General features: G+C 44.9%; 2 protein-coding genes across 4 annotated transcripts; one reads left to right on the forward strand and one right to left on the reverse strand.

Moving 5' to 3' along the window:
• The first annotated feature begins 56,557 nt into the window (after positions 1-56,557).
• Positions 56,558-192,725, forward strand: slc4a10 (solute carrier family 4 member 10). Of its 3 annotated transcripts, XM_033024154.1 has the most exons (27): positions 56,558-56,676; positions 82,505-82,586; positions 110,538-110,681; positions 111,161-111,299; positions 113,186-113,346; positions 114,517-114,702; positions 119,971-120,021; positions 121,459-121,547; positions 131,800-131,957; positions 138,745-138,832; positions 141,423-141,569; positions 142,142-142,242; positions 142,948-143,122; positions 148,702-148,835; positions 153,778-154,023; positions 159,776-159,881; positions 160,628-160,789; positions 163,650-163,763; positions 165,908-166,069; positions 167,683-167,934; positions 175,524-175,592; positions 177,214-177,387; positions 178,177-178,299; positions 184,597-184,664; positions 189,355-189,471; positions 190,561-190,601; positions 191,759-192,725. In XM_033024154.1, the coding sequence occupies exons 1-26, from the start codon at positions 56,629-56,631 to the stop codon at positions 190,580-190,582; spliced, it is 3,318 nt and encodes a 1,105-aa protein (XP_032880045.1). In that variant the 5' UTR covers positions 56,558-56,628; the 3' UTR covers positions 190,583-190,601; positions 191,759-192,725. The 3 variants fall into 3 exon arrangements, with proteins under 3 accessions (XP_032880045.1, XP_032880043.1, XP_032880044.1); XM_033024152.1 differs by lacking the exon at positions 190,561-190,601; XM_033024153.1 differs by lacking the exons at positions 119,971-120,021; positions 190,561-190,601.
• A 10,130-nt stretch (positions 192,726-202,855) lies between these two features.
• Positions 202,856-281,390, reverse strand: adcy10 (adenylate cyclase 10). Its single transcript, XM_033023491.1, has 29 exons — positions 281,183-281,390; positions 280,508-280,612; positions 275,262-275,300; positions 274,331-274,474; positions 273,307-273,512; positions 271,970-272,066; positions 271,781-271,869; positions 270,272-270,463; positions 269,596-269,714; positions 267,094-267,170; positions 266,213-266,402; positions 264,693-264,748; positions 262,822-262,993; positions 260,163-260,355; positions 257,254-257,340; positions 255,335-255,615; positions 253,477-253,695; positions 251,433-251,437; positions 250,962-251,126; positions 246,563-246,886; positions 231,063-231,377; positions 226,108-226,144; positions 224,337-224,553; positions 222,962-223,102; positions 221,261-221,436; positions 215,116-215,294; positions 209,596-209,692; positions 205,222-205,337; positions 202,856-202,977 (listed from the first exon to the last, which is right to left on the reverse strand). Exons 1-29 carry the CDS (start codon positions 281,388-281,390, stop codon positions 202,856-202,858), a joined length of 4,368 nt encoding a protein of 1,455 aa, XP_032879382.1.
• Between the last annotated feature and the right edge of the window lie 6,968 nt (positions 281,391-288,358).

Below are 288,358 nucleotides of genomic sequence, written 5' to 3' on the forward strand. Positions count from 1 at the left end.
ACCTGTCCATTCCCTCCACAGATGCTGTCTGACCCGTCGAGTTCCTCCAGCACTTTGTGTTTTCCTCATGATTCCAGCATCTGCAGTTCCTTGTATCCACTCAATGCTTATCGCCGATTCAACTCGACATATCCCTTCATGTCTGACCCTATGTGACCTTTGGCTCCCACTACCAAGCGAATAATACTTAAATTAGAGGCTATAAATATACTTAGGATGTAATGTGAAAATACTATACTATATAGTCCACATTACTATATAGTCCATTGGACACAAAGTGCCGGAGTTGTAACTGAGCGAGTCAGGCAGCATCTTTGGGGAACGTGTGTATATATATATATATATATATATATGCGCAAAAGTTATTTTTGAGTTTGGGTTTTTTACCCCTGCGCGCAAAAAAATCAAATCTATTACCGAAATTCTGAGTTCCTCGAACTGTTTCATCTAAAGGAAGGCCCCCACCTGAAACATCTATATATATATGTAAAAGAGGAATCGTTTGACATGTGATGTCTCACAAAAATAATGCTTAGTCCAATTTCTGACCGTTCCAACAGACCATGGTTTTAATTTATGTGTGGGAAGGAACTACAGATGCTGGTTTAAACCGAAGATAGACACAAAGTGCTGGAGTAACAGCGGGTCAGGAAGCATCTCTGGGGGGAAGGAAAGGGTGGCGTTTCGGGGCGAGTCGTCTGAAGAAGGATTTCGATCCGAAACGTTACCTATTCCTTTTCTCCAGAGATGCTGCCTGACCCGCTGAGTTACTCCGGCTTTTTGTGTCTATCTAAGGTTTTAACAGATCTTTACGCGTAGCTAAATATTTTGAGGTCTTTGTAGGACTAAAAACAAGTTCACATGCATACAATGCTCTGATATGTGATCCATATTAGTTGCTTGTTATATGTGTGCTGTCGTGGTGGTATATAAACAGGGAGCTTGAATCGCGTATCCATATTTGAATCGGGAGATCTGCAAAACAAGACCAGCGATTTCGCCCATTCCCCAATAACTGCAGGTGAATTCAACACTCAATTAGGAACAATCGGCTCATTAGGAGTCTGGAGATCGGTCCCGACCTAAAACGTCACCTATGCATGTTCTCCAGAGATGCTGCCTGGCCCGCTGAGTTACTCCAGCACTTGATCGCTGGTAACGAAGTTGTTGATTATGCTGAGAGTTTGTCGACAGAAGCAGGGGATTTCATCAAGGGAGACGCAAGAAATTGCAGATGCTGGAATCTTGAGGGAAAACACAAAATGCTGGAGGAACTCAGCGGGTCAGGCATCTAGGAAGGGAATGGACAGGTGACGTTTTTTGGTCGGGACCTTTCTTCAGATCGTCAGAGAATGTATTCCATTGGAAAAAAAAGCATACAGAAAGACCATTAACTGCAACATTTTTACTGAAACCGTTTACTCCATCTGAGACTATTCCCCACCAGATGAAGAAATCGAGCTGCCAAGAGTAGCAACACTTCCCAAAAATCTTTACAAATCTAAATTATATTTGTACGCCAGTACTGCTCGTGGAAATATTACATTTATTTTTGGGTCGGGGTATTTAAGAGGCTTTTGGATAGGCACATGGATATGTAGGAAATGGAAGAATATGGCTCACGTGCAGGCAGAGGTGATTAGTTTAACACGGCGTCATGTTTGGCACAAACATTGTGGGCTGAAGGGCCTGCTCCTGTGCTGTACTGTTCTCAGTTCTAATCCTCAGGAATAGCTCAATGGACATCACTGCCCATCAGATCTTCATATAGAACATAAGACCAACTCTACTTCAACAAATGGCGTAAAACAGCTTAGCTTAGGCATAAAAACAGTTTTTTTTTCCACGAACAGCAACAAAAATTTTCCCAACTCTACTCAATAACCGAAAATCTTTAGCCTCCTTTTGCTCTGGTATTTTAGTTAATTCACATGTTTAATTGATAATGTTTTATTATGAATGTTTAATGTTTTATGTGTCATTCCTAACTGTCACTATGTCATGTTGTCACCTGCAGGTGGAGCACCAAGGCAAATTCCTTGTATGTGAATACTTGGCCAATAAACTTATTCATTCATTCAAACCGTAGAGCCACATACTTGCATCCCTGCCTGTATGTATACACTTGAATTCTAGATATTGTTCACTGGGTGATGTTAGAGTCGTGCAGCGTGGAAACCGGCCCTTTGGTCCAACTTGCCCACGCTGACCAACATGTCCCATCTACACCAGTCTTACCTGCCTGCATTTGGCCCATATCCCTCTAAACCTATCCTATCCATGTCCCTGTGCAAATATTTCTTAAATGTTGTGATAGACCCTGTCTCAACTACCTCCTCTGGCAGCTCATTCCATTCTCCCACCACCCTTTGTATAAAAAGATTACCTCTCAATTTCCTATTAAATCTCCCCTCCCCCCACCCCCCCTCCCCCCACCTTAAACTTATGTCCTCTGGTTCTCACTTCCCCAGCCTTGAGCAAAATACTCTGTGCATTCACCCTATCTATTCCTCTCATGATATACACCTCTATAAGAACACCCCTCATCTTGCTGCGCTCCAAGGAACAAAGTCAAAGCCTGTTCAATCTCTCCCTATAGCTGAGACACTCAAGTCCTGGTAACATATTTGTAAATCTTCTCTGCACCCTTTTGCAACTTGACAACATCTTTCCTATAACATGGAGACCAAAACTGAATACAATACTCTTAATTGGTGCCTCACCAATGCTTTATATAACTGCAACATGATCTCCCAACATCTATACGCAATACCATAGATAGACACAAAAAACTGGAGCATCTCAACGGGACAGGCAGCATCGCTGGAGAGAAAGAATAGGAGACGTTTTGGGTTGAGACTCTTCCTCTTGAACCAAAACGTCATCCATTCCTTCTCTCCTGAGATGCTGCCTGTCCCGCTGAGTTTCTCCAGCTTTTTGTGTCTATCTTCGGTTTAAACTAGCATCTGCAGTTTCTCCCTACACTATACGCAATACCATGACTGATGAGGGCCAATGTGCCGAAAGCCTTCTTGACCACCCTATCTACCTGTGAGGCCACTTTCCAGGAAAGTGGACCTGCACTCCAAGGTCACTCCGCTCCACAACATTCCCCAGCCTTACCCAACCCTCAATTTGTTTTTCATTTGCAATTGTCAACTTCCCTCAGAGACCCCTAGATTAATATATTAAGAGTATAATTTTGCAATCAGCCTGAGGAAAGGGCCCAACCTGAAATGTCACCTATCCATCTACTCCAGAGATGCTGCCTGATCCGGTGAGATACCTAACCATTGTAGACTTTAGAGATACAGGGTGGAAACAGGGTCTTCACTGAGCCCACATCAACTAGTGATCACCCCATACACTAATGCTATCCTACTCGCTACGGACAATTTTACCTAAGCCAATTAACCTACAAACCTGTACGTCTTTGTAGTGTGGGAGGAAACCAGAGGAAACTAAACTAAACTAATCAAGTGTTTAATTGTTATATGTACCAACAATGGAACAATGAAATTCTTATTTGCTGCAGCTTTACAAGCTGCAGCTTTACATGCAATAACAGGCAAATAAATATATAATAAATCAATAATATATTAAATGAATAACAGTGCCACTGGGTAACCATAATAGTGTAAAACCAAATTCTGTAGTGCAACCAGTAAAAGATCATAGTTACTAAGGTGTTTAGATAAACTAAACTTCAGAGATACAGCATGAAAACAGGCCCTTCAACCCACCGAGTCCATGCCAACCATTGATCACCCGTTCACACTAATTCTATGTTATCTCACTTTCTCATCCACTCCCCACACAATTTGCAGATTAACCTACAAACCCAATTAACCTACAAACCCGCACGGTCACAGGGAGAACGTGCAAACTCCATACAGACAGCACTCGAGGTCAGGATCGAGCCCGGGTCTCTGGCGCTGTGAGGCAGCAGCTCTACCCGCCCTTAGTGCTGTGCAGTGTTCAAAGAGCCCGATGGTTGTTGGGAAGAAGCTGTTCTTGAACCTGGTGGTCACAGCTTTCAGACTTCTGTCCCTTCTTCCCAATGGCAGGAATGAAAATAGAGTGTGGCCAGGATGGTGTGGGTCTCTGATGATGCTGGATGCCTTTTTGAGGCGGCGATTTTCAGCGATTATCCCATTTAAAATGTCAGTCAGTGCATCACTTGTTTCCTCACATTCAGCAATGATGTCTTCTTGCACACTTTCAATCCCACAACTCTGTTCACTAGATTGGTTCAATGCTTCAATGTCATGTGTGCGAAGTGCTAACACAGTGAAGTATTTTTCCTTACAATCAGTCCAGTAGAGTATTGCCATATCCCTGACTCTCGGTTTTCATCCCAACCATAAGCAATTGAACTATCCTGCCAACAACTAGAGAGCAGTCCTGAGCTACCATCTACCTCATTGGAGATTTTGGAATATCTTTCATTGGGCTTTACTAGACTTTATCTTGCACTAGACGTTATTCATGTTATCCCCTTTATCCTGTATCCGTACACTGTGGATGGCTCGATTGTAATCATGTATAGTCTTTATCGCTGACTGGATAGAACTCAACAAAACACTTTTCACTGTTTTCACGTGAAAAAACTAAACCAACTAACTGGCTAACATCTGCAGTCTATTGTGTGACTTTGTATGCCTCTGCCTAGAAGAGAGCAATTTGCAGCCATTTGTCTGCTCATTTCACCATCATTGCTGTCCTGATATCACAGCTTGTTATTCTTCCTGTAGCATTTATGCCATTTAAAAGCGCTTTCTTTTTTACCATCATTCACTTCAAGTCTATGCCAAGTACCTCTTTGAGACGGCGATTAGATTCACTCCCTTGTTGCACTATCTGCAAACATTATGCTTTGTTGGGATTTGCATGCTGACAATGGGGGCCTTCTCTTCTGGCAGTAACACAGGCAAAGTTGAGATAAAACTAAAAGTGCTGGAGGAACTCAACGCGTCAGGCAGCACCTGCGGAAGGACTGGAAAGGCACCATTTTCAGTCAAGACCCTTCTTTAGAGTCAGTTCTGACCCAAAACATTGTCTGTCCATTCCCCTCCACAGATGCTGCCTGACCCGCTGAGTTACTCCAGCACTTTGTGTTTTGCCCAGGATTCCAGCATCGGATTTCACATTATACCCATTATCCTGTATCTGTACACTGTGTACGGCTCGATTGTAATCAGGTATAGTCTTTAGAATAGAATAGAATAGAATAGAATACGTTTATTTTCATTGCACAAACATCTGTGCAACGAAATTCCATTGCAACTCCATTAGTGTGTACATAAAAGACACAGGAGATTTAAAAAGAACAAAACACAACAGCCATTGACTCACATATACACAAGATCAGTAAAGAAAATAATAAATAGGTATTAAAAACATTTAAAAAGAATATTGCGCATTATCTTGCACCCCAAATTATATTGTGCTTCCCCCAGTGTTCTCTGTTAGAGTTAAGTTCTTTTATCGCACATTTTCCACTGACTCGATAGCATGCTCAAGATTCCAGCATCTGCAGCTTCTTGTGTCTCCAATCATCCACATGCCCATTTTAAGAAATCTTTTCATACCTTATTACAAAACTATTTCAGATATCATACCTTCCACTGACATATGGGATCATTCTTAGACCGGGCACAGGAAGGATTTGTATGGGGAAAAAAGTCACAAACTGCTGGAGTAACTCAGTGGGTCAGGCAGCATCTCTGGATGTTAGATGCGGTTCAGGTCGGGACGATACTTTAATCTGGTTTATATTCACTGGAATTTAGAAGGATAAGAGGGGATCTTATAGAAACATATACAATTCTTAAGGGATTGGACATGCTAGATGTAGGAAAAATGTTCCCGATGTTGGAGGTGTCCAGAACCAGGGGTCGCCGTTTAAGAATAAGGGGTAGGCCATTTTGGACTGAGATAAGGAAAAACCTTTTCACCCAGAAAGTTGTGAATCTGTCGAATTCTCTGCCACAGAAGGCAGTGGAGGCCAATTCACTGGATGTTTTCAAAAGAGAGTTAGATATAGCTCTTAGGGCTAACGGAATCAAGGGGTATGGGGAGAAAGCAGAACGGGGTACTGATTTTGGATGATCAGCCATAATCATATTGAATGGCGGTACTGGCTCGAAGGGCCAAATGGTCTACTCCTGCACCTATTTTCTATGTTTTTAATGTTTCTGTTTCTATATTTCTAAAATAGTCCCTGCCAATCCAACCTCTCCCTATAACTCAAGCCTGCAATCCCTGGTAACATCATGGTGAATCTCTTCTGCAACCTCTGCAATGCAATGATTTCCTTCCTGTAGCTGGGTGACCAGAACTGCACACAGTACTCCAAGTGTGGACTCACCAACAACTTGTACAGCTGCATCATGATGTCCCATCCAATATGTACCATGAAGATAAAATGATTAGGGAACATGGGACAATATCATAATGATCAAAGTCGAGTGAAAAGGAAGTCGTCAAGATTGTTTCATCTACTGCTGCACCACTGTGCTGCCCTAGATATTGATCCTTAACATCTAGACTCAGCACGGAGCCAATCACACCACTTGTGCAGCAGCAATAATTTAACACGCTCTTTCAATGGTGAGGTCCCATGTGTCAAAGAGTTTTATCTGAATGTGTTCACTTTCATTCCCATCCACAAAATAATCTTGGAGATTCAAGGAACTGCAGGTGCTGTGTTTTTTTACAAAGACACAAAGTACTGGAGTAACTAACTCAGCAGGTCAGGCAGCAATCCAGCTACCCTCCAGTCCACATGAACTGACCCAGAGTCTATAGAACATGAGAAAATGATCACCAATGCATTCATGGTTTCTCGGGCCACCTCCTTCTTGGGATGCAGATCATCAGGCCCTAGGGAATCACCTGAGGACATAGCTTCATTCATCTTCAGGCTGAGAGTCAGGACAGAGGGAAACTAGGTGTATGAAAGGGTACAGAACTAATTGGAGCCGGCACCAATAGCTAAGGAGCCCACAATGGTCCATTGTTGGCTGTGGAGGAGGTGATAACGGAGGGATACAATTAGTAAAGCAGTAAATGTTTGGCAACTGGGAGATTACCTTTTTTTTATTAGCGATCAGTGTTTACAATGGCAATTGTAATGCTGCCCTAGACATGTGAATAGGAAGGATATATTGAATATATTGGCGAGACCAAGCTCAGATTGGGTGATCATTTTGCTGAACACCTACGCTCAGTCCACCTTGGCCGACACAATCTCCCGGTTGTCAAACTCTGACGATGCTGGCTGCCTTTTTGATGCAGCGACTCTTGTCGATCCCTTCGATGGTGGGGAGATCAGTACCCGTGATGGACTGGGCAGTGTCCACCACTCTCTGTGATCTCCCATACCAGCCGTGATGCAACCAGTGAATATGCTCTCTACCGTACACCTGTAGAAGCTCAAGAGAGTATTCGGCGACATGCCATTGAAGCAGGAAAGGAAGTGGAAGCCCTGGAGCAGATGGTAACTCCCACACCTTAACCCAGAACCCAGAACATTTCCAACTACTAGCGACTAGCATCTGCAATGCAGGTAGTTCTCCGGCCAAGAACACCCGCTTGGACTGCTCAGCCTGTGAAAGTGATGATGAGTTTTGTTTTTTGAGAAGATTGAAGGATCTGTGCAAAATCGCCCAAACATGTATTTATCAGGTAATTCACACTGTTGGTGCAGGTGAGGACTTCATCCCATTTGGCATAACAGTGAGACAACAACTATGCATTCGGTTCGTCCCATGTTATGGCGTCTCAGAGGCAAGTTGAACTGACGGTAAACACACAATATTGCAATCTCCGACCTGCCACCTTTAATTGTCCTGATGGGAAGGGATAATGTGGTTGTAGATAGACACAAAATACTGGAGTAACTCAGTGGGTCAGGCAGATTCTCTGGAGAAAAGGAATAGATGACATTTCAGGTTGTGACCCATCTTCAGACTGAAGGGTCTGAAGAAGGGTCTTAACCCAAAACGTCGCCTTTTCCTTTTCTCCAGAGATGCTGCCTGACCCGCTGTGTTACTCCAATATTTTGTTTCTACAAGGAACAGCAGATGCCAGTTTAAAGCAAAAAAAAGACACAAAGTACTGGAGTAACTCAATGGGTCAGACAACATCTTTGGAGGACATGAACAGCTGACGATTGAGACGGGCCCTTCTTCAGACTCCAAACCCTTCAAGCCACTGCTGGAAGTTGTGGGAATGTAGACAATTACAGAGATTCCTACCACCAGGAACTTTCTCCAAGATTGGGAGACCTGATGGAAGTCTATAAAATTATGAAGTCGCAGGGTTGAAATATCAAATACTAGGGGACGTAGCTTTAAGGTGCGAGAGGCAAAATTGAAATAAGATGTGCGGGCCAAGTTTTCTTACAGAGGGTGGTGGGTGCCTGGAACGTGCTGCCAGGGGTGGTGGTGTTGGCAGATACGATAGGGGTGTTTAAGAGGCTTGTGGAAAGGTACATGGATATGCAGGGAATGGAGTGATATGGATCATGTGCAGGTGGAACAGTGGCGCAGCGGTAGAGCCGCTGCCTTACAGCATAGCGACCTGGGTTTGATTCTGGCTACGTGTGCTGTCTGTACGGAGTTTGCACGATCTCATACCAGGTGCTCGATTTCCTCCCACACTTGGCTTAGGTAAAAATAATAAATTCCATCTAGCCTATTGGATAATGGTAGTGCATGAGGTGATTGCTGGTCGGTGTGGACTCGGAGGGCCGAAGGGCCTATTTCCACAATCTGTCTGGAAGTAAAGTTAAGAGTTGGTCTTGGCATCATGTTCGGCACAGATATTGTGGGCCGGATGGTGTGTTCTTGTGCTGTACTGTTCTATGCTGTATGTTATGTAGTGAAGTCAGCGGATGGCTGTGGGTAACAAGGCATGTTACTCATTGACATGTAACTATCGTTAACATGACCAACATTCACAACTGTGGTACGTCAGACGCCGGTAAATGAATGGCGGGAGTATATATTGGAAAGTTGCAGATGGCTAGACATTTTCTTTTGTTGTACAGACAGGAAAACAATGCAAACTTTAGTGAGTCGTGTCTTGCTTCAAGGGAAATACATGAAGATGATCACTTGTGCAATTTATATTTATTTGGTATTTATTTCTTGATTTGGAATTGGGTAAACTCTTACCTTTACTTTACCTTGCAAGCAGGTTTCAAGCACAGACTCGTTGGAAGAGTCATACAGCACAGCTTGCCCCTGTCATCCAAGATGCCCCTAATTAGTGGGCAAAATTAGGGCACATGGTATTGGGGGTAGAGTGCTGACATGAATAGAAAATTGGTTGGCAGACAGGAAACAAAGAGTAGGGATTAACGTGTCCCTTTCAGAATGGCAGGTAGTGAGTGACTAGTGGGGTACCGCAAGGCTCGGTGCTGGGACCACTGCTATTTACAATATACATCAGTGATTTAGATGAAGGGATTCAAAGGGATTCCACTTTGGTAGCAAAAGCAGGAAGGCAGATTATGATCTAAATGGTGTCAAGTTGGGAAAACGGGAATGTACAACGGGATCTGGTGGTCCTTGTTCATCAGTCAATGAAAGTAAGCATGCAGGTACAGCAGGCTGTGAAGAAAGCGAATGGCATTTTGGCCTTCATAACAAGAGGAGTATAGGAGCAAAGAGGACCTTCTGCAGTTGTATAGGGTCCTAGTGAGACCACACCTGGAGTATTGTGTGCAGTTTTGGTCCCCTAATTTGAGGATGGACATTCTTGCTATTGAGGGAGTGCAGCGTAGGTTCACTAGGTTAATTCTTGGGATGGCGGGACTGTCACATGCTGACAGGATGGAGTGACTGGGCTTGTACACTCTGGAATTTAGAAGGATGAGAGGGCATCCTATTGAAACATATAAGATTATTAAGGATTTGGACACGCTAGAGGCGGGAAACATGTTTCCTGGGGGAGTCCAGAACCAGGGGCAACAGTTTAAGAATAAGGGGTAGACCATTTAGAATGGAGATGTGGAAACCTTTTTCACACAGAGAGTTGGGAGTCTGTGGAATTCTCTGCCTCAGAGGGTGGTGGAGGCCGGTTCTCTGGATACTTTCAAGAGAGAGCTTGATAGGGCTTTTAAAGATAGCGGAGTCAGGGGATATGGGGAGAAGGCAGGAATGGGGTACTGATTGTGGATGATCAGCCATGAACCCATTGACTGGCGGTGCTGGCTCGATGGGCCGAATGGCCTACTCCTGCACCTATTGTCTATTGGCATCTATGCTTGTCCCATTTGCCCACATTTGTCCCATATTCCTCTGAATATTTCTTGTCCATGTACTGTCCAAATATCTTTTAAATGTTGTTTCGACTTTAAACTTTAGTTTAGAGATACAGTGTGGAAACAGGCCGTTCGGCCCACCAAGACCACGGCGATCAGTGGTCACCCAGTGCATTAGCACTATCCTACACAACAGGGACAAGTTACAATTTTACCAAAGCCAATTAACCTACAAACCTGAGATAGACACAAAAAGCTGGAGAAGTGACCAGTCTGAAGAAGGGTCTCGACCCGAAATGTCACACATTCCTTCTCTCTGGAGATGCTGCCTGTCCTGCTGAGTTAATCCAGCTTTTTGTGTCTATCTCCTGTTTAAACCAGCACCTGCAGTTCCTTCCTATACATTTAACTGACCAACCTATACGTCTTTGGAATGTGGGAGGAAACCGGAGCACCCGGTGAAAACCCACGTGGTCACAGGGAGAATGTAAAACAGTGATAGAGTTGCTGCTTTACAGATCTGGGATCGATCCTGACTACGGGCGTTGTCTGTACAAAGTTTATACGTTCTTCCCCTTACCTGTGTGGGTTTTCTCTGGGAGCTCTGGTTTCCTCCCACACTCCAAAGACGTGCAGGTTTGTAGGTTAGTTGGCTTTGGTGGAAAAATCGGAAATTGGCCCTAGTGTATAGAAAGTGTTAGTGTACGGGGAGATCGCTGGTCGGTGTGGACTCGATGGGCGATGGACCTGTTTCCTCGCTGTATCTCTAAAGTCTAAAGTCTGAAATCTCCAGATGCTAAAAAATGTTACGTTAAAAAATGTATCTGCCCAAAGATTCAAAGTGTGGGAGTTAACCAAATTCATAGTCATGGAAACAGACCCTACGGCCCAACTTGCCTACACCGACCAACATGCTCCATTTACACTAGTCCCACCTGCGATGCTTGGTCCATATCCCTCTAAACTTGTCCTATCCATGTACCTGTCTAAATGTTTCTTAAATGCTGTGATAGTACCTGCATCAACTACCTCCTCTGGTAGCTCGTTCCATACACCCACTACCTTTTGTATAAAAAAGTCACATCTCAGGTTCCCATTAAATCTTTCCCCCCTCATCTTAAACCTACAGCCTCTGGTTCTCGATTCCCCTACTATGGGCAAAAGACTGTGCCATATTAACCTGATCTATTCCTCTCATGATTTATACACCTCTATAAGATCACTCTTCGTCCTCCTGCGCTCCAAGGAATAGAGACCCAGCCTGCCCAACCTCCGAGATGTTGCCTGTCCCACTGAGTTATTGCAGCATTTTATGTCGATATCTCCCTATAGCTCAGGCCGCCGAGTCCACAGAAAGTAATGTGAACGGGGATGCGTGAGTGTCTGAAAGACTCTACTTGTTGGCCAGCCCCACAGTGACATGGAGGAAGATCAGAGCTGGTTGCTTCCCTTCATCTGAGCCAGCGACAGGGTACAGTCTAGGGAGACCAAAGAGAAGGAATAGGAAAATTATGCATGCATGCAGCAGCAGCGCTCGAGTGCGATAATTAGTACCAGCTTCCAAAAGAGAAAAGAGAAATTTCACACAATAAAACTCAAGTAGTATAATAGCAATCATAGACTGACAGACCTGCTGAGTGTACTTTGCAAAAGTGGCTCCCACACACTAACAAATGACTTGGCATATGGTCTCATTGTTTATTCAGTGCACAGGAGCTACAGTATTTATTGCTTTGTAAACTTGGCTGCATGAACACATATCACTTAAGTCTAGATAGACACACAATGCTGGAGTAACTCAGCGGGTCAGGCAGCATCCCTGGAGAAAAAGAATGGGTGACATTTCGGGTCGAGACCCTTCAGACTGAGTCAGGGGGAGGGAAACTAGTGGGCGGCAACAGTGGCGCAGCGGTAGAGTTGCTGCCTTACAGCGCCAGAGACCCAGGTTCAATCCTGACTACAGGTGCTGTCTGTATGGAGCTTGTACGTTCTTTCTGTGACCTGCGTGGGTTTTCTCTGGGTGCTATGGTTTCCTCCCATAATCCAAAGACGTTCAGGTTGGTGGGTTATTCGGCTTGGTAAAATTGTAAATTGTCCCTAGTGTGTGTAGGATAATGTTAATGTGAGGGGATCTCTAGTCGGTACGGACCCGGTGGGCCAAACGGCCTGTTTCCGTGCTGTATCTCTAAACTAAACTACAAGATACAGAACAACTGGGAGATGACCTTTTTTACTTGCAATCAGTGTTTACAATGGCAATTGTAATGATGTCCTAGACTTAAGTGAGTAGGAATGATATATTGAATATATTGGCTTTCACAATCTCCTAGTTATTGAACATTTTAACTCCCCTTCCCATTCCCATTCCCATATTGACCTTTTTGCCCTGGGCCTCCTGCATTATCCGAGTGAGGCCACGTGCAAATTGGAGGAACAGCACCTCATATTTCTCTGGGGCAACTTACAACCCAGTGGTATGAATGGTGATTTCTCTCATTTCAAGTAACCCCTGCATGCCCCCTCTCTCCGTCCCTCCCCCATCTTAGTCGTACCACTAGTGTCACTGTTCATATCCCTTTGTTATCACCGCTTCCACAGCCAACAATGGACCATGGTGAGCCCCACTTGTCCTTGGTCATCAGTGCCGGCTCTGATTTGTTCTGAACCTTTTCATATCACTAGTTTCCCTCCCCCCGACTCTCAGTCTGAAGAAGGGTCTCGACCCGAAACGTCACCTATTCCTTTTCTCCAGAGATGCTGCCTGACCCACTGAGCTATTCCAGCATTTTGTGTCAAACTAGCATGTGCAGTTCCTTCCTACACAACTTTTTAAAAATGATGTTTATTAATTTAATTTTGTTTTCAGTAAGTGTGAAGACTTTAGCCTAGAAATTTATATTGGTGTTAGTTGCAGACAATCCCTTAACACATTCCTTTGCTATTTTACCACAGGTGTTGATCTATTTAATTGAAATGGGTTAATGTTTGCTTTAAAACATTGGACAACAGAATATTTTACAAGTGCATTCATCATTTGTTTGTTGATATCACTAATAGTGGTGTTTTAAGACTTGCATAGGGAACGATTCTATGTAGAAACAAGGAACTGCAGATACTGGTTTACACAAAAGGACACAAAGTGCTGGAGTATCTCAGCGGGCCAGGCAGCAACTCTGGAGGACACGGATAGGTAAGTATTTGGGTTGGGATCCTTCATCAGAAATATTCTCCTGCTTGGTAAAGTAATGATAATTCTAAGGACAATTTGGGAGGAATCCGGAGCACTTGGAGAAAACTCACGGGTCACAGGGAGAATATACAAACTCCATAAAGACAGCACCCAGATTCAGATTCAATCTTTATTGTCATTGTGCAGTGTACAGTACAGAGACAACAAAATGCAGTTAGCATCTCCCCAGAAGAGCGAACATAGAATAATGAGCAATAAATATATATACGGGGGGGGGGGGGTTATTGGCAATCACCGAGGTACATTGTTGAGTAGTGTAGCTGCCGCCGGGAAGAAGCTGTTCGTGGACCTGCTGGTCCGGCAACGGAGAGACCTGTAGCGCCTCCCGAATGGGAGGAGGGTAAACAGTGTGGCTGGGGTGAGAGCAGTCCTTGATAATGCTGCGCGCCCTTCGCAGACATCGCTTGCTTTGGACAGACTCAATGGAGGGGAGTGAGGAACCGATGATGCGTTGGGCAGTTTTCACCACCCTCTGCAGTGCTTTCCGGTCGGAGACAGAGCAGTTGCCATACCATACTGTGATACAGTAGGTAAGGATGCTCTCGATGGTGCAGCGGTAGAGGTTCACCAGGATCTGAGGAGACAGATGGACCTTCTTCAGTCTCCTCAGGAAGAAGAGACGCTGGTGAGCCTTCTTGCCCAGAGTTGAGGTATTGTGGGTCCAAGAGAGGTCATCGGAGATGTTGACCCCCAGAAACCTGAAGCTCCACCTCCGTCCCGTTAATATGGATGGGACCATAGATTAAATGAGGGCGTTTTGGGCAAGGATAGGTTGTGATTATGGATAACTGAGCTTCAAACATCATCGGTATATCCTGAAAGAGTATCACACCATTTATTTATATTGTTCTTGTCTTAATCATCAGTGAAAAAAGCCTCTTATCATTGCCATTTTAATCATAATTTCAATGGCTGCAATTAACCATGTTTTTTTAAAGCTACAGCACGGAAACAGGCCCTTCGGCATGCCGAGTTATGCCGACCATCGATCACCTGCTCACACCGGCTCTATGTTACCCCACTATCTCATCTACTCCCTACACACTAGAGCTAATTTACTGGGTCAATCAACCTGCAAACCTGCACGTGTTTGGGATGTTGGAGGAAACTGGAGCACCCGGAATAAGTCCACATGGTCAGAGGGAGAACGTGCAAACTCCACACAGACAGAACCCAAGGTCAGGATCGAACCCGGGTCTCTGACACTGTGAGGCAGTGGCTCCACCCGCTGCACCACTGTGCCGCATATTGGGATCTATTATGCCCAGAAAACCTTTGTCACATTTCAGATCTGAATGCTGAAGAATCTTCACTGGCAGAATGTTATTTTGCCTGCAAGTGAGGGGCCATTCTAATGTGACATAACAGAGGTCTGGGAGCTATATACGTTCTATTCTACTTTTTTTTAGTATGTCTAAATGTATGTGTAAATGTGTCTCGGTATGTTTTTATGTGGGGGTGATGGGGGGGCGGGGGGGGGGGGGGGGGGGGGGGAGGGGAAACCGTTTCCAGTCACTTACCTCGGTGGAATGTGACTTTTCTCCTCGTCACATTTTCGCCCTCCCTCGCGACCTAACAACTTGGATTGGAGCGGCCTTTCCCGGAGACCGGCCCAGAGCTTCAGCTGCTGGCGCGGTGCGGTGCGGACTTCCATCGTGGAGCCAGAAGAAAGACTCCGACCGCCGGCCTGCTGACTTTAACATCGTGAAGCTGCAGTCTGCGGAGCTTCTAGGCGTGGAGCGGACTTAACCATTCCCGAGCCAGGGATCCCTTGCCGGGGATCGCCGGAGAAGAGCTCCGACCGCTGGCCTGCCTGCGGCCTATAACATCGAGGAGTCGCCGTCTCCGGTAAGAAAGTGACCAATTCGGGCACTCCAAGCCGCGAAGTGTGTTTCATCCGTCCCGACGTCGGAGGTTCGATCATCCCGATGAGAGGGCTTGTACATCGGTCCGTAGCGGCGACTGCGGAGGGTCAAGGCCCCAAACACGGGTGAACAAAAGGAGGAAGACTGACTGAACTTTATTGCCTTCCATCACGGTGATCACTGTGCTGGATGTTTATGTTAAGGTTTATCGTTCTTTTTAATTGTGTTGTGTTCTTTTAATTGTATGGCTGCATGGTAACTCAAATATCACTTAATTGGTGCATGTGACAATAAATGTGAATGTGAATCTGAATCTGGGCAGGGTCAGTCTACATGTTATGGTTCGATGATTCAATGATTCAAAGATCAAAGATTCAATGGTGCTTGATTTGTCCCATGTGTAACTGCACAGTGAAATTATTTTTGATTAATTACACATGTAGGCGTCACCATGTTGTGGCATCATTTTCCAAAGTCCAAAGTCCAGTCCGCCCACACGCGCTCCGTCTGCTGGAATGGTTCCCGATCCAGGTAAGCAAGGGCCTTCCACTGGAACAGCCTGTGAACCAATGTCCCTCTCCTTGCCCAGTCATCTTTGTGTCTCGGGGTCGCTTCCTGCAGCCAACCTCGGTGCTGGAGCCAATACCCCGGTTCACCCTCTTATGGGCCCTTCCCCTCGTGTCTGACATCTCCAGCGGCTCCCTCCCGGTACCGCCTTCCACAGGGCCTTTGGGTCCACAGGGTGGGCCTGTTCCTCTGCTGTACTGTTCTATGTTCTATGTTAGTTCTGTTCAACGCATTGCTGGTTGCTCTTCCAAATACTAATTGCCTCATTGCAATCCAATGAATTTAAGAAAACATCGAGTTGTGATCCTGCCTTAATCCTTGATTTGATTTTTAGTTTGAACTGACTTTTCAGAGAAAGAAATAAACCATCAGAAAAAAATCCTACTCACAGAAGTAGCATCGACTGCAATTTCTATTTATTCCAAGAAAATAATGAACATAACGCGTCTGTAGCTTTCTTTTCCTAAATACGCTGTCCCTTGTATAAGATTTGAATTATCTTTTTCTAGACTACTGAAGGTGCTAAGAATACTCTTGGAAGTGGTATGTTTTTGACAAGTTTTGAACTGTTGTTTATTGGGGTCGTGATCTGAATGCTGGTCTGAATCCAACAGAGACCGTATTTTTGGTTGCGATTCCATCGTTTACATTGCCACATCACGCAGCAACCCCCAACCAATATGTCATGTAGGTAATCTACTCTCATGTCCTTGCCAAATCTGTCTTGTGGTAATTAGATATAAAAAGTATTCATCAACACAATCAACGATTCAATGATTCAATGATACTTCATTGTCACGTGTACCTAGGTACAGTGAAATGCTTTGATTTGCATACAACCCGCTAATATCATACAGCAGACCTCAGCTAGGCAGTACAGGATAGTTGCCACGTCTCTCATTCCGCCTTGAAGAATACCTTTGGTGTTCTCTTCCTCCCTTGCATTTTAAATTCAGTCTAAAGCATTCTAAGATGCCAAATTCTCATCAGTGGTCAACCATTGAGTGAGTTTTCGGAATACTTTTCCACTTTTCTTGCATAGTGCAATTCTTGCCTATGTAGAAAGATCTATCTTGAGGTTAGGATTTCTATAGGCAGAACATTGGCAGTAAAATTAATTGCCCAAACCACTATAATGCCACATAGGGATTCAGGTCCATTCTTCTACAAAGTGCAGGAGAATGCTCTCCCGGTCATATTACCAGCGCTCTGTCTGCCAAGGCCGTTTGCTAATCACTTTAACTCCCCTTCTCATTCCCACACTGACCTTTCCATCCAGGGCCTCCTCCAGTGCCAGAGTGAGGCCACACACAAACTGGCGGAACAGCAACTCATATACCACTTGGGTAGCTTACAACCCAAAGTTATGAACATTGACCTTCAATTTTAGGGAACTAACCTACAAATCCCTCCCACCCCCTTCCTCTCCTAAACTAAACTAACCCTCTTCCAGCTTTCTTCCCCTCCCCGACCGCACCACAATCTGTTTGAAGAAGGGTCCCAACCCGAAATGTCTCCTATCCATGTTCTCCAGACATGTGCTTGATCCACGGAATTGCTCCAGTATTTTGTGTCTTATTATAGTTTTTTGAAGAACGAAACGGGAAAAAATTGGAAATGTATCCTGGTTTAGTAAATTATTTAGGCAAAACAGACTATCATTAAAATAACTGATACAAGAATGCATGTAGACACTGCCTGGCCCATCATATGTACTGACCTCCCCACCATCGAAGGGATCTACAGGAATTGCTACCTCAAAAAAGCAGCCAGCATAATCACCCTGGCCAAGCTTTGATCTCACTCCTGCCCTCGGGAAGAAGGTACAGCAGCCTGAAAACTGTAATGTCCAGGTTCAGGAGCAGCTTCTTCCCAACAGGCAGCAGGAACGGAATACTGATTTTAGATGATCAGTCATGAACGTATTGAACGGCGATGCTGGCTCATAGGGCTGAATGGCCTACTCCTGCATCTGTCTGTCTATCTATCTATCCATCTATCCATCTATCCATCTATCCGTAAAGCTCGTCTTGTTTGGACATCTGTCTGTCAGCGTGCGTGCGTGTGAGTGAGCTCAAGGAATTACGCCAAAGTGGTGCACAATAGCGCAAAGATTTTTGCACCACCTTACTCTCCTTTGTCCCATGGTAATTTGTATAAAGTTTACTTCAGATTGATGTTATATTTTACAAGTTATTGACATTTAAATGTTTTAAAAAAGCCCACTTTGAGAGGAATAACTGTGACTGTGCTGTGAGAGTTTTCTGGCAGTTAGTGTGGGGGTTAGTGTGTAGGGGAGTTAGTGTGTGTGTGGGGGGGGTTAATGTGTGTGTGTGTGGGGGGGGGGGGGGGGGGATAGAATAGGGCAGAGGTTTCATTTCTAGAATTTTTCTTGTGGGGGGGGGTGGGGGGGGCGGTAGGATGGGAATCCAGTTTGAGAAAGATTCAGCAGTGTGGCAGTTAGAGATATGTCTTCACAATGGGACCTGCCCGTTAACAGTCTGCCAGCCGACATGCTGGCAGTTGCAGCTATGCCGTCACAATGGGATCTCACAGTCCTCCACCTGACCAGAATTTTCCTTGTGAGGGGGTGATGGGGATGATTGGCTCCGGGGCGTGCCTGCCTCCAGTTTTCATTGTGGGGGGGGTGGAAATGGGGAACATTATTGACATTTTTAAGTAAGTAAGTAAGTAAGTAAGTAAGTAAGTAAGTGTGTGTGTGTGTGTGTGTGTGTGTGTGTGTGTGTGTGTGTGTGTGTGTGTGTGTGTGTGTGTGTGTGTGTGTGTGTGTGTGTGTGTGTGTGTGTGTGTGTGTGTGTGTGTGTGTGTGTGTGTGTGTGTGTGTGTGTGTGTGTGTGTGTGTGTGTGTGTGTCTGTGTCTGTCTTGCCTCCGTGTTTCATTGTGGGGGGCTGGAATAGGGGGAAATTATTGACATTTTTAACTGTGGGCTCGTGTGGGTATATGTTGGGGGGGGATGGGAGGGGGTTAATGTGTGTGTGGGAGGGGTTAATGTGTGTGTGGGTTAGTGTTTGTGTGGGGGTGGAGTGCGAGGGTGGTTAATGTGTGTGGGAGGGGTTAATGTGTGTGGGGGGGGTTAGTGTGTGTGGGGGGTAATGTGTGTGGGGGGGGGGGTTAGTGTGTGTGTGGGGGGGGTGTGTGTGTGGGGGGGATTAGTGTGTGTGTGTGGGGGGGATAGTGTTTGTGTGGGGGGTTAGTGTGTGTGTGGGGGGTTAGTGTGTGTGTGGGGGGTTAGTGTATTGGGCGGGGGGGGCTAATGTGTGTGGGGTGGTTAGTGTGTGTGGGGTGGTTAGTGTGTGTGGGGTGGTTAGTGTGTGTGGGGGGGGTTAATGTGCATGGCGGGGGTTAGTGTGTGCGGGGGAGGTGGGTTAGAGGGGGGAGGGGGTGAGGGGAGGAAGCAGAGGAGGGTTGGTGGGTGAGTGGTGGATTATTGCGTTGGGGGAACGGAACCCAAAGGGTCCTACTTGGGCTGGTATATTACTAAAACTCATTTTGTTTGGATGTCTGCATGCGTGCGTGAGTGATCCTGAAATTACGCCAAAACGGTACACGATAGTACTAAAACCTTTGCAAATTGTCCTGTCGTGTGTTTTCAACGTGTTTCATTCAGATTGATGTTATATTTTACAAGTTATCACATTTTTAAGTTTATAAAATCCAGTTTGAGAAAGAATCACTTCAATACTTCAGTGCCAGTTGCTGGCAGTTACAGCTATGACGTCACAATGGGATCTCATTTACAACAATGTTGCAATCAGAGAACACTTAGTCCTGGCAGAGTGAGGCTGAACAGGAGGGGGATGGGGCAGGTGAGGCTAAACGGGAGGGAGAGGGAATGCTGGGGAAGGCAGGGGAAGTGGAATTGGATTTTTTTTAAAGTCCTGGCAGCAAGTGCTTGCATTTTTATTTAAGTTTAAAAAGAGGGAGGGTGAGGGGCTATGGGTGAGCGGTGAAATATTGCATAGGGGGAGTGGGTTACTTTGGGGGAACGGGTGAGTGGTGGAATCTTACATTGGGGAATGGGTTGTGTTGGGGGACCAGGCCTCCCATGGGGGCTATGTGTGAATGGTCTAATATTGCGTTGGGGTAATGGGTTGTGTTGTGCTATTGCATTATTTTTTTAAGTCCATCTATCTATCTATATATTACTAAAACTCTCATCTTGTTTGTTTTTACGTATATATGCGCGTGTGCGTGTGTTCCCGAAACCCCGCCAAAATGGTACACGATAGTGCTACAATATTTAGCCCAGCTTACTCGCCATTGTCCTGTGCTGTAAATGAAACAAGTTTTGTTCAGATTGATGGTATATTTTATAAGTTATAAATGTTTTTAAAAACCAAACCTAAAACAGTGCCCCCACCCGCGAATTGCGCAGTTGGGGGAGTGTTCTCATGCTCGTCTTAACTGGCGTCGCAAAGGGCACCCAATGGGTCCTCAGCCGCGCCTGCGCAGTTGTGGCCTTTCCAGAATTCAGATCGCCATCTTTTTTTCACAACGGTGACATGGGTAAGATTACTTCCATTTTTATTTCTGCCATCCCTGGCCCGCGGGGATCCGCCACCTTGGTGCCGAAACTGGGGTTGTGTGTGCGGGCGGCGGCAGCCGGCTCCGGTGGTGGGGTGAGGCCGTGCCGACGATCTGGGGCCTGGGCGCTGAGGCTGGCTCTGAGGCCACCGGCTGCTGCTGCTGCTCCAGGCCCGCGCAGCGGGCTCCAGGGGAGGGGAGAAGCTGCGTCAATCTGAAGCCTGGGCCCTATGCCTGGCTCTGAGTGTGGTGGCGCTGCTGCTCCAGGCGTGCAAGAAGGGAAAGGAGTGGCCCCTCAAGACCCTGGGGAGGTGAGGAGGGAGAGTGGGGGAATTGAGGGAGAGGAGGGGGGGAGTGGGGGAGGTAGGGAGTGGGGAATAGAGGGAGAGGAGGGCAGTGGGGGAGGTGAGGAGGGATAGTGGGGGGGGATAGGGGGAGTTGAGGAGTGGGGGAGGTGGGGGATAGAAGGATAGGAGGGTGTGGGGGGGGAGAGGAGTTATGGCAGGAGGGAGGGAGGGAATACAGTATTTACAGACCTGTTATGTTGCAGTAAGTACAAATTTATCGTTCCATTTCAGTACACATGACAATTAAACATTCTTGATTCTTGACTCTTGACTCTTGAATACCCCCTTGTGCTTCTGGTAATGAGCATTTTAAAATTTAGTCTTTAATATATACTTAATAAGATGCTCCATCATAGTTCAAAAGGCATTTCGCTGTACCTGCACGTGACAATAGTAAACCTAAACCTAAACCTGAAGCCTGAATGTGTAGGAAGGAACTGCAGATGCTGGTTTTACGAGAATGTTGCCAGGACTCGAGGGTCCATACAATACAATACAATACAATACAATACAATACCGTTTATTGTCATTTGACCCTCAAATGAAGTTCAAATGAAATTTGGTTTCTGCAGTCATACAACAAGAAAAAAAAAAACCAAGACAGACAATTAACACAATTTACACAAACATGCATCACAGTGAATCTCCTCCTCACTGTGATGGAAGGCAAAGTCATTGTCTCTCCCCTGTTTCCCATTCTTCTCCCGATGTTAAAGCCCCCCTTCGGGCGATGGCAAGTCCCGTTACGGCCGTGTCAGGCGATGTAAGGCCCTGCTCCGGGTCTTGATGTTGGAGCCCCCGGCGGGCGATGGCAAGTCCCGCAGCCGTTAAAGCCGCGCCGGGCGATGTAAGGCCCCGCTCCGGGTCGTTTTCAACCCCGCAATTCGGGCGGGAGAAGTTGTCGTTGCGGGAGCTCCGAAAAGCGGTCTCCCACCAGGGACCCGCGAGCTCCCGATGTCATCGTCCACCGGGCCTGTGGCTGGAACCTCCGAAGCCGGGTCGCAGCAGCGCGCCTCAACAGCTCTCCACACTCTGAAGACGGCCAGCTCCACGATAGTGAGTCCGCAGGCTCTGCGACGGGAGCCCCCAGGTCGTTCAGGTTGGAGGCCGCTCCACGGTGCTAGGCCCCAATGACAACGGAGACCCGACAGGGAAAAGGTCGGGTCCCCGTGCAGGGAAGAGATTTAAAAGTTTCCCCGCCCCCCACATATATACAGCCAAAAACAATATATAAACTACAACCAAACTATACACTCAACAGGACAAAAATTTAAAAAAAGACAGACGGACTGCAGAGGCCGCTGCCGTGAGGCGCCGCCATCTTTGAATAAGCTAGGCTACAGGAAGAGGAAGAGCAGGCTGGGACACTATTCCCTGGTGCACAGGAGATGAGGGGTGATCTTATAGAGGTGTATAAAAAACATGAGAGGATTAGATCGGGTAGATGTACTTGCCCAGTCTCTTGCCCAGAGTAGGGAAATCGAGAAGGGGGAAAGATTTTATAGGAATCTGAGGGGTAACGTTTTCACGCAAAGGATGTATGAAACAAGCTGCCAGAAGAGGTAATTGAGGCAGGGACTATCGCAATGTTTAAGAAGCAATTAGACAGGTACATGGATAGGACAGGTTAGGAGGGATATGGGCCAAACACAGGCAGTTGGGACTCGTATAAATGGGACATGTTGGTTGGTGTGGGTAAATTGGATCGAAGGGCCTGTTTCCACACTGTACGACTCTATTATAATAATAATAATAATAATAATAATAAATTTTATTTTCAGGCGCCTTTCAAATCTCAAGGTCACCTTACAAAGATTAAACAGAAGAGAAAAAAAAACATATAGTCGGAGAAAAATAAATAACAAGGACATCATCAATACACAAATTAAAGATAGAAATCGCTCCAAAGACACAAAATCAAAAAATAAAAAAAAACACAATGTGAAGAGAGAGCAGCGGCAGCTAAAGCGCGCTAGCGTCCACTCTCCCTTCACAGCAGCCATTTTGGACACAGAATAACAAAGTACCTTGCACACAGAAAAATCATCCCCCCACAGTGGTTACCACTGTGGGGGAAGGCACAAAAGTCCAGTCCCCAACCCCAGTTCTCGCAAAAGTCAGGCCTATTAAGGCCACCGCTGTTGCCTTAACGGAGGCCCAATGTTCCTGGCCGTTCTAGCCGGGTGGTCTTGCCCCGGCGTCGGGAGAGTCCTCACAGCGGCTGGGCCACCTGGAACGGCCGCTTCCTAGCAGGGGATTGTCGGCTTCCGAAGCCGACAAGGACGCACCGAGTTGGAGCTCCCAGGCTCCCGATGTTAATGTCGGCGCCGCCCGCTCCGCTCCGCAGACCCGCAGCCCGGAGGTGTTGCTCTCGGCGGTCCAGCTCACCGGAGCTCCAGCGCGTCGATCCAGCGCGGCGACCCAGGCAAGGCATCACCCGCTCCGCTCCGCGATGGCGCTCCAGCGCTGTGCCGCCACCAAAGCCGAGGTGCTGGGCGGTCCCCACCAGGAAACAGCGCTCCACGCCCGCTGGTAGGCCACGAGGACGGGTCGACGGGCAGCCCAGAGAAAAAGCTGCCTCACCGACCAGGTAGGGACCTAGAAGTAAGGTTACCTCCTTCCCCCCACAATAAGAAGTCCATTTCTCCGAAAAAACGACGAACAAAACTAACTAAAAACTTTTTAAAAAATGAATTAAACGGACGGCTGCTGGTTAGCAGCCGTTCCCCAAGATGGCTACTCCTCCTTTTCAATAGACACAAAGTATTGGAGTAACTCAACGCGTCAGGCCTGAAACCTGAATGTCTGGGATGATTCCTCTGATATCTATGAACTGGATTTGGCATCAGTAATCCAGGCTAAGATTTCTACTGTCCAAAGTAGCAAAGTTCACATCTCTTAACCACATCTTTGACATCCTGGTTCTTTCGTTTGAGTGGATTATCTGCTGTATCGGAAGTGCTGAATCTCACATGTCGACATGAGGTGTCTCAAGAACATCCTTTAATGAATTTACAAAGTTGAAACAGTAGCTGTGATCAGCCATCTGATGTGACAGTCGCTAATTGTTTTTGCTCTGTTTCAAAGACAAACTAATTTAGTAAAGCAATCTCATTCCAGTTACTCAGGCATCAAGTGCAGTATGGTGACGTTTATAAATAAATACCTCCTTTCCTAGTTATTTATACAGTCAAATATCTTGTAGTACAGCACAGCACAGCAAAACAGGAACTCAATGACCTAGTTATATCACCAATGTTCACTCCAGGATTTCAGAGGATAGAATTTAAATAGTTATCCTAAAAAGATAAATGGGCAAAGCACCATATTTTGGATGAAGCAAGATTCATCTGCTGTGATTTTGAAAAATATTAAGGATACTTTTACACTATAATGAATGATACTTTATTATCACATGTGAAATGACACAGTGAAATTCTTTGTTTTGCATTCCATACACAAAGTATGCAAAGGGTTGCCACATATAGGGCGTTGACAAAGTACCAATGTTTTACTCTTCCCCCCCCCATTGTCCATTGTTCTTCCCCTCTCCCCACCTGGTGTGGGGGGACCACCGTGAGGGGAGAGGGGAAGAACAATGGACAATAGGGGGGGAACAATGGACAATGGGGACCCGGTGTGGGGGAACTGTTGTGGTGGGGGGGAGGGGGGGGAAAGGGTGAGCCGGCATGCTTTGTAACTTTGTCAGCGCCGTAGGTGGTTGATATTTGTATACATTGCCTATGCATGCAAAGAATCTCACTGTGTGACAATAAGGTATTCCTATTCATTGTTGTCCCAATGGTCCATCTTTGTTTTCTTGGTGACCTCCACTGTCCCCCCCCCCCCCCCCCACACCGCACCCATCCTTAAACAGCAGCCCCTTGCCACTCACGTGGCCGCCCAAGGTGATATCCCTTCCATTGTTTGGTGTCAAAGACTGTGGTCCTCCCCCACTGTGCCTTGGCATTGGCTGCACCGAGCTTCAGTGCGTCCCTCAGCACGTACTCATGCAGTCTAATAATAATAATGGATGGGATTTATATAGTGCCTTTCTAATACTCAAGGCGCTTTACATCGCATTATTCATTCACTCCTCAGTCACACTCGGTGGTGGTAAGCTACTTCTGTAGCCACAGCTGCCCTGGGGCAGACTGACGGAAGCGTGGCTGCCAATCTGCGCCTACGGCCCCTCCGACCACCACCAATCACTCACACACATTCACACACATTCACACACATTCACACACAGGCAAAGGTGGGTGAAGTGTCTTGCCCAAGGATACAACGACAGTATGCACTCCAAGCGGGATTCGAACCGGCTACCTTCCGGTTGCCAGCCGAACACTTAGCCCATTGTGCCATCTGTCGTCCCAGTCTGGAGCGGGCCTGTCAGCAACATTCCCCAATGGACATCTCACTCTGCCGGGAGACACATTATACAGTTTACAGAGCACTATGTTTACACATATGTTGTGCTGCTGCAAGTAAGAATTTCAAGTTCAAGTTCAAGTGAGTTTATTGTCATGTGTCCCTGTATAGGACAATGAAATTCTTGCTTTGCTTCAGCACACAGAACATAGTAGGCATTTACTACAAAACAGATAAGTGTGTCCATATACCATGATATAAATATATACACACATGAATAAATAAACTGATAAAGTGCAAATAACAGAAAATGGGTTATTAATAATCATAGAGTTTTGTCCGAGCCAGGTTTAATAGCCTGATGGCTGTGGGGAAGTAGCTATTCCTGAACCTGGTTGTTGCAGTCTTCAGGCTCCATTGTTCTGTTTGGGACATATGTTGATAAAACACTCTTGATTCTAGATGTTCTGTCTGGTATGTCAGGTCAATATCTCATATCATTGTTCTGGTAATGAGGCGATTTATCCCGCTGCTCAAGTATCGTACAAGTCATATGTCTGGGTCATTATCGCATCATAGTTTGCGTTTGCAGTGTGAAAATAAGCTGGCCTGTTTAATACATTTACAGCAAGGCCTACACTTCCAAACAAATATTGTTACAAAGGGCTTATCAATATCTCAAGTCATGAAGCATGAAGGAAGATACTGCAGTTGCTGGTTTACACTGAAGATAGACACAAAAAAGGCAGGAGTAACACAGCGAGTCAGGCAGCATCTCTGGAGAGAAGGAATGGGTGACGTTTTGGGTCGAGACCCTTCTTCATGCAACGTGTTCTATTTAATTCTGAAGAAGGATCTGGGACAGAAACGCCACCTATCTATGTTCTCCAGAGATCTTCCCTGGACCCTTCCCCTTCCCTCCAGATGATTTCCTCCCTTTGGCCTTACAGACAGCATCAAACAATCCATTACACAAACCAACCTCCCTTCCATTGACTCCAAGTTTCTTCACAGCTGTTATCAGGCAACTGAACCGTCCTCTCACCATCTAGAGAGCGGTCCTGACCTCCTCATTGGACAACCTCGGACTATCTCTAATCGGACCTTTCTTGACTTTATCTTGCACTAAATGTTATTTGGCCCTATGGAAATTGGCTCTACTGTGTAGAAAGTGGATGAGCAAGTGGGATAACATAGAACTAGTGTGAATAGGTGATCGATGGTCAGTGCGGACCCAGGGGCTGAGGGGGCTATTTCCATGCAGTATCTACAAACTAAACTAAGTTATGTGAGGACTAGAAAAACTAGGTGAAAAACCCACGTTTGGTTTAGTTTATTGCCATGTTTTGTCAGGTACAGTGAAATGCTTTTTGTAGTGTGCTATCCATTCAATGGAAAGACTAAACATGTGTACAATTGAACTGTCCACAGTGTAAGATACAGGATGAAGAGAATAATGTTTAGTCCAGTAAAGTGCAATTAAACATATCTCCATAGGATCTCCAATGAAGTAAATGGTAGCTCAGTACCGCTCTCTAGTTGGTGAGAGGACAGTCCAGTTGCCTGATAAGAGCTGGGAAGAAACTGTCCCTGAATCTGGAGGTGTGCGTTTTCGCACTTCTGTACCTCTTGCCTGATGGGAAATGGGAGTGACTGGGTTGAGACTGGTCCTTGATTACGCTGGCGGCCTTGCCGAGGCAACATGAAGTGTAGATGGGGTCAATGGAAGGGAAGGTACACAAAAAAGCTGGAGAAACTCAGCGGGTGCAGCAGCATCTATGGAGCGAAGGAAAAAGGCAACGTTTCGGGCCGAAACCCTTCTTCAGAGGAAGGGAGGTTGGTTTGTGTGATGGTCTGGGCTGAGTCCACAATTCTCTGCAATTTCTTGCAGTCTTGGATGGAGTAAAGACTCCCTGTTCTATACACACAATAAAATAAAGCTTTTCATGTGACAATAATAAACCTAAACCTTTTTGTTTTAGTTTCAGAGATACAGGCCCTTCGGCCCACAGAATCCATGCCGACTGGTGATCTCCGCACACTAACACCATTCAACACAATAGAGACAATTTAAGGGCCTGTCCCACTTGGCGATTTCTTTCGGCGACTGCCAGCGTCATATCAGTGTCGCCAGAAGATTTTGAACATTTCAAAATCCAGCGGCGACACAAAAATGTTGCGACACTTGAAAAAACACCACGTGTCAATGGGTCGCATCACCGCCTGGTCATGCCACGTCACGCCGCGTCATGCTGCATCACGCCGTCAATTTTTCGGTGACCTGAAACGTCAGTCAATGATGCCGGCAGTCGCCGAAAAAATTGCCAAGTGGGAGAGGCCCTTCATAATCTTTATCAAAGCCAATTATCCTACAAACCTGTACATCTTTGGAGTGTGGGAGAAAACCCCGGGGAAAAACTAAGCGGTCACGGTGAGAACGTGCAAACTCCATACAGACAGCACACGTAGGCAGGATCGAACCCAGGTCTCTGGCGCTGTAAGGCAGCAACACTACCACTGCACCACCTAAACCTAAACTGTTCTTCCTGATCAAGGACCAGGACATTTAATCAGGTAAACTTTATGTAAGATTTCCAAAATGAAGTTCTGTATTGATTTGGACGAGGGAATTGAATGCAACATCTCCACGTTTGCGGATGACACGAAGCTGGGGGGCAGTGTTAGCTGTGAGGAGGATGCTAGGAGGCTGCAAGGTGACTTGGATAGGCTGGGTGAGTGGGAAAATGCATGGCAGATGCAGTATAATGTGGATAAATGTGAGGTTATCCACTTTGGTGGCAAAAACAGGTAAGTAGACTATTATCTAAATGGTGCCTGAGTAGGAAAAGGGGAGATGCAACGAGACCTGGGTGTCATGGTACACCAGTCATTGAAAGTAGGCATGCAGGTGCAGCAGGCAGTGAAGAAAGCGAATGTTATGTTAGCATTCATAGCAAAAGGATTTGAGTATAGGAGCAGGGAGGTTCTACTGCAGTTGTACAGGGTCTTGGTGAGACCACACCTGGAGTATTGCGTTCAGTTTTGGTCTGCAAATCTGAGGAAAGACATTCTTGCCATAGAGGGAGTGCAGAGAAGGTTAACCAGACTGATTCCTGGGATGTCACGACTTTCATATGAAGAAAGACTGGATGGACTCGGCTTGTACACGCTAGAATTTAGAAGATTGCGGGGGGATCTTATAGAAACTTACAAAATTCTTAAGGGGTTGGACGGGCTAGGTGCAGGAAGATTGTTCCCGATGTTGGGGAAGTGCAGGACAAGGGGTCACAGTTTAAGGATAAAGGGGAAATCCTTTAGGACCGAGGTGAGAAAAAAAAATTCACACAGAGAGTGGTGGATCTCTGGAACTCTCTGCCACAGAAGGTAGTTGAGGCCAGTTCATTGACTATATTTAAGAGGGAGTTAGATGTGGCCCTTGTGGCTAAAGGGATCAGGGGGTATGGAGAGAAGGCAGGTACAGGATTCTGAGTTGGATGATCAGCCATGATCATATTGAATGGCGGTGCAGGCTCGAAGGGCCAAATGGCCTACTCCTGCACCTATTTTCTATGTTTCTATGTACTTTTTTTAGCTGTAACTATTTTTGTTTCACTTCTGCCTTACCTTCTGTTCACTGTAATGCTTCAAGGCAGCATTAATTAAAACAACTCAATTTGCTAGATGGCCGGATAGCTTAAATTAACTCAGGCAATTTTATTCAAATCTCTTGGAAATTCTCTCATAGATTTATAAATGTCCTCACTGATGTGAAGGCAATTGATTAATTCTGCGTGTTTCAGTGTTGCAGCTAGACATGGTGACCCAGATTGAAGTAGATGCTGTTCTTGTCTCAAGTTTAAAATGGAAGACCAGATGGAATCTGTCTGAGAGATTGGTGGGTCACGTGTTAAGATAAAGGCTTCTTTGATTTGGGAAGCGATTGAAATGGTGGAGATCACAAGATATCAGCACCTGTGGTGACATCTTGTGATCTTCATAACTTCAACTGTAAATTACACCTCAGCACACAATAGCAGATGCTTAACACCATTATATATCGAAAAGGATCACCTCGTTCATTATCTCCCAAAACTGTGCCTCATCATTTTATATTAAGGACATTATAGCCTGTGATTTTCTGATGTATATTTGATACCGTGATTGACCGAACTTGCTTATAATCCAGTCATTTTTGGCATCTGAAGTGTATTTCAAGAAATTAATTGTCATAGTCATGCCGCGTGGAAAAAGGCCCCTACGCCCCAACTTGCCCAGGTCGACCAACATGCCCCATCTATACTAGTCCTACCTGCCTGCGTTTGGCCCATATCCCTCTAAACCTATCCTATCCATGTACCAGTCACAATATCTTTTAAACATTGTGATAGTACCTGCCTCAGCCACCACCTCTGGCAGCTCGTTCTATACACCCACCACCCTTTGTTACCCCTCGGGTTCCTATTAAATCTTTCCTCCCTCACCTTAAACCTTTGTCCTCTGGTTCTCAATTCCCCTACTCTGGGTAAAAGACTCTGTGCATTTACCCTATCTATTCCTCTGATGATCTTATACACCTCTATAAGATCACCCCTCATCCTCCTGCGCTCCAAGGAATAATTTCCTAGCCTGCTCAACCTCTAGCTGTACCTCAGGCCCTTGAGTCCTGACAACATCTTTGTAAATCCTTTCTGCACCCCATCACAGATTTAATGTGGCGTACCATATGCCAGGAATAATATTTAACCATCCTCACTCCAGCCTGGAGAACTATTACATAGATGCTTCATTTCAAATATAAGCCCAGACCATCACACAAACCAACCACCTTTCCATTGACTCCATCTACACTTCACGCTGGCTGCCACCAGCATAATCCAGGTCCAGTCTCACCCCAGTCACTCCCTCTTCTCCTCTCTCCCATCAGGTAAGTGGTACAGAAGAGTGAAATGCACACTTCCAGATTCAGAGACAGTTTCTTCCCAACTGCTATCAGGCAATTGAACCATTCTATCAACAATTAGAGAGCAGTCCTGATCATTGGAGATCCTCAGACCAACATTTTTCATTGGACTTCATCTTGCACTAAACATTATACCCATTATCCTGTATCTGTAGACTGTGGATGGCTTGATTATAACTGTGTATAGTCTTTTCGCTGACTGGATAGCACCAAACAAAAAAGCTTTTCACTGTACCTCGGTACACAGGACAATAATAATAATAAACTAAACTAAACTTTAAAAGAATCTCGGTACATCAGTAGTTCTCATAGAGTCATAAAGTCATAGAACGTGAAAAAAGGGCCTTTGGCCCAACATGCCCACAACGACCAACATGTACCATCTACACTAGTCCCGCTTGCCTGCGTTTGGCCCATATCCCTCTAAACCTATCCTATCCATGTACCTATCCACTGTAAGAATATTATAAACAATGCAATGTTTAAAAATATTACAAATTAATGAATGCCTTTGTCTGAGTCTGTAGTTTTATTGCTTGTTTAATCACCTATTAACCACAGGAAGATGTTTGATTCTGGAAACACATTGCTTGCAATTTTCATCTAAAACAGTAGAGAGCAGTCTTGCACTCTGACTGACTCCATGGCTGAAAGCAGATAGAGTCATGGAGTCATACAGTAAGGATACAGGCCCTTCGGCCCAACTTGCCCATGCCCACCAATGTGCCCCATCTACACTAGCCCTACCTGCCTATGTTTGGCCCATATCCCTCTAAACCTATCCTATCCATGTACCTGTCTAAATGTTTCTTAAACGGTGTAATAGTACACGATTGTTCATTTATTTTAAATAGGAACCTCAGGGCATGACTTTAAGGTGAGGGGGGAAAAGTTTAAAGGAGATGTATGAGGCAAGGGTTTTACACAGAGTCCATGTTGACCATTGATCGCCCATTCATACTAGTTCTACGTTATCTCACTTTCACATCCACTCCCTATACATTGGGGGAAACGCTCAGAGTGCCAAATAACCGACAAATCCGCACATCTTTGGGATGTGGAAGGAAACTGTAGGGGACTATAGAGTCAAGAGGGAGGAGCTGGCCAATATTGACTGAAAGGCGATCCTAGCAGGGATGATGGTGGAACAGCAATAGCAGGAATTTCTGGGATTAATTGGGAAGAGGCAGGAACTTTTCATTCCAAAGAGGAAGAAAGATTCTAGGGGGAGAAGGAGGCGACCGTGGCTGACAAGAAAAGTCAAGGACTTTAAAACTAAGAGAGAAGTAATATAACATTGCGAAGATTAGTGGGAAGCCAGAGGATTGGGAAGTTTTTAAAGAATAACAGAAAGTAACTAAAAAGGGTATACGGATAAAAAAGATGAAATACGAAGGTAAGCTAGCTAATAATATTAAAAAGGATAGCAGGAGTTTCTTCAGTTATATAAAGAGTAAGAAAGAGGCAAGAGTGGACATTGGAACGCTGGAAAATAATGCAGGAGATGTGATAATGGGGAATAAAGAAATGGCAGAAGAGTTGAATAACTTTTTTACATCAGTTTTCACAGTGGAAGACACCAGCAACGTGCCTGAAATTTAAGAGAGTCAGTGGGTGAAGTTAGTGGAGTGGCTATTACCAGGGAGAAGGTGCTTGGGAAGCTGAAAGGGCTGAAGGTGGATAAATCACCTGGACCAGATGGACTGCATTCTAGGGTTGTGAAAGAGGTGGCTTTAGAGATTGTGGAGGCATTGATAGTGTTACAGTATTTCTTTTTTAATATATTTTTTTATTAAAGGTAATCAATTACAATGCTTCAAACAACTTTATATCAAATTAATTCAATTTGCATTAAGTAAAACACTAGTAATACTTATCTACTATTTTTTTAGAAATAATGATAGAGAAAGAATAGAACAGTTATAAATCATTAAGAGAGTGATTAAATAATAATTTGATTATATATAAGAAAGAAAAGAGAAACGAAAAAAAAAAAAAAAAAAAAAAAAAATATTTGAGTAACCACAATATGTATTATTAATAACACTACTACAAGTGATAGTATCAATAAAGACATATATGTTAATTCCAATATAAAAATGAATTATTCTCACCAAATCCCGCAGGGTGCACGCCGAGCTGTGTTGCCAAGAACAGCTACTTCTCTAAATACTGTATATATGGAGACCATATCTGTTCAAAAGAATTATACTTGTCCAATAGGACAAATCTAATTCTTTCCAGATGTAACGTCTCCATCATCTCTGTTGCCCAGTGTTACAGTATTTCAAGAATCGCTAGAGTCAGGAGTGGTTCCAGATGATTGTAAAATTGCCAATATTACCCCGCTGCACATGAAGGGAGCAAGGCAGAATAGTGGGAACTATAGGCCGGCTAGTCTAAATTCAGTGGTTGGTAAGATTTTAAAGTCCATTATTAAGCATGACGTCACAGAGTATTTAAAAGTTCACGATAAAATAGGCCGGTCAGCATGGCTTTGTGAAGGGGACGTCTTGCCTGACAAAGTTGCTGGAATTCTTTGAAGAAGTAAATAGCAGGACAGATGAAGGAGATTCAGTAGATGTTGTTTACCTACATATTCAGAAAGCCTTTGATAAGGTGCCGTGGTATTAACTACCGGATGGCGCCGCAGTGGCTGCCTCGCCAACAATCTGTCTCGTCCTTTTCTTCTTTGTTGTTTTTTAGTATGTGTTAAATGTATGTTTTAGTGTACTTTAACTTTGTTTTATGTGAGGGGGTGGGGTTGGGGGTAACTTTTTAAAATCTCTTACCTCGACGGAGATGCTTTTTTTTTCTGTATCGTATCTAACATCGAGGAGCTGGCGGCCTCTTGCTGGGGATCGACATTTGAAGCTCCAACCATGGGAGCCTGCAGACTTAACATCGTGGAGCTGGCGGTCCCTGTCAGGGGATCAACTTCGGAGCTCCAACCGCGGGAGCCTGCAGACCTAAACATCGTGGAGCTCACATTCCCTGGTTAGGGACCGACTTCGGGAGCTCCAAGCCGCAGGAGCTTCGACCGCCCCAATCGGGGGAGCTTTGATCGCCCCGACGCGGGGGTTTCGATCGCCGGCTGCAGGAACTTCGATTGTCCCGACTGCAGATGGTTCGACTGCCCCATCCGTGGGAGAATTAAGAGAATAAAGATTAGACTTTATTGCATTCCATCACAGTGGGGAATGTGGGGAATCCACTGTGGTGGATGTTTATGTTAACTTTTATTTAGTTGTGTGTCTTGTTGATTTTTATAATATGACTGTGTGGTAAATCACGTTTCACTGTACCTTAATTGGTACACGCGACAATAAAATACCCTTTGAACATTGAACCTTTGACCATGGGAGACTGCTAAGGAAGATTAGCCTGTTAATATTGACCAAATTAAAGACACAATAAAATGGAGAATCCCTGCATTTGTCAGAATTGCTTAACCTTTGTCAGTGGAAAATTACAGGTTGCGGATGGCGCCGGCCAGTCTGAGCCTCAGATTGATATGCAGGATGGTGAAAGATCCAGGTGTTTTCCTCATTTCTTCCTAATTGATAATATGTATTAAATCTCTGCAAATAAACTTAAATGCATTACTATGATTGGATTGCTGCAAAGGAATTGTAAATAATGTCAATAATGTTGCAAGACAGTTACCCTGCTGTTTATTGATTGGCCAGAGTGTTAAGCCCTGGCAGTTTTGTGTTCCAGTGTAAATGTTGCATTATTCAGTTAACCTGACTTCCTTCCAGAAGCTTCTGTAAGAAACATTGTTTAAGACTCACTGTTATTGGGTTGGGGAACTGTCAATAATGTGTTTAAGAAGGAACTGCAGATGCTGGAAAATCGAAGGTAGACAAAAGTGCTGGAGAAACTCAACGGGTGCAGCAGCACCTATGGAGCGAAGGAAATAGGCAATGTTTCGGCCCAAAACATTGCCTATTTCCTTCGCTCCATAGATGCTGCTGCACCCGCTGAGTTTCTCCAGCACTTTTGTCTACCAACTGTCAATAATGTATTGATGTAATTGATATGTATGATTGGATTGTAAGGGGAACCACCTCTTTGTAGTTCGGCCCCTCAAGGTTCATGGACCTATAAAAGGTAGCCCCCATTTAGATCGGTGTCGATCTTCTGGAAGGGCGCTTGGGACTGTGTGACCTTTTGGGCAGTGTCTGCTTGCACGAGGCTGAAGGGCTTGGCCAGGCAGAGACAAGGATCGAACCTGCGGTGGTTTAGGTATCGTATAGGGGAATTTGTGTTTGTTCTAAAAATAAAGATTAGTTGGTCCAGTGCTTGAGTCAGTGTTTTTACTGAACTAGACTAGGGGGGTAAGCTTTAGGAATGTATTTACAAGCCCATAGTATCAAAGGGCAGATACTAGCCTCATCATTTTATATACTTTTATCAGGTCTTCCCACAACCTCCAGTGTTCCATAGAAGATAATCAAAGTCTGTCCAACCTCTCCCTGTAGCTAATACCCTCGAAGCCTGGCATAATTCTGGTAAATCTTCTCTGCACCCTTTCCAAAGCTTCCACATCCTTCCTGTAATGGGGTGACCAGAACTGAACGCAATACTCCAAATGTGGCCTAGATTTTGGTGGTGGTGAGCTGGCTCCTGGAAATCCCATAGTTCTTGCACTGAAGATAACAACTGGTTCTATTTGCTAGATTTCAAAACGGTGGACCTCCTTTAACATAAAATGTTTTGTTTTTTAAAATGTGACAATGGTATTATCTTAATGTCTTCATGTTCAACTTGGATATTGTGGGCCGAGGGGCTTATTCCTGTGCTGTACTGTTCTACGTATAACAAGGAACTGCAGATGCTGGTTTATATCGACGACAGACACAAATTGCTGGAGTAATTCAGCGGGTCAAGCAACATCTCTGGAGAAAAAGGATAGGTGACGTTTCGGGTCGGAACTCCTCTTCAGACCGAAAGTAGATGGATGCGGGGAACTGGAGGTAGGAAAAGGCCAGAACAAATCAGGAGTGGCAATAGATGACCAAGGATGGGTGGAGCCCTTAATGGCCCATTGTTGGCTGGGGAAGAGGTGATAATGAGAAGGACATACAGGGATGTGAACAGTGGAACTAGCAAGACAGACGGCTAAGGTGGGAGGGGAGAGGAGAGGGAATGCAGGGGTTACTTGAAATGAGAGAAATCAACGTTCATACCGCTGGGTTGTAAGTTGCCCAAACGAAATATGTGGTGCTGTTCCTCCAATTTGCATGTGGCCTCACTCTGTTCTAGATTGTAGTATCGAGGCTTACTTAGTTTTGTTGGCTGTAGTTATTGTATATGTGTGGTCACTAGGTGGAGGTGTTGCATGATCATTCATCACCGTGGGGCTGCTTTCTGAACAAATTGTTTGACCCAAATTTTGACTCAAGTTACTGCTGAACAAGTGGCATTTATTTGTCGATATTACCATGAAGCATTATAAGGTTCAAGTTAGGATAGCACAGTGGCACAGCAGCAGGGTTGCTGCCTTATAGCGCCAGAGACCCGGGTTCAATCTGTAGTACTGAGTCTACGTCGACCAGCGATCACCCTGCACACTGGCACGATCCTACACACCAGGGACAATTTATAATTTATTCCAGAAGCAAATTAATCTACAAACCTGCATCTCTTTGGGACGTGATATGAAACTGGAGCACCTGGCGGAAACCCATGTGGTCACAGGGAGGATGCAAACTCTGCACAGACGCCCGTAGTCAGGTCCAACACAGGTTTCTGGCGCTGTAAGGTAGCAACTCTACCGCTGCACCGCTGTGCCGCCCACATTCTGAATTTGTACTCTGTGGACAGCTTGATTGTAATCATGTACAATCTTTCCGCTGACTGGATAGCACACAACAAAGAAGCTTTTCACTGTACCTTGGTAGAGAGAAAAGTACCGACGGGCCACGCGGCCAGAAGGCTTCCCGACAGGGAACACGGCCGGAGGCCTTTATCGAGGCGCCGCGGTCTCGATGCGTAGAAGCCCGGGTCGGGGCCCGGTCGGGGCTCACAGGTAGAAGCCTGAATTAGGCCAAGCAGCCGATGGAGCTCAGTTCGGCACCCCGGAGACATGAAGTGGGGCGTCGACAGGGGTGTGGCGTCAGCGGTGGTGAAGCCTCGCGACGATGGGGCCTCGGTCGTGTTGAAACTTGCGGCGGCGGCGATGCCTCGCGGGTCAAACCGCGGTCGACGGTCGATGAGAGAGTGGAGAACCACTGTGAGGGGGGAGGGGAAGAACAATGGAGGACACGGCGTAGGGGAACCGCTGTGGTGGTGGGGGGATGGTATAAAAGGGGGAGCTGGCGTGCTTTGTGACTTTGTCAGTGCTGTAGGTGGCTGCTATTTGTATACGTTGTTTATGCAAGCAAAGAATCTCACTGTGCCCAGTCACATGTGAAAATAAAGTATTCCTATTACTATTCCAACACGTGACAATAATAGACAAAACTAAACTAAACTAATATGACTGGGGAGATAGCAAGCAGTGTTCAACCCAAGTAATATCTTCACAAAATATTGTCTGGCCATCATTGTAAGTGTTGTAAATAAGTTAAAGTCTTTCATTTCATTTGCAGTATTTTTTTGGTAATGTTCCTTGCACAAATGGCGATGAAACACTTGTTTAATTCTGATGAAAAACATGGCCTAAAATGACAAGGGACTTGTGCAAACGTATTTCATTGTCTGTAGTACGTGCAATCTCGCTGTTCAATAATTTGTGTGTTTAGATAGCACCACATTGAGACTCTTGCATCAGTGCATAATATTAGAGTGATATTTCAAGAATTCCCACTGCTGGCTGTCAACCAAGGCTGACAATAGTCACAGTCGTACCTCTCAAAGGGGGAGTCTGCCCTGTTTACAACCACCGCGGGATGTTAGTTCTCACTGAGCGGAATATTTGTACAATTTGTACTGCTATGGGCTAGAAAGCGGACCAACACCTCTGCCTCTTTAGAAGACCGAGGAGGTTTGGCATGTATCCAAGGACTCTTACTGACTTCTTCAGAAGCACCTCACCAGGTTTCCCATTGGGATGCATAAGATGACACAAAGTGTCCTCAACCGGTCAGGCAACATCTCTGGAGAGCATGGATGGGGTAGTTTCAGGTTGGGACCCTTCTTTAGACTTTTGACTTTAGAGATACAATGCGAAAACAGGTCATTCGGCCCAACGAGTCCACGCCGACCATCGATCACCCCGTATACTAGCACTATCCTACACCCTAGGGACAATTTACAATTTTTACAAAAGCCAATTAACGTACAAACCTGTACGCCTTTGGAATGTGGGAGGAAACCGGAGCACCCGGTGAAAATCCAGGTGGCCTTGGGGAGAATGTACAGAGAGCACTGTAGTGAGGATTGAACATGGATCTCTGGCACTAAGGCAGTAACTCTACTGCTGCACCACCTTTGGACTGATTGTAGGAGTTGGGAGAAAGCTGGAAAAGAGGACAAAGCTGGGAGCCGGACACAGCCTGACAAGTGATAGGTGGATACCGATGGGGAAGGGGGGGAGGTTGTTTGACAGAATGATATGCATCACAGCTTGGTTTTGGAACAGTTCTGTTGAAGACTGCAAGAAATTGCAGAAAATATTGTTAAAAACTTATTGAGCTTTTAATTTATTTATTGTGTGAGCTATGAATACTGTGTTTACAGGCCTGTTGTGCTGCTGCAAGTAAGAATATCATTGTTTGGTTTTTGGTGCATATGACAATAAAACACTCTTGATTCTTGAGAGCTGTACATGTAGCCCAGTCCGTCACAAAGACCAGACTCCCCACCACTGACTCCATCTACACTTCACGTTGCCTCGGGACAACAGGGAGAAATGCAGGTCATGCAAAGAGAAAAATATCAGAGTGCAGAATATAGTGTTACAGCAGTGTAGTGTTATAGTGCGAGAGAAAAAGTCCAAGGTCTGCAATAGACAATAGACAATAGGTGCAGGATATGACAGTCCCGCCATTTGGCCCTTCGAGCCTGCACCGCCATTCAATGTGATCATGGCTGATCATCCCCAATCAGTACCCCATTCCTGCCTTCTCCCCATATCCCCTGACTCAGCTATTTTTACGAGCCCTATCTAGCTCTCTCTTGAAAGCATCCTGAGAACCTGCCTCCACCGCCCTCTGAGGCAGAGAATTCCACAGACTCACCACTCTCTGTAAGAAAAAGTGTTTCCTCGTCTCTGTTCTAAATGGCTTACTCCTTATCCTTAAACTGTGGCCCCTGGTTCTGGACTCCCCCAACATCATGAACATGTTTCCTGCCTCTAGCGTGTCCAAGCCCTTAACAATCTTATATGTTTCAATGAGATCCCCTCTCATCATTCTAAACTCCAGAGTGTACAAGCCCAGCTGCTCCATTCTCTCAGGATATGACAGTCCCACCATCCCAGGAATTAACCTTGTAAACCTACGCTGCACTCCCTCAACAGCAAGAATGTCCTTCCTCAAATTAGGGGACCAAAACTGCACACAATACTCCAGGTGTGGTCTCACTAGGGCTCTGTACAACTGCAGAAGGACCTCTTTGCTCCTATATTCGATTCCTCTTGTTATAAAGGCCAACATGCCATTCACTTTCTTCACTGCCTGCTGTACCTGCATGCTTACTTTCATAGACTGATGTACAAGGACCCCCAGATCCCGTTGTACTTCCCCTTTTCCCAACTTGACGCCATTTAGATAGTAATCTGCCTTCCTGTTTTTGCTACCAAAGTGGATAACCTCACATTTATCTGCATTAAACTTCATCTGCCATGCATCTGCCCACTCCCCCAACCTGTCCAAGTCACCCTGCATTCTCATAGCATCCTCCTCACAGTTCACACTGCCACCCAGCTTTGTGTCATCTGCAAATTTGCTAATGTTACTTTGAATCCCTTCATCCAAATCATTGATGTATATTGTAAATAGCTGCGGTCCCAGCACCGAGCCTTGCGGTACCCCACTAGTCACTGCCTGCCATTCTGAAAGGGACCCGTTAATCCCTACTCTTTGTTTCCTGTCTGCCAACCACTTCTCTATCCATGTCAGCACTCTACCCCCAATACCATGTGCCCTAATTTTGCCCACTAATCTCCTATGTGGGACCTTATCAAATGCTTTCTGAAAGTCCAGGTACACTACATCCACTGGCTCTCCCTTGTCCATTTTCCTAGTTACATCTTCAAAAAATTCCAGAAGATTAGTCAAGCATGATTTCCCCTTCGTAAATCCATGCTGACTCGGACCGATCCTGTTACTGCTATCCAAATGTGCGGCTATCTCATCTTTTATAATTGACTCCAGCATCTTCCCCACCACCGATGTCAGGCTAACTGGTCTATAATTCCCTGTTTTCTCTCTCCCGCCTTTCTTAAAAAGTGGGATAACATTAGCTACCCTCCAATCCACAGGAACTGATCCTGAGTCTATAGAACATTGGAAAATTATCACCAATGCATCCACGATTTCTAGAGCCACTTCCTTAAGTACCCTGGGATGCAGACCATCAGGCCCTGGGGATTTATCAGCCTTCAGTCCCATCAGTCTATCCAACACCATTTCCTGCCTAATGTGGATTTCCTTCAGTTCCTCCGTCACCCCAGATCCTCTGGCCACTACTATATCAGGAAGATTGTTTGTGTCCTCCTTAGTGAAGACAGATCCAAAGTACCTGTTCAACTCATCTGCCATTTCCTTGTTCCCCATAATAAATTCACCTTTTTCGGTCTTCAAGGGTTCAACTTTGGTCTTAACTAATTTTTTCCTCTTCACATACCTAAAGAAGCTTTTCCTATCCTGCTTTATATTCTTGGCTAGCTTACCTTCGTACCTCATCTTTTCTCCCCATATTGTCTTTTTGGTTATCTTCTGTTGTTCTTTAAACATTACCCAATCCTCTTGCTTCCTGCTCATCTTTGCTACGTTGTACTTCTTCGCTTTAATTTTTATACGGTCCCTGACGTCCCTTTCTCCCCTTGGAATCTTTCTTCTTCCTAGGAATGAACTGATCCTGCACCTTCTGTATTATTCCTAGAAACACCTGCCATTGTTGTTCCACTGTCATCCCTGCTAGTGTATATTTCCAGTCAACTTTGGCCAGCTCCTCCCTCATGGCCCCATAGTTCCCTTTGTTCAACTGAAGATGTAGGTTGGATCCACGCTGAGGTAGGTTGGAAGATCGACTACACCCTAGTTTATGGGAGGATCATTCTGCAGACTGATAACTGATAACAGACATCAGTCCACAATGTCTACACTGCCCACGATGCCAGGGTGAATTAATCTCCTCTGTCTGCACATGATCCATATCCTTCCATTCCCTGCATAACCATATGCCTATCTAAAAGCCTCTTGCATGCAACTATTGTATCTGCACATGACTATGCAGGGAATGGAGGGATATGGATCACGTGCAGGTAGAGGAGATTAGTTTATCTTGGCATCATGTTCAGCATGGACATAGTGGGCCAACAGGACTGTTCATGGGTTGCACCACTCTACCTTCTACGAACTATGTTTCAATGGAAGTTGAGGGGCAACGTTTTCACTCAGAGGGTGGCGAGTATATGGAACGAACTGTCAGAGGAGGTAGTTGAGGCAGTTACTATAACAACCTTTCAAACTGATTTGGACAGGTACACGGATAGGAAAGGTTTAGAGGGCAGGTGGGACGAGGATAGAACGTGGCATCTTGTTCGCCAAGGACAAGTTGGGCTGAAGGGCTTGTTTCTGTGCCGTATGACTGTATGACTATGTGGACAATTAAACAACAATGATGTAACATTGTTATAGGTCTGAGGGTCTGAAGAAGGGTTTCGGCCCGAAACGTTGCCTATTTCCTTCCCTCCATAGATGCTGCTGCACCCGCTGAGTTTCTCCAGCATTTTTGTCTACCTAATGATATAACATTCATTCTATCCCTGTTGCTCTTTTATTGCACAATTTGATTTTAAAAGGTTTTTGTAGAAGGCGTTCAAATGCTATAATCTTAGTTTAGTTTAGTTTGATTTAGTTTAGAGATACAGTGTGGAAACAGGCCCTTCGGTCTGCCGAGCCCGCACCAACCAACAATCACCACTGACACCAGTTCTATCCTAAACACACCAGGTACAATAACAAAAACATTTAACCTACTTTGGAATATGGGAGGAAACCAGAGCTCCCGGAGAAAACCCACACGCTCACAGGAAGATCATACAAATTCCATGCAGACAGCACCCGTAGTCAGGTTCGAACCTGGGTCTCTGATGCTGTAATGCAGCAGCTGTACCACTGCACCACTGTCCCGCCCGCAATCTACATAAAAATTGTTTGCAAGCAGGAAATAAAAGGTTTATCAATTTATCACGGTTAACAAATCCAGAGATACTGCCTGTGTCGCTGAGTTACTCCAGCATTTTGTGTCTATCTTTGGTGTAAACCAGCATCTGCAGTTCCTTCTGACACAAATGCAATGTCATTTGTGTCGAAATTTATCTTGGTCAGAGTAACACATGATTCTTAATCCTGCTCTTGCCCCAAATACAAAAGTAATCATTTAAGCAGCAGTGAGAGATAAATATTACTGTACTGCTGGGAATGCGAGTACGTTGTGATAACACCTGGCGTTGGGTTATTTGATACGTACCGTGTGATATGTCATGTGATTGTAGCATTGAAACAAAAACCCAAATGGAGTAGTGTAAAGAGAGATCTAGGGGAATAATTTATACAGCACTGAAGAGCATAAATAACTTCTTCAATCCATCGAGTCTGTTTTTATCATTTAACGACATTATTCCTGAAAAGTATTCTAATTTTAAAATGATACTTTTGGTTCATTTAGTTTTGTTTTTTAACACCTAGCATTAAAAAAAAATCTATCAATTTGAGATTTGAATTATTAATTCAGCTAACATCTGCTGTTCTTATTTGATGATGATTCCACACTTCTATCAGCCTTTGTGTGAAGGGTTTCTGAACCCACTCCAGAAAGGCCTGGCTGGGATCTAAAGATTCTATTCAATTGTCAGCAGATAGAACATAGAACAGTACGGCACATGAACAGGCCCTTCAGCCCACGATGTCCATTCTGAACATGATGCCAAATTAAACTAATCTCCTCTGTCTGCACATGATCCATACTGATCCAATCCCTCCGTATCCATGTGTCTTTCCAAAACCTTCTATCGTATCTGCGTCCACCATCACTCCTGGCAGTGCGTCTCAGGCACCCGCTACCCTCTATGTAAGAAAATGTGCCCCTGTAGCGGCACCATACGTGGTGAATAAAGGTGAGACGTCAGGCCGGTTCAAAGAGTCGTTTATTCAATGGTGACACGTTAGGTTGGTGCGCTAACTATAATACAATGTTGCTGTAGCTGAGCGAGGTTGTTATCTCGGGAGCTACCTGTCGACTTCTCAAGGTCTCGAGGTGAGAGACCTTTAGTACCAGGACACTCCCTCTAGCCCATGACGTCACGTGCCCGCCCCCGTATCTCCTGACGAGGGTTCGAGCATGAGTGGCCTGTGTTTAGGCTGATGCCACACCCCGCACATCTCCTTTAAACTTTGCCCCTCTCACCTGAAAGCTATGCGCTTTAGTCCTTGACAGTATATAACCTTCAAGAAAAATTTATTCCTATGAAGAGAAAAAGGGGTAAGGGTAAGAACAGTCAGCCATGGCTCAGTAAAACTATAAAGGATAGTATTCGGCTGAAGGCAAGGGCATATAAGGTAGCCAGAGATAGTGGGAGGGTAGAGGATTGGGAAGCATTTAAAGGTCAGCAAAGAATAACTAAGAGATTAATTAAGACGGGGAAAATAGACTATGAAAGGAATTTAGCGAACAACATAAAAACTAATAGTAAGAGTTTTTATAGCTATATAAGAAGAAAAAGGGTGGCTAAGGTGAACGTTGGTCCATTGGAGGGTGAGACTGGAGAGTTGTTGGTGGGGAACATGGAAATGGCAAAGGCATTAAACGAGTATTTTGTATCAGTCTTCACTATAGAAGACACAAAAAATATTCCAACGCTGGACAAACAGGGGGCGGTAGGAATGGAGGAGCTAAATACTATTAAGATCACCAAGGAGGTGGTATTAGGGAAATTAATGAGACTGAAGGAGGATAAATCCCCTGGGCCTGATGGATTACATCCAAGGGTCTTGAGGGAGATAGCGGTGGGGATTGTGGATGCATTGGTGATAATTTTCCAAAACTCCCTGGAGGCAGGAACGGTCCCAGTGGATTGGAAAATGGCCAATGTAACACCTATATTTAAAAAAGGAAGTAGACAGAAGGCGGGTAACTATAGACCGGTTAGTCTAACATCGGTGGTGGGTAAAATGTTAGAGACAATTATTAAAGAAACACTAACGGGGCACTTGGATAAACATGACTTCATCGGACAGAACCAGCATGGTTTTGTGAAGGGGAAATCCTGTTTAGCGAATCTGCTCGAATTCTTTGAGGAAGTAACAACCCGGGTGGATAAAGGGGAACCGGTGGATGTGGTATACTTGGACTTCCAAAAGGCTTTTGACAAGGTGCCACATAAGAGACTATTGCTAAAAATAAAAAATTATGGGATTGGGGGTAATATATTAGCATGGGTAGAGGATTGGCTGACAAATAGGAAGCAGAGAGTGGGGATAAATGGTTCATACTCGGGATGGCAACCGGTAACTAGCGGGGTTCCGCAAGGGTCGGTGCTGGGACCCCAGTTGTTCACAATTTATATAAATGATTTGGAGGAGGGAACCAAGTGTAATATATCAAAATTTGCGGACGATACAAAAATGGGAGGAAAAGTTGGGGATGAGGAGGATAGGAAGAGTCTGCAAATGGATATAGATAAGCTAGGTGAGTGGGCAACAACTTGGCAGATGAAATTTAATACTAATAAATGTGAAGTCATTCACTTTGGGAAAAAAAATGATAGGGCAAGTTATTTTCTAAATGAGGAGGAGCTGCGTTGTAATGCAACGCAAAGGGATCTAGGGGTATTAGTACATGAATCACTAAAGGTCAGTATGCAGGTGCAGCAAGCAATCAGGAAGGCCAATGGAGTTTTGGCCTTTATTGCTAGGGGGATTGAGTATAAAAACACGGAGGTCTTGCTGCAGCTGTACACAGTATTAGTGAGACCACATTTGGAATACTGTGTACAGTTCTGGGGTCCATACTTAAGGAAGGATGTACTAGCCCTGGAGGCAGTGCAGCGAAGGTTTACAAGATTAATTCCTGCAATGAGGGGATTGACATATGAGGAAAGGTTAAGTAAGCTGGGGCTCTACTCTTTGGAGTTTAGGAGAATGAGAGGCGATCTCATTGAAACATATAAGATCGTGAGGGGCCTTGATCGGGTGGATGCACCGAAGATGTTCCCAATGATCGGGGAGACTAGAACTAGGGGACATAGTTGCAGAATAAGGGGGGGCTCTTTTAGAACTGAGATGAGGAAGAACTTCTTCACCAAGAGGGTGGTTAATTTATGGAATTCACTGCCCCAGGGAGCAGTGGAAGCAGAAACGTTAAATATATTTAAGTCTAGAATAGATGGTTTTTTAGCTGCCGAGGGGATAAGGGGCTACGGGGAGAGGGTAGGGATATGGACCTAGGTATGGTTAGTATAGTAAGACCTGAGTGATCTCCTGGACAAGTGTCGATCGCCTGGATTGGGGTCGGAGAGGAATTTCCCGGATTTTTTTTCCCGAATTGGACCTGGGTTTTTATCCGGTTTTTTGCCTCCCCCAGGAGATCACGCGGTTCTTGGGGTGGAGAGGGGTGATAGCGGTATGAAGGGGAGGGTAGTGTCTTGTGTTCTGTGTCTTGTGTCTACTGTTTGTGGGTAAGTGTGTCTGTTTAGTGTTCAGCCATGAGCGAATGGCGGTGCGGGCTCGATGGACCTGGTGGTCTACTCTCGCACCTACTTTCTATGTTTCTATGTTTTTCCACCTTGGGAAACTCATTAAAGTCTGTTCAAACTAAAAGTCTGAATCAAAGCAGATTTATTTATCTTAATTAAATAAATCAACGTATAAATCTAAAATAAATCAGGAAGTAATAAAAACACTCGGCAGGTCAGGCAGCATTTGTGGAGAGAGAAACCGAGTTAACGCTTCAGATAGAAGGTTCTTTATCAGAACTGGGAAAGAGAGGGAGTCTTATATTGCAGAGAAGGTGGGGTAAAGGGGTAGTGAATATAGTGTAACTACTGTAGTTTACTTTTAGTTTTAGAGATACAGTGTGGAAACAGGCCCTTCGGCCCACCGAGTTCACGCCGACCAGCGATCACCCTTACACTAGTTCTATCTGCACACTAGGGACAATTTATAGACACCATTTAACCTACAAACCCATATATCTTTTTATTTTAAAATGTTTTAAATTATACAAATACTTTTATTTAAAAATAAAAATAAACATACAGAGTATTAACACAATCAGAGACTGCCTATGTTGACAGTTTACAAGCAAACGATCATCAAATTAATATAACCAACTTTATCAACAAAACACTCGACCTCCCGCAGCGATCAGCGTTCACGGAAAGCCTCCAAAGTCCCCGTGGACACCGCGTCTTCCCTCTCCAGGGACACGTGGGCACGGATGTAGGCCCGGAATAGGGGCAGGCAGTCAACCCTAGTGCGACCGTCAAAACCCATATATCTTAGGAGTGTGAGAGGAAACTGGAGCATCCAGAGGAAACCCAGGCAGTCACAGGCAGAACGTGCAAACTCCGTACAGACAGCACACGTGGCCAGGATCAAACCTGGGTGTATGATGCTGTGAGGCAGCGGCTCTACCCGCTGCGCCACTGGGCTGCACTGAAGTCTCAAAGATACTGAAGAAAATATAAAGTCAGCTAAAACAAGCATTTGTAAAACATACATTATAATAGTTATTATATAGAAACTGTATTGCGATCACATATAGAAACATAGAAAATAGGTGCAGGAATAGGCCATTCGGCCCTTCGAGCCTGCACCGCCATTCAATATGATCATGGCTGATCATCCAACTCAGTATCCTGTACCTGCTTTCTCTCCAAACCCCCTGATCCCTTTAGCCACAAGGGCCACATCTAACTCACTCTTAAATATAGCCAATGAACTGGCCTCAACTACCTTCTGTGGCAGAGAATTCCACAGATTCACCACTCTCTGTGTGAAAAATGTTTTTCTCATCTCGGTCCAAAAAGACTTCCCCCTTATCCTTAAACTGTGACCCCTTGTTCTGGACTTCCCCAACATCGGGAACAATCTTCCTGCATCTAGCCTGTCCAACCCCTTAAGAATTTTGTAAGTGTCTATAAGATCCCCCCTCAATCTTCTAAATTCTAGCGAGTACAAGCCGAGTCTATCCAGTCTTTCTTCATATGAAAGTCCTGCCATCCCAGGAATCAGTCTGGTGAACCTTCTCTGTACTCCCTCTATGGCAAGAATGTCTTTCCTCAGATTAGGAGACAAAAACTGGACACAATACTCCAGGCGTAGTCTCACCAAGGCCCTGTACAACTGCAGTAGAACCTCCCTGCTCCTATACTCAAATCCTTTTGCTATGAATGCTAACATACCATTCACTTTCTTCACTGCCTGTTGCACCTGCATGCCTACATTCAATGACTGGTGAACCATGACACCCAGGTCTCGTTGCATCTCCCTTTTTTATTATCGGCCACCATTTAGATAATAGTCTGCTTTCCTATTCTTGCCACCAAAGTGGCAAACCTCACATTTATCCACATTATACTGCATCTGCCATGAATTTGCCCACTCACCCAACCTATCCAAGTCAGCTTGCAGCCTCCTAGCATCCTCCTCACAGTTAACACTGCCTCCCAGCTTCGTGTCATCCGCAAACTTGGAGATGTTGCATTTAATTCCCTTGTCCAAATCATTAATATATATTGTAAATAGCTGGGGTCCCAGCACTGAGCCTTGCGGTACCCCACTAGTCACTGCCTGCCATTCTGAAAAGGACCCGTTAACTCCTACTCTTTGCTTCCTGTCTGCCAGCCACTTCTCTATCCACATCAATACTGAACCCTCAATACCGTGTGCTTTAAGTTTGCATACTAATCTCTTATGTTGGACCTTGTCGAAAGCCTTCTGAAAGTCCAGATATAACACATCCACTGGTTCTCCCTTATCCACTCTACTAGTTACATCCTCGAAAAATTCTATAAGATTTGTCAGACATGATTTATCTTTCATAAATCCATGCTGACTTTGTCCAATGATTTCACCACTTTCCAAATGTGCTGCTATCCCATCTTTAATAACTGACTTTTTAAAAAGTGGGGTTACATTAGCTACCCTCCAATCCTCAGGAACTACTCCAGAATCTAAAGAGTTTTGAAAAATTATCACTAATGCATCCACTATTTCTGGGGCTACTTCCTTAAGTACTCTGGGTTGCAGCCCATCTGGCCCTGGGGATTTATCGGCCTTTAATCCATTCAATTTACCTAACACCACTTCCCGACTAACCTGGATTTCACTCAGTTCCTCCATCTCATTTGACCCCCGGTCCCCTATCATGGAGAATGATTGCTATTATATAATACAATAGTTACACTATATGCACTATCTCTAGAAATCGAGGCAGTACAGTGACATAGCGGTAGAGCTACTGCCTTACAACGCCAGAGACCTAAGTTCGATTTTGACTACGGGTGCTGTCTGTATGGAGTTTGCATGTTCTCCCTGTGACCGTGTGGGTTTCCGCCGGTTTCCTCCCATACTCCAAAGACGTGTAGGGTTGTAGGTTAATTGGCTTCTATAAAATTGTAAATTGTCCCTAGTGTGTACGATCGAGCTTGTGTGCGGGGATTGTTGGTCGGTGCGGACTCGGCAGGCCAAAGGGCCTGTTTCCACGCCGTATCTCTAAAGTCTAAAAGTCTAGTGAAAGCTAATAGATACATTTGCTATCATTATGGTTTCTCGAGGTAGTGAATATAGTGTAACTATTGTCTTGGAGATGAAGACAATATACATTTTACATTTTACATTTTAATGACTGTTTTCACTGTAGTTTAATGTTGCTGTTTTACCTGCTTTGAACTATTTATACTGTTTCATCAGGGACTGGATTGTTTTTACTGTTATTATGTGTGATATGTTTAAGTTTCATGTGCGATGCTCCAGTATTCCCTGGGAAACGTCTTCTCATTTTGCACTGTACAATTGTTGCTTTGCAAATGGATATTTGATTTGATCAGATTAAAAGATATAAGCAATGGTTGAACTCATAAAATCTCATGCTGGAAATCTCCCAGTGGGGTGAACATTACACTTAATATAAAATGGATTTCAGTTTGAGCTTGTTAAATCCCAGGTCTATAATTGTCACCAACAAGTTGCAATCTTTGATATCTGTAGAAATGTTTTCATCTGATTCAAAACTATTTCCCCCTGAAACATAGGAGAATCATCTGCAATCATGCATTGAGTTATCATACACAGTCAAGCGGTATATCTCACATTAATAAATGGTATGCGTGTGTGATTGCGAGGGCATGTTTATCCCTAAGATAAAATGGATATGATCAAGTATTTCTGAGCAGTGGAACACAGAGTCATCCAGCATGGGAACAGGCCCTTCGGCCCAACTCGTCCATGCCAACTAAGATGGCCCGTTAAAGCTAGTCCCATTTGCCCATGTTTGGCCCATAACCATCTAAACCTTTGCAATCCAAGTACCTGTTCAAATGGCTTTTAAATGTTGTTATGGTACCTGCCTCAACTACCTCCTCTGGAAGCTCGTTCCACACACACATCACCTTCTGTGTGGAAAAGTTGACCCTCAGGTTCCTATTAATTCTTTCTCCTCTCGCCTTAAACCTATGTCCTCTGGTTCTCGATTCACCCACTCTGGGTAGAAGACTGTACATTTACCTTATCTATTCCCTCTCATGATTTAATACACTCCTCTAAGATCACCCCTCAGCTTTCTGAGCTCCAAGGAATAAAGTCCTAGTCTGCTCAACCTCTCCCTAAAGCTCAGCCTCTAGAGTCCTGGCAACATCCTCGTAAATCTTCAGTGCACTCTTTCCCGTTTAATGACATTTGTATTTTATGAAACACAAAATAGCAAGTGTATCCTATTGATTGTAGGCAGCGTGGATCATTGCATAATGTTGTTGATTGGGTTGTGATTATTATGGGAGATTAATAATGATAAGTGTGGCTTTATTTAACCAATTTGGTTCACACATGATGTGCTGTGATATATTTATCTGTGACCTTAAAACTACTTCATATTTCTCTTCTTCATCATTCGATAAGGGGCGGCACAGTGGAGCGGCGGGTAGAGTTGCTGCCTTACAGCGCCAGAGACCCGGGTTCGATCCTGACTACCAGTGCTGCCTGTACAGACTTTGTACATTCTCCCGGTGACCATGTGGGTCTTCTCCAGATGCTCCGGTTTTCTTCCAAACTCCAAAGACATGCAGGTTAATTGGCCTCTGTAAATCATAAATTATCCCTAATGAGTAGGATAGTGCTAGTGTACGGGGTGATCGCGGGTCGGCGCGGACTCAGTGGGGGAGAAAGGCCTGTTTCCGCGCTGTATCTCAAATAAAGTTTATAAGAAGTTAAAAAGATACACAAGCATTGAAACCACACTAGAGAATGCAGCATAGAAAGCCTGCTTGGTGCATCTGAGATTCTTAATTAATTTACTTGTTAGCTCAGTTTAATTTCAGTGTAAAAATTTAAATTTTAGCTCCAACTGCGCATCTAATTTTTGAAGATTACATTGAGCAGGGAGCTCTCAAGACTGCGCTTTCCACAATAACATATCTTGAAGAGCAGACAGGGAGGCACAGTGGTGCAGCTGGTAGAGTTGCTGCCTCACAGCGCCAGTGATCCGGGTTCGATCCTGACCTTGGGTGCTCTCTGTGCAGAGTTTGCACATTCACCCTGTGACCGCGTGGGTTTCCTCTGGGTGTTACGGGTTTCACCCAAATCCTAAAGATGCACTGGTCTGTAGATTATTGGCCCTCTGTAAATTGCTTCTAATGTCTAGGAAGTGAATGGACAAAGTGGCGTAACATAGAACTAGTGTGAACGGGTGATCGAAGATCGGCGTAGACTTGGTGGGCCGATGGGCCTGTTTCCATGCTGTATCTTTTAATCAATCAATCAATCAATCAATTAATCAATCTTTATGTGCACATTTTTTAATTATTATGTTTTAACAATGGATAATTTCTAGAGTTTAGCATTATTATTTGCCCAATAAGTTTATGAATCAAAGACCATCCTACCTGACCAACACCTAATCACGTTTTGGAATGTTGCTTGTTTTTGAACAAAAATTTTTACTTGACTTTATGAAGAAATTGGAGCAGATTGGATGCTTGTAGAATCAAGGAACTGCAGATGATGGTTTACAAAAGAGGTTACAAAGTGCTGAAGTAACTCAGCAGGTCTAAGCCTCACCTATCCATGTTCTCCAGAGATGCTGTCTGACCCGTTGTGTTACTCCAGCAGTTTGCGAATAAGTTTCGGGTCGGGACTCAATGTTTAGGTATTCACCATCAATATAATCTTCTAAATTGTCAAATTATAAATTAAACACAGCTGGATTTGGAACATGAAACTGGATATTCATTAAAGGTCACCCATTCATAACAGAACTAAGCACATCTAATATAAAATGGATTGAAAATTTCATTCCTTACAAATTCCATTCCCCAACAGTAAGATGGATTAGCTGCCCGACATAATAAGTGAAATTATTTGTAAAGTGAAAGTATTTGGTGTAATTGTAAAGTTCTAATGTTAGACAGAACAGCACTGGGTCAACAAGCATTACAGGCCCTGATTTTGTTGAAAGACGGATTGCCATACAGCAGCAGATTTGATTCTGAACCTGGGTGCTGTATGTGTGGAGTTTGCATGTTATCCTTGTGAGCACGTAGGTTTCATAAATTTTAGGAGCAGAATGAGGACATTTCGCCCATCAAGTCTACTCCGTCATGCAATCATGGCTGATCTATCTTTTCCTCTCAACCAAATTCTCCTGAATTCTCCCCATAATTCCTGACACCCTTGCTAATCAAGAATATATCAATCTCCTCCTTAAAAATATCCATTGATTTGGCCTCCACAGTCTCTGACTAAAGAAATTCCTCCTCAACTCCTTTCTAAAGGTATGTCCTATTCTGAGGCTATGACCTCTGGTCCTAGGCTCTCCCACTAGTGGAAACATCCTCTCCATATTCACTCTATCTAGGCCTTTCACTATTCCCTATGCTCCGGTTTCTACCACATCCCACAGCTGTGCAGGTTTGTAGGTTAATTGGCCACTGTTAATTGTGAATGAGAAAGTTGGATTACTTTGAACTAGTGTGAACGGGTAATCGATGGTGGTTGTGGACTCGGTGGGCTGAAGGCCCTGTTTCTACACTGTGTCTCTATATTAAAAAAATGATTTAAAAAAAAGGATTAATATAACAGATCTCCAGCATGATTCAAGATTTACATTGGGATAAGTTCCTTTGTTAACTAAATTTTGCAGCTTTCTCCAGAGCCACAAGAAGCTGCAGATGGTGGAAACTTGAGTGAAACTCAAAGTACTGAAGGAATTCAGCGGGTCAGGTAGCATCTGTGGAGGGGAATGGACCGATGACGATACGTGTCAGGACTCTTCTTCTTAAATACATTTAATGAAACAGAAAGTAGTGTGCCGACATCTTATAGAGGTGAGGGGAATAGATAGGGTGAATGTACAGCATCGTTTCCTCAGGTTAGGGGGATCAAGAACCTGAGGACATAGGTATAAGATAAGATAGACACAAAAAGCTGGAGTAACTCAGCGAGGCAGGCAGCATCACTGGAGAGAATGAATGGGTGACGTTTCGGGTCCACACCCTTCTTCAGACTGAAGATAGTTGAGTCTGAAGAAGGATCTCAACCCGAAACGTTACCCATTCCTTCTCTCCAAAGATGCTGCCTGCCTGACCCGCTGAGTTAACAGGAACCTGAGGAGCAATTTTCTCACACAGAGGATGGTGGGTGTATGGGATGAGATAGTTGAGACAGGTAGTATCACAGCATTTAAGAGACATTTGGACACGTGCATGGATAGGAAAGTTTAGTTTAGTTTAGAGATACAGCATGGAAACAGGCCCTTTGGCCCACTGAGTCCTTGTCAAACAACAATTACCCATATACTAGTTCTATCCTACTCACTAGGGACAATTTACAGAACCCAATTTAACTACAAGTCTGCATGTCTTTGGAATGTGAGGGGAAACTGGTGCACCCGGATGAAACCCACGTGGTCACGGGGAGTACGTACAAACTCCGTACAGATAGCACTCATAACCAGGATTGAATCCGGGTCTCTGGCGCTGCAAGCTAGCAACTCTATCACTGCGCCATTGTGCCGTCCCAAAGGTTTGGAGGAATATGGACCAAACATGGGCAGGTAGGACTAGCTTCGATGAAGCATCTTGGTTGGCATGGATGAGTTGGGCCAAAGGGCCTGTTTCTATGCTGTACAACTCTATGACTCTAACATCAAGGAGAGTGTGTAGATTAAGTTTAAAAAATCATCAGAAGTTGGTCTTTGTTTCCTCTTGCACCTAAAATACTAGGTGTAATCTTTTTGTATTAACATAATTACAGGACATTTGTGTATTACCATTTGTAACCATGGTGATGGGAACATTATATTGAAAAATACACATTTATATAGCGCTTTCTAGAGCACTTAGCAGCAAATTAAGTCATTATTGCAATGTTGGAAATCAGGCATTTAATGTGCTAATGACCAGATAACATTTGCTCGTGACATCAACTGAGGGTTAAATATTGGTCAAGACATTGTATTCTTTATGTGTGTGGCACTGTGGCACAGCCACAGAGTTGCTGACTCACCATGCCAGAGACCTGAGTCTGATCCTCACCTTGGGCACTGTCTGTGTGTGGAGTTTGCATGTTCTTCTCGTGACCACGTGGATTTCTTCCGGGTGCTCCGGTTTCCTCCCACATCCCAAAGACGTGTGGGTTTGCAGGTTAATTGGCACTCTGTAAATTGCCCCCTATTGTGTAGGGAGTGGATGAGAAAGCGGGATAACAAAGAACATGTGATCGATGGTCAGTGTGGACTTGGTGGGCTGAAGAGCCTGTTTCCATGCTGTTTCCATTAGAAATAAGTATTGTGTTCAATGTTTCATGCAGAGCATCATAGGCACTGAAATATTAGTTTACATTTTGTGATAAACTCCCAGCCACAGATGGTGTGGAGAGTGTTACGAAATGTGGAAAGAGTAGGACACGAGGAATTGCTGATGCTAGTTTACAAAAGAAGTCCCAAAGTGCTGGAGTCGCTCAGCAGGTCAGCTAGCATCTGTGGAGAACATGGATAGGTGACGTTTTGGGTCAGGAACCTTCTTCAGACAGGTAGGAGTAAGGGAGAGAAAGCTGGAAAAGAGAGGAGGGTTGGTGGGGCGTGGGGGGGGGAAATGGGACAAAGCCTGGCAAGTGAATCTGAAATGAGGCTGAAGAAGGAATTCGACTCGAAACGTCACGTATTCCTTTTCTCCAGAGAAGCCGCCTGACCCGCTGAGTTACTCCAGCACTTTGTGTCTATCCTGGAAAGTGATAGGTGGATACAGGTGAGAGGGTGAATGGGTGATTGGCAGATGGTCACCATGTTATAGAAAATATGTTGTTAAGCTGAAAAGATGCAGAGATGATTTACAAGGAATATATCGGGTAAACGCGTAGAGTCCGTGGTTCAGATTTGGGGAACCGAGAACCATAGGACATAGGTGCTGTATGACCTTATGACTCCAACATCACAAAGGGTGGTGGGTGTGTGGAATGAGCTGCCAGCGGAGGTAGTTGAGGCAGGCACTATCACAATGTTTAAGAAACCTTTAAATACATGGATAGGACAGGTTTAGAGGGATATGGACCGAACACATAGGGCGGCATTAGTGTAGATGGGACATGTTGGTCAAAGTGGGCAAGTTGGGCCAAAGGGCTTGCTGCCATGCTGTATGACTATGGGATGGGTGGAGTAAGTGACAAAGGTGAATTTGTCTTTGAATCATCAATGAGCAAAATGCAAAGTGTTGGAGGGACAGGCAGCATCTGTGGGGGGAATGGATTGATGGTTTTGGGTCGGGACCCTTCTTCAGACTGCAGTTTGTGTTTTGCTGAACATCCCAGCATCCGCAGTTCCTTGTGTCTTCAAATCATGTCTAGTATGGCCCTTCCTCTCAGCCAGCCGTGCAACCCTTTGAGATTTCTTCAGTATTTTTTTTCTGGGCTCTGATTTATCTCAGAATGATATTATGCTGGGATTTGGCACCCGCTACATTCAGCTGCCAGTTTTGGAAGTAATTAACTAATGGAACATAGAAGAGTCCAGCAGAGGAAAAGACCCTTCGGCCCATGGGCGGAAATCGCTTTTAAAACATGGGGGAGACACAATGAAGCCTGACATTTAGGACAGGGGTCGGCAACCTACGGCCTACGGGCCGGATTCGGCCCTTAACCCGAAATCATCTGGATTGGAGGCAAATTTATTTCAATTCGTTTTCGCGACCTGGGAACTGCAGCCAGTCCCAGGGCACGCAGGCGACGTGGGAACTGCAGCCATTTCCAGGGCACGCAGGTGACCTGGGCGCTACAGCCAGACCTGCAGACCGAGCTGGGCGCTACAGCCAGTCCCGGGGCAGACGAGCCAACCTGGGCGCGCAGACGACCAGGGAACTGCAGATCCTTTGGCTCACCGTGTCCGCACCGACCAGCAATCACCCCGTACACTAGCACCATCCGACACACTAGGGACAATTTACAATTTACCAAAGCACTTACATAGAAAACATAGAAAATAGCACCGCCATTCAATATGATCATGGCTGATCATCTTAATCTACAAACCTGCACGTCTTTGGAGTGTGGGGCAAGCGAGCTGTACCTGGGCGCTACAGCCAGTCCCGGGTGGTTTTGCTGCAACATGTTTCACAAAACATGGGGGGGGGGGATTGTCCCCACCTCTCAAAGCATGGGGGACACACAATGTCTGTGATGAACTTGATGCCAGGTTAAACTACTCCTCTGCCTGCACATGATCCATATCCCTCCATTCCCTGCATATCCACGTGTCTATCCAAAAGCTTCTTAAATGCCATTATCATATCTGCCTCCACCACCACCCCTGGCAGTGCGATCCAGGCACCCACTGCCCTATGTGAAAAAAGTATTGCCCTGCACAACTCCTTTAAAATTTGCCCCTCTCATCTTAAAGCTATGCCCTCTAATCCTTGATATTTCCACTCTGGAGATAAAATGTTCTGACTGTCTACCCTATCTATGCCTTTCATAATTTTATACCGATTCTTCTCGTTCTCGGGCATTCCAGTTTTTGACTAAATTATGTTACCTACCTTAATGCCCCAACGAGTAACTGAATAAGCATTTTATTTAACTGAACACGTACCATGGAACGTTGTTTGCTACGTTAAGAGCACTAACTAAATGTAGGTGATCATTGTTAGATTATTGCCTCTGCGGAGTTCCGTTGCGTAGCTGGGGAGATTATGTTTACGACGCTATGTGCTATATTAAGGATGGTGCCGTGAGTTACCAACTGTGCTGGAGTAAGCACAGCGTTATTACAATGCAGCAGCGTTTTCCCGGAGGCAATATTTTAATTGCTCTTTCCATTCTTCGATTTATAGCAGAAACAATTCGGATATTTTTCCTTCTTCTTGATTAATTTGTGAACTAAACCACCAATTGCATCTTGCTGCATTTTTAAATGAGATGGCTGATGGAAACGCTCAGAGGTGTACAGGATAGGCAGAGGCGCAATTTTATTCCTCCGGAATACGACGTGTTCTGTCTGACCACATTAGGAAAACACTCACATATACAATAGTTGCTGCTTGGTGCATTTCTCGTATTTATTCCAACGCTCATTTAAAAGGAAGTGCAAGCTGTGCAAACGTGCTGTGAATCTTCCTGCAGACCCTTATCCTGACGATGGCTGTTTTGAGTCAGTATCCCCCCATACACTTCCCTTTCTCTGTTTTATTCTTATTATCATCATGACCTCTAAATAGCAATTCAGACGATTAAAACATTGTAGTTTAACATTGCATACGTTTGCTTTGCATTCAATCCAATCCGCAATTCCAGTTTGGGGTTAGGATAGCAGCTAAAAATAAAATGCTTGTATATGAAAAATTACATGTGCATCAGAAATGAGGACAGGTCTGTACAGTGCAGTCGTGCCATTGAGTTGGAGAGGACCAAGTTGGCTAAAGACTACAAGTCCCACCATCCCCCGCGCACGCCGACGGCACGCCGTTGGTGTGTGATTGGGCGCCCGCGCCCGTGTTACCTGATACGAATAGTAAGCAGCGAGGCTGTGGCTGAGTTTGGAGTCAGGTGCAGACGGCAGGCAGGAGGCAGGGATGGACATCAAGGAGCAGGGGGTACAGATGGAGCCATTGTTACCAACGGTAATTCTTCTTTGCACTTAAAAATACACGTACATGTTTTTATCTGCAGGAAAACGAATAATGTTTTGCAATAATTCAATAGCTTTAGAGATGAATGTGGTAAAGAGTGGCCAGTGGATTATTAATGCCGTAAATGCTGCAAGTAAATGTGTTTTTAATCTGCTTTTTGTCTCAAATTGTGTTTTTTTTTCCAACGAAAGCCATTGATTTAGATTTGACCAGGCATTTGACCAGACCATTGATTTGACCAGGCAGAATCCCGTCACTGGCAGAGTCCAGGCATTGATAGAACGTCAAATACGTTGTGTTTTTAAATTAAATATGTTGCGAGCACATATATATTGTCAGCAGTTAACATACAAAGCATTTTTCTGTGAGCCTTAGGCAAATTATGGATATACATTAAAGTTCACCTCAGCAAGGCTGTGAGTCATGAATGCGGAATATAAACTGGATGAATTGCAATGGTCAGTGGCTTCTTTTTGTGTTTGTATGAATTGGAAATAAAATCCAAGGGTCGAGCTGTGAACAGACTGTGGTGGCGAGAAGGCAAGTCTTGTAACATCGACCTGATACAGGGATAGACCCGAGGATTTATTTCTCTTGTTTCATTTGTCCTGACAACTGACACGCAGAATGACATTTTCACCAGTAATACCAGGAAATGTTGAATCTGGTAATTAAAATTATCCTCAAATATCCCAATACTGTCCGTTCAAAAGCTTATTTTTAAAGCTGAAAACGGTTTTCTTGACGTTATTTTGTTCCCTTTCTCATGTAGTTTTAGTGATCCCAATCTTTTTTTAACCTGAAATTAAGACTGAATCACTTCTGAAGTATATTTTGAATTAATAAATTATTAAGAATACATTCTGAATTCTATTTTAAGAATTAATTACTTCTGAACTATATTTTGGATGAATGCATTATTAAGAAAGACTAACTTCTGAATTACATTTGGATTAATGTATTAATGAGATATTTTAGCAGTTTTTCTTTATGAGGTTAAATTTTGCCAGCTGTTTATTAAACTGTGTGTCACATGGCACACTTTCTTCTGACTCGATGTGCCCAACATCCACTTGAGTCTTGTGTACAATAACCTAGATTTGCCTCTTCAGTGCAGTATTGACAGAGTGCAATATTGTTGAAGTGTCTGCTTTATAAATGGCTTATCAAAAAATACAATCGCTTAGTTCACCTGGCCCTTGACATTATTTCATAGACAACATTATAGACAATGCTTGCCTCTCCATCAGTATCACAAAAAAAGATTCCTGTTTGTGATTGCTTTGTGAGCTTGCTACGTAGACAGTTGCTGCGCTTTCCTTTATTATGCGTATCTCGCTTCAGAAAGTATAGTTCTATTACTGTCACGAGTACCAAGGCACAGCAAAATACATCCTTTGCATTCTTCCCTACAACCATCAGGCTATTAAACAATACAACCTCTGAACTACATAGACTTTTGTCTTTTTGCACTATTATTGGTTATTTGTTTTTGTGTATATTTGCGTGTGCATGTATAGGTGCATATATATATATGTGTGTGTGTGTGTGTGTGTATATATGTGCGTGTGTGTATATATATGTATATACACAGTGAAACTCTTTTCTCATTTATTATATTGTTACAGAGTACAATGTTTTGCATATACTGTTGTGCTGCTGCAAATAAGAATCTCATTGTTCTGAATGGGACATATGACAATAAAACATGACTTTAGACTCTGGACTCGAGATCAATGTGATTATTGCCATACATAAAGACAATCCTCGACTAAGTACCTCTTGCAGATAAACAGCCCACAGAGTCCATATGCAATAGTTGCCAGATTTTGGCGCCATTTTACACTGTCCAAGCTATAGTTGGACAGAAAGGCCTGTTGCAGCCATCGCCACATTCAGATCGCCAGTGAGCTGTCCTCCTCTCTTTGCCGGCTCTTGATCTTTCGTGCTACGGGAGGAGGGCGCCTCCCACAGCCAACCCTGAAGGCGCAGAAGGTTTGACCCCCCCGGTTCTCTGACCGGCCGTTTGTCCAGCGTCTGCTGGTGTCACCAACTCGATCACACTCAAAATATTTGATATGACCCAAGTTATGAAAAGTGCAATATTAGTGCGAGCTTTTCTCTCAATCTTGATCGATTTACGAAAGCTGACCAGTAAAGGTTTTTTGTAACAACTTTGCTTGTTTTTAAAATAAATCAAATGTCTATTTAATTTTTTTAAATTGTCCTGACCTACAAATAAGCTGCTAAATTTAATTTTCTATAAAATTAGCAATGTACATGGGGATTTGAATTAATCATTATGACCTTTAAATGGGTAAATCTGGAACATTGGATTGATAAAGTGATTTGGCAAATGTTTTAATTTTTTGGTCTCAAAAATGTAACAATCCCAAAAAACTGAGATTAATATGCTGCCGTTGATAAGCTTTTAATGATGGACGTGGATTTGGGTAACTTTATCAGAAAGATTACCTTTGTGAGTTAATGTTCAAATTATTTTTCGAGTCGTGTTTATTTTGTATTAATTTTAAATGTGGCAACATTTTAAATGTAGAATCGTAAAACTTTCCAAACAAGAAGGCCATGTTTCAGGTTTCCTCCCACATCCCAAAGACGTGTGGGTTTGTATGTTAATTGACCCTCTGTAAATTGTCCCTAGTGTGTAGGGAGTGGTTGAGAACGTGGGATAACATAGAACTAGTGTGAATGGATGGTCGATAGTTGGTGTGGACTCGTGGATTGAAGTACCTGCTTCCATGCTGTTTTTCTAAACTAAAAGCTACGTTTTTTTCTTATTATCAGATTTGTTTGCTAATGAATATGTTGTTTCTTCAACCTTCACTTACAATGGAAACGACATGCCCTCAATGTTTCTTTTCTACCTAACTTGTGTCCTTGACATCATTCCTTCGCAAAATAGGAAGTACAAAATAAGACTCACTGCTCTAATTGTAGTGACATTATTACTTGTATATATTTAGTATTATCCATTTGGTTTTGCATCTAACAACACAGCCAAAAACTAGTATTTGTTGTTATCCCAGGTTTTTCAACTTAGACTAGAGGACATGGCTTCAAGCTGAACAAGACAAGTTTAAAGAAGATGTGTAGGGCAAGTATTTTATACACAGAAGATGGTGGTGCCTGGAATGTGCTGCCAGGGGTGGTGGTTGAGGCAGATATGATATTGGTGTTTAGAGATATAACACGGAAACAGGCCCTATGGCCTACCGAGTCCATACTAACCAGTGATCCCCGCGCATTAACACTATGTTAAACATACTAGGGACAATTTATCCCTTCCCCCCCCCCCCCCCCCCTACTTTAAACCTATGTCCTCTTGTTCTCAATTCCCCAACTCTGGGTAAAAGACTGTGTATTTACCCTATCTATTCCTCATGTTCATTAGTTATCGGAGCAGAATTGGGCCATTCAGCCCATTGAGTCTATTCCGCCATTCAATCGTGGCTGATCTATCTTTTCCTCTCACCCCATTCTCCTGCCTTCTCCCCCTGACACCCCTACTAATCAAATATCTGTCAGTCTCTGCCTAAAAAAAATATATTCCCCTCATGATCTTGTTTCCTGATGGCTTTTGGAGTTGAACAAAGGTAGCAGAATGAATGGGTTTCCTGATGGAATCCCAGAGTGTGGGGGCCCCATGGGCTGTGGGCTTGAGTACTGCAATCCGAAAGGAAGACGGGTGGGAGAGATGGATTTAAGGCCACAATGCACAGGATGGGACAGGGATTGGGGAATAGGAGGCAGGTTTTTTACGGAGATTCCCATTGTTGTTTAATTCTTGCTAATAAATTGAATCACACAAGGGTATTTTAACTGAATCTTGATTTCAGCAGAACATTATGCATGCTCTATAAAACACAAAGATGAGTAACATGTCCCTCAGCATTCTCAATGGAACAGTTCTTTGCACAGTGCTAAATATCAGAGGAGAGAATACTTTAAACAAGATTTGGCTTATACCATTTTAGTTTAGAGTTCTTCTGGGTCCGTTAATCTTTTGGTTGTAGACCAAGGGGACAATGCTTTCTATGGCTTTATTATTGTTAATAGTTCAGATACAATGATAAAAGGTTTAAGGGTAATTCAAGTCGTACAAGACGTTGGTGAGGCCATATTTAGAGTATTACGCTCTGTTTTAGTCACCCTGTTATAGGCAAGATGTTGTCAAGCTGGAAACGGCTCAATGAAGATTTACGAGGATATTGCCAGGACTTGAGGGCCTGAGCTATAGGGAGTGGTTGGGCAGGTGTGGACTATTCCTTGGAGTGCAGGAGGATGAGAGGTGATCTTGTAGAGGTGAATAATATCATGAGAGGAATAGATAGGATAAATGTGCTCAGTCTTTTAAGAGTAGGGGAATTGAAAACCAGGGGACATAGGTTTGAGGGGGGGAAAGATTTAATAGGAACCTGAGGAGCAACGTCTTTGCATAACGGGTGGTTGGTGTATGGAATGAGCTGTCAGAGGAGGTAGTTGAGGCAGGCGCTATCACAACATTTAAAAGACATTTGGATAGGTGTATGAATAGAAAAGGTTTAGAGGGATATGGGCCGAACCCTGGCAGGTGGGGCTAGTGGATGGGTGACGTTTTGGATTGGAACTCTTCAAATTGAGTGTAATGGGGGGGGAGAAAGTTTAGTTTAGAGATACAGCTTGAAAGTGGGCCCTTCGGCCCAATGACTCCGCACCGGCCAGCAATCACCCCATACACTAGTTCTATCCTACACACTAGGACCAATTTGCAGGTCAATTAACCCACAAACAATAAACAATAGGTGCAGGAGTAGGCCCTTCGAGCCAGCGCCTGTACGTCTTTGGAGGAAACCAGAGCACCCGGGGAAAACCCACGCGGTCACAGGGAGAATGTGCAAACTCCAAACAGAGAGTACTTGTAGGTACACAAAATTGCTGGGGAAACTCAGCGGGTGCAGCAGCATCTATGGAGCGAAGGAAATAGGCGACGTTTCGGGCCGAAACCCTTCTTCAGACTGATGGGGGGTGGGGAAAGAAAGAAGGAAAAAGGGAGGAGGAGGAGGAGCCCGAGGGCGGGCGGATGGGAGGGTGGGAGGAGACAGCTAGAGGGTGAAGGAAGGGGAGGAGACAGCACGGGCTAGCCAAATTGGGAGAATTCAATGTTGATGCCATAAGGACGCAAGGACCCCAGACGGAATATGAGGTGCTGTTCCTCCAATTTCCGCTGTTGCTCACTCTGGCAATGGAGGAGACCCAGGACAGAGAGGTCGGATTGGGAATGGGAGGGGGAGTTGAAGTGCTGAGCCACCGGGAGGTCAGGTAGGTTATTGCGGACTGAGCGGAGGTGTTCGGCGAAACGGTCGCCCAACCTACGCTTGGTCTCACGTACTCACAGAGAGTACTTGTAGTCAGGATCGAACCCGGGTCTCTGGCTGTGTAAGGCAGCAACTCTATCCGTGCGTCACAGTTCCGCCCTGGAAGAGAGGTGCAAGAGAGGTGGGGGTGGGACACGGCTTGGCAGATGAGGAGAGTGGGGTGGGGGGTGGGGTTGGCAGATGGGTGGACAAAGGCCAGAGATAAGCGGATAACTAAAGACTGAGATAAAGAGAGAAGTGTGAAAGGTGAGGAGAAATAGGTGGAAGGGGATGGAGTGGGGGTTGGAGGGTCAAATGGGTCCACATCCAGGTGGTGAAAAAGGCAGAGAGGGGGAAGAATAAAAGCACGGTTTCCACTGATTTTAAAGGGGGAGGGGGAAGAGGAATTAAAGCTTGAGGAGAGGCAGGACAAAGCTTGACAAGTAATAGGTTCATACAGCTGGGCCGCACAGTGGAGCAACGGTAGAGTTGCTGCCTTAAGGGCCTGTCCCACTTGCCGATTATTTTTCGGCGACGGCCAGCGTCAATGACTGACGTATCAGGGTCGCCAAAATCTTTTGAACATTTCAAAATCCAGCAGCGACGAAAAAAATGTTGCGACACTTGAGGAAACATCGCGCGTCAATACGTTGTCACGCCGTATTCTCAACGTCAATACGTTGTCACGCCGCATCACACCACAACTTTTTTGTTGGCCTGATACGTCAGTCAATGATGCCGGCAGTCGCCGAAAAAAATCCCTAAGTGGGACAGGCCCTTTACAGCGCTAGAGACCCGGGTTCAATCCTGACTACGGGTGCTGTCTGTATAGAGTTTGCACGTTCTCCTTGCGACAGCAGGGTGCCCCGGTTTCCTCCCACACTCCAAAGACGTGCAGGATTGCAGGTTAATTGACTTCAGTAAATTGTGAATTGCCCCTAGTGTGTGGGATTGTGTTAGTGTACGGCTGATCACTAGTCGGTGTAGACTCAGTGGGCCGAAGGGCCTGTCTCCACACTGTATCTCTAAAGTCTAAAGATGAGGATGATTTTATGATAGGTAATGGTTGGACAAAGGCCAGAGATGGAAAAACAGAAGGTGTGATACAAAGGGTTGAAGAGATGCTGATTGTGAAGCTGGAGGAAGGAATGTGGGTGGAGGGGGGGAGAGTAGCAACGGATGCGAGTCCAGGTGGGGCACAGGGGAAGGTGTGGAGAGGGATAAAACCCTGGTTCGCCTCCTGATCGTGCTCTATTTCTGGTGACTGGAAAGCGTACATATCCACAATATTCCGCAAGGACATGAACAGACATGCCCATACTCCCTTGGCAGTCAGGCATCCTGCAAGTGTTCAACGTCAAAGTGTACGTCAGGCATAATCACTCCATTATGGAGCCTTTCAGTGCTTCTCAAATAGTATTTCCTGGACTCGAGGGCTTTAAGATTTGACACGACATTTGAGGAAAAAATACTCTCAATGATAATCCCCGGTTAAAAGAAATACACTGTTTACAACCCAGCGGTACATAATCGGTTGATTACAAATTGGTTTTATAATTTAGGGTCAATAAGAGTGTTCATTATTCTGACATTTTTTGAATGAGTATATCAATAAATGTGTTTAATAAAAGCAAAGATTCTTTTAAATTACATAAAATGTGTAAATTTCTGACCATAGGAATAGCACCTGCAAAAGATTGATTTGGCATCTATTTTAAGTCTGTTTTATTTTTTCAAAAAGTAGATGTTATTGTTTTATACATTAGAGATACAGTGTGGATGTAATGTTTAGTGACATTTTGGGTTGGGACCCTGCTGTAAAGTGATTATAGTAGGAGGAGAACATTTGTTTGGAGATACAGAGGGTATCAGAGGGTATGGAGAGAAGGCAGGTACGGGATACTGAGTTGGATGATCAGCCATGATCATATTGAATGGCGGTGCAGGCTCGAAGGGCCGAATGGCCTACTCCTGCACCTAATTTCTATGTTTCTATGTTTCTATACAGCGGGGAAACAGACCATTCGGCCCAGCCAGTCCGTACTGACCAGCAATTGACTCGTACGCTAGTTCTATCCTGCACACCAGGGACAATTTTGTTTTTATGGAAGCCTATTAACCTATAAAATCGGCGACTTAGGAAAGTGGGAGGGAACTGGAGCACCTGGAGAAAAGCCATGTGGTCGCGGGGAGAAGGTACAAACTCCATACAGATAGAACCCGTTGTCAGGATTGAACCCGGGTCTCTGGTGTTGTAAGGCAGCAATTCTACCGGTGCGCACTTTGTCGCCCCTTACTTCACATTGGAGAATACAATGTTCATACTGTTGGCTTGTAGGTTGCCCAAATGGAATATGGGGTGATGTTCTTCCAGTTTGTGTGTGGCCTCACTCTGACAGTGGAGGAGGCCCATGACAGAAAGGTCAGTGTGGGAATGGGAAGGGGAGTTAAAATGGTTAGCAAACGGGGGATCCAGAAGGCCTTGGTGGACCGAGTGCATATTTTTGGTGAAACGATGGCCTGGTCTACGCTTGGTCTTGCCGATGTACAGGAGGAAATATCGGGAACACCGGTTGCAGTTGATGAGGATGTGTAACCAAAGGTTAGTGTGCTTTGACCTTTGACTTTGAGAGGGTGAACAGTTTGCAGTTTAGACCTTAAATTACCCCTCAATGTGTGTGTGTGTGTGTGTGTGTGTTCTAATGGGAGGGTGACGTGCCTCTAGGTGACCCTGCCCTAGTAAATCAAAGGTATCAATGGTATTTTATTAGTCACATACACACTAGGTGTAGTGAAATGCTTATTGCCATTTTGCTGCACATAAAGAAAGAACAGACATAACATTAATAAGAGTTTTAGAACATAAAAAACATCCCCCCACAATGGTTTCCATTATGAGGGAAGGCACTAAGTCCAGTCCCCAACCCCAGTTCACCCATAGTCGGGCCTATTGAGGCCTCCACAGTTGCCTCTACGGAGGCCCGATGTTCCAGGCCGTTCTCGCCGGGTGATGGTGCTCCGGCGTCGGGAGAATCCTCACAGCGGCTTGCGATACCTGGAACGGCCGCTTCCGTACTTGAGGCCGCGGCTTCCGAAGACGACAAGGCAGCGCCGGTTGGAGCTCCACTACTGGCGATCTCGTCGCGAGATCCCAGGCTCCCGGTGTAAAGTACAGCGCCGCTGCCCGCGGCCGGGCGCTCCACAGACCCGCAGCTCCGCGATGTTGTTCCCGGCGGTTCTTCAGCTCACCGGCGCTCCAGCGTGGCGACCCAGGCAAGGCATCGCCCACTCCACGATAGCGCTCCAGCGCTGTGCCGCCGCCGAAGCCGAGGTTCTGGGCCGTCCCCGACAGGAAACGCCGCTCCAGGCCCGCTGGTAGGCCGCGAGGACGGGTCGAAGCTGCAGCCCGGAGAAAAGCTGCCTCTCCGACCAGGTAGGGACCCTGAAAAGTAGTTTCCCCCTTCCCCTCCCCCCACCCCCCACATAAAAAAGTCTAGACCTCCAAACAAAACACTTTAACTAACTAAAAATAAAAATAAAACGATGAAAAGACAGACAGCTGCTGGCTGGGCAGCCATACACAGGACAGCGCCCCCTCTAGATAATCATACTGCACTGCTGCTTGGTCCTCTCTGCTGTAATTCTGGGGTGATAAAGATTGCACGATATGTATTTACACACTGAATGGTAGGGATTTAGGAGTGCAGGTACATAGTTCCTTGAAAGTGGCATTACAAGAAGATATGCTGGTGATTGAATGAATACTTTATTGTCATATATGACAAGTCACAGTGAAATTATTTTTCACAATGTCTGTGCTGAACACGATGCCAACTCATTTCCTCTGCCTCTCGTAACCCATATCCCTCCATTTCCTGCATGTCCATGTGCCTATCTACAAGTCTCTTAAATGGAATCAATTCAAACTCGAGTACAATGGATAGAGCCAAGGGGGAAGAACTAAACTGGGGCTTGGAGGCATTGTGGACATTAAGAACATGTATCAATACAGTACAGCACAGAAACAGACCCTTAAGCCCATAATGTCAGTGCGGAATATGATGCCAAGATAAACTAATCCCCACTACCTGCACATGATCCATATCCCGCCATTCCCTGCCTATCCATGTGCCTATCTAAAGGCCACTTAAATGTCACGATCGTATCTGCCCACTCCACCACCCTAGTACAGCACAGGAACAGACACTTTGCCCAAGTTAATTGAAAGCAAGCACTGACTTCTGTAAATTAAATTGTTGGTATCTTGTAAACATTAAATGGAATAAACTGGAAAGTTCATGACAAGGTTGAATTATTTATGGCTAGTAGACATGAATAATATCAATAGAGCAAGAAAGGGCGTTAATGCCCATTTAACTTGATCTGTTCAAGGGCGATCTTGGCTGATTTTAATATTGGCTTCAGTTCCACATCACAGTCCAAATGTTATATCCTAGAAAATCCTAGCATCCAAAAAAAAAATTCAGTGGAAATTACAGTCAGTGTTTACCACCATTATCTGAAGAAGGGTCCCAACCCGAAATGTCACCCATCCACGATCTCCAGAGATGCTGCCTGACGTACTGAGCTACGCTAGCACTTTGTGTCTATCTTTACCACCATCAGCTTTCCACAACTGAGCTTGCTATTTCATACTAGCCAAATACCACCAATTTAATTTCTAGAGGTTCAGACTTTGCTTTCTACTGCCAACAAGTGCTGAAAGAATTATTTTGTGAGAAACAAAACAATTGTAGGGTTGACAGTCAGAACCTTATTACTGGTGTGGCTACAAGAGTTTGAAACAAACAACTGTAGATGCTGGTCAACACGCAAAAGGACAACCATTTCTGGAGTAATTCCGCGGGTCAGGCAGCATCTCTGGAGAACATGGATAGGTGACATTTTGGGTTGGGAGTCTTGTTCAGACTGATCTGAAATGTAACCTATCCATGTTCTCCAGAGATGCTGTGTGACCCGCTGAGTTACAGATACGGGCTACCTTCTAAGTGAAATAGTTGCCCCTGAGATCCTTGTTAAATCCCCCCCCTCTCTCCTTAAACCTGTGCCCTCAGCGGTGGCGGCGGGAAGGACTGAATCGTATACAAATGGTCTAAGGGCCCAAATACATCATTTATAGTTTCTATTGTCTGTATGAACTTTAGTTAAACTGTTTAACTTTAGTTTAATTTGGATTCTAGCTGTTTACTACCACCACTAATAAAACTATTATAATGAATAAAACAAACTTTGCGACTACGGCCACGGTGGCACATAGAAACATAGAAAATAGGTGCAGGAGTCGGCCATTTGGCCCTTCGAGCCTGCACCACCATTCAATATGATCATGGCTGATCATATTGCACAGCAGTAGAGATGCTGCCTTGCAGCGCTGGGCACACAGTTCGATCCCGACTATGGGTACTTGTCTTCCCGAGAATGCATGGGTTTTCTCCGAGATCTTTGGTTTCCTCCCGCACTCCAAAGACGTACAGTTTGTAGGTTAATTGGCTTGTTGTATGTGTAAATTGTCCCTAGTGTGTGTGGGATAGTGTTAATAGAACATAGAAACATCGAAAAATAGGTTCAGGAGTAGGCCATTCGGCCCTTCAAGCCAGCACCGCCATGATCTTGGCTGATCATCTAAAATCAGTACATGGCTCCTGCTTTTCCCCCCATATCCCTTGATTCCTTTAGCCCAAAGAGCTAAATCAAGCTCCTTCTTGGAAAAAAATCCAGTGAATTGGCCTCCACTGCCTTCTGTGGCAGAGAATTCCACAGATTCACAACTCTCTGGGTGAAAACGTTTTTCCTCATCTCAGTCCTAAATGGCCTACACCTTATTCTTAAAAAGTGACCCCTGGTTGTGGACTCTCCCAACATTGGGAAAAGCAATAATGTGCTTCCGCAAATTAGGACACCAAAACTCCAATTGCGATCTCACCAGGGCCCTGTACAACTGCAGTAGGACCTCCTTGCTCCTAAACTCAAATATTCTCGCATTGAAGACCAACATGCCAGTAGCTTTCTTCACTACCTGCTGTACCTGCATGTTACTTTCAGTGACTGATGTACAAGCACCCCCAAGCCTCATTGCACCTCCCCTTTTCCTAATCTGACACCATTCAGATAATAATCTGCCTTCCTGGTTTTTCCATCAATGTGGATAACCTCATTTATCCACCTTATACTGCATCTGCCATGCACCCAACCTATCCAAGTCACCCTGCAGCCTCATAGCATCCTCCTCGCAGCTCGCACTGCCACGCAGCTTTGTGGCATCCACAAACTTGGAGATGTCACATTTAATTTCCTCATCTAAATCGTTAATATATATTGTAAATAACTGGGGCCCCGGCACCGAGCCTTGAGGCACTCCATCAGTCACTGCCTGCCATTCTGAAAAGGACCTGTTAACTCCTACTCTTTGTTTCCCCTCTGCCAACCAGTTCTCTATCCATGTCAATACCCTACCGCTAATACTACGTGCTCTCATTTTGAACAGTAATCTCTTGTGTGGGACCTTGTCAAAGGCTTTTTGAAAGTCCAGATACACCACATCCACTGGTTCTCCCTTATAGACATAGAAACATAGAAAATAGGTGCAGGAGTAGGCCATTCGGCCCTTCGAGCCTGCACCGCCATTCAATATGATCATGGCTGATCATCCAACTCGGTATCCTGTACCTGCCTTCTCTCCATACCCCCTGATCCCTTTAGCCACAAGGGCCACATTCCTTCCATTCTACTTGTTACATCCTCAAAATTCCAGAAGATTAGTGAAGCATGATTTCCCCTTAATGTGTGGGAATCGCTGGTCGGTGCGCACTTGGTGGGCCGAAGGGCACGTTTCCACCCTGTATCTCTAAACCAAACTATTTCAGACCAGCTGTGTAAATGCATGAGTTCACAAAGCGTAGAGAGTATGTGAATTTTAATCAAACAGTGTGGACAAACCATATAATAACCATATAACCATATAACAATTACAGCACGGAAACAGACCATCTCGACCCTTCTAGTCCATGCCGAACACGTATTCTCCCCTAGTCCCATATACCTGCGCTCAGACCATAACCCTCCATTCCTTTCCCGTCCATATAACTATCCAATTTATTTTTAAATGATAAAAACGAACCTGCCTCCACCACCTTCACTGGAAGCTCATTCCACACAGCCACCACTCTCTGAGTAAAGAAGTTCCCCCTCATGTTACCCCTAAACTTCTGTCCCTTAATTCTCAAGTCATGTCCCCTTGTTTGAATCTTCCCTACTCTCAGTGGGAAAAGCTTATCCACGTCAACTCTGTCTATCCCTCTCATCATTTTAAAAACCTCTATCGTCCCCCCTTAACCTTCTGCGCTCCAAAGAATAAAGCCCTATCTTGTTCAACCTTTCTCTGTGATTTAGTTGCTGAAACCCAGGCAACATTCTAGTAAATCTCCTCTGTACTCTCTCTATTTTGTTGACATCCTTCCTATAATTAGGCGACCAAAATTGTACCCCATACTCCAGAATTGGCCTCACCAATGCCTTGTACAATTTTAACATTACATCCCAACTTCTATACTCAATGCTCTGATTTATAAAGGCCAGCACACCAAAAGCTTTCTTTACCACCCTATCTACATGAGATTCCACTTTCAGGGAACTGTGCACAGTTATTCCCCGATCCCTCTGTTCACCTGCATTCTTCAATTCCCTACCATTTACCATGTACGTCCTATTTTGATTTGTGCTGCCAAGATGTAGCACCTCACACTTATCAGCATTAAACTCCATCTGCCATCTTTCAGTCCACTCTTCCAACTGGCATAAATCTCTCTGTAGACTTTGAAAATCTACTTCATTATCCACAACCCCACCTATCTTAGTATCATCTGCATACTTACTAATCCAATTTACCACACCATCGTCCAGATCATTGATGTACATGACAAACAACAGTGGACCCAACACAGATCCCTAGTCAACCAGATGATGATGATCAAATAAAAATTGATATTTGAGCTAATGGCATCCATGGCTAAACTAGGGTTGAGATAGTTCTTCGATCAGTGAGTCAACCATTCGTCTGTTCAAGCTGAACCACTATGGAAGACTGTACATTAATTTGGTTATATGTTTAATTTTAGCAATTTAAATTATTTTGACATTTTAGCTAATGTATTCATCTGGCATGAACGTAAGTGAAATAAATTTGCTTCAAATACTGCATTAAAGATCACTGTTTAGTAACACCTATTCGATATTTTCAGCTTGACGTACTAATTTTCTGCACTTTGGCATTGAGGCTGAATTTCCAGGCTGAACATGGAACATAGAACAGGACAGTACAGCATAGAACATTCCCTTCAGCCCACAATGTCTGTGCCGAACATGATGCCAAGTTAAACTTGTCTCCTCTGCCTGCACGTGATCCATATCCCTCCTTTTCCTGCATATCCATGTGCCTGTCTAAAAGCCTCTGTAATGCGATTCTCATATCTGCCTCCATCACCACCCCTGACAATGCATTCCAGGCACCCACTACACTCTGTGTTTATTATTTTTTTAAACACAGCCCCTCTCCCCTTTAAAGGTATGCCCTCTGGTCTTTGATATTCACAGGTACACAAAAATGCTGGAGAAACTCAGCGGGTGCAGCAGCATCTATGGAGCGAAGGAAATGGGCAATATTTCGGGCCGAAACCCTTCTTCAGACTGATAGGGGGTGGCGGGGAGAAGGAAGGAAAAAGGAGGAGCCTGGTATTCACACCCTGGGGAAAAGGGTTCTGATTGCCTCCTCTATTGATGCCCCTCATATTTTTATGTACTTTCGATCAGTAAAACAACCCTCTCATAATTTTATATTCATCTAACAGGGCTCCCTCAATCTCCGGCATTCCAGAGAAAACAAACCAACATCTCCTTGTAGCTAATGCCTGCTCATCCTGCTCATTCTGGTAAACCTTCTCTGCACCTTCTCCATAGCCACAGCATCCTTCCTGTAATGGGGTGACCAGAACTGCAAGCAATATTCCAAACATGGCCTATGCAAAGTTGACTTGTGGCTCTAAAACAGATTAGGTTTATTTCTTATTGTCCTGTGTACAGAGATACAGTGAAAAGCTTTGTTTTGCATGCAATCCAAACAGATCAGATATGCCATACATAAATACAATGGCAAACTCTAGTACAATAGGTAGGGCAAAGGGGAAGATACAGTGTAGAATATGGTTATATTCTATCCCGTCAGCGGAAAGACTATACACGAGTACAATCAAGCCATCTGCAGTGTCCAGATGCATGATAAAGGGAATAATGTTTAGTGCAAGATAAAGTCCACGAGAGTCCGATTAGAGATTGTCCCAAGGGTCTCCAGGGAGTTAGATGGGAGATCAAGACAGCTCTCTAGTTGTTGGTAAGATGGATCAAATAGAATATAGTTCAACAATATAGCACATTAGTTCAATCGACAAAGTCCGGTGTCCGCAGTGGGGTGGAGGTTAATTGGACAGTACCCTAACTTATGGAGGTACCGTTCAGAAGCCTGATAACAGAGGGGAAGAAACTGTTCCTGAGTCTGGTGGTGCGTGGTTTCAGGCTTCTGTACCTTCTGCTGGATGGGAGCTGGGAGAAGAAGGAATGCACGGGGTGGGATGAACCGCCACTTGAGAGCAACCTTCTCTCTGCTGCTTTAGGTTGATTGATATGTAGGAAGGTTGTTGCTGCATCCTACGCAGGGAAGGATTCTCTCGGCTTGGAGTTCCTGCCAGTCCCTTGTTTAACTGGAACCCTGTGGCTTCACAATGCAGTGACATCTCGCTGACCAAGTGGAGTAGTTCTCCATGTTGGCGCTGCAGGATCAAGACGCAAAACTTCTCCTTTAGTTTAGTTTATTGTCATGTGTACCGAGGAACAGTGAAAAGCTTTTTTATTGCGTGCTATCCTGTCAGCAGAAAGACTATACATGATTACAATCAAGCCATTTACAGTGTACAGAAGCATGATAAAAAGAATAATGTTTAGTGCAAGATAAAGTCCAGTAAAGTCTGATTAGAGATAGTCCCAAGGGTCTCCAAATGAGTTAGATGGGAGATCAGGACAGTTCTCTAGTTGTCGGTAAGACAATTCAGTTGCCTGCTAACAGTTGGGAAGAAACTGTCCCTAAATCTGGAGGTGTGCGTTTTCACACTTCTGTACCTTTTGCCTGATGGGAGAGGGGAGAAAAGGGAGTAACTGAGTTGAGACTGCTCCTTGATTATGCTGGTGGCATTGATTAAAATGGTCTGTCCATTGCCTCCATGGATGCTGCCTGACCTGCTGTGTTCCGCCAGCACATTGGATTGTTTTGTGCTCAAGATGCCAACATCTGCAGTGTCTTGTGTCTTCAGTACTGTATTGGGTGAACCACAGGTCCTTAGTCTGTTGTTCCTCCACGCAAACATTCAAAATGAGGAAGGGATGCTGGATTTTTCCAGAACTAAAAAACCTATTTGAAGCCACTTGCAATTGTTATACATGAAGCGCACACTTTTTAGCGTCATACAGCATGGAAACAGGCCCTTTGGCCCATCCTGCCACCACTGGCCAACATGTCCAGCTACACTCATCCCACCTGCCTGCATTTGGCCCTTATCCCTCTAAACTGGTCCTATCCATGTACCTGTCTAAATGTTTCTTAAACATTAACCTTTTCTCAGGCAAGGCTTCATACATTAAACAACACCACATGCTCACAGACCAAGTTTTGCTTTTGGCCGACGCAACCTGAGTATTTCCAGAATTTTCTGTTATTTTAGATTTCCAGCATCTGCACTTTTGTGCAGAGGCCATGATTTTTTTTAAAACACGCTCTTGATTTTATTTATTTTTTGTGAAAAGCTTTGATGTTTTGGGTCGGAATCCTGTAGCATTAACATCAACATTGCATCAGATTGAAAATCTTCATCAAGATCCGTAAACCAGGCTGTCTTTGCTCATGCCCTACACATCCACAGAGCTTGTCATCAACTCATTAAAGCTAACCGCAGTTGACATTTGTAACGTCATTGTACATCCAAATCAATTGTGTTCTGTGAATGCTTTTTTTCATTGTTTGCAGAGTAGCCTGAAGATGTACATTTACTGCCCTACTTACAGCCATCTGACACTAGACTATTGGAGGATTGTTGCCTAGAGATTAGATTGCCAACATTGATATTTGTCCATGGGGCAAATTAATGTTGCTGATTTGAATTGATCATGAACACAGAACTAATGCTCGAGAATAGTGAGTGTCACATGAACAGGCCCTTTGGCCCAACTCACCCATGAAACCAAGATGCTCCATCTAACATGGTCCCTGCATTTGGCCCTTATCTGGCCCTAGTCTATCATCACATGTACCGAGGTACAGTGAAAAGCTCTTTTTTGTTGCATGCTATCCAGTCAGTGGAAAGACTATACATGATTACAGTCAAGGTGTCCTTCATGCACAGATTGAGGATAAAGGGAATAATAATAATAATAATAATGATAATAAACTTTATTACGGACATGAGGTCCAGACATAATAGCATATAGCATCCAGAATAACATATAGTGCAAGGTAAGTCCAATTAAAGATAGTCCAAGGTTCTCCAATGAGGTAGATGGGAGGTCAGGACCACTCTCTAGTTGTTGGTAGGATGGCTCAGTTGCCTGATAACAGCTGGGAAGAAACTATCCCTGAATCAAAAGGTGTGTGTTTTCACACATCTGTACCTCTTACCTGATGGGAGACAGGAGAAGAGGGAGAGGGTTAGACTGGTCCGACCGAGGCAGCATGAAGTCAATGGAAAGGAGGTTGGTTTGTGTGATGGTCTGGGCTGCGTTCACAATTTCCTATCAACCTTTCCTATCCATGCAGTTTTAGAAATTTGATCCACTCTTTCATTTGAGGTGCACAATTATCTAATGCCTGAGTCTGAAGAAGGGTCCCGACCTGAAACGTCACCTATCCATGTTCTCCAAAGATGCTGCCTGACCCGCTGAGTTAATCCTGCACTTTGTGCCCATTTGTGAATTAATCAGCATCCACAGTTTAAAAAAAATATATGATTATCGTGTATTGGTCATAAGTGATAGGAGTAGACTTAGGCCATTCGGCCCAGCAAGTCTACTCTGCCATCAATCATGGCTGATCTATCTCTCCCTCCTAACCCCATTCTCCTGCCTTCTCTCCATAGCCTCTGACTACTAATCAAAAATCTATCTATCTCTGCCTTAAAAAAATATCCACTGACTTGGCCTCTGCATCCTTCTTTGGCAAATAATTCCACAGATTCACCACCCTCTGACTAAAGACATTTATCCTCATCTCCTTCCTAAAAGAATGTCCTTCGATTCTAAGGCTATGATTTCTAGTCCAAGACTCTCCAACTAGTGGAAGCATCCTCTATTGGGCCTATAGGAAGAGCATGTAGTGAAGTCTTCTAACCTGTAATCACACTCTCAATCTCCATCAAAGTGATGGTCAGAGTGTTGTCCAATGGGTTTACTGGCAACTCACCTGCTCACTTTTCTGTTGTGTGATTTTATTTTTTTCACCACTGCCGCTTTGTCAGGTACCATCTATCGTGGACAAAAGAGCTGAACGTAGTCTTTCCGCTGACTGGATAGCGCACAATAAAAAAAACCTCGGTACCGTGACAATAACAAACCTAAACCTAGAGGTTGCACAGGCTGCAACTTTATTCCTTGCAGTGCAGGAGGCTGAGAGGTGAGCTTATAGATGTGTATAACGTCATGAGGGGAATAGACGGGGTGAATGCACAGTCTTTTTCCTAGAGTAGTGGAATCAAGAACCAGAGGGCTTAAGTTAATGATGAGAGGGGAAATTTTGATAGGAACTTGAGGGGCAACTGTCACATAGTGGGTCGTGGGGATAAGGAATGATCTGCCAGAGGAGGTGGTTGAAGCTGGTGCAGTAACACCATTTAAAGGAAATATGGAGGGATATGGGCCAAACAAATCTGAAGATGGTTCCTGACCTGAAACGTCACCTATCCATGTTCTCCAGAGATGCTGCCTGACCTGCTGAGTTACTGTACTCCAGCATTTGGTGTCTATCACGGGTAAACAAGCCTAACTTAGATTAGGCTTCATGGTCGGCATGGACACATTGGGCTGAAGGGCCTGTGAATCTAAAGGGAAAGATGAAGTGCTCTCAATAGCAGGCCATAGCTTTTGTTGTGTGTGAAGGAAGGACTTCTCCCAGCTGGACAACGGTTCATTAAGAATGTTTTCACTAAAAATTGCTGAATGTTGCAGCCGCTAGTGCAACGTTTGAATGGGGTGAAAACCACTTTGCTAGTGTCTGTTAAGGTAACCATGGCCACAGATGTTTGTGTCTGGCTCCTTTCATACCAGAGCTGGAGATATTTGTCGTCCACAGTTGCGTAAATGGATCATTCACATTCTGCATTCAACAAAAGCTGCTTAAATTTAATTCCTGTTTTTGCCAGGGCCCTGAAATCAGCAAGCAAAAATCTCTCTGTGACGACTGTAAGTTCAAGTTTCTTGACGTCTGCACAAGTACGACGAAGTCCAGAAGCAATGGAAATCTTGCAGCAGCATCGCAGGCACAAAGACTCAGACAACACATCAAAACATCAATTATACATAGACATAAATCGCACAAAATTCTAAAAGAGCAAAGACTGCAGGAAAAAACCCAAGGTTAAGCTGCAACGTTCATGAGCAGGCACAGCTTCATTACAGCCATCAGGCTATTAAACTCTACAACCTCCATGTTTTATGTGTGTGTGTGTGTATATATGTATGTGTTTTTGTGTGTGGGTGTGTACATATGTGTGTGTGTGCATATATGTGTATACATTGTTGCATTCTGTTGTGCTGCCACAAGTAAGAATTTAATTATTCAGTCATCAGGCAACTGAACCATCCTTTGGGACATATGGCATTTCTTTCTTTCTTGACTTTCTTGACATTAGCATTTGGTATTTAGTTTAGTTACTTGTCAAACGTACTGAGGTACAGTGAAAAATGTTCCTTATGTGCTATCCAAATGGCGGAAAGACTGTACATGATTACAATCAAGCTGTCCGCAGTGTACAGATAGAGGACGGGATAACGTTTAGTGCAAGATAAAGTCCGAGTAAAGATCGTCTGGGGATTTCCAGTGGGGTAGATGGTAGCTCAGGATTGCTCTCTAGTTGTTGATAGGATACTTCAGTTTCATGATAACAACTGGGAAGAAACTGTCCCTGAATTTGGAGGTATGTGTTTTCACACTTCTGTACCTCTTGCCTGATGGGGAGGGGAGAAGGAGTGTACAGGGTGAGACTCGTCCTTGATTATGCTGGTGGCCTTGCCAAAGCAGTGTGAAGTGTGGGTGCAATAAATGGAAGGGAGGTCGGTTTGTGTGATAGTTTGGGCTGCGTCCACAATTCTCTGCAATTCCTTGCGGTCTTGGATAGAACTATTCCCAAACTATGCTGTGATGCATCCTGATGAAATGCTTTCTGTGGCGCAAACACATACCTAAAAACAAGTTCTTAGTTTTACAAGAGATCTGTATTGTTTTTTGTTGAGGTAGGATTAGGGTTGTGCAGGTTGTTCAAGAACCTGAGGGTTGTAGGAAAGTGGCTGTTCCTGAACCTGGTGGTGTGGCACTTGACGCTTCTGTACCTCCCGTCTGACAGTAGCAGAGAGATGAAGGTGTGACCCAGATGGTAGGAATCCTAGATGATGGATGCTGCCTTCTTGAGGCAGACTTGGATTGTTTTCTGTGGAACGCCGGAGGTTGAGGAGAGACCTACTTGAAGTAGATACAATTATGAGAGGTCAGAACCTTTTTCTCAGGATGGAAATATCAGAAACTAGAGGGCATAGCTTTAAGGTTAGATGGACAAAGTTTAAAGATGTGCGGGGCAAGTTTTATTTTACACACAGAGGGTGGTGGATGCATGGAACATGCTGTCGGGGGTGGTGGAAGCAGATATAATTGTTGTAATTAAGGGGCTTTTGGATAGGCACATGGATATGGATCACATGCAGGCAGATAAGGGTTGGTTTTGGCATCATGTTCGTTACAGACATTGTGGGCAGAAGGGGCTGTACCTGTGCTGTACTGTTCTAAGCGCAGCAATCCATTGCCTTTACTTCCTGAGAAGATTGAGATTTGCTATCTTGACTAATACTCTTGTGAATTTCATGACTGACTTTAACCACATTGTTGCTTATTTTAGTCTTTTGAGATACTGTGTGGAAACAGGCCCTTCGGCCCCCTTAGACCATGCTGACCAGCGTTCACCCTGTACACTAGTACTACCCAACATACTGGGGACAATTTACAATTTACAGAAGCCGTCACCTACAAACTTGTATGTGTGGGAGGAAACCGGAGCAGCCGGAGTAAACCCACGCAGTCACAGGAAGAACGTCCAAACTCCGTACAGACAGCATCAGAGGTCACAATGGAACCCATGTCCCTGGTGCTGTAAGGCAGTAAATCTACCGCTGCGCCACTGTGCCGTCCAGGGAACTGAACATAACGTTGATAGATAGTTGGTAACTTGTTATTGGGATGTTGCCTGGCTTGAGTTTGGTTAAATTCTTCTGTGTCTCTGCACAGCAGTCAAATTTGGGCCTTAAGAATTTATTTTCTCTGAAGCTTTGCTCATTATTTCACGCTGAACGCTTATTTTTAGTAAACTTATGGAAGTAATTTACTTTAGAGATACAGCACGATAACCTACAGCCTACCAGCGAACACCCTGCACACTAGCACTATCCTGCACACTGGGGATAATTTTACAACTAAAGCCAATGAACCTAGAAACCAATTTATTATTTTGATCTTTGTATTCCTCCTTTAGTGATCCTGGACAACTTTAGAAAAGCCATATTATTATGGTACAAAGCCTATTTGTGGATATGCTGCGGAGTGCTAAAAATAATTACCTGTTGTGACAAAGATAGAGAAATGAGCCAGAAAGAGAAGCAAAATGCTGGAGTAACACAGTGAAACAGGCAGCATCTCTGGAGAGAAAGAATGGGTGATGTTTCGGATGGAGACCCTTGTTCAGATTGAAGAAGGGTTTCATTCCAAATCGTCACCCATTCCTTCTATCCAGAGATGCTGCCTGTCCTGCTGAGTTACTCCAGCATTTTGTGTCTATCTTCGGTTTAAACCAGCATCTGCAGTTCCTTCCTATAACAGAAAAGGAAGCATGTGGATGGGACAAGTTTTTCAAGGCCATTTCAGGATTTGTCACATGGGATTTGAATTTTGATCATCTTGGTTTTTAAATCAGTATAGAAACAGTAAGCTACAAAGCCCAGTGACATCTATGCTCTTTTCATCATTTTTCCATCAGATATTCAAGCAGGAACCTCGTGGGTCAGGCAGCATCTTAGTTTTTCAGTCTGAAGAAGGGTTTCACAGAAACATAGAAAATAGGTGCAGGAGTAGGCCATTCGGCCCTTCGAGCCTGCACCGCCATTCGATATGATCATGGCTGATCATCCAACTCGGTATCCCATCCCTGCCTTCTCTCCATACCCCCTTATCTCTTTAGCCACAAGGGCCACATCTAACTCCCTCTTAAATATAGCCAATGAACTGGCCTCAACTACCTTCTGTGTCAGAGAATTCCACAGATTCGCCACTCTCTGTATAAAAAAATGATTTTCTCATCTCGGTCCTAAAAGACTTCCCTCTTATCCTTAAACTGTGACCCCTAGTTCTGGACTTCCCCAACATCGGGAATAATCTTCCTGCATCTAGCCTGTCCAACCCCTTAAGAATTTTGTAAGTTTCTATAAGATCTATAAGTTTTTTAAGTTTTGTAAGTTTGTAAGAATTTTCGACCTGAAATGTAACCTATTCCTTTTCTCCAGCGGTGCTGCCTGACCTGCTGAGTTACTCCAGCACTCCGCTCAGTCCGCCTAAGCCTACTTGATTTCCCAGTTGCTCAACACTTTAACTCCTCCTTCCATTCCCACACGGACCTTTCTGTCCTGGGCCTCCTTCATTGTCAGAGTGAGGCCCAGCGCAAATTGGAGGAACAGCTCCTCATATTTCGCTTGGGTAGCTTAAACCCCAGCGGTATGAACATTGACTTATCTAACTTCAAGTAGCCCTTGCTTTCCCTCTCTCTCCATCCCTCTCCCTTCCCAGTTCTCCGACTTGTCTTACTATCTCCGATTGCATTTTATCTCTATACCGCCCACTCCCCTGACATCAGTCTGAAGAAGGGTCTCGACCCGAAATGTCAGCCATTCCTTCTCTCCAGTGATGCTGCCTGTCCCGCTGAGTTACTCCAGCATTTTGTGTCTATCTTTAATGTTTGTTCAAATGCAGGAACATATTTCTATCACCTCACTTGGCAGATTACAATGGTGTAAAGATTAGCATGTTGGGCTGGAAACTGAAATTCTCAGAGTTTAAACATGTCACGACAAGTCATGGCATTAAAAAAACAAAACAATTCTGGTAAATATTTGGCTTTGATTATGAAAGTTATTATCGGCACCTAAATTTGTCAGGAATGGGTTGGCACGATTGGCTTTTAAACCAAAAATCCTGCCTCAATATCAGTCAGAACCATGAAGAAAGCGTTTTGCTGGTCCTTGTAGCTTTGTACCTCCAGATTCAGGGACAGTTTCTTCCCAGCAGTTATCAGGCAACTGAACCATCCTATCACCAACTAGAGTGTGGTGCTGACTTACTATCTACCTCATTGGAGACCCTTGGATTATCTTTGATCAGACTTTACTGCATTTATCTTGCACTAAATCTTATTCCCTTTATCCTCTATCTGTACACTGTGGATGGCTCGATTGTAATCGTGCATAGTCTTTCCATTCTGGATAGATAGAATACAACAAAAGCATTTATCTGTACCTCAGCACATGTGACAACAAACTATCCATGCGCTTATCTAATAGCTGCTTAAACACCACTATCATATCTGCCTCCACTACCACCCCTGGCGGTGCATTCCAGGCCCCCACCACCCTCTGTGTATTAAAACATGCCCTGCACATCTTCTTTTCAACATTGCCCCTCACACCTTAAAGCTATGTCCTCAAGTTCCAACCTGCGGGAAAGAAGTGCTACTGCTGGAGTGGTTTCTGCACTTTGTTTTTATTTTGGATTCCCAGTATCAGCTGATTTGTTTTTAAAGTTTTCACTATGTAGAGAAAAGCTATTTCTTCATATGAGTGGCCAACCCCTAAAGGTAATAGACTTTTAGGCACTAGCGAAATGTGTCGAGGGAAGAACAATATTACTTTTCCCTCAGCAATGTATCAAGGTCAGAGGACATTAGACTTTGTCTCTGGAACTGATGCACTACAATGCTGAGAACAACTGGGGTAGGACATAGGTTTAAGGCGAGAGGGGAGAGATTTAATAGGAACCTGAGGGGGAACTTTTTTTATACAGAGCTGCCAGAGGAGTTAGTTGAGGCAGGTATTATAACAGCATTTAAAATATATTTGGTCAGGTACAAGAATAGGAAAGGTTTATGGGGCCAAACGCAGGCAGATATAGATGGGGCATCTTGGTTGGCATGGGCAAGTTAGACTGAATGGCCTTTTTCATGCTGCTTAACTATAACTCAATCTGCTCTCTATATTTTCCCCTTTGCTCTACCTATTGTACTTGAGTTTGGCTTGATTGTATTTATATGTGGTTTATCTGATCTGGCTGGATCGCATGCAAAACAAAGCTTTTCACTATACCTTGGTACACATGACCATAATAAACATAAACTTTAACTACATTTTCATGTTAAAAAATAACCGTGATTTCTCTCATGATTTTGTACACCTCTACATGATCACCCTTCATCTTCCTGCGCTCCAAGGAATAAAGTCCTAGCCTGCTCGACCTCTCCCTATAGCTCAGGCCCTTTAGTCCTGGCAACATCCACGTAAACATCCTTATAGATTGGTAGCCTGTAGTGCGACCAAAAGCACAGCCCCCATAGAAGATCTGTGGTGAATGTGTGCAGTGTTCAACATCCTGATAGTTACTGGGAAGAGGCTGTTCTTGAAACTTGGATTTCTGGCTCTTGTACCTTCTTCCCAAAGGTAGGAGCAAGAGGAGTATGTGGCCAGTGTGGTGTGGATCTTTGATATTGGCTGCCTTTGTGAGACAGCACCTCCTATAGGTCGCTTCAATGGTGGGAGGTCAGTACATTGGAGATCCTCGGACTATCTTTAATTGGACTTTATCTTGCACTATACATTATTCCCTTTATCCTGTATCTGTACGCCGTGGACGGCTTGATTGTAATCATGTATAGGTTTTCTGCTGACTGGATAACACGCAACAAAAGCTTTTCATTGTACCCCGGTATACGTGCAGTAAACTAAACTATCGCGAACAATATGTCTTGGTCCAAACGTATTGATGCTACAGCCCAGGAAGTTCACCAATGTCTCTACTTCAGAAGGCCAAGACAATTCATCTCATCTTCAATGACTCTCATCAATTTATACTCGGGCATCATAGCAAGCATTCTATCGTGATGTATCAGAGCTATTTTTGGTATAGAAGATAGACACAAAGCTGGAGCAACTCAGCGGGACAGACAGCATCTCTGGAGAGAAGGAATGGGTGATGTTTCGGGTCAAGACCCTTCAGAAGAAGACCCAGAAGAAGCGTCTCGACCCGAAACGTCACCCAGTCCTTCTCTCCAGAGATGCTGCCTGTCCTGCTGACTGTGTCTATCTTCTTGTGTAAGAAGCATCTGCAGTTCCTTCTTACATGTTTGGTTTGGTATAGTCTTTCCGCTGGATTTCATGCAGCAAAAATGTTCTGCTGTACATGTGACAATAGTAAACTAAACTAAATTAGCTGTGATGCACTTGGAGTTAGTGTCTGCCACTCTCTATTTTGTAAGATTAACCAAGGATCCCTGCATTCAGTTAATCTTTGGACCAATTAGTGCACCTTACGATGTGTGTTTGACAGCACTGGGCCTATATTGGCTTGAGCTTAGTAGAATGGGGGGGGGGGCTTCATTGAAACGTACAGAATAGTGAAAGGCTTAGAGTGGATGTGGAGATGATGTTTCCACTAGTGGGAGAGTCTAGGACTGTAGGTCATAGCCTCAGACGTTCTTTTAGGAAGAAGATGAGGAGGAATTTCTTTAATCAGAGGTGAATCTGTGGAATTCTTTGCCACAAGAATGTGGAGGCAAAGTTAGTGGATATATTTAAGGCAGAGATAGATAGATTCTTGATTAGTACAAGTGTCGGAGGTCATGGGGAGAAGGCAGGAGAGTGGGGTTAGGAGGGAGATATAGATCAGCCAAGACTGAATGGCGGAGTAAACTTGATGGGCCGAATGGCACAATTCTACTCCTATCACATGATCTTATGAGCTATTAATTGTTTTAAATATTGTTATTTCAGAAGAAGGTCCTGATCGATAAATTATAGTTCTCTGGATAATTAACAAAGTATTTGCTCTATTTTTGCAGAGAACTGATGAAGAAGCAGTGGTGGACAGAGGAGGGTCGTGTGGTATTCAGAAAACACATATTGAAAAAGAAGACCTGGAAGGTAATGCAACATCACTGGGTATAAGAGGGGTGATTATAATGCCCCCTCTAATCTCCCATCACATGCTGTTCATTCTAACACCTGAGAAGCCACAAAGTGCTGGAGTAACTCAGTGAACCAGGCAGCATCTCTTGAGAACATGGATAGGTGGCGTTTCAGGTCGGGATCTTTCAACAGACTGAAGTAGGTTCCAACACGAAACTGCGTACAGGTTTGTTGGTAAATTGGCCTCAGTAAAAATTGGAAATTGTTCCCAATGTGTAGCATAATGTTAGTGTATGGGGATTGCCGGTCGGCGCGGACTTGGTGGCCAAACGGCCTGTTTCCGTGCTGTATGTCTAAAAGTCTAAAGTCCCGAGATACTGCTGAGTTACTCCAGCATTTTGTGTCTTTCCTTGGTAAGCCAGCATCTGCAGTTCTTGGTTTCTACATGGTAATACCTGACCTTGTTTTAGCTTGGTAATGAGAACTTTTCATGTGGACATCTTAAACATGACATGTTATACATTGTAAAAGTTGACCCTCCGTACTGTAATTATAAATACAGGTTCATCACCGATTTTCCGAAAACTGGTTGTCGGGCACCTCCTTTAATCCAGACTAAATTGCGAGCGCAGTTGAAGTCCTGGAAGTCCCCCTGAAAATATGGCGCCTATTTCGGGTGAGCCGGCCGATTTCTACCTCATCAGGACTTCCGTAGCCGATTGGCGGGTCGAATTTGTCCCCTGCTGCTGGGGCTCTGGAACTCCGGCCCAGTCGGAGCCCACAGATCTGTTCCCATAGGCGGACCGTTCTGGTACCGTTCGACTCCTCTCGGAGACCGAAACCTCTGGTCTGGCAAATTGGATAATCTAGAAAGGCTCTGGAACTAAGTTTGCCGGAAAATCAGTGGTGGGCCTGTCGAACAAAGTAATTAGGCCATATTTCACTCAGTTTCATGGTTATGTATAAAAAATGCTCATTCAATATTTCTAGTTAATTGTATCTGCAATGATGTGTAGAAATTCACAACTTATTAATGGTTCTGCATTGAATTCTGAATGACTGTAACAATGAGTTTAGTTTAGAGAAGCAGTTTGCAAACAAGCCCTTCGGCTAAAATATCTACTACCAAAGTGACAAAATTAAGATGCAGTTAAGAAAATGTCGGCTCTTTTAAAATACAACACCATACTCAAAGTTTAAAAGCTAATCACAATTCAGACACAAAGTGCTGGAATAACTCAGCGGGTCAGGTAGCATCTCTGGAGAACATGAATTGGTGCCATTTTGGGTCGGGACCCTTTTTGTTAGTTTAAACCGAAGATAGACACAAAGCTGAGTTACTCCAACTTTTTGTGTCTATCTTCTGTTTAAACCAGCATCTGCAGATCTTTCCTATGCATTTCGCCTGCTACACTGCGAAATCTCCTCAGGGTATGTCTACTAGAAGAAATTCTTCTCTCTCCGACGAGAGTTCTGCAACACCCTCTCGCTGCTCCCTCTCTGTGATTCCTCCTGCTCTCCAACTACTTTTTTGCATATCTTTCATTCATTGTTCTTTATCTCGCTACATCATCGTCTATATCTCTTGTTTCTCTTATCCCTAACCAGTCTGAAGAAGGGTCTCGGCCCAAAATGTCACTCATTCCTTCCTCCAGAGATGGTGCCTGTCCCGCTGAGTTAATCCAGTTTTTTTTTTTTGTGTTTCTATCTTCAGTGAATTTTGTCAGGTATTGTTAACTGGAAAATGTATTTTAAACCTTTGCGCAAACTATATTGGCTTTGGGTTAAAGTAATTTTTCGACTAATTCAATGTCCTTGGATATTTTTAATAAAAAGGAATTCCGTAGGTTCAATTCAATTCAATTCAATTCAATTCAATTTATTGTCATTTGGACCCCTTGAGGTCCAAACGAAATGCCGTTTCTGCAGCCATACATTACAAACAAATAGACCCAAGACACAGCATAATTTACATAAACATCCATCACATTGCTGTGATGGAAGGCCAAAAAAACTTTTCTCTCCACTGCACCCCCCCCCCCCCCCCGATGTCAGAGTCAAAGTCAAAGCCCCCGGCGGGCGATGGCGAATTGTCCCGTGGCCATTACAGCCACGCCGGGTGATGCAAGGTCGCGCACCGGGTCTTGTTGTTAGAGCCCCCGGCGTGCGCTCGCAGAGACCCGCAGCCATTCCAAGCCGCGCGGGGCGGTGCTGTAAGGCCCCGCTCCAGGAGCTCTTCAACCCCGCAACTCGGGCGGGAGAAGTCGCCGTTGCGTGAGCCCTGAAAAGCGGTCTCCCTCCAGGGACCCGCGGGCTCCCGGTGTCACTGTCCGCCAAACCCGCAGTTGCAGCCACCGAATCTCCGGGGGTCGGGTCGCAGCAGCGTCCACCACAGCTCCACCCGCTCTGGACTCGGCCAGCTCCGCGACGGTGAGGTGAGTAGTCGGCACCACAGCCCCCGGTCTTCCTGTTGGAGGCCGCTCCTCGTTGCAGCCCCAACGACAACGGAGACCCGACAAAGAAAAGGTCTGGTCTCCCGTGCAGGGAGAGATTTAAAAGTTACCCCCTCCCCCCCACACCACCCCCACCCCCCCACACACATACCCCAACAAAAAATAACAAAAACTACATAAAAACATAGACATAAAATAATAAAAACGCAGACGGACTGCAGAGGCCGCTGCTGACAAGAGTCGCGCCGCCTACCGAACTAGCTTCTGATTAACTAATCTCGAGTGCTGGATGAACTCAGTAGGTCAGGCAGCATCTGTGGAGGGAATGGACAGACAATATTTCGTGTCAGGTCCTGAAGAAGGGTCCTGATGCAAAACGTTATCTGTCCATTTTCTTCCACAGATGCTGCCTGTCCCACTGAGTTCCTCAAGCAATTTGTGTTTTGCTCATGTTTCCAACATCTGCAGTTCCGTGTGTCTCTGGGTTTCTCATTAAACCGTAGAGAGGAACTGCTGCCACTTTAATTAGGACTGATTTACACTTTAGATATACAGCGAGGAAACAGACCTTTTGGCCCACCGAGTCCACGCCAACCAGCGATCACCCCATACACAAGCACTATCCTACACACCAGGGACAATTTACAATTCACACAAGCCAATGAACCTACAAACCTATACATCTTTGGAGTGTGGAAGGAAACCGGAGCACCCGGAAAAAACACACGCGGTTACAGGGAGAACATACAAGCTCCGTACAGACAGTACCCGTAGTCAGGATCGAGCCATGGTCTCTGGCAGCATCTTTACCACTACGCCAGTAGACTGATCTCTATTTATTTTCCTCATTGATGTTTTCAGAAAGAAATTGTGAGTGTATTACAATATCTCTCCCCGATCTGTGCTGGGGAATCGAATGCTTCACTTGAGTCTCTTTCATTTCCTTCCCCTTATCTATATATACACTATTAAAAGTCGTTTGTTTGTTTGTTTGTCTGTCTGTATGTGAGATCAAGGAACTACGCCAAAACAGTACACAATAGCACAAACATTTTTGCAGAATCTTACTCAGCTTTTTCCCCGTGGTTGTTAGTATCAAGGTTCTTCACATTTGATGTTATATTTCACAAGTTATTGATATTTGAAGTTTAAAAAAAGCCAACTTTGAAAATAATAACTGCCTGTGAGTGGAAGACTTTTCTAGCAGCTTCCAGTGATGATGTCACAATGGCATCTCACAGTTGTCCAATCACAATGGGCTCATTTACACAAGCTGCCGTGAAGATTCCGAAAACCGACAATGACACCACAATGTGATCTCTGCTGCCAATACACAAGCTATGAGAGTTGACGGAGTGGGGGATGGGAGTAGAAGAAATGTTATTGTGAGAAAGGAGAGAGGTGAGGGAGTGAGTGACTGAGGGTAGGGAAAAGGAGAGGGCGGGAGAGGTGACAGAGATAATGGGATCAGTAGCTTCAAGGAGAGTAAGGAGAGTGAGATTTTTGCCCCACCTCCACATGGGAAGGATTGATTGGATCAAGGGAGTGCCGACGCCGCCCCAAAAGTCGAGTCCATTCTTTGGCCTGTGAAGCGCCGACTGCCCCCACCCCCCCTCCCCCAATGTGGGAAGGATTTATTGCCTCCAGGGGATGCCGACCCAAAAGTCGAGTCCATTCATTGGCTCAACGGGTCCCACTTGCTCGAGTTATAAATAAAAATGAAGTTGATTGCTGTTTGACTCTTCTCTCTCCACAGAGGATTTTTTACATGGGGAAAATATTGCTTTTGTCCAATCTAACTCGGGACACATTTTTTCCTGCAGCTAAAATGTTGTTTCCTGACAAATAAAAATGATGTAAATTGATTTTCATAGTTTCTGGAAATGTATTTATTTTCTTTCAGGTTCCATTCTACTGAGCTCACGGCTGCAAGCATGGTCTGATTAAAGGTTTTCCTAAAACTACCTCACCAGGGTCGTTAATCTGTGGAATTCATTGCCGCAGAGGGCTGTGGAGGCCAAGTCAGTGGATATTCCTAAGGCAGCGATAGACAAATTCTTGATTAGAACGGTTATCAAGGGTTATGGGGAGAAGGCATGAAAATGGGATTAGGAGGCAGAGATCAGCCATGATTGAATGGCAGAGTAGACTAAAGGACGGAATGGCCTCATCCCACTCCTATAACTTGTGAGCCTGTCTCCACCTATCGCTTACTTGACATTTTTAGTTGGGGCCTTTCTTTAGACCAGAAATGTCACCTATCCATGTTCTCCAGCGATGTTGCCTGACCTGCTGAGTTCGTCCGCAATTTGTGTCTTACCTTGTAAACCAGCGTCTGCAGTTCCTTGTATATCCACCTATTATTGCCTGGCTTTGTCCCATCCTTGGTTCTCTTTTCCAGCATTATTCCTCCAACTACAATCTGTCTGAAGAAGGGTCCCAAACTAAAATGGTGTCAGGCAAGGAATAAAACCATAATGCAAGCTAAGCCCCTGTTTCCAGTTGGTTTGGAGTACAACTATATTTTTCCTTGCTTTTGATGTCTATGGCAAATCGCCATCCAATAAGTTGCCTAAGCTGTTTAAGGATGAGTCTCAACCCAGTCACTCCCTCCTCTCCCCTCTCCCATCAGGCAAGATCTACAGAAATGTGAACACGCACACCTCCAGATTCAGGAACAGTTTCTTCCCAGTTGTTATCAGGCAACTGAACCATCCTATCACCAACTAGAGAGCAGTCCTGACATCCCATCTACCCGATTGGAGACCCTTGGACTATCTTTAATCGAACATTACTGGACTTTATCTTGCGCTAAACGTTATTCCCTTTATCTGTACACAATGTTTCATGATTGTAATCACGTATTGTCCTTTCACTGTATCTCTGACAACGTGATAATAATAAACTAACTCAGCTGAACTCCATGATCTCGGATCTCGGAGAAAACCCATACGGTCATGGGGAGAGCGTACAAACTCCGTACAGACAGCCCCCCCGAGTTGGGGTCGAACTCGGGTCTCCGGCGCTGCAAGCACTGTAAGGCAGCAATTCTACCACTGCGCAACTGTGCTTCCCAGCGTTCTTAAACATTATGATAGTACCTGGCTCAACAACCTCCCCTGGCAGTTAGTTCCATACACACTCCACACTTTGGGGTTGGACAGGCTAGATGCAGGAAGATTGCTCCCGATGTTGGGGAAGTCCAGGACAAGGGGTCACAGCTTAAGGATAAGGGGGAAATCCTTTAAAACCGAGATGAGAAGAACTTTTTTCACACAGAGAGTGGTGAATCTCTGGAACTCCCTGCCACAGAGGGTAGTCGAGGCCAGTTCATTGGCTATATTTAAGAGGGAGTTAGATGTGGCCCTTGTGGCTAAGGGGATCAGAGGGTATGGAGAGAAGGCAGGTACGGGATACTGAGTTGGATGATCAGCCATGATCATATTGAATGGCGGTGCAGGCTCGAAGGGCCGAATGGCCTACTCCTGCACCTAATTTCTATGTTTCTATGTTTGTGTAAAAAAAAAAAAAAAGCAAAAAATAAAGCTGCCCCTCAAGTCCCTATTAAATCTCCCCCCCCCCCCCCCCCCCCCACCCATCACCTTAAAACCATGTCCTCTGGTTCTCAATTTCTCCTACTCTGAGCAAGAGATGCTGTGTCCTCACCAATGTCTTATATGACTGCAACATGACCTGCCAACTTCTGTACTCAATACTCTGACTGATGAAGGTCACTGTGCCTAAAGCCCTTTTGACCACCCTATCTACATGAGATGTCACTTCCATGGTACTTTTGATTCCCAGTTTTGTGTTTAAGAGAATGCAGATCATTGCCAGAGGTTTGTCAGCGGAGATGGTGACGTGAGATCTGTACCCACTGGTGATTCAGATATCTGTTTATTTGTAATTACTAGTCCGGGTCATGCAATGCTGCGATGTAATGATCACTGTTCTCTCACTAAACATGCTGAGGAGTTCCTTCCTGAGAGTTTGTGGCGAACTAACTCCCACGGGGTTATTTAGCGGTCGTTCTAAAATTTAGCAATCACACACGGTAGTCATAGAACTTAGAACACAGCACAGGACAGGAACAGGAACAGGAACAGGCCATTTGGCCTGAATCTGATGCCAAGTTAAACTGATCTCATCATTCCTGCCCGTGATCCATATTCCTCTATTCTATTCGCATTTCTTTGTGTCTATCTAAAAGCCTCTTGCACACCACTATCGTATCTGCCTCCATCACCACCCCTGGCAATGCTTTCCAGGCCCCCGCCACTGTGTATTTAAAAATAATAACGCCTGCACATCTCCCTTAAAATGTTCCCCTCTCATCTTGTAGCTATGCCCTCCAGTGCTGGATTCCAGTTTATCCTTCTAAATTCCAATAGGTCTCCCTCCCTCCCTTTGATCATTGGAACATCCCCTTGTCCCAGGAATCAATCTACTCAATTCATGTTGCACTGATTCTGAGATAATTTGCTCGTCAAAGCCGCCAACATAATCATGGATTTGTCCCACTCCGATCATTCCTTCTTCTCCCTGCTCCCGTCCAGCAGAAGGTACAGAAGCTTGAAGCGTGCACCACCAGACTCAGGAGCAGCTTCTTCCCCTCTATTATCAGGCTTCTGAATGGTCACGAAGAGACACAAAAAGATGGTCATGAACATAGACACATCTTATCCTCTGACTCGCTCTAAATGTCAAAATGAAACTGTGAACAAAGGAGTCTTTTATGGTTAACAGTATAATTTGTGGGCAATAGAGAGATATTTTTTCTATTTACTGCACTGAATTACATAGGTGAAAATAGATTGTGACGTTTACCAGGATGAGATGAGTTTCAGTGTAGTTTGAGATCTATATAATTAAGTAAAAGGCAGCAATATATCCTCAGGATTGGAAATCGTTGCTCCCAAAATAACACTTGTTTATTTGTGTTATTATAAGAGTTGTTTTCCCGACTATCTTGGGATTCTTCACACATTCGGCGAATTATTTTTTTTGTAACTTAAAAGTAAGGTTATTTTGGAGATATACAAGAGACTGCAAATATTGGAATCTTGAAGGCAGTATGGTGGCGTAGTGGTAGTGTTGCTGCCTCATGGTACCAGATACCCAGGTTCGATCCTGACTACGGGTGCTGTCTGTATAGAGTTTGCACGATCTCTCTGTGACCTGCATGGATTTCCTCTGCTCCGGCTTCCTCCCACATCCCAAAGATGTACAGGTTTTGAGGCTAATTGGCTTGGTTGAATTGTTAATTGTTATGTGTGTGTGTGTGTGTGTGTGTGTGTGCGCGTGCGTGCGTGCGCGTGTGTGTGTGTGTGTGTGTGTGTGTGTTGGCGTGGACTCGGTGGGCCAAAGGGCCTGCATCAGTGCTGTATCTCTACACTAAACAAAGCACAAAAGTGCTGGAGGAACACGGTGGGTCAAGATTCTCTGGAAGGAATGGACAGGTGACGTTTTGGCTCGACACCTTTCTCCACACTCTGAAGGGTCTGATGAAAGGTGCTGACCTGAAATGTCATCTATCCATTCCCTCTACAGATGGTTCTTGACCAGCTGAGTTCCTCCAGCACTTTTTCTGTGCAAAAGGAAAATTAGGCAACCATTATCCATATCAAAAGTAATTGTGGGTCCCCAACATAGGCTAATAACTGGCCCTAATACATTGTGTAGGAAGGAACTGCAGATGCTGGAAGGAATGGGTGATGTATTGGGTCGAGACCCTTCTTCAGTCTGAGGGTCAGGGGAGAGGGTTTTACAGAGATAAGGATGCATAAGAGATCAAAGAGATGCAGATCTAGGAAAATGTAGAATAGACCATTGTTAGCTAGGAGAAGGTGACAAAGCAAACAGAGATACAATGCAGGTACACAAAATTGCTGGGGAAACTCAGCGGGTGCAGCAGCATCTATGGAGCGAAGGAAATAGGCGACGTTTCGGGCCGAAACCCCTCTTCAGAGATACAATGCAATAGGGGACGGTCAGACTGATCGGAGAAATATGAAGAGGGAGGGATGGGGAGAGAGAGGGAAAGCAAGTTAGAGAAGTCAATATTCATACCGCTGGTGTGTAAGCTGCCCAAGCGAAATATGAGGTACATTGTGTTAGGTTCAAGATGGTTGCTTTCGGAAGCTTGAACCAAATTTAGTTCAGTTTGGAGATACAACATGAAAACAGGCTCTTCGGCCCACTGCGTCCGTGCCAACCAACGATCACCCATACACTAGTTCTGTTATCTCAGTTACGCATCCTAAACACCAGGGGCAATTTACCAATGCATTTAACCTATAAGCCTGTACATTTTTGGAGGGTGGGAGGAAACCCACATAGTCACAGGGAGAACGTGCAAGCTCCACATAGACAGCAGCCGAGGGCAGGATTGAACCTGGGTCTCTGGCGCTGTGAGGCAGTGGCTTTACCAGCTGTGCCACTGTATCAAGAATCTAAAGATCAGGGATTATTAGTGACCTCCACGTTAGTTTATTTAATCACATTTAATGTGAAGCCAAAGAGTTTTAGTTTTAATTTAGAGACACAGCCCTTTGACCATCGATCATCCTGTACACTAGTTCTATGTTATCCCAGTTGGGATGCCCTTAGGAAGTGGGAGGAAACCGGAGCAGCCGGAGGTAACCTGCATGGTCGCAGGAAGAACGTGCCAATTTAATACAGACAGCACCCAAGGCCATGATCGAACCCAGATCCCTGCGCCACTGAAACAAGGATCTAAAAATTAAGTATTACTAGTGACCACCTAGATAATTTATTTAATCACATTTAATATGAAACCAAAGAGAGAGCCATTGTTTCTTCTGAACCAATATTTAAGACCTTTCCTGATTCAATGCTCTCCTCCTGACTCCGAACTCCACTATTATCACCGCTCCCACATTGTAATCCTGGACTCTGACAATTATAAGGCAAGTCATCTCAATCTCTCCTTGTTGTGGAATGGCGACGAGGGTAGGGTGTAATTAAATGGTATTGCTTTAAAGAGATGGTTTAATAAATACTGGATCTGGCCCCGGTCACAAAAGAACAAGAGAGACATTGAATCACTCGAGGCAACGTGGCACAGAAGATAAGTGCCAAATCCTCGTGGCAATGTTTTGAGCAAAGCCTTGCGAGCAGGCGGGTGCTAGGTGACCAAGGTGAAAATGGAAAGGATTGTGAAAGATTTCAGACAGAACTCTGACCAGAATGGTTTCAATTGATTTCCGAGACACGTTCAAACTATAAAGGGGCAATTGTCGGAAAAAAGGTTAGGAAATTCTCCTCCACGCATTTCTGGATGGAGAGGAACACAATTGCTGTATAAAATCATGAGGGGAATAGAGGAGTTGAATGCATCATCTCTTACCCAGGGAACACAGTAATATCAAGTCACCCCTGCATTCCCTTTTTTTGCCGCCTCCACCAACTAGTTCCACTGTTCGCATCCTTCATTGTCCCCTCTTCCCCGGCCAAGGACCATTATGGGTTTCTTGGTCATCTGTTGCCGGCCCAGCTTTGTTCAGGGCTTTTCCTTTCACCAGTTCCCTCCCCTCTACTTTCAGTCTGAAGAAGGGTCCACGCCACCCTTTTTGTATATGTGGTGGCACACAGTGGTGAAGTGGGTAGAGCCACTGCCTCACAGCAGCAGAAACCACAGTTCGATCCTGACCTTGGGTGCTGTCTTTGTGAGGAGTTTGCAAGTTCTCGCCGTGACCATGCGGGTTTCCTCCGGTTGCTCCGCTTTCCTCCCACATCCCAAATATGTGTGGGTTTGTAGGTTAATTGGCCCTCTGTAAATTGCCTCTCGTGTGTAGGGAGTGCATGGGTAAGTGGGATAACATAGAACTAGTGTGAACGGATTATTGCTGGTCAATGAGGACTTGTTCCCATGCAGGATCTCTAAACTAATGTGGAGACGTTAGTGCACTTTTCCCTGTTTGGAAACAGCTCCATTCAAGAACTTGCAGAAAATTGCGGACGCAGCACAAGCCAACCTCCTCTCCATTGGACTCATCTACACTTCACGCTGCCTCAGCAAGGCCGCTAGCATAATCAAGGACCAGTCTCAACCTGGTCACTCCATTTTATCCTCTCCCATCAGGCAAGAGGTACATAGATGTGAAAAAACACACCTCCAGATTCGGGGTCAGTTTCTTTCCAGCTGTTAACAGGCAACTGAACCATCCTATCACCAACTAGAGTGTAGTTCTGGCCTCCCATCTCCCTCATTGGAAACCCTTGGGCTATCTTTGATCTGTCTTTAATCAGACTTTATCTTGCATTAAACGTTTTACCTTTTATCCTGTGTCTATACACTGTGGATGGCTCAATTGTAAGGATGTATAGTCTTTCCGCTGACTGGTTAGCACGCAACAATAAGCTTTTCACTGTACCTCAGACCTCAGAGCACGTGACAATAAATTAACGAGTTGGATGATGGGGTGAACGAGAGAAGTGGGCAGAAGAGATCAAGGTGCTAAAAGATGCAAGTGTACGGAGGGTTATGGAGCTCTGACCTAGATGTGAGCAATTCGCTCCAAGCTCTGTGAATACTGTTATGTTTTTTTTTTGCCACTGAATTAGTTCAGCGTATTGCAGGCTGAACAAGGTGCGAATTGCTTTGCCTGTGGATGTCAAGTTGACCTTAGCTATTGCACCTTGGCTCCTTCGAGCTTGCAACTGGAGATATTTGTAAGAAGTTTTATTTTAATTTGTTGTTATCTAAGGAAAGTAATTGAAGCTCTTTATTTAAACCCTTTTTCCTCTTTACCAGAGAGCAGTAGATAGAGAGGATAAAAGGTGGACACTAAGTTCTAGAGTAATTCCATTACTTTGTACTATTATTCTTGCACACTGAACTATTTGTTGTTGTTTAATACGGGTTTTACAGAGCACTATGTTTACATATCTGTTGTGCTGCTGCAAGTAAGAATTTCATTCTTCCATTTTGCGACATATGACAATTAAACACTCTTGACTCTTGAAAGTGCTTATTCACACTTAAGAACGCAACAGTAAACAAATTGGTATCGCAAAACGGGCACCAATAAATCCTACCTGAATAATAAATAATTTTACACTGCGAGTCAATTTTACACAAACTATAAAAATAGAGCAACAAGGAACTGCAGATGGTGGTTTACCAAAAACGACACTAAGTGCTGGAGTAACTTAGCCGGTCAGGCAGCATCTTTGGAGGACACGGATGGGTGACATTTCGGATCGGGACCTTTCTTAAGACTGATTGTGGTTGGACGGGGGGGGGGGGGGCGTGGGTTTGGTGGCAGAGGGATCGGGAGAGAGGCGGGGTGGGCCAAAGCCTGGCGAGTGATAGGAGGGGGTTTATAGGCAAATGTTTGTCACTGAGGAAACTCACTTGACTGTGGTTACACCATCTAATGTTCTTCAGTTTCATGAGCGCATTCAACTCTGAAATTCTTTGTGGGAGTTTATATGGAAGTCCATGATTATAATTTGCATGAACAATCAGTCATCACCTCAACGATTAATCAGATTTGTCAGTCGTGAGCTACTTTAACAAATCTGGACCAGCTGCCTCTGATCAGCTGAAAATATTCACAGTATTTAGTCACTCTTTCACTAATTATGGATCAGTACATTTCAGACAGCAAATGCAAGGATTATAGTTTCTAAGATGTATGCTTTTGCTGATTTCTGAATAGTAAGGGTGTTGCTGCCTGACAGCTCCAGAGACCCAGGTTCCAACCCATGGCTGTCCGAAGGAGGGGTGCGTTGGGTGCGACCGCACCCCCCTTTTTTTCTCATAAGAAAAAAGGCACAAAAAAAAATAAAAATAAATTAAAAAATAAAAAATAAAAAATATAAATAAAAAAATCAACGTTTCCACTTTGGAAACGGCCAGTTCTCTGTTCTCTCGTCCCCGGGCAGGAGTGGCTGAATCTGAACCCAACGTCTGTGACCTCAACACCAGTCGCCGCTGCGGCGGAGCCCGCTCCCGTCGCCTCCCCCCGCCGTCGGGGCCCAAGCCATCTTCCCCCCACACCACGCCCGCTGACCCCCGCTGGGCCCACGTCACCCCCGCTGGGCTCATGCCACCCCTGCTGAGCCCACACCACCCCCGCTGGGCTCATGCCACCCCCGCTGAGCCCACACCACCCCCGCTGAGCCCACACCACCCCCGCTGGGCCCACGCCACCCCTGCTGACCCCTGCTGTGTCCACGCCACCCTCGCTGACCCCTGCTGGGCCCACGCCACACCTGCTGGGTCCACGCCACCCCCGCTGACCCCCGCTGGGTCTACGCCATCCCCGCTGGGCTCACTCCACCCCCTGCTGGGCCCACGCCACCCCCGCTGACCCCCGCTGGGTCCACGCCACCCTCGCTGACCCTTGCTGGGCCCACGCCACCCCCGCTGGGTCCACGCCACCCCCGCTGACCCCCGCTGGGTCTACGCCATCCCCACTGGGCTCACGCCACCCCTGCTGGGCCCACGCCACCCCCACTGACACCTGCTGGGTCACCGCCACCTCCACGGGGCCCACGCCACCTTCATCCCCCCCGCCCGCTGGGCCCCCGCTGGGCCCACTCCACCTTCATCTTCGCCCCCACGTAAGAAAGAGGGGGGATGTGAGAGGGGGGAGGGGGAGAGAGAGAGGGGAAGGGAGAGGAGAGAGTCATGGGGAGGGGAGAGGGAAAGGGGGATTATCTTGAGTGAGATTGCAAAATTAAGGTAGGTTTGAGAGCTATTATATTTTCTCCTCCATATGAATAATATTAAACAATACCAAATAATATCAAACAATTGGAACTGCTTTCTTTTCGATAACAATACTGAAAAATATGAATTCCATAGTTTGTGACATAAATACACATTTTAATGGGATCATTATATACAGATGTAACATTTCCATTTTGAGATCGGGGTGAGGGGGGGGGGGTGTTGGGGGCAAATATGCGTCAAGCCGATAGCCTAATCGTTAAAGAGTTAAAAGATAGCCTAATCGATAAAGCGCTGAGAAGAGGAATCGGAGCTGCCAAGGAAAGATACTCTGAGAAGTTGAGGAGCAAGTTCTCAGCTAGTGACTCTTCTTAAGTTTGGAAGGGCATGCAAGAAATCACCAGCTACAAGAGGAAAGCCTCCCGCTCTTTGGACAATCGTCAGCTGACGAACAACCTGAATGAGTATTATTGCAGGCTTGAAAATCAGAAACGTAACCCTGAAACCCCCTCCCCAACAAACACAGCCAGACCCCAGTCTGCAAAGAATGGACCCTGCACCCTCTCCTCCCCATTCACCAGTTCACCACCTACTTGTGGACCAGTCTGAAGAAGGGTTTCGGCCCGAAACGTTGCCTATTTCCTTCGCTCCATAGATGCTGCTGCACCCGCTGAGTTTCTCCAGTCTTTTTGTGTACCTTCGATTTTCCAGCATCTGCAGTTCTTTCTTGAATACTTAAGGCAAGACTCCAGTATGAAAAGAGTGGAACCTTTCCCACCACACCCAACCACTTCACACCCGCTCACAGCCTGACCTCAGTCTGCAAAGACTGGGCCCTTCTACACCCACCACATTCCAATCACCACTTCACACCCAATGACTGCACCTCCACAGACACCTCTGTCAAGCTTCTCAAGTTTGTGGATGACAAATCCCTGATTGGACTGATCCAGGATGGGGATCTCTGTACTCTTTTCAGTTTGACATCTTTCCTATAACATGGTGCCCCGAACTGAACACAATATTCTAAATGCGGTCTCACCAACGTCTTATACAACTGCAACATGACCTCCCAACTTCTATGCTCAATACTCTGACTGATGAGGACCAAAGTGCCAAAATACTTTTTGACCACCTGATATACCTGCGACACGACCTTCAAGGAACCATGCAACCATCAACCATTCCTCTGCCCATCTGACTAATTGATCCAGATCCTGCTGCAATCTTTCACAACCATCTTCACTATCTGCAAAACCACTCGCTTCTGTATCATCAGCAAACTTGCTAATCTTGCCCTGTTCTGTGACGTTTCAGAGTGCTGGAGTAACTCAGCGGGTCGGGTGAGTTTAGAAGTTGGGAGGTCATGTTGCAGTTGCATATGAAGTTGGTGAGGCCGCATTCAGAGTATTGTGTTCAGTACTGGGCACCATGTTATAGGAAATATGTCATCAAACTGGAAAGAGTACAGTGAAGATTTATGAGGAAGTTGCCAGGAATAGAGGGCCAGAGCTATAGGGAGAGGTTGAGTAGGCTGGGACTCTATTTCATGGAGCCCAGGAGGCTGAGGGATGATGTAATAGAGGTGTATAAAATCATGATTTGAATAGATATGGTTGAGTCTTTTGCCCAGAGTAAGTGAATCGAGGAGCAGAGGACATAAATTTAAGGTGAAGGGCAAAAGATTTAATAGGAATCTGAGGGGTATTTTTCACACAAAGGGTGGTAGGTGTATGGAACAAGCTGCCAGAGGAGGTAGTTGTGGCAGGGACTATCGCAACATTTAAGAAACAGTTAGACAGGTACATGGATAGGACAGGTTCGGAGGGATATGGATCAAACGTGGGCAGGTGGGACTAGTGCAGATGGGACATGCTGGGCCGAAGGGCCTGTTTCCACATTGTATCACCCTATGACTCTATCTTTCCATCTCAAACCCATTCTCCTGCCTTCTCCCCATTACCTCTGACACCCCTATCAATCAAGAATCTATCAAATTCCTCCTGAAAAATGTCCAGTGACTTGACCTCCACAGCTGTCTGTGGCAATGAATTCCACAGTTCACCACCCTCTGACTTAAGAAATTCCTGCTCATCTCCTTCCTAAAGGAATATCTTTTAATTCTGAGGCTGTGGCCACTGGTCCTAGACTCTCCCACTAGTGGAAACATCCTCTCCAAATCCACTCCATCCAGGTTTTTACCAGGCTGGGACAGACAGCAACAGCTTCACACCATGTCCCAAAGCTTGTGTCCTGTCCTGCATCAGCCAAGGCAGCAGAGATGTTATAGGAGAGGGCAAGCACCGTAACAAAGTAGCTCACGATGGTTTGGGTAACATTCAGGAATGGCTATGCATTGCACATCATGAATATTACTGAAGAACGGTCTTGACCCGAACTATAATCTATATCTTTTCTCCAGAGATGCACCCTGACCCACTGAGTTACTCCAGCACTCTGTGACATGTCACCTATCCACGTTCTCGACAGATGCTGCCTGACTCACTGAGTTACTCCAGCACTCTGTGATATGTCACCTATCCATGTTCTCCACAGATGCTGCCTGACTCGCTGAGTTACTCCAGCATTCTGTGAAACGTCGCCTATTCATATTCTCCGCAGATGCTGCCTGACCCGCTGAGTTACTCCAGCACTTTGTGACTATTTTCCCTTCACCCATCTGCCCAAGCCCACTCTCCCCCCTCCTTTCCTATGTTTCTTTCCACCCATAAACCTCTCTCTGCCTTTACATTTCACTCCTCTTTCAAATCTGCTCTACTTATCTACATGCATTTTTCTTCTTCACTTTTTAGTCATAGAATGATGCAGTGTGGAAACAGGCCCTTCAGCCCAACATGCCCACACCGACCGACATGTCCCATTAAACTAGTCCCACTCACACGCGTCTGGCCCATATAGATCTAAATCTGTCCTACCCATGTACGTGTCCAAATGTCTCTTAAACAGTAGGATAGTCCCAGTCTTAACTACCTCCTCTGGTAGCTCGTTACATACACCCAGCACCCTTTGTGTGAAAAAGCTACCTCAGATTCCTGTTAATTTCTGAAATATTGATCATAAATTTGGTGCAAAAATGCTCCAAAACAAGGCTCAGAATGGATCAGAGAGCATCTAAAACCCCTGAGCTTCCAGTGCTCTTAAGCGGGCCCTGGACCGCGGCATCGAGGGACTTCACGCTCGTGATGTGTGCAGCGCGCACACAATTTCACATTAAGTTTTTTGTAATCCTGTCATGCTACCCCCTTTTTGAAAAGCTTCGTACAGGCCTGCAACCTGACTACAGGTGCTGTCTGTATGAAGGATGTACATTCTCCCTGTCTCCGGGTGCTTGGTTTCCACCCACACTCCAGACGTACAGGTTTGTAGGTTAATTGGCTTTGGTAAGCATTGTAAAATTGTCCATCGTCTGTAGAATAGTGCTGATGACTGATTGGCGCGGACTCGGTGAGCCAAGTCCGTTTCAGCGTTGTATCTCTAAAGTCTAACGTAAGGTGCCGTGCAACTTCCCAGCCTAAGAGAATGGGTTCTCGAATCAAGAGAACTTCATGTGAGCACTTCTGACATGCTCTCGCCAAATATCTTTCCTTGGGATCTGTCTCTTATGTGCCATTATTTCCCCTTCTACCATCTTGTTTTGTTCAGAGGCACAGCATAGAAACAGGGCCTTCGCCCCACCAAGTCTACACCTACCATCGATCACCTGTTCACACTAGTTCTATGTTATCCCACTTTCTCATTCACTCCCACAATGTCACATTAGAGGCAAATTTAGAGGCCAATTAATCTACAAACTCCCGCACGTCTTTGGGACGTGGGATGAAACCGGATTTTGTGTATAAAATCATGAGGAGAATAATAAAGTGAGTGCATGGTGTTTTATCCGGAGTTGGATGTGGGAGGAAACCGGAGCTACCGGAGGAAACCCACGTGGTCACAGGGAGAACGTTCCAACTCCACGCAGACAGCACCCAAGGTCATGATCGAACCCGGGTCTCTGGCACTGTAGGGCAGCAGCTCTACCTGCCTCAACACTGTGCTGCCACAAGGGTCAGGATGAGCTCCTTTGTGCCTTCCAGCACCTGCAAGATCCTCAGTCCTCCTATCTCAATGGTACGGGCTGCCTTCAAGTTTATGTGCGACCTTAATAATTCTGGATTTCAGCTCCCTAATGTGGGGTCGGGCACTGTGAAGTGCTGCCTGCCTGAATCAATCATGTATATAAGCAGGCAGCCCAGAGTTAGCCGTCTACATTAGGAACTACGTGCGTGACCTAATTATACATTGTGATCTCTATCTGTTTCTCTCAGAGGATGTCTGTGTCTCAGCCCCCTTGTGTGTAAGACTTGTATAAATCATTAATATTGTTCCCAGTGTGTAGGATAGCGCTGGTGTATGGATGTGTTTTCTCTGGGTGCTCTGCTTTCCTCCCACATTGTAAAGGTTTGAAGGTTAATTGGTTTCTGTAAATTCTCCCTATCATTGGTCAGCGCAGACTAGGTGGGCCGAAGGGCCTGTTTCTGCACTGTATCTCTAAACTAAACTAAACTCTCTTCTTTCATTACTCCGTTTTGTCACCATTCATTGTTCTGATGCTGAATTTGTGTTCATGGCTTAATTTTAAAATTCTTTACCATTTTCCCAGGATGGAAATTGATCTGCCAACTGTCATAAAACCACAAAATACATGAAACATGAAATTAAAGTGACGAGTTGAATGGATTGGGGATATGCAAAGATTTGTGGGGGGGAATGGAAGAGTCAGTCTCAGTCTACCCCATGACAGAAGGGGGAGGAGTTGTGCAGTTTGATAGCCACAGGGAAGAAGGATCTCCTGTGGTGTCCTGTACTGCAGCTCGGTGGAACCAGTCTGTTGCTGAAGGAACTCCTCAGGTTGACCAGTGTGTCATGGAGGGGGCGAGCTGTATTGTCCAGGATGCTCCGCAGTTTGAGGATCATCTTCCCCTCCAGACAACCTCCCATGAATCCAACTCCGTCCCCAGGACGGAGCCAGCCTTCCTGATGAGCTTGTTGATCCAATTGGCATCTGTAGCATTCACCCTACTGCCCCAGCACATGGCAGCGAAGGAGATGGCACTGGCTACCACCGATTGGTAGAACATCTGCAGCATCTTACTGCAGACGTTGAAGGAGCGGAGCCAGAGTTTACTGTCCAGGTACACTCCAAGGTATTTGTACTCCCTGGTAAACTGCGCATCCACAACATTGATGGAGACGGGGGACAGGGGTGTTCCTCTCCACCTAAAGTCCACCACTAACTCCTTGGTCTTGTCAATGTTGAGCTGCAGGTGATTTAGCCCACACCACACAACAGTCATTGACTACACCTCTGTATTCAGCTTCCCTCCCCTCATTGATGCAGTCCACAATTGCAGATTCATCTGAAACCTTCTGCAGGTGGCAGGAAGTTGTACCGAGTTGTATCTGAGGTTCGAGGTGTAGATGGTGCACAGGAAGGAAGTGAGGACCGTCCTCTTGTGGGTCCCTGTGTGGCTCACTACCATGTCCGAGACACAGTTCTGTAGCCTGACACATTGTGGTCGTCCAGTCAGGTAGTTGGTGATCCAGGGCACCAATGGAGCATCCACCCGCATCTTCGTCAGTTTGCTCCCTAGCAGTTCAGGCTGGATGGTGTTAAAAGCACTGGAGAAGTAAAAAAACATGACTTTCTCACAGTGCTTCCCGGTGAGCATAGGAACGATGGAGCAGGTGGATGATGGCGTCCTCAACCTCCATCTTTGTTTGGTAAGCGAACTGCCGGGGGTCCAGGTAAGGTTTAACCAGGGGTCGCAGGTGAATGAGCACCAGCCCCTCCAGGGACTTCATAATGTGTGAAGTCGACAACACCGGCCTGTAGTCATTGGAGGAGCTGGGGGGGTGGGGGGGGGGGGGGGTGTCCTCTTTGGTAAAGGCACCAGGCAGGATGTCTCCCACATGACAGGAACCCTCTCCAGGCTCAGGTTGAAGATATGCTGTAGTACTCCGCACAACTGGCTGGCACATGCCTTGAGTCACCTGGGGCTGACACCACCGGGACCTGTAGTTTTGCCTGGGTGGTGTCTGCTCAGCTCCTTCCACACCTGCTCGGCCTTGATGGTCTGGCTCGGCAAAGGAAGGGCAGAGGAAGTGGACCAGGGGGATTGTAGGGGAGAGTCTGACGGGGAGCAGGGGGGAAGGGTAGGCAGGGGCCCCACCATCAAATCTATTTAAAAAAAATAGGTTTAGCTCGTTGGCCCAGCCCTGATTATTTTCCTTCCCAGGCCACTGGCTATCTTGTAGCCTGTAATGCACTTATACCACTTCACACATCCCTCATGTTGTTCTGCTGAAGTTTCAGCTCCAGCTTCCTCCTGTAGTCATCCTTGCCCTGTCTCAGTCTCGCCTTCAGGGCTTTCTGTACCCGTTTCACCTCCTCCCTGTCACCATTCCTGCAGGTCCTCTTCTTCTGGTTGAGATGGGCCTTTATTTCACTGGTGACCCTGGGCTTGTTGTTGGGGAAACAGTGTACAGTCTCCTCAGGGGCAACGTTATCCACACAGAACTTTATGTAGCTGGTAACACAGTCTGTAAGTCCATCAATGTCCTCTCCATGGGGACTATAGAATGCGACCCAGTCTGTGACCTCTAAACAGCCCTGTAGAGCATCACAGGCCTCCTCCTCACTAACCTTGTGGTCATAGGCAGCCTCTGGATCATTGGAATATACCTGGGTAGGAGGTGAACCAGGTTGTGGTCAGATCTTCCAAGTTGCGGAAGGACTTTGGAGCTGTATGCCTCTTTAACATGGGCATACTGCAGGTCCAATGTTTTCATATCCCTGGTGGGACAGTCAACAAGCTGAGTGAAAGTGGGTGGGGTAGTGTCTAAAGTCACATGGTTGAAATCCCCAGATAGTGAATGAAAGCACTCGGGTGCTGTGTCTGGAGTCTCACGGTGACTGTGTGGATGACATCACTTGCACGCAGCGAGTTGGCAGACGGAAGAATGTGAACAGCCATCACAATGGCGTGTGAGAATTCCCTGGGCAGATAGTATGGATGGAGACCCACAGCCATCAGTTCAATGTCCGGGCTACACACACGCTCCTTAACCGTGATGTGACCAGGTGCCCAACCTTTACTCTTGCCACTCTCTCTGCAGTCCTCGTCTGCCCGAACAGTCTGAACGTTCAACTCAGGGATGTCCTTGTGGAGCCTTGTCTCTGTGAAATGCATCACACTGCTCTCATTATAATCCCTCTGGGCCCTCACTAGTGCAGCTAGCTCGTCCATCTTGTTAGCTAATGCTCACATTCCCCATTATGATGGAAGGCAAGTATGGCTTGTACCTCCTTTTCTCCGCACGACGTTTTATTCCCGACCGGCATCCCCTGTATTTCCTCCTCAGTTTCTTGGGGATTTCTGATGTAACCTTGGCAAAGCTAGCCGGTCGGGGTGGTTGAAGCTCCAACAGTTGATCCTTGGTGAAGACAACAGAGAGACCAGCTCCTCGCTGTTGCAGCCGCAGTCCAGAGACAGAGAGACTGTGAAAAGGCATCTCCCCAACGAGGAAAGTGATAAAAGGTTTCTCCCACTACAATATGGTGCAATAAACTAACTAACTAACCAAAAATATACAAAATAAATAGGAATTAAATAAGTAAAAATAAAGGAAAAGATGACCGACTGTTGGCTGGCTACCGTGTGCGCAGCGCTGGAGCTCATTCCAAAGACATGCGGGTTTGTAGGTTAATTGGCTTCTGTAAATTGCCCCTAGTGTGCAGGGAGTGGATGAGAAAGTGGGATAACATAGAACTAGTGTGAATCGGTGTGGACTCGGTGGGCCGAAGGGCTTGTTTCCTTGTTGTATCTGTAAACTAAACTAGGATACTCTTAGGATCTTTGTTGGGCATGTTCCGCTGGAAGCAGCTTGGCCGTAAGACTGAAATATGTTATGATTTATGTTCATTTTGAGTAAATTCCAAAGTGCTGTATTAATTTTAATGATTCAATCAAATGGCCATCATTAGATCAGTAAATTTCAATTACTTGAATTTCCCATGAGAGAGAATAATCTACTGTTTGCTCCGAAGGAAGCAGTGAATCTAAATATTAGGAATAAGATTGTAAATAAATATGGAAGGTATTTTTTTTTTAATTTGATTTTTTTTGTATCACTGTGAGTAATGTTGGATTACAACACGAGGTCACGATTCTACTTAAGTCCAGGATGCACAAGGCACTGCAGGTGCAGGTTTACAAAAGAAGACTTGGAGTATTGTGTGCAGTTTTGGTCCCCTAATTTGAGGAAGGACATTCTTGCTATTGAGGGAGTGCAGCGTAGGTTTACAAGGTTAATTCCCGGGATGGTGGGACTGTCATATGCTAAGAGAATGGAGCAGCTGGGCTTGTGCACTCTGGAGTTTAGAAGGATGAGAGGGCATCTCATTGAAACATATAAGATTGTTAAGGGCTTGGACACGCTAGAGGCAGGAAACATGCTCCCGATGTTGGGGGAGTCCAGAACCAGGGGCCACAGTTTAAGAATAAGGAGTAAGCCATTTAGAACGGAGACAAGGAAACACTTTTTCTCACAGAGAGTGGTGAGTCTGTGGAATTCTCTGCCTCAGAGGGTGGTGGAGGCCGGTTCTGTGGATGCTTTCAAGAGAGAGCTAGATAGGGCTCTTAAAAATAGCAGCGTCGGGGAATATGGGGAGAAGGCAGGAACGGGGTACTGATTGGGGATGATCAGCCATGATCACATTGAATGGCGGTGCTGGCTCAAAGGGCCAAATGGCCCACTAGTGCACCTATTGTCTATTGTCTATTGTCGAAGACACAATGTGCTGGAGTAACTCAGCATCTCTAGAGAAGACAAAATGTGCAGTGATGAACGGCAGATGCTGGTTTACACCGAAGATGGACACCAAATGCTGAAGAAGGGTTTCAACCCAAAACATCACCTATTCCTTTTCTCCAGAGATGCCGTCTGACCTGCTGGGTTACTCCAGCACTTTGCCTATCTTCAGCATCTCTGGAGAACACGGACAGATGACGTTTTTGATCGGGATCCTTCTTAAGACTGATTGTGGTGGGGAGGGAGAAAGCTGGAAGAGAGAAGGGGGGTGGGAGACTGGCAGGAGCCTGGCGAGTGATAGGTGGATACAGGTAAGCGGGGTGAGGTTGATAGACTGATGGATGGACAAAGGTCAGAGATGAAAAGGCACCAAGTCTGTGATAAGAAGATAGGGACAGAAAATGCCTGAGTGATTTGAATAGAAAGGCACAAAGTGCTGGAGTAACTCAGCCGGGACAGGCAGCATCTGTGGAGAACATGGATAGATGATGTTTCATGTCGGGATCCTTCTTCGGGCTCCGGAGAAACTCAGTGGAAATGCTGGATCTATGACGTGCACAGTGTCGTGTTATTTTCTGTTAGCATGACTAAGTTCTGTAGCGAGTCTAAGAAGCACGTTTGATTAGCTTGCTACACGTTTCAATTTGCGTGCAGGCATTGTAATCCGTTATTGAAACTTTACAATGCTCAATACAGGTTCAAGAAGTGCACATTTGTAATTGGATTTCATCCTGTTGAATTTCAATGTCTTTGTATTTCTCAGCAAAACCTATTGTCTTGAAAGAGATCAATTTTCAGCATTCCATTTAATAGAAAGGTTCTGAGTTTAATAACAAATTTGGTTCACAGCTTGAATGTTGATGAGTGGCGGCACGGTGGTGTAGCTGCCTCACACCGCCAGAGACCTGGGTTTGATCCTGACTACGGGTGCTGTCTGTACGGAGTTTGTGCATTCTCCCTGTGAACACATGGAGTTCTTCCGGATGCTGTGGTTTCCTCCCACTCTCAAGACGTGCGGGTTTGGAGGGCAATTGGCCTCTGTATATTATCCGTAGTGTGCAGGAAGTACTCGTGTACAAGTGATCGTTGGTTGGTGCGGACTCGGTGGGCCGAAGGGCCGGTTTCCACGCTGTATCTCTAAACTAAACAAAAAGACTAAACAAAACACACATGCAATGTAAATATAGTTCTGAGATATGTAATTCTTTGATAGACACAAAGCTGGAGTAGCTGGGTCAGGCTGCATCTGTGGAGAAAAGGAATAGGTGATATTTCGGGTCGAGACCCTTCTTCAGACTGAGTCAGGGGAAAGGGAAACGAGAGATATAGACGGTAATAGGACAAATGAATGAAAGATATACAAAAAGCAACGATGATCGAGGAAAGGTGGAGCCCACAATGGTCCATTGTTGGTTGTGGGATGGATAACGAGTTATACAGACAATGTAACTCAATAGGACGCCAGTAAAATTAGTGCAACGACTGGGGTGGGGGCAGGGACGGAGACAGAGGGGATGCAAGGTTTACTTGACGTTGGTGAAATCAATATGCATACTGTTGGGTTGTAAGCTGCCCAAGCAAAATATGAGGTGTTTCTTCAATTTGCATTTGGCCTCAATCTGACAACGGAGGAGGCCCAGGGCAGAAAGGAAAGTATGGGAATGGGCAAGGGAGATAAAGTGTTTGGCAACCGGGAGGCCAAGGCAGACTGAGTGAAGGTGTTCAGCAAATCGGTCACCCAGTCTGTGCTTGGTCTTGCTAATATATAGGAGTCCACACCTGGAACAGCGGATACTGTAGAGGTTGGAGGAGAAGGTGCAAGTAAACCTCTGCCTCACCTGAAAGGATGGCATGGGCAAGCTGGGCCAATGAACCTGTTTCTGCACTATGACTGTATGACTCGCTGGCAGTTACCCTTTTTATCCTGTGTGAGACTTGTTGCAAGCCAGAAGAGATTGACAACCATGTTAGGGCCAGATCTTGTGACTTTAGTGCTGATTTTGGGGGAAAAACTTGCAGGCACTAGTTGGTGGTGTAACACTGCACATCTTCATTTCTAGCAAGCTGGCTTCTATCCCAACTTTAGGGTGCAGAATTTGCAAGAGTTCCCAGGGTCCTCTCTTTTCTGCTCCCACATCCTGAAGTTTAGTTTAGAGATACAACGCGGAAACAGGCCCTTCGGCCCACCGGGTCCGCGCTGACCAGCGATCCCCGCACATTAACACTATCCTACACCCACTAAGGACAATTTTTTACATTTACCAAGCCAATTAACCTACAAACCTGTACGTCTTTGGAGTGTGGAAGGAAGCCAAAGATCTCTGAGAAAACCCACGCAGATCACGGGGAGAACGTACAAACTCCGTACAGACAGCACCCATAGACTGGATCAAACCCGCATCTCCGGCGCTGCATTCGCTGTAAGGCAACTCTACAGCTGCGCCACCGTGTCCGGTGTGGGGGTTTGTTGGTGCATGGCAGGAGAATTGGTCGAAACGATGGGGGTGTTTGATCGAAGAGAACAGATCGCAAGAGTCAAGAGTGTTTTATTGTCATATCCCAGATAGAGCTATGAAATTCTTGCAGAAGTAGAAAACAGCCTCAAGGGCCAGTATTGAGATGATAGGCTGAATAGCCACCCGCTATGTTGTAAGAATAAATTTGAGAAATAACAATTTGAAGCCATCAAAGATCAGGACTTGTCGTAGGTTGTCGTAGTATTGAGTATTCATTCAACTCTAGAATAGACACAAGGAACTGCAGATGCTGATTTGCAACAAAAGATGCAGAGAACTGGTGTAACTCAGCAGGCCAGGCAGCATCTCTGGGGAAGGGTCTCGACCCGAAATGTCGATTATTATATTTCTCCAGAGATGCTGCCTACCCCACTGAGTTACTATCTTACAGATTGATGACGTTTTGGGTCGTGAATGAGGAAGGGACTCCATTTTCATGTTCTCCGGAGATGCTGCCTCACCTGCTGAGTTAGTTCTGCATTTAATATATTTTAGTTTAATTTAGAGATACACTGCGGAAACAGGCCCTTCGACCCATTGACGTTGTGCCGACCAGTGATCCCCGTACACTAGCACCAGCCTGGAAACTAGGGCCAATTTATTATCTTTACTGAAGCCATTTAAGTTAACCTGTACGTCTTTGGAGTGTGTGAGGAAACTGGAGCTTTCGGAGAAAACCAATACAGTCACAGGGGGAACGTGCAAACTCTGTACAGACAGCAACTGTAGTCAGGATCGAACTGTCAGGCAGCAACTGTATTGTTCCACCACTGTGCCACCAATTTTATTGAATTATCTCTTGGGGCTCTGCATTAAGCCATATGACCATGTCCATCGTGTGACCCTACACAAAGCCACATGACAATGATCATGTTCAACTTTAAGATTTGTTCTCTAGCCACCCTTTTACTCTGATTAAAACTGTAGATGTTGTTGGGATGTTCCTTTACCTTGCCTTCCAGCTCCATTTCCACGAACTTGCTGGCATTTCCCCATTATAGTGCACGTATATTTCACAGCGCTATAAGCCAGCTTTGCAGCATTTATAACGATAAAGTATTCTCATTAGTACTTGACAAGTGTTAAGGCATTATTACCAGCGAACCATGTATTTTAGTTCTTATTAATGATGTTGTGTTCTTGGGCATTGCACATCTTTAATTGTGGCTTCCTGCGTTTTAATGAAACAAAAAAGAGGAAACGTTTTATTCTACTTTTCATGCCTGAAGCTGTTATCATTAGCCAGGACATTTCAGAATATAGTCCACGCTCATTTTTCGGACGACCAATTATACGATTCCAAACTGGTTCAGATCTGCGCGGCTAATGCCCCTGTCCAACAGGCGATTTTTATTTAGGTGACCACAGGCGACTAGGCTGTTGCCAGAGTGGGTGTCGCCTGCATGGTCTCCTCAGTCGTCCAAAGAGTCATACCTTTTTCCTGGTTGTCGCTGGATTTTGAAATGTTCAAAACTTTTCGGCAACAGTCGGTGCCCGTGGGCTTGATGCCAACGATCGTCGCCTGACGTAGGTTGTCGCCAGGATGACGTGGGTTGTCACCGGTGCTAACTTCAGTGAATTCCATTGGCGACCACCTACGTCAACCGGCGACTGGTACCGGTGACTGAATTGTCATAGCTTGGTGGACGTGGGTTGTCGTAGGTGTGGTCGTGGGTGGACGTCCTAATGGTCGCTGGTTGTCAGTAGCTTGCCATCAACTAGGAGGTAGGGTGCTGTAGACATTGTCGGAGGGGGAGTCCAGTCGCCGTTTTTTTGGCAACCTGCTATGTCTATGACAGTTGCCGGCAGTCGCCGAAAACAATCACCTAAGTGGGGACAGACCCTGCCTCCATTGGTGAGACCATGTGTGATCATAGGGTTTATGGCCACAGTGATACAGCACAGAAACAGGCCTTTAGGCCCATGCTGACCAACCTGCTCCATCTACACTAGTCCCACCTGCCTGCATTTTGCCCATATCCCTCTAAATATTTCCTATCCATGTACCTGTCCAAATATCTTTAAATGTTATGATTATAACCTGCCGCAACTATCTCCTCCGACAGCTCGTTCCATGCACCATCCACACACTGTGTGGACAAAGTTGCCGCTCATGTTCCTATTAAATCTTTCCCCCCCTCACTTTAAACCTATGTCCCCTGGTTCTTGATTCCTCTACGCTGGGTAAAATACTCTTGATCTTGTACACCTCTATAAGATCACCCCTCAGCTTCCTGCCCTCCAAGGAATAAAGTCCTGGCCTGCTCAAACCCTTTTGCTCAGGCCCTCGAGGCCTAGCTACATCCTCAAATCTTCTCCGCTCTCTTTCTGTATTGAATATGTGCTCATGTATAGTAATACTTGTACTGAACTGTGTGCAAAAATGAATTTCACTGTACCACGGTACATGTGACATATAAAGTATCTATTGCCTCTTGTGTTCTTGTTTGTGCTCTGTTTTTGTTTTGTTTTGTTTTTGTTTTTGTTTTTGTTTTTGTTTTTGTTTTTTGTTTGCCTTGCCTTGTAAAGCGACTTTAAGTCCTTGAAAAGCGCTATATAAATTCAATTTATTATTATTATTATTGAACCATCCAGAGATGCTGCCTGTCTGGCTGAGTTACTTCAGCACCTTGTGTTCTGTTGACAGTGGAGAACTTGGCTGTATCTATTTGCAAGTCATTGTTATCAAGTGGCAGGTCAGGTGGAGAAGGGTTGATCAAAACATACACTATTCTGAGCTTTATCAACAGAAGCAGAGATTATAAAAGAGGAACCTATGGTACAACTTTGCAAAAGTTTTGGCCTGTCCTCCGCTTGGGGGGTGGGGGGGGGGGGGGGGGGGTTCGATCCTGACTAAGGGTGTTGTCTGTACGGAGTTTGTACGTTCTCGCTGTGACAGTGTGGGTTTTCTCCGGGTGCTCTGGTTTTCTCCCACGTTCCAAAGACATACAGGTTTGTAGGTTAATTGGGTTCTGTAAGTTGCCTCAACTGTGTAGGATGCAAATTTGAGATGACGTGGAACAAGTGTAGGGGTGATCGTTGGTCGGCACGGACACATTGGGCCAAAAGGGTTTAGAGATACAGCGTTTCCACGCTGTATCTCTAAAACTCAAACTTGGTGTTCTGTCCAATTCTTTTTACAATGTTATGGGAAGGATGTAAGGGTATGAGTGAGGGCCCCAGAAGAGAATTGCAAGAATGATTCATGGCATTAGAGACGATGGGACAGTTTTCAGTGAAGAGAAGGAGATTGAAGTATTGAGGAAGATCTGATGAGGATATGAAGGGTGGGCGTAACTCAGTGGTTTAGGGAATGTACTGATAGAAGGTCAGATTGAAGTTCATGAAAGTGAGGAATCTGGATGGATCCATTTGGCACCTGACTTTCCTTCGTACGCACATTTATTTTCCTTGTCTGCAGGCCATCGGACTTTGTACATCGGAGTTCATGTTCCGCGGGAGAGGCGAAGCCACCGAAGGCACCGACATCGCGGGCACAAGCATCGCAAGCGTGACCGAGAGAGAGACTCCAGCAACGAGGATGGGAGAGAGTCTCCAACTTACGGTACAGCATTTTGCTTTCACATTAAAGATCCACAGTGCTTCTCTAATCCTGGCCTCTTGTGCATTTCTGGATGCATTGGCTGAAAGAAACAAAAACAGTGCCCACCGAACCCATTCCGACCACTGATTACACTAGTTCTCTGTTATTCCACTTGTTTCCCCTCGCTCCCCCACAACTTCCTATTAAATAGGTTCCTACTAAATTTTTCCCCTCTCTGCTTAAGCCTATGTCCTCTGGTTCTTGATTCCCTCACTCTGGGTAAAAGACTCTGTGCATTCACCCTATCTAATTCCCTCATGATCTTATACACCTCTCTAAGATCACCCCTCAGCCTCCTGCACTCCAAGGAATAAAGTATAGCCAACCTCTCCCTATAGCTCAGGCCCTTCATTCCTGGCAACATCCTCGTAAATCTTCTCTGCACTCTCAATCTACATCAGGATCCATTCATAAAACGTGTCTACTCCACTGTGTTTCAGATACTCCATCCCAGCGTGTGCAGTTTATCCTTGGGATTGAAGATGATGATGAAGAACATATCCCCCATGACCTCTTCACTGAACTCGATGAGATCTGCATGCATGATGGTGAAGATACAGAGTGGAAGGAGACAGCGAGGTGTGTTGTGTGTCTGAATACTGATCAGTGGCACAGCGCTCGAGATGCTGCCTCATAGTGGCAGAGACTCGATTAGATCCTGACCACTGGTGCTTTCTGTATGGAGTTTGTACATTCTCCCTGTGATCGCATGGGTTTTCTCCAGGTGCACACACGCCAAAGACATACAGGTTTGAAGGTTAATTGGCTTTGGTAAAATTGTAAATTGTCCCTAGTGTGTGGGATGGTGCTCGTGTATGGGGCGATCGCTGGTCAGCGTGTACTCAGTGGACCGAAGGGACTGTTTCCATGCTGTATCACTAAACAAATGAAGTGTGAAACTCGGCTTCTGATCTTTAAATGTTGTTCTGGGTTTAGCTGATTAAATCACAGATTTAATCACAGATTTAATCAGCTAAATCACCAACTGAATCGCCAACAGTGTCCGTTTTTTCGTCTTTTTGTTGTTATTTTTAGTGTGTTTTAAAATTTTGTTTTAATGTTCTCTGGTTTGTTTTATGTGGTGGGTGGGGGAGGGGGTCGGGGAAACTTATTTTCAATCTCTTACCTTGCCGGAGATGTGATTGTTTTCCGGGTCCTATCTTCGGTCGCTCTGTGGCCTAACATGGTGGAGCTGGATCGTAAGCATGCATGCATCGTAAGCATGCAGGTATAGGAGGCAATGAAGAAAGCGAATGGCATGTTGGCCTTTATAACAAGAGGAGTTGAGTATAGGAGCAAAGAGTTTCTGCAGTTGTATAGGGCCCCCGTGAGACCACACCTGGATTATTGTGTGCAGTTTTGGTCCCCTAATTTGAGGAAGGACATTCTTGCTATTGAGGGAGTGCAGCGTAGGTTTACAAGGTTAATTCCCGGGATGGCGGGACTGTCATATGCTGAGAGAATGGAGCGGCTGGGCTTGTATACTCTGGCGTTTAGAAGGATGAGAGGGAATCTTATTGAAACCTATAAGATTATTAAGGGTTTGGACACGCTAGAGGCCGGAAACATGTTCACGATGTTGGGGGGTGTCCAGAACCAGGGGCCACAGTTTAAGAATTAGGGGTAAGCCATTTAGAACGGAGACGAGGAAACACTTTTTCTCACAGAGATTTGTGAGTCTGTGGAATTCTCTGCCTCAGAGGGCGGAGGAGGCAGGTTCTCTGGATACTTTCAAGAGAGCTAGATAGGGCTCTTAAAGATAGCGGAGTCAGGGGTTGATGGGGAAAAGACAGAAGCGGGGTACTGATTGGGGATGATTAGCCATGATCACATTGAATGGCAGTGCTGGCTCGTAGGGCCGAATGGCCTACTCCTGCACCTATTGTTTATTGTCTATTGTCGCTCGGGACTGACTTTGATCGTCCCGCCAACGGAAGACTCGAGGCCCCCGACCGCGGGATGACGAAGACGGGAAGAGATTGAACTTTTTTTCGCCGTCCATCACAGTGAGGAATGTGGAGGAGTCACTGTGGTGGATGTTTATGTTAAAATGTATTTAGTATGTTCTGTTCCTTTTTATTGGAATGACTGTTTAATATGGCAAATAAAATTCCTCGTATGATGCAAAACATACTGGGCTAATAAAGTCTTATTGCTATTGTGATTGTGATAAGATTACAATGGTGCAGCTGGTAGAGTTGCTTAGTTTAGTTTAGAGACGCAGCATGGAAACACATGGTCAGAATGGGACCTGGGTCTACGGTGCTGTGAGGCAGCAGTTCTACCAGCTGCGCCATTATGCCGCTCCAAATATAGAATAGTCACGTCTTTGGGATGTGGGAGGAACTGGTAGGAATGTTGCCGCAAACCTGTGTACTACATATGGCCCAGGAACTTTATTTAACACCTGATATGCTGACGATTTAAAATGTTGATGTATTTAAACTTCTGTTCTGTGAGATTAGATGGCTGAAGTTTGAGGAGGATGTGGAGGACGGTGGAGATCGGTGGAGCAAACCGTATGTCGCCACTCTGTCGTTGCATAGTCTGTTTGAGCTGAGGAGCTGCATTATCAATGGAACAGTCCTGTTGGACATGAAAGCCAGTACCATCGAAGAAATCGGAGGTACATTAAACGGAAACGTTGATAAAAAGGCAACGATGGGTCAATAGTGCTTTATTATTGGCATTTATTTGGCATTCAGTTCAGTAAAATATTGCCACACCTAAGCACAATCTCCGATTAGCAAATGTACAGATATAGTCCGCTGATACCGCATGTAAGAGGCGCCAGGTTTAGGCGCTATTTTCAAAGCCTAGTCCGCGCTCTAGGTCTTATGAGCGGAGCCCGATCCAGGCGAATCCCAGGCTGCTGCAGGGCCTCCAGCCGTCGCCTGCCTTTAACATGTGGATTGTTCCTAGCCCGTCCAATTTGTCCCCAGGGCCGCCTCCCATAGCCAACCATGAGAGTGCGGAAGGCCAGACCCCGGTTCCCTCTCCTGGTATAGCCAGCTATTAACGTTGATTATTATTAATAAGCAATTTTGCCATATTCATGAAATTGAGGGATAGGATTATGAATCACAAACATTGGTATTGGTTTATTACCGTCATGTGTTTTGAGATACAGCAACTAAGACGTTGTTTTGCATGGTATCTGGGCACATTATACCACACACAGGCACATTCAGAGAGTGCAAAAGATAAAATAAGCAGACTGCAGAATATCGTGTTAAGCTGCAGATGAAAACGGGCAAGGGCAGCAACAAGGTGGATTGAAGGATTGGGAATTTATCTTTGCCAAATGGACAGTCAGGTCAGGAATCTGATAGCAGCGAGAGGAAGCTGCTCTTGAACTTGGCCGTACGTGCTTTTAAGGTTTCGTAACTTCTGCCCCTGTTGAGAAGGGGGTGGAGAGAATGACTGAGAATGGTGTAGGTGGTCCTTGACTTTGTTTGCTGCTCTCCTGAGGCAGTGTGAAGTGTAAATGGAGTCTATGTGAGGGGGGGTGAGGGGGGGGGGGTGAGGGGGGAGGCGGGGTGCACCTTTTTCACAAGGGGTGATGGATGTATGGAATGAGCTGTCAGAGGGGATAATTGAGGCATGTACAATAACATCTTGTAAAAGACACTTGGATACATGGATAGGAAGGGTTTAGCTTTAGAGGGATATAGATAAAATGTTGGCAAATGGGACTAGTGTGGATGGGGCATCTTGATGCACGGAAGAGTTGGGCTGAAGGGCCTGTTTCCGTTCTGCATGGCTCAATGACTCTGTTGCAACTCACTTTTCACAGATTTAATCCTGGACCAGCAAGCAGCCTCGGGACTAAGCGATGAGATCCGCAAAAAGGTACACCAAGCTCTCCTGAAGCAACATCATCATCAAAGTCAGAAGAAGTTCAGCAACCGCATTCCAATTGTGAGATCCTTTGCTGATATTGGGAAGAAACATTCTGATCCTCATTCCCTGGATAAAAATGGTGAGATGCCAGCGTCTATGCTTAAAATCCGTAAAGGAGAATAGAGCCTACGATAAAATAAGCAATTTCCTTTGTAATTAGAATTAATTTTAAATATTGAAGCACAACAAACATTATTTGTAATAATTGTAAATGATGGAAGGAATATTATATTTTCATTTAATTTTGTTCAGTTAAAAAAAAAAAAATTCTACACCCATTCGTTTCATCCATTCTATTTTGTTTTAGATGTCTGTGTTTTTTATCGTGCCGTTTTCAATCTTTTGGAACAGGAAGGCCAACATGATAATTGTGTGTCTTGAAAAGTTGTCTTACCATTCTCTCCACAGATAAAGACACAACGTGCTGGAATAACTCAGCGGGTCAGGCAGCATCTCTGGCGAATGTGGAGAGGTGATGTTTCGGGTCGGGACCCTTCTTCAGACTGCTGCTGCCTGACTCGCCACTGGTGCTTCTTGACCCACTGAGTTCCTCCAGCACTTTGTCTTTTGCTCAAGATTCCACGGCCTGCAGTTCCGTGTGTCTGCTTCCAGGTTAAGTTGGTTTTAGTTTTAAAAACCCGTAGTTTATTTAGGCTGGCATTTGATGAATGACAACCGGCAAGGAAATGGAAGATACCTAACACTTGTAGTACGTAGGTGAATGTGCTGAGGACAAAGCTGAATTATAAATGCGTTTAGTTTAGAGATACAGCATAGAAACAGGCACTTCGGCCCACTGAGTCCACATCGGCCAGCGATCACTGCACACGGACACTCTCCTACACACCAGCTACAGTTTACAGAAGCCAATTAACTTACAGACCTGTACGTCTTTGGAGTGTGGGAAGAAACTGGAGCACCTGGAGAAAACTCACAGGGAGAACGTACAACTCCGTACAGACAGCACCCGTAGTCAGGACCAAACCCGGGTCTCTCGCGCTGTGAGGCAGCAACTGAGCCGCCGTGCCACCCCTTACATTCCAGATTCAGCGGCTGAACTTTACATTTATTTTTAAAACTTGCATTCATCATTTATCCTGCACTTATCCTGCACGTAGCTTTTTGTGTCATTTTGCGAAAATATGTGGAACAGACGGAAGTTGTTCACACCATTGTGTTCATGCTGCATAAATCACAGAGCTTTTGAGAAATCCCTTTTTCTGGCACTCGGTCCAGAGCCTTGCATTTTGCAGCTCATCCTTCGATGCTTCTTTATTGAGGTACAGTAAAATTTGTTTGTTTTTTGCATACAATTTAGTAAATTAGCACCGTACCTAAATACAATCCCTGATTAGGTATAAAGTTTTTCACACAGAGAGTTGTGAATCTGTTGAATTCTCTGCCTCAGAATGCAGTGGAGGCCAATTCTCTGGATGCTTTCAAGAGAGAGTTAGATATAGCTCCTAAAGATAGCAGAGTTAGGGGATATGGTGAGAAGGTAGGTACGGGGTACTGAATGTGGATGATCAGCCATGATCACAGTGAATGGCAGTGCTGGCTCGAAGGGCTGAATGGCTTACTCCTGCCTCTATTGTCTATTGTGTAGAAATAGCCTGAGAGCGGGCTCCATTTATTAATTATTTGAAGGGATAGATTGGCCTGGCACGAAAACCTCTGAAGCTTGAACTCTGGATTGGATGAAAAGTTATACTTTATAATCTACGAACCTATCTCCAATGACGTATTATAAGTAATTCATTCCACCTTTTCTCTTTTTTGATATGTGTAATTCTTTCTTTCTCTCTCTCTCTCTCTCTCTCTCTCTCTCTCTCTCTCTTTCTATCTACATAAAAAAACCCACTAGAAGCAGAATTAATCGACAATTGAAAATTTTAATAATGTATGAGTGATGTATATGAAAAGTCTTTTTTACTATAATATGTAACTATACTTTACCATAATATGTTTGCTTCTAATAAAAAAATAAATAAATAAATAAAAGCCCGAGAGCTACCCAGGAAGGGGAGGGCTGCTGAGAAGGATGGGGGGACCCGGCAGGATGCTGCCTGTGGCCATGTGTGGTGGCAGGCCTGGTTCACCGCTGCGAGAGAGGATAAAACTGTTTGATGAACTTTTGTAACTTTGTGGTGACTCTTTGTGTACTTTCTAGGTGAGGTCTGTTGTATGAGTTTACCTGTTGTATGCAAAAACAAAACATTTCACTGTACCTAGGTACATGGGACAGTAAAGTATCACTGAGTCACTTAGTCCATATACAAGAGTCGCCAAGTTTTGGCACCATTCCACAGTCCCAGCTGGCCATAGAGGCCCGTTGCAGCTGTCGCTCCGTCGGGATTGTCCAGCGGAATGTCGTCCCTCTCCTCGCCCGGCCACCTTCAGCCTTGGGGGTCGCGGAAGATAAGACCCCTGGTTTGCTTAACTGCCCCGTTGATCTTGCATCCGTTGCCGTCGACGACTCCCTCTACCCTCCTCCCTGGTTCTCCAGGGCTCAGGGGAGAGCAGGGGCCGGGCTCGGTGGCTTTCCCTGCCGGGGTATAGTCGAGGCCCTGCGACCCTCAATAACGCTCTTCTGTCTCCTTTGTCACTGACTCCATATCTGCCCATCCAGTCCCCCTCGCTTGTATATACCTATCACTTGCTTGGCTCTACCCTGGCCCGACCTCTCTTCTCCAGCTCTTTAGAGATACAGCACGGAACCTGGCCCTTTAGCCCATTGATTCCGTGCCGACCATCGATCACCCATCCACTAGCACTATCCTACAAATTAGGGACAATTTACAGGTCAATTAACCTACAAACCTGTCAGACTTTGAAGTGTGGGAGGAAATCACGTGGTCCCAGGTGAGATAACCTCTGAACACAGTACCCGTAGTCAGGATTGATCCTAGGTCTCTGGCGCTGTAATGCAGCAACTTTACAGCTGTGCCACTGTGCTGCTTTTCTCCCCACACCCCACCCCCTGCCCGCCCCTACTACAATCAGCTCAGAAAGAACTAATCCTGCACCAGCCAAACGATGCAAGTTTCAGCCTCAACTGAGAGGAGCGATAATTTAATAGAAGCCTGAGGGGCAACCTTTTCACTCAGAAGGTGGTGGGTATATGGAATGAGCTGCTAGAGCTGGTAGTCCAGGCAGATACTAAGACAGCATTTAAAAGACAATTGGACAGGTCCATGGATAGGAAAAGTTGAAAGGGATATGGGCCAAATATGGAATAGTGTAGATGGGGCATGTTGATCGGCATAGAGAAAGAGTTTTTTTGTCATATGACTTGAAATGGAACAATGAAATTCTTACTTGCAGCAGCACAACAGATATATAACCATCTTACTCTGCAAAACCTACAATAAACGACAAAAACAAGTTCAGTATATATATTCTTTGAATCCAAACGGACAAATAAATAGACAACAGTCAAAAATAATGTCCCCATGTCTATAGAGTTGGGAGCCTATTTGGAGGTTGTAGTGTTTAATAGCCTGATGGTAGTAGGGAAGAAGCTGCTCCTGATCCTAGATGTTAGTCTTCATGATCCTATACCTTCTTCCCAATGGCAGGAGTGAAATGAGAGCGTGATCAGGGTGGTGTGGTTTTTGAGGCAGCAACTCTTGTAGATCCCTTCAATGGTGAGGAGGTCAGTACCTGCGATGGGCTGGGCAGTGCCTCCTTTGTGCCTGGGTGTTTGAGTTGTCGAACTAGGCTGTGATGCAACTAGTCAATATGCTCTCCACTGTACATCTCACATGATTTTATTTCTCTGACTCCAATCCATACATTTATTTACTCACATATACATCCTTTAGTTGACCATTCTGCTTGGAGTTTTAAGTCCCATCCATTCACTCTCTCATGGTTTAATATTCCATATGCTTCATTCTACAGAAAGTAGAAAGTCAAATGTAACTCAAACCAAAGTTCTTCACTCTGACCGAAAACTCTCAAATCTTCTCCATCACATTCTCCTTGTGATACATTGGCCAGAGAGGCTATGATTTTTGATTGATTGAAAGATGATTCATTTAAATAGGCCTTTCGGTTCACTCTGACCATCGATCACCCGTTCACACTAGTTCTACGTTATCCCACTTTCTCATCCACTCCCGACACAATAGGGGCAATATTTACAGAGAATAATCCATATTCCTTCAGTCCTTGCATATCAATGTGTCTATCCAAACGTCTCTTGAACACCACTATCATATCTGCCTCCACCTCCACCCCTGGCAGTGCGTTCCAGGCACTCACCAACCTCTGTGTAAATAAACAAATAAATAAATAAATAAATCTTGCGCCACACATCTCCTTAATCCTTTACCCCTCTCACTTAAAGTTGTTCCCTCTATTATTTGATATTTCTGCCCTGGGGAAAAAGGTTTTAACTGTCTACCCTATCTATGCCTCTCGTAATTGTATATAGTTCTATCAATCATTAGAACTACCCAATGAATCCACAATAATTCTCTATCAAGCCAATAGATTGAATGACAGATACAGCATGGAAACAGGCCCTTTGGCCCACCACCTCCACATCGATCACACCTATTCACACAAGTTGTATGTTATCGCACTTTCTCATCACATGAGGGGCAATTTTCAGAAGCCAATTATCCTGCAAACCTGCATGTCTTCTGGATATGCGAGGGAATTAGAGCACTTGTAGGAGGTTTACTATATTGTTCTCTAATGATTTGGCTGTTTCATTACTCCAAGCCTCGAAAGAGAATTCCATTTCTCTCCTCAACCATCTTATCTTCCAGGGTAGTAACTTTAAGTGATCATTGTCAGTGTCAATTCTACTTCAGTTTTTATTTCCCTTCATTCCCGCAGGTAAGTTTTATTAGAAAATATTTGCATTTGTTTTGAATGCTGACCATCGATCACCCATTCACAGTAGTTCCTCGTTATCCCAATTTCACATCCACTCCCTACACACTAGGGGCAATTTTACAGAGGACTAATTAACCGAGAAACCTGCACGTCTTTGGGAATGTGGGAGGAGACCAGAGCGCCTGTAGGAAACCCATGCGCTTACAGGGAGAACGTGCGTACTCCACACAGACGGCACCCGAGGTCAGGATCGAACCCGGGTCTATGGTGCGGTGAGGCAGCGGTTCTAGCAGCAGTGCCACCGTGCCGCTCACTGTACTTTGTGTCCTCTATTTTCATAATTTGTTTTGCATTTTCTATAAATTTGTCTTGCATCTTTTATTGTTCATATCTTCATTAGTCCTTATGAGCTTTGTATCTTGTTTCCATCTTTATACTTACCTCTAACAGGCCCAACTCTTTCTGCTCTTTCACTTGTTTCTTTATGGCCTATCGAAAGCTGGTGGGAAGACCTCGAGACATGCTGAAACCTCTCCACAAAGACCTGCAGGTGATTTATTGCTTATTCCCATCACTTTTACACATTAATGATAGTCAGAGTCATTCAGCACGGAAACATTCCATTTGGCCCAACTTGCCCACACCGACCAACGTCCTACACTAGTCCCATCTGCCTCCTTTTGGCTCGTATCCCTCTCTTCCTGTCCTATCCATGTCCAAGTGTCATGTTCATAAGTTCATGGGTCATAGGAACAGAATTAGGCCATTCAGCCCATCAAAGCCACTCCACATTTCAATCATGGCTGATCCATCTTTCCCTCTCCCCTCTCCCCAATCTTTGATCAAAAGACACCCTTAAGATATATTTTAAATGTTATAGTACCTGCCTCAACTACCTCCTCTGGCAGCTGATTCCACATACCCACCACCCTCTGTGAAAATGTTGCCCCTCCGGTTCCTATTAAATCTTTCCCTTCTCACCTGAAACCTATGTCAGGTTCTTGATTCCCCTACTCTGGGTAAAAGATTGTGTATTCACCCTATCTATTCCCCTCATGATCTTATACACCTCTATAAGGTCACCCCTCAGCCTCCTGCACTCCAAGGAATAAAGTCCTAGCCTCCCCAAATCCCTATAGCTCAGATCCTCAAGTCCTGGCAACATCCTCGTAAATCTTCTCTATATTCTTTCCATCTTAATGATATCCTTCCCATATCAGTATAGTAAGTGGTAATTTATAGCAATCAATTAACCTGCTATTCTGTCTTTGGGATGCGGGGAGGAAATTGAAATGCTTCGTAGATATACACAGGTCATGGTGAGAATGCAACTTCCACACAGCCAATGTTCGAGATCAAGATCAAACCCATGTTCTTGGAGCCCAGAGGCAGCCTCTCTAAAAATAAATGGCCTTTTAATTTAAGGGTGTTTAAAATTACGAGGGCAATGCAATCATTGTTTTCTAATCATGTGGGTTTTGTTTAATGAACATTTTTGTAATTTTGTAAGATAATGAATTTAGACGTTAGACTTTAGTGATACTGTGTGGAACCAGGCCCATCGTCCCTTTGAGTCTGCGTGGACCTGCGAACACCCCCTACACCAGCATGATCCAACACATGGGGGATAATTTTCAATTTTACTGAAGCCAGTTAACCTACAGACCCACACGTCTTTGGGATGTGGGAGGAAACCCACGCGGTCACTGGGAGAACGTGCAAACTCTGTACAGACAGTACTGGAGGCCAGGATGGAACCCAGTTCTCTGGCGCTGTAAGGCAGCAACTCTACTGCAGTGTCACTGTGCTGCCACAAATTCTATCACAGAAACACTGACTGTTGTGAATGATTGATTGTGAGGTTTAAACCTAGCTTGTTGCAATGAGCTATTTAGTTCTGGATATATACATATTTTTTGGAATGCTTTGCAACCGATTGTAAAGATTCCGTAACTCTGGAGGACTCTAATCCTTTCCTGTGCATCAGGTCCAATGATCTCTCCACAATCCGCTCCTGCTCATTTGGAAGGCAAAACGGACGTCAGTCGAGAGAACAGCACGGTTGATTTTAGTAAGGTGAGTCACTCTGCATCTGGCTAACGACCTTCAACAAAAGAAAAGTGGTTTTCAACTGAAACATACAAATTCACGTACCTTGTATAGTTACATTATGAATTCATACTTTCCCACTGTTCTTACAAAAGCATAGAACAGAGCACAGGCCTTTCTGTCCACAGAGGAGTGGTGTAGGGCAGAAGGATCTAGGAGTGCAGGCACAACCTTTGTTGAAAGTGGCATCACAGGTAGATAGGGTGGTCAACCAGGCTTGATTGTAATTATGAATAGTCTTTTCACTGACTGGACAGCACGCAACAAAAATGCTTTTCACTGTACCTTGGTACATGTGACAATTAAACTAATGATAGACACAAAGTGCTGGAGTAACTCAGTGGGTCATCAGCATCTTTGGAGTAAAAGGGTGGGTGACGTTTCATGTCAGGATTGGGGCTGAAGAAGGGTCCCGACCTGAAATGTCACCCATCCTTTTTCTCCAGAGATGCTGTCTGACCCGCTGACTTACTCTAGCACTTTGGTATAAACCAGCATCTGCATTTCTTTGTATCTAAACTAAACTAATCCTGATACTGTATGCCTCTACATGAACCATATCCCTCCATTCCCTGCAAGCTGACTGTTACTGACAAGGCATTATTTCAAATAGTGCAGGTCCATGTGCTCTGTGCTATAAAACCTCTTCTCACATGGCGTTATATGTACACCACCAATAAGATAGCAAATCACACTGCTTTTACACACTGTCTTAATTTGCATATACCAATTGAAAATTTTCGACATCAGATTTCTCATGCTGTGCCATTATAGCACGTCTCTTTCACAAATAAACGTGCACTTCTGGTAAATTAATCGTGGCCAAATAATTAAGTTTACCGTAATCATTTGAATTTCAAATGCAGTTGAGGTACATATGCCCAAACTAAAAACACTGCCCTGATGTGAAATGCAATGTGCTGGAGTAACTCAGCTGGTCAGGCAGCAACTCTGGAGAAAATGGTTAGATGATGTTTCGAGAAGAAGGATCTTGACCCAAAATGCTGCCTGTCCATGTTTTCCATTATATTGAAACAAGGAACTGCAGATGTTGGTTTACAGAACAAAGTCACAGAATGCTGGAGTAACTAAGCGGGTCAGGCAGCATCTCTGGAGAACGTGGATAGGTGACGTTTCGAGTTTTGACCCAAAGGTCTGACCTGAAACATCACCTATCTGTGTTCTCCAGAGATGCTGCCTGACCTGTTCAGTTACTCCAGCACTTTGTGCTTTACTCAAGATTCCGGGCATCTGCTGTTCCTTGTGTGTCAATCCCACCTCATTGTTGTTTGGGCAGATTTAAATGTACAGGGCTGATATTCTGGTATGAGTTACTGAGCTGCGTGTATTCAATTATTTTTCGAAGCATAATGGAGCATGAATTAAATGTCCATATCTTGCACTATCCATATCTTGAACAAACACGAGACCGATATGTTGTATTTGACCGGGAAGCATTCGCTATTTTGCACAGAGTATACATTTAGGAAGATTAAAGTATGGAACTGAACTTTTTAACCAAATATTATTCTCAAGGTTTAGCAGATTTGATTTTAAAATGCGCAATGCAATCACAATTGAAGTAAAATGAGCCGTTAGCAAATGTGACTTTCAAGTCAACCCATGTTAAAAGCTTCGAAACAGGCTTATTTTAATCCCCTTTTATGTTTGTTCATACAATAAACCAAAGCATTACATTCTTTACTGGATTCTGTTCAATGCATGGCCTAGGTAGTGAATAAGATACAATTGGTAAGTGCTTTGGATAAGTACAATTCACTGCAAGCCAAACTAGGTCTGGGTGACAATAGTAAATACCATTTCATGTGGGGCATCTGTTAAAGTGGATATTTTTACTTTCTCACTTGTTTAATTTCTTCATCCTCTGCTATCATTATTACTTGTGTGAAGTTTGGCAGGTGGTTTATACCTGTTAAGATCAAGTCATGTCGGAGCAAAATTAGGCCATTCAGCCCATCAAATCTACTCCACCATTCAACCATGGCTGATCTATCTTTCCCTCTCAAGCGTGTTCTCCTGCTTTCTCCCCATAACTCCTGACACCATTACTAATCAAGAATCTGTCAATCTCTGCCTTAAAACTGGTAAACATCCTCTGCACCCTCTCCAAAGCCTCCATATCTTTCCTGTAATGGTGCAACCAGAACTGCATCCAAATGCAGCCTAAACAAAGTCCTGCCGAGTCTGGAACCTGGTTGCCATCGACCAGGGGCTTCCCTCCACCAGCGGAGGGCGATGGCCGGGTCGTGAGATCAGCTGGCCCTTGTCCCGCCCCACCGGGTGTTGTGGAGGCTCAAACGTGTGGAGTACTCGCGGCTGAACAAACCCCTGCTCAGCTGGTAGTACACGTCGGACCCAGGCCCCGAAATCCTTCTCGGGAGCCGGTCCCGCAAAACATGAGCCACCTTTCCTCGACACCCTTCATTCTCCTCCGAGATGCAGGGATGCGTCTCCTGTACGGGCTCCTCCTCCACACCCTGCACTGTCTGGACACAAAGTGGCGGTCGGTGTTGCCTTTTGGTCGCAAGAGGGCCCCCCAGTGGGATTCTCCCCCTCTACATCGGTGACCTGGGGTGGAGTGTACTGCACCAAGGAGTCCCTTGCAACCTGTTTCTCTTGCGGGTCACAGACTCACCAGCCGCCTGCCACTTTTGCGGGCTGGAAGAGTTTGTGTTCCAGGTGCTAATGGAGTATGTGAGGTTTCAGCCCCTGTTCCAACACCTAAAGGGGCTGCTCCTTGCCTTCTGGCTGAACTTCACACCCACCATCCTCATCTTTGAACACCCTGTGTGTAGGGGAGAGGGTGGGGCTGAAGATGTCCTGGTTGAGTTGCTCCTGGGCCTGGCCAAGCTGGCCATCCGTGAGTCACGGCCGTCCGAGCCAGTGTCTGCCCCTTTTCCGGGGTTATGTCCGCGCCCGGGTGGTACTTGAGAGGAACTATGCGCTGTCCACGGGCGCACTGGGGATTTCTGGGACCCTTGGGCACCGTGTGGGGTGGAAGTCATCCTCAATGGGGATTGTTATATAGTTATATAGTAGTTCATTTAGTATATTTGTTTGACTTGTATTATGGTGGTGGGTTTTGTTTTGTTTTATTGTGTACGGTAAATATTATTTTTAATAATTGATTAATTTATTTTTTATTTTTTTTATTTTTAAAGAGATGCAATATGGCTTCCTGACTCAATACGCAATGCCCCGTGTATCTTCATTTCTGAATATAAATTGGTACAATGCATAGACAATTATTCCCCTCCAGTAATAGCTTCACTTGCAAACTTGCTTGTCAGGACAAAATTGTGACTCGTAACTAGATTCATATTTGCAATGTTTCACTGGAATATCAGTGACTGAGGGGAGGCCAGGTAGAAGTACATAAGATGATGAGACGTGTAGACGGGTTAGAGAGCCAAAACCTTTTTCCCAGGATGAAAATATCAAAGACTAAAGGGTGTGGGTTTAAGGAGAGAGGGGCAAAGTTTAAAGGAGATGCGCAGGGCAAGTTTTATTTTTTACACGGAGAAAGATGGGTGCCAGGAACTCACTGCCAGGGGTGGTGGTAAAGGCAGATACAATAGTGGTGTTTAAGAGGCTTTTAGATAGTTAGATGGATATGCAGGGAATTGAGGGATATGGATCATGTGCAGGCAGAGGAGATTGGTTCAACCTGGCATCATGTTCGACATGGACATTGTGGGCTGAACGGCCTTTTCCTCTGCTGTACTGTTTACTTTAGACTTTAGAGTTATACAGTGTGGACACAGGCTCTTTGGCTCACTCAGTCTGTGTCAACCAGCAATCACCCCATACGCTATCCTACACACTAAGGACAATTTACAATTTTACCAAAGCCAGTTAAAATACAAACCTGCACGTGTTTGGAGTGTGGGAGGAAACCGGAGCACCTGGAGAAAACCCATGCGGTTATGGGAAGAACAGGTAAACTCTGTACAGATAGCACAGATACAGATAGTCAGGATTGAACCCGTGTCTCTGGTGCTATGGGGCAGCAACTCTACCTCTGTGCCACTATGCCGCACCAACATTGTGTGTCTGTGCCCTGCCTTGCCTTACTCTACCTGGTGTGGTAGTCCACATCCCTTGGTGTTTGTCATCCCTACTTGCTGGTGGTTTCTCCACTTTGCAATTCCTTAAAGTTCTGTCCTCCTCACATTTCAGTCCTCCACAGTTTATTGTTGTCAGTTTATTGTTCATAGGTTTGTGTCATAGGAGCAGAATTGAGCCATTCGGCCCTTCGTGTCTACTCTGCCATTCAATCATGGCTGATCTATCTTTCCCTCTCAACCCCATTCCCCTGCCTTCTCCCCATAACCGTTCACACCCGTACTAATCAATAACCTGTCAATCTCCGATTTAAATATAGCCATTGACTTGGTCTCTACCTCTGTCCGTGACAATGATTCCCACCAATTCACCATCCTCTGGCCAAATAAATTCCTCCTCTTCTCCTTTATAAAGGTACGTCCTTTTATTCAGAAGAAAGGTCCAAACTCGAAATGTCACCCATCCACATCCTCCAGAGATGCTGCCTGACCCGCTGAGTTACTCCAGCACATTGTCATTTTTTTGTAAGCCAGCATCCACAGTTACTTGTGTGTACAACTGAATGACTTCCTTTCGTACAAAGTTATTTTGCAAATAAAATTGAGCTCAATTAGTTGACGTATTAATTTTGAAAACTAATTAGTGCCTGTGCACCCAACTGTTTAAATTAACTATAACAACTAATGTTATTTTCCTTTGGATGCAAGAGGAGATATCAGAATTTTCTTCACTGCTAATTGTCAAAAATAATATGGGAATATGATTTTAAATTTGCATTTCTCAGAATTGGAATGCACAATAAAATTAATTCACAATTTATTGTAGTAATAATCTTTTATCACTCTCACAGAGCTAACAAGTCACAATTTTGTTAATTAGACAATCTAAGTCGAATGCTCAAATTTTGTTCAAAATATTAAAATAAATGAAAGCATGTTTATTATTAAAAGAATATAAGGAAAGATTGCGCAGAAAGTAACTGCAGATTCTGGTTTGTATCGAAACATCCTATCTGAAGAAAGGTCCTGACTGAAATGTCACTTCTGAGTAAAAAAACTTGACCCACACAACGCTTTAGAAGCTTTAGAGGTACAGCATGGGAACAGGCCGTTTGGTCCACCGAGTCCACACCAACCAACGATCACCTGTGCACTGGGGGTATCGTACACAAAAGGGACAATTTACAATTTACAGAAGCCAATTAATCCACAAACCTCTGGAGAAAAAGGATGGGTGACTTTTCGGGTCAGGACCCTTGTTCTGAAGAAGGGTCCCGACCCGAAATGTCACCCATCATTTTTCCCCAGAGATGCTGCCTGACCCTCTGAGTTACTCCAGCACTCTGTGTCTATACGGAGAGATTGTGCAGGCTTTGACTTTATTCCTTGGAATGCAGGAGACTGAGGGGTGATCTTAGAGAGGTGTATAAAATCACGAGGGGAATAGATAGGGTGAATGCACACCAGTCTTTTATTCAAGGTCGGGGAATCAAAGACCAGAGGACATATGTTTGAGATGAGAGGGGAAAGTTTTGATAGGAAACCGACGGGCACCTTTTTTACACAACAGATGGTAGGTACATGGAACGAGCTGCCAGAGGATATAGTTGAGGCAGGTTCTATCACAACGTTTAAAAAATCTTCCCCTAGCTAACAATGATCTATTCTACATATTCCTTGAACTTCGTCCTTTTTGATGTCTCATTTTCACACCTTACGTTCTTTATCTCTGTGTCACCCTCTCCCCTGACTATCAGCCAATAGATGGGTCTTGAGCTGAATCGTAACTCATTCCTTCCATCCATTTTGTGTCACACTAAACTCCTCAGAAATTTGAGATGATTCCGTATATACCGAATACTCTCTTGAACTTCTATAGTGTACAGTAAAGAGCATTTCGATTGGTTGCACCAAGATCTGGTTCTGTAATTCGAATACCCAGGAAAGAAGGAGATTACAAAGGGCGATGAATACTACCCAGTCCATCACTGGTACTGACCTCCCCACCATTGAAGGGATCTACAGAGAGTGGTGAACACTGCCCGGTCCATCACTGGTACTGACCTCCCCACCATTGAAGAGATCTACAGATAGTGGTGAACACTGCCCGGTCCATCACTGGTACTGACCTCCCCACCATTGAAGAGATCTACAGAGAGTGGTGAACACTGCCCGGTCCATCACTGGTACTGACCTCCCCACCATTGAAGAGATCTACAGATAGTGGTGGACACTGCCCGGTCCATCACAGGTACTGATCTCGTCACCATCGAAGGGATCTACAGGAGGCGCTGCCTGAAAAAGACAGCCAATATCATCAAAAACCCACCCACACTGTTTATTTATGCCTAATATATTCTGTTGTGCTGAAGCAAAGCAAGAATTTCATTGTCCTATCTGGGACACATGACAATAAACTCTCTTGAATCTTGAACCCTGGCCATGCTCTTATCTCGCTGCCGGGAAGAAGGTACAGGAGCCTGAAAACCATGACCTCCAGGTTCAAGGACAGCTTCTTCCCACAACTATCAGGCCCTTAAACCACTCTGTGTAATCCTAACCACAACTATATCTCAGTAGCAAACTAAAATGTACTTTGTTTACTTTCAGTTCAGTTTATTGCCATGTGTACCGAGGTACAGTGAAAGGCTTTTTGTTGCGTGTAGTCCAGTCAAATAAAAGACTATACATGATTAAAATCAAGCTGTCCACAGTGTACAGATAAAGGATAAAGGGTACAACATTTAGTGCAAGATAAAGTCCAATTAAAGACACTCCAATGAGGTAGATGGGATATCAGGACCACTCCAGCTGGTGAGAGGATGGTTCAGTTGCCCGATAACATCTGGTTTTTCCCAACAATGGTTGACCCATGTCTTTTCGCACATTCTTGGTCCGGTTTACTTAGAATAACTGATAATTTCATAGACATGGAATCATACAACATTTTCATTGTCGTACAGCGTGGAAACGGCCCATTTTGCCCAACTTTCCTCACAACAGCCAACATGTCCCTTCTACACTAGTCCCACCTGCCTGCATTTGGCCCATATCCCTCTATCCATGTTCCAGTCTAAATGTTTCTTAAATGTTGTGAAAGTACATGACGCAACTACCTTCGGCTGGTTGTTCCATACACCCACTGCCTCTGCATAAATAAAGTTGCCCCTCAGATTCCTATTAACTCTTTCCCCCTTCACCTTAAATCCATGTCCTCTTGATTTCCCCTACTCTGGGGAAAAGATTATCCTACTCTGGGCATAAAACTGGGCATTTACCCAATCTATTTCTCTCAGAAGTTTGAACACCTCTATCAGATTGCCCCTCATCCTCTTGCGCTCCAAGGTATGAAGTCCTAGCCTGCTCAACCTCTCCCTATAGCTGAGGCCCTCATGTCCTAGCAACATCCTCGAAAATCTTCTCTGCACCCTTTCCAGCTTGACCACATCTTTCCTATAACATGATGACCAAAACTGCTCACACTAAATGTGGCCTCACCAATTTTTTATATAACAACAACATGACCTCCTAACTTACATAATAAATGTAATTTATGTGTATTTATTTGATGTTTCATTTAATGTGGCACTGAAGCTGCAGCAAGTTAAAATGTCATTGTTCTGGTTCAGAGACATAGCATGGAAACAGGCCCTTCAGCCCATCGAGCACGCCGATCAGCGATCACTCCGGTCACGTTCTATCCTACACACTAGGACTAATTTACAGAAACCAATCAACCTACAAACCCGCACGTCTTTGGGATGTGGGAGGAAACCGGAGTACCCAGAGAAAACCCACCTGTTCACAAGGGTACAAACTCCTTACAGCCAGCACCCGAGGTCAGGATTGAACCCGGGTCTCTGGCGCTGTGAGGTAGCAACTCTATCGCTGTGCCACTGAGCTGCCCCCTATTAAGTACCTATGACAAATAATCATGTTTAATCTCTCTGCAATAGTATGCATGTGGAGCAACCAGTACCTTTATATTTATCCTATAGCATTCATGCATTTAAACAGAGCTGTAACTATTTTATTTGTACATCTGAAAAATACATATTGAGAAGCATAGCTTAATTTTTTTTGTCTTTTAAAAGAATGGGTCTGCAGATGCAGAAAATGCAAATTGCGATAAGATGATTAATAGAGTAAGGATTGAATATTTTAATTTATTACAAAAGGAACTGTAAAAGATTTGAGCTGATGGTTCAGTTAATCAGGTGGGATGTTTGGCTTGAGTGAATGCTGCTTAGAGTTGCTTCTAGCCCAATTCAGTGTAAACCTTTCACTATTACAGTTGCCAGCACGGCTAATGTAATGTTCTCTTTGCTGTAACTGCCACCTTATGTTGCTGTTTTGACGCATTGCAGCAGATTGTGAGATTGGAACAGCATATAAATCAAGCAGCAGTTATGTGAATCCATATTATGTAAGAACAAGAGGAGCTGCAGTTATCTGAACACCCCTCACCCTGTAGAATGCAGGTTTATAGATGTGTTCTGCAAACAGTGAGTTGTTTTACAGCTGACACATATTTAAGGTAGCTAACCACTTTCAAAATAAAACTAAGACGGCAACATTTTCCCTGCATGTTCACATGCCATTTATTTGAGAGCTGGAAGACGTGATGCTAAAAACAATCAGGATGTTTCTGCTCAGTAAAGGATGACATCAAGGATACTAATTCCACTGATTGAATTCATCAAACTATTCCTACACATCAAATTATATGTGTTCAGTGTTCTAAGAATTTCAGTTTGAGTTCTGGGAACTATCAGATGGAAATGTAAAATGCATGGTTTTAAGGTACTAGGGCAGAGTTTAAAAGAGAGTTTTTAAGGGTGGTGCAGCAGTAGAGTTGCTGCCTTACAGCTCCAGAGACCCGGGTTCGATCCTGACCACGGGTGCTGTCTGTATGGAGTTTGTACGTTCTCCCTGTGACAATGTGGGTTTTCTCCGGGTGCTCCGGTTTCCTCCCACATTCCAAAAATGTGCAGATTTGTAGGTTAGAAGCAAAGAACTGGAGAAGCTGGTTTAAACCAAAGATATGCATAAAGTGCTGGATTAACTCAGCGGGTCAGGCAACATCTCTGGAGAAAAAGGATTGTGGTTCAGGACCCTTCTTGAGAACAAGGGTCTGGACCCAAAAAACATCAAACATCCGTTTTCTCCAGAGATTTGTAAGTTAATTGGATTCTGTAAATTGTCCTGAGTGTGTAGTTTGTGCCAGTGAATGGGATGATATCTGGTTGATGTGGACTCACTGAGCCAGAGCGCCTGTTCCCACATTGTATCTCTAAAATTTAAAGGAGATGTGCGGGTCAAGTTTTTTTTAAACAGCGGGTTCTGAGTGCCTGGAACGCACTGCCAGGGGTGGTGGTGGTGGCAGATTATGAAAGTGGCGTTTAAGATTCTTTTGGATATATTTTAGATATGTTCGGCACAGACATTTTGGGCTGAGGGCCTGTTCTTGTGCTGCACTGTTCTATGTTCTAACTAACTATATAACCATCCATTATCTTCGGAACTTTTAATTAAGTGGATTTAATATTTGATGTAAATAATTTAATGATCTTGCTCATGGCAACACTGAGTAGTGGATGTGGGATTGATTAAGATATACAGCATGGAAACAGGCCCTTCGGCCCACTGTGTCCATCCTGACACCCAGTCTCTACACCCTCGTGGCAATTTAGAGAGCTAATTAACCAACAAATGTTAGACTTTAGAGATACAGTGCGGAAACAGGCCCTTTGGCCCACTGAGTCCGCACTGACCAGCGATCATCCCGCACACTAGCACTATCCTACACAATAGGAACAATCTATAATTTTACCAAAGCCAAATAGCCTACAAACCTGCATGTCTTTGGGATGTTGGGGGAAACTGGAGCATCCTCGGAAACCCATGCGGTTACAGGGAGAACGTGCAAACTTCACACAGACAGCACCCGAGGTCAGCATCGAATTCGGGTCTCTGGCACTGTGAGGCAGCAGCTGTGCCATTGTGCCGACCTTGGTAATTTAATAGTTTGCCTAAAGTTGACTTTCAATGGGCAAAATGATCAATTATTCAGGTATGATTTATTGCTGCTTGTTTTGTGGTACCAATATTTTTAATGTTGCTCTCTCTATTAGGTGGACATGCACTTTATGAAGAAGATACCTCCAGGAGCAGAGGCTTCCAACATTCTCGTTGGAGAACTTGAATTTTTGGATCGACCGATAGTTGCATTTGTCCGTTTGTCTCCAGCTGTCGTCTTATCGGGAGTCGCTGAAGTTCCCATCCCCACACGGTCAGTTTAGTTTAGTCTATTGTCACGTGTACTGAGGTACGGTGAAAAGCTTTTTGTTGTGTGCTATCCGGTCAGACTAGACATGATTAGAATCGAGCTGTCCTCAGTGTACAGATACAGGATAAAGGGAGTAATGTTTAGTGCAAGATAAAGTTCAGTAAAATCTGGTTAAAGATAATCGGAGAGTCTTCGAGGAGGCAGATGGGAGGTTTGGATCGCTCTCTCACTGGTTGAGTGTAGTTTATTATCACATGTACCGAAGTACAGTGATAAGCTTTTATAATAATAATAATAATAATAATAATATATTTTATTGTCATTGCACATAAGCGCAACGAGATTTGGTATGCAGTTTCCATCCGATGTCATAACATAAATAACTAATAAAATTTAGATTTAGATACCCCGAGAACATGGGTTGTAAAAAGAACAGTAAAATAGTCAAAACAGTTCAAACAGACTAAAGTGCACATGTGTCTGTGCGACGTGACCATCCGAGGGAGCCAGTCCAGGGGGATGGGGGGCACTCAGCCGGGCCGGTTCAGAGCCGCTATAGCTCTGGGAATGAAGCTATTCCTGAGTCTGGAGGTTCGGGCGTAGAAGGCCTTGTAACGTCTGCCGGAGGGAAGTAGTTCGAACAGTCCATTACAAGGGTGTGAGGAGTCTTTATGGATGCTGACGGCCTTCCTGAGGCAGATGCCCTTCAAGTCTGGTAGCTGTGTCCCAATAATCTTCTGCGCTCTGTGGACAACGCGCTGAACAGCTCTCCTCTCCATCTCCGTGCAGCTGAGATACCACACAGAGATGCCATACGTTAATATGCTCTCTGTGGTGCAGCGGTAGAATGTTGTCAGCAGCTGTTGGGGCAGACCAGTCTTTTTTAATGTCCTCAGGAAGAACAATCATTGCTGTGCCTTCTTGACCAGCGCAGCGATGTTGGTGGACCATGTGAGGTCCTCTGAAATGTGAGTGCCCAGAAACTTAAAGCTGGACACTCTCTCCACACTGTTCCCGTAGATAGAGATTGGGGCATATTCTCCATTATGGGACCTCCTGAAGTCAATAATCAGCTCCTTGGTCTTGGAGGTGTTTAGTGACAAGTTGTTACGTATGCACCAGTCCGCCAGGTTCTGCACCTCCGCCCTGTATTTTGTTTCATCACCGTTGGTGATCAGCCCAATCACTGTTGTGTCGTCTGCAAACTTCACGATGGTGTTGGTGTTGAATGCAGGAACACTGTCGTGTGTGAAGAAGGAGTAGAGCATGGGGCTTAGTACACACCCCTGTGGTGTGCCGGTGCTCAGGGTGATAGTGGAGGACAGGTGCGGGCCCAGTCTCACTGCCTGCGGTCGCTCCGTCAGAAAATTCAGGATCCAGAATTCAGGATATGGCGTGCTAACCAGTCAATACTTGACAATACTAACAAGATAATACTTGATTACAATTAAGCCATCCACAGTGTTCAGATACATAATAAAGGGAATAACATGATTAGTGTATAGTGCAAGATAAAGTCCAGTAAAGCTGAATTAAAGATAGTCCAAGGGTCTCCAATGAGGTAAATAGTAGCTCAGGACAGCTCTCTAGTTGTTGGTAGGATGGTTCAGTTGCCTGACAACAGCTGGGAAGAAACTGTCCCTGAATCTGGAGGTGTGCGTTTTCAAACTTCTATACCTCTTGCCTGATGGGAGAGGGGAGAAGAGAAGGGTGACCAGGGTGAGACTGGTCCTTAATTATGCTGGTGGCTTTGCCGAGTCAGTATGGTGTAGATGGAGTCAATGGAAAGGAGGTTGGTTTGTGTGATGGTCTGGGCTGTGTCCACAACTCTCTGAATTTTTTTGCTGTCTTGGATCGCAGAGAGTGTTGTCGTAGCCCAGACCATCATGCAAACTAACCTCCCTTTAATGTTAGTCTTGTGGATGCATGTGGCTCTTGACTCTGTGGTAACCACCTGTTCATGGCGAATGCGCTGAAAAAAAAAATTAGAAACAAAAGCATTTCAGCTGATAAGGAAATATAAAACATGTTCTCCCTTTTAAGTTCTAAGCATGGAAACTCAAATATTTTAGATCAATCAAGAACTAATTGCCAAGGCGAAAAATATTAGGCTTATTTCCCAGATCAATAAGAAATGTTTGCGTTTCCTCTTAACGCCAATTATGAATAGATTGTTTGAGCTCTCATTCAAATGACATTTGGACAGGTACTTAGAAAGGAAAGGTTTAGAGGGATATGGGCCAAATGCAGGCAGGTGGGACTAGTGTAGAAGGGGCATGTTGGTTGGCATGGACGAGTTGGGCCGAAGGGCCTTGCTTCCACGTTGTATGACTATGACTCTAACTTTAAAGTACATGGGGGTGGGAAACGTGATGTGTGTTAGGGCAGATGTTTTGCGATGAGCTTGTGAGGGATCTCTGGCATAATTAATATTGATGGGATTGGAAATTATTAATGTGGTAGCGATGGATAGACTGCTTCTGTGTTACAAGGGCTTGAATGATGGATGCATGCAATCTGATACGTGAGGAGATTGGTTGTTGCCTAGAAATGAGGTACAAGGACAGCAAAGATACTTTATGATAAAGGTACATTCACACTTAAATCTTAAGAGGTTCAGCCAACATTTTGGACCATAGATATCAACTTCGATACGCGCAGAAGAACTGTGATTAAATTAGTCCATTTCGGTGTTGGAAGCGTACGTAATGGCGCCATTGTTAGCGTAAGAAAGGTGGAGAGTTCTTGTGGGAAACTAGATCGTGTTAATTCACAATGAGTCTTAGCTGGTCACTTAAAGCTCAGCCAAGTATACACTGCTGCTCTGCCTCCCTGAACAAGTCCCAGACCACTGCTGTGAACTTGAGGCACATGTAGCTTAGTTTAGTTTAATATTGTCACCGAGGTACAGTGAAAAGCTTTTGTGTAGCGTGCTATCCAGTCCGCAAAAAAAACTATACATGATTACAATCAAGCTATTCCCCAGTATGGATACAGGGAATAATGTTTAGTGCAAGATAAAGTCCATTGAAGTCCGATTAAAGATAATCCGAGGGTCTCCAATGAGGTAGATGGGAGGTCAGGACCATTCCCTAGTTTGCCCATAAAATGCTGTCTACGACACATCAGTAGAAGTTGGTGAGGGTTGTTGGGGACATGCCAAACTTTCTAAGTCTTCTAAGGATGTAGAGGCATTAGTGTACTTTCTTGGCCATTGCTTTAATGTGGCTGGTCTAAGACAAGTTGCTGGTGATATTTACTTCCAGGAACTTGAAGCTTTCAACCATCTTTAATTTGGCGCCATTAATATATGTGTACTGCTTTGCTTCCAGAAGTCGATCACTATCTCCTTTGTCTTGCCGACACTGTACTGAAACTAAACCACAAAATGGTGGATTCACTTAGCAGATACCCGTGGAAAGACAAAGAGTTAATGTTTCATGTAAAAAAAACTTTTGTTAATGGCATAGAGTCATACAGCTTGGAAATAGGTCCCTCAGCCCAACTCGTCCACGCCGACCAAGATGCCCCATCTAATCTGGTCCCTTTTGCCCACATTTAGTCCATATTCCTCTAACCTTTCCCATTCATATACCTGTCTAAGCGTTTTAAAAATGTTGTTATTGTACCTGCTTCATCTACCTTAACTATCTGGGTGTTGAGTGTCCTGTTTTTCGTGGCACTCTATGCCCAATAAGTTCCTTTACTTTACCTCAGACTTTACTTTAGAGATATAGTGTGGAAACAGGCCCTTCGGCCCACTGAGTTCGCGCCGACCAGCGTTCCCCATACACTAGCACTATCCTACACACTAGGGACAATTTAACAATTTTACTGTGGCCAATTAACCTACAAATCTGCACGTCTTTGGAGTGTGGGAGGAAACCCGGAGCACTTGGAGAAAACCCACACGGTCACAAGGAGAACGTACAAACTCCATGCAGACAGCACTCGTAGTCAGGATCCTATGCAACAGTCCAAATGGTTTACTCTTCAAGAGGCTTTTAATTAATCCAGGGGAGAAATGTTAATCCTACATTCACCTCAAATTCCCTCGCTATTAGTTTTGGAACTATTATGCATTGTTAATGGTATTTATGAAGCTTGTAAAGCTGAAATGTTCAAAGTTCCCATTTGTTGCCAACCAAACAAAAAATCCACGATGACCAAGTCTGCTCCTAATGCGCATTGAATTTACTTATTTGTAAAGTCAACTTGAGCGTGAGAAAATGTAATATTTACTCCGGTGTCAACACTAGTAGATCCTAGCAAATTGTGTGGACATAAGTAACTACAGATGCTGGCTTACCGATAAAGACACAAAGTGCTGGAGCAACTAAGCAGATTAGGTAGCATCCCTGGAGGACATGGATAGGTGACGTTTCAGTTCAGGACCCTTCTTCAGACTGAAGGATCTTTATACAGTCCTTTATACAGTGTATCCCCAAAATCTAAGCAACTTACTACACAATAAAGTTGTGTACGTTGCAAAGAGCATCAAGGTATTGGGTTTATCCCATTTTGCTTCACACGGTGTTTGGAATGATGTTTAAGGTGAGAGGAGAAAGATTTAATAGGAACCTGTGGGGCAACGTTTTTACACAGAGGGAGGTGGGTGTATGGAATGAGACAGTTTGAAGAAGGCATCCGACCCGTAACATCACCCATCCTTTTTCTCCAGAGCTGCTGCCTGACTCGCTGAGTTACTCCATCACTTTATGTCTATTGTTGCTACAGCAAGTCGTTGAGGCAGGTACTATAACAATATTTTGAAGACATATGGACAGGTGCATGGATTGGGATGGTTTAGAAGGATATGGGCCAAATGTGGGCAGGTAGGACTAGTGTAGGTCGCCAAGTTGAGTCAACATGGGCTAGTTGAGCCAAAGGGCCTGTTTCCGTGCTTTGTGACTCCAATCACTCCCTCAATGGGTAATTTGTGTGACTTGTGTGAGCTCGGCAGCCTGAATATGCAGCAAACGGCAGAATGAAAATGCAATACTGCTGTAATCACTCTCTGACCACTTCCCCTCTATTGCTGTCTCACTGGGAGCGAGGGATTATAGAATTAACCATCTGGATATGAACTCCTGTGGTTTTAAGTTAATGAATAGCTGAACAGTAGTATATCTTCATTAAGTAAAACTGTGAACTGGTTTGATAAATCAGCTTTGTTTGCACATATCTCTCACAAAAAAGGTGTTCGGTTAATATTTTTACAAAATAAAAGACATGTTCAGGATCATTAATAGAATGTCGAAACAAGGAACTGCATATAATAATAATAATAATGGATGGGATTTATATAGCGCCTTTCTAATACTCAAGGCGCTTTACATCGCATTATTCATTCACTCCTCAGTCACACTCGGCATATGGTGGTTTACACAAAAGGACACAGAGTGCTGGAGTAACTCGGCAGGTTAGGGAGCATCTCTGGAGAATATGCATCGAAGTATCAGGTGGGGACCCTTCTTCAGACAGGTCCCGTCCCAAACCGTCACCTATCCAATGTTTGAAGAAGGGTCCTGACCCAAAACATCAAGTATCCACCTCCACAGATGTTGCCTGACCTGCTGAGTTACTCCAGCACTTTGTGTCTAAGTAGCCGTTATATTAAATGTGAGTGATTAGTTCACACTTAGGAGGTCAACATCTTAAAAGGCGACCAAAGATTAGGGGGAAATGGAAAATTATGAGGCATAGATAGGGTAGACAATCTGAACCTTTCCCCAGGATAGAAATATCAAATAATGGAGGGCTTATCTTTAAGGTGAGATGGGCAAAGTTTAAAGCATATGTGTGGGGCAAGTTTTTCATACACAGGATGGTGGGTCTTGTAACAGGCTGCCTGAGGTGGTGGTGGAGGCCAATGCAACAGTGGTGTTTAAGACTTTTGGATAGGCACATGGATATGCATGGAATGGTGGGATATGGGTTATTTTCAGGCAGATGAGATAGTCTTGGCATCATGTTGGGCACAGACATTGTGGGCCAAAGGGCCTGTTCCTGGGTTGTACTGTTTGACGTTCTACATTTTTTGTAGGACAACGTTTATTCCTAACACAGGCATTCCCTGACATACATAATGGTTTGTTCTGTGAACCCTTACGTAAGTCAGATTTTACTTACGTCGGAATCACCATCCCCAGCCCCAAATACTATCTCAGCGGTGACCCACTGCATCTTGGGCACTTTCTGCGGCGCGTGGCCTTCTGGGTAAGCACTGTCGCCATTGCCAGCTGTTTTCCGATGTAAACAAGTGAAAGCATTGGATAGTGTGAATAGGAGAGAATGTTTCCACGTGGGAGAGTCTAGGACCAGAGGCCATTACATCAGAATGAAAGGATGTTCCTTAGCAAAGGAGAAGAGGAAGAATATTTTTAGTTCGAGGGTGTTGAATCTGTGGAGTTCATTGACACAGGGGGCTGTGGAGGCCAAATCAATGGATATTTTTAAGGTGGAGATTGACAGGTTCGTGATTAATAAGGGTGTTAGGGGTTATGGTCAGAAGGCAGGAAAATGGGGTTGAGAGGGAGAGATAGATCAGCCATGATTGAATGGCGGAGTAGACTTGATGAGCCGAATGGCCTAATTCTGCTCCTGAAATGTATGAACTTATAGACTTATGGACTCAGCGGGACAGTGTTGTGGAAATTACAAACTGCCTTGATTGCTCTAGGGGCTGATTACAGAATTGTTTAAGTAAATGTGAGTTTACGTAAGTTGCCTGTCGCGCGTCAGTCGGGGAGTGCCTGTACTTATATTCCTGTTTCTTTCCTCAACATAGATTTCTGTTTATTCTCTTGGGTCCCCTTGGTAAGGGTCCTCAGTATCATGAAATTGGCAGGTCCATCGCAACACTGATGAGTGATGAGGCAAGTGATGAGGCTCTGATTATTAGCAACCACTTTCTGTTATTTGCACTACCAGTTTATTTATTCATGTGTGTATATATTTATATCATGGTATATGGACACATTTATCTGTTTTGTAGTAAATGCCTACTATTTTCTGTGTGCTTAAGCAAAGCAAGAATTTCATTGTCCTATACAGGGACACATGACAATAAACTCACTTGAACTTGAACTTGAACTTGCTCGATTCTAAAGTTATACAAAATGATTCAATTGTGTGTGTTCTTCTCATTTCTGTTGTGCACTTTGATCATTGATTAATTGTAAATTAAATTATAATTTATTGTCACATGTACACCTCGGTACAATGAAATGCTTTTCTTTGCATTACAGCAGACCTCACCTAGGCAGTACACAAAGAGTCGTCACGTTTCTGGCACCGACAAATGTTTTGCTAATAGTCAACTAATGTAATTGTAGTCACATTTTTAAGAATGCATAATTTTAATAACATTGGAAGATGGGAGGGTAGAATAGAAATTATATAAGAATGGAGGGATGGTAATTTAATTTCATTTTGACTTCACATTTTTAATCCTGTATAAATAAGAAAGTAGCAAGGGCCACATGTTCCTGGTTCATCCAGAAATGGGTATGTGTTTAACGTGGCTTTGTTTCAGTTTGAACTAGTCCACGTATCTCCATGTTGGTCTTGACCCAGAATGTCACCTATCCACATTCTCCAGAGCTGCTTATGTGTAGGAAGGAACTGCAGATGCCAGTTTAAACAGAAGATAGACACAAAATTCTGGAGTGACTCAGCGGGACAGGCAGCATCACTAGATAGAAGGAATGGGTAATGTTTTGGGTCGAGACACTTCGTCAGACTTCAGACTCTCTGAGTTACTCCAGCACTTTGTGCCCCTTTACCAAACAATCTTGTTGGATGTGGTGCCATTAGATTTGCTGTAGCCAATCCAGCAATAATACATCTCAAGAAGGGTCCCGACCAGAAACGTTACCTATCCATGTTCTCCAGAGATGGAGAAAACTCACGTGTATACAGGGAGAATGTGCAAACTCCGTGCAGACAGCATCTGTAGTCAGGATCGAACCTGGGTCTCTGGCATGGGGGGAAGCAGCTCTGTGTCAAGGCAAGGCCGCCCCCCTGTGTCCTATCCATTCCTCCACAACTTTCTGTGCAAGAAGTTACTGATACTTTTATCAAAATTCATGTCAAATGCCAAGAGTTATTATGACGGTCAAATCAGATTTGGGGAAATCACTGTGAAAAATATACATCTTCTAGATGTGCTGGGACTCATCCTCAGTAATGTGACCTGGGGTCATCGGGTGTTTTGGGTCTCACAACATCAGACACCCTCGCCCAGGCGACCCAGCCGGGGTTGATCAGGCCCTGACCTGCGTCCCAGCAGCAACCGCCCACGGATCAGCCATCTTAATAACCACTCTGCAGGGGTTGGTAGATTCTAGTCCGTGGAGGGACTGGGCTCTGTGAGGTGAGTCCTGGCCGGGCTCCTCCTGCGTCTCACCAGGCACTGCATCTCCTTCTCCGAGCATTTCATTCCCGCCTGATGGATTTTTAGGCCATGGTGGTTTATTAGGCCTTTCCGTAGCCTTATTGGGTGTCTTTCTCACGAAAGACACAGACTTGGGTGCTAACCCAGCCTTTCCCAGGTGCCGTCTTTCCGTGCCTTCAACTGTCTCTCCATTTAAGTTAAAATACATAGCAGAAAAATTGTAATAAAAATAATTAAAATATATTGGGTATTGTTAAAGCAGAGATTGACAGATACTTGAAGAATACGGTTATCAAAGGTTATGGGGAAAAGGCAGGAGAATGGGGTTGAGAGGAAAAGATAGATCAGCCATGATTGAATGGTAGACATAATGGGCCGAATGGCCTAATTCTGCTCCTATGGCTTATGAACATACTTTTAGATACTCATGATGAACAAATATACATCATATTTCCACAAAAGTGCAATATTCATTCAACACACGCTTTGCACTTGAATTAGATGCTAATGTAATCTTGTTTGCAGTTTCAGAATAATTCCCATGTGATCTTGAGACATTAGTTCACTTTAGAGACACAGCACGGAAACAGGCACCGATCGGTGATCATCCTCCACACTAGCACCATCCTGCACACTAGCACCATCCTGCACACTAGCACCATCCTGCACACTAGCACCATCCTGCACACTAGCACCATCCTGCACACTAGCACTATCCTACACACTAGGGGAAATTTACAGTTTTACCAAAGCTAATTAACCCACAAACCTGTATGTTTTTGGAGTGTGGGAGAACCTGAGCACCTGCAGAAAACCCACATGATCACAGGAAGAACATTCAAACTCAGTACAGACAGCACCCGTAGTCAGAATTCAACCCGGGTCTCTGGTGCTGTAAGGCAGCAAATCTACCACAGCGCCACCATGTTGCTCTATTGTTCTTAACTTAGCAAACCATAAAATTATTGTTCAGAATAAGTTAGACTGAAATTGCAATGGTGGAATTACTGCTAATTGGTGTGTAAGAACTTCATGTATAATTGGTTCATATTTGCTGTGTGTATATATAGGTATTTCATGACGTTGCCTACAAAGCAAAAGACCGGAATGATCTGGTGGCTGGTGTTGATGAGTTTCTCGACCAAGTGACTGTACTCCCACCGGGAGAGTGGGATCCCACAATCCGCATAGAACCACCAAAGAGCGTACCTTCCCAGGTACGTGTACGCGCCAATGAGGTCCTAGAGTCATAGTCCCACAGCATGGAAACAGGCCCTTCCACCCAACTCGTCCATGCCGACCAAGATGTCTCATCTACGCTCACTCGTGTTTGGCCAATACCTACCCCAGGTACCCAATGTACCTGTCCAAGTTTAGTTTAGAGATACAGCACGAAAAAAAGCCCTTCAGCCCAACTCTTCCAATCTATCCAAGATGCCCCATCTATGACGGTCCCAGCTGCCTGCATTTGGCTCATATCCCACTAAACCTTTCATATCCATGTACCTGTCCAAAAGTTTTAAAATATTGTTATTGTACCTGCCTCAATTATCTGGGTGTTGAGTGTCCTATCTCTTGTGGCACTCTAAGTCCAATAAGTTCCTTTACTTTACCTTCGACTTTACTTTCCCGACCAAGAGCAAGATGCCCCATCTAAGCTATGTATGCGTACCTGCCCATGTTTGGCCTTTCCCCATCCATATACCTGTCCAAGTGGCTTTGAAATGTTGGTTACTCTTGGATCCTGAACCTCAACGTGTTTTATTCTTTTCTTTCGTAACTTGGGCAGGAAAAACGAAAGATTCCAGGAATACCGAATGGAACCACAGCTCACGGCGACTCGGAGCTCCACGATGAGCCTACTGGACCCGCGTTACAGAGAACAGGGAGGTTGGTGAAAGCATCAGTCATGTTAAGATGATTGTATTTTACGTCCTTCAATCCCATGCTGTTTGAGTGAATACTACAGTGGTGTTGCTAAACGTAACCTTTTTGCTCACCTGAAATTTTTAGTTTAGAGATACAGCTTAGTATTTTCTTGGTCTGGATGCTTTAGTTGTTCTGGGATACACATTGACCTGAGGATCTATTCATACCGTGGAACCAAAATATTAGAGTCAGGACATTCAGGATTAGAGATATCACTCCTGAATCTTTTCTGCATGTCCCAATTCTTGATTTTAAACCCATCTTGTATTTCCTGTTCAACAGATATAATTAAAGCTGGAAAGATAGCTGAGAAGATTTATGGGGATGCTGCCAGGACTCGAGGGTCTGAGTTTTAGGGAGAGGTTGGGGCTAGCTCGGACTTAATTACTTGGAGCGCAGGTGGCTGAGCGATGATCTTAGAGAGGTGGATAAAATCTTGAGGGAAATTGACAGTGTGAGTCTATCCCGCTCCCCTCCCCCCAAGATACAGGAATCAAGAAGCAGAGGGCATAGGTTGCAGGTGAGAGCGGAAAGATATAATAGGAACCTGAGGGGCAAACTAGAGGGTGCTGGGTATATGGAATGAGGAGGTAGTTGAGTGAAGATGATGTTTTTTAATCTATATGCTATTTAATGAAAAACGTCTTTTGATATCTCTACAACCAGGCTCTTTGGTGGATTATATGAAGACATTAAAAGGAAAATCCCATTTTTCTGGAGTGACATTCGAGATGCCTTCAACCTGCAGTGTGTGGCCTCGTTCCTGTTCCTGTACTGTGCGTGTATGTCACCGGTCATTACATTTGGTGGTCTCCTGGGAGAAGCTACAGAAGGCTGCATCGTAAGACTCTCTTTCCACAAAATAATATTTGTAATATTTGTTGACGTTGGTCGTTCAACGTGATTAGTGAAAGGCCTGGATTGAGTGGATGTGGAAAGGATGTTTCCATTAGTGGGAGTGCCAAGGACCAGAGGCCATAGCCGCAGAATAAAAGGACGTACCTTTGGAAAAGAGATGAGGAGTTTTCACATTCTCCCTGTGACCTTGTGGGTTTCCTCTGGGTGCTCTGGTTTCTCCCATATCCCAAAGACGTGTGGGTTTATGGGTTAATTATCCTCTGTAAATTTCCCCTAGTGTATAGGGAGTGGATGAGAAAATAGGATAATATTGAACTAGTGTGAACCTGACCTCTGGTGCTGTCTGCATGGAGTTTGCAGTTTTCTCTGTGCCCTATGTGGGTTTTCTCCGGGTGCTCCAGTTTCATAGAAACATAGAAACATAGAAAATAGGTGCAGGAGGGGGCCATTTGGTCCTTCGAGCCAGCACCGCCATTCATTGTGATCATGGCTGATCGTCCCCTATCAATAACCCGTGCCTGCCTTCTCCCCATATCCCTTGACTCCACTAGCCCCTAGAGCTCTATCTAACTCTCTCTTAAATCCATCCAGTGACTAGGCCTCCACTGCCCTCTGTGGCAGGGAATTCCATAAATTCACAATTCTCTGGATGAAAAAGTTTTTTCTCACCTCAGTCTTAAATGACCTCCCCTTTATTCTAAGATACTAAATTTCTAAGTTTTTCTAAGTTTCTGTTATCCTGTTCTGTTATTCTAAGTTTCCTCCCGCATCCAGAAGACATGCAGTTTGTAGGTTAATTGTCCCGCTGTAAATTGGCCCAAGTGTATAGGACTTAGAAGGGGACAGTTTACAGTTTATAGACGTTTACAGGTGATTGAAGGTTGGCTTGATCCAAAGGGCCTGTTTCCATGCTGTGTGTTTCAATCACTTCATTTGATCAAAAGTTTCAGCATTCCTGTTCCATGGGTTGAATATTTTTACATTCCATTCTGAACTTGGTTAACAAGTTGACTGCGGTAAATATTTTAGATTAATTGTGAGCAATGGGAAAGACCTTATTTCAGAAATTGAGATTTCTTGCAAGACCAATAATTATTGTTGATCTCCAGTTGCCCTTGAGAAATATGGGTCATCTTTTCGAACTGCTGTTGTACTTGTGGTGAAGGTAATTACTTAATTACACATTATTTATTTTTGTTTGTAAGCAAACCAGAATGCACCATGCAACATTTTAAGTAGTCAAAGGATTTATTATGCTTTGAAAATTCTTAACATTATTACCAGAATTATGCCAGGATTAGGGAGTATTAGCTACAGGGAGAGGTTGGACAGATTTAGATTGTTTTCTCCGGAATGCTGGAGGTTGTGGGGAGCCCTGATAGAAGAGTATAAAATTATGAGGCATCCTTCCAGAGAGTGGAAGTATTCAAATATTAGAAGGCATAACTTTAAGGTGAGAAGGGCAACATTTAAAGGTGACTAGACCAAGGGGGACCCTGTATGCGGCTGCGGCGTCACACACTAACCACCCCTCCGCCCCCTCACATTAGTTTTTATAGATATGTGAAGAGAAAGAGATTAGTTAACACAAATGTAGGTCCCTTGCAGTCAGAAACAGGTGAATTGATCATGGGGAACAAGGACATGGCGGACCAATTGAATAACTACTTTGGTTCCATCTTCACTAAGGAAGACATAAATAATCTGCCGGAAATAGCAGGGGACCGTGGGTCAAATGAGATGGAGGAATTGAGTGAAATCCAGGTTAGCCGGGAAGTGGTTAGGTAAATTGAATGGATTAAAGGCCGATAAATCCCCAGGGCCAGATAGGCTGCATCCCAGAGTACTTAAGGAAGTAGCTCCAGAAATAGTGGATGCATTAGTGATAATTTTTCAAAACTCTTTAGATTCTGGAGTAGTTCCTGAGGATTGGAGGGTAGCTAATGTAACCTCACTTTTTAAAAAGGGAGGGAGAGAGAAAACGGGGAATTACAGACCAATTACAGTCTAACATCGGTAGTGGGGAAACTGCTAGAGTCAGTTATTAAAGATGGGATAGCAGCACATTTGGAAAGTGGTGAAATCATTGGACAAAGTCAGCATGGATTTACGAAAGGTAAATCATGTCTGACGAATCTTATAGAATTTTTCGAGGATGTAACTAGTAGAGTGGATAAGGGAGAACCAGGGGATATGTTATATCTGGACTTTCAGAAGGCTTTCGACAAGTTCCCACATAAGAGATTAGTATACAAACTTAAAGCACACGGTATTGGGGGTTCAGTATTGATGTGGATAGAGAACTGGCTGGCAAACGGGAAGCAAAGAGTAGGAGTAAACAGGTCCTTTTCAGAATGGCAGGCAGTGACTAGTGGGGTACCGCAAGGCTCAGTGCTGGGACCCCAGCTATTTACAATATATATTAATGATTTGGACAAGGGAATTGAATGCAACATCTCCAAGTTTGCGGATGACACTAAGCTGGGGGGCAGTGTTAGCTGTGAGGAGGATGCTAGGAGGCTGCAAGGTGACTTGGATAGGCTGGGTGAGTGGGCTAATGCATGGCAGATGCAGTATAATGTGGATAAATGTGAGGTTATCCACTTTGGTGGCAAAAACAGGAAAGTAGACTATTATCTAAATGGTGGCCGATTAGGAAAAGGGGAGATGCAACAAGACCTGGGTGTCATGGTACACCAGTCATTGAAAGTAGGCATGCAGGTGCAGCAGGCAGTGAAGAAAGCGAATGGTATGTTAGCATTCATAGCAAAAGGATTTGAGTATAGGAGCAGGGAGGTTCTACTGCAGTTGTACAGGGTCTTGGTGAGACCACACCTGGAGTATTGCGTACAGTTTTGGTCTCCAAATCTGAGGAAGGACATTATTGCCATAGAGGGAGTACAGAGAAGGTTCACCAGACTGATTCCTGGGATGTCAGGACTTTCATATGAGGAAAGACTGGATAGACTCGGCTTGTACTCGCTAGAATTTAGGAGATTGAGGGGGGATCTTATAGAAACTTACAAAATTCTTAAGGGGTTGGACAGGCTAGATGCAGGAAGATTGTTCCCGATGTTGGGGAAGTCCAGGACAAGGGGTCACAACGGGCGGCGGCCCGGAGCGGAGACTGCGGGACCCGGAGCTGGGGCGGTGGCCTGGAGCTGGGGCGGCGGCCCGGAGCTGATGATGTGGCGGGCCGTCTCGGAGCGGAGACGGCGTTCCGGCTTTCGGCGGCGGCGACATCACCATGGAGGTCCGCTGGACAGGAGAGCGGCATCTCCGGCCTGGATCAATCGCCTCAGCGCAGAGGGAGAACAAGGAGGGAAGAGATGGAGACTAAGACTTTGCTTCCATCACAGTGAGGATGTGCTTGGTGAACTCACTGTGGTGGATGTTTAATTTGTGTTTATTGTATGTTTTGTTTTTATTGGTTCTGTGTATGACTGCAGGCAACATAATTTCGTTCAGACCGAAAGGTCTGAATGACAATAAAGGAATCTAATTCTAATTCAAATTCTTAAGGATAGAAGGGAAATCCTTTAGGACCGAGATGAGAAACAAAATGTTCACACAGAGAGTGGTGAATCTCTGGCACTCTCTGCCACAGAAGGTAGTTGAGGCCAGTTCATTGACTATATTTAAGAGGGAGTTAGATGTGGCCCTTGTGGCTAAAAGGATCAGGGGGTATGGAGAGAAGGCAGGTACAGGATACTCAGTTGGATGATCAGCCATGATCGTATTGAATGGCCGAATGGCCTACTCCTGCACCTATTTTCTATGTTTCTATACACTAACCACCACACACACACAGGGATATGGATTATGTGCAGGTAGATATGGGCGGCACAGTGGCGCAGCTGTAGAGATGCTGCCTTACTGTGCCAGAGACCCGTGTTCGATCTACGGGTACTGTCTGTACGGTGTTTTTGCGTTCTCCCCATTATTGCGTGGGTTTTCTCTGGGTGATCCGGTTTCCTCCGACATTCCAAAGACGTGCAGGTTTGTAGGTTAATTAGCTACGGTAAAGATTGTAAATTGTCCCTAGTGTGTAGGATAGTGCTAGTGTATTGTGTGGTTGCTTTGTCGGTGCGGACCCTGTGGGCCGAATGGCCTGTTATTGTGTGAAGAAGGGTCTCGACCCGAAATGTTGCCCATTCCTTCTCTCCAGAGATGCTGCCTCACCTGCTGAGTTATTCTAGCATTTTGTGTCTACCTTCGATTTAAACTAGCATCTGCAGTTCTTTCTTACACAAGGCCTGTACTGTTCTATGTTCTAATATTTGCTGTCAGCCTATTGGATTGAAAAACGGATACAATTACAGGTCTTCCCCAGTTCTGGCAGGTTTCTGCTCCTGAGAACTGTTCATAACCCGAACAGTTCTCACTGAGTCCACAAACCCCATTCTCACATGTGTAGGAGAGAACTGCAGATGCTGGTTTAAATCAAAGGTGGACACAAAATGCTGGTTTAACTCAGCGGGGCAGGCAGCATCTCTGGAGATAAAGAATGGGTGACGTTTCGAATCTTCAGACAGAAGAAGGGTCTCGACCTGAAATGTCACCCATTCCTTCTCTCCAGAGATGCTATCTGTCCCGCTGAGTTACTCCAGCATTTAGTGTCTATCCCCCATTCTCACATGACAGAGATGCATGTGGCAATTGTTTGCCCCATAGAAATCTTAGCAGTTCCCCCATTACAGGATGGATATGGAGGCTTCAGAGAGGCTATCAGAGGTTATGGGGAGAAGGCAGTTAGATGGATCAACCATGATTGAATGACGGAGTAGACTTGATTGGCAGAATTACCTTATTCTACTATTCTTTATGATTTATGAGGGTATTAGTTATCAGGGGAGTTTGGACAAACTTGGATTGTTTTCTCTTGAGTGTTAGAGTTCTTTGAATGTTGGTGTGTTAGTGGGCGGCATGGTGGTAGAGCTGCTGCCTTACAGCGCCAGAGACCTGGGTTTGATCCTGACCTCGGGTGCTGTCTGTACGGAGTTTGCACGATCTCCCCGTGATCACGTCGTTTTTCTCCGGGTGCTCCAATGTTCTCCCACATCCCAAAGTGGTACGAGTTTGTAGGTTAATTGGCCACTAACCTGTTCCTAGTGTGTAGGATAGAACTAGTGTGAACAGATGATCGCTTGTCGACTCGATGGGCCGAAGGGCTTGTATCCATGCTCTATCCCTAAAATAAATGAGTTACATAGCAAAATAACGGACCACATCCATCCAGTGGTTGAATGGTTCTTTATTATCACATGTACAGATGAACAGTGATTTAAAAAAAAAAATGTTTTGCAAACAGTTCAGGAAACTATGGCCTTATCCAAGCACACTCTCCGATAGTACAAAGAGCATAGGAATGGCCCAATGAGACCGCATGCAAGGATCGCCAGGTTTTGGTGCCATCTTTAAATTCCTCTGGACTGTGCGCTCGGTGTCCAGGAGTGGTGCCCTATCCAGGCGAGCTCCAGGCTGCTGCAGGGCCTCCAGCTGTTGCCTCCAGCGTACATTTATCAGTGTATTACATGTCAATAATGATTCTTTTGTTTCTAGAGTGCCATGGAGTCTCTCTTTGGAGCATCAATGACCGGCATTGCATATTCACTGTTCTCTGGGCAACCACTCACAATCCTAGGGAGCACGGGGCCTGTCTTGGTGTTTGAAAAAATACTCTATAAATTCTGCAAGTAAGTAAATCAATGACACGCTTCGAGTTGCTGCACGGGTTTTGTTTAGTTTAGTTTGGAGATACAGCACGGAAACAGGCCCTTTGACCCACCGAGTCCGCACCGATCATCGATCATTCCGTACACTAGCCCTATCCTGCGCACTAGAGACAATTTGCAATTTTTACTGAAGCCAATTCACCTACAAACCTGTACGTCTTAGGAGTGTGAGAGTAAACCTGAGCACCCGGAGAAAACCCACGCAGTCACAGGTAGATGGTACAATGGCGTAGATAGGGCATCTTGGTCAAATCCTGGCGATTCTGTGGACGCAGTCGGGAGACCAGGATGGTGGTCTGCCTCCCTGGTGCCAAGGTCTCGGACGTGTCTCAACGCGTCCAAGATATCCTGAAATCAGAGGGAGAGGAGCCTGAGGTCGTGGTACATATAGGTACCAATGACATAGGTAAAAAAAGGGAAGAGGTCCTGAAGGGAGGATTTAGGGAGTTGGGAGGAGAGTTAAGGAAAAGGACCAAAAAGGTAACAATCTCAGGATTACTGCCTGTGCCACGCGACAGTGAGAGTAGGAATGGAGCGAGGTGGAGGATAAATGCGTGGCTGAAAGACTGGTGCAGAGGGCAGGGATTCAAGTTTCTGGATCATTGGGACTTCTTTTGGGGAAGGTGGGACCTGTACAGAAAGGATGGGTTGCACTTGAACCCGAGGGGGACCAATATCCTGGCGGGGAAATTTGCAAAGGCTACTGGGGAGACTTTAAACTAGAATGGTTGGGGCGAGGGACTCAAATAGAGAAAGCTAGTAGACAGAATGGGAGGCAGGAAGCAGAAAAGGGAAGCACTCGGGCACAAGAGGAGAAAGAAAAAAAAGGAAATAAACAGAGAATAAGAGGCGGGGGGTTTCTTAAATGTGCATATTTTAATGCTAGGAGCATTGTAAGAAAGGTGGATGAGCTTAGAGTCTGGATAGACACCTGGAAGTATGATGTTGTGGCGATCAGTGAAACATGGTTGCAGGAGGGCTGTGATTGGAAACTAAATATTCCAGGATTTCGTTGCTTCAGGTGTGATAGAATTGGAGGGGCAAGAGGTGGAGGTGTTGCATTGCTAGTCAGGGAAGATATTACAGCAGTGCTTTGGCAGGATAGATTGGAGGGCTCATCTAGGGAGGCTATTTGGGTGGAACTGAGAAGTGGGAAAGGTGTAGCAACACTTATAGGGGTGTATTATAGACCGCCAAATGGGGATCGAGAATTGGAAGAGCAAATATGTAAGGAGATAGCAGATATTAGTAGTAAGCACAAAGTAGTGATTGTGGGAGATTTCAACTTTCCACACATAGACTGGGAAACACATTCGGTAAATGGGCTGGATGGTTTGGAGTTTGTAAAATGTGTGCAGGATAGTTTTTGCAGCAATACATTGAGGTACCTACTAGAGGAGGGGCACTGTTGGACCTCCTGTTAGGAAATGAGACGGGACAGGTGGCGGAGGTATGCGTTGGGGAGCACTTCGGGTCCAGTGATCACAATACCATTAGTTTCAATATAATTATGGAGAGGGTCAGAACTGGACCTAGGGTTGAGATTTTTGATTGGAGAAAGGCTAACTTTGATGAGATGCGAAATGATTTAAAAGGAGTGAACTGGGACATTTTGTTTTATGGGAAGGATGTAGAAGAGAAATGGAGGACATTTCAAGGGGAAATTTTAAGAGTACAGAATCTTTATGTTCCTGTTCGGTTGAAAGGACATCTTGTTCGGAAAAGGAGGGATATCTACAATAATTATAGGCAGCATGAAGTAAATGAGGTGCTTGAGGAGTATAAGGAATGTAAAAAGAATCTTAAGAAAGAAATTAGAAAAGGTAAAAGAAGACATGAGGTTGCTTTGGCAAGTAAGGTGAAAGTAAATCCAAAGGGTTTCTACAGCTATATTAATAGTAAAAGGATAACGAGGGATAAAATTGGTCCATTGGAGAGACAGAGTGGACAGCTATCTGCAGAGCCAAAAGAGATGGGGGAGATATTGAACAATTTATTTTCTTCGGTATTCACCAAGGAGAAGGATATTGAATTATGTGAGGTAAGGGAAACTAGTAGAGTAGCTATGGATACTATGAGTTTCAAAGTAAAAGAAGTACTGACACTTTTGAAAAATATAAAAGTGGATAAGTCTCCAGGTCCTGACAGGATATTCCCTAGGACATTGAGGGAAGTTAGTGTAGAAATAGCCGGGGCTATGACAGAAATATTTCAAATGTCATTAGAAACGGGAATAGTCCCCGAGGATTGGCGTACTGCGCATGTTGTTCCATTGTTTAAAAAGGGTTCTAAGAGTAAACCTAGCAATTATAGGCCTGTTAGTTTGACTTCAGTGGTGGGCAAATTAATGGAAAAGATACTTAGAGATAATATATATAAGCATCTGGATAAACAGGGTCTGATTAGGAACAGTCAACATGGATTTGTGCCTGGAAGGTCATGTTTGACTAATCTTCTTGAATTTTTTGAAGAGGTTACTAGGGAAATTGACGAGGGTAAAGCAGTGGATGTTGTCTATATGGACTTTAGTAAGGCCTTTGACAAGGTTCCTCATGGAAGGTTGGTTAAGAAGGTTCAACTGTTGGGTATAAATGCAGGAGTAGCAAGATGGATTCAACAGTGGCTGAATGGGAGAAGCCAGAGGGTAATGGTGGATGGTTGTTTGTCGGGTTGGAGGCAGGTGACTAGTGGGGTGCCTCAGGGATCGGTGTTGGGTCCTTTGTTGTTTGTCATGTACATCAATGATCTGGATGAAGGTGTGGTAAATTGGATTAGTAAGTATGCAGATGATACCAAGATAGGGGGTGTTGTGGATAATGAAGAGGATTTCCAAAGTCTACAGAGTGATTTAGGCCATTTGGAAGAATGGGCTGAAAGATGGCAGATGGAGTTTAATGCTGATAAATGTGAGGTGCTACACCTTGGCAGGACAAATCAAAATAGGACGTACATGGTAAATGGTAGGGAATTGAAGAATACAGTTGAACAGAGGGATCTGGGAATAACCGTGCATAGTTCCTTGAAGGTGGAATCTCATATAGATAGGGTGGTAAAGAAAGCTTTTGGTGTGCTGCCCTTTATAAATCAGAGCATTGAGTATAGAAGCTGGGATGTAATGTTAAAATTGTGCAAGGCATTGGTGAGACCAAATCTGGAGTATGGTGTACAATTTTGGTCGCCCAATTATAGGAAGGATGTCAACAAAATAGAAAGAGTACAGAGGAGATTTACTAGAATGTTGCCTGGGTTTCAACAATTAAGTTACAGAGAAAGGTTGAATAAGTTAGGTCTTTATTCTCTGGGGCGCAGAAGGTTAAGGGGGGACTTGATAGAGGTCTTTAAAATGATGAGAGGGATAGACAGAGTTGATGTGGATCAGATTTTCCCTTTGAGAATAGGGAAGATTCAAACAAGAGAACATGACTTCAGAATTAAGGGACAGAAGTTTAGGGGTAACATGAGGGGGAACTTCTTTACTCAGAGAGTGGTAGCGGTGTGGAATGAACTTCCAGTGGAAGTGGTGGAGGCAGGGTCGTTGGTATCATTTAAAAATAAATTGGATAGGCATATGGATGAGAAGGGAATGGAGGGTTATGGTATGAGTGCAGGCAGGTGGGACTAAGGGAAAAAAGTTGTTCGGCACGGACTTGTAGGGCCGAGATGGCCTGTTTCCGTGCTGTAATTGTTATATGGTTATTGTTATATGGTTAAATGGACGAGTTAGGTCAGCGCTGAATGACTCCATGAAGTAATCAGTGCTTTGTTGAAACAAAGAACTGCAGATGCTGGTTGACACATAAAAGGACACAAAGTACTGGAGTAAATCAGCGGGACTGGAGAACATGGATAGGAGATGTTTCGGGTTGAGACCCATCGGTCTGAAGAAGGGTCTCAATCTAAAAAGTCACCTATCCATGTTCTCCAGGGATGCTGTCTGGCCCACTGAGTTATTCCAGTATTCCATGCAGGCACAGCAGGCAGTGAAGAAAGCTAATGGCATGTTGGCCTTCATAACAAGAGGAGTTGAGCACAGGAACAAAGAGGTCCTTCTGTGGTTGTACAGGGCCCTAGTGAGACCGCACCTGGAGTATTGTGTGTAGTTTTGGTCTCCAAATTTGAGGAAGGACATCCTTGCTATTGAGGGAGTGCAGCGAAGGTTCACGAGGTTAATTCCCAGGATGGCGGGACTGTCATATGTTGAAAGAATGGAGCAGCTGGGCTTGTACACTCTGGAATTTAGAAGGATGAGAGGAGATCTTATTGAAACATGTAAGATTATTAAGGGACACGTTCGAGGCAGGAAACATGTTCCCGATGTTGGGGAGCCCAGAACCAGAGGCCACAGTTTAAGAATAAGGGGTAAGCCATTTGGAACGAAGATGAGGAAAAACTTTTTCACATAGAGAGTTTTGTGATCTGTGGAATTCTCTGCCTCAGAAGGCAGTGGAGGCCGGTTCTCTGAATGCTTTCAAGAGAGAGTTAGATAGAGCTCTTAAAGATAGCGGAGTCAGGGGATATGGTGAGAAGGCAGGAACGGGGTACAGATTGATGATGATCAGCCATGATCACAGTAAATGGCGGTACTGGCTCGAAGGACCGAATGGCCTACTCCTGCATCAATTGTCTATTGTCATTTTGTGTCCTTTTGGTCAATTTCTACCAATTCAAGGCATTGATTAATTGCAATATAGAAACTGGAAACAAGCTCTTCAGCCCACTGAGTTCACATTGACCATCGATCACCTGTTCACACTAGTTCTACATTATCCCACTTTCTCATCCACTGCCTACACATTAGGGGCAATTTAGAAGCCAAACACTTTTAAATGGTTAATTATTGTCAAAAAAATAATGACGTTAACATGTTGTTATGTCATCTCTTCATCATCACTTTTTACAATAGGGAATACGGTTTATCCTACCTGTCTCTGAGAACGTGTATTGGGCTGTGGACCGCCATTCTCTGCCTGATTCTCGTGGCGACGGATGCCAGTGCGTTGGTTTGTTACATCACCCGCTTTACTGAGGAAGCCTTTGCCTCCCTTATTTGCATCATATTTATCTACGAGGCCCTGGAGAAGTTGTATCATCTCGGTGAGACGTACCCCATCAACATGAACATTCGCCTGGAGCAGCTGACACACTACTCGTAAGTTTCTTTCAGTCATTGTTTCCAGCATTACCCTCTCCCATCCGGGAAGAGGTGCAGAACTAAACACCCTTTACGTGGTGACATTTGCATACCTTGGGTATGTAACCAAGAATGTTACTGTGACTTGCCACATGTGACAATAAAGTATTCAATTCAAGTGTGAAAATGCGCACCTCCAGATTCAGGAACAGTTCCTTCCCAGCCGTTATCAGGCAACTGAACCATCCTGTCACCAACTAAAGAGCGGTCTTGAGCTACGATTTACCTCATTGGAGACCCTCGGACTATATTTGATCGGACTTTCGTAGACTCTCTTTCACTAAACGTTATTCATGTTATTCCCTTTATTCTGCATCTGTACACTGTGGATAGCTTATAATCATGTATTATCTTTCCGCTGACTGGTTAGCACCGAATAAGAAAACGTTTCACTGTACCTTGGTACACTTGATAATAAACTAAACTAACATTTACGGGGACTTTGCAAGGACCTGTGGGCCCTGAGCAATAGGGGGAGGTTGAGCATGCAAGGACCTGTGGGCCCTGAGCAATAGGGGGAGGTTGAGCATGCTAGGACCTGTGGGCCCTGAGCAATAGGGGGAGGTTGAGCATGCTAGGACCTGTGGGCCCTGAGCAATAGGGGGAGGTTGAGCATGCTAGGACCTGAGGTCAGCACGATGGCGCAAAATTTCAAAATCGGTAATTTTTTAGTCGAAGCCGGTTGCGATGCTAGTTGAAGGTGGTTGCCGGAGGTTGCAGGTGGTTGCCGGAGGTTGCAGGTGGTCTTACCTTCCACTACCTTCAACCTCCGGCAACCACCTTCATATAACCATATAACCATATAACCATATAACAATTACAGCACGGAAACAGGCCATCTCGGCCCTACAAGTCCGCGCCGAACAATTTTTTTCCCTTAGTCCCACCTGCCTGCACTCATACCATAACCCTCCATTCCCTTCTCATCCATATGCCTATCCAATTTATTCTTAAATGATACCAACGAACCTGCCGCCACCACTTCCACTGGAAGCTCATTCCACACCGCTACCACTCTCTGAGTAAAGAAGTTCCCCCTCATGTTACCCCTAAACTTCTGTCCCTTAATTCTGAAGTCATGTCCTCTTGTTTGAATCTTCCCTATTCTCAAAGGGAAAAGCTTGATCACATCAACTCTGTCTATCCCTCTCATCATTTTAAAGACCTCTATCAAGTCCCCCCTTAACCTTCTGCGCTCCAGAGAATAAAGACCTAACTTATTCAACCTATCTCTGTAACTTAGTTGTTGAAACCCAGGCAACATTCTAGTAAATCTCCTCTGTACTCTCTCTATTTTGTTGACATCCTTCCTATAATTGGGCGACCAAAATTGTACACCATACTCCAGATTTGGTCTCACCAATGCCTTGTACAATTTTAACATTACATCCCAGCTTCTATACTCAATGCTCTGATTTATAAAGGCTAGCATACCAAAAGCTTTCTTTACCACCCTATCTATATGAGATTCCACCTTCAAGGAACTATGCACGGTTATTCCCAGATCCCTCTGTTCAACTGTATTCTTCAATTCCCTACCATTTATCATGTACGTCCTATTTTGATTTGTCCTGCCAAGGTGTAATACCTCACATTTATCAGCATTAAACTCCATCTGCCATCTTTCAGCCCATTTTTCCAAATGGCCTAAATCACTCTGTAGACTTTGGAAATCCTCTTCATTATCCACAATACCCCCTATCTTGGTATCATCTGCATACTTACTAATCCAATTTACCACCCCTTCATCCAGATCATTGATGTACATGACAAACAACAAAGGACCCAACACAGATCCCTGAGGCACCCCACTAGTCACCTGCCTCCAACCCGACAAACAGCCATCCACCATTACCCTCTGGCTTCTCCCATTCAGCCACTGCTGAATCCATCTTGCTATTCCTGCATTTATACCCAACAGTTTAACCTTCTTAACCAACCTTCCACGAGGAACCTTGTCAAAGGCCTTACTAAAGTCCATATAGACACCATCCACTGCTTTACCCTCGTCAATTTCCCTATTAACCTCTTCAAAAAATTCAAGAAGATTAGTCAAACATGACCTTCCAGGCACAAATCCATGTTGACTGTTCCTAATCAGACCCTGTTTATCCAGATGCTTATATATATTATCTCTAAGTATCTTTTCCATTAATTTGCCCACCACTGAAGTCAAACTAACAGGTCTATAATTGCTAGGTTTACTCTTAGAACCCTTTTTAAACAATGGAACAACATGCGCAGTACGCCAATCCTCGGGGACTATTCCCGTTTCTAATGACATTTGAAATATTTCTGTCATAGCCCCGGCTATTTCTACACTAACTTCCCTCAATGTCCTAGGGAATATCCTGTCAGGACCTGGAGACTTATCCACTTTTATATTTTTCAAAAGTGTCAGTACTTCTTTTACTTTGAAACTCATAGTATCCATAACTACTCTACTCGTTTCCCTTACCTCACATAATTCAATATCCTTCTCCTTGGTGAATACCGAAGAAAATAAATTGTTCAATATCTCCCCCATCTCTTTTGGCTCTGCAGATAGCTGCCCACTCTGTTTCTCCAATGGACCAATTTTATCCCTCGTTATCCTTTTGCTATTAATATAGCTGTAGAAACCCTTTGGATTTACTTTCACCCTACTTGCCAAAGCAACCTCATATCTTCAACTAGCATCGCAACCGGCTTTGACTAAAAAATTACCGATTTTTAAAATGGCAACCTATTTTTAGTTGCGGTCGGTTTTGAATTTTTTGAAATAATCGCCGGAACATAGAAGAAGCGAAAACCACTTTCGACCATTAGGGAGACTGACAAAAACCTCCGGGAACCGCACGGAAACCTTGGGTGGGGCGCAAAGTCTCCAGATGTTTCTGTTCAGGTTTCCTAAGTGGGACAGGGGCATTACAGCCTCAGACACCCGGGTTCAATCCTGACTATGGGTGCTGTCTGCATGGAGTTTGTACTTTTCCCTGTGACCACATGGGTTTTCTTTGGGTGCTCCAGTTTCCTCCCACACTCCAATGACTTCCAGGTTGTTGGCTTCTGTAAATTGTAAATCGTTCCTGGTGAGTAGGATAATGTCAGTGTACGGGGTGATCGCTGGTCAGCGTGGACTCTGTGGGCTGGAGGAACTGTTTCCTTGCTGTATCTCTAAAGTGCAAGAGATCTCATGACTTCTTGCAATCTCCCCTCCAGCATCAGACCTGACAGTTCCCTAGAGGTACAACATTTTAGACACAAGGAACTGCCGTTGCTGGTTTACTTAATAAAAACACAAAGTGCTGGAGGAACTCAGCTGGTCAGGCAGCACCTCAGGAGAATGCTCCCGAACAGCCTTTGGACTTTAGAGATACAACGTGGAAACAGGCACTTCAGCCCACCTAGTCCATGCCGAACAATGATCACCCTGTATACACCATCACTATCCTACACACTAGGGACAATTTATAATATACAGAAACCAACTAACCTACAAACCTGCACATCTTTGGAGTGTGGGAAGAAACCGGAGCACCCGGAGAAAACCCACGTGGTCACAGGGAGAACATTCAAACTCCGTACAGACAGTACCCATAGTCAGGATCGAACCTGAGTCTCCGGTGTTGTGAGACAGCAACTCTACCGCTGTGCCACTGTGCTGCCCTTCTGCATTTGACAGTGAACCAGGGTATTGAACTCAATCGTAACGATGGAATAATTAAAATGTAGAACCAGGAGGACGCAGATAGCGATAATGGAACTATATCATCACGTATCCAAAAGACAACATACAATTCTTGTTATCTCTGAAATTTGACTTTGCCTGTTAATTGACAATGGGCATGATTACATTTGGATAAAACAACACTATTTAGTTTAGTTTGGTTCAGAGATACAGTGCAGAAACGGGCCCTTCGGCCCACTGAATCCGTGCTGACCATCGATCACCTGTTCACAGGAATTCTACGTTATAATATTGAGTTTAAGTAATGGAACTCCTTGCCCAACAGCTGTGGAAGTACCTTTGTAAGCGTACTACCACTTTCACTGGTGCAATTAGGAAAAGCAATAATTGCTAACTTTGCCATTGGTAAAGGGTCCATTTCCAGGCATCATTCTGCTAAACCTCCACTGCACCCTTTCCAATGCCTGCACATCCTTCCCGTAATGGAGTGAGCAGAATTGCACACAATATTCCAAATGTGGCCTAAACAAAGTCCTATAAAGCTGCATCATGACTTCTTGACTCTTATGCTCAGGGCCCCGACCTATGAAAGCGACCTTACCATATGCCACCTTTACCACTATCTACTTGTGTTGCCAATTTCAAAGAGTTTTTTTCCCAAGATCCCTCCATACATCAATGCTGTTAAGGGTGGTGCCATTAATTGTATATTTCCCCTTGCATTCGACCTCCCAAACCTCCCACTTGCTCGGATTAAACTCCATTTGAAATTTCTCAGCCAGTTTCTGTCAAATCTGTTAAATTAAATATAATCCAAGCATGTATGAGGTGTGGCACTGTGGGAGGTTAAATGTAATCGGATCAATTAGGGGGCAATTTACAGAGGGTCAATTAACCTGCAAACCTGCACGTCTTTGGGATGTTGGAGGAAATAGGAGCACCCGAAGGAAACCCATGCAGCCACAGGGAGAACGTGCAAACTCCACACAGAGGGCACCCAAGGTCAGGATCGAAGCCGTGTCTCTGGCACCGTGAGAAAGCAGCTCTACCAGCTGCACCACTGTGCTGCCCTTGCATATATCTTGGTGTCTTGTTCAGGCATTTAACTGATACCTTGTGAAAGCTAGACCAAGTCAACATTGGCAGAGGGCTGGGAGTAAATACGTCATTTGCCTTCCTTGTAGCAGCACAACCTCAACTCTAAGCAAAATTAAAATAACAAGACCTAACTTTCCATTGCATGGAGCAACTATGCTTGTTGCTGGAAGTGTTATTCCCCAGTGCCATGTACAGGTATAATTAAACTTGCCCTGAACCGTTTCACCTGTGGATCGTTTATTGTGTGAAATGAGTGAATCTCTCCTTATTTTGTTAGCAACACATTAATAAAAGTGGAGGATTTACACTACAACTCTTCTGTGGTGTTAAACACGTTGTTTTTAGACTAGCTGTCAGGAAATTGAAAAGAGAACATTTTACCCAAATAAGTTTCCATAGTTTATTTCATCTTGCATTTTTTCTCACGTAGTGGTCATGCATATTTGTTCCCTCTATTGGCCGCATTCATACTAGTTGTTAGTGCCGAACATTCTGGGTAGTTCTGACCATATTCACTGCATGGGTTTTGTCCGGGTTCTCGAGTTTCCTCTCACACTCCGAGGACATGCAGGTTTGTAGGTAGATTGGCTTCTGTAAATTCAAAATTGGCCCCAGTGTGTAGAATAGTCTAGTGTATGGGGTGAACGCTGGTCGGCGCGGACTTGGTGGGCCAAAGGGCTTGTTCCCACGCTGTATCTCTAAACTAAAGCTAAACTAATCTGAAATATTGAGAAGTGTATTTTCACGTTAACCCGTGATTAAATCTGAGCATGAATCAATTGTCGTAAAATATTAGAGAATGAATCCTAAGGGTAGACAGGTTATGAATATTTCTTGTCTCAATAAAGAAGACAATTGTGTTGGTTTTTCTAACATTTTGTGTATTCTATACAAATTAATTCTACTTTTCTATTGCTAAGATGACTCTTTTTTTGTTAATAGTTGCATTTGTTTGGAGCCACAAAGCCCCAGCAATAAAACAGTGGAGTACTGGAGTAAACATAATATCACAGCGACAGAGATTCCATGGGGAAATTTGACTCTGTCTGTAAGTTTGCTTTGAAACTACTTGCGTCCAATGCTTTACTTGCTGTGGTAGAGTATTAAAGTCATGCAGCATGGAAACAGGCCCTTCGGCCCAACTTGTCCATGCCGACCAAGATGCCCCATCTACACTTGTCCCACCTGCGTTTGGCCCATCCATGCACCTGTCCTATCCATGTACCTGTCCAAGACTCTTTTAAATGTTGTTATTGTACCTGCCTCAACTACCTCCTACGGCAGCTTGTTTCATATATGTACCACCTTTTAAGTGAAAAACTTGCTCTTCAGGTTCCTATTAAATCTTTCCCCTCTCACCTTAAACCTTTGTCCTCTGGTTCCTTTTTTACCCTATCTACTCCCCTCATGATTGTATACAGATTTGATTCTTCCATGAGGTTAAATTGTGATATTTTTAACTTTTGGTTGTCTGCAAAACAGAGTTTTTATTTTTATACATTTCTCATATTTCCCCATATTTTCATGTTCTTCTGTGAATGAATGAGTTTTGGAGATGATGTCTTTGCGATAAATTTTCACTTAAATTTCCACTTCTTTGCCTCTCCACCTCCCTTGCTTCATGAAATCTACATGTTTAACAAAGCTTTTGTCACCCTGACTATCATAGCCTTATAGCACAGAAAAAGTCCCTTCAACCCAACTCGCCCATGCTGACCTTGACAGCTATGTTTACAAATCTCGGTGGTATTTTAAGCTGTGAGATCTTGACAATATAATAATTATCTATTTTAGGAGTGTGTCCAATTTCAAGGAACATTTTCTGGAACAGCCTGTGGTCTCCATGGTCCTTATGTTCCTGATGTCTTGTTCTGGTCAATAATACTGTTCTTTTCCACCTGCACCTTATCACACTTCCTGAAACAATTTAAGACCAGCCACTATTTCCCTACCAAGGTAAGTCATTTTGTTTTTTACAGCTTGATTTTGATTCGAGGTGAAGTTGTCTCTGAGAAAATGCGAATTAAGTCTCTAATTTAGAGAGGCTTAAAACGTCGAAGCTATTTTTCACTCGATTAATACCAAGTGAAAACACAAAAGCACAATGTGAGGTTATCCATTTTGGTGGCAAAAACAGGAAAGTAGACTATTATCTTAATGGTGGCCGATTAGGAAAAGGGGAGATGCAACGAGACCTGGGTGTCATGGTACACCAGTCATTGAAAGTAGGCATGCAGGTGCAGCAGGCAGTGAAGAAAGCGAATGGTATGTTAGCATTCATAAGAAAATGATTTGAGTATAGGAGCAGGGAGGTTCTACTGCAGTTGTACAGGGTCTTGGTGAGACCACGCATGGAGTATTGCGTACAGTTTTGGTCTCCTAATCTGAGGAAAGACATTCTTGCCATAGAGGGTGTACAGAGAAGGTTCACCAGACTGATTCCTGGGATGTCAGGACTTTCAAATGAAGAAAGACTGGATAGACTCGGCTTGTACTCGCTAGAATTTAGAAGATTGAGGGGGGATCTTATAGAAACTTACACAATTCTTAAGGGGTTGGACAGGCTAGATGCAGGAAGATTGTTCCCGATGTTGGGGAAGTCCAGAACAAGGGGTCACAGTTTAAGGATAAGGGGGAAATCTTTCAGGACCGAGATGAGAAAAACAGTTTTCAGGCAGAGAGTGGTGAATCTCTGGAATTCTCTGCCACAGAATGTAGTTGAGGCCTGTTCATTGGCTATATTTAAGATGGAGTTAGATGTGGCCCTTGTGGCTAAAGGGATCATGCGGTATGGAGAGAAGGCAGGTACAGGATACTGTGTTGGATGATCAGCCATGATCATATTGAATGGCGGTGCAGGCTCGAAGGGCCGAATGGCCTACTTCTGCACCTATTTTCTGTTTCTATGTTCTATGACTTGTGATTCCTTTTTGGCTTCAGATATCCAAGAACCAGAGGACATAGGTTTAAGGTGAGGGAGGAAAGATTTAATAATAACCTGAGGGGTCACTTTTTTACACAAAGTGTTGTGGGAGTATGGAACGAGCTGCCAGAGAAGGTAGTTGAGGCAGGGACTATAATAATATTTAAATAAGATTTTTTGATGTTTCCAATTAATATCTCAAGGATCTTACCAGGACTGGAGGACCTCAGCTATAGGGAGAGGTTGCGCAGGCAAGAACTATATTCCTTGGAGCTCAGGAGGATGAAGTGTGAGCTTATAGAGGTGTACAAAATCATGACGGGAATAGATCTGGGGTAAATGTGCAGAGTCTTTTGCCCAAAGTAGGGGAATCGAGGACATTCCCAGAAGTTTAAGGTGAGGGGGAAATGTTAATAGGAGCCTGAGGGATAACTTTTTTTAATGCATTGGGTGGTGGGTGTATGGAACGAGCTGCCGGAGGAGGTAGTTGAGGCAGTGTTTAAGAATCATTTAGACGGGTGCATGGATAGGATTGGTTTGGAGGTGTATGGGCCAAACGCAGGCATGTGGGGCGTGTAGATGGGGCATGTTGGTTGGCATGGACAAGTTGGGCCGAAGGGCCTGTTTTCTCTCTCTCTTACTCTCTCGCTCTCTCTCTCTCTCTCTCTCTCTCTCTCTTTTTTTTGTCATACAGAATGCATTGCCATCCAGTGCATATCAGTAGAACTGCAGTCCTTTGGAAATAAATGAAACCTCAAAATGAAACAATTAAGTGATAATAATAGCATTGGTGTGGTCATGAATGTGGCAAAATACATTTTGTGTAGCTTTTTTTGCACTGGAAGCTTCACTTGTGGGATGCAAGCTTGTAGTGCCACAAAAAAATAATTGTTTGCTGTTTCTGGTTGGTTGGAGTACTGTTCTCTCCAGCATAGGATGCTTTACATCTGACCGGGGCCACAGTCATTGAGTCACAGCCTGTAAACAGGACATTCAGCCCAACTTGTCCCTGCCGGCCAACATGCCCCATGTACACTAGTCCTACCTGCCTGCATTTGTCCCATATTCCTTAAAACCTATCCTATCCATGTGCCTGTCTAAATGCTTCTTAAACGTTGTGAAAGTTCCTGCCTCAACTATCTCCTCTGGTAGCTCATTCCATACACCCACCATCCTTTGTGGAAAAAAGTTGCCCCTCAGGTTCCCATTAAATCTTTTCCCCTTCACCTTAAACCTATGTCCTCTGATTCTTGATTCCTTTTCTCTGGGCGAAAGACTCTATGCATTATCCGATCTATTCCTCTCATGATTTTGAACACCTCTACAAGATCACCACTCATCCTCCTGCACTCCAAAGAAAGTACTGGCCTCTCAGCATCTCTATATGGCTCAGGCCCTCGAGTCCTGGCAACATGCTCGAGCTTTTAATAGGAAACATCTAAAATTCATATTTGTATGCTTCCTTCAAAATAAATTATTCTGCTACGATACAGTTTGAGAACTTGTATTTGATGCCAATAACATTTGTGTGACTTCAGTTTCTCATTTAATGCAATGATTCCTCACTTGATTAGATTTGCAGGATGTGTAATTTGTGTTCATATAACAGCTATGTCAATGCAGTGTTACGATTCTTTGAACGTGTAGATATACCGATTTTCCAGCAACTGGTGGTCCAGCACCTCCTTAATCTGGACAAAATGTCGAGAGCACACTGGAAATCTTTGCATCTATCCATGATTCCCTTTTACTTCAGTTTTAGGATTAGTTTGGACATGAACACATTCCTTTACAGAATTAAGCAGACAGTTTAACTGCCCGTTTACACGTGTATCTGCTAAGTGATTGTTTCTTGATAAAGACTGAATAATGAATGTTATCTACTTGTCACAGGTGAGGTCGACAATCAGTGACTTCGCTGTCTTTCTCAGTATTTTAACAATGGTTTTAATTGACTACGGTCTGGGGATCCCCTCGCCAAAGCTCCAGGTCCCCAGTGTTTTCAAGGTATTGTATACAATTCAAGTTACTGTGCCAGGGTATTGACTTATTGCCTTCTACAAAATTCACCAAGACTGCAAACGCACAAAAATAAGTCATTTGGTCAATGGCTGAATCCCACCATTGCTGGTTCAAAGCTGAAGCAATCCAAAGATAATCCCTCCCTCTTGCTTTATTTAGGTAGTAGCTTCATTGTTTTATTCGGAGACAAAGAACTGTAGATGCACGTTTTAAAAAAAAGACACAAATTGATGCATAGATACATGGATACATAGAAAATAGGTGCAGGAGTAGGCCATTCAGCCCTTCGAGCCAGTACCACCATTCAATATGATCATGGCTGATCACCCACAATCAGTACCTCGTTCTGCCTTCTCCCCATATCCCTGGATTCCGCTAGCCCTAAGAGCTCTATCTAACTCTCTTTTGAATGCATCCAGTGAATTCCAAACGAGAGGATTTGAGTATCGGAATACTGCAGTTGTACAGGGCCCTGGTGAGACCACATCTGGAGTTTTGAGTGCAGTTTTGGTCTCCTAATTTGAGGAAGGACATCCTTGCTATTGAGGCAGTGCAGCGAAGGTTCACAAGGTTAATCCCTAGGATGGCGGGACTGTCATATGAGGAAAGATTGGAAAGAGTGTGCTTGTATTCACTAGAATTTAGGATGAGAAGGGATCTTATAGAAGCATATAAAATTATAAAAGAACTGGACAATCTAGATGCAGGAAAAATGTTCCCAATGATGGGGGAGTCCAGAACCAGGGGCCACAGTCTAAGAATAAAGGGGGAGGTCATTTAAAATTGAGATGAGAAAAAACCTTTTCACCCAGAGAGTTGTGAATTTGTAGAATTCTCTGCCACAGAAGGCAGTAGAGGCCAATTCACTGGATGAATTTAAGATAGAGCTCCAGGGGTGAGTGGAATCAAGGGATATGGGGAGAAGGCAGCCATGGGTTACTGATTGTGGATGATCAACCATGATCACAATGAATGGTGGTGCAGGCTCGAAGGGCCAAATGGCCTCCTCCTGCACCTATGTTTCTATGAATTGGCCTCCACATACCTTCTGAGGCAGAGAATTCCACAGATTCACAACTCTCTGGGTGAAAAAGTGTTTCCTCATCTCAGTTCTAAATGGCCTACTCCTTATTCTTAAACTGTGGCCTCTGGTTCTGGACTCCCCCAACATCGGGAACATATTTCCTGCTTCTAACGTGTCCAATCCCTTAATAATTTTAAATGTTTCTATAAGATGCCCTCTCATCCTTCTAAATTCCAGTGAATTCAAGTCCAGTCGTTCCATTTTTTCATCATATGACAGTCCCGCCATCCCAGGAATTAACCTCGTGAACCTACGCTGCACTCCCTCAATAGCAAGAATGTCCTTCCTCAAATGATGTGGAGTAATGATGGAGTAATTCAGCGGGCCAGTCAGCTTGTGTGGAGAACATGGGTGACATTTTGGGTCGGGACCCTTCTTCAGACCAACTCTTTCCTGACCCGAAAGGTCACCTCGCTATGTTCTCTAGAGATGCTGCCTGGCCCGCTGAGTTACAGCAGCACTTTGTGTCTATCTTTGGTATAAACCAGCATCTATAGTTCCTTTTTATTTAATCGCCTCATACCTTGACTCTGCCTTCATCATTTAAAACATATTTATTTTCTCTTTTGAGGAATTACAATTCTAGCATGTATAACTCAAGTGAAACATGAACAACATTTTAAACCATTTTGGGCAAATTGATTGTCTATACTGTACTTTATGTATGAAATATGTATGTATTTAGGTGATACATATTTACTTAATAAACTTGTATTTACAGAACAGATTGAGATCTCATGCAGTATTTTATATTCAATGACATCAGATAAATGTTGATCGTTTAAGGATATTTAGTTTAAAGATCTTTCTTGTAACTTAAATCATAGAGCATTTTTTTCTACTTAACACTGCATTATCAATTGTAAGACAATAGAATTATTCTCTGAAATTATATTTACTTTAATGTAAATGTGCAAAACATTTGACAAAACATGTCCAAAACAAAACACTTATGTAAAGAATGGATGAGAAGCCGTTAGAATTTAAGTGATGTTTGGGAATACATTATTTGGTTAAGATTTTTCTCATCATTTTTGTTATTCAGCCGACACGAGATGACCGTGGCTGGCTGATTAATCCTTTGGGTCCCAATCCGTGGTGGACAGTTTTGGCTGCTTTTATACCAGCTTTGCTTTGTACCATACTAGTCTTCATGGATCAGCAGATTACTGCAGTGATTATCAATAGAAAGGAACATAAATTGAAGGTCAGTGCATTTCCACAATCTTTCAACAACTGTGAAGGAGTATTATTTTTAAATGAGGATTTCGACCCGAAATGTCGCCTATCCATGTTCTCAAGGGATGTCACCTGATCCACTGAGTTACTCTAGCACTTTGTGTTAGCCATTACATTTGAATACTTAGTTTAGACTTTAGAGACAGTATGGAAACCGGCCCTTTGGCCCATCGAGTCTGTGTCAGCCATTGATCATCCCGTAGCAATAACGCTATCTTACACACTGGGAACAATATTTACATTGTTTCCGAAGCCAATTAACCTACAAACCTGCATGTCTATGGTGTGTGGGAGGAAACCGGAGCACCCAGAAAAAACCTACTCGACTTTGGCAGCGGTCTGTATGGAGTTTGCACGTTCACCCTGTGACCACGGTTTTCTCCGGGTGCTCAAGTTTCCTTCCACACTCCAAAGACGTACAGGTTGGTAGGTTAATTGGCTTCTGTAAAATTTGTAAATTGACCCTAGTGTGTAAGATAATGCTAGTGTATGGGGATCACTGGGCGGCACAGACTCAGTGGGCTGAAGAGCATGTTTCCACACTGTATATCTCTTCCTAAAAAGGGGGATAGGGTTGTTGATTAGTTATCTAAAAATGGAGAATTCAGTGTTCATATTGTCGGGTTGAAGAAGGGTTTCATGCCGCCCACAAATCTAGAATTCCACAGTAGATAAGAAATTGTTGCCAGACAGGAGTTGTCCACACTTATGTCAACCTAGATAGGGCGGCACAGTGGCGCAGCGGTAAGGGCCTGTCCCACTTGGGCGTCATTTGCGCGTCATGCAGGTGGCACGCGAAGATTTTGTGAATCCCAAAATCCTGGGGTGCTGCACGCGACCGCGCGTCACTGCCTACGTCACCGCGCACCGTGCGTGCATCAATGCGCGTCACGATCCGCGCGTTGTGCGTCGTGACGCGCAAATGATGTCGCGTAAATGACGCGCAAGTGGGACAGGCCCGGTAGAGATGCTGCCTTACAATGCCAGAGACAATGGTTTGATTCTGACTATGGATACTGTCTGTTCAGAGTTTGTATGGTCTCCCTGTGACTACATGGGTTTCCCCGGGAGTTCCGATTTCCTCCCACGCCCCAAGGACATGAAGTTTTGTCGGCTAATTGGCTTCTGTCAATTGTCCCTAATGTGTAGGATAGAACTAGTTTATGGGTGATCACTTTTCGGCATGATCTTGGTAGGGTGAAGGGCCTGTGTCCATGCTGTATAAACTAAACCAAAATGTGATAAACACGAATTTGTCTATTGTTTACACAAGCAGTGGCGGACTGGCCAGGGTGTCAGCTTGCCCAATGGCAAGTGGGCCCCTGATGAAGTGGGCCCCTATATCAAGTGGGCCCCTGATGAAGTGGGCCCCCTTTGTCTCCTGGCAACCAATATTTTTAGACCCAGTCGCCACTGTACACAAGTGCCATGTTACTACACAATTGTCGCGTGGAAAACTCAATATATTTAATCTTAACATTTTAAACCATTTTCATCCATATTTAAGATACACATAGCAGTTCCAAATGTTATAATAATTTGCTATTTGATACGTGCTGTAATGTTTTTGTTATTTCACAGAAAGGAAGTGGTTACCATTTGGATTTGTTTATAATGTGCATCATGCTTGGGATCTGTTCCATCATGGGCCTGCCCTGGTTTGTTGCGGCCACTGTGCTCTCCATATCCCACGTCAACAGTCTGAAGTTGGAATCAGAATGCTCGGCACCTGGCGAACAGCCAAAGTTCTTGGGTATCCGTGAGCAACGGGTAACTGGCCTCATGATCTTCATCCTCATGGGGTCGTCTGTCTTCATGACCTCCGTTTTACAGGTAATCTCAATGACTTTAGACTATAGGCTTTAGAGATACAGGCACTTCAGCCCACCAAGTCCGTGCCGACCAACGATCACCCCGTACACTAACGCAATCCTACACACTAGGGACAATTTACAATTTTACTGAAGCCAATTAACCTACTAACCTGCACGTCTTTGGAGTGTGGAAGGAAACTGGAGCACCTGAAGAAAGCCCACGCGGTCACAGGGAAAATGTACAAGCTCCATTCAGACGACCCCCGTTGTCAGGATTGATCCAAAGACGTACACGTTTGAAGATTAATTGGCTTCAGTAAAATTATCCCTCGTGTGTAGGATAGTGCTAGTATGGGTGTTTGCTGGTCGGCACGGACTCGGTGGGCCGAAGGGCCTGTTTCCATGCTGTGTTTCTAAAGTCTAAATTCCATATTAGTATTTCTGACTGGTTTTGTGCAGACATTCCTAGTGAATGGAGATGAGATACTGACTGGACAACTAGTTAGATAGTTCTATTTGATGGGAGTAATTTCACAATAGTATTCATTAGATGGCTCTCTCTTCTGAGATTAATGAACTTTACACACTTCCAAAAATAACTTTCATAATTAAAAAAGATCCTAATGTCCTGGATGTCAAGCAGTATGAAACAAGTTTACCTCCTTCCCTCAGGCATGGAGCAGAGAAGTTACGTTACTAATGTACATTGATCTTGAAAAATGCGAGTGCAACATTTTAACATAAACGAATGTGCATCAAAATGAAAGAAAAAATAAGTGCTGGAGTAACTCAAGGGTCAGGCAGCACCTCTGGAGAATATAGATGGGTGGTGTTTCGGGTCGGGACCCTTCTTTAATCTGAAAATGGGAGGGAGGGAGGGGGGGGGGGGGGAAGAACTGGAGGCAACAAAATACTAGGACCTATCATAGAAACAAAGAAAAATAAGTGCAAGAATAGGCCATTCGGAGCTTCGAGCCAGCACCGCCATTCGATATGATCATGGCTGATCATCTAAAATCAGTACCCCGTTCCTGCTTTTTCCCCATATCCCTTGATTCCTTTAGCCCCGAGCTAAATCTAATTCTCTCTTGAAAACATCCAGTGAATTGGCCTCCACTGCCTTCTGTGGCAGAGAACTCCACAGATTCACAACTCTCTGGGTGAAAAGTTTTTCCTCATCACAGTCCTAAATGGCCTACCCCTTATTCTTAAACTGTGACCCTTGGTCACAGGCCTCCATTCTGAGAAGCAACCTTCCACCATCACCCTCTGCTTCCTTCCATGGAGCCAATTTGCTATCCATTCAGCGATCTTACTGAAGTTCATGTACACAACAACTGCAGCTCTGCCTTCATCAACCTTTTTGGTCATGTCTGTAAAAAAAAATCAATCAGATTTGTGAGACACGACCTCCCACGTACAAAACCATATCAGCCCTTGCCCATCCAAACACCTGTACATCCTATCCCTCAGAATACTCTCCAGTAAGTTACCAACTACAGATGTTAAGCTCACCGGCCTATAGTCCTCAGCATTTTCCCTGCAGCCCTTCTTGAAAAGAGGCACAACATTTGCCACCCTCCAATCCTCTGGCACCTCTCCTGTATTTAAGGGCGACTTAAATTTCAACCAGGGCTCCCGCAATTTCCTCTCTAGTTTCCTGTAATGTCCTCGGATATATTTGATCAGGTCCCGGAGATTTGTCTACCTTCAAACACGACAGTACCTTCAGTACTTCCTTGACGGTAACCCTGACTGCTCTCATGACACTTCCAGTGTCTGCTCCAATTTCCTCCGTCCTACTGTCTTTTTCCTCGGTAAATACAGAGCAGAAATACTCATTGGGGATCTTACCCATCTCCTGTGGCTCCACACAGAGGTGACCGTTTTTATTCCTCAGAGGTCCCACTCTGTGTCTCTAGTTATAGACAATAGGTGCAGGAGTAGGCCATTTGGCCCTTCGAGCCAGCTCCATCATTCAATGTGATCATGGCTGATCATCCACAATCAGTACCCTGTTCCTGCCTTCTCCTCATATCCCCAGACTCCACAATCTTTAAGAGCCCTATCAAGCTCTCTCTTGAAAGTATCCAGAGAACCGACCCCTCCCGTACCTGCCTTCTCTCCATACCCCCGATCCCTTTAGCCACAAGGGCCACATCTAACTCCCTCTTAAATATAGCCAATGAACTGGCCTCAACTACCTTCTGTGGCAGAGAGTTCCATAGATTCACCACTCTCTGTGTGAAAAATGTTTTTCTCATCTCGGTCCTAAAGGATTTCCCCTCTATCCTTAAGCTGTGACCCCTTGTCTCCGTTCTAAAATGCCTTGCCCCTTATTCTTAAACTGTGGCCCCTGGTTCTGGACTCCCCCAACATCGGGAACATTTCCTGCCTCTAGCATGTCCAGACTCTTAATAATCTTATATGTTTCAATAAGATTCCCTCTCATCCTTTTAAATTCCAGAGAATACAATCCCAGCAGCTCCATTATCCTTTTCCCTCTTATGAATTTATAGAATCTTTTGGGATTGTCTTTTATGATACCTGCCAGAGCTATCTCCTGGCCCCTTTTTGCCCATTTGATCTCCATTTTTATTTTGCTCCTTAGTTCGCGAAACTCCTCCAGGGATGCACTTGATCCCAGCTGCCTATACAGTGCATTCAGGAAGTATTTAGACTCCTTCACCTTTTCCACATTTTGTTATGTTACAGCCTTATTCTAAAATGGATTAAATTCATTTTTTTTAAATCATCAATCTACACGCAATACCCCATAATAAAAAAGCGAAAACTTTTAGTTTAGAAATTTTGCGAAGTAATTAAAAAGAAATAACCAAAATATCACATTTACATAAGTATTCAGACCCATTACTCAGTACTTTGTTGAGGTACCTTTGGCAGCGATTACAGCCTCAAGTCTTCTTGGGTATGATGCTAAAGGCTTGGCACACCTGTGTTTGGGTAATTTCTCCCATTCTTCTCTGCAGATCCTCTCAAGCTCTGTCAGGTTGGATGCGGAGCAGTCGATACACAGCTATTTTCAGGTCCCAGAGATGTTTGATCGGGTTCACGTCTGGGCTCTGGCTGGGCCACTCAAGGGCATTCACAGACTTGTCACGAAGCCAATCCTGCGTTGTCTTGGCTGTGTGCTGAGGGTCGTTTTCCTGTTGGAAGGTGAACCTTCGCCCCAGTCTGAGGTCCAGAATGCTCTGGAGCAGGTTTTCATCAAGGATCTCTCTGCACTTTTCTCAGTTCATCTTTCCCTCGATCCTGACTAGTGTCCCAGTTCCTGCCACTGAAAAACATCCCCACAGCATGATGCTGCCACCACCATGCTTCACCGTATGTATGGTATTGGCCAGGTGATGAGCGGTGCCTGGTTTCTTCCAGACGTGACGCTTGGCATTCAGGCCAAAGAGTTCAATCTTGGTTTCATTTGACCAGAGAATCTTGTTTCTCATGCCTTTTGGCAAACTCCAAGCGGGCTGTCGTGTGCCTTCTACTGAGGAGTGAATTCCATCTGTCCAATCTACCATAAGGGCCTGATTGGTGGAGTGCTGCAGATATAGTTGTCCTTCTGAAAGGTTCTCCCATCTCCACAGAGGAACTCTGGAGTTCTGTCAGATTGACCATCAGGTTCTTGGTCACCTCCCTGACCAAGGTCCTTCTCCCCCCATTGCTCAGTTTAACCTGGCGGCCAGTTATATGAAGAGTCCTGGTGGTTCCAAAGTTCTTCCATTTAAGCATGACGGAGGCCACTGTGCTCTTCGGGACCTGCAATGCTGCAGAAATTGTTTTATACCCTCCCCCAGACCTGTGTGTCGACACAATCCTGTCTCGGAGGTCAACAGACAATTCCCTGATCTTCTTGGTTTGTGCTCTGACATGCACCATCAACTGTGGGACCTTATATAGACAGGTGTGCCTTTCCAAATCATGTCCAATCAATTTAATTTACCACTGGTGGACTCCAATCAAGTTGTAGAAACATCTCAAGCCTAATCAATGGAAACAGGATGAACCTGAGCTCAATTTTGAGTGACATAGCAAAGGGTCTGAATACTTAAGTGTAATATTTCAGTTATTTATTTTAAATTACTTTGCAAAAAAATTTAAACACCTGTCTTCGCTTCTTCATTCTATGGTATTTTGTGTAGATTGATGATGTAGGTAGACGATGTACAGACCAGTTAGTCTAACATCGGTAGTGGGGAAACTGCTAGAGTCAGTTATTAAAGATGGGATAGCAGCACATTTGGAAAGTGGTGAAATCATTGGACACAGTCAGCATGGATTTACAAAAGGTAAATCATGTCTGACGAATCTTATAGAATTTTTCGAGGATGTAACTAGTAGCGTGGATAGGGGAGAACCAGTGGATGTGGTGTATCTAGACTTCCAGAAGGCTTTCGACAAGGTCCCACATAAGAGATTAGTATACAAACTTAAAGCACACGGCATTGGGGGTTCAGTATTGATGTGGATAGAGAACTGGCTGGCAAACAGGAAGCAAAGAGTAGGAGTAAACGGGTCCTTTTCACAATGGCAGGCAGTGACTAGTGGGGTACCGCAAGGCTCAGTGCTGGGACCCCAGCTATTTACAATATATATTAATGATCTGGATGAGGGAATTGAAGGCAATATCTCCAAGTTTGCGGATGACACTAAGCTGGGGGGCAGTGTTAGCTGTGAGGAGGATGCTAGGAGACTGCAAGGTGACTTGGATAGGCTGGGTGAGTGGGCTAATGTTTGGCAGATGCAGTATAATGTGGATAAATGTGAGGTTATCCATTTTGGTGGCAAAAACAGGAAAGCAGACTATTATCTAAATGGTGGCCGATTAGGAAAAGGGGAGATGCAGCGAGACCTGGGTGTCATGGTACACCAGTCATTGAAAGTAGGCATGCAGGTGCAGCAGGCAGTGAAGAAAGCGAATGGTATGTTAGCTTTCATAGCAAAAGGATTTGAGTATAGGAGCAGGGAGGTTCTACTGCAGTTGTACAGGGTCTTGGTGAGACCACACCTGGAGTATTGTGTACAGTTTTGGTCTCCAAATCTGAGGAAGGACATTATTGCCATAGAGGGAGTGCAGAGAAGGTTCACCAGACTGATTCCTGGGATGTCAGGACTGTCTTATGAAGAAAGACTGGATAGACTTGGTTTATACTCTCTAGAATTTAGGAGATTGAGAGGGGATCTTATAGAAACTTACAAAATTCTTAAGGGGTTGGACAGGCTAGATGCAGGAAGATTGTTCCCGATGTTGGGGAAGTCCAGGACAAGGGGTCACAGCTTAAGGATAAGGGGGAAATCCTTTAAAACCGAGATGAAAAAAACTTTTTTCACACAGAGTGGTGAATCTCTGGAACTCTCTGCCACAGAGGGTAGTTGAGGCCAGTTCATTGGCTATATTTAAGAGGGAGTTAGATGTGGCCCTTGTGTCTAAGGGAAGCAGAGGGTATGGAGAGAAGGCAGGTACGGGATACTGAGTTGGATGATCAGCCATGATCATATTGAATGGCGGTGCAGGCTCGAAGGGCCGAATGGCCTACTCCTGCACCTAATTTCTATGTTTCTATGTTTCTATAAAAAAAAATGAATTTAATCAATTTTAATATAAGGCTGTAACGTAACAAAATGTGGAAAAAGTGAAGGGGTCTGAATACTTTCTGAATGCACTGTACTTGTCCCATACATCCTTCTCGTTTTTGACTAATGTCTCAATTTCCCTCGTCAGCCAAGCTTTCTTATTTTTGCCTGCTTTGCCTTTCACTCTAACGGGGACGTACATATCCTGAGCTCTCTTTAGTACACTTTTAAAAACATCCCACTTGTCCGATGTTCCTTTCCCCTCAAATAACCTGCTCCAGTCAACTTGAGCGAGACCTTCTCTCATATCCTCAAAGTTGGCCTTGCCCCAGTTGAACATTTTAACACGTGGACCCTCTCTGTCCCGATCCATAACTATCTTAAACCTAATCTAACTGTGGTCACTGGTCCCAAAAGTTCAAGTTCAAGTGAGTTTATTGTCATGTGTCCCTGATAGGACAATGAAATTCTTGCTTTGCTTCAGCACAACAGAACATAGTAGGCATTGACTACAAAACAGCCAGGTGAGTTGATTGAAGTTGTATTTAAGCCTTTTAGGTTCTGGTGCTCCGCAAAAGTCGCCACAGGCAGACGCCATCTTGGGAATAAGTTGGCTCCTCTATGCATACTTCATTAACTCGCCCTTCCCAATTTCCCAATACTAGATCCAGCTTTGCCCTCTCACATGTGGGGGCCTCCACATACTGTTTGAGAAAACTCTCCTGAACACTTTTGAGGAATTACAACCCATGTATGCCCTTCACGCTATGATTTTCTCAGTCTATATTGGGAAAGTTGAAATCCCCTACTACAACAACCTTATTTGACCTGCAGCTGTCTGCAATCTCCCGGCACATTTGCTTTTCTAATTCCTGTTGACTATTTAGGGGTCTGTAGAACACCCCAACAAGGTGATCATCCCGTTCTTGCTCATCAGCTCCGCCCATATAGCTTCACTAGACGAACCGTACGTCACCTCTTAACACAGCCGTGAGATCCTCCTAAATCAACAATGTAACTCAAATCCTCTCGCAATGAAGACCAAACATGTCATTAGCTTTCTTCACTGCCTGCTGTGATCTGCATGCTTACTTTCAGTGACTGCTGTACAAGCACACCTAAATGTTCTAAATTTCTCCCAGTCCTCCTGTTTGCTGCTTCCTCTGGCCAATTTTTTATGCCTTTTCCTTGGATTTATTACTATCCATGATTTCCCTCGTTAGCCACGGTTGAGCCACCTTCCCCATTTCATTTTTTCACCAGACAGGGATGAACAATTTTTGGAGTTCATCCATGAGGTCTTTAAATCCATGTCATTGCATCTCCACTGTCAACCCTTTAAGTATAATTTGCCAGTCTATCCGAGCCAATTCCCATCTCATACCTTCAAAGTCTCCTTTCTTTAAGTTTAGGGCCCTAGTCTCTGAATTAACTGTGTCACTTTCCATCCTAATGCAGAATTCCACCATATTATGGTCACTGTTGCCCAAGGGACTTTGCACAACAAGATCGCTAACTAATCCTTCCTCATTACACAATACCCAGTCTAGGACGGCCTGCTTCTTCTACATATTGGTTGAAAAGACCATCCCGTATACATTCCAGGAAATCCTCCTCTTTAGCACTGCTACCACTTTGGTTGGCCCAATCTATAGGGAGATTAAAGTCACCCATGATAACTGCTGTACCTGCTGCTCGCATCCCTAATTTCCTGCTTGATGCTATCCCCAACCTCCATAGCAGGGCCAGCAACAAATGACGTCCGGCAGGGTGGTGCCTGGTAGGCCCATTGTTGGCTTGGGAAGTTGTGATCTCAAGAGAGATACAACGTGGTGAACTGTGGAACTGGTTAAATGATTAGGGTGGAGGAAGGGGCCAGGGGAGAAGGGAAGGGAAGTGTTAGTAGAAGTTACCTAAAATTATAGAATTCCGTGTTTATACTGAAGTTACTCCAACCTACAGCTGCAGTTGCTTGCAGAATTAAAGAATTTTTTATTTTTTTTGTCTCTCTTTTAGTTTATACCAATGCCGGTTTTGTATGGAGTATTCCTTTACATGGGGGCGTCAAGTCTGAGAGGAATTCAGGTAAAGATTCGATGTTTCGAGAATCGTATGTACCGACAACGGAACAATGAAATTCTTACTTGAAGCAGCACAAGGCCTGTGATCGCAATACACACAAATTATATAATAAACAATAATTCAATAAATGATTAATTGTGCAACTTTCTTTAGAAAAACGTTTTGTACTTGTAAAGTTATGCTGAAGAGTTGTTCCCTGAGAACGGAAATCTTTCATATCAATCAGCACTAGGACCCATCAGGTCGGGACCCATCAGTCTGAACCTATCGAACAGTGTTCAGTTACTCAGTGAGTGATGGGTGCTTCGAAACACGTAGAGATACAATGGTGGATGCAAATACAATAGTGATCTTTAAGAGGCTTTTGAATTGGCACATCATTATGGATGGTTATGGATTATGTGCAGGCAGGTACGAGCTGGCCTTGGCATCATGTGTGTCACAGATATTGCGGGCTGCAGGGCCCTTTCCTGTGCTGTGCTGTTTAAGAAGGAACTGCAGATGCTGGAAAATCTAAGGTAGATAAAAATGCTGGAGAAACTCAGCAATGGAGCGAAGGAAATAGGCAACGTTTCGGGTCGAGACCCTTCTTCAGACTGATGTGAGGGTGGGAGATTCTTCCCGCCACCCCCCCCCCCCCCCCCCCCTCCCCACCCTCACATCAGTCTGAAGAAGGGTCTCGACCCGAAACGTTGCTTATTTCCTGTGCTGTACTGTTGCAAGTTTTATATCGTAGATCTATGAAGAACAATCCTGACTTCCCATCTACCTAATTGCAGACCTACGGACAATCTTTATTTGGTCTTTACTGAACTTTATCTTTCACTAAATGTTATTCTCTTTATTCTGTATCTGTACACTGCAAACAGCTTGATTATTATAATCTTTTATGTGTAGGAAGGAACTGCAGATGCTGGTTTATATTGAAGATAGACAAAAAGTGTTGGAGTACCTCAGTGGGTCAGACAGCACCTCTGGAGAAGCATAATATATGACGTTTTGGTCCCAAAACATTAGCTATTCTTTTTCTCCAGAGATGCTGCCTGACCCGCTGAATTACTCAAACATTTTGTGTCTATTTTTTGTAATTATGTATAGTCTTTTCTTTGACTGATTTCACATAACAAAAAGCTTTTCATTGACAATAATAAATGACAATAATACACTGACAATACTAAGCTAAGTTAAACTAATTTAGTTGTGCAGTTATGATATATGTGATATTTCTGAAGATATAAAGAATTGGCCACTTTTGACTATTGATCAGTTAGAGATGCAACGCGAAAAAGGGCCCTTCAGCCACCGAGTCCGCACCGATCAGCGATCATCCCATACACTAGCACTATCCTACACACTGGAAACAATTTACAATTTTACCAAAGCCAATTAACCTACAAATTGTACATTTTTGGAATGTGGGAGGAAACCGGAGCACCCTGAGAAAACCTACACGGTCACTGGGAGAACGTAAAAACTCCATACAGACAGAACTGAACCTGGGTCTCTGTTGCTGTGAGGCAGCAAATCTACCGCAGTGCCACCGTGCTGCCCCATTGAATTAAAGTAATGTATTAAAGTTGCAATCAAACTTTACAGCAAGTTATGATTTATTTTTTTGTAACAGCTCTTTGATCGGTTGAAGCTATTCGGGATGCCGGCAAAGCACCAACCTGACTTTATCTATCTTCGGCACGTGCCCCTAAGGAAAGTCCATCTCTTTACCATCATCCAGGCGTCTTGTCTGATCATCCTCTGGGTAATAAAAGCTTCTCGGGCAGCCATAGTATTCCCTATGATGGTAAGAACCAAGCATCATGAAGATAACTCACAAATTATTTTCACAGTGAAGTCATTTGTAAACGGACTATTCTGTTCTACTTTACACTATTTTGGCAATATTGAATTAAATTTGAAACGCAAATAGGAAAGGTTTAGAGGGATATAGGACAAACGTGGGCAAATGGAACTAGCTTAGATGGGGCATCTTACAGTGGAATCAATGAGTTTAGTTTAGTTTAGTTTACAACGTGGAAACAAACCCACGCTGCACTGCCTCAATCATAAGGGGGGGGGGGGGGGTCAATTTACAGAGGGCCAATTCACCTACCAACCCGCATGTCTTCGGGATGTGGGAGGAAGCTGGAGCACCTGAAGGAAACCCACGCGGTCACTGGGAGAATCTACAAACTCCACACCGACAGCAGCCGTAGTCAGGATCTAACGGAGGTCTTTGGCGCTGGCTATTGTATGATAGTTATTGAAAATTGGAGAATTCAATGTTCATACCATTGGGCAGCAATTATACCCAGGTATAATATGAGGTGCTGTTCCTCCAGTTTGTGTGTGGCCTCACTCTGACAATGGAGAAGGCCCAGGATGGAAATGTCAGTGTGGGAATGGGAAGGGGGTTAGAGGTTAGCGGGAGATCCTGCAGGCCTTGATGTTGGAGGTAGATTTGAGAGTGGCGTTTAAGAGGCTTTTGGAAAGGCATATGGATATGGAGGGATATGGGTCATGTGGAGACAGAGGATATCTGTTTAACTTGGCATCACTTGTTCAGTTCTATTGAAGTCTGCGTACGTTCCAGGTACTGGCGTTGGTGTTCATCCGAAAGCTGTTGGACTTCATCTTCACCAAACGAGAGCTGAGCTGGCTGGACGATTTGATGCCTGAGAGTAAGAAGAAAAAGTTAGAAGATGAGGAGAAAGAAGTAAGTAAAATCTACGCCACCAAAGCTTCATTCGCAGATCGAATTGGGTTTGGTGCATGTCAAAGGAGTTTTGACAGAGTCTCAGCTAGCTGGAAATGATCCTGGATATTAATCTTGGTTTATTTTCAGTTGTTATTTCCACCATGTTATAGGAATGATGTTGTCAAGCTGGAAAGGGTACAGAGAAGATTTATGAGGATGTTGCCAGGACTAGAGGGTCTGAGCTATGGGGAGAGATTGAGTAGGCTGGGACTCTATTCCTTTGAACACAGGAGGAAGAGAGGTGATCTTATAGAGGAATAGATCTGGGAAATGCACAGAATCTCTTGGCCAGAGTAGGTGAATTGAGTTTCCAATGTTCAATAGATACAGGATCAGTTCCTGTGGATTGGAGGATAGCTAATGTTATCCCACTTTTCAAGAAAGGAGTGAGAGAGAAACCAGGGAATTACAGACCAATTAGCCTGACTTCGATGGTGGGAAAGATGCTGGAGTCAATTATTAAAGAGGTAATAATGGGGCATTTGGATAGCAGTAAATGGATTAGTCCAAGTCAACATGGATTTATGAAAGGGAAATCATGCTTGACTAATCTTCTGGAATTTTTTGAGAATGTGACAAATAAAATGGCTGAAGGAGAGCCAGTAGATGTAGTGTATCTAGACTTTCAGAAAGCCTTTGATAAGGTCCCGCACGGGAGACTGGTGACTAAAATTAGGGCACATGGTTTTGGGTGTACGATGTTGACATGGATAGTAAATTGGTTGGCAGACAGGAAGCAAAGAGTAGGAGTGAGTGAACGGGTCCTTTCAGAATGGCAGGCAGTGGTGAGTGGAGTGCCGCAAGGCTCAGTGTTGGGGCCGCATCTGTTTACCATATATATTAATGATTTGGAAGAGGGAATTGGGAGCAACACTAGCAAGTTTGTGGATGACACAAAGCTGGGTGGCAGTGTGAATTGTGAAGAGGATGTTAGGAGAATTCAGGGTGACCTGGACAGGTTGAATGAGTGGGCAGATGCGTGGCAGATGTAGTATAATATAGATTAATGTGAGGTTATCCACTTTGGCGGCAAAAATAAGGGGGCAGATTATTATATCAATGGGATTAGGTTAGGTAAGGGGGAGGTGCAGCGAGACCTGGGTGTCCTTGTACACCGGTCACTAAAAGTTGGCGTGCAGGTACAGCAGGCAGTGAAGCAAGCTAATGGAATGTTAGCCTTCACAACAAGATGATTTCAGTATAGGACTAAAGAGGTTCTTCTGCAGTTGTATAGGGCTCTGGTAAGACCACATCTGGAGTATTGTGTACAGTTTTGGTCTCCTAATTTGAGGAAGGACATCCTTATGATTGAGGCAGTGCAGCGTAGGTTCACGAGATTGATCCCTGGGATGACGGGACTGTCATATGAGGAAAGATTGAAATGACTAGGCTTGTATTCACTGGAGTTTAGAAGGATGAGGGGGTATCTTATAGAAACATATAAAATTATAAAAGGACTGGACAAGCTAGATGCAGGAAAAATGTTCCCAATGTTGGGCGAGTCCAGAACCAGGGGCCAAAGCCTTAGAATAAAGTGGAGGCCATTTAAGACTGAGGTGAGAAAAAACTTTTTAACCCAGAGAGTTGTGAATTTGTGGAATTCCCTGCCACAGAGGGCAGTGGAGGCCAAATCACTGGATGGATTTAAGAGAGAGTTAGATATAGCTCTAGTGGCAAGTGGAATCAACGGATATGGGGAGAAGGCAGGCACGGGTTATTGATTGGGGACAATCAGCCATGATCACAATGAATGGCGGTGCTGGCTCGAAGGGCCGAATGGCCTCCTCCACCTATTTTCTATGTTTCCATGAGACCAGGGGGCATAGGTTTCAGGTGAAGGGGAAAAGATTTAATAAGAATCTGAGGGGTAACATTTTCACACAGAGTGTGGTGGGTATATGGGACAAGCTGCTAGAGGAGGTAGTTGAGGCAGGGACTATCCCAATATTTAAGAAACTGATGGATAGGATGGGTTTGGAGGGATTTGGACCAAATGCAGACAGATGGAACTAGTGTAACTGGGACATGTTGGCCAGTGTGAGCAAGTTGGGCTGAAGGGCTTGTTTCCACACTGTATCACTCTATGACTATATAGGCGAGACTGCCGCTATTTGAATTGCAAAGCTCCAAGGAGTGGGTGCATTTGACTTGATGAAAATCTTGTGGAGTCAGATCTGGCAATTATATACCAGTTTTTGGTGTTAGTGTTGTCAGGCCTGAGATTGTGGACAGTTAAAGATCAATGCATTATTTTTACAAATTAGTTTAAGATTTCCTTCTGGCTGTTGGATCCTCAATATTTTTGTAGCCATTGAAAATTACTAGTCTTCTGCCAGTATCCGAACCTCCCACATGAAGGTTTGTGGGCGATAGAATGTAGATGATTGGCAGATGATTAATATCTCATCTGTTTACAAAAAGCAGCACTATCAATATAATTGAATATGGAAAGAAAATGTGTAGGAAGGAACTAGAGATACTGAAAGTAGAGGGTAGGGAACTATAGTGTTGAAGATAGACACAAAAAGCTGGAGTAACTCAGCGGGACAGGCAGCATCTCTGGAGAGATGGATGGTGTTGGGTAGTTGCTCGAGATTGTTGTGTTCGATGTGTGTCATGTCTTTAGAGGACGTTTTAGGAAGAAAGCATATAATCTGCCAATTCATCGATGAGCTGCCAGAGGAGGTAATAGGAAGGAACTGCAGATGCTAGTTTATACCAAAGATAGACACAAAGTGCTGCAGTAACTCAGCAGGTCAAGCAGTATTTTTGGAGAACATGGATAGGTGAATTTCAGGTCAGGATCCTTCCTCAGACTGAAAAAAATATTACCTTAATTTATGGTAAAGCTAAAACGGAAGTGAATGGTTGCAATAGCTCTGTTTAATTCCAGTATTTGGAAACATAGTCATAGGACACGAGGTCGAGGGTCATCTGAAGGAGGGTCTGGACCCGAATCGTCAGCCATTCCTTCTCTCCAGAGATGCTGCCTGCCCTGCTGAGTTACTCCAGCATTTTGTCTCAATCTCCAGTGTAAACCATGGGCAAACTGTGCCTTGGAGGTTGTTGGGTCGCCCATTCAGGTTGAAAAAATCTAAATGGGTGCCAGCCAGCAATCTCTGACCAAGGGCAGGTTCATAAGTTCGTAAGTCATGGGACCAGAATTAGGCTATTCAGCCCATCAAGTCTACTCTGACAATCAATCATGGCTGATCTATCATTCACTCTCAACCCCATTCTCCGGACTTTGCCTCATAACTCCTGACACCCTTACTAATCACGAATCTGTCAATCTCCACCTTAAAAATACCCAATCTGTGGCAATGGATTCCACAGATTCACCACCCTCTGGCAAATAAATTCCTCCTCATCTTCTTCTCCAAGGTACGTCTTTTATGCTGAGGCTGTGCCCTCTGATCCCAGACTCTCACACTTGTGGAAACATCCTCTCTATCCAGGCCTTTCACTATTCGGTAAGTTTTAATGAGGTTCCCCCCTTATCCTTCTAAACTCCAGCGAGTACAGGCCCAGTGCCGTCAAATGCTCATCATACGTTAACCTAGTCATTCCCGGGATCATTCTCGTAAACCTCCTCTGGACCCTCTCCAATGCCAGCACATCCGTCCTCAGATATTGGGCCCGAAACTGCTTACGGTCCTACAAATGCGGTCTGACCAGTGCCTTATAAAACCTCAGCATTACATCCCTGTTTTAATATTCTAGTCCTCTTGAAATAAATGCCAACATTGTCTTTGCCACAGGTAAGGCCACTCTCTTCTTTTACCATTTGTGGACTCGGCACAAATGATCTTTGAGGAAGGAGACCTCAAAGGTGTCGTCTTCACCTTGTCATGCTTTAGTTTGGAGCAAGCACCATTTTTTCGATGATATTTCCTCTCCGCCTCCTCATTTAAACCCAGAGATGGCCAAGTTCAACCAAGATCAACTTTAGGTGCTGAGACAAACTGTACAGTAAGGAACTTACTTCGGGATGAGAAGGGAAAGAGAAAGATAATGGCCATGCAGTCAGGCTTGTGTGCAATTTATATGTTGAAGTCTTCTTCTTCTTGTATATGGCATGCACAGCCTAAAGTTGTAGATCAAGGGGAGACATCCAGGCCAGGACAGCATCAGTTACTGGGTGGATGGCTTTGATGCCACCATGGAAAAGCCTCAGTGGGCAGTCATTCACTATGTGTGGGATGGTCTGGTCTGGATGTCCGCAGTCACAAGCAGGGCTGTCTGTCACCCCCCACTGATTGGGTGATGGGCTGTTCTTGCATGGAGAATGCGGAATCTGTTCAAGGTTAGCCATTGCTTGCAATGGGGGTCAAAACCCGGTGGTTTCACTGTGGGGTCTTTGATGACCTCTCCGTTGTTAGTATTGGCATCTTTCCAGGCTCTGCACCACCCAGTCTGGGAGTCAAAGTCTTCAAGGGATTTAACGGAAGACCAGAAGTGGTTTGTGGGACTTCAGGTGCATGTTGGGCAGATTGCTCAAGTCAGCATGGATGGGAAGGTCAGGATTAGCCTCGATGGTGCACCAATCTTTCAACATTGTTGCGATATGAGAGAGGGTACGGAGCCTCTGCAAAGGTGTTGACTTAAGCGTCCCTGTGATGACCCGCATTGCAGAGTTAAGGACAGTGTCAACTCGTTTGGTGTGGCAACTATTAGCCCAAGCTGTTGAGCAAAACTCGCTGTTGAGTAGACTAGGGCTAAGCTTGCGGAACGGAGGGTGTGTGCATTGGATCCCCAGCTGTTGCCTGCAGGTTTCCTGATGATGTTGACCCTTGCTTTCAGTTTATCAGCCACCCTCTTCAGGTGTTCACGATAGGTGAGGGTGCGATCCAGGGTGACTCCGAGGTACTTGGGGAATTCTTCATTCTTCACCGGCTTACCACAAAAGGACACTCGGAGCTTTGCATTGGCGAGCCGATTGCTGAGGTGAAAGGCAGTGACAGTTGTCTGAGATGGGTTAGGGCGAAGTCGCCAGAAGGTGAAGTACTCCTCCATCCGCTTCAAGTCTTGGGTTAGCACTCAGCTGATATCCTCAAGGTAGGCAAGGGCAAGGTCATCTGCATATGCAAACTTCCTTGACGAGGTAGTTGGCATGTCACTCACATAAATGTTGAAGAGTAGGGGAGCTAGGACAGAGCCCTGGGGGAGACCATCGTTCAGGGTCCTGACAGAGCTGGTCTGGTTCCCAAGTGAGACTCTAAATCTACAGTTGCTGAGGATGGATGAGAGGGCATGCACGGTGGTTTGGCACTTCAAGATTCTGGAAGCTTTCAGCAACAGACCATGTCTCCATACTGTGTCATAAGCTGATGACAGGTCGATGAGAGCAACACGTTGGAAGCCAGCCTCTATGTTGGTAATGAGGGCAAGGACTTGATCTGCGCAGCTTCTACCAGGTCTAAAGCCAGCTTGCTCTCTGGGCAGAACAGGTTCTACTAATGGAGAAATCCTGGCAAGCAGGAGGCACTCAAACAGCTTGTAGGATGTACACAATGTACACAAGGATGGGTCGGTAACTAGCTGGATCATCAGCAGATTTCCCAGGCTTGAGGATGGCGATGACTTTAGACTCTCTCTAGGCTTCAGGGATAATTCCACTACAATGGACATGGGTGGAAAAAGCAGCCAGCCATTTACATCTATGGGAGCCAAGGTTCTTCAGAAATTCCGGGTAGATCCCATCAACTCCTGCTGCTTTCCCAACTTTAGTAGAGGACAGGCCTTTGTCTACATCGACTGGAGTGTATGGATTAGAAAGGGGGCTTGAGGATGGTGAAGAAGAGATGGACTTTGCCAGGCTCTGTCTCACTTATTGTCAGGCTTCTTTGGAAGTGGCAACCTTCGGGTTTGCCAGCGGACGAGAGGCTACAGCATTTGCTGACACATTGGGGGTATTGTACCGGGCAGGAGCAGCTGAACCAAGATGACAAAGGAGAGTCCAAGCCTTCCTGCTGGAGTGCGTAAAGTTCAAGTCATCTCCAGTATCTTGCCAGTGCTGACGTCCTGCTGCATCCAGGGAATCTAGCAGTTCTATGGCAGTAACTGTGGGTCACCTGTGGCCTCGTACTGCTTCAAGAGGCCTTCTGATTCAGGGAGCCAGCAAGGAGTGAAGTTTTTGCGGACGGCTCTAGGGACGTACTTCTTTGCTGCAGCCTTCAGGATCGTGCAGAAGGAATTGTAGTTCTTGTTGAAGTAAATAATCATTTATTAATAGAACATTTCTTAATTCCATAGGAAGAACAAATAATGCTAACATTAGCAGAGGAAGCAACAATTCAGTTACCATTGGAAGGAACCTACAGGTAGTATTTGTTACAGGTTTTCTTTAAGGTATCAATCAGTTTTATTATAAGGAAACATTTACTGCTGTTTTGTTACTGAGGGGGAAAGATGATTGGGGTAATTTTCCCATTCCTCTAGGAACTGAAAAAGCAGCTGTCTGTACAGAAGGGACAATTATGTTGAATGGGTGTTGGGAAGGTGTGTGACTGCGCAGGGCAGGGGGTAGATGTTATGGTAAGCCTTTGCAACCAGTAAGGAACAATTGGGGCAGTGCAACGGGTAGTGTTGTTGCCTCACAGCGCCAGGGACACGGGTTCAATCCTGACCTCTGGTGCTGGCTGTGTGTGGAATTTGCACGTTCTCCCTGTGACCGTGTGGGTTTCCTCCGGGTGCTCTGGTTTCCTCCCAGGTTCCAAAGAGATCAGATAATATTATACATAAATACAATTGTCAAACTCAAGTACAATAGGTAGAGCAAAGGGGAAGATACAGAGTGCAGAATACAGTTCTCAGCATTGTAGCGCATCAGTTCCAGGGACAAAGTCCAATGTCCGCAATGGGGTAGAGGTAAATCGGACAGTACCCTAGGTTATGGAAGACCGTTCAGATGCCTGATAACAGCGGGGCAGAAACTGTTCCTGCATCTGGCGGTGCGTGGTTTCAATCTTCTGCATCTTCTGCCGGATGGGTGCAGAGAGAAGTAGGAATGACGGGTGGTGCCAGCCTTTGATTACGTTGGTAGACAAAAGTGCTGGAGAAACTCAGCTGGGGTAGCAGCATCTATGGAGCGAAGGAAATGGGCAACGTTTTGGGCCGAAACCCTTCTTCAGACTGATTGCTTTTCTGACAATTCTTTCTTTTTGTTTTAATGAATGAATAAGTTTATTGGCCAAGTATTCACAAATAAGGAATTTGCCTTGGTGCTCCACCCACATGACAACATGACATATAGTGACAGTTAGGAATGGCACATAAAACATTAAACATTAATAATAAAACATTATTGATTAAACATGTAAATTAAATAAAATACCAGAGCACAAGAAGGCTACAGATTTTTGGTTATTGAGTAGAGCTACTACTCGTTGGAAAAAAAGCTGTTTTTATGTCTGGCTGTGGCAGCTTTGACAGTCCGGAGTCGCCTTCCAGAGGGAAGTGATTCAAAGAGTTTGTGGCCAGGGTGAGAGGGGTCAGAGATGATCTTACCCGCTCGCTTCCTGGCCCTTGCTGTGTACAGTTCGTCAATGGATGGAAGGTTGCAGCCAATAACCTTCTCAGCTGATCGAACGATTCACTGCAGCCTCCGGATGTCATGCTTGGTGGCTGAGCCAAACCAGACCAAGATGGAGAAGGTGAGGCCAGACTCTACGATGGCCGTGTAGAATTGGACCATCATTGCCTGTGGCAGATTGTGCTTCCTCAGCTGCTGCAGGAAGTGCATCCTCTGTTGGGCCTTTTTGACTGTGGAGTCGATGGTAGCCCCCCATTTAAGGTCCCGGGAGATGATGGTTCCCAGGAACTTAAAAGACTCCACAGATGTGATTGTGGTGTTGTTGATGGTGAGTGGGGTGAGGGGAGGGGAAGCTCTCCTAAAGTCTACAATCAATTCCACTATCTTAAGAGCATAGAGCTCCAGGTTGTTGCGATGGCACCAGGATGCCAGCTGTGTCACTTCCTGTCAGTAGGCAGATTCCGCCCCATCCTGGATCAGTCCAATCAGGGTTGTGTCATCCGCAAACTTGAGAAGCTTGACAGAGGAGTCGGTGTAGATGCAGTCATTGATGTAGAGGGGAGGGGAGAGTACGCAGCCTTGCGGTGCTCCTATGCTGAAGGTCTGCAGGTCCGAGACGTGCTTTCCCAGCCTCACATGCTGCTTCCTGTCTGTCAGGAAGCTGGTGATCTACCGACAGAGAGGTTCAGGAACAGTCAACTTGGAAATTTGGCAGGTAGTAGTTCTGGCACAATGGTGTTGAATTCAGATCTAAAATCAATAAACAAAATCCTTGCATAGGTCCCCTGGCGGTCTAGGTGCTGGAGGATGAAGTGCAGGCCCAGGTTGACTGCATCATCCACAGATCTATTGGCCCGATATGCAAACTGCAGAGGGTGGTTCGTGATATTTTTCAGCTTGGCCACAAAAGTCTTTCAAGGGTCTTCATGACTATAGATATATTATAGCCTTATATCATACTTTTAGAGAGTGTGTGTGTGTGTGTGTGTGTGTGTGTGTGTGTGTGTGTGTGTGTGTGTGTGTGTGTGTGTGTGTGTGTGTGTGTGTGTGTGTGTGTGTGTGTGTGTGTGCGCGCGCGCGCGGGCGTGTCCCTGCCTGGCCCCGCCCCCCCGCTGTGGACTAGAGCATCGTTTATATTTATTTTTTGATAGAATTTTATTGTTTCTCTGTGTCCCTCTCCGTGTCTGTGTTCCTCTCAGTGTTCTGCAGATCGGAAGGTTACAGCCGATCACCGGAGGCCACCGGCGGCTTGCTCCTTAGCGGCTTTAAACGGCTGCTGTCCCTACTTACCCTCCCCCCTCCACACTCTTCCCCCTCTCTCCCCTCCCCCCAAACTCCTCCCCACTCTCCCCCTCTCCCCCCTACCCCTCTCCCCCTCCCTCCACACTCTTCCCCCTCTCTCACCTGCCCCTCTCCCCCTCCCTCCACACTCTTCCCCCACTCCTACCTCCCTCCTGCCCTCCCTCCTCCCCACCCCTCTCTCCCCCCCCCCCCCCCCTCTCTCCCCCCTCCCCCCCCCTCTCTCCCCCCCCCCAACCTCTCTCCCCCCTCCCCCACCCCTCTCACCCCATCCCCACCCCCTCTTTCCTCCTCCCCTTCCCCCTCTCCATCTCCCTCTCTCCTCACCCCTCTCCCTCCTCCCCCATCCCAACCCCTCTCTCTCTCTTCCACCACGCCACCCTACCCCTCTCCCCCTCCCTTCCCATTCTTCCCCTCTTTCACCCCTCCCCCACACCTCTCCCTTCCCCTACCCCTCACTCCCCTTCCACCATCCCATCTCTCCACCTCTGCCCCCACCCCTCTCTCCCCCCACCCCCTTCCCCCTACCCCTCCCTCTTGCACCACTGTTTGGGGGGTGGTTAGTGTGTGTGATGCCATAGGTCCCCTCCCCGCCACCCCCCCCCCCCCGCAACGGTGCGTTGGGGTAACAGACCCAACGGGTCTGCACTTCGTCTAGGAACTATTAAAACTCTGATCATGGATGTATGTGTTTGTGTTTGTTTGTGTATATAATCACATCACAAAACGACACACTAACGGTAAAATCTTTACATATTCCGATAGAGATTTATCCCGTGGAGTCCAAAATAGCCTAATCTGAAATATTCATGCATTATTTCTTGAATTATTAATGAAAATGTTCAAATATCTGCCAAAATTTGGATTTAAAATGGTTTTTCCAGTAAAAATCATTTTTCAGAGCTTCCAATACACTTCGGTACAAAGTTGCAAGAGGAATTCTGCAATCTGAACTTTTCAGCTCAATGGCTTCTCACACCAAGAGCACATTTGCAACAATGTTGCCATCAAAGCTCCTGGCAGGACAGGAGGGGGTGGGTCAATAGGTATTGCAATTGGGAAGATGCTATTGGGATTTTATTTCAACTCCAGTGCTGGGGGAAGCTCACGAGCTGTGATCTTTCTGAGGAGTGCTTGAATCTTACCTTCGGCAACGGGTTGAGTTGGAGGACCACGCCTCCCGTGGGGGCTACGGGTAGGAGACGGGTGAATTGGGGGAGCTAACTGGTCTAGTAACATATAACATTGAGGATTCTCCCTGGTCTTTAGATTGTTTGGGAAACTAATGCCCTTCCAGATCCTTCTCTTCCTGACACTTACGATCCTCTCTGACCTCAAGTATGGGTGGGCAGAAGCTATAGCACCAATATTCTTCAGGACAGCTTCTCTTTATTAGTCAACAGAGATCAAATGACGGGAATTGTCAAAGTAACTCATTTACATTTCTGTATTTTTTTAGTTGCTACACGTGGGTCTATCTATTTGGTGTGATCTTAGAAATCTTGGATATGTGTATGGAATGCTGGAGTAATTCAGCGGGTCAGGCAGCATCTCTGGAGAAAAGGGATGGGTGATGTTTTGGGTCGGGACCCTTCTTCAGTTTGGGAAGTCCAACACTTTGTGTCTATCTTTGGTATAAACCAGCATCTGCAATTCCTTTCTATACATTCCATATGTGTATGACGGACATACAAGGAACTGCAGATGCTGGAATTTTGAGCAAAACACAAAGTGCTGGAGGAACTCAGCGGGTCTGGTAGCATCTGTGGAGGGAATGGACAGACAACATTTCAGCTCAGGATCCTTCATCCTGAAGAAGGGTCCCAACTCAAAATGTCATCTGTCCATTCCCTCCACGGATGCTGCCTGACCCGCTGAGTTCCTCTAGCCGTTTGTGTTTTGTTGGATACATGCAGTATGTTGATCACCCTCGGTAAAGGTGCTATGAGCCAACTTCTTTGCAATGGGGAAGATTTATCTGTCATTACCACTGTAGTATCATCTTTTTAAATGATGCTTTAATCCTGTAAATGTATGTTTATAATGTTTCCTTTACAATAGGTACAAGAATTGAAATGTGTAGATCTTTTACATTCGAAATTCCGCCTGTTATTAATCATTTAGAAAAAAATATTCATTTTGGTAGAATGATTTTTTTCAAAAATATAACTATTTTTAAGGAATGATCCTTCTGATATTAACATATCTGATGAAATGGCCAAAACATCTGTCTGGAAAGCACTCCCCATGAATAATGAAAACGCAAAAAATAAGAACACATTCTTTCCATCAAAAAGGTACTTTTATTTTTCTTTATTTCGATAATGAGCTGAAATTTATGTCACAGTAAAATTTCTTTAGCCAACAAGGCAGGGAGATGAGGGGTGATCTTAGAGGTGTATAAACTCATGAGAAGAATAGATTGGGTAGATGCATAGAATCTTTTGCCCAGAATAGGGGAATCAAGAACCAGAGGACATAGATTTAAGGTGAGGGGAGACAGATGTAATAGGAACTTAAGGGATAACTTTTTTTACACAAAGGCTGGGGAATGTATGGAACGAACTGTCGGAGGAGGTAGTTGTGGTAGGTACAATCACAATGTTTAAGAAACATTTAGACAGGTACATGGATAGATCAGGATTAGAAGGATATGGACCAAAGGCAGGCAGATGGAGCTAGTATAGATGGGGCATGTTGGTCGGCGTGGGCAAGTTGGGCTGAAGGGCGTGTTTTTACGCTGTATTACTCTGGGACTCTATGACATTATGTCATAGACAAAATGGTCTGGTGGACTGGCACCTCCTTTAATCCAGAAAAAATTCTGAGAGCGACCTTGAAATCCCCCTCAGAAGTCGCCCCTGAAAATGTGCCTAGGCCGGGTGAGGCGGCCGATCCCAACCTCATCGGGATTTCCGTGGCCGATCTGCGGATTGAATTTACTCCATGCAGCCGAGGCTCTGGAACGCTGGCCTGGCTGAAGCCGGCAGATCTGTTCCCATAGCCTGATGCCGAGGCCGACTTTGCGGACTGGTATTCTGGCGCCGAGGCGGACCGTTCCAATACCATGGGAATCCTCTCGGTGGCCATGACCTATGTTGGTCGGGCAAAACGGATAATCCAGAAAGGCTCTGGAACCAAGGATACTGAAAAATCTTGGGAAAAGTTGCCGGTGGACTTTTACAGCGTTTAGTGCAAGATCTAATATTGTTGGAAGTTCAAAAGATAAATAAGTTTAAAAACTACCCAGTACAAATCCTCTGAAGAAAACTTGCTCAGATTCTTGGGGAAATAAATTGACCTAATTGATTATTTGTAGCTGTGTTGATTGAGACAGAATTAGCATCTCTCTTAATCTCCTGTTTTCATTCCATTCCCGTCATAAGCTCCCCTTCCTTACCTCTCTAGAAGCTAATCCCCCCAAATGGTAAGTCAGTCTTCCCTTTGATCTCTTCACCATTCATGCTCCATTACCGTGTAACGATTTATTGATCACTCTGGTTACTAATACTGTTTTACACGAGCTGTGTGGTACAATATGTGGTAGAAAACATCAAATGGAGACAATAGGAACTGCAGATGCTGGAATCTTGAACAAAACACAAAGTGCTGAAGGAACTCGGCGGGTCAGGCAGCATCTGAATGGACAGTTGACGTTTTGAGTAGCGGCCCTTAGTTTTAATTTAGTTTAGAGATACAGTGCGGAAACGGGCCCTTCGACCCACCAACCAGCGATCACCCACCCATACATTAGTTCTATCCGACATGAGGGGCATTTTACAGAGGGCCAATTAACCTCAAACCTGCACATCTTTGGGAAGTGGGAGGAAACCGGAGAACCTGCTGAAAACCCACGCCGTCACAGGGAGTACGTACAAACTCCACACACAGACAGCACCCTAGGTCGGGATCGAACCTGGGTCTCTGGTGGTGTGAGGCAGGACTCTACCAGCTACGCCTCTGTGCAGCGCTTGTAAAGGAGGAGTACTTCTTCAAAGTGGACATACTCTGAAGGGATTTCTCAGTGAAAAGCAGAGTGTAGACACGAGGAACTTGCAGATGCTGGAATTTAGTCTGAAGAAAAATCCCGACCCGAAACAGCGACTGTGTATTCCCTCCACAGATGCTAACCCGCTGCGTTCCACTTTGTTCTTTGCTCAGGAAAACCATAAGACATAGGAGCAAAATTAGGCCATTCAGCCCATCTAGTCTACTCCGCCATTCAATCATGGCTGATCTATTTTTCTCTCTCAACCTGAACCTCAAATATTCTGAGAAATCAGACACCGAGACTGTCCAAATAGAAAGTGAACTTTGACGATGTTTTCTCTGCACAGCTCCTGTGTAAAAGGTGTGATTTTTGTTCTTGTTTTACTGCCTGCTGACATGCTGTTTTCTTAACTTATTAGTTTGAATGAAATAAAAGTTGCAAATATAACAACGTGCGTTTGATTTGCGGAGTGATGCGGAACGACTGCATGGAACATCTCACTTCAAGTCGTTGCACGTTGTATTTGCATGCAGTTCAGGTGTGCTCTCACCAACCTTCGGCAGATGTAATCTTTCTTTCCCTTATATTCTCAGCTCTCCTGCTTGCAATGAATGGAAAATGGACAAGAAAGCTTACTCAGGGAAGGATATTGACAGGGAAACATGTCTTTAATCGATTTTGCATTCATTTCATGTTTACCTGCTCTTTGAAAATCGGTGCCACCTTTAATTAGTCCCTTCCATTCAATTCCCAATCTACTAGTCTTGTAACGTAACAGTTTGTTATTGAGACAAGCGTGTGATGGTGTGTGTTGGTTACACTGTTTTATCCAACAAAGCATTGGTTACACTGTTTTATCTAACAAAGCATCAAAGATTTTAACTATAAAAGTATTAGTATTTACCATGTGCAGTTAATATATACAAAGACTGCCATATGTTGTAACGTATTAGTCTGATATCACATTTAGAATTTTTATCTGTAATTTGAAAGTCAATGTTTGTGATTTGGCATTTTAAAGATAAACGTATCTGCTCTATGACACATTGCTTTCTATTGGTTTACAAGTTTATATTTCGGTCTTAATATTTAAAAGTAATGAGTCTGTGATTTAGGTATTGTCCCATTCAAAACCTACCATCTTTCTAGATGCTTTTCATATTCTGTAAGATTGTATTATGCAATATTCCAAAGCTTTATCCAGAAAATATACAACATAGATATATGTTTTCACAGAACTATAGTAGTTATTTAAAATTAATATATTTTCTAGTTTTAATCCATCCCTAAATCCATTCTGGATTGATGTTTAATGTCACAACACAGGTACACTACATCTAGATGGAACAATAATCATGTGGTTCAATCTGTTCTATAGAACTGTTTGAGTGTGGAACTGTTTAGAATTTACTGGCCAAGAAATTATTTCTACTTTTTCTTTCTGCGCATTATAACAGTGTGTTCTGCTAATGTTGATTGTGGAAGTGCCCTTGGATCGTCTTTGCTAGCTCGTCTTTTGAAAAATTCCCTGGTGGAATGGCATAGTGGGGGAAGGGGGGAGAGAGGTGGGGGAAGGGGGGAGAGAGGTGGGGGAAGGGGGGAGAGAGGTGGGGGAAGGGGGAGAGAGGTGGGGGAAGGGGGGAGAGAGGTGGGGGAAGGGGGGAGAGAGGTGGGGGAAGGGGGGAGAGGGGGGGGAGAGAGGAGAGGTGGGAGAGGGGGGGGAAGGGAGGGGGTGTAGGGGAGAGGGGGAGGGTGGAGGGGGGTAGTGGGGAAGGGGGAACAGAAAGTAGTGAGGGGGGAGGGTAAGGGGTAGAAGGGGGAGGGAGGGGGGATGGGGGATGGAGGGGGGGAGAGAGGAGGGGGGGAGACAGGAGTGGGGGGGGGGAAGAGAGGAGGGGGGGGGGGAAGAGCACCTGTATCCCTTCCTCTGACTTCACATTTCGCACCTCCTCAGCAAAAGCTGTTCACAGAGAGGCGGGTTTGAGCTGACTATGGGTGCTCTTTATGGAGTTTGTACGCTCTCCCTGTGACCATGTGGGTTTTCTCCCACACTCCAAAGACGTACAGGTCTGTAGGTTAATTGGCTTGGGTAAAATTGCAAATTGTGTCTAGTGTGTAGGATAGTGAGCAGAGCAGCAAAGTTTGTAGTTGACCATGATCGGCTGTTTAATTAATCTTGACTCAGCTGAAACATGTTGCTCAGTAATTAATGGGCAGCAGAGTGGCGCAGCGGGTAGGGCTGCTGCCTTACAGCACCAGAGACCCGGGTTCAACCCTGAGCTATGTGTGGAGTTTGCATATTCTCTCTGTGACGGCATGGGTTTCCTCCAGGTGCTCCAGTTTCCTCAAACATCCCAAAGATGTGCGGGTGTGTAGGTTTATTGGCCCTCGGTAAATTGCCCCCTGGTGTGTAGGGAGTGGATGAGAAAGTGGAATAACATAGAACCAGAGTGAACGGGTGATCGATGGTCAATGTGGACGGTTTCCACGATGTGTCTATAAACTCTAAATGCAATTAATTCAAAATGCCGTGAAGAGAATAGAATAGTTGGTGTACCGCAGGGATAATGACAATACGAGACTGCGCTATAAAGCAGTTACATACTTTGCACAACACGTAACTTGTACATTCTCTCTGTGTGTTCAAACTGTTTTTAAAGTCCTGTGAATGAAATGAAACCAGCTACTTAAGGAGTAAATGTCATCTGTAAACACATTATCTCCCTTAACGCCACACCACTCATCTCTTGGAAGTACGAAATAACAAAATAAAAGAATGTGCAAACATTCCTGATTTATCAATATTTATCTTGATGTATTGTATACGTTGCATTATACACTATGTGGGACATTTGAATTTAGAGATTTCACTTCATTCCATAACTATTTTAATTGTAAATGTATCATGTTTTTAAACTTGGTGTGATTAATTTTTCAGAGTGAATCACAAAATCCTGTATTAGATGATTAAACAGTATTAAAAATGATAAACCGGTTTATTTTAAACTCTTGTGATTTCTTGATGAAATATTCGTTTGGCAGCAAGAGACACCTGCATCATAGAACATGCAAACATAGGCACAGGAACAGATATGGCATTATGGTGGCGCAGCGGTAGACTTGCTGCCTTACAGTGCCAGAGACCCGGGTTCAACCCTGACTACTGGTGCTGCCTGTGTGGAGTTTGTACGTTCTCCCTGCGATCGTGTGGGTTTTCTCTGGGTCCTCCGGTTTCCTCCCTCACTCCAAAGACATGTAGGTTAATTGGCTTCGGTAAAATTGTAAATTTTCCGTAGAGCGTAGGATAGTGCTAGTGTACAGGGTGATAGTTGGTCGGCATGGACTCGGTGGGCTGAAGGGCCTGTTTCCACATTGTTTCTCTAAAGTCAAGGTTTCAATGTTTCAAGGTCTGTTTATTGTCACATGTACCAATTATGGTACAGTGAAATTTGAATCTAAACAAGCAGATGTTTTAGAGGAATGCTGGTGCTAACTCAAAGGGACCAGTAGATCATGAGGCCACCTGTAAAGTGACATCCGAGGAGACATCCGAGACTAGCTTGGTGTTGGATAGGACACATACCTCGCGCCACTAGCATGACACGTATCACCTGTTGTTCTTAGAGATTAAAATTATTATTTAAAAAACTATTTTTCTAATTGTTAAATCTTATTTGCTTTATCTTTGTTAATTATAAACATATATTAGTTACTTAAAATAAAAAACATTTTAAAAAAGGACCGTGTGGAGAAGCTCGGCAGGTCATGCAGCTTCTGTGGAGGGAATGGACAGACACAGTTTTGTGTTGCGACCCTTCTTCAGACTGGTCCAACCAGGATTTTAGACATCTCTGGTCTTTGTCCAACCATCTGCCATCAAACCTCCCCCTCCCCCCTTCTCCCCCCCACCCATCACTTGGGAGTCTTTGAGCTAACACCAAAGTTACTGTGTGTCGGATGATGCCAAGCTTATTTAGTGCTTTTCTGTTTTGTTTAGTTTTGAGATACAGCGTGGAAATGGGTCCTTCGGTCCACTGCCCAACAATCACCATTAACACTAGTTCTATGTTATCCCACTTTCTCATCCGCTTCCGACAGGGGAATTTACAGAGGGACAATTAAGCTACAAACCTGGACGTCTTTGGGATGTGGGAGGAGACCCATGCGGTCACCAGGAGAACGTACAAACGCCACATAGACAGCACCTGAGGTCCGAGCGGCGCAGCGTTAGAGTTGCTGCCTTACAGTGCCTGAGACCTGGGCTCGATCCTGACTACAGATAGTCCTCCCACTTTCCAAAGACGTGCGGGTTTGTAGGTTAATTGTCCCTCTGTAAATTGCCCCTAGTGTGTAGGGAGTAGATGAAAAAGTGGGATAACATGGAACAAGTGTGAACGGGTAATCAATGGGCCGAAGGGCGCTGTGAGGCAGCTGCTCTCCCACCCCAAACAAGTGTTAGACTTTTTTTTTCATTAACCCGTGTTAAAAGATGAGCAGTAACGAAAATGCTTATTAATCCATTTTATTTTGAGGAACGAACATCAATGGAATGAAAACATCGCAGAGCAACGATTGCTTGAGGTGCCGGGGGCAGGTGAGGCTGCAGGAGGCCTGGGAGTGCCGAGCTGGCTTAGTAAGGGATGCAGACTAAATCGCTCTCTGACTTGTCGTCTGTCAGGTCCTCTAAATCGATCGGCGGTAAGCTGCTCAATGGCTGTAGTAAGAAGCGGGCAGGTTCCTGGTTTGCTGCTTCCTCCCAGGTTGGCATGTTCTCTGCATTTTTCACCCACATGTTTTCTGGCTCATTGTCTTCATCGTCATTAAACCACGAAATCTGTTAACATAATCCAGTAAACCCTCGTTATAACCGACCATGGGGGGGCGGGTTAGAGGGAATCGGAACGGTGTCTGTTATTGCCCATAGTCAGCTATGAAAAATAAAAAATGATCCACACAAAGAGTGGTGGGTGCATGGATCTTACAGAGGTGTATAAAGTCAAGAGAGGAATAGATCGGGTAGATGCACAGAATCTCTTGCCCAGTGTAGGGGAATCGAGAATCAGACATAGGTTTAAGGTGAGGGGGGAAAGAATTAATAGGAACCTGAGGGATAACTTTTTTTACACTACTGCATGAAAAGAACGAGCTGCCAGAGGAGGTAGTTAAGGCAGGTACTATTGCAACATTTAAGAAACATTCAGACTGGTGCATGGATAGGACAGGTTTAGAGGGGTGTGCGCCCAACGCAGACATGTGGGACATGTGTAGCGGTCTTGTTGGTCAGTGTGGACAAGTTGGGCGAAAGGGCCTGTTTCTGCGCTGTATGACTCTATGACTATACGCAATTGAGGCCCAGATGAAGTGGACGTGAAGAAAATGTTTCCATTGGTGGGTGAGTCTGGAACCAGAGGGCACAGCCTCAGAATAAAAGGACCTTTACAATGGAGACGAGGAGGAATTTATTTTACCAGAAGGTGGTGAATCTCTGGAATTTATTGCCACAGACAACAATGGAGGTCAGGTCAATGGGTATTTTTAAGGCAGAGATTGACAGATTCTTGGTTAGTAAGGGTGTCGGGGGTTATGGGGGAAGGCAGGAGAATCGGGGTGTGAGTTAATGATATATCAACTATGATTTTGTATACCTCAAAAACATAGAAACATTGAAAATAGGTGCAGGAGTAGGCCATTCTGCCCTTCGAGCCAGCACCGCCATTCAATATGATCATGGCTGATGATCCAAATTCAGTACCCCGTTCCTGCTTTATCCCCACATCCCTTGATTCCATTAGCCATCTCAATCCTAAATGGCCTACCCCTTATTCTTAAACTGTGACCCCTGGTTCTGGACTCCCCCATCATCGGGAACATTTTTCCTGCATCTAGCCTGTCCAATCCCTTAAGGATTTTATATGTTTCTATAAGATCCCCTCTCATCCTTCTAAATTCCAGTGAATACAAGTCCAGTCGACCCATTCTTTCATCATATGTCAGTCCCGCCATCCCAGGAATTAAAGTGGTGAACCTACGCTGCACTCCCTCAATAGCAAGAAAGTCCTTCCTCAAATTAGGAGACCAAAACTGCAGGGCCCTGCACAACCTCAGTAGGACCTCCTTGCTCTTAAACTCAAATCCTCTCGCTATGAAGGGCAACATGCCAATACCTTTCTTCACTGCTTGCTCTATACTTATGCTTACTTTCAGTGACTGATGTATAAACACACCCAGGTCTCGTTGCACCTCCCCTTTTCCTAATCTGACACCATTCAGATAATAATCTGCCTTCTTCTTGCCACCAAAATGGATCAGCTCACATTTATCTCCAGTACATTATACTGCATCTGCCCACTCACCCAATCTATCCAAGTCACCCTACAGCCCCATAGCATCCTCCTCGCAGCTCACACTGCCACCCAGCTTTGTATCATCCGCAAACTTGGAAAATCCTAGCCTGCTCAACCTCTTCCCTAGGCCCTCGAGTCCTGGAAACATCCTCGTAAATCGTCTCTGCACCCATTCCAGCTTGGCAAATTCTCTAATTGTGACATCACCAACGTCTTGTACAACTGCATCATGAACTCTCAAATGTTACACTCAATACTCTGACATTTTGTTTAGTTTTGAGATACAGCGTGGAAACTGTGGAACTCCCACTGAGTCCATGCCATACACTAGTTCTATCCTCCACACCAGCGACAATTTACAGAGGCCAATTAACCTGCAAACCTGTCCGTCTTTGGAATGTGGGAGGAAACCGGAGCATCTGGAGGAAACCCATGCAGTCACAGGAGAATGTGCAAACTCCATACAGACAGCACCTAGATAGTGCACAAACTATCAAGAAGTGTCCAGTCCTGTGGCCAGGCGTCGAGGCCTGAGCTGCAGAGAGAGGTTGAGCGGGCTCGGACTTTATTCCTTGCATGCTAGGAGGATGAGAGGTAATCTTATAGAGGTGTATAAAATCATGAGAGGAGTAGAGAGCGTAGATGCAGATAGCGTTTTACCTAGAGTAGGGGAATCACTAGGTACACTAGGTACACTAGGAATCACTTGGTACACATTACAATAATAAACTGGACTAAACTAAAATGGATGGCAACTGGGAAATTCTGGAAGCCTTAGCTTAAATTGGTTAGAAACTGGGATACAATCATACAGTGTAGAAATGGGCCTTTCAGCCCAGTTTGCCCACACCAACTAGCATGCTCCATCTACACTGGTCCCACCTGCCTGCATTTGACCCATTAGCTCTCTAAACCTGTCCTATCCACGGACCTGTCCATATGTCTTTTAAATGCTATTATAGTATCTGCCTGTGTGTGTAGGATAGTGTTATAGTACCTATAAGTTATCACCTCCAGCAGCTCATTCCATATACCCACCACCCTTTGTGTGAAAAAGTTGCCCCTCAGGTTCCCATTAAATCTTTAACCCCGCACCTTAAACCTATGACCTCTGGTTCTTGATCCCAGAGGTCTTGAGTCATACAGCTTGGAATCAGGCCTTCGGGACCAACTTGCCCATCTCTGCATTTAACTCCATTAACCATTCCTTAGCCCACCTGCCCCACCAATCAAGATCCTCCTGCAATTTTTGACAGCCATTCTGCTCCAATTTATGACAATGTTTTGACGTTAAAATGTCTGGTAACCAGGACATAAAGTCATAAGTTATAGGAACAGAATTAGGCCATTCGGCACATCGAGTCTACTCCACCATTCAATCATGGCAGATCTATCTTTCCCTCTCAACCCCATTCTCCTGTCTTCACCACATAACCCCTGACCCTCATGGGCCTGTCCCACTTAGGCGATTTTTTGGGCGACTACCGGCGACTGCCGCAAAATTTTCAACATGTTGAAAACATTTCGGCGACAGTGGTGACAATTTCTGCTGTCGTAGGTTGATGTAGGTGTTGTCGAAGATGCTGTCGTAGGTTGTTGCCCGGTGCCGTAGGTGAATTCCATTAAAACTAGTCCCTGGCAGTCGCCTAAAGAGTCGCCTAAGTGGGACAGGCCCTTTACTAATCAAGAATCTACCAATCTCCGCCTTAAATATATCCATTGACTTGTCCTCCACAGCCGTCTGTGGCAATAAATACTGCAGATTCACCACCTTCTGATTAAATAAATTCCTCCTCATCTCCATTCTAAAGGTACATCCTATTATTCTAAGGCTGTACCCTCTGGTCCTGGACTCCCACTAGTGGAAACATCCTCTCCGCATCCACTCTATCCAGGGCATACACTATAGGGAGAGATGCGGGCACTTACTTTGCTGTCATTTACCCACTGTTCCTCCAGTATGTTTCCGTGCAACTTGCTGAAAATCAACGCACGATCCAACAAATGGCTCGCAGTTCCTATCTGTCCGGCCAACATGCGGCAGTAAGCTTTGAGATGCAAGAGCCGTGGATAAAATACCGGTGAGTTCTCACACCTTCGTCTGAAGTCACGGAGGTGCTATTCAAATTCAAAATAAAATGACACAATTTACTTATTTCAATATTTTGTATAGTTTAGAGATACAGCGTGGAAACAGGCACTTCAGCCCACCAAGTCAGCGGCCACCATTGATCACCTGTTCACACTAGTAGTATTATACCCCTTTTTCTCATCCACTCCCTACACACTGGGGAGGTGGGGGGTTCACAGAGTCTAATTAAGCTACAAACCCACGCTTCTTTGGGATGTGAGGGAAACCGGAGCATCCGGAGGAAACCCACCCGGTCACAGGGAGAATGTACAAACTCCGTACTGACAGCACCCGTGGTCAGGATTGAACCTGGGTGTCTGGCGCTGTAAGGCAGCAACTCTACATTTGTGCCACCGTGCCACTCAAATGAGAATGTCATTGATTTTTGTCGGTAACCATGACAATTACACATGTGATTATTAGGAAGAGGAGAATTATTGCAAAACTAAAAATGCAAAGGTTTCAATAATATGCTTTACAACTTTGATTTCCTGCCATCACGTTTTACCTGAACAATATGCAACTTCTCTCAAATTACTTTATTGATTTTACTGGCAACTTCAAAAGGGCGGCACGGGGGTGCAGCGGTAGAGTTGCTGCTTTACAGCGCTTGCAGCGTCGGAGACCCGGGTTCGATCCTGACTACGGGTGTTGTCTGTACGGAGTTTTATGTTCTCCGTGTGATTTGCGTGGGTTTTCTCCGAGATCTTCAGTTTCCTCCCACACTCCAAAGACATGCAGGTATGTAGGTAAATTGGCTTGGTAAATGTAAAAATTGTCCCTAGTGTGTGTGTGTAGGATAGTGTTAATATGCGGGGATCGCTGGTCGGCACGGCTGGTCGACGCGGACCCAGTGGGCTGAAGAACCTTTCCGACTTTTATCTCTAAACTAAACTAAACTTAAAAACTGGATAAAAATAATTGTAGAACAGTACAGCACAGGAACAGGCCCATCGTCCGAATATGACTGTAAGTTAAGCTAATCTCCTGTGCCCACCCTTGATCCATATCCCTCCAGAACCTCCACATCCATGTGCCTGTCCAGAAGTCTCTTAAATGCTCATATTGTATCTGCCTCCAACACCACCCCTGGCAGTAAGTTCAAGGCACCCACCACTTTGTGTAAAAATAAATTTGAACCGCACATCTCCTTTAAACCTTTCCACTCTATCCCTTTATTCTATGCCATTCAGTCTTTGACATTTTAATCCTGGGTTCTGACTGTCTACCGTATCTAAGCTTCTCATAATTTTATATACTTCTATCAGGTCTCCTTGCAACCTCTGGCGTTCCATAGAAAAAAAATCCAAGTTTGTTTGACCTCTCCTTTTGGCTAATCCCCTCTCATCCAGGCAGGTTTCTGGTAAAGTAGCACAGGTGATACAATTTTAATAACGAAGACTTGAAGAATAAAAATCAAACCTCTTTAGTTTGCTGGTAAACTTCCATGACAGTTTCTTGCCTTTCCAGCAACGCCTTTCTAAACACCAATATCTGACACTCCAAAAACTTGGAATAACCGTACATGGAGATCAGTGAAGCATTCGTGTGAGCCGCCAATTTTTTTGCGCTTTTAAAAGACGGAATAGCCTTCCTCCAATGTGACAACCTTAGATACCTATGTAGAAACCAAGACTTAATGTTAGCAACGGGAAACATTGCAGTTAAAAAACATTAAACAATTGCATGGTGGCGCAGCGGTTGAGTTGCCGCCTCACATCGCCAGAGACCCAGGTTCAATCCTGACCTCGGGTGATGTCTATGTGGGGTTTTCACCTTCTCCCTCTGACCGTGTGGGTTTTCTCCGGGTGCTCTGGTTTCCTCCCACATGCGAGTTTGTAGGTTAATTGGCCCTTTGTAAATTGCCCCCTAGTGTGTAGGGAGTGGATGAGAAAGTGAGATAACACAGAATGACACAAAGTGCTGGGGTAACTCAGCAGGTCAGGCAGCATCTCTACAGAACATGGATACGTGACATTTCGGGTTGACACCCTTCAGATTGAAAAAGAGTCTCGACCCGAAATGTCACCTGTCCATGATCTCCAGAGATATTGCATGACCTGCTGAGTTATTCCAACACTTTGTGCACTTTTGTGTAAGCCTGCCTCTGCAGTTATTTGTGTCTACAGTGTATCATAGAAACTAGTGTGAATGGGTGATCGATGCTTGGCGTGAATTTCTGGTAAAGACTTGACTTGACTTGACTTGAACTCGGTGGGACGAAAGGCTTGTTTCCATTCTGTACATCGAAAATTAAAAAACGAGATTTTTAACCAGATAAAACTTAATTTATCTCTGAAGTCTCAAAACTGGTGATATTTCAGTTTGCTACAAAAGATGACAATGAAATAATTGTTACAGTGGTGCTTAGTATTTTGGGTATGTAGCGAGTGTATTTTGAGATTTATAAAATCTCGGATTGTTGTTTAGAGGATATTCAAAGATGGTATTGAATCTATGTTTCTCTGGAACGTCAGAGACTTGATAAGAGATACTTTAAAAATATGAATAGCATAAATAGGGTAGATGGAAATATTTTCACAGGGTAGAAATGTCCAACACTAGAGGGCATAGCTATTTGGTGAGAGGGGGAACGTTTAAAGGAGTTGTGCGGGGCAAGGTTTTTTACACAGTGGCTAGTGGAAGCCTGGAATGTGCTGCCAGGGGTAGTGGTGGAGGCAGATATGAAAGTGGCGTTTAAGAGGCTTTTGGATCAACACATGGAAGTGCAGGGAATGGAGGGATGTGGATCATGTGCAGGCACATGATATCAGTTTAACTTGGCATCATGTTCAGCACGGACATTGTGGGCCGAAGGGACCATTCCTGTGCTGTTCTATGTTCCATGTTCCACGTTCAGGAAGCGTGATGAAGGACACAAATCAGCGTCTATGATGCCGAAGTAGAAATGGTCGAGAGCTTCAAGTTCCAGCATAAATATCACCAACAATCTGCCCTAGACCAACTACGTTGAAACTACGACCAACACCTCTACTTCCTCAGGAGACTAAAGAGGTTCGTGGAAGCGGACACGATGGTGGCTTTTAAGAGGCTGTTGGATAGGCACATGAATAAGCAAGGAATGGACAGATATGAATCATGTAGCCAGAGGTGATTAGATTAACAGAATCATGTTCAGCATGGACATTGTTTCAAGATCTTGAAAAGTCCTGTCCTACTGCCTCTAGTTTTTTCTATTAGCGAAAAATATGTATTTACCAGAGGGCCACTGATGAATGGAGAGCCAGCATTATATTTTTTTCCGACTTTATTAAGGGATCGTCAATGATTCCATTAACAAAAGCAAGGCATTCTTCAAACGGCCTTAGTGCTAAACCTATAAACAAAAGAATCGCAGTGTGATTTCCATGTGATCCTGGATCAGTCAAACAATCATAACATTGAGAGCAAAGCTGTGCCTGTGCTTGACATAAACTTCAGAAAATCTGCAGTTTAAAAAAAAATGATGTACAGTTTTAATTAGTTTATTATTGTCACGTGTACCAGGGTACTGTGGAAAGCTCTTTGTTGCATGCTATCCAATAAACAGAAAGACAACAAACAAGCCGTCCACAGTGCAAAGATAAAGGGTACAACGTTTAGTGCAAGATAAAGACAGATTAAAGATAGCTCAATGGTTTCCAATGAGGTAGATGGGACGTCATGACCGCTCTCTAGCTGATGAGAAGACCATTCAGTTGCCTGATAACATCTGGGAAGAAACTGTCCCTAAATCTGGAGGTGTACATTTTCCCACTTCTGCACTTCCTGAGGTGGGAAGAGGGCATGACCAGGGCGAGACTGGTCCTTCATTATGCTGGTGGCCTTGCCAAGGCAGAGATGAGAGGTTGGTTTGTGAATTAGCAGCGTTATAGATGCAGCTCAATCCGTCACACAGACCAGGCTTCCAGCATTTAAGATCATAAGATTGTAAGGCATAGGAGCAGCATTAGGCCATTCAGTCCATAAATCATGCCACTCAATCATGGCTGATCCATTTCTCCCTCTTGTCCTCATTCTTTAACGCCCTTACTAATCTACATGTCGTGCTGACTTGGAAAAGCAGCCAACATAAACAAAGACCTGTCCCACCGCTGTCATTCCTTCTTCTCCCTGCTCCCGAACGGTAGAAGGTACAGACACTTGAAAATGTGCACCACCAGACTCAGGAACAGCTTCTTCCCCTCATCAGACTTCTGAATCGTCCTTCCATAAGCTATTATACTATCTGATTCATCTTACCCCATTGCAGACATTGGACTTTGTCTCTGGAACTGGTGCATCTACAATGCTGAGAATTATATTCTGCACTATGTATCTTCTCCTTTGCTCTACCTATTGTACTTGAGTTTGAACTGATTGTATCTATATATGGTTTATTTGATCTGTCACCTGATCATCACCTGTTCATTCCCTGTACAGACTCAATGGGCCGAATGGCCTAATTCTGCTGTTATGTTTTATGGACATGACTTGAGCTTCTGTGGATTTTGAAGAAACAGCAGCAAAGAGAAGCAGGAAAATGCACTGATTGGCTCTAGCCTGAGTGGGAGGAGAGTTAGAAGTGAGTCAGAGGGGGAAAACAGTTTAAAACTGAGGAATTTGGTTTGTAAATTGGTAAATTAGGCAATTTATCAGTCAATATAAGCAAGACGGCTTACGGAGCGGCAGTGAGGGAGCGGCCTTGTGAATCTAGATCTCTCTGTTGATATCATTTCAACTCTCCTTCCCATTCCCACACTAACCTTTCTGTCCCGGGCATCCTCCACTGTCAGAGTAAGGCCACACGCAAACTGGAAGAACAGTACCTCATATTTTGCTTGGGCAGCTTACAACCCAACATTGAATTCTCCAATTTTGTATAATTTCTACAAACACGTCCCTCCCTCTTCCCCCGCTAAAAGTCTGTTAACCAGTTCCACAGTTGGCAATGATGTATTCCTCCCGGGCTCACACCGTCCCTATCAACCTCCTTGCCTGAGGTCATCTGGTGCCGGCCCTGATTTGTCCTGATTATTTTTGCCTTTTTTCCCCCCACTCTCCCTCCTGTAATTAATCTGAAGCAGAGTCCCGACCCGAAGCGTCTCCAATGCATTTATTCCAGCATTTTGAGTCTATCTTTCGCGTGGCACAGTGGCGCAGCAGTACAGTTGCTGCCTTACTGCGCGAGAGACCCGGGTTCAATCCCGACTACAGGTGCTGTCTGTATGGAGTTTGAACATTCTCCCTGGGACTATGATGGGATTTCTCTGGGTGCGCCGGATTCCCCCCACACTCCAAAGACGCGCAGGTTTGTAGGTTAATTGGCTTCTGTAAATTGTGCCTTGTATGTAGGACAGAACTAGGGCACAGGTGATCGTTGGTCGGCCCGGACTCGGTGGAGTGAAGGGCATGTTTCCAAGCTGTATCTCTAAACTAAACTAAACTTTTGTATATTCCAGCATCTGCAGTTCCTTGTCATTACAATTTAATTTCTTTTGTTTTGTTCATTGGAATTTAATAGCAGAGTCACAAAATGTCAGTCCGACATTATGCAGATAAATAAAAATATTTTAAAAGTTATCAATGGTAGGATACTTACCTTGCTGGAGTGAAAAATCCAGGCAAGCTGCATAGAATGAAGCTTGTCCCAGCACATTGTGTCGTGAAACTGCAAAGTCTTTCAAAAATGCCATGAGTTCAACATAGTCTGAGAGTCTACAAACCAAAGAACGTCTTATTTTATAATAAAGCATTATTCTTCGAGGTTTTTGTTAAATTATTGTCACAAGGAAGAGACCTGTACATTATCTGCTGCCCATATATGGATATGATTAGATTTCTGATTACAGTATTCTATAGCAAAGAACGTTGTCTCTCCTGTGCTGTAGCTTTGAAAGAGCTCTCTCATAACTTCCACTCTTTTCCAATTTTCTCCATATCAAACAGAGACCCAATTCCTTTTGGAAGTTACCATTGAATCTACCAGCACTATCTTCTAAAAGTCATGAATGCCAGATCAATGGGAGGCACAGTGATGCAGCGGTAGAGCTGCTGCCCAGAGACCATGAGAGGAATAGATTGGGTAGGCGCACTACCCGGAGTTGTGGAATCGAAAACCAGAGGACATTGGTTTAAGGTGAATGGTGAAAGATTTAGTAGGGACCTGAGGGGTAACTTTTTCACACAAAGAGTGGTGGATGTGTGGAACGAACCGCTGGAGGACATAATTGAGGCAGTTACTTTCGCTATGTTTGAAACATTTAGACAGGTACATGGATAGGTCATGTTTAGAGGAATATGGGCCAAGCGCCGGCAAGTGGGTCTTGTGTAGATAGGACTTGTTGGTCTGTATGGGCAAGTTGGGCTGAAAGGCTTGGTTCCACGCTGTATGAATCTATGGCTCTATGACTCAATAACCCGGGTTGGATCCTAACTATTGGTGCTGTCTGTATGGAATTTGCACATTCTCCTCAAGGATTTTGTCCAGCTGCTCCGGTTTCCTCCCATGTTCCAAAGGCATACGGGATTGCAGGCTCATTGGTATCTGTAAAATTGTTCTTAGTGTGTAGGATAGAACTAGTGTATCCTACACTGCTGGTCATCATGGACTCCACGCTGTTTCCATGCTGTACCTCTAAACTAAACTAAACTAATCAATCGCTCAATTCAGCATAAGAAATATATCTCCTTATTAGCATGTAGATTTGTTGTTGTAAATTAATTTAAATCCATGTCCTATCTATATACTATTAAAAGTCTCAACTTGTTTGTCTGTCTGTGATCTCGGGAGCTACACCAAAATGGTACACAGTAGCGCAAAAATTTTGCAGAATCTTACTCGGCTTTTTCCCGTGGTCGATCGTATCAAGTTTCTTCACATTTGATGTTATATTTCATGTTATTGATATTTCAAGGTTTAAAAAAGCCAACTTTAACAAGATTTTTACTGTTAAAATCCTTCCTGCCAGCTTACAACAAACTTTGATACAAAGTTGCAATACAGGAACACTCTGTGCTTCCACCAACGTTTCACCTGAATGGGATATCAGAGTCCTCCACCTGACATTTGCAACAATGTTGCCATCATACAACACTTACCCCAACTCCTGGCAGGACAGGAGGGGGAGGGTGAATTGGTATTGCAATTGGGGAAGTGCAATTGCATTTTTTTAAAGTCCAGTGCTGAGAGAGGCAGGGGAGTGCTGGAATCTTACGTTCGGCAACGGGTTGAGTTGGGGGACCACATCTCCTATGGGGGCTATGGGTTAGTGGTGCAATATTGCGTTGGGGAACGGGTTGCATTGGGGGACCAGGCCTCCCGTGTGACAGGGACCCAACGGGTCCCAGTTGGTCTAGTAACTACTAATTCTTACTGAATATCAAAACTATACATAACTTTGAATACATCTTTCTCAAGTCTCTCCACATAACTAAATCCCCTTGTTCCCATGACAATAGTGGTAAATCTGCTGTGCACTCTTTCCAAGTCTTTCTTGAGATACATGGCCAGAATAATATGTTGAGATGTAATCAGTGAATTAATAAAGTTGCCAATCAGATTTCTTGCTTTGTGTTATTTTTTACTTGGTTAGAATCATGTCAAAAGGTTTATCTATGTTCTGCTATCCTTGCAGTTGTGTAAAGCACAAAGTGCTGGAGGAACTCAGTAGGTCAGGCAGCACCTGTGAAAGGAATGGACAGACGGCTTTTTGTGTCGGGACTCTTCTTCAGACAGATGGAATGGGGGAAGAAAGCTGATAAAGAGAGTTTGGGTGGTATAAAGCCTGATAAGTGATAGGTGCATGCAGGTGAGGGAGTGATTGGCAGATGAATAGAGTAAGTGACAAAGGCTGGAACTGAAAAGGAGAAAAGTGAAAATGATTGTGTTCAGTTCTGGGCACCATGTTATAGGAAAGATATTGTCAAGCTTGAAAGGGTTCAGAAAAGATGTTGACAGGACTAGAGGGTGTGAGCTATAGGGAGAGGCTGAGTAGGCTGGGTATCCATTCCATGGAGCACAGGAGGATGAGGGGAGATCTTATAGAGGTATACAAAAACATGAGAGGAACAGATCGGAGTATGGGAATCGAGGACCAGAGGACATGTGTTCAGGTTTAAGGGGTAAAGATTTAATAGGAATCCGAGGGGTAACATTTTCACACAAAGGGTGGTGCGTGTATGGAACAAGCTGCCTGAGGAGGTAGATGAGGCTGGGACTATCCCATCATTTAAGAAACGGTTAGACAGGTTCATGGATAAGATAGGTTTGGAGGGATATGGACCAAGCACAGGCAAGTGGGACTAGTGTAGCTGGGATATTGTTGGGCGGTGTGGGTGAGTTGGGCCGAAGGGCCTGTATCCACACTGTCAATGACTATAACAAAAGGGTGTCAGATACGGAGGAAGGAGAAGATGGAGTGAAATGGAGTAAAGCCGGATGGACGGATATGGGTGGATGGAGTAGTGCTTGGGGGTTTGTAGGTTAATTGGCCTCTGTGAATTGCCTCTTGTTGTAGTGGGATAACTAGTGTGAATGGGTGATCAATGGTCGGTGTGGATTCGGTGGGCAAAAGTGCCTGTCTACATGCTGTAAACTCTAATGACCTATGTAGCGAAGTATATGTTTTAGGGCCTGCTTCAGTAAAAGCAGTAACTTAAGTTCCCAAGAGCAGACCTCTATATTTTCGCTCAGTGCACACAATAGGTTTGCATTTTGCTTCGCTGACGTAATGTGCAAACTCCGTGCAGACATCCTTGACAACACACGTAGTCAGGATGAAACCTGGGTCTCCAGCACTGTAATGGGCCTGTCTCACTTTGTGGAGACAACCTTTAAGAAGCCAGAGATACATGGCTGTGAAGCTCGGCGGACATTTAACATTGGTTATCCTTGGTTGTGAAAACTACTGATTACGTTTTTTTCCCCCAATGAGCCAATGAAATTCACCGGTCAGCACCGGCTACAACCTACAAGAACCTACGAGAACCTTCGACCTCCTGGCGACGCACCTACGGCACGAGAATTCTTGCTACTCTCCATGGCGGCTTCATTCTAGTCGCCGCTAATTTTTCAACATGTTGAAAAATTCGCAGTGACCATAATAAGACTAGTCCCCAGAATGCTGCAGTTGCCTAAAAAGTCACCTAAATGGGACAGGCTCATAAGACAGCATCTCTACCGTTGTGCCATGTACAACCCATTTAAAAAACATTCAGACAGGTACATGGATAGGGAAGGTTTAAAGGGAGAAACACGTGCAGGTGGGTCTAGCTTAGATGGGGCATCTTGGTCGGCATGGATGAGTTTGGACGAAGGGTATGTTTCCGTGCTGTGTGACTCTGTCACACTTGGAAAACTAGCGTCGTTCCTTCATTGCCATTGAATTAAAATCCTGGAACTTTGTAGCTAACGTTCATTAAAAATACTGTCTGGATTCATGAATGTGATTCAGCATCAACTTCTCACAAAGCTTGAGATACCCTGGCCTTGTTGGCCATGAGAAATGAATACCAAAAAATAAATTGGGGAAATTGGGGAATGAGCAGAAAAGATATGGTGAATGCGCAGAGTCTTTTACCCAGAGTAGAGGAATCAAGGACCAGAGGACATTGAATTAAGGTGAGAGGGAGAAGATAAGAACTTGAGGGCAACTTTGCACACAGGTGGGTATATGTAATATGCCAGAGGAGGTAGTTGAGGCAGGTTCTATAACAGCATTTAACAAGGCATTTGGACTGGTACATTGATAGGACGGGTTTAGAGGAATATGGGCCAAATGCGGGCGGGTGGGACTCGTGTAGATGGGGCGTGTTGGTTGACACGGGCAAGTTGGGTCGAAGGGCTTGTTTCCGTGCTGTGTGACCCCATGACTCTCTAAATTGGATTTGGTACAATAATGTTTGTTGGTACAATAATATCCTTCATCTCTTTGGGCATGCAATGATTTTGAAAATTTATGAACGATACACTTACCGGCCTGTCAGAAGCAAGGCTTTGGTCAGAATAGGAATGATGTAAACATCCATATTGGGCTTATTTAACAGTCCAGCAATTTTATGCGCCTGGCGTCCTTAAAAGTCCAAAGAAATATGTTAGCATTACAGGAAGTTTACATAAGGAGTGTAGCAATATGATTGTATCAGTGTTTTAATAAGAACCTGAGGGATAACTTTTTCTCATAGACGGTGGTGGGTATATGGAATGAGCTTCCGGAGGGGGTAGTTGAGGCAGGTACTATAACCATTTGGACATGTGCATTTAGAAATGAGGAACCGCAGATGCTGGTTTAGCAGGAAAGACCTGAATTAAGAGGGTATTAACTATACGGAGAGGTGAGTCGAACCTGGATTGTTTTCTCTGGAAAGTCAGAGTTTGAGGGGAGACCTGATAGAAGTATCTAAAATTATAAGAGGCATAGATAGGGAAGTTAGTCAATTTGTTTATCCCAGTGTGGAGTAGCCCAGCGGGTCAGGCAGCATCCTGAAGAACATGGACAAGTGGGGTGGCACAGTGGTGCAATGGTAGAGTTGCTGCCTTACAACACCAGAGGCCCAGGTTCGATCCTGTCAATGGGTGCTCTTTGTAAGGAGCTTGTACGTTCTCCCTGTGACTACAAGGGTTTTCTCCGGGTGCTCCGGTTTCTTTCCACGCTCCAAAGACATGCGGGTTTGTAGGTTAATTGGCCTCGGTAAAACTGTAAATTGCATCTAGTGTGTAAGATAGTGTCAGTGTACAGGGTCGGCACAGACTTGGTGGGCCGAAGGGCCTATTTCCGTGCTGTATCTCTAAACTAAACAAAACTATAACATACCGTATTCAATACATTCAGCAAGCTGTCCACCACAGAGTTTTATTTCAGAAAGGGCGCATACTAAACGGCCAATCATTTGCATTCCATCCTGATTCTTGTTCAGAGCCAAACACTTATGTAGAACTAACATTTCCATTCTCATGCTCCTATCTCTGAAACCCATGAATTGATAGCAGCGGAAGGCATCTATGTAAGCAGCTATTATCTGTGGAGCACAGAATAACCACAATTATTCAGAAAAGTGGGGTTGAAGTTTCTACTCAGTTGAATTATTCTTATTGTTTATAAGTTCATAACGAGTGGTAAATAAATTTTCATGGCAAATGCCAGGGGAACAAGACGTTGGGAGGATGTTGTTAAGCTGGAAAGAGTGCAGGGAATATTTCCAAGAACTCGAGGGTCTGAGCTATAGGGAGATGTTGAGCAGACTATGAACTTTATTCCTTGGAGTGCAGGAGACTGAGGGGTGATCTTATAGACTAGTATAAAATAATGAGGGGAATAGATAGGGTAAACACACGGGGTTAATGCACAGAATCTTTTACCCAGAGTTGGGGAATCAAGAAAAACTGGAAGGTACACAAAAATGCTGGAGAAACTCAGCGGGTGCAGCAGCATCTATGGAGCGAAGGAAATAGGCAACGTTTCGGGCCGAAACCCTTCTTCAGACTGATAGGGGGTGGCGGGGAGAAGGAAGGAAAAAGGAGGAGGAGCCCGAGGGCTGAGGGATGGGAGGAGACAGCAGGAGGGCTGAGGAAGGGGAGGAGACAGCAAGGGCTAACAAAATTGGGAGAATTCAATGTTCATGCCTGCAGGATGCAGACTCCCCAAGTGGAATATGAGGTGCTGTTCATCCAATTTCCGGTGTTGCTCACTCTGGCCATGGAGGAGACCCAGGACAGAGAGGTCGGATGGGGAATGGGAGTGGGAGTTGAAGTTCTGAGCCACTGGGAGGTCAGGTAGGTTCTTGCGGACCGAGCGGAGATGTTCGGCGAAACGATCGCCCAGCCTCCGCTTAGTCTCACCGATGTAGATCAGCTGACATCTAGAGCAGTGGATGCAATAGATGAGGTTGGAGGAGATGCAGGTGAACCTCTGTCGCATCTGGAACGACTGCTTGGGTCCTTGAATGGAGTCGAGGGGGAGGTAAAGGGACAGGTGTTGCATATCTTGCGGTTGCACCGGAAGGTGCCCGGGGAGGGGGTGGTACGGGAGGGAAGGGAAGAATTGACAAGGGAGTTACGGAGGGAGCGGTCTTTGCGGAAGGCAGACATGGGGGGAGATGGGAAGATGTGGCGAGTGGTGGGGTCACGTTGGAGGTGGCGAAACTGTCGGAGGATTACTTGTTGTATGTGACGGCTGGTGGGGTGAAAGGTGAGGACTAGGGGACTCTGCCCTTGTTGCGAGTGGACATAGGTTTAAGGTGAGAGCGGAAAATTTTAATAGGAACCTGAGGGGCAACTTTTTCACACAGGACGCTGGTGGATGAAACGAGCTGCTGGAGGAGAGAGTTGAGGCAGGTGCCATAACAGCATTTAAAATAAATTTGGACTGGAACATGGATGGGAAGGTTTAAAGATATGTGGGCCAAACACAGCAAATGGGACTAGTTTAGATGGGCCATGTTGGTCGCTATGGTCGTTGGGCTGAATGGCCTGTTTCTGTGCTGCATGACTCTCTGGCCTTAGCTAAGAACCAAGTATTGAAAAGGAATCCTTTGTACACATGCAAAATCTCCTATGATAAATTCATTTCAGCAGCACCAATCAATCTTAACTTAAATAAATTATGGAATACCTTCTAAACCCTCGTCTATGTTTAAACTGCTGCGGATCGAACATCTTGGCAGATTTCATGTTCACAGAATGCAAACGTGGGTTTTAGTAGAAGTGAGAAAATACCAGTTTTAAAAATACTGGATTTTTGGACGATTGTGTCTCGAGTCTAAATTCCGCTCTGTTTAAATAATTAAATAAGTAGAAGCGCAAGTTGAAGAGTGTACTTTAACATCTATCTTGTGTATGCGTCATGCTAACGTCACAATTACAAAGGTGCGCTGGAAATCACCGTGTGTTGTGGCAAGATATGCGGGTAACTTAGTTTTGAGAGTCAAAGTTAGAATGGGGAGAATTTCAACCAGGATTATGCCCACTTCTGATGTCTCAAGGGCATTGCTGGATTGAGATCAGATGCACCAATTCCTTGGCACCCCCTTCATAAGCTCACACATGCTAAGTAGATGGATGGCATCTGCTACCAGATGTCCCGACATTTACATCCCTTAAAACATTTCCGTCAGCGTTATTTAGAGCAGATAAATAAAAGATAACTGCCAGGGGCTGATCCGCAGGTGGAAGCGATCCATTAAAGAGGCCCACTGGTTTTATTTCTTGTGACCATGTTTGGAAAATCATTGCTCTACACTTTAATAAACATTGTCACAGTTTCTGATCTCCGGTGCATTTTTCACCTCATACTTCAACCAATTTTCACTTTCCACATCACCCCCGATTTCTTCGTCATCTGCAAACATACTAGTCAGACCTACTATATATATAAAATGCATAAAGTAATATATAATATGCTATGGAATATATATATAACAATGAACAGTGTGGTAAAGATGCTGCCTCACAGCACCAGAGACCCGGGTTCGATCCTGACTACGGGTGTTTGTATGTTCTCTCTGTGACCGTGTGGGTTTTCTCCGGGTGCTCCGGTTTCCTCCCATACTCCAAAGACATGCAGGTTTGTAGGTTAATCGGCTTCTGTAAATTTTCCCTGGTGTGTAGGATAGAACCAGTGTATGGGGTGATCATTGGTCCGTTTGGACTGGGTGGGCTGAAGGGCCTGTTTCTACACTGTATCTCTAAACTACACTAAACTATAGGTACCCTAAAAGACACTTGGGCAGGTACAAGGATAGGAAAGGATGGTAGTTATGGGCCAAATGTGGGCAAATGGGACGAGCTTAGATGGGGCATCTTGGTCGGCATGGACAAGTTGGCCCGACCATTTTGTTTTGTTGCCATATGATTCTATTGCTGAAATCCCTTTGTACCCTACCTATGATTCTGTGACTCTATAAGTACAGTAAGAATGTACGACATCTTTACGTGGGTTTTAAACCTAATCTAAATGGGGAAGGAGAACTGGAATGTTGGCAGTTGTGGGAGAACCTGATTAAACTATATAAAAGTATGAAAGACGTAGATAGGGCAAACAGAACCTTTTCCTCAGGGTGGAAATGGCAAAAACTAGGCATAACTTTAAGGTGAGAGGGGCAAAGTTTAACGGAGATGTGAGGGGAACGTTCTTTTTATCGAGAGGGTGACGGGTGCTTGGAACGTGCTGCTGGGGCTGGTGGTGAAGACAGTGGCTTCTAGATGGACACATGAATATGCAGGGAATGGAGGGGTATGGAGAAGCTTAATTTAACTTGTCATCTTGTTTGTCCATGTACACAAGTCGTAGGATCAGAATTAGGCAATTCAGCCCATCGAGTCTACTCTGCCATTCAGTCATGGCTGATCTATCTTTCCCTCTCAACACTATTGTCCTGCTTTCTCTCCATAACACCCGACACCCTTACTAATCAAGAACATGTCAATCTTCACTTTAAAAATAACCATTGATTTGGCCTCCACAGCTGTCTGTGGCAATGAATTCCACAGATTTGCCACTCTCTGACTAATGAAATTCCTCTTATTATGGATGAGATTATGGATAGGATATTATGGATATATAGGTTTAGACATTAGATATTATTCATATTATGGATAGGATAGCTATAGGTACAGATAGGGCAGGTTTAGAGGGATATGGACCAAATAAAGGCAGGTGGGCTTACTGTAGATGGGACATGTTGGTCAGTGTGGGTTACTGGGCCGGATTCTGTGCTGTATGACTCTATGACTTCTCATCTCCTTACGAAAGGTACGTCCTTTTATTCTGAGAGTTATTCCAGCACTGGAATAGATAGGGTAGATACACAGTCTCTTGCCTAGAGTACAGGAATCGAGAACCAATGGGCATAGGTTTAAGGTGAGGGGAGAAAGATTTTATTGGAATTTGAGGGTAATTTTTTTGCTCAAAGGATGGTGGGTGTATGGAACAAGCTGCCAGAGGATAGAAACATAGAAACATAGAAAATAGGTGCAGGAGTAGGCCACTCGGCCCTTCGAGCCTGCACCGCCATTCAATGTGATCATGGCTGATCATCCAACTCAGTATCCTGTACCTGCCTTCTCTCCATACCCCCTGATCTCTTTAGCCACAAGGGCCATATCTAACTCCCTCTTAAATATAGCCAATGAACTGGCCTCAACTACCTTCTGTGGCAGAGAGTTCCAGAGATTCACCACTCTCTGTGTGAAGGCACAGACTATGCCTGTTGGCATGTAGTTGAGGAATAGACTATGACAACTTTTAAGAAGCAATTAAGATAGGTATAGGGATAGGACAGGTTTGGAGGGATATGGGTCAAATGCAAGCAGTGTGACTAGTGTAGATGGGACATGTTGGTCGTTGTGGGCAAGTTGGGCCGAAGGGCCTGTTTCCACACTGTATGACTATGACTCGATGATACTTGATGTCTTATTCTTGTTTGGCACGGACATTGTGGGCCGAAGGGCCTGTTTGTGTGCTGTACCGTTCTCTGCTCTATGATACACACACATTACGATCGTCATTGTTGAAGCAAACCTTCAATCCATTGTTGGAGACTTCAGCGCAGTTAATTTCCATTGCTATAGTCAGCAAAGCGGGCAACTTGCACGTATTGTTCCTTTTGAGACAAAAGGTTTGCCATAGGTAGGACAGGCAGTGGATCTGCTGATAATTAACGGGTGCGACTCTGTCCCTGCAAAACAAAGATATCATCATTCAAACATTACTCACAATAACAAGGTCAGGATCGAACCCGGTTCACTTGGCTCATAACCTTCTCATCCTTTCCTATCCATGTACATGCCCACAATATCCATGCTGAACAAGATGCCTCTTTAAACTGATCTCATTTGCCTGTACATGGTCCATATTCCTCCATTCCCTGCACATCTATACATCTATATGCCTATCCAAAAGCCTCCCAAATGTCACTATCGTATTTGACTCCATCACCACCCCCGGCAGCATGTTCCAGACGCCACAACTCACTGTGTAAAAAAACTTACCCCACACATCTCCATTAAGTTCCCCCCCCTCACCTTGTAGCCATGCCCTCTAGTGTTGCACTTGTCCACCCTGGCAATAAAGTCTCTGACCGTCTACCCTATCTATGCCTCTCATCATTTTATGCACTCCTATCAAGTCTCCCTTAACCTCTGACATTCCAGAGAAAACAGTCCGACTGACCAACCACCCCCTGTAGCTGAAACCCTCTAATCCAGACATCATTCTGGTAAACCTCCTCTGCACCCTCGCCAAAGCCTCCCCATCCTTCCTGTAATGGGGTGACCAGAACTGCACGCAATGCTCCAAATGCAGCCTCACCCAAGTCCTGTAGAGCTGCATCATGACATATCTGAATTATAATTTAAGAGAATCTACAAGAAATAAACTTTATTGTTGGTTGTAGTTCCTTCACCAATCTATAGTAACGGAAATTCGGGCGTTGTCTATTTATTTGTCTGACATTTTTACATATATTGAACTGTTTGTTGATGTTTGTCACGGATTTTACAGAGCACTATGTTTACATACTCTGTTGTGCTGCTGCAAGTAAGAATTTCATTGTTCTGCTTCGGGACATATGACAATAAATAGTAAGATTAAACGAGAACTTACCAGTTTGAAATTTGATCTGTATTTTATGAGGAGTTACGATGAGGGATTACGTGAAGAAGCCCGCCACGACGCATGCGTGTCATTCTTCAAAGCAGCGGTGTGAAATCACAGATAACTGTAATGACTAAACATAGTAAGATTAGAGAAGAGATACCAGTTAAGTATATGATCAAGGGTGGGAGCGGAGGGCACGTAATCCCTCATCGTAACTCCTCATAAAATACAGATCAAACTTCAAACTGGTAAGTTCTCGTTTAATCTTACTATTTTACTTCGGAGTCACGTGAGTGACTACGTGAAGATTTTAAAGCTCTGTGATTTCATGCCGTGGAAACGAGTCCATGCATCACGTCTGCCTTGATGACTGTAGGAGGAATTGTGTTAACATAATTTGGACATGAATTCGACATTGAAATCATAAAATTTATTAACACAAATTTATAACCCCTTTTTATGGGTTTAAATTAATTTACAGAACTTAAAATTGTTTCTGCAAACGTTCCAGGTTTCATTACTGGTTTATTGTAAAATAATTGGAATGTTTTTTCCCCAGACCATCCTGCTGCCTTGAGGATTTGGTCCATTGGTACATCCAACTGTATCGCTGCCGATGTAGCTGCAGCCCTGGTGGAATGAGATTTAAAAATATTAGTATCCACCCCAGCCTGTGTTAGCACCTGTTTCAGCCATCTTGAGATGGTCTGGACCGTCACTCTTTTGTGTGGTTGCTTGTGGCTGACCAAAAAGTGCCCTCTCATTGCCTCTTAGGATTTTTGTTTTCTCCATGTATAACGACAGATGTCTTACTATACACAGACGGTCATCTGTTGGGTATGACCTAAATTGTATATTGAGGCCTGCTGATCCCTGTCTGTTCTGCTTACTAACTCATAGATATGAAACGTAATATTTTCTGTTGAGGAAGTCATGTTGTCCAGTCTTAGTTTATGCAGTGACTGTACCCTCTGCGCCGTGACCAATGCCATTAGCATGACTGTTTTTAATGTCAGTCTGTGTAGGACAGAGCTGTTGCTGGAGACCAATTCCTGAGCATCTTCAGGACAATACTTACATCCCATATTTGGGAGTACCTGGTTCTTGGGGGATTAGTATTAAAAATTCCCCTCATAAGTTTTGTTACCAGTGGGTGAGTTTCAACAGAGTAACGCTCTGTCCCCTGCCATAGGTAAGTCGATAAGGCACTTCTGGCGCAGTTGATGGCACTGAAACTGAGCCCCTCATCATAGTGGAGGCCTGCCAGATATTCCAGAACAGACGGGATGTTCATGTCTCTGTAGGTGATGTTGTTTTTATGGAAGTGCATCGTCCAATTCCTGATATAGACCAGATACTGTTTTTTGGTTGACTGTCTTTGGGCCGCCGAGATCATGTTCACTGTTCGGTCCGTCAGTCCCAGTTGTAGTAGAGGTGTTTTTAAAACTCTACAAATTAATAAGTTCAAATGTTTATGGCATGGGTGGCTATCCCTTGTTACGGGATGTAGCAATAAATCTGGTCTATGTGGGATGGTGATACATGGTTCTAATACCATGTTTAATACCACTGGGAACCATGGTTGAGTAGGCCAATCGGGTACTACCAAAATACCAGACGCAGAGTCTTGTTGTATTTTCCTTAATGCCTGACTGATGAGGCAGAAAGGAGGGAATGCGTAAATAAACAATTTCCCCCCAATGCAGCGAAAATGCATCTGTCGCCGCTGCCCCAGGGTCTGGTTCCCATGAAACATAATTTGATAACTGGTGGTTAAGTCTGGATGCGAATAGATCGATATCTGGTGTTCCATATTTTGCTGTAATATCAGCAAATACTTTTTCATTCGGTGTTTTCATTAAATTTGCGTGACCTGGTGTCTGCCACTAAATTTAGTCTTCCTGGTAGGTAAGTGGCTGATATCCAAATATCTCTCTGGATACACCATTGCCAAATTGTATTAGCCAGATTGTTACATGATGTCGATTTGTTTCCACCCATGTGGTTAATGTATGCTACCACGGTGGTATTGTCTATCTGTAGTCTAACATGCTGGTGATATGACCCAGTACAATATGACTTTAGGCCATGGAATGCACCCAACATTTCCAGGTAGTTTATGCCCAGTGTGAGTAATAATGATGCCTCCTGAGCAGTCCATCTACCTCCACAGCTGGTGATGGTATGGTGGCTCCCCACCCAAGTGCACTGGCATCAGTTTGTAGTACCATGGAAGGGTTACTGACAATGATTGGATTGGAACAAAGCCAGATGTTATCTATCCAGCATTTTAATTCCATTTTAGCTTGATTGGTAGTTTCATAGGTCTGTCAAAGTGACCTGCATTAATTTAGAGTGCTTGTATTTTTGCTCTCTGTAAGTTTTGGTAATGTAGAGGTCCAAATTGTGTGGCTGGAAAGGCAGCCACCATTTTGCCAATTAGTTTTGCTACCAATCTGATGGATGGTTTGCTGATGTCAATGAGGTTATTGCAAGCCTCTATTAAATCTCTAGCTTTTCCCTTAGGCAGAGTCACCGACATGTGAACTGAGTCAATGGTGAACCCCAAATAGTCCATAGTAGTGGAAGGCGTTAGTTTAGATTAACTGGATGGATAATAAATCCCAGTTTTTCAAATAACTGTTTTGTGGCTGTTACAGTTTGTTTGGCCAATTCCAAAGTTTTGCCCACAATGAGTATGTCATCTAAATATGCCATGACCATGTGTTTACGTTTCCGTAGAAACGCTAGGGCTGGTTTCAAAATTTTGTGAACAGCCTGGGGCTGATGATAACCCATTTGGCAGTGCTTTATACTGCCAGTGTTGTCCCATCCAGTTGAATTTTAATTAACATCTGTGGTCACCTCGTATAGGCACTGAATAGTAAGCATCTTTTAAATCGATGCTGGCCATGAAGTAACCTTTGGAAATTAATTGTTTAGCAGTAACAAAGGTTTACATTTTGTCAGATCTATGATGATGCGACAACCACCATCTTTTTTGTTTTTGGTAAATATATTGGACACGAATTCTAATGGTTCGTGTTGAGTTTTCTCAATTACACCTTTTACGTAAAGCCGCTCCAGTTCAGCTTGCGCTTTTGATTTTTCTTTATCAGAAAGCACGAACATTCGGTTCAGTATATGTTGAACTGGAGGGCTGTACTTGTGTATAAGCTCTATTGTATATCCCTGGATACTGCTTAAGATGTAAGTATCAGTTGTTAACATGCTCCATGCATTCAGAAAAGAGTGTAATCTCCCCCCAACCTCCATGCTCCCTGTATTTTGTAGGGAACCAGACCCACCTACCTCCATAGTTACCAGTGGCAGGTTTACTTCTTTTTGTAGGTTCTTCGCTGCTGTTGTTGCGCTGGTGTCTGGATTTTCGGTTTGGTTGGCGTTGGAGGTCCCCGCATCTTCCAAGAAGGCCGGCCTGGGCCATGGCCTAAAAAAGACTCATGTTTTGAGTACCGGGCCTTTGAGCTTTCACCAGTTCTGCTGGTGGGTGTGTAGGGGTGCTGTCTTTGGCTGTAGTGGGTTTTTGTTGTAGTCCCTTTTATTAGTCCAGTAGGTTCTCTCATTCCTGCACCCCTTGCACACTTGTCTTTCCTTCTGCGGACCCCTCTTCCAGGTCAGCCCAGAACTGACCCGCAATACTCCCCTCTGATGAGGCAGAAGCATTGTGCAGCCCTTCAAGAGGTACTGCTGTGGGTTTATCATAGGGCCCACAGTGACCCGACTCCATCTCCCGGAGTCTGTCACGTTGGAGCAAATGCTCCACACACCGCTCCATCCAGCTCCAGCGCTCTCGGTCGCTGGCCGCCCGCGGTTGTTCAAAGTCGGACTCCTCTGAGTCCACGACCTTGTTTGTTTTTGTGTCTAGCCTTTCCGCCCGGCCGCGTGGATCTGGCCGGTGCGGAGGCGACATCGGGCACAGCTGATCCCACTATCGGTGATCCGAGTGCCGCTGGCTGCTGCTGGCTGCCCGCTGCTCCGCGGTCCTCCCTCACCAGCTTTGTCCTTACTGCCCTGCCGCGGAGTGGATCTGGCCGGTGCGGAGGCGACATCGGGCACAGCTGATCCCATTATAGGTGATTCAAGTGCCGCTGGCCGCTGCTAGCCCACCAGCTTTGTCGCAGCCCGTTGGTTTCTCCACCTGTAATCAGCATGGGAAAACACAAAAAGACCACAGCTCTTACCTGCAGGTCCAGGTTTAAATTGTCGCTACGGGGGAACGTCGTTCCACCCCGTCTCCTGCCGTTTTCGACTTGTCAAAAAGTCGACGGCCCCATTTGAATAGTCTCCCGCCCGGCCGTGGTGTTCTGGCCGGCGCGGGACCAAAAGTTGGCACAGCTGATCCCTTACGGGGCTTGTGCCTTCAGCTGCTGCTGGCTCCCGCAACTTCGCGGTCCTCCCCAGCCAGCTTCACTCGCAGCACTTGTGGATACTATTTGTCCAGCTTCCCCCTCCGTGTAAAAACAGCGCGGGGACAAAAACTACCGCAGAGTAAATCACTTACCTGCAGGTCGCGGTTTCAAACTTACCGCTGCGGGGGAAAGCTCCACCCCGCCTGTCGTTTCGCAAGCGTGAAAGCGATATGACACGCATGCGTCGTGGCGGGCTTCTTCACGTAGTCACTCACGTGACTCCGAAGTAAAATCACTCTTGACATATCATTAAGTTACAGAGTTTAGTTTAGAGATACGGCGTGGAAACAGGCCCTTTGGGCCACAAAGTCCACACCAACTAGCGATCCCTGCACACACACACTGTTCTATACACACTAGGGATAATTTACAGTTATACCAAGCCAATTATCCTGCAAACCTGTATAGTCTTTGGTGGGAGGAAACTGGAGCACCCGGAGAAAATCCTCGCAGGTCACGGGGAGAACGCACAAACTCCGTACCGACAAGCACGTAGTCAGGATAGAACCAGGGTCTCAAGAGCTATAAGGCAGCAACTCTACAGCTGTGCCACCGTGTCGCCCAAGAGATATGACATAATAAAATAACGTGTTCAATATATTAAAATGATTCCTACTCAGCCAAGTCTGCTAAGATCTCTCTGTCCCGGTGTCTCTGTGACTGCTTGTAGTTTTCAATCGCATATCTAATTAATTGCGACAGAGAGAAATTTGGAAACTTCTTGTTCAGTAACTTTAAGCCTCTCTTGAAATGTTTCTCAGCTTCTTCCAAATGGCCAGTCTTAAAATGCACCTGAAACAGATTCAATGGATCAATGCACCAGGAAACCACAGCAGAGAACATTAGAGCGATTTAGACTCACAGGCAACGGCATCACACAAACCCTTTCATTGAAGATAGACACAAAAAATGCTGGAGTAACTTTGCGGGTTAAGCAGCATCTTTGGAGAAAAGGGATAGGTGATGTTTCGGGTCGCGACCTTTCTTCAGACTGAGTCAGGAGAGAGAGAAATTGGAAATATGAAAAGGTACAAAGACCGAATGAATGAACGGTATGACAAGGACAAATCAAAGCCAGCAACAATGATCAAAGAAAAGCGGAGCCCACAATGGGCCATTGTTGGCTGTGGAGAAAGTGATAACGAGAGATACAAACAGTGAAACTAAGCAGGATGACAGTGAAACCAGTATGGCGACTAGAATGGTGGAGGGACAGAGAGAGCAGGGATGCAAGGATCACTTGAAGTTAGAGAAGTCGATTTTCATACCGCTGGGTTGTTAGTTGCACAAGCAAAATATGAGGTGCTGTTCCTCCAATTTGCATTTGGCCTCACTCTGACCATGGAGGAGACCTGGGAGCAGAGAGGCAAATGTGGGAATGGGAATGGGAAGGAGAGTTAAAGTGTTTGGCAACCGGGAGATCGCATAGGGCAAGGCGGACTGAGCGAAGATGTTCAGCGAAACATTGACTCCGTTTACACTTCACGCTGCATCGGCAACGCCAGCAACATAATCAAGGACGTGTCGCACTCCGGCCACGCCCTTTTCTCCTCTCTCCCATCAGGCAAGAGGTACAAAAGTGTGAAAATACACACCTACAGATTCAAGGACAATTTCTTCCCAGCTGTTATCAGGCAACTGAACCATCCTATTCAACAACTAGAAAGCAGTCTTGAGCTATCACCTACCACATTGGAGACCCTCTGAGTCTAGGCTATCTTTACTGGACTTTATCTTGCACTAAACGTTATTCACTTTATTCCATTCATCATGTATCTGTGCACTGTGGGCGGTTTGATTGTAATCATGTATAGTCTTCCCGCTGACTGGTTAGCAAGCAATAACACGTGACAATAAACTAAGCTAAACTAAAGATGCTGGAATCTTGGTGGGTCAGGCAGCTTCTGTTGAGAGTCTGGAAAGGCATTTCGGGTCGGGACCCCTCACCAGACTGATGGAGCGGGGAGGGGAGGGGGAGAAAGTTGGAAGAGGAGGATGGGAGGCAGGACAAAGCCTGGTAAGTGATAGGTGGATACAGGTGAGGGTGGAGGGAGTGTTTGACTGGCAGTTGGGTTGAGTAAGTGACAAAGGCTGGAGGGGAAAATTAGGCAAAATAAGGGTGTCAGATAAGGGGAAAGATGAGGAGTGAAATGTAAAGCTGGAGGGAGGGATATGGGTGGAATGGAAGGATGGAAGAGGGAGGATAAAACGGAAAGATGAGACTCTGCGATGGGAGATTAGAGTACGGCGGAGGGGAAAGGGGAGGGTTTATTTAATTAGGTTAGCCAAGCTGAGACAGGGAATTGGTTTCTCTTACCTCTCCTTTGAGAATAAATACACAGGCTCGTTCGAAAGAAAGGACTTTTACAGTCTTTGAGGTGTCGGCATATTCAAAAGCTGGTTTGCCTTTGTGTATTAAATTCAACATATTTTCTGCTTCCGTTAGATAAGACAGAGCCTGTCAAGGAAACATGGAGAAATCCATTGTTAGAAGCCAGTTGATCTAGACAGCTACACGGATAAGAAAGGTTTTGAGGGATATGGGCCTAACACAGGCAGATGAGATAGTGTTTTGTGGCCTTTAATCTAATCTGATATTTAAGAATAATATCTATCTATATATTAAAACTCTGTGGCTGGCTGGCTGGCTGGCTGTGTGTTTCTGACTTGTGGCTGCCAGCCTTTGATTCGTTGCTACGCCAACGTCAGACCCAGAAACGCCGAGTATTTTTCCATTTCGGTAGAGATTTCACTTTTCATTCCAAGTATCCACTCCTCATTAAATTTTGTTGTGTTTATGTACACATTTTTAATAAAATCCTTCTCCTCCCCCACCTCCACTCACTCATTTTGTCGCCTCCTGCTGGCCAGCGACCATAACGGCTGCTGGCGCCCGCATCTCGCCTCAAAGACGCCATTTAAAAACAGCCGCACTGCTGATTCCTGAGCCGCTTGAGTTGGAGGACCACGTCTCCCGTGGGGGCTACGGGTAGGGAACGGCTGCGTTGTGGGAGCAGACCCAACGGGTCTGCACTTGGTCTGGTAACATATAAAATAATGAGGGAAATAGATAGGGTGGATGCACAAAGTCTTTTTACTCAGGGTAGGGGAATCAAGAACCAGAGGACATAGGTTTAAGGTGAGAAGGAAAAGATTTAATAGGAACCTGAGGGACAACTTTTGTACACAAAGGGTGGTAGGTGTGTGGAACGAGCTTCCGGAGGAGGTAGATGAGGCTGGTACTATCGCAACGTTTAAGTAACATTTAGATAGGAACATGAATAGGTTCAGAGGGGTACGGGTCTAACACAGGCAGGTGGGACTAATTTAGATGGGGCACTTTGGTCGGCATGGGTAAGTTAGGCCAAAGGGCCCCTTTCCATGCTGTATGACTCCATGAATCTATGATCACATGTTTCAATTACCTATGTTTTCATGCAGCTTTGTCTAATATAATTTTGATTTTTATGAAGACATAATGAACTGCAGATTCTGGAATCTTTACTTGGACTTCACTGGACTTTATCTACCACTAAGCGTTATATGCTTTATCCTTTGTGCATTGTGGAAGGTTTGATTGTTATCATGTAGAGTTTTTTCTTTCACTGGACAGCAGGCAAACAAAAGCTTTACACTGTACTTTGGTACACGTGACAATAATAAACAAAAATGAATGCCATCTGTACACGCACCATCAGGTTATTGGACACGTGCAACGCTGCTGCAGCAGTTTCCAACAGATAGAAAAATGTCTTTGCCACATTTCCAGTTCCCATCCAGTGGCGAACGAGAGGACAATAAACAGAATCCAATATTGGTTTACAATCGCAACTCTTGCCAAACAGGTATGTGTATTCTTCACAATCTTTGAGCAACTTGTCTATCCTTTCAATAAATTCAGAGTCGTCGCTGTAAGGAAACATATTGACCGTTATTAGGATGGCATATTGACGCAGCAGTTGCCACTTTACAGCTCCAGAGACCCCGGTGTAAACATTCTTCCTTTGACCGCGCGGGTTTTCTCCGGGTGCTCCGGTTTCCTCCCACATTCCAAAGCCGTACAGGTTTGTAGGTTAAATGGCTTCAGTAAAATTGTAAATGTTCTCGAGTCTGTAGGATAGTGCCAGTTTACGGGTGATCGCTGTCTGCCTGTGTGGAGTTTGCACGTTTTCCCTGTGATCGCGTGGGTTTCCTCCCACATCCCAAGACGTGCGGGTTTGTAGGTTGATCGGCCTCTAAAATTGCCCTTAGTGTGGAGGGTGTGGATGAGAAAGTGGGATAATGTTGAACTAGTGTGAATGGGTGATCGATGGTCTTGGTGGGCCAAAGGGCCTGTTTCCATGCTGTACCTCTAAACTAAACTAAACTAAATTATTGATTCTTAGAATGATTAGATTTTTAGGAACAATAATACTTTATGAGCCAAGTATGTTTTGCAACATACGAGGAATTTCATTTGCCAAATCAGTCATACAAATTAAAACCAACAGAATACATAAAATACATTTTAACACAAACATCCACCACAGTGACTCCTGCACATTCCTCACTGTGATGGAAGGCGAAAAAAAATCAAAAAATCTCTTCCCTTCTTTGTCGGGGATCCTGACTCCCGTAGCCAGCGGTCGGGCCCTCCACGTCGGGGCGATCACTCCTGCAACGGGGGGGGGGGGTGGGGGAATCTCAGCTCCCCCGCGCTGAGCGATCGGACCACGGGTTGGGGCTTGTCGAACCTTCTGCATGGTTGGAGATCCCGACATCCATGGTCTCTCCCTAGACTGCGATCTCCTTGATGGTAAAGTCCGCAGTCAGCAGTTGGAGCGATCTCAGGCAAAGGATTGGCTCCGATGGTACGTCCATGCCCTACGGGGGGCCTCAAAGTCAGTCCCGAGCAAGGCCTCCAGCTCCAAGATGTTAGACCGCAGAGCGACCGGAGATACGACCCGAAAAGTAACCGCATCTCCGGCAGGATAAGAGATTGAAAAAAAAAGTTTCCCCCTCCACCCCTCCCCCACATAAAACAAACCAGAGAACATTAAAACAAATTTTCAAAACACACTAAAAATAAAAAAAGACGAAAAACAGACACTGTTGGTGATGCTGCCAATCGTATGGCGCCTCTGGTGGTATAGTTGCTGTCTTCAACGCCAGAGACCCGGGTACGATCCTGACTTTGGGTGCTGTCTGTACGGAGTTTGTACGTTCTCCCCGTGACCACGTGGGTTTTTGCCCGGTGCTCTGGTTTTCTCTCACACCCCAAAGATGTGTGGGTTTGTATGTTAATTGGCTTTGGTAAAGATTGTACATTGTCCCTAGTGTGTAGGATAGTGCTAATGTCGCTGGTCGATGCGGGCTTGTTGGGCTGAAAGACCTGTTTCCGCGTTGTATCTATAATGTAAAGTAAACTAAACTAAACAAAAAGTAACTTCTAAAATTGTAAATGTTTTTAACATTTTCTTTTACCTTCCGGCTGGTACTTGCATGCTTGTGATCACAGGACCTGAAAGATAAAGAATAATTTGCTGTAATTCTATACTAAAGAGACAAGTTACTTCAAAGCAACTATACAGAAGTCAAATAGGGTGGCACAGTGGCGCAGCTGGTAGAGCCGCTGCCTCATGTTGCCAGAGACCCGAGTTCAATCCAGACCTCAGGTGCAGTCTGTGTGTGGAGTTTGCATGTTCTCCGTGTTTGTGTGGGTTTCCTCCGGGTGCTCCGTTCCCTCCCACATCCCAAAGACATGCGGGCTTGTAGGTTGATAGGCCTCTGAAAATTTGCCCTTAGTGTGTAGGGAGTGGATGAGAAAGTGGGATAATGTAGGACTAGTGTGAATGGGTCGGAGTGGACACGGTGGGCCGAAGGGCCCATTTCCATGCCACAGCTCTAAACCAAGCTAAACTAAACTAAATAGCCTGGTACAATAATGTTTTGGACTTGGTACCAGGCTTCTGAATGGTCCTTCCATAAGCTAGGGTACTATCCAATTCACCTCAACCCCATTGTGGACATTGAACTTTATCTGTGGAACTGGTGCGCTACAACGCTGAGAAATACAGGGGATGGACATAGGTTTAAAGTGTGAGGGGAAAGATTTAATAGGAACCTGAGAGGCAACTTTTTTTATACAGAGGGCGGTGGGCATATGGAAGGAACAGCCAGCGGAGGTATTTGAGGCATGTATTATAACAGCTATAAAAGATATTTGGTCAGGTACATGGATAGGAAAGGTTTAATGGCCAAATGCAGGCAGGTGGGACTAACGTAGATAGGGCACCTTGGTTGGCATGGGCAGGTTAGACCAAAGGGCCTGTTTCCATGCAGTATGACACAATGACTATATTCTGCATTCTTTATCTTCTCCTTTGCTCTATCTATTGTACTTGAGTTTGACGATTGTATTTTTATGTATAGTATTATCTGATTTGTTTGGATGGCATGCAAAGCAAAGCTTTTCTATGTACCTGTGACAATAATAAATCTAAACCTTAACCTAAATTGATGATTGTAAATGAGTCTGTGACCAATGCATATACTTGTAATGCTTTAAATGCATTTTGTCACACCAAGAAAGTAGTACCATGTCACAATTCAGCGTGTTAGCAAATAAATCCTGACACACACTAACTGTTGGCACAGAATGGAGCAGGATCATTAAAATAGGGAGAATGTAGAAACAAAGAAATGGTGCTGTCAAGCTGGAAAGGGAGCAGAGAAGATTTTCAAGGATGTTGCCAGGCCTCGAGGGCCTGAGCTATAGAGAAAGGTTGAGCAGACGAGGACTTTATTCCTTGGAGCACAGGAGGATGCGGGGAGATCTTATAGAGGTGTACAAAATCATGAGAGGATTAGATCAGGTAGACACACAGACTCTCTTGCCCAGAGTAGGGAAATCGAGAACCAGAGGACATACTGTAGGTTTAAGGTGAGGGGGGAAAGATTTAATTGGAACCTGAGGAGTAACATTCCACAGAGGGTGGTGGGCGTATGGAACGAACTGCCGGAGGAGGTAGATAAGGCAGAGATTACCACAAATTTAAGAAAAATAAGTTTTGAGGTATATGGCCAAATGCAGACAGGTAAGACTCGTGTAGATGGGGAATGTTGGTCGGCGTGGGAAAGTTGGGCCAATAAGCCTGTTTCCATGATGTACTATATAACAAAGTGCTGGAGTAGCTCAGCAGGTCAGGCAGTATCTCTGGAGAACATGGATAGGTATGTAGACAAAAATGCTGGAGAAACTCAGCGGGTGAGGCAGCATCTATGGAGCAAAGGAAATAGGCAACGTTTCGGGTCGAAACCCTTCTTCAGACCCGAAACGTTGCCTATTTCCTTCGCTCCATAGACGCTGCCTCACGCGCTGAGTTTCTCCAGCATTTTTGTCTACCTTCGATTTTCCAGCATCTGCAGTTCCTTCTTAAACATGGATAGGTATGTTTCGGGTCTAGATCCTTCTTTAGACTGATTGTGTGGGGGTGAAAAAGGCTGGAAAAAAGGAGTTGCAGGACAACGTCTGGCAGGCAATAGGTCGACACATGGAAGGTGGGGGGGGGGGGATGGTGGGTGGGTTCAGTGGCCATGAGATGGGGGGTGGGGGGGGGGGGGGGATGGTGGGTGGGGAGAGAGTTAGTAGGTTACCTAAATTTGGAGAATTCAATGTTAATATTGTTAGACTGTAAGCTACACTTAAAAGAGTGTAGTTCAAGATTGGTTGTAAGGAAGAGAAGAATGATAGAGGCATTTTACAAGTGTTAGCCCTATGCTACTGAAGCTAAAGATACATGGTGGGAGGAAGGTAGACAGAGGAACACAAAAGGGTACAATTAGATCATATTAGACTCATACAGCGTGTAAACAGGCCCTTCAGCCCAACTTGGCTATGCCAACCAAGGTGCACCATCTAAAAGCCAGTCCCATTTGCCCATGTTTGGCCCACATCCCTCAAAACATTTCCTATCCATGTACCTGTCCAAATGTGTTTTAAATGTTGTTATAGTACCTGCCTGCCTTAACTACCTCCTCTGGCAGCTCGCTCCATATACCACCATCCTCGGTGTGAAAACAATTACTCGTAACAGGCATAGGTTTAAATTTTGTATTGTCACATGTATTGAGATTTGTTTTGCATGCTCTGCAAACAAATCAGATAATACTGTACATAAACACAGTCGAGCCAAACTCCAGTACAATAGGTAGAGCAAATGGGAAGACGGAGTGCAGAATATAGTTCTCAGCATAGTAGCGCATCAGTTCCAGAGACAAAGTCCAATGTCCACAATGGGGTAGAGGTGAATTGGACAGTGCGCTAGCTTATGGAAGGACTGTTTAGAAGCCTGATAACAAGGGGAAGAAGCTGTTCCTGAGTCTGGTAGTGTGCATTTTCAAGCTTCTGTATCTTCTGCCGGATGGGAGCGGGGAGAAGAAGGAATGACCGGGGTGGGATAAGTCTTTGATTATGTTGGCTGCTGTTCTAAAGTAGCGTGAAGTGTAGATGGAGTCAATTGTGGGGAGTCTGGTCTGTGGGATGGACTGGGCTACATCCACAACTCTTTGCAAGTTCTTAACAGGCCTGTTAAGTTAAATAAACATTTAAAAACAAAACTATTCAAATGCCACCTATGAGAGATTTAAGTAACTTATACATTTCCAAATAATGCTGAATTACTAATAGCTAGAGAAAAATTACTGACCACTAAATGCATACGAATAATTGAAACTTTGGTAAATTTTTACAGAGAAACACATTCTCACTTGTTTTGGAACAAACAATTTCAAATATGATTTATGCCAATAAAGTGGGTTTGGACTGACTTGCATTTGGATATAATTCATAACAACATTACTTATCATGCTTTTAAACTTTACTTTACTTTAGAATTTATAGATACAGTGTGGAAACAGGCCCTTCAAGCCCACGGAGTCTGCACTGACCAGCAATCACTCTGTACACTAGCACTATCCTATACACTAAGGACAATTTACAGAAGCCAATTAACCCACAAACCCACATGTCTTTGGAGTGTGGTAGGAAACCGGATCACCCGGAGAAAACCCACATAGTCACAGGGAGAACGTACAAACTCCGTACAGATAGCACCCGTAGTCTGGATCAAAGGGGGACCTCAATGAAACTTACCGAATAGTGAAACGCTTGGATAGAGTGAATGTGGAGAGGATGGTTCCACTAGTGGGAGAGTCTAGGACCGGAGGCCATAGCATCAGAATAAAAGGGCGTTCATTTAGAAAGGAGATGAGGAGGACTTTCTTTACTCAGATGGCGGTGAAACTGTGGAATTCATTGCAACAGACAGCTGTGGAGGCCGTCAATGGATATATTTAAGGTGGAAATTGACAGATTCTTGATTAGTACGAGTGTTAGGGGTTATGGGGGGGACCCGGTGTTGTAAGGCAGTGACTCTACTGCTGCGCCACTGAGCTGCCCCAGTGCCATTTAGGTCATTTGAACTTGCGGTTTTTATCAGTTACCTTGTTCGCTATATTTGACGGCAGTAATCGAGGATTGACTAGTTGATGTATCTACTGGATACGCGCTGGATGACAGACTTGGATTTCCGAGCCTTGATGGAAGATCTAAAGAAAGAAAATGACTTTGAGACAACATGTCTTATGAAAAATAAGACTTTAAAAGCAAAGAAATGTAAAAAAGCCCAATGGAAAACACAAGCAAACATGAACCGAACAGTAGAACCAAAGAACTGCAGACTGGTTTATACCAAATATAGACACGAAGTGCTGGAGTAACTCAATGGGTCAGGCAGCATCTCTGGAGAAAAAGGATAGGTGACGTTTTGGGTCAGGACCCTTCTTCTCCAGTCTGAAGAAGGGCCCGAACCTTCAGGGTCACCAATCCATGTTCTCCAGAGATGCTGCCTGACCTGCTGAGTTACTCCAGCAATGTGTGTACCTATATGATCTCTAGTTGTACTGCACTTGTGTGCTGGTCCACTGTAGATTGATGATTCTCTTCTCAAATGGACACACCAGAAATTGTAGCTGGTAAGAGTGTTTTATTGTCATATGCGTTGACAATGGAACAGTCAAGCTCTTACTTGCAACAGCTTAACAGTCCCGTAAATGCAATAACACAAAGATAAATAAAATTATCACAAAACTCAATAAATGAATAACCTTAATAATAGTACAAAAAAAACAAAGTCCATAGTGCAACCAAAGGCACAGTCCATGGAAGATCACAATTGCTGAGGTTAGTGTTGTGCCGTGTTCAAGAGCCTGATGGTTGCGGGAAATAAGCTTTTTAGATTAGTTTACTTTAGAGATATATACCATCTTATATAACTGCAACATGACCTCCCAACTTCTATACTCATACATGAAGGAATGCTATGACTGTAGCATATAGAAGACACAGTTTCTCTCTACCTATGATGGTGGTTGATTACCTTCCTCACTGCCTTTATCTGTGGAATAGCCTCCAACATTGGCATGGCTCAGAGTGGTGTACAAATCCCTGCGCCTCTGTATGTTGCTCTCGCTCTCTGTAACACCAAACTTTACCATGGTCCGGTGATCGTAAATGAAGTCACCGTCTCCACAAGTACGGCACCTGCGGGCTGCGTTCTCCAGGAACCGGGTGCACTTCAGGTGAAGGGACCTCTTCTGCTCCTTTAGCCACAGATCGTTGGCTGTTTCGTGCACAAGAGCAATACAGAAGCGCATCACTTTACACTTCAAAACCACCGCTTTGTCTCGTGTGTCTGAAAGGAGAAACATCCATTGTTAAAACCCATTAGCTAATTAGTGGCATCGTATGCTGCCGTTTCGACCTGTCCGCCTTCCTTTTAAAAGCATTTCTTTATTCTGGAATTAATTTGTGTTTTTATCCCTAATTCTATTTTTTTAGTTTAGTTTAAAGTTCAGGGTGACATAGTGGCGCAGTGGTAGAATTGCTGCCTTACAGTGCCAGAGACCCGGGTTCAATCCTGACTATGGGTGCTGTCTGTATGGAGTTTTTACCTACTCCCTGTGACCGCATGGGTTTCCTCCGGATGATCTGGTATCCTCCGACTCTCCAAAGATGTGCAGGTTTGTAAGTTGATTGGCTTCTGTAAATTGTCCTTAGTGTATAAGATAGTGCTGGTGTACAGGGTGATCGCTGGTCTCCGTGGATTTAGTGGGCTGAAGGGCCTCTTTCCATGCTGTACCTATAAATTCTAAAGTAAAGTTTAAAAGCATGATCGGCAAGATGGCTGTGAATTATATCCAAATGCAAGTAATTCCAAACGTACTTTCTTGACAGTTTGCACATTCTTCCTGTGACCGAGTGGGTTTCCTCCGGGTGATCCGGTTTCCTCCCACATGTGTAGGTGTGTAGGTTAAATAGCTTCTGTAAATTATCCCAAGAGTGTACAGGTGATCACTGGTCGGTTTGGACTTGGTGGGTCGACAGACCTGTTTCTACGCTGTATCTCTAAATGAAACTAAGTTAAGCGAATGAAACTAAGCCCACCGATCACCCTGTACGCAAGTTCTATCGGACACACCAGGGACAATTTACAATTTACCAAAGTCAATTAACCTACAAACCTGCACATCGTTAAGCGGCCTTTTCACGGGGCGACTTGATGCAAGAGTTAACCAGAGTTTAACATCGTGGGAACCTCGTGCGATAACAGTACGGCATTCGTGGACCACCGTGGACCACCGTAGCGCTAACGGCAGGTAATCGTGTATCTTGGTCACTCGGGAGAAAATTCAAGAAAGTTTGAATTTCTCCAAGAGTGACTTGTACACTTGTGGTTGAGCATTGCAACATTATATGGATGTAGTGGCCAGTGCGATATCCGTAATAACTCTTGCGGGTACCGTGGGAACTCTTGCGAACGGTGAACCCGGAAGCTGGACAGAGGGGACAGAAGGTGAGTAAAAATTGTCTTCTGTGGGATTGAATTTAAAAGATAAATAAAAATAAAGATTTGCATCCGCATATGGACATCAACTTATTCATGAGTTATGTTAATGAGATTCAAGAAAATAACTATAATCTTTAAAAGGGACTTTAAAAGGGACTTTACTGAAAGGTTACGCATTTTTATGGTCCGTGAGAAATCTTTCACATGTACTTCTTTGAGAGATACAGGTCGGAGTCCTCGCCGACTAGCGATCGATGCCTTTCCGAAGCAGGGTCCGGAACGCTACCAATCAATGTTGTACAGAGACCCGTGTAAGGAGTGAACTGCACATGCTGGTTTAAACCGAAGACAGACACAAAAAGCTGGAGTAACTCAGCGAGTCAAGCAGCATCTCTGGAGAAAAATAGCTGATGTTTCGGGACGAGACACATCTTCAGACTCAATTCCGATTAGGCTGTCTGAAGAAGGGTTCCGATTCGAATCGCCACCTATTCTTTTTCTCCAGAGATGCTGCCTGACCCGCTGACTTACTCCAGCTTTTTATGTTTTTCTTCCCAGATCTGACTTACCTGCTGAGTTACACCAACATTTTGTGTCCTTCTGTGCGTATTAACCAGCATTAACCAGCGTCTGCAGTTCCTTTAGACATTACCTAACTTCAGATTTTAGAGATATAGCGCGTGGGAACTCCTGCGAACGGTAAACCCGGAAGCTGGACAGAGGGGACAGAAGGTGAGTAAAAAAGGTGGTCTCAATATCGACAAGGGAACATGTGTCCTTCGAGGACGTCCCACCTAATTGTCATTGTTGGATAATGTTTTTAACAGGAACACTTGCAGAGATGGCTCCCAGAAAATCTCAAAGAAAGGGGGTAAAGCGTGTCAGAGATGTTTTTGCCATGTTGCTCTATTCAGTTTCTATATTTTTTCAGTTTCTATATCTATATTGTTGCTCTATTCAGTTTCCCAGGGGGTCGGGACGGGACTGGAGTTGGGAGGGAAAGGTGGGGGAGTCGAGGGAGAGGAGGGGGAGACAGATGGGGGTGTCTTCATTTACTGGCGGCGGGTGTCTGTCACTGAAACAGGCAGGTGAGATTTCACATCCACCTTGTGTGTGCCTCTCTCTCTCTCTCCCTCCCTCTTACACAGGCTGAGAGACTCTGCCTCTGTGAGTGTACGTCTCTTTCTCCCCCTCTCCCACACACAGTAAGACCGAGGTACTGTGCTCAGTCCATCTGTGTCTCCCACATACACAGTAAAACATGTCTCCAAATGAGCCAATTCAACCAAGGGAGGATATTTATAGTGTGTGAAAAAAAAAGTTACATCATTTGTGTCACGTGTAGTTCACGATGTTCATTCAAGATTTAACGCGAAAGCTCGGGAGACGGACAAGTCACTCGCACAAATAACAGAAATGCCGAGTACCGTGGGAACTCTTTATCTACCCCCCGTTATATCGTGCGAGACTCGTACTGGACCACGACCACTTCACTCTGGTGACATCTTGCGTCAACTCGCCCCATGAAAAAGCCCCATTAGAGTATGGAAGGAAACCGGAGCACCTGTAGAAAACCCACGTGGTTACAGGGAGAAGGTAACCACGTATCTCCACATATAGATAGCACCCATGGTCAGGAACGAACCGGCTGTTAAACATCAATTCTACCACTGCGGCATGGTGCCATCCCTTTTTTAAATTACACTAGACTAAGTGCAGACCCGTTGGGTCCCGTTCCCCAACACAATATTTCACCAAACTGCGCATGGGCGGCCTAACGGGTTCCCGTTGTGACGCCAGAGATCCCCGTTGTGACATAAGTCACGGCAACTCTCCCCCACCTGCGCAGGCATGGCCGGCAAATGGGAGTGCAACTGCAATATTTTTAAAGTTCACAATGGCAATAACTTGTAAAATACAAGATCAATGTGAACGCATCTTACTCTCCCTCTTCAGTGCCCTGTTCCCCTCCTCCATTATCTTCCTTCTCCCCACGCTCCACCAACCCTCCTCTGCTTCCTCCCCTCACCCTCTCCCTCCCCTCCTCCATTACCTCGCCATCCCTCTTCCTTCCCCCTATCCTCCTCCATTCCCCATCATCCCCCAGCACTCCCTCCCCTCCTCTCCACCCTCCCTCTTCTTTCCCCTCTCCTCCTCCCCTCCCCCACTCCCTCCCTCACCTCTCCCTCCCTCTCCTTTCCCCTACCCTCAGTCATTCCTTCCCTCCCTCCATAACCATCTCCCCTCCTTAGTCCTCTCCTCTTCCTCTATCTCCTTGCTCCCCCACTCCTCACCTCTCCCCTATGCCACTCCCCCACTCCCTCCACACCACCCCACTGCACTCCTCTCCCTCTATCCCCCCCCCCACTCCCTACCTCCCCCACTCTCCCTCCTCACCTCCCCCACTTTCCTCTCCCTCTCCCTCCCTACCACATCCTCTTCCTCAATCCCCCTTCCTCGCCCACTCCCCCCCTCACCTCCCCTACTTCCCCTCCCTCTCCCCTCCCTAACACCCTCCTCTCCCTCTAACCCCCTGCTCTCCAACTCCTCCCCCCATCCCAAGCCCCACAATGAAAATCGCATATTTAAAAAAAATGAAATTCTTAATGAAAACCTCGTTTTTTCTTTAAAATAGACAATGGACAATAGACAATAGGTGCAGGAGTAGGGGCCATTCAGCCTTTCGATAATAACTTAAACATAATGCTAGCTGTTAATGAAAACGGAATAATTTGATTAAAACTGAGTTTTTCTTTAGAATAAAATCAATGTCAATGAAAATCGCGATTTTTAAACGTTTTTTATAGAAATGAAATTCGGGATCCCATTGTGACGCCGAACGCGGCTGATGGGCAGGACAAGTGGAAAAGTGTTTTTTGTAAAGTTTAAAATTCCAATAACTTGTAAAATATAACATCAATCTGAACGAAACTTGGCTAATGCACACCCCAGGACAATGGTGAGTAAGGTGGGCTAACAATTGTAGCGCTATTGTGTACCGTTTTGGTGGTTTCCAGAACACACGCACATACAAACAAACAAACAAGGTGAGAGTTTTAGTAATATATACTGGACCAGGTAAGGATCCATTGGTCCCGTCCCCCAGGCAGTATTCCAACACAGACCCATAGCCCCCAATTGTGCAGGCACGGCAGATGTGTTCCCATTGTGATGCCAGAGATGCCCATTGTGACGTGAAACACGGCACCCCTCCCCCAACTGAGCAGGAGTGGCTGGCAAGTGGGAGCGCGACTGCGAGGTTTTTAAAGTTCAAAATGGCAATAACCTGTAAAATATAAGATCAATGTGAACACATCTCACTCTCCTTCTTCAGTGCCCTATTCCCCTCCTCCATTATCGTCCATCTCCCCACCCTCCACCAAAACTCCTCTGCTTCCTCCCCTCACCCACTCCCTCCTCTCCTCCATCTTCCCCCTCCCCTCCTCCATAACCTCATCACCCCTCTTCCTACCCCTGTCCTCCATTCCCTCATCCACCAGTACTCCCCCCCCCTCCTCTTCACTCTCCCTCTTCTTTCCCATCCCCCATCCCCCACTCCCTCCCTCTTTCCCCCTACCCTCAGTCACCCCCTCCCTCCCTCCATTAGCCACCTCCTCTCCCTCCATCCCCCTGCTGCCACACTCCTCACCTCCCCCCTATCCCACCCCCATTCTCCCTCCTCACCTCCTCACCTCCCCACTGACCTCCTCTCCCTCTATCCCCCATCCGACCTCCCCCACTCCCGCCTCCTCGCAATAGATAATAAACAATAGGTGCAGGAGTAGGCCATTCAGCCCTTTGAGCCAGCACCGCCATTCAATGTGATCATGGCTGATCATCCCCAATCAGTACCCCGTTCCTGCCTTCTCCCCATATCCCCTGACTCCGCTATCTTTAAGAGCCCTATCTAGCTCTCTCTTGAAAGTATCCAGAGAACTGGCCTCCACCGCCCTCTGAAGCAGCAAATTCCACAGACTCACAACTCTCTGTGAGAAAAAGTGTTTCCTCATCTCCGTTCTAAATGGCTTACCCTTTATTCTTAAACTGTGGCACCTGGTTCTGGACTCCCCCAACATCGGGAACATGTTTCCTGCCTCTAGCGTGTCCAAACCCTTAACAATCTTATATATTTCAATAAGATACCCTCTCATCCTTCTAAACTCCAGAGTGTACAAGCCCAGCCGCTCCTTTCTCTCAGCATATGACAGTCCCGCCATCCCGGGAATTTACCTTGTAAACCTACGCTGCACTCCCTCAATAGCAAGAATGTCCTTCCACAAATTAGGGGACCAAAACTGCACACAATACTCCAGGTGTGGTCTCACTAGGGCTCTGTACAACTGCAGAAGGACCTCTTAGAAAAACATAGAAACATAGAAATTAGGTGCAGGAGTAGGCCATTCGGCCCTTCGAGCCTGCACCGCCATTCAATATGATCATGGCTGATCATCCAACTCAGTATCCAGTACCTGCCTTCTCTCCATACCCTCTGATCCCCTTAGCCACAAGGGCCACATCTAACTCCCTCTTAAATATAGCCAATGAACTGGCCTCGACTACCCTCTGTGGCAGAGAGTTCCAGAGATTCACCACTCTCTGTGTGAAAAAAGTTCTTCTCATCTCGGTTTTAAAGGATTTCCCCCTTATCCTTAAGCTGTGACCCCTTGTCCTGGACTTCCCCAACATCGGGAGCAATCTTCCTGCATCTAGCCTGTCCAACCCCTTAAGAATTTTATAAGTTTCTATAAGATCCCCTCTCAATCTCCTAAATTCTAGAGAGTATAAACCAAGTCTATCCAGTCTTTCTTCATAAGACAGTCCTGACATCCCAGGAATCAGTCTGGTGAACCTTCTCTGCACTCCCTCTAGGGCAATAATGTCCTTCCTCAGATTTGGAGACCAAAACTGTACGCAATACTCCAGGTGTGGTCTCACCAAGACCCTGTACAACTGCAGTAGAACCTCCCTGCTCCTATACTCAAATCCTTTTGCTATGAAAGCTAACATACCATTCGCTTTCTTCACTGCCTGCTGCACCTGCATGCCTACTTTCAATGACTGGTGTACCATGACACCCAGGTCTCGCTGCATCTCCCCTTTCCTAGTCGGCCACCATTTAGATAATAGTCTGCTTTCCTGTTTTTGCCACCAAAATGGATAACCTCACATTTATCCACATTATACTGCATCTGCCAAACATTTGCCCACTCACCCAGCCTATCCAAGTCACCTTGCAGTCTCCTAGCATCCTCCTCACAGCTAACACTGCCCCCCAGCTTAGTGTCATCCGCAAACTTGGAGATATTGCCTTCAATTCCCTCATCCAGATCATTAATATATATTGTAAATAGCTGGGGTCCCAGCACTGAGCCTTGCGGTACCCCACTAGTCACTGCCTGCCATTGTGAAAAGGACCCGTTTACTCCTACTCTTTGCTTCTTGTTTGCCAGCCAATTCTCTATCCACATCAATACTGAACCTCCAATGCCGTGTGCTTTAAGTTTGTATACTAATCTCTTATGTGGGACCTTGTCGAAAGCCTTCTGGAAGTCCAGATACACCACATCCGCTGGTTCTCCCCTATCCTCGCTACTAGTTCGAAAAATTCTATAAGATTCGTCAGACATGATTTACCTTTTGTAAATCCATGCTGACTTTGACCAATGATTTCACCACTTTCCAAATGTGCTGCTATCCCATCTTTAATAACTGACTCTAGTAGTTTCCCCACTACCGATGTTAGACTAACTGGTCTGTAATTCCCCGTTTTCTCTCTCCCTCCCTTCTTAAAAAGTGGGGTTACGTTTGCTACCCGCCAATCCTCTGGAACTACTCCAGAATCTAAAGAGTTTTGAAAGATTATTACTAATGCATCCACTATTTCTCGAGCTACTTCCTTAAGTACTCTGGGATGCAGCCTATCTGGCCCTGGGGATTTATCGGCCTTTAATCCATTCAATTTACCCAACACCACTTCCCGGCTAACCTGGATTTCACTCAATTCCTCCAACTCCTTTGACCCGCGGTCCCCTGCTATTTCCGGCAGATTATTTATGTCTTCCTTAGTGAAGACGGAACCAAAGTAGTTATTCAATTGGTCCGCCATATCCTTGTTCCCCATGATCAACTCACCTGTTTCTGACTGCAAGCGACCTACATTTGTTTTAACTAATCTCTTTCTTTTCACATATCTATAAAAACTTTTGCAGTCAGTTTTTATGTTCCCTGCCAGTTTTCTTTCATAATCTATTTTTCCTTTCCTAATTAAGCCCTTTGTCCTCCTCTACTGGTCTCTGAATTTCTCCCAGTATGCTGCTTTTTCTGGCTAATTTGTACGCATCATCCTTCGCTTTGATACTATCCCTGATTTCCCTTGTTATCCACGGATGTACTACCTTCCCTGATTTATTCTTTTGCCAAACTGGGATGAACAATTTTTGTAGTTCAGCCATGCAGTCTTTAAATGTCTTCCATTGCATATCCACCGTCAACCCTTTTAGAATTAATTGCCAGTCAATCTTGGCCAATTCACGTCTCATACCCTCAAAGTTACCTTTCTTTAAGTTCAGAACCATTGTTTCTGAATTAACAATGTCACTCTCCATCCTAATGAAGAACGCAACCATATTATGGTCACTCTTGCCCAAGGGGGCACGTACAACAAGACTGCTAACTAACCCTTCCTCATTACTCAATACCCAGTCTAAAATAGCCTGCTCTCTCGTTGGTTCCTCTACATGTTGATTTAGATAACTATCCCGCATACATTCCAAGAAATCCTCTTCCTCAGCACTCCTGCCAATTTGATTCACCCAATCTATATGTAGATTGAAGTCACCCATTATAACAGTTTTGCCTTTGTCGCACGCATTTTTAATTTCCTGTTTGATACCATCTCCAACTTCACTACTACTGTTAGGTGGCCTGTACACAACACCCACCAGCGTTTTCTGCCCCTTAGTGTTTCGCAGCTCTACCCATACCGATTCCACATCCTCCAAACTAATGTCCTTCCTTTCCATTGCGTTAATCTCCTCTCTAATCAGCAACGCTACCCCACCTCCTTTTCCTTTCTCTCTATCCCTCCTGAATATTGAATATCCCTGGATGTTCAGCTCCCAGCCTTGGTCACCCTGGAGCCATGTCTCCGTGATCCCAACTATATCATAGTCATTAATAGCTATCTGCACATTCAACTCATCCACCTTATTACGAATGCTCCTTGCATTGAGACACAAAGCCTTCAGGCTTGTTTTTACAACACTCTTACCCCTTATACAATTATGTTGAAAAGTGGCCCTTTTTGATTTTTGCCCTGGTTTTGTCTGCCTGCCACTTTTACTTTTCACCTTGCTACCTATTGCTTCAACCCTCATTTTACACCCCTCTGTCTCTACGCTCACACATTTAAGAAACCCTTTCCCTTTAACTCCATCCTCCACTATCCCATTCGACACCCCACCCCCCTTATTCAGTTTAAAACCACCCGTGTAGCAGTGGCAAACCTGCCTGCCAGAATGCTGGTCCCACACCTGTTAAGATGCAATCCGTCCCTTTTGTACAGTTCCCCCTTACCCCAAAACAGATCCCAGTGATCTAAGAATCTAAATCCCTGCCCCGTGCACCAGTTCCTCAGCCATACGTTCAGGTCCCGCATCTCCCTGTTCCTGCTCTCGCCAGCACGAAGAACTGGAAGCAAACCGGAGATAACAACCCTGGAGGTCCTGCTTTTCAGCATTTTTCCGAGCTCTCTAAAGTTTCTCTTTGCTCCTATATTCGATTTTTCCGAGCTCTCTAAAGTTTCTCTTTGCTCCTATATTCGATTCCTCTTGTTATAAAGGCCAGCATGCCATTCGCTTTCTTCACTGCCTGCTGTACCTGCATGCTTACTTTCATAGACTGATGAACAAGGACCCCCAGATCTCGTTGTACTTCTCCTTTTCCCAACTTGAAGCCATTTAGATAGTAATCTGCCTTCATGTTTTTGCTACCAAAGTGGATGAAAGGGATCCAATTTTCTATCCATGTCAGCACTCTACCCCCAATACCATGTGCCCTAATTTTGCCCACTAATCTCCTATGTGGGCGAGTGGAGTGCCGCAAGGCTCAGTGTTGGGGCCGCAACTGTTTACCATATATATTAATGATTTGGAAGAGGGAATTAGGAGCAACACTAGCAAGTTTGTGGATGACACAAAGCTGGGTGGCAGGGTGACCTGGACAGGTTGAGTGAGTGGGCAGATGCGTGGCAGATGCAGTATAATATAGATAAATGTGAGGTTATCCACTTTGGTGGCAAAAACAAGGGGGCAGATTATTATCTCAATGGAGTTAGGTTAGGTAAGGGGGGTGTACAGCGAGACCTGGGTGTCCTTGTACACCAGTCACTGAAAGTTGGCGTGCAGGTACAGCAGGCAGTGAAGAAAGCCAATGGAATGTTGGCCTTCATAACAAGAGGATTTCAGTATAGGACTAAAGAGGTTCTTCTGCAGTTGTATAGGGCTCTGGTGAGACCACATCTGGAGTATAGTGTAGTTTTGGTCTTCTAATTTGAGGAAGGACATCCTTGTGATTGAGGCAGTGCAGCGTAGGTTCACGAGATTGATCCCTGGGATGACGGGACTGTCATATGAGGAAAGATTGAAAAGACTAGACTTGTGTTCACTGGAGTTTAGAAGGATGAGGGGGATCTTGTAGAAACATATAACATTATAAAAGGACTGGACAATCTAGATGCAGGAAAAAAATTTCAAATGTTGGGTGAGTCCAGAACCAGGGGCCACAGTTAGAATAAAGGGGAGGTCATTTAAGACTGTGAGAAAAACGTTTTCACCCAGAGAGTTGTGAATTTATGGAATTCCCTGCCACAGAGGGCAGTGGAGGCCAAATCACTGGATGGATTTAAGAAAGAGTTAGATAGAGCTCTAGGGGCTAGTGCAGTCAAGGGATATGGGGTGAAGGCAGGCACAGGTTATTGATCAGGTTATTGAGGACGATCAGCCATGATCAAAATGAATGGCGGTGCTGGCTCAAAGGGCCGAATGGCCTCCTCCTGCACCTATTTTCTATGTTTCTATCTTCCCCACCACCGATGTCAGGCTAACTACGCTCCCTCTATCCCCCCTCCTCCCCCACTCTCCCTCCTCACCTCCCCCACTCTCCCTCTTCACCTCCCCCAGTTCCCCCTCCCTCTCCCTCCCTACCCCCCTCCTCCCCCTCTATCCCCCTGCTCCCCCACTTCTCACCTCTCCCCTATCCCACCCCCACAATGAAAATTGCGGTGTTTATTTTTAAATAAAACCTCCCCCTATCCCACACACATGAATTTTTTTTTTTTTATGAAATTCTTAATGAATATCCTGTTCTTTTCTTTAAAATAACCTAAACACAATGTGAGTTGTTAATGAAAATGGAAGAATTTGATTAAAACGGATTTTATGTAAATGAAGTTCGGGATCCCATTGTGAGGTTGAACGCGGCTGACAAGCAGGGTAGTGGAAAAGCGATTTTGTAAAGTGGGTTTTGTAAAGTTTAAAATGTGAATAGCTTGTAAAATATACCATCAATCTGAACGAAACGTTTTTCATTTGCATCACAGGACAATGGTGAGTAAGGTGGGCCAAACATTGTAGCGCTATCATGTACCATTTTTGCGCAAATGTAGGTACAATGTACAATTTACAAAGGTACAAACAAATCTACAAACAAGATGAGAGTTTTAGTAATATACTAGACCAAGTGCAGACCCGTTGAGTCTGTTCCCCCAATGTGTGGGAAGTGGAGGGGAGGAGGAGAGGGAGGGTGGGTGGGGGGGGAGATGGGGTGATAGAGATGGGAGGAGAGAGAGAGAGCGTGGGAGGAGAGAGAGGGAGAGAGAGAGGGAGGGAGAGAGAGAGGGGGGGGGGGAGGGGGGGGGGGGAGGGGGGGGGGGGGGGGGGAGGGGAGGGGAGGGGGAGGGAGGGGAGGGGAAGAGGTGGGGGGGAAGGGAGGGGGAGGGAGGAGGCAGGGTGAGGAGGGGATGGGGTGGAGGGAAGGGGGTAGGGGAGGGGTGGAGGGGAGTAGGGAGGGCAGGAGGGAGGACAGGAGATGGGGTCGGGGAGAGAGGGGGAAGAGTGTGGAGGGAGGGGGAGAGGGGTAAGGGGAGGGGGGAAGAGTGGGGAGGGAGGGGGATAGGGGGAGGGAGAGGGGGATGGAGAGGTGCGGGGCAGTCCATCTATTCCCCACTCCCTATCACCCCCACTCCTCTCCCCCAGTCCCCCCACTCCCCCTCTTCACCTCCCCAGGATCTCGCCTGTCCTCCGGAGCTGCAGAAAAGGAGTCAGAGAGCCAAATGCCAGAGCGCGTCATGGGGGGGGGGGGGGGGTATTGACGTAACTCGGCCTCGCGACGCCCGCAGCCGCTGATAACTGCCAGCTGACAACAGCCCTTTAAAGCCGCTAATGGCCGTTTCTCACGGTGCGACCTGACGCAAGATGTCACCAGAGTGAAGTGGTCGTGGTCCAGCACGAGTTCCGCACGATATAACGGGGGGTAGATAAAGAGTTCCCACGGTACTCGGCAATTCTGTCATTTGTGCGAGTGACTTGTCCGTCTCCCGATCTTTCCCGTTAATCGTGAATGAACATCATGGACTGTAGTGTAGTTAATCACGTGGCACAAATGATGTCACTTTTTTTCACACACTATATAAATATCCTCCGTTCGTAGAATTGGCTCATTTGCAGACATGCCTATACAAAGTTGGTTCGAGTACAGGCTGGTTGTTATTTTCATTGACGCGCTGTATGCATTAGCGCAACATGTGCATCGAAAACGCTTGCGTGAAGGCAGAAGGGTGAGATTAATTAAAAAGAGAATTAAGAGGAAGTCTCACTGGGTTAAGCCCATGTTTCAACGGAGACCTCAATTTGGACAATATGAGCAGCTGCTTAATGGGCCGGATAATCTATTTTAGTTGTGCTGTTAGAGGGATAGATATTTGGAGATCTCCCCTGCCTTGCCTTGAAAATATCATGAGGGTTTTACATCTAGACGTAGGACACAGAGTGCTGGAGTAACTCAGCGGGTCAGACAGCCTTCTGAAGAACATGGATAGGTGACGTTTCACAGAGTGCTGGAGTAACTCAACGGGTCAGACAGCATCTCTGGAGATAAACACAAAGGGCTGGAGTGACTTAGTGGGCCAGGCATTATCTCTGGAGGACTGATTTTGATATTCATGTGAGCAGGTCAAGAGGGTGTCAGTTTAATGTCTTCTCTGAGACATAGTCCTTTGCATACATAATGCCCCCGAGTCAGCAACTGGAATGTCCTTCTAGATTGCTGCTGTCGTTCTTGAGTCCGACATTTCATTCTGATTTGGAGACACAGTGAAACAGCTGTACTTCAGTTATTTGTCAGCAATACACAGAGTAATTAGTGGAAACAAGGAAGCACAGATATTGATGATACACAACATGACACGATGTGCCAGGGTAACTCAGTGGGTCGGGCAGCATCTTCTGTCTACCCTATCAAGCGGCCAGAGGAGGTAGTTGAGGCAGGGACTATCCCAACGTTTAAGAAACAGTTAGACAGGTACATGGATAGGACAGGTTTGGAGGGATATGGACCAAACACAGGCAGGTTGGACTACCAGTCACCAGCTGGTGTGGACATGGATGCTTTCACTCCTTGTCAGTCTCGACCGAACACTCAAGTTAACACGTGTATGAAGGAACTGCAGATGCTGGTTTATACCAAGATAGACACAAAGTGCTGGAGTAATTCAGTGGGTCAGGCAGCATCTCTGTTGAAAAAGAATAGGTGATGCTTAGGTCGGAACCCTTCTTCAGACTCAATCTTCAGAGTCGGTTCCGCTCAGAAATGTTGCCTATTCATTTTTCTCCACAGATGCTGCCTGACCCGCTGAGTTACTCCAGCACTCTGTGAAACGTCACCTATCCATGTTCTCCACAGATGCTGGCTGACCCACTGAGTTACTCCAGCACTCTGTGTATCGTCACCTATCTATGTTCTCCAACGATGCTGCCTGACCCGCTGAGTTATTCCAGCACTCTGTGTGTCCTTTCAGGATTACATGAGTTATTTTTGGAAGCCATTGCAGAGGATGTCTTCGTTTTGCCCCCACTTCCCACCCAACCCCCTCCATTATTTTAATCCACCCTCCTCTGTCTGTGCTCACATCCATTTACTTGCACGTTGTGTTTTCAGTCTGTGTTGCTTACCTGTCTTGTGTTCGTAGGAGTTCCCACGGTACCCGCAAGAGTCATTACGGATATCGCACGGATATCGCGCTGGCATCTGCGTTCATACAATGTTGCAACGCTCACCAAAAAGTGCTCAAGTCACTCTTGGAGAAATTCAAAAATGTTTGAATTTTCTCCCGACCTTACAAAGTTACACGACTACCTGCCGTTAGCGCCACGGAGGTCCTCGGTGGTCCACGAATGCCGTACTGCTATCGCAGGAGGTTCCCACGATGTTAAACTCTTGTTAAGTCTTGCGTCAGGTCGCACCGTGAGAAAGCCCTTTAAGGCAAGATGCGTTCGCCCAGGAGCGAGCGTTGACAGCAAAGAAGCACCGGCTTCAGACTCTCTGGAAACCCACAGCTGGAATGAGCGCGCAGGGGATGGGAGGGGCACACAGGCGGGCTGAGGAAAGTTCAGCGTGTGAGGAGTCGCTGCCCCGAGATCTGTAGAACAAAGAAGCTATAGCGGAACGGAACTGTAGAATCTTTGTTCTGCAGAACTTTCTCGAACTTTCTGCGCCTTTAATCCATAGAGGCGGGCCGGGGGGGGGGGGGGGGGGGGGACCAGGACGCAGGTGGGCCTGGATTGGTGGGCATGTAGGCATTGTGACGTCAGCAGGTGGTGAGCGGCGTTTATATTTTAAAAATGTAGTTTTGTGAACAATTTTATTCAAAATCTGGGGAAATAATTGACCAAGGAGTGGATTTCTGAACTCACAAGTTAAATCCCTACCGAAATTGTAAAAATCTCTGCGTTTTTGCGTCTGCTTTTCGAGGAGATACGTTTCACATGCAAAATGACACACACACATCCACACTCACACAAACACACACACACACACACACACACACACACAGTTTTAAAAGTATATAGATATAGATAGATATTGATAGACATAGATAGATAGCACTGGTGCAGATACACACTATATTCTGCACAACTACTGTATGTCCTTCCATCAGCTCGATCAAGACAAAGGAGCGGAAACTATGGGCCTGTTTGCCTGACTTCAGTGGTTGGTAAGATTTAAGAGGCCATTATTACGGATGAGGTTTCTGAGTACTTAGAAGCACATGATAATATAGGCCGAAGTCAGCATGGTTTTGTGAAGGGGAGATTTTGCCCAACAAATCTGTTGGAATTTTTCGAGGAAGTAAATAGCAGGATAGACAAAGGAGAATCAGTGGGTGTTGTGTACTTGTATTTTCCGAATGCCTTTGATAAAGTGTCACATGTGAGGCTGCTAAACAAGATGAGAGCCCAAGGTATTAGAGGGAAGATACTAGCATGGATAGCAAGTTGACTGGATGGTAGAAGACAAACAGTGGGAATAGAGGAGCATTTTTGGTTGGTTTCCGGTGACAAGTGGTGTTCTGCATGGATTGGTGCTGGGGCCGCTGATCCACGTTGTATATCAATAATTTGGATGGGGGAATTGATGGCTTTGTAGCCAAGTTTGCAGATGATATGAGATCAGGTGGAGGGGCAGGTGGAGGGGCAGGTGGAAGAAGGGAATCGGCAGTAGGACTAGTGTAGATGGGGCACAAAATGTCGGAATAACTCAGACAGCATCTCTGGAGAAAAGGGAATAGGTGATATTTCGGGTCGGAACCCATCCTTAAATGCTTCCTGTAGATGGGACATATTGGTCAGTATGGATGAGTTGGGACGAATGGCCAGTTTCTGTGCTGTATGACCCTATGGCTCTAATGGTTTGGCCAACAGATGGTTGGTTCTGAACACTGGAAAAGAGGTTTCCCAACAGATATGGCCGTTTGCGATGCTCCCAGAGTTTACCTCTTTCATCATCGTCCTCGTGTAGATGTTCGTCGGAGTCTCCGCTGTGGGTACAGAAGCAGCGGGGGAGATGGGTTTCCTCACTCCCTTCCATGGGTGCAGAAAAGCTTCTTTCATTCCTCGACGCACATTCGAACGTCCGAGACTTCACCAGGGATATAAGGGATTGATTCAGCTTTTGCTCAGCGCCTTCGGGTAAGATGTACCGAAGCATTTTGGTGGTGAAAGTGTGCCCAATGATCGAGGCACACTTGACAACAACCTGTTCTGTGGTGTTCATCCTATCAAGTTGAGCTAAGGCTATACCTGTCGCGCAACAAAAATATATTTTGGTGTTATGAAATTATGGTATCATTTGTTAAGTCAACAGATCATACAGCATGGAACCAGACCCTTTGGCCCAACTCGCTCATGCTGACCAAAATGCCCCATCTACCCTTGCCCACCTGCCTGCATTCCCCAAGATCCCTCCAGACTTAATCTATCCATGTAATTGTCCAAATACTTCTTAAAGTGGCAACTGAACCATCCTATCACCAACTAGGGAACGGTCCTGACCTCTCGTCTACCTCATTGGAGACCCTCAGACTATCTTTAATCAGACTTTACTGGACTTTATCATGCGCTAAACATTATTCCTTTCATCCTGTATCTGTACAATGTGGGTAGCTTATTTGTAATCATGTATAGTCTTTCCACTGACTGGATAGCAATGCCTCTACAGCTTGCTTGAATGACTACTTGAATGCTTGCTTGAATGACTACCAACCGGTGGCCTTCACCTCGGTAGTCATGAAATGCTTCGAGAGGCTAATCAAGAACCACATCTGTGCCTTCCTCCCTCGGAACATGGACCCGCAGCAGTTCGCATACCGTCTGAACAGATCCACGGATGATGCGGCTCCCAGGTTCTGCACACCGCTCTCTCCCACCTTGACAGCCAGAAGGGGGGCTATGTGAGGATGCTGTTCACTGACTTCAGCTCAGCTTTCAATACAATATTCCCCAGACTGGCTGAGAAGCTGCTGGAACTGGGGCTGAACACTTCCCTGTGTGCCTGGGACCTGGACTTTCTCACCGCCAGGTGCCAAGTGGTCAAGATGGGGAGACATACATCCAACACAGGAGGAGGGTGGCGTCCTCAGCTCCCTACTGTACTCCCTATACACACATGACTGTGTGACTGGGATCAGCTCCAACTCCATCATCAAGTTTGCTGATGACACTGTGGTGGTGGGCGTGATCTCTGATAACGATGAGAGGGCCTACCGGGAGGAGGTGGCTGATCTGGCACGCTGGTGTCAGGACAACAGCCTCCTCTTGAATGTCACAAAAACTAAGGAGCTGATTGGACTTTAGAAGGGCACAACATCCAAGGACATACACGCCACTGGAGATAAATGGGACTACTGTGGATAGGGTGAGCTGCTTTAAATACCTGGGAGTCAACATCACAGAGGATCTGACATGGACATCACATACTGCCGCACTGGTGAGGAAGGCAAGGCAGCACCTTTACCACCTCAGGAAGCTGAGGAATTTCAGAGTCTCTCTGAGGATCCTTCAGTGCTTCTACTCTGGGGCTGTAGAAAGCATCTTGTCTGGCAACATCTCAATCTGGTTTGGGAACAGCTCTGCCCAGGACAGGAAGGCTCTGCAGAGAGTAGTGCGTTCGGTCGTACGTACTATGGGAACTACACTCACCCCCCCCCCCTGCAGGAACTATACACCAGGAGGTGCAGATCCAGAGCCAGCAACATTATGAAGGACCCCTACCACCCCAGCAACGGACTGTTCCAGCCGCTACTGTCAGGCAAACGCCTCCACTGTCATGCTGTGAAAACAGAGAGGATGAGACGGAGTTTCTTCCCACAGGCCATCAGGACTGTAAACTCCTAACTCACCCGGGACTAATTTACTGTTCTAATTTACTGTTGTGTTGTGTCTTTTGTAAAAAATTATTTGTAAATACTGATTCTGTTCTATTCTGTTCTGTTGTTTTTGCACACTCCGCAGGCATTGCCACTTTCATTTCACTGCACATCTTGTATGTGTATGTGACAAATAAAGTTGACGACTTGACTTGACTTGATGCAACAAAAAAGCTTTGCGCTGTACTTTGGTCCACGTGACAATAATAAACAAAACTAAACGGAAAAAAATATTTTAAATGTTGTTATTGTACCTCTCAACTATTCGAAGATAGACACAAAATGCTGGAGTAACTCAGTGCAAAAGGCAGCATCTCTGGAGAAAAGGAATGGGTGACGTTTCGGGTCGAGACCCTTCTTCAGATGGGCGTCACGCATTCCTTCTCGCCAGAGATGCTGTCCCGCTGAGTTACTCCAGCATTTTGTGTCTATCTTCAGTTTGAACCAGCATCTGCAGTTCCTTCCTACACACATGACTCATTTGGAAGCTTGTTCCTACTAACTCACCACCCTCTATGTGAAAAAGTTGCCCTGCAGGTTCCTATTAATTCTTTCCCATCTCACCCTAAACCTACGTCCTCTGGTTCTTGACTCCCCACCCTTCATTTCTGTATTAATTGTAGCAAAATGGCACCATCATAATTTATAGGCAACACAGAAGGTTAATAGATCTTGGTATCATGCTGGGCTGAAGGGTCTGTTCCTGTGCTGCACTGTTCTATGTTCTATGTAAGGCTAGCATTTTCAAACTAACATTTTAATTGATTGAAGATAGACACATAGTGCTGGATAAACTCAACGGGTCAGGCGGCATTTCTGGAGAGAAAGGATGGGTGGCATTTCAGATCGGGACCCTTCTTCAGACTCAATTGAATTGATTGAAACTTACAGCATGGAAACAGGCCTTTGGCCCACCCAGTCATCGGAAAGAAAGTACAGGAGTCTGAAAACCATGATCACCAGGTTCAAAAATAGTTTCTTCCCAACAACAATCAGGCTATTGAAGACAACACAAAACAAACTGATGAACTATGGACCGTTTTTAGTTGCACTAAGGACTTTGGCCATTTCTTTTCTCTCATATTAGAACATAGAACATGATGCCAAGGCCATCTTTTATGTACCTTCGCGTAATCCATATCCCTCCATTACCTGTATATCTATAAGCCTATTCAAAAATCTCTTAAATACCAGGCACTCACCGCCCTCTGCATAAAAAAGTTGCCCCACACATCACCTTTAAACGTTGCCCTTCTCACCTTAAAGCTAGGCCATCTAGTGTTGGATTTTTCCATCCTGGGCAAAAGGTTCTGACTGTCTAAACTATCTATGCCTCACATAATTTTATATACTTCTATCAAGTCGCCCCTTAACCTCCAGCGTTCCAGAGAAAACAATCCAAGTCTGCCCAAACGCTCCCTGTAGCTAACACCTCCTAAACCAGGCATAATTCTGGTAAACCTCCGCTGCAGCATTTCCAAAACCTCTACATCCTTCCTGTAAGGTGGTGACCAGAGCTGCACACAATACTCCAGATGCAGCCTAACCAAACTCCTGTAAAGTTATGGATTTTGATCCCCAGGATTCATCTGTAAAACAATGCTGTTAAGTGATATGCCATTAATTGTATACACCTCCTTCCATTTGACCTTCCAAAGTGCAAGTATATATCTGTAAATTGTAAATTGTCCCTAGTGTGTAGGATAGTACGAATATACAGGGCGATCGCTGGTCAGTGCGGACTCGGTAGGGGCTTGGGCCATCACCCGTTCACACTAGTTCTATGTTATCTCACTTTCTCATCCACTGCCTACTCATAAGAGTCCATTTACAAAAGCCGATTAACCTACAAACCTGTATGTCTGAAATGTGAGAGGAAACTGGAGCACTCGGGGAAACCCACGCGGTCACAGGGAGAATGTGCAAACTTTACACAGACAGCACCCATAGTCAGGATTGAACCGGGGTCTCTGGCGCTGTGAGGCACCAACTCTACTGCTGCGCCACTGTGCTGGCCTTTTCCAATCAGCTTTAGCCCAACTCGTACATGCCGACTAAGATGCCCCATCTACAGACACAGTGGGGCAGGGTAGAGTTGCTGCCTTACTGCCGGATTTGATCCTGACTACGGGTGCTCTCTGTATGGAGTTTGTAATTTCTCCCTGTGACCATGTAGGTTTTCTCCGGAATTTCTGGTTTCCTCCCACTCTCCAAAGGTGTACAGGTTTGTAGGCTAATTGGCTTGGTAAAATTATAAATTGTCCCAAGTGCATGTAGGAAAGTGCTAGTGTGCGGGGATCGCTGGTCGGCGCAGACTCAGTGGGCCAAAGGGCCTGTTTCCGCACTGTATCTCGAAACTAAACTTGTCCCATCTGCCCGCGTTTGGCCCATGGCCCTCCAAACCTTTCCTGTCCATGTACTCAAGAGATAGTTGTTCCCCACAGACTCACCTTTCAGTGTAAGTGGAATAGTGATTTCCTGTAGGTTCACGGTTTCTCCGATACTGCATATAAACTGTTGGTTGCCGGCCTTTGCGTTCTGATCCAGCGCTATCACCTTTCGGCACTTTTGCGTCTCCACCCCCCCTGCTCCTCCCGCAAAACTTAATATTTTGCCTTTAGAATGAGAAAAATAAAACGTTGCAAAGATTCTGACGTTAAAATATGGAGTGTAAATACTAGAAGGTAACTATGTGCAGTCAATTTTATCACTGACTCATTACACAGGCCCTTCGGCCCAACTTAATTTATTACTGACCGATGTATTTGAAATGAAGGATTACTTGAAATAAACAAAAATAATTTGGAGTCAAGAAGTCACAGCATGGAAACAGCCCCTTCGGCCCAACTCGTTCATGCCGGCAAGAATGCTCCATCTACAGTATTCCCACCTGCCCGTGTTTGGTCCATTTCCCTCTCAACATTTCCTATCCATATACCTGCCTCAACTACTCCCATTGGCGGCATATTACACAAACCCACCACCCACTATGTAAAAAAGTCACCCCTCAGGTTCACATTAAATCTTTCCTCTCCTCACCTTGAAACTATGGTTCTAGCTTCCCCTACTCTGGCTAAAAGACTCTGAGCATTTCCCCTAAATATTTCCCTCATGATCTTATACACCTCTATAAGATCACCCCACAGCCTCTTGCGCTCAAATAAATAAAGTCGTAGCCTGCCCAACCTCTCCCTATAGCTCAGGCCCTCGAGTCCTGGCAGTTGTGATGTTGCCAGGACTTGAGGATCTGGGCTATCGGGAGAGGTTGGGCAGGTGTGAGGGGAAAGATTTAATAGGAACTCGAGCGGCAACATTTCAACATATGAAACAAGTTGCCAGAGGAGGTAGTTGAGGCAGGTACTATAACAACATTTATTTATTTATTTATTTATTTATTTATTTATTTATTCGGAACAAGTAAAGACATTAAAGACATTAATAGTAACAAAATCGAAATTATCAAACAATTGGACATTACAATCAATATTTACAAAGCAATGAAAAGAACAAAAGCAAAGTTCCAATGTGTCTGTACAAGCTCGAAAAGGAGTGAGAAGAAGAATAACTTATTAAATCTCACCCCTTTTCTCCAACACTTCTACCATGTTTAAAAATCAATTAATTAATAATAATACTACCCTAGGCAATTTCCCATAATACCTACAGACATATATATACATACAACTATTATGCACATACAAACTTCATATCTGAAGTACCCAAACATAAGTAAACAATAGTAAAGCAATAGATAAACATTAACCCCCACTTGTCAACCATCCCCTCCATCCCTGTACCCCTTGAAAATTATTTTTTTATATATCATTTAAAAATGATTCATGTTTGTGCATTGCTTTAATTCCCCGTTCAATTTATTCCACACTCCTACTCCACAAACCGAAATACAAAAGGTTTTTCTAGTCGTACGGACTCTTTGTTTCTTAAAGTTAAATATTCCTCTTAAATTGTAACCCCCCACACGCTCGTTAAATAATTTTTGAATGTTTCCAGGTAAATTTTAATTTTTGGCCCTAAACATTATCTGAGCTGTTTTGAATGTAACCAAATCTTCTAATTTTAATAATTTTGACTCTAAAAATAATGGATTCGTATGACCCAGATACTTAGCATTATGGATAATACGAATTGCTCTTTTTTGCATCATGGTTAATGAGTGTATCGAATTTTTATAGTTATTACCCCAGACTTCTGCACAATAATTTAAGTAGGGTAAAATTAATGAACAATAAAGAATACGGAGTGATTTGTAATCCAGAGCTTGCTTGGCTTTGTATAATACAGAGATACTTTTTGACAATTTTAATTTTACATGTTTAATATGTGATTTCCAGCTTATTTTATCGTCAATTATAACCCCAAGAAATTTATTTTCATGCACTCTTTCAACTTCCACCCCATTTATCTTTATACTTACTAGTGTATTTATTCTACAATTACCAAATAACATTATTTTAGTTTTACTCAGATTTAATGAAATTTTATTCCTATCAAACCATATTTTCAATTTACCCATTTCTTTTATTATTTTATCCAATAGCTGTTTTAAATTTTCCCCAGAACAAAAAATATTTGTATCATCTGCAAACAAAACCAGCCTCAAGCCATTTGGACAGGTACATGGTTAGGAAAGGTTCAGAGAGATACGTGTTAAACGCAGGCAACTGGGACAAGCCTGGATGGGCCATCTTGGTCAACATGAACAAGTTGGGCCGAATGACTCTATGACTATTATCTCCAACAGAAATTCCTGAAAATGCTTAAGAGCACAATAGAACATTTTTGAGCAACTTTAGTTTAGTTTGGTTTAGTTCAGTTCAGTTTAGTTTTGTTTGGTTTAGTTCAGTTTAGTTTATTTAGAGATACAGCATGCAAACAGGCCCTTCAGCACTCCGAGTCTACACTGACCATTGATAATCCATTCACACTAGTTCCATGTTATCCCACTTTCTTATCCACTCCCTCTGCTGCTTTGACTCACGGGGTTGTCCGAAGGTGGATTCACGCTGCATGAGCAACTTAGTTCTGGCGTTAGAGAGTACAATGTCACTCTCATCCTCATCCTCTTCCTCCAGGGGTTCCAACACGATGAGGTCGCTATAATACAGACTCCTGAGTATCTCTTCACAGTAGTAGGGAACTCCGTAACTACGTTCCATCAGCAACCTGTCACCCAGTGCAAAGGAAAACAACAACCTTACTTTTAGGTTTTAGTTTTAGAGATACAAGCGCGGAAACAGGCCCTTCAGCCCACCGTGTCCACGCCGACCAGCGATCCACTGCGCACTAACACTATCCTACGCACTCGGAACAATTTACAATTTTACCTAAGTCAATTAGCCCACAAACCTGCATGTTTTTGGAGTGTGGGAGGAAACCAGAGCGCCTGGGGAAAACCCACGCATATCACAGGGAGAGTGTACAAACTCCGTACAGACAGTACCCATAGTCAGAATTGAACCCGGGTATTTGACGCTGTAAGGCAGGTACTCTAACGCTGTGCCACCGTGTCACACTTACCGAAGGAATAGAATTAAATTTGCTACAGAGAGACACACAAGAGAGCAGATACTGGAATCTAGAGCAAAGCACAATGTGTCCTGGTATTTTTTAATAGATGCAGCATGGTAACAGGCGGCAAAGTGGCGCAGCGGTAGAGTTGCTGCCTTACAGTGCCAGAGACCCAGGTTCGATCCCGACTACAGGTGATGTCTGTACGGAATTTGTACGTATTCCCTGTGACTGCGTGGGTTTTCTCTGGGTGCTCCCACACTCCAAAGACGTGCAGGTTTGTAGGTTAATTGGCTTCTGTGGTGTAAATTGTCTCTAGTATGTAGGAATGTAGTATATAGTAATATATAAATTGTCTCTAGTATGTAGGAATGGAGTATATAGTAATGTACTGGATGATTGCTGGCCGCCATTGACTCGGTGGGCCAAAGGACCTGTTTCCATGCTGTATATAAAGTCTAAAGTGTAAAGTAAAGGCTCATCGGCCCACTGAGTCCACGCCGACCATCGATCCCCCATTCACACTATTTCTACATTATCCCACTTTCTCATCCACTCCCTACACAATTGGGTCAATTTACAGAGCCAATTATCCCACAAATCCCACATGTCTTTGGGATGTGGGTGGAAACCGGAGCACCTGGAGGAAACCCACGGTCACAGGGAGAACGTGCAAACTCCACATAGACAGTGCTGAGGGTCATGATTGAACCCAGTCCCCGTGCCACCCCTTACAGAGTCACATAACAAGGAAACAGGCCCTTTGGCCCAACTTATCCTTGCTGACCAACATGCCCATCTGTGCTAGGCCCATTTGCCTGTGTTTTGTCCATATCCTTAAAACCTTTCCTCTCCTGCTGAAGGAACTCATCGGGACAGGCAGCATCTATAGATGGAATGGCCAGTTGATGTTTCAGGTCACGATCCTTCTTCAGACTTTAAAAGGTTGCAACACCGTTTATTACATTTGGTATTATAAAACAGGGGAAGGTGTGTTACATGTCTGACTAAATGTTCCATAGAGTCATAGATTCATAGACGAAGGAAACTGGCATTCTTTTCATAACTCAGTTTTATCTTACAAACTGTGAATTTTAAAAAAGCTAGAATGTTCATATCTTTAGCATACATGCATTATAATTCTCTAGGTAGGAAAATAGCAATGAATAAGATTAATCTTTTACAAGAATGTTTTAATGTGTTACTTTATGTGGTCATCTGGTCACGTGTGTTACATTTTGGTTCACTTTCCAAAGAACGGCCTAATACAGGTCCTGTGGGGTTTTGTACTTACATTTCCAACTCTCGTGGGATACTAATCACGCCCAGGATCTGGCAGGCAAGTGGGCGGATTATACTTGGATCCAAGCCAGACAGCTTCACGTAGGACGTTCTCTGGCTCCTCATGACCATGATCGCGGCTTGGCACGGCGGCTTCTCCACTGTAAATGGTCGCAACGCCATCACCATAAACAGCGGGAGTGATGCACGCATCTGCAGGACAAGCTCCCATGAAGGCGTGTCAATATATTGGACTTGATCGATGACCAGCAACACCGTTTCACTTATAACGTTCTACAGGGAGCACGGCATAAATAGACAATTAGAGATACATCTGCTGGTCAATTATCTTCAGTTGATCTACTTGCAAACAATCAGATCACAATTATTATAATGTAATTACTTTTCTGAATGGTCTTTCCAAATGCGTCTTGCACTAAATGTTATTCCCTTTATCCTGTATCAGTACATTGTGGACGGCTTGACTGTAAACGTATAGTCTTTCTGCTGACTGGATAACACGCAAAAGCTTTTCACTGTACCTCTTTACATGGACAAGATTAAACTAAACTACAACTAGAAAGTAGGCCAGGGTACTGTCCCATTCACTTCTATCCCAATTGAGGGCATTGGAGTTTGTCGCTGGAACTGATGCGCTACAATGATGGGAACTACTATATACTCTGCACTCTGTATCTTCCCCTTTGCTCTACCTCTTGCTCTTGAGTTGGTCTTGATTGTATTTATGTACAGTATTATCTGCTCTCATTGGATATCTAAGCCTATTTTTTAAATATCTGTCATAGAATCATACAGTGCGGAAACTGGCCCTTCGGCCCAACTCATCCATGCTGACCAAAATGCCCGATCTAAGCTCGTCCCCTTTGCCCGTGCTTGGTCCATATCCCTCTAACCTTTTTCTATCTATGCACCTGCCCAGGGTATTGTAAATACTCTGATAGCACTTGCCTCAACTACCTCCTCTGCCAGCCTCCTCTTCCATAAACCCACCACTCTCTGAGTGAAAGAATCTTATTTAAATCTTGCCCCTCTCACCGTAAACCTGTCTCCTCTGCCTCTTGATTCCTCTACCCTGGTAAAAGACTCTGTGTATTACCCTATTTATTCCCCTCATGATCTTAAACATCTCTGTAAGATCAACCCTCAGCCAAGGAATAAAATCCTGACCTGCCCAACCTCTCCTATAGCTTAGGCGCACGAGTCCTGGCAACGTCCTCGTAAATTTTCACTACATTCTTTCCAGCTTATAAGAAGGATACTAGTTGCAAATGTAAGTCTTTTCTATCATAAACAGATTTCAAAGAACTGTCAGGAATTTAATAATTGATGCTTATGTATTGTGTCAGTATTGCTTTAATTTGACAAATATGGTTAAATATTACTTAAGCATTCGCTTAAGAGACTTTAAACTTTAGAGATACAGTGCGGAAACAAGCCCTTCAGCCCACTGAGTGCATGCTGACCAGCAATAACCCCATACACTAGCACCATCCTACACACTAGGGCAATTTACAATTTACAGAAGCCAATTAACCTACAAACCTGTATGTCTTTGGAGTGTGAGAGGAAACCAAAGCACCCGGAGAAAACCCATGCGGTCACAGGGAATAAGTGCAAACTCTGCACAGGCAGCACCCGTAGTCAGGATCGAACCCTGGTCTCTGGTGCCATGAGGCAGCGACTCTACTGCTGCACCACTGTGTCGCTCCAAATTAATGTTGTTGATTCACCGGTTAAAATACTTAATGTCTTGAAGATAAGGGCATGCCAGCAGAAATAATGATACAGGTACCAACAAACACAGTAACAGGAAGTGAATTGCTCAGATAAACCAGGAAGTTGTTGTGCCTATTTGTTTAATTCTTGACCAGAAATGCATTGGCTTTTAAAATCTCATTAAACAATTGTTACCTGTTTGATTACAGAAATCACATAATTTCGAAATGTCCTGTGCTTGGTTCTACTATCCATGAGAGATACTCTTTCAGAAATTGGAAACTGAGAAACAAAATTAAGATATTACACTATCCCATCCACCATTTTTTGTGTCCAAACATAAAACATGATTACAATTAGATATTTCACTATGGAAAGCATTTTTTTGCTGGAGGAACAAGGAACTGCAGATGCTAGCTTGTTGAAAAAGACAGAGTCCAGGGGTAACCCAGCAGATCAAGCAGCATCTCTGGAGAACATGGACAAGTGACCTTTCAGGGTCTGGACCCTTCTTCAGACTGATTCTTCAGACTTCAAGAAGATTACAATCGAGCTGTCCACAGTGTACAGACACAGTATGAAGGGAATAATGTTTAGTGGGAGATAAAGTCCAGAAACATTTGATTAAATAGTACAGAAGATAGACACAAAGTGCTGGAGTAACTCAGCGGGTCAGGCGGCATCTCTGGAGGACACAGAGAGGTGGCCTTTCAGGTTGGTCCCGTTTCAGGCTGATTGTGGTTGGGGAGAGGAAAAAAAGATGGGAGAGTGGAGGGACAGGACAAAGCCTGGCATTAGGGTTAGGGTGGTGAATACAAATAAGGGAGGAAAGGTGGTTGACAGGCAGATGGTTGGACAAAGATTAGAGATATTGGAATTATGGTTGGGTCAGTCTGAAGAAGGGTCCTGAACTGAAACATCGTCTATCCATGTTCTCCATTGATGCTGCCTGACCCGCTAAGTTACTCCGGCACTGTGTGTCTTTTTATTGCTTTCCATCCTGACTAGTCCTGTGATGGAACTCACTGTCCAGGCACAGAATTCCCAACCTCACCATTTTATCACGGCAGAAGAAACAGTCTAAACTACTGTTTAAAAGTTTAATTTTCTGACAATTAGTCTTTGTCTATCCTCTTTTCTTAATCAAAATAAACAATAGTTGTTTGCTTAACTTAGTCTGGAACCTCATTAAAACAAACAAAATTGTCCATGTGGACCTTATCAAGTCATTCCATCCACTTGATCATTGGTACCTAGTTTAAATTTCCAACTAAGATTGTACTTGATCAAGAGTCACACAACACGGAAACAGGTCCTTCGGCCCAGTTAGTCCATGCTGACCATCTACACTAGTCACATTTGTCCCTGCTTGATCCATATCCCTCTAAACCTTTCCTATCCATGTACCTGCCCAAAGGTCTTTTAAATGTTGTTATAGTACCTGCTTCGACTACCTCTTCTGGCACCTCCTTCCATATACCCATCACCCTCTGAGTGAAAAAGTCACCCTATTAAACCATTCCCCGCTCACCTTTAACCTATGGCCTCTAACTCTTGAAGATAGATACAAAATGCTGGAGTAACTCAGCGGGGCAGGCAGGGTCTCTGGATAGAAAAAATGGATGGTGTTTTGGGTCGAGATCCTTCAGAATGAGTCGGGGAGATGGAGATATAGAGATTTGGAAGGGTAAGATGTGAAAATGACAGATCAAAGGGGACGGAGCAAGGAAAATGTAGAATAGATCACTTAGCTGAGGGGAAGATGACACAAGGCATACATTTATTCAGGATGACAATAAACCTAGTCAGAGAACTCGGATGGGAGAGGGATGGAAAGAGAGGGAAAGCAAGGGTTACTTGAAGTTAGAGAAGTCAATGATCATACCGTTGGGTTGTAAGCTGCCCAAGCGAAAATACTAGTTCTTGATTCTACGCTGGAAAAAATGACTGTGCATTAACTCTATCTATTCCCCTCATGATTTTATACACATCTCTAAGATCACCCCTCAGCATCCTGTGCTCCATTCTTAGCCTCCCCAAAATGACCAATTGTCTAGCCTCCCAAACTATAATGTACTGCCCCTTCTAAAAATAACCAAATTGAGGTACAGCAGCGGATAGATAACTGTGATATGTGTACCGGCATGCTTTTGTCTACTGAAAAATCTCTGTTGTTAGAGCACAATTATAACTGGAATAGATTTTACTGTGGAATGACTGATTGATTGAAAGGCACAGAACCTTATGCCCACCAAATCCATGCCGACCATCGATCACCCGCTCACACTAGTTCTATGTTATCCCACTTCTACGTCCAGTTCCTACACGCTAGGGACAATTTACAGAGGGCCATTGAACCCACAAACCCGCATGTCTTTGGGATGTGGGAGGAAACCTATGTGGTCACTAGGAGAACGTGCAAACTCCACACAGGTTCACAGAGAGAACGTACAAACTCATGCACATGCAAGTAGCATCCGAGGTCATGATCGAACCCGGATCTCTGGTGCTGTAAGGCAGCGGCTCTACCCACTGTGCCACTGTGCCCGCCCATGGAGAAGAGATAGAAAGACTGCTTATCAACATTTCAAAAACATGCAACGTAGATATTGTCAAGTGGGAACAAGTTGTTCACGATAAGAAGATACATCATTAAAGTACTTCCCATAGTGAACCCATCACACAGCTGATAGTAACACAAATATCAAAGGAAAATGCTAGATTCTGCATTCATATGCAGGATTCACTGATTCATCTTTGTTTGTCTGCTCCCGGCAAAAATATCAGTCTCACTGCTCTTCAAAGAAATCTACAAAACGTTTATTCTTTTGACAAAATAATATTCTTGCCTCTTTTCTACAACATGGATGAAAGAAATGGCAATTGATACAATGTACAGACCCTTCGGCCCACCGATTCCGCGCCATCTATCGATCACCCGTTCACACTAGTTCCACGCCCTTCTCCACAGATGCTGCCTGACCTGTAGAGTTCCTCCAGCACACTTTGTTTTGCTCAAGATTCCAGCATCTGCAGTTTTCTTGTGTCTCTATATTTTGTCGTACAATTGTTTAATGTTCGCTCGCGATAGATTATTTTTGTACCTTCACAAAAAGTAGATCATTTAAGAGACATAAATCTTCCACCAATTCTGGCTTTGTAATCTTGCTCAATAAAACTCTTTCTCGCTCCGCATAACTTTTACAGTGGTTCACCTGCAGTAGTAATGCCATCATGGTTTGAATAGTATAATAGGGCTCAGTAATGTCCATTTTCCCCAATTCATACGGTAACACCCTGTATCGGACACCAAAAAGAATGAAATTAAAGGATCAATTCATTCCAGTCATAGAATCATACAGCACGGAAACAGACCCTCAGCCCAACTCATCCATGCTGACCAAGATGCCCCATCCAACCTATTCAGATTTGCCTGATTTTAAAGGCTTTCCTATCCATGTATCTGTTTAAGTGTAGGGATCTTAATTCCCCTACTCTGGGTAAAAGGTTTGCTCTATCTATTCTATTCCAAATTAAAAGTCTCATCTTGACCACTTCCTGATTGCACTGTGCTTTGATTTTAGAAAAAACGCTACCACATATGGCTGTGATTCTTTGGCCATCTTACTCAGAATCCTCCTCCGCTGCGCAGGCCCCGAGGATTTTTCCCATCGATGAAAAATAAAAAACATATTAGTGTTTAAAAAAATCTTGAGATTCTCTCTCCTATCAATCACCGCCATGAAGGCCACACCCCTTCCAGTGGGAGGGGGAGGGACTATAAAACCCAGAAGTGTGGGCGTGGCTCAGTCTGTCTGCAAGATGGCAAGGAAGAGGTCACGTCTCTCTGTCTGAGCTGGGAACCTAGTGAGTATGCAATGTACTTCAACAAATGATTTGTTAGCCCTTAATGAAAATGAAATGAGTTGTTTGGTCTGCCCTGTGCTTGAAAGTGCAATGGCAATGGAAATAAAATGAAAATGCAATCAGCTGTTTGGCTTGAGCCTGCCCTGTGCTTGAAACTGCAATGGCAATGGAAGTGACATGAAAATGCAATGAGCTATTTGGCCTGTCCTGTGCTTGAAAATGCAATGCAATTGGAAATGAAATGAAGTGAGTTGTTTGGCCTACCTGAAACCACTAATTTCAGCCCTATTAGCTGAGAAACCAGTCCTTTTTGCCCAAAATGCCCGTATTAGCCCAGGTGAAGCATTTTGGCCCAAAAGACCCGGGCCAGGCCAGGAAAAGTCCAGAAAAAGTGCCTTTCACTGAGATTTCACTCAGATTTTTTTTTAAAGAGCCCCCTTCAGCCCATCAGGCCTGTACTAGCCCAGGAGTCGCTTTGGCCCATCAGTAAGTATTCCCCCTGCAAGTATTAAACCTCACCCCAGTATTTTTATCCCTCCCTTCATTTGCTCCCTGTGAGATCCAGGTCAGGATAGTCTTTCCTCCTTCATTGCTGTGATCTGCAGAAAAAGATGAAAAATGTCTAAAATCGATTCTCCACCTTTTCCCCCTTCTCTCTCACAGAGTCTCTCACCTGTTTTGGACAGAATTTCTGGCAGTTTCTGAGCTGCCAGCCCACCAGGCCTGAGTGACTGAGCTACCAGCCCACCAGGCCTGAGTGACTGAGCTGTCAGCCTAAGAATCCATTCGGCCCGCAATGTCCATACTAGCCCTCTGGAAATCAGTCCCTTCGGCCCACAACACCCATACTAACGCTCCAGAAAGCCCCCCACTGGCCAGCAATACTGGAATTGGTGGAGAGGTGGAATATTACGTTGGGGGACCAGCCCTCCCGTGTGAACATGGGACCCAACGGGTCCCACTTAGTCTAGTATGCTTATATGAGCTCATCCCACAGCCTCCTGCACTCCAAGGAATAAAGTCCTAGCCTGCCCAACCTCTCCCTGTAGCTCAGGCCATCGAGTCCTGGCAACATCATCATAAATCTACTCGGCACTCTTTCCAGCTTACTGACATCCTTCCTATAGCAAGGTAACCAAAACTGAACACAATACTCCAAGTCCAGCCTTACCAACACTGTACAACTGTTTTATTTGAAAGTGAGTTTGGTTGCTACTTCTGCCACTTTCATGCAGATTGTTTGCCAATGTGTTGCAACTATGCCCTAGAAGTTTAATTAGTCCCGACACCTAGCTAAGTTTGGAGAGGTGGGGTTAGCTATCACAAGGGTGCCCTACCCATTCACAAATTCTTCTGAGAATTCTGTTCTTTAAAAAATAACTAACCTTTGCACAAAAGTGCAGAAAAGATTTACAATGATGTTGCCAGGACCTGAGCTATAGGGAGAGGTTGGGGAGGCTAGGATTGTATTCCTTGGAGTGCATGAGACTGAGGGGTGATCTTATAGAGGTGTATAAGATCATGAGAGGAATAGATAGAGTGAACTTGAGGACATGTTTCAGATGAGAAAGATTTAATAGGAACCTGAGGGTCAACTTTTTTCACTCAGAGGGTGGTAGGTATATGGATGAGCTGTCAGATGAGATAGTTGAGGCAGATACTATAACACCATTTAAAACACATTTGGGCAGGTACATGGATAGGAAATGTTTAGAGGGATATGGGCCAAATGGGAATAGTTTAGGTGGGGCATCTTGGTTGGCATGGATGAGTTGGGCCGAAGGGCCTGGTTCCAGCTATATGACTCTATGACTACAAATCAATTTTGTTTATTTGAAGTAATACCTAATTCAAATGTATTGTTCGATAAGAATTAATTGCTTTTGAGCCACTAACCTCACGTCGTCTGCTAGTGATGTACGGATGATTTCGGCAAGGAGTCGGCTTTTGCCATAGCCGACGGTTCCCTCGTACATGATCACCTGGCAACAGTCCATGGATTGCTGGGCCTTTGCTGCTACAAACTTTGTCATGGCCTTGTGGAAAATTCTCATCTCCTTCTCTCGGCCTTAAAGAAAAAAAGATTGAGGGGAATATAACCATATAACCATATAACAATTACAGCACGGAAACAGGCCATCTCGGCCCTACAAGTCCGTGCCGAACAACTTTTTTCCCTTAGTCCCACCTGCCTGCACTCATACCATAATCCTCCATTCCCTTCTCATCCATATGCCTATCCAATTTATTTTTAAATGATACCAACGAACCTGCCGCCACCACTTCCACTGGAAGCTCATTCCACACCGCTACCACTCTCTGAGTAAAGAAGTTCCCCCTCATGTTACCCCTAAACTTCTGTCCCTTAATTCTGAAGTCATGTCCTCTTGTTTGAATCTTCCCTATTCTCAAAGGGAAAAGCTTGTCCACATCAACTCTGTCTATCCCTCTCATCATTTTAAAGACCTCTATCAAGTCCCCCCTTAACCTTCTGCGCTCCAGAGAATAAAGACCTAACTTATTCAACCTATCTCTGTAACTTAGTTGTTGAAACCCAGGCAACATTCTAGTAAATCTCCTCTGTACTCTCTCTATTTTGTTGACATCCTTCCTATAATTGGGCGACCAAAATTGTACACCATACTCCAGATTTGGTCTCACCAATGCCTTGTACAATTTTAACATTACACCCCAGCTTCTACACTCTATAGATTGGGTAGAGTCTCTTCATAAGTTCTAGAAGCAGAATTAGGCCATTCGGCCCATCAAGTCTACTCTGCCATTCAATCATGGCTGATCTATCTTTCCCTCTCAACCCCATTCTCCTGACTTCTCCCCATAACCCCTAGCACCTTTACTTATCAAGAATTTGTCAATCTCCACCTTAACAATAACGGCCTCCACGGCCATCTGTGGCAATAGATTCCACAGATTTTACCCGGAGTAATGGAATAAATAACCAGGGGACATAGGTTCAATGTGTAGGAAGGAACTGCAGATGTTGGTTTACACCAAAGATAGACACAAAATGCCGGAGTAACTCAATGGATCATGCAGCATCTCTGGACAACATGGATAGGTAATGTTTCGAGTCTCTCAGACTTCTCTCAGACTTTCGAGTCTCTCAGACGTTCCTCAGACTGAGAGCTAGGGGAGAGGGAAAATAGAAAATGCTCAGATCAAATCAGAGTTGGCACAATGACCAAGGAAAGATGGAGCCCACAATGATCCATTGTTGGCTGTGGAAGAGGTGACAACGAAGGGGTATATAGATGTGAACGGTGTAACTGGCAAGACGACTAGGGTGGTGGAAGGTGGGAGGGAGAAGGTATGCAAGGGTTCAGCTGGCCTTTATGGCCAGCAGCAGCTTGCACTGTGTAAAATGGCACCAAAATCTGGCATCCACTGCATATGGATTTAATGGGCTGTTCCTATGCATGGATTTTTTGGGGGGATTGTCATTATGCATGGCAATAATCATACTGATTTTTAGTTTAGTTTAGACTAAACTAAACTAAAGTTGAACTAAACTAAATTAAACTATAATCTAAAAACCCATGGATGATCGATGGACGGCTTGGACTCGATCAGTTGAAGAAGGATCCCGATACGTCACCCATCTTTTTTCTCCAGAGATGCTGCCTGATCCGCTGAGTTTCGCCAGCACTTTGTGTCTATCTAACAGTGTGGCTGTGCCTGTGCTGTATCTCTAAACAAAATCAATAAGATACTTCCCGTGTTTTGAAATTTGGTTAACATGAACTCACCCAAAAGAGGATAATCTTCATCTTTTTCAACGGAGATTCGAGGTTTTCCAAGTATTCTAAGGAAAATATACAAGGAGCCTAAAATGATTTATTGTTAGTCTTATAACATAAGCAATTAATTATCTTTCAACTGATATTGTTAGTTGATCAAGATGCTCAAGCAAACCCTAAGCTCACCAGCGGGCTTGCACTATTAGTAATTATAATGAACACAATAATTAATTCATGCTATTGTAATGCGTTAATGATACACTATATTGAACGGAATAATTTTTTATAATACAATAAAGCAAAAGTTGGAAGTACTCCACAGAGCAGGCAGCACCAACGAAGAAATAAATAGTTAAATAGAAATAGTTTTTAGTATTTAGTATTTAGAGATGCAGCGTGGAAATGTCTTCATCAGTCCACTGAGTCCTTGCCGACCAGCGATCACCCATACACTAGTTCTATCCTACTCACCAGGAGACAATTTACAGAAGCCAATTAACCTGCAAACCTGCAAGTCTTTGGGATGTGGGAGGAAACCGGAGCACCCGGGGAAAACCCACATGGTCACGGGGAGAAGGCACAAACTCCATACAGACAGCATCCATAGTCAGGATTGAACCTAGGTCTCTGGTGCTGTGAGGCAGCAACTCAACTGCTCTGCCACTGTGCTGCCAAGTTGCTGTCTAACTTGTTCAAAAAAGAGCTGCAGATGCTGGAATATCGAAGGTACACAAAATTGCTGGGGAAACTCAGCGGGTGCAGCAGGATCTATGGAGCGAAGGAAATAGGCGACGTTTCGGGCCGAAACCCTTCTTCAGACCTGTTAAGTTTGTGTCCTCTCCTCAGGAGTAGTTGGATATTTTGAGAACTAAAATTGTGGAACAACAACTTTTTACTGCCTTTTATGAATATGTTGGGCAGGCTAGGACTGTATTCCTTGGAGCATGAGAAGATAAGGGGTGATCTTATTGATGTGTAGAAGATCATGAAAGGAATCGATAGAGCAAATGCACAGTCCTTTATCCAGAGTATGGGAATCAAAAACCATAAGACATGGATTTAATGTGAGCGGGGGGAAGATTTAATAGGAACCTGAGGGGCAACTTATTTCACACAATCCTACAGAGTTTATTGTTGTCAGTTCATAGGTCATATGTTCATGTCATCGGAGCAGAATTAGGTGATTCAGTCCATAGAGTCTACTCCACCATTCGGCCATGGCTGATCAATTTCCCCTCTCAACCCCATTTCCCCCTTAATCCTTGACACCCTTACTAATCAAGACCCTATCAATCTCCGCTTTAATAACACTCAATGACCTGTCCTCCACCTCTGTCTGAGGCAATGAATTAGATAGATTCATCACCCTGGCTAAAGAAATCCTTTGTCATCTCCATTCGAAACGTGCATCCTTTTTATTTGAGGTTATGCCCTCTGGTCCTAGACTCTCCCACTCATGGAAACATCTTCTCCACATCCACTCTCTCTAGGCCTTTCATCATTGTGTAAGTAGTCAAACGATGACTTACTTCTGATGTTTCTTGGACAGGTACTGGTAGATAGTGCCTGGGTTAGCTACGCCTTTCATAGCTCGCTTGGGAAGTTCAATGAAGTAGGAAGAAGGCATCTTGGCATGGTAGTGAGTCTCTTCATCACAGGAGACCATTCCTGGATAAGTCATCATCAAGCGTGCAGCCAGATTCACTTTCCGACCAATCACTTTTCAATGAGAAATGACATAAAAATTACTTCTTACAATTATCATTGCATACATTTAGTTTAGTTTAGTTTTTAAGAAACAGGCCCTTCGGGCCCACCGAGCCCATGCCAACCAATGACCAGCCATTCACACGAGCACTGTCCGACACACAAGGTACAATTTACTGAAGCCAATGAACCTACAAACCTGCATGTCTCTGGAATGTGGGAGGAAACCGGAGCATCAAAGAAAACCCACAAGGTCACAGGGAGAACGTGCAAACTCTGTATAGACAGCACCCATAGTTAGGATCGATCCCGTGTCTCTGGCGCCATAGCAGTATGCAACAAAAGGCTTTTGACTGTACCTCGGTAAACATGACAATAATAAACTAAATAAACTAAATTAAATAAGTAAAACAAGAAATTGGCAACACAAAACCTGCTAAAATGTGTAGAACGAAACTGCAGATACTGGTTTATATCAAAGATAGACACAAAGTGCTGGAGTAACTCAGCGGGCCAGGCAGCAACCCTGGGGACGAAGGGTTGGTGATGTTGGGGTCGGGACCCTTCATCAGACGTCAGAAGGATCCTGACCCGAAACGTCACCCATCCTTTTAACGCTGAGTTACTCCAGCACTCTGTGCCTATCTCCGGACAACACCTGCTACCTTTGGCTAATATAACTTGACGAAAGGCGTCTGCTTACCTGTGTACTCATGGCGTAGAGGATGCCCAACGACTCCACAGAATAAAGGGCCACTGGCCACGCCGATTGAAGTTACACTGAAATATGGGAATGCATAGAGTCACAGAGATGCACAGCATAGAAACCAACCCCTCCGCCCACCATATCCACACTGATGGGACCTATCTACCTGGGGGGTCCCAGCATGGGACCGCTAGGAACAATGGGGGGACCGGCGGGTTGGGGTGAGGTGGGTTGGGGGGGGGTGTCCTATTGCCATGTGCGGCGACAGTTCAGTGTTTTTGTAACTTTGTTGGCGCCAGACGGGTGTCGACCCTTGTGTACTGCCTAGGTTGCATGAGCAGAAATCCTGGGGGGGAGGATGGAGGGCATGTCCCTTCCATGTTTTGAGAGGTGTGGGACAATCCCCCCCCCCCCCCCCCCCCCCCCCCCGTTTTATAATCCGGATTTAGAAATTTGGTGAAAAAATCTATTCAATCCTCCGCTTTCCGTGAGACAGTGGGGGTGTCACTGTTAAGCCCTTGTTAAATGTTTCTATTAACATCGTATTAACACGATGTGTCACCAGTTGTGTTTTGACCTTCAAGTATTACTGGGGGTATTCACGGAGAATTTCTTAAAGCTGTCTGAGGCGGGTACAATTACCATTTGAACTAATTGTATGGATTGGTGGATGGGAAAGATTTAAACGGGTAACGGATTTAAACAGGTCAGGTCATTAAGGGCTCCGGTTGAACGGGTTTTCTGGCTGGCTTGCAGGTAAGTCCCTCATTCACGGTCACTCACGTTAATTAGTATTTTTCCCCCCATCTCTCACTCTCTCACTCTCTCCCCCCTCCAAGGTTGGTTCTTCTGTTTGCCTTTATTTGCTTCAGTTTTATTTGTTTAAGTGTTATTTATCACATTGTAGCTTTTGAAAGATTCAAGCGGGTATCAGACGCTTTCTAAGGGCTGAATCGGCCGGTATGCAGTTCCTTTCATCACCCGGCATGGCTTAAAATCAAACTGTCGAGATGATCGAGGCTCCGGATGTTGAAGCCCCCGCCAGCTGATTTTAAGCTGCGCCGGGCGATGAAAGGTCCTGCGAACGGGCCGATTCAAGCCCCACGATTCGAGGTGGACAAAGCTGCTGTTGCTGGAGTTTGGAGTCGGTTACCAACCAGATCAGTTCCCAATGTTACCGTCCACAGGGCCCACGGCCGAAGCTTCCGAAGTCTTGCGTGTGTGTGTGTGCACGTGTGCGCGGCCACCAAGAAATTGTGGCCCCCCCCATGTATTGATATGAATTTCCGCCCCTGCTAGGTTGTATGCAAAACAAAGCTTTGCTCTGTACCTAGGCACCCTAGGTACATTTGACAATAGAAGTATCATTCATTCATACAGTAATCTCAAGAGTCCACATTTAGGTCTGTTTCCTTCTAAGCATTGCCTATCCCGCTGCCCATCTAAAGGTCTCTCAAAATGACCAGAAGGACATGGGTCTTGTGCAAGCAGAGATTAGTTTATCAAAAGTTTTGGGGAGACGGCAGGACAATGAGTTTGAGAGGGAAAGACAGATCAGCCGTGATTCAAAGGCAGAGGGGACTCGATGGGCCGAATGGTCTAATTCCGCTCCCATGATTTATGAACATGAATCTTGGCATCATTACCAGCATGGACATTGGCGGCCAAAGGGCTTGTTAGTTTAGTTTAGAGATACAGCATGGAAACGGGCCATTTGGTCCACTAAGTCCACGCCAACCATTGATCACCCGTTCATGTTAGTCCCTACACACTCTGGGCAAAATCTTTATCTTAACCTATAAACCCGCACGTCTTTGGGATGTGGGAGGAAACCCATGTGGTCATAAGGAGAACATTCAAACTCCACACGGAAAGCACCTGAGGTCAGGTTCGATCCCAGGTGTCTGGCATTGTGAGGCAGTGGTTCTACCAGCTGCACCATTGTGTCGCCAAAATTAATGTTCATGTGTTGTACCTTACTAAAGAAAACTCCAAAGCCAAAATGTCACCTATCCATGTTTCCCACTGCATTCACCCTATCTATTTGGCTCATGATATTATACACCTCTATAAGATCACCCCTAATACTCCTGCACTCCAAGGAGTAAAGCCCTAGCCTGCCCAACCTCTCATTGTAGCTTAGGCCCTTGATTCCAGGCCACATCCTCAAAAATCTTCTTTGCATTCTTTCCAGCTTAACGACATCCTTCCAATAGCTGGGTGACCAAAACTGAAGACAATACTCCAAATGTAGTCTCACCACCATTTTTTACAAACTAGTTTTCTACAAGTGCCAGAGGAGGTAGTTGAGGCAGGGACAATCCCAACATTTAAGAAACAGTTATACAGGAACATGGATAGGACTGGTTTGAAGGGATATGGACCAAATGCTGGCAGGTGGGACTAGCGTAGCTGGGACATGTGGCCGGTGTGGGCAAATTGGGTCAAAGGGCCTGTTTCCACACTGTATCACTCTATGACTCTAAGCTGAATGCTTACCTGACGTATCGCAATTTATTGCAGAACTCATGGACATTGTGGGAACACTGTAAAGCATTTCCACATTCATCTTCTCCTTTGTCACCAGGAAGACCAAAAGCACAAAGAAATGTACATCCCTTAAATTAATAACATACGTGTTACAAGCATGATTGTCACAACTGGATTTAAGCACATGTTTTACAACTGACCTGCACTGTGAACCGATAGCCCTCTGTTATAGATGCATAGAGTCATACGGCGTGCACACATGCCCTTCCGCCCAACTTGCCCACGCGGACCAACATGCTCCTTCTGCTCTAAACCCACATGCCTGCAATTTGCCCATATCTCTCTAAATCTATCCGATCCATGTACCTGTCTGAATGTTTATTAACTCTTGTGATAGTGCCTGCGCAACTATCTCCTCTGGCAGCTTGTTCCATACACCCACCACCCTTTGTGTGAAAAAGTCACCCTTCATGTGAAAAATGTTCCTATTAAATCTTTCCCCTATCACCTTAAACCTATGTCCTCTTGTCTTTGATTTCCCTATGGCTCTATGGCTCTAAGTAAAACTGTTTTCAGGGGATATTTACCAAGGATGGATTCAAGTTGTGGATTCGATGGGCCGGAAGGCTTGTTTCTATGTTGTATCTCTGGACTAACCTGTTAGTGCCATCTGCTGGCTACTTACTTTGTCAAACATAAAGACTTTATTTATCCTCCCCTGATAGTTTCTGAATTCGTTGTTGATTCCAACACAGCAAGCCTGAATGGATTGGCATTGATGGTACATGGTTGCATTTTCCACAAACTGCAGGTTCACAAACACCACCGTTGCAGGTCGCATTTCAGACAAATAATCCAGCGGTACAGCATCATCAATCTAAACATCGACAAAAATTCACTCGGTTAAATGGTGCAACTTAAAAAAGATAGGGCTTTCATATTAGAATCAGAGAGACATAGGCATCACAGTGGCGCAGCAGTAGAGCCACTACCACTCAGCGCCAGAGACCCGGGTTCGTACCTAACCTCAGGTGCTGTCTGTACGGAGTTTGTATGTTCTTCCCGTGACCCACGTGGGTTTTCTCTGGGTACTCCCACATCCCAAAGAAGTGCAGGTTTGTAGGTTAATTGGTCCCCTGTAAATTGTCCTTAGCGTGTAGGATAGAACTAGTCGGCATCAACCCGGTTGGACGAAGGGCCTGTTACCATGCTGTATCTCTAAACTAAATTAAACATACGGCAGGGAAACAAGTCCTTCAGTCAACTCGTTCATGCTGACCAAAATGCCCCATCTATGCTGGCCCCATTTTCACCTGTTTGTCCCTCATCCCTCTAAACCTTTCCTATCCATGTACCTGTCCAAATGTCTTGCTATTGCGCCTGCCTCTCCTACCATCTCTGGCAGCTCGTTCCATATACACACCATCCTCTGAATGAAAAAATTGCCTCGAAGTACATGTTTCCTATTAAATCTTTCTCCCCTCACCTTATACCTATGGCTCTTGATTCCCCTAGCCTGGGTAAAATACTCTGAACTGACAACAATAAGCTGTGCAGGAATGTGAATTCGAAGAAGGATAGAAAGAGATTTCAAAGTTTCAAAGTCATACAGCACAGAAACAGGCTCTTCGGCACAACCTGGCCATGCTGACCAACACTAGTCCCACCAGCCTGCGTTTGGCCCATATCCCTCTAAACCTTTCCTATCCATGCACCTGTCCAAAGGCCTTATAAAAGTTGTTATACTACCTGTCTCACCTATCTCCTCTGGCTGCTTGTTTAATATACCCACCACCTTCTGTGTGAAAAAAGTTGCCCCCCCGGGTTCATATTAAATCTTTCTCCTCTCACCTTAAACCCATGTCCAATGGTTCTTGATTCCCCTACTCTGCATAAAAGACTCTGTGCATCTATTCCCCTCACGATTTTATACCGAAGATCACCTACCAGTCTCCTGTGCTTCAAGGAATAAAGTCCTAGCCTGCTCAACTTCTCCCTCTCGCTCAGGCCCTCGAATCCTTATAAAATGCAGAACAAAGTTTATGTTCCACAATTTTAGTTCACAAAAGATCCAACTACTCCAAAGACCCTATGCATTCACCCTGGGCTCGGTGGGCCGATGGTTTGTTTCCATGCTGCACTTTTAAACTCTAAACTGGTTCTAGACATAAATGATGGCATTAATATTTTGTACCTTAAGTAAAACAGTTTTCAGCAGATATTTACGTAGCACAGATTCGAGCTGTGCATTTGGCAGTAATCTTGATGTTTTCCTTATTGCCTCTGTAAATGAATCTAAAGTCAGTTTCTTGCGAACACAGGAAATGCCCTAATCTTGGTAGCTGAGCACCCGTGAAAACTAGCGCCAAGAGAATGAACATACTTTTACTGACACCAACTTCTTGATATTCCAAGTGGGTCCCACATTTTCTCACGTACGCATCAACTGAAAAGCGAGGATCTCTCTTTATATAACGCACCTGCATTAAAAGAACATTTTAACATGTTAACGTACTCTGTAAACGTACTTGTGGCTTAAATCAATAGACAGCTTCCTTTTGTATTGCCAACATTTGTTAACATTGTTATGGCTACATTTAAAATGCAGCAGGTGTAACTCCATTTTAAATTAAACATGTGAAAATCTCCGCTGCCTTCTCCATAAAACCATAGGGCGTAGGATTTAGGCCATTCACTCATTGAGTATTTTTATGCCAGAGATTGATAGGTTTTTGATTTGGGCGTTAAAGGTTATGGGGAGAAGGCAAGAGAATGTGGTTGAGAGGGAAAAACAGGTCAACTATGATTGAATGGTGGAGTAGACTCGATGGGACGAATGGCCTAATTCTGCTCTTATGTCTTATGGTCTACTGAACTGATGTGCTACAATGCTGAGAACTATGATCTGCATTCTGTATCTGTTGTGCTTGAGTTTCTGATTGTATTTATGTATAGTTAGTTAGCTAGCTTTTTTTATTGTCATGTGTACCGAGGTACAGTGAAAAGCATTTGTTGCATGCTAACCAGTCAGCAGAAAGACAATACATGATTACAATCAATCCATTTACAGTGTATAGATACATGATAAGGGAATAACGTTTAGTGCAAGGTAAAGCCAGCAAAGTCCGATCAAGGATAGTTCAAGGGTCACCAAAGCTGTAGATAGTAGTTCAACACTGCTCTCTGGTTGTGGTGGGATGATTCAGTTGCCAAATAACAGCTGGGAAAAAACTGTCCCTGATTCCGGTAGTGTGCATTTTCACACATCTATACCTTTTGCTTGATGGGAGAGGAGAGAAGATGGAGTGGCCAGGGTGCGACTCATCCTTGATTATGTTGCTGGCCTTGCTGAGGCAGCGTGAGGTATAAATTGAGTCAATAGAAGGGAGGATGGTTGGTGTGATGGTCTGGGTTGCGTCCGCAATTCGTTGAAAATTTATTGCGGTTTTGGATGGAGCTGTTCCCAAACCAAGCTGTGATGCATCCTGATAAAATTATTTCTATGGTGCATCTGTAGAAGTTGGTGGGAGTTGTAGGGGACATGCCAAACTTCCTAAGCCTTCTAAGGAAGTAGAGGCGTTGGTGTGCTTTCTTGGTCGTTGCTTCAATATGGTATTATCTGATGTGATTGGATAAGAAACAAAGCTTTTCACTACACATGAGAATAATAAAGTGAAATCTATATCAGGTCTGTAATTTAGTGAGAAATATTGAACGTACTTTTACAGCTCGTTCATTCTCGATCTTCTCGACGACAATATTGGATCGGTCACACAGCTCCCAGGCATTTGGGGATAAAATCACAGTATTGGCTGAAGCAAGTCCTTCAGCTTTACGAACTTCATCGATTGCTCGCCCTATTAATGCATAGTAACGGGAATCCTCGTCTCCCATCACCACTTTGGAAAGCTTCCCTGCTGAAATACCTGCAAAGAAATAACAAAGACTGTGAGTTCATCATCGTTACTTCAAAACTCACTCATGTTGAAATTTCGAGGGTGCTTAAAGGCCCGGATAGAGTGGAACTGGAGGGAGGGAAAGGCCAGAACAAATCTGGGTGCACAACAGATGACCAAGGACGAATGGAGCCCACAATGGCTCATTGTTGGCTAGGGAAGACATGATAATGATGGGATGCAGACATGAGAACAGTAGAACTGGTAGGATGACTAGGAACGGGAGAGGGAGGTGGGGAGGGGGTGGGGGGGGGAGGGGGGGGGGAGGTGGAGGTGGAGGTGGAGGGAATGCAGGGGTTACTTGAAATTAGAGAAATCAGCGTTCATACTGCTGGGTTGTAAGTTGCCCAAACGAAATATGAGGTGCTGATCCTCCAGCTTGCATGAGGCCTCACTCTGACAGTGGAGGAGGCCCAGGTCCGAGATGCTGCCTGTCCTGCAGAGTTACTCCAGAATTTTGTGTCTATCTTCGGTTTAAACCAGCATCTGCAGTTCCTTCCTACATAAGGTCAGTATTGGAATATCTTGCAGCCCTGATTTGTTCTGGCCTTTTCCTACCTCCAGTACCCACCCCCCCCCCCCCCCCCCCTCTACTTTCAGTCTGAAGAAGGGTCCTGACCCAAAGCATTACCTGTTCCTGACCCGCTGAGTTACTCCAGTGCACTGTGCCTATCTTTGGCATAAACCAGCAACTGTAGTTCTTTCTCACACATGTACCTGTTGAAATGTTTTTTTTAATTGGCATGTGTCCATGCTGTATTTCTAAACTAAACTAAATTGGAGATTACCTATTTTTACTCTGAGCTTCACCCCTACTTCCGTTTCCCTGTTGTCGCATTTGTCCTGTATATTCAGGCTGCATTTCACAGCCAAGGAGAGCACCTCACTCAGCTCTTTCCTGTGTTCTCTCCACAATGCCAACATCGCATCACCTGTGAAGACACAAAATGGAGGCACAGTAAAGAACCATTCCGTGGAGCCATCCAAAAATCACCCGTCGGGCCGCAGCTATACCCCAACAGCAGGCCTGGCTGGCCCACCCTGAGGCGTAACCTCTACACAAAGAGGACCCTGAGGGGCAACTTTTTTACACAAAGGGTGGTGGGTGTATGGAACGAGCTGCCGGAGGAGGTAGTTGAGGAAGGGACTATTGCAATGTATAAAAAACATTTAGACAGGTACATGGATAGGATAGGTTTAGAGGGATATGGGCCAAACGTGGGACTAGTGTAGATGGGACATGTTGGTCAGTATGGGCAAGTTGGGCCGAAGGGCCTGTTTCCACACTGTATCACTCTATGACTATGAATGGGGAACGCGCCCGGAGAGGGAAGCCGTCGAGCCCGGCCCCTGCTTGTCCCAGAGAACCAGAGAGGAGGGTGGAGGGAGTGGGTGATGGCACAAAGGCTGAAGGTGGCCGGGTGAGGAGAGGGACGATCCAGGTGGAGGCAACGGCTGCAACAGGCCTCTGTGGCCAGCTTCAGCTGGGTCTGTGAAATGGCACCTAAACCCGGCCGGCGACTCATGTACATGATCTCAGTGGGCTGTTTCTAAACACTCTGTACTCAATCCGGGATTTTATTTATGTATGGTGATAGTTTACTGAACTGTATGCAAAACAAAAATGTCACTGTACCTCCGCGCATGTGATAATGACAACCCATTGAACAATTGAAATAATCACCAAATTTCAAAAAATGTTAATTTACAACTTCTTACCTGCGTAGTTCACAATGTCTCCCCCTGCTCGAAGAATATCTAAAAGATATTAGGATTAATAAGCATTATTTGGAATAGTTATGATGAACAAAACTAATTAGCCACATCACTACACTTTGCCTTACTTAAAAGCTATCAATAGAGGGTGGATTATTTTTGGGAAAGAAATAGCAGGAAAACAGGCCCTTCAGCCCATCAAGTCTATGCTAACCATCGATCACCCTTTAGTTCTATGTTATCTTAAAAACGCACACCACAAGACTCAGGACCAGCTTCCCCTCTATTATCAGGCTTCTGTATGGTCCCTTCCATAAGCTAGAACAGTGTTTCCCAAAGTGGGGTACGCATACCCCCAGTGGTAGGTCTTCAGGGGGGTATGCGGCAATTTTAAGCTATGTACTACTGAAACAGAATTATTATTAGAAAAAACATACTGTGGTTACAAATTATTTTATACATACGTATTTGCAAATAAATTATATATTTCGTATGAATTCTCCTACTCAAGTTGTGATAGCTGCTGCATTTGGTTAGTTTGCAGACTCCCGCGCAACTCGTAAATTTTCGTATAGTCTCACTTGCCCGAATGGTTTGCTATTCATGTGCGTCAGCGACTAAGAAAGAGTAATCATATGGTCGTGGGTAAATGCCTTTCTAGCCCTTAAATTCTCAATTATGGATCATTGGTTAAAAACAGGGTGTCTAAAATGCACAAAAGAGAGCCATAAGGAAGATAGAAGTAGCAGCAGACAATGAGAAAACGTTGATATATCTGGACCAAATGAATGTATTGAAATTGAGAAGGGTGTGCCACCTGACATCTCTAAAGGACCAACTAAGAAGATGGCAAAGAAACTTCATAAGTACGATGTAAATTACTTGAAATATGCATTTTCAAGGACGTGAGGTGAAGATGAAACATAGAAACATAGAAATTAGGTGCAGGAGTAGGCCATTCGGCCCTTCGAGCCTGCACCGCCATTCAATATGATCATGGCTGATCATCCAACTCAGTATCCCGTACCTGCCTTCTCTCCATACCCTCTGATCCCCTTAGCCACAAGGGCCACATCTAACTCCCTCTTAAATATAGCCAATGAACTGGCCTCGACTACCCTCTGTGGCAGAGAGTTCCAGAGATTCACCACTCTCTGTGTGAAAAAAGTTCTTCTCATCTCGGTTTTAAAGGATTTCCGCCTTATCCTTAAGCTGTGACCCCTTGTCCTGGACTTCCCCAACATCGGGAACAATCCTCCTGCATCTAGCCTGTCCAACCCCTCAAGAATTTTGTAAGTTTCTATAAGATCCCCTCTCAATCTCCTAAATTCTAGAGAGTATAAACCAAGTCTATCCAGTCTTTCTTCATAAGACAGTCCTGACATCCCAGGAATCAGTCTGGTGAACCTTCTCTGCACTCCCTCTATGGCAATAATGTCCTTCCTCAGATTTGGAGACCAAAACTGTACGCAATACTCCAGGTGTGGTCTCACCAAGGCCCTGTACAACTGCAGTAGAACCTCCCTGCTCCTATACTCAAATCCTTTTGCTATGAAAGCTAACATACCATTCGCTTTCTTCACTGCCTGCTGCACCTGCATGCCTACTTTCAATGACTGGTGTACCATGACACCCAGGTCTCGCTGCATCTCCCCTTTTCCTAGTCGGCCACCATTTAGATAATAGTCTGCTTTCCTGTTTTTGCCACCAAAATGGATAACCTCACATTTATCCACATTATACTGCATCTGCCAAACATTTGCCCACTCACCCAGCCTATCCAGAACCGGCTCCATTATGTGTTATTTGTCATGACATTTTAACAAATGAGAGTATGAAGCCTTCCAACTTGAAGCACCATTTTGAATCGAAATATATCGAATAGAAAGACAAACCTGTGAAATGTTTTGAGAAGAAACTTAAAGATTAAAAAAACCCTCAGAAAATAATGTGGTGCCTGACAGGAATTGAGAATAAAAAAGCCTTATTAGCCTCATATATGGTGTCGCTCTTAATAGCAAAAAATGGGGCACCGGAGACAATTGGCGAAACCTTGGTCAAGCCTGCAGCAAAGATAATGGCAGAAGTAATGATCGGAGACGACGCAAAAAGGTCTTTTGATCGTATTTGTCTCTCAAATAATACTGTTCATCGAAGAATCACCAAATTGGCTGAAAATATAATACAAATATTATTGTCCAACATCTGTCAGAATCGTTATTATGCATTACAGGCGGACGAATCCACTGACATTGCGAATTTTGCAAATCTTTTGGTATTCGTTAGGTATGAAAAAGACAAAGAAATTATGACGACATTTTAACTTGCCAACCTTTGCCAGAACATACAACTGGAGAAGACATTTTTAACATTATGGATGAATTTATGCAACAAAACAAACTTGGTTGGAAGCATTGTGCTGGAATAAACACAGACGGAGCGAAGGCCATGGTCGGATCGAGAAAAGGGCTTGTTTCAAGGATTAAAACTATTGCACCAGATGCAAAATCGACACATTTTTGCACAGAGAGGCTTGCAGACCCCCAAAAAGTTCTAGACAAAACAATGAAAATCATAAATTATATTAAAGGACGTTCATTAAATGCCTGACTTTTTTCACAACTGTGCGAAGAAATGGGGAGTAAACATACCCAACTTCTGTTCCATACCGAGGTTTGTTGGCTTTCTCATGGAAAAGTGTTCTCGTTTATTTGAAATGAACTACTGGTTTTTCTTAATGAAAGCTTTGAATGCAGGAAAAATGTTCCCAATGTTGGGCGAGTCCAGAACCAGGGGCCACAGTCTTAGAATAAAGGGGAGGCCATTTAAGACTGAGGTGAGAAAAAACTTTTTCACCCAGAGAGTCGTGAATTTGTGGAATTCCCTGCCACAGAGGGCAGTGGAGGCCAAATCACTGGATGGATTTAAGAGAGAGTTAGATAGAGCTCTAGGGGATAGTGGAATCAAGGGATATGGGGAGAAGGCAGGCACGGGTTATTGATTGGGGACGATCAGCCATGATCACAATGAATGGCGGTGCTGGCTCGAAGGGCCGAATGGCCTCCTCCTGCACCTATGTTCTATGTTTCTATGTTTCTAATTGTAACAATGTTTACAAGACTGGAGATGGCTCTGTCAATTAGCGTATCTGATAGACATATTTTATGTTTTAAATAATCTTTAATTTGTCCTTACAAGGCAAATACATTTCTACATTTCACATTCAAGATAAGGTGAGCACCCCAGTGGCTAAATTGAAATTGTGGCAAAAGTGAGTTGTTAATGGAGAAGTGGACTCTTTTCCATCTCTTCATGAATTACAGACAAGTTCAAGCGAACAAATTGAAGACGGAACGATGATTATTATATACAGCATTTACAGTTTACAGATGAATCTAGAAAAGTATTTCCCTAAATTGGACATAGATATTGAGTGGATAAGATACCCATTCAACACCAATCAATCAGTGCCAAAAGGTCTGTCACAAACAGAAGAACAACTGTTGGAACTAGCTTCTGATGGATTCTTAAAAAACAAATATAAAGAGAACACATTATCTTCTTTTTGGTTACAAACACAAAATGAATTTCCAGAATTGATAGATAAAGCCCAAAAGTTCATTTTTCCATTTCCAAGCTCATACCTGTGTGGTTGGATTTTCAGCCCTTGTGGACATTAAGACGAAGAAGAGGAACGGCATATTAGATGTCGAACCACAACTGAGGTTGAAATTAACTACAGAGCCAAATTTAGCCAAAATATTTTCCCAACATAAGCAATTTCATCCTTCACATTGATGATCAATTATTTAAATTAAATAAATATTTAATGGATACTTTATTAATTGTATTCTAGTAATTATACATTATATTATAGACAACTTTTGTTTATATGCACACCTTAATCCAAAATAAAAATGTATGCAATTTGTATCAACTTTTACAATGAAATACGATTGTTTTTAACGGGGGGTACAAGTGCTTACGAAAATTTACGAAGGGGTACATGGATATCAAAACTGGGAATCACTGAGCTAGAATACCATCCGATTCATCTCTACCCCATGATAGACACAAAATGCTGGAATAACTCAGCAGGTCAGGCAGCATCTCCAGAGAAAAAGACAGGTGACGTTTCGGGTGGGAACCCTTTTTCTGTCTGAAGCATAGTTCTGACCCGAAACGTCAGCTATTCTTTTTCTCCAGAGATGCTGCCTGACCCGCTGAGTCAATGTTCATACCGCTGGGGTGTAAACTGTCCAAGCAAAATATGAGGTGCAGTTCCTCCAATTTGCGCTGGGCCTCACTCTGACAATGGAGGAGGCCTAGAACAGAAAGGTCATTGTGGGAGTTAAAGTGTTAAGCAACCGGGAGACCAGGTAGGTTTAGACGGACTGAGCATGGTGTTCAGCGAGTGCAGGATGGAAATTAGTAATGGTTAATTTGTAGTGAAGAACTGCAGGTGCTGGTTTCCACACAAAAAAGACACAAAGTGCAGGAGTAACTCAGCGGATCAGGCAGCAACTGTGGAGGGAGTGGATAGGTGATGTTTCAGGTCAGGACCCAATCAGTTGACGTGAAACATCATTTGTCCATTCCCTCCACAGATGCTGCCAGATCTGCTGAGTTCCTCCAGCACTTCGTGGTTAGCTACAGAATACTCCCAGTGTGACTAGACTCCCAGTGCGTTAAGCCCCAGCCCCATGCCCACTGTCCCTCCCGCCCCTCCCCCTACCTCCCCCCCCCCCCTTGCCCCTCCACCACTACACTGCCCCGTCTAACCCACCACCCCCCTCCCTCTCCAACCACCACTGTACACCCCTCCCCTTCCATTCCGGCCCTCCTCTCCGTCGCCATATGCCCCTCCATGCGACCCCCCCACTCCCCGCTACACTCCCCCATCCCTCCCCCTCATCTCCACCCCTCCATCCCGTCCCACCCCCATCCTAACTTACCCCTCCATGCAACCCCCTCCACCCCTGCTACAACACCCCATCCCTTCCTCCCCGAGACCACCTGCCCATCCAGGTGACCCCCTCCATTCCCGCTACTCCCCCCCTCCCTCCTGTTCTTCCCCTCCCCCCTGTCTCCACTCCTCCCCCCTCCTCCACCGCCCCCACATGCCCCTCCATGTCACCCTCAAACTTCATGCTTCCCTCCCAACCCCCTCAGTCTCCCCCCCCCCCCAGGTGGAGCCCAGCGTGCAATGCCACAATCCCCCACACCCAAACCGACTGCCGGCCACTTACGGTCCACGATGTCAGTGATGTAGCCGTTGAGCGTGCGGGTGAGGTGATCGGCTCCGCTGCCTTTCTTACTGTTCTTGGTGTAGGTCTCCGTCAGGCTGGTAAACCCTGCGGTGAGCATGGCATATGGGTTGCGGGCACCCAGCTGCCCCATCCCTTACAATCCCCAGTCCCTCAACCCCCCCACCCCATCCCTCCACACCCTCCTGTCTCACCCCTACACCCTCCTCTTTCCAACCACACCCCACCACCTCCCGCCCTCCACCCCACCCTGCCTCCACCCTAACACTCCCCATCCCACCACCCGCACACTCCCCACTGCCACCCCCCTCCCTGTCTGAACCTCTCCACTCCCTGCCCCTACATTCATACTCCCCGTCCCTCTACCCCTGTCCCTCCACCCCAACATTCCAGCCCGCCACTCCCCACCCCTTCATTCCCCAGCCCTCCAATCCCTCCCCCTCCACTCCCCGCCCCTCCAGCCCCTCCGACTCCACTCCCTGCCCCTCCACCCCCCTTCCCTCCACTCCCCGCCTCTCCACTTCCCTCCCCTCCACTCCCTCCCTGCCCCTCACCTTATAGCTATGCCCACTAGTCTTTGACATCTCCACCCTGAGGGGAGAAATGTTCTGACAGTCTACCCTCTCTGTGCCTCTGCTAGTGGCCTCAGTCGGGTACCTGAGATGTCAGCAAAGAGAAGGACTCCATGGAAATGCTCGACGTCGGGGATGGGTCTGTCCACCCCCTCATACACCACCAAGTCCGGCACGTTAGCGGCCAGCTTGCAGATCTTGTAGGTGCCTGCGAAGAAGGACCTCTGTTTGATCTTCATCCGGGCGAGAGGGCGGACGAAGCTGACTGCATGCTTGTTGGCGACGTAATCCATGTCCCTCCAGTGCCCCACCAGAGTTCCTCCCTCCTACCTCTGCTCCTCCTCCTCCTCCTCCTCCTCCCCTCCGACTGCTCGTCGCCCCCGGTTACCTCCCCCCGGCGACCACCCCATTGTGAGGTCACGAGGAGACAATGGGGGTGAGGGGTCATAGTTCCTCCCCAGAACAATGATCCCTCTTTCACTGATGGACTGTGGACAGGGAAGGTGTAGAGGGGGACATGTGCCAATCACGGGCAGAGTAGCTGCCTCGCTGCGCCAGGCACCCAGGTTCGATCCTGATGACGGGTGCTGTCTGTATGGAGTTTGTACCTTCTCCCTCTGACCGCGTGAGGTTTTTTTGGGTGCTCCAGTTTCCTCCCGCATTCCAGGCAGAGAAACATAGAAAATAGGTAGGCCATTCGGCCCTTCGAGCCAGCACCGCCATTCAATATGATCATGGCTGATCATCCAAAATCAGTACCCCCATTCCTGCTTTCTCCCCATATCCCTTGATACTGTTAGCCCAAAGAGCTATATCTAACTCTCTCAATCATACAGGTTTGTAGGTTGATTGGCTTCGGTAAAACAAAATTGTAAATAGCCCCTAGTGTGTAGGTGTATGGGGGTCACAGGTCAGCATGGAATTGAAGGCCTGTTTCCGTGCCATATCTCTAAAGTTTAAAGTCTAACGTAAAGGTAGGTCAAGCTTAGATGGGGCATTTTGGTCGGCATGGTCGAGTTGGGCCAAAGGGCCTGTTTCCGTGCTGCATGTATGGTGTATGTACTGAATCACAATCAGGGACACAATAAGTAGATAGACACAAAGTGCTGGAGTAACTCAGCGAGTCAGGCAGCATCTCTGGAGAAAAAGGATGGGTGACATTTCAGTTTGGGCGCATCTTCATGCACAGTACTTCACTAGCCAATTTACTCCCTTAATGATTTATAAGTTAATTGGCCTCTGTAAATTGCCCCTAGTATGCAGGGAGTGGATGAGAAAGTGGGATAACATTGAACGAATGTGAACGGGTGATTGATGGTCTGCGCCAGACTCAGTGGGCCGAAGGGCCTATTTTTGTGATGTATCTCTAAAACAAAAGTAAAGTTTAAAGCGGGATAATCCATGTTGATAGGAATATTAAAGAAACAAAATAGGTTTTTTGTTAAGACCATAAAAAATGTCAGAACTCTGTCCTCATAAGAGGAACAAAAGGTTAGAGCGCAGTAGTTAGGTAGGCAAATGGAATATAGGTCCACCACTGATTTTCCAGCACCCTTGAGGAGAGGAGTCCAACGGTACAGGAACGTTCCACCTAGGCCGCTAGGGGGGCGAGATACCGGCCTGCAAAGTCGGCCTCGGAAGTTGGCTACGGCAAATTCAGCCGGGAGGTCCCGATGAGGCCTCACCCGGCCGAGGCACCACATATTCCAGTTGACGGAAAATTGTTGGTGGACCTGTAATTGACAGCGTAAGGAACTGCGGATGCTGGAATGCTAAACACAAATTGCTGGAGGAACTCAGCGGGTCAGGCATCATCTGTGGAGGGAACGGGCAGACAGTGTTTCGGGGCCTTCTTCAGACTGAGTAGGGGGGGGTAAAGCTGGAAAAGAGAGGTGGGGGCGGGACAAAGCCTGGTAATTGATAGGTGGATACAGGTGGGGATGGGGGGGGGGGGGGGTTAATAGTAAGATTAAACGAGAACTTACCAGTTTGAAGTTTGATCTGTATTTTACGAGGAGTTACGATGAGGGATTACGTGAAGAGCCCGCTCAGCACGCATGCGCGGCATACTTCAAAGCAGCGGTGTGGAATCACAGATAGACACAGTTATTGAAGTAAACATAGTAAAGACAAGGAGACATCAGTTTATCAGTTTGATCCATATTATTGAGGGTGGGAGCGGAGGGCACGTAATCCCTCATCGTAAATCCTCGTAAAATACAGATCAAACTTCAAACTGGTAAGTTCTCGTTTAATCTTACTATTTTACTTCGGAGTCACGTGAGTGATTCCATGAAGACTTCAAAGCTCTGTGATTTCAAACCGTGTAACAGTTATTACTTCACGCACTGCCGAAGTCCTTGAGGGAGGAAGTGTGTTATCGTAATCAACCAATGAATCTGTTTGTAGAAAAACACAATGGTATTTTTTAACAATAACAACCAAGAAATTAAATTGCTCCCCTGGGCTTAAATTAAATATTTGCAGTCTGTAAAATCTTTCCTGCAAATAAAACAGGTTTTGCCAACGGCTTATTATAAAATTTCTGAACGGTCTTTCCCCCCACCATCCTGCTGTAGCCAGGATGTGGTCTATAGGCACGTCCATTCTTTTAGCCGTCGACGTGGATGCTGCCCTGGTGGAATAAAATTTGTACATGTTAGTGTTTATCCCAGCAGTTTTTAGCACCTGCTTGAGCCATCTCGCAATGGTTTGGCTCGTCACCCGACCATAAGGTTTTTTATGACTGACCCACAAGGCTTTTCATCTCCCTCGAATATTTTGGTTGTGTCTATGTAGGATAGTAGGTGGGTCATGGCACATAACCGTGGTTCTGGCGGGTAAGCCCGGAATTCCACGACTGGATTAGGTGTTCCTGGTCTGCTCTGTTTGATCAGTCCCTGGATAACGACAGAGATCTGGTCTGGAGCTGTGAGCATGCTGTCCAGTCGCAATAGGTGTAGTGACTGGACCCTCTGTGCAGATACAAGTGCCACCAACATGAGTGTTTTGAGCATAGATTGTTCCAGGTTGAGGGATCTGGCTGGTGGCCATCCCCTGAGGTATGTCAGGACCACACTGACATCCCATGTATGGGTGTACCTTGGTCTAGGGGGTTAGAGTTGTAAATACCCTTCATTAGTTTGACCACCAGCGGGTGGGACCCCATGGCCTGTTGTCCTGGAGCTGGTTTTAAATAGACAGGCAGGGCACTTCTAGCTGTGTTGATGGCTCTGTAGCTGAGTCCTTCATCGTGGTGAAGGTTCGCCAGGAATTCCAGTATGTTGGTAACTGTAGCGGTTGAGTAGGTGGTCCCTGTATCCAAGCAGTACTTCTCCCATTTTTTGATGCTGGACAAGTGCTGTTTTTTAGTGGATGTTCGGAGGGATGCTGACATGGTGTCGACGGTTTGTTATGATAATCCCAGTCCCAGAAGTGGTTTGTGCAGAATCTGCAACCCAGGAGTTTGATTTTTTCATGGCACGGCTGGCTTGTGCCCGACACTGGGTGTTAATAACTCTGGGTCACTGGGGAATACCATCGGAGCTTCAACAACCATGTCATGGAGTATTGGGAACCATGGCTGTGTAGGCCAGTCGGGTACTATTAAAATACCTGAAGCAGAGTCCATTTGTATTGTGCGTAGTCCCCGACTGATGAGGCAGAAGGGAGGAAATGCATAGAAGAAGAATTTCCCCAATCCAGCGCGAACGCATCTACCGCTGCTGCCTCAGGGTCTGGTTCCCAAGCGACATACATAGGTACCTGGTGATTTAGCCTTGATGCAAATAAATCGATATCTGGCGTGCCATATTGCTTGATAACTTTTGCGAAAAACGTGACCTGGTGTCTGCCACTGTATTTAGCTTACCTGGCAGGTAAGTTACTGATAACCAAATATGTCTTTGGACACACCATTGCCAAATTGTGTTGACCAACTTGTCGCATGATACCGATTTTATGCCGCCCATATGGTTAATGTAGGCCACCACCGTAGTATCATCTATTTGTAACCGTACATGCAAGTGATGCATATTTATGCATATGCTGTTAAACCATAAAAGTCACCCAACATCTCTAGATAATTAATGCCCAGTGTAAGTGGTAACGATGATTCTGGGTTAGTCCATCTACTACTTGTGCTGGATATAGAGTTAGTTGCTCCCCAGCCTTGAGCACTGGCATCTGTTTGAATAACTAACGTAGTGTTAGTGATGATAATAGGGCTGAAACTATGCCAAACGTTTTTTGCCCACCACTGTAGTTCTGATATTGCTTCAGTGGGTAACTTTATGACACGATCATAATGACCTGTATGTCGTTTTTTGGTGCAAAGGTCTGAATTATGTAGCCGGAAATGCTGCTACCATTTTCCCAATTACTCTGTTACTTGTCGAGTAGTTGGTAGTTTGTTGACCATTAAATTGTTGCATGATTGTGCCAATTCACTATTTTGTCTCTTGGCAATGTTACAGTCTGAACGTTGTTACAGTCTGAACGTAGACTGAATTAATTGTGAAGCCCAAGTAGTCCATGATTGTGGATGGCTTCAACTTAGATTTATCTGGATGTAAGACAATCCCAGGGTTTCGAATAACTGTTTGGTAGCTGATACAGCTAACATAGTCAATTTCATGGTCTTGCCTACCATTTAAGATATCATCAAGATATGCCATGACAATATGTTTTTGTCTTCTGAATATTGCCAGAGCTGGTTTTAGTGTCTTGGTGAACAATCTTGGGCTGATGTGAACCCATTGGGTAACGCTTTAAACTGCTATAGCTGCCCCATCCAGGTAAATTTCAGGTATCTGCGATGATCCTTGTGAATGGTACTAAATAGTAAACATCTTTAAGATCAATGCTTGCCATGAAGTATCCTTTGGAATTTAGTTGTTTGGCAGTAACAACCGTTTCCATTTTGAAAAGTATATACTTAACAAACATATTTAGTGAAGTTAAGTCAATGATGATGCGACATCCACCATCTTTTTTGGGTTTAGTGAATATATTTGATACGAATTGCAAAGGTTCAGGTTTTCCCATGATTCCCTTTGTAATTAGTCTCACCAGTTCAGCTTGTCCCTCTCGTTTCTTTAACGGAGAGGGGAAAATTGTGGGCGGCGCGACTCTCGTCAACAGCGGCCTCTGCAGTCCATCTGCGTTTTTTATTATTTTATGTCTATGTTTTTATGTAGTTTTTGTTATTTTTTGTTGGGGTATGTGTGTGGGGGGGTGGGGGTGGTGTGGGGGGGTTGGGGGTAACTTTTAAATCTCTCCCTGCACGGGAGACCCGACCTTTTCTTTGTCGGGTCTCCATTGTCGTTGGGGCTGCAACGAGGAGCGGCCTCCAACAGGAAGACCGGGGGCTCTGGTGCCGACTACTCACCTCACCGTCGCGAAGCTGGCCGAGTCCAGAGCGGGTGGAGCTGTGGTGGACGCTGCTGCGGCCCGACCTCCGGAGATTCGGTGGCTGCAACTGCGGGTTTGGCGGACGGCGACACCGGGAGCCCACGGGTCCCTGGAGGGAGACCGCTTTTCAGGGCTCCCGCAACGGCGACTTCTCCCGCCCGAGTTGCGGGGTTGAAGAGCTCCTGGAGCGGGGCCTACATCACCGCCCCGCGTGGCTTGGAATGGCCGCGGGAGTTTGCGAGCGCACGCCGGGGGCTCTAACACCAAGACCCGGTGTGCGACCTTGCATCACCCGGCGTGGCTTTAATGGCCACGGGACAATTCGCCATCGCCCGCCGGGGGCTTTGACTTTGACTCTGACATCGGGGGGGAGAGTGCAGTGGAGAGATAAGTTTTTTTGGCCTTCCATCACAGCGATGTGATGGATGTTTATGTAAATTATGTTGTGTCTTGGGTCTATTTGTTTGTAATGTATGGCTGCAGAAACGGCATTTCGTTTGGACCTCAAGGGGTCCAAATGACAATAAATTGAAAATTGAATTGTATGTAAAATACCCTCTGGGGTGAATGTTGACCTGGTGGCAATTTTTCTAGTATGAATTGTATTTGTATCCACTAATGCCATTGAGTATATACTGATCACTCGTGATAGACTCCCATGTGTTAGTATTACTCTATATGCTGGTAGGAACCAGACCCACCTACCTCCATGGTTATAGGTATTCTTCTGTTTCCTGCCGATCCAACGAGTGTTGCATGTCGCCTGACGTGGCGGTGACGTTGGGGGGTGGCACATTTTCCATGGGGTCCGCTCTGGGCCCTGGTCTAAAGAAAGACTTTTGGTGATAGAATGCGGACCCCGAGCTTTCATCAGTCCCATATGGTAGACATCGACTGATGGACGCGATGGGGTGCTGCTGCGTAGGAATGATTGTTTTTGGTTTGCCCTCATGAGACCGAAAGTTTTTTAAAACCTTTTTCATGTCCTTCATATGCTTTGTGAGGTTTTTGCCAAAGAGCAGTGGGTCTGGCTCAGTGGCTGGGGTATGCACAACCCCGCAATGTAGGATTTTTATGGCACGTCTTATGACTTGTTTACGAAGGTTGTGGTCATCTCCGTATTTGTCCACGGAACGAGGAAAACGATGTGATGGATGACGTCAGGCTTTTAACGGCCTCCTGCACGTGGGGTTTCCACGTAGCGTTCCACCACACCTAGCAGCTCTTCCTGTTCCTGCACCCCTTGCATACTCCCGAGATCTTCAGCCATTGTCCCCTGTTCTTGACCAGCCCAGTCCTGGTCACCAAAGCTACCCTCGGGTAGGGAGGAAGCAATGGACAGTGCACAAGGCACTGTGGAGGGAGTGCCTGAATTCCCCCTGCGAGAGCGCCCCTCACGAAGCGCGTCTCGCTGGAGCTCCTGCTCCAAGAGCCGCTCCATGCGGCTCAGGCGGCTGTCTCCCCTCCCCGTGCAGGTGGAGAGACGTCCCCGTCCGACAAGTCGGAGCCAACGGCCGGCCGCCTCTTCCGTGGCTTTACTTCCAGCCCGCTGCTCAGGTGCTAGCGGGGCTGGGCTCGGCACGGTGTCGGGATAGCGGAGTGCCGGCTAAGCGGTCCTACCGCCTTGTTGCTGCCCCCCCCCAGATGGAACGCTCCTCCGTGGAGTCGAGCGGGGGACAGGTCTGTTCTGTTGCTGCCCCCCCCGCAGATGGAACGCTCCTCCGTGGAGTCGAGCGGGGGACAGGTTTGTCTAAGAGCCTTTCTTCTCTGCCTGAAAGCAGAAGGCTCCCTGTGAAAGAAAAACCCGACCTCAGAGCTTACCTGACGGTCCGTTCTTTCACCTCCGTAG

The sequence above is a fragment of the Amblyraja radiata genome, chromosome 7 (genome assembly GCF_010909765.2).
Source record: "Amblyraja radiata isolate CabotCenter1 chromosome 7, sAmbRad1.1.pri, whole genome shotgun sequence".
Taxonomy (NCBI): Eukaryota; Metazoa; Chordata; class Chondrichthyes; order Rajiformes; family Rajidae; genus Amblyraja; species Amblyraja radiata.

Coding starts and splice junctions, on each gene's coding strand:
- slc4a10 (XM_033024152.1), top strand. CDS start 56,629: ATGGACATCAAGGAGCAGGGGGTACAGATGGAGCCATTGTTACCAACG. Junction 110,682..111,160: donor GAGAGAGTCTCCAACTTACG/GTACAGCATTTT, acceptor ACTGTGTTTCAG/ATACTCCATCCCAGCGTGTG. Junction 178,300..184,596: donor TAGAAGATGAGGAGAAAGAA/GTAAGTAAAATC, acceptor TTAATTCCATAG/GAAGAACAAATAATGCTAAC.
- adcy10 (XM_033023491.1), bottom strand. CDS start 281,390: ATGGATTACGTCGCCAACAAGCATGCAGTCAGCTTCGTCCGCCCTCTC. Junction 257,341..260,162: donor ATGATCTACTTTTTGTGAAG/GTACAAAAATAA, acceptor TTTGTTTCTCAG/TTTCCAATTTCTGAAAGAGT. Junction 205,338..209,595: donor GCCTTGCTTCTGACAGGCCG/GTAAGTGTATCG, acceptor TTTGGTTTGTAG/ACTCTCAGACTATGTTGAAC.